This window comes from Lutjanus erythropterus, chromosome 21, assembly GCF_056507025.1.
Source record: "Lutjanus erythropterus isolate fLutEry1 chromosome 21, fLutEry1.hap2, whole genome shotgun sequence".
Taxonomy (NCBI): domain Eukaryota; kingdom Metazoa; phylum Chordata; class Actinopteri; order Lutjaniformes; family Lutjanidae; genus Lutjanus; species Lutjanus erythropterus.
Window position 1 is genome coordinate 20875565 of NC_139337.1, and position 288358 is coordinate 21163922.

Genomic DNA, 288358 nt, shown 5'->3' on the forward strand with positions numbered 1-288358 from the left:
TCGTGTATGTAGAGATCAGCTCCCTCCATGTCTGATCAGCAATCTAAAATTGCCCAAGGCTTCAGCATTCCTGCCTCAAACCAGTCAGTCAGAAAGAAACTCAGGGCCGATGGTGACTAGCACTAGCAAAGATGTTGGAGGGTGAAAAATAATAACACTTCAACACTGCAGAATTTAGACACACAGTATGTATGTTTAATTATGTCTACACAGTTTTCTTCTCAAGGTGCTCTTACTTCTGAGACCGTCAAAGACAACATATCTTTGCTGGCGTAGCAAACAGCATTTATTAGTGTGTTGACAGCCAAACTGGAGGTGGAACACTAATCCTGCAGATAACACACTGCATAAACCAAAGGATGTGTCCAGCTGCAGTCAAATCCACAAATCTACGAGGACTAAATCATAGGTTTCATTGTAATAGAATATTTGCTGATCTCACAAAGCCTGCCATGATACTATTTCAATACGATTCAGGGACCTGCCTGCATTTAACATAGAAGAAGCAACCCTTTCCTTTCTGCTTTTGGCCATTAAAGAAAAAAACAACATAAAAGTAACTGTAGCAATAATTGTATGCAAATAATTTGCATGTAACATTTATACTGACTTATATTGTGGCTGAACTGTACACATTACCATCTTTCTGACAAAATCTTCTGCAGGGGCTCTAGGTTGCCTTTTTCTTTTATGTGCCGATAACAAGTAAATGTGACTGACAGGACATTAATTAATATATTTTCCTTGAGAAACAAAATTTCCAATGGCTACTCAGTGCAGCAAATAATGTCAGCCTTTAAAAGAGAGAACTATAAGTTATATATGCAAATGGAAATGAACAAGTTTGTCCCAGAGTAAACAGTATTGACAGTAATCAGATCATTTTTACTGTTAAAAAAAAAAAAAGCTTGACTGACTTTGGAATTTCAAGGCTCTGTCTCAGTTTTTTGGTCCAAACTGAGTCATTCACATCAACCAAGTCAATGAATACCAATTAATGTCACTGTGGTGCTATTTTTTTGAAAGGAATGATTTTTGAGGTTATAATCGCCATTTAACTCAATGGATGTTGAAAACCTTTAAGCTCAATAACTGAGAACTATCCTGAAGGCAGATAGAATCATATAATTCTGAGCTCATGAATAAACCCAGCATGACACCTCCATTAGTCCTCATACGCCTGACAGCTGGTGCAAATTGATCCAGTAAACACAAAAATTGGAAACGGCTTAACTTGACCATTTTTAAAGCTAATAAAAGAGTTTGGGTTTAGTTGATGTGTATTGATGTGTGCATGCTCAGTGCACCTTCCTCTAAAGATTCGATCATTATTTACAGCCAATATCAGCAGACGTGCAGGGGTCCACCTGAGCCTGTAACATAAGTGCAGGAGAAGAAGTGACAATACATGCCAATTCATTTTCTCCATGTTCAAATGTGGCCTTTGCTTCAAGCCACTAATTAATACAGAGTATCCTTGCAGTTGAATGGTCTCGTCCTTATCCTCAATGTGCAGGTACACAAACAATCAATGCTTGCCAAGTGCCTGTTCGCTTTTTAATTAGGCCTGCTTTCAAACGTATTACATCTGAAACACACTGTGTTCCTCTCCGTGTCCGACAACCAGCATGTGGCTAGATTACACCCAACACTTACAGTGCAGCACATCCATCTACAACACAAAGCAGGGGCTCAGAAACTGATATCATCAGCGGGCCCGCGCCGCCTCAAACTGCACACTGTCCACTCCTGTCCAAAAGGAGACAAATGACAGGTAAATACAGCAAACGGCCTGTCACTGTACTGATCTGCTGCCCATTTTTCATTTCATAATAACAATGCAGGGGGAGAGTCCTTTTTGTTGGGCCTGCTGGTGCGTGAATGACTTGGGGAGGAAATAGGCCCAGTAATTATTCTTTCCTCCACTTGTCCCTCCTGTCGCGTTTCACCATCGCTCACCCACTGGAGATACAGGCTATTGAATCCTGATGAAATCCCAGCACAACAATAGCTAGCTAGCTAGCCATCGCTGTGTTCGAGTGATTGTTCCTGGTTGAGCATTGGATCTGACACTGAGGGATTGGCAATTATTGGAATTTCAATCATGCAGTCAATATACAAATGAGGCAAGCTGTATGAAGCGACCAATGTGTAAGAACAAGTGGATTAAACCGTGCTTTCATATCAGATGGAAGCAATATCAGTCAGTGGGGTATGTAAGGTATTATGCACTGGATCTTTTTCTGAGCTATGGCAGTGTCACTTTATTAGACAAAGTAAGCATAATGTGGAAATCCAGAACACTAAATTGAATGTCAAAATATGACAGAGACATGGGCTCACCTTGGACTGAATACAAATGTCCTATAGAATAAATTCATGTCTAAATCTACTTAACACGAGTGAGTCATAGCACAGAGATGGGGGGAAATTATGAAAAGCAGCAACCCTGGCCTTTACTATGCTAATGTAAATGTGTAGCAATGTCCTACAAGAGACAGGGGGATGGTTGTGTTTTATTTACATCTAGTTTTAGTTTCTTGGCACAGCCGAAAACCAAAATGAATGCTCGTTGACCCGTAAAAGGCCGTTGTCCTCCCAGCCAAAGTACAGAATAGAGTCCACTAGCTAGCTGATGGTCTTTCTGAGCACATGAAAAGAATATCAAACAGAATAAATATCCATTATTAATATGTACTGTCCTGTGCACAGACTTTATACAATCACATGTGGGGCTTTCATCTCTAGACAAAAACAAATGAGTCTGCCTTCCAGTTGTTTGGGTGTGCATCAGTGAAAACCTGCTGTCCACTGTGGTTTAGGCTGAGTATTCAATGCATTGTGTGTGCATGTACGTGTGTGTGTTTGCACAGTAAAAAAGAGACAGTATCCTTGTGAACACACAAGAGGAAACAATAAAGAGAGTGGGAGGAAGAATGCTCCAGATGGCAATGCTGCTGTGCATGGGGATGTTGACAGTAGGCCATGGAAAGGCGAGCCAGCTGGGGGAGGTCAGGATTTCTTTCCTCTGGGACTCCACAGCCTCACAGGGAGCCAACAGGAGGCAGAAAGACCAGCGGACAGACAGACAGCGCACCGGTGCATGATAGGTTCGAGGGCCAAGGCCAAGGGTACAGCTGCTTCATATCTCTGCGGCCCTGCTTCGACATTTCCCGAGCTCACAATGCATTACTGTTTCTCCAACAATCCCATGATCTCTATTTTCTAGGCATCGCTTTCTTGAACATTTCCTACATTATGTATAAGCACTGAGCTAACAGACTAAGCACTAGTTAATAATATAAACAAAATAGATTCAGAAATCCAAAAAACAATTCAGGAATCATAACAAAAAGAATCACTGTATTTGAGAGATTCATTTTTTGTCTCCCACCCCTGGTAGTAATAGTAATACTAAGATTAAATGAGTCGTAAAGTGAACCTCATTCTGGAAAGCTTTTGTAGTTTGTGTAATGTAACTTACATAATGGCATCCTTCAACCATTATGGACCGCTGTGGGATTATGGCTTGCAATATTTGTGTGCATCTGATAGGCTGAGAGATTATCCCCATTTGCATAATTTACCCATGATGGATTACTGAGAGTGTAAGTTTGCTATTTTATGTTCTGAAATGCAAATGTTACTATTTGTTAGCATTTGTAGTGTGTCTGGACAGAACATGGTGGTTTATGTTGTCATTTCTGTGTTGGCTTATTGTTACACCATGGGCGAAGTGGCTAGTACATTTCTTCTGCATTCCAGCTGTATCATACTATAGTTATATGAATGTTATATGGTTTAGCTCTTCTTCACACTGTTATAACGCCTGTGTTTACAAAGAGAAAACAAATGACAACGTGGTCGTGTGGAATTTAGTCTGGAATACAAATGAGTGTCTGAAGTCCGACACTCTATGAATGCCTTATGTCAATGTTAGGCCCCATTACCAATAAATGGATTGGCTGAGTCTCATCTCTACTAAACTCCCCTATATGTTCCCCGTATCACTATTTTCGCTCCAAGCTTAAACTCTAAATTGACACATTTTCTAGTCTTGCCATGCTTCATCCCTTCCATACCCTTCACAAACTCCTGCTACAATCCAGTGTTGTGAATCTCCACCAGCGCCGAACACGCTCGCCCTTGCCATGCGCCCCCGGTTCCACATGGAGATACGAGAGGGTATTAGGGTCACCCCCGGGCAGCAGAAAGAGCCCAGGGAAAGCCTGTCATGACCAGTGACTTGGAAGGACTTTCAATGCCGAATTGCGTTGGTGGAGGCATGCAGCCAGTCGGAAGCAACAAAACAAGCAACCAACAGCACATCACAGAAAGGCCACAAGCATACTTTTGTGGGTGACCTGCCCTCCTTCCAGGTCATGCAAGAGCTATGTTTGCAGCTGGCCTTTTTAATTCATAATACAGAGGCTGATGAGAGTAACATAAACAGAATAAGACAGGAATGACAAAAAAAGGAGATACAGTTGCTGGTGGGGTAATGCAGCATGTATACCCACCTTTCAAACACCTCCACCGGTCAAGTTGTGCCCTGGGTCCGGTATGTAATGTGGTGTTGGAGTGTGTTAGCACTCAGTGAGTCTTCCACCTTTGTTTATAGTCTGCAGGTTCAGCCCACACATTGGCTGGACATAAATTCACATCACAGCAGCAGCGGCAGCCTTGACCACACTCGGCAGCTCCGGTTTTCCCATTCTGCTGCAACTTCACACTTGTTTCAGTCAAGGTCCATTGACTTTGTATGCCCTTAGTCCTTGTCCAGACAACGTGTAACCTTGCATGTATGACATGGTCTGACAGACTCTTGCTGAAAGTGAGAAAAAAAGAAGGCAGAGGGAGAAAGAAAGAGCTGTCAAAAGTCACTAAAGGTGCTAAAACATGGAATACGCTTAAATCATAATGTCACCATCTTCCTTTTCTTTTACAGAATAGAAAAAAGGAGGAGGAGAGATAAGGAAGGCTGATTGAAGAAACCAGGGACACCTGATGTATGCACTGTTCCCTCAATTTGCCTACAAAAAAAGAATCAAGTCTCTTTACATCCACAATCTAAATGAAAAAGGTCAGGCTTTTCCTTCAAATGAAAACTAACTGACAAGATCCTAATTCATTATTTTGTGTCAACTGACATTTTTGTTACTATCAGCTCCGGTTTGTGAGTTGAAAAGCAATGAGATAGTATTGCAAGCTGCATTATTCATAGTTTCACTCAATGTAAGAAAAGCCAAAAAGACAGTGCCATAACCATCAGCTGACACTGGGGGTCTTTTCAGGTCATTCTTGGTTCCATACATTTGCAATAACATTACCAAAACAAAGAAAAATCACGTATAATTCCATTATTCCATGCAGAATACAACCTAATACACATGGTCTGCAACATGTTGTTTTGGATGGAAATTTTATTAAATAATAAAACAACAACAACAACAAAAAAAAAAAACTTCAGCTTATGCAGTATTTTTCAGAACATCAGTAGTATTTAAGGTAGAGCTGGGTAAAGAAATATTGGAAGTTATATCATATAACTGCATTATTCTATACATTATAACATAATAGATATTTAATGCTAGTGGTAGTAGGGCTACAGCTAATGGCAAACATTTCTGGCAGGACACATAGAAGTTGTAGGACATAATAGGGCTGAGCAATACCGACAAAATTTTTTATTTGAATTTACAGAACAATTAAAGCAAGGATCTCAAATTCAAATTGGCTTGGGGCCACTGAAGATAGCTATTCTTTTCTAGAGACTGAACTGCAACATGCAACCTTCAGACATACATACACACGATACACTTTCTTTTTAAAATACAATAAATTTTTTACTTAAGGTAGTTTAAATTGACACAACTAGAAAAAATGGCGGGCCAGATTAATACTACCATGATGGCCATAACACCCACCCCCAGTAAATATGCAGACTAAGTGTGTAAAGGCAGATAACAGAACAGCCAGGACAGTCTAGTAAGTTCAGAAAATTATATCATATGCTGCCTTTAAAATCAGGAGGAGACAACACTTATGACATATCACAATATAACGATATCCAAAATTTAAGACGATATCTAGTCTCACATCACAGTATCAGTACAATCACTATACTGCCTAACAACAGCTAGAAACCAGCCACCCAAAACTCACGAGAGCGAGCGCTAACATTGTTCCACAGCAGCCAGACTAACAAGGCTGCCCGCAGATGCGTATGCAGACAGACATTTCTTTGGTCGATGCTGATTATCTCAAAATGCCAGGTGTTCAGCCTCACCAATTAATAGGTCTATCACTTATCTGCAATGATAAATATCTTTAGGACGATAAGTGTTTGAAATCAGTGTGAAATTGAAGTTTTTCATGAACATTTGTAGTGCGTTTTCATTCTCGCATGTGCATAAATTGATTAGTTTTGACAATAATGTTTAACCCTGCAGGCACACGTGTCTTTGTTTGCTGTACTGAACACTAATTTCTGACCTATCGAGGGGCCACAAAGGAGGGAAGCAGTTTCCAATTATGCTTCATTACAACCACCCATCCCTGAAAATGATCAGTGTGGTTCATAAACCTCAGTGAATGTGGCTTTAAGTCTTGGCCAGTGAAGAACCTAACAAATATGACCTTTGTGAGTATGCAAATCCTTAAATCAGTCACTGCAGCCATTAAATTGTTAACAAGCACAGTCCTTCCATTTGCTCCCTACGCTGCCCGAGTCTGGTTGTAAACAGGCTATTAAAGGGTCTGCCTCTGCCTCAAGCGGCCTCTGGCCTTGGGCTCACAGCGCCAGCACTGGAGCTCTTAATGAAGCGGAAAATTAAAAGGTTTGGTTGGACATTGAAAGCTTGTTTCCTTCTATGAAGGGTTTGTTTTTTTTATTCATCTCGCTTTACTCGTTTCTCGTCGCCACAACCCTCCACCCTCATTTCACAATCACACTCAAATAATCAAAGGTCACAATCAAATTAATTCACAAAGTGCTTCACATGTAACAGAAATGTGGTCAAGTGGCTGAGCCCTGCATTACCACACATCCAAACAAGCTGGAAATGCTTATGAAATATGAGCAGAATAAAATTACAAAAAAATAATAAGGTGGAATGAAAAACTAATATCAGATTTGGAAATGTGGGGCCTTGATAATACTTATTTGCATACTTAAGTAGATTTTTAATCAAGTATCGTAGCAATGACATGCTCTACGTGTTTCTAGAGTTCCTTCGGGTCTTTCATAATATTCAAACCAACGAGAACACAAAGGGTCTCATCAGAATATTATATCTGTGGGCTTCATTTGAATTCTTTAGTAAATGTTTAATAAAGTGTTGTGCAGTAGCAGCCTTATGACATGCTGCATGTGCTTCTGGAGTTCCTTTGAGTCTTTCATATTACTCAAACCAACCAGCACTCTGAGGTCTCGACGGAATTTAATATGTGGCAGCCACTGGTGTACATCATGACATAAGTGCCTGCATATAGCGCATTTAATCTGTCACTGAATAACCTTACCAGGGGGCCATGGCACAAAAGAAAAACAACATTAACATCCTGTTGACCTATTGCCATGAAATATTTACAAGGTTTTTTTTCCCCTGCTCTCGTATTACACAACAGGCTCCCACTCACTCTGCTGTCAGACAGGAGAGTGTATCTCACACTCAAATAACTAGCCAGGTGCTGAAGGCCCTACCAGTGGCAAGACCCTATGTCATTTCTAAATGCCACTCTCTAGCTTTTTAATAACTGCAACCATAGATATATCATCACTATCCCACGGGGCCACTTAAAATCCAAGGGCCAGCTGAAAACATGCTTAGTCTTTATATCTTGCCATTTTCAAGAGGGGGAATCTCAGTCTCCGAGGTTTTAAACTGACCTGTAAAGCACAGGAAGTAGTTTTCCGAGGGGAAATGTGACAGACGTCAATATTACTGCTGGCTCTAATTAAATTCTTAGGGATCAACGCTGAGTGAGCCTCAACTACTTCTGAACAAAGCAAAAGGGCTCACAAAGTACTTTGATTGGTAGCCAAGGGACGTGGAATTGTTTGCCAAAGGTAACGGGAACTTTGCTCTGAAAATGGCACGCTGACCTCTTGAATTGACCTCAATCACTTGGTCCTGCTGCGTCCCACAGTCCCCTCAACTTTTGGCAGTTTCCACTGCGTTACCACGGTGATGGCCTAATTTGGAAGAGGTTGTGGGAGTAGAGAATGCAGTCACTTATTGTAGAAAAGGACCTGGGACTTCAAACCGGGGATTTGGCCCTGTGACCCTCGCTTCCTGCTTTGTTTGTGTCGTTGCACTGAGTGAACATCTAAATTGGCTCGGCTTTTGTTTTGGCTCCATATCCCCGGAAGCACTCAGGAAGAGGAGTTTGTGTAAATGATGCTATTTATCCAGAGCTTCTGTTTGATGGATCATTTAGTACAAATCACAAAAATATAGCTGTTTTCCACCTATCCTTGTGGTATGTAGCAGCATAGATGGTTTTCATTTTATGTGTACTCAAGGAAATTTGTACCGCAGTACACAGGGAGGAAGCCAATTTTTTTTGTGGTGTTTAAGACATCAAAAATGACATTTGAAAAGCTCAAAAGCAACATTTCTTTGCAGAAATAATGTCCTAGTTACTCTGGATGATCCACAGACTTTTCTGTAGACAGAAAACTGTTTTCTAAAGAAGAAATAGTCCAAGAAACTGCCCAGAGCATGGTTTCTTGAAGGATATATTGCTATTTTTTCCACATATCATTTTCAGTGCTTCAGCAGTATAAACAAAATTCCATTCATCTTCATTGTACCGGAGCAAACTGACTTCTTGGGCCTAAAACCGAGGCCACCAAAGCTACACACGTCCAGAAACCACTGGAGGCAAGCCATAAAATATCTGTTTTGTTATTTCGGGGAGAGTGACCATTTCATTTTTTCCTGATTTAGGTGCATCAAATCTGGTGGTGGAAGCTACAGCAGAATAAAAACACAAACACTTTCCCAACACATAATACTAGGTGGATATGCTAAGTAAGGGATACTGTACATTGAGCAGATTATTACTGCTTATTATTACATGGCTATGTTGAATGCTTGATTCTGATTAGCCAATTATAGCACTGTAAGATCTGGTATTGCTATAAAGCACACCATTGTTAATTATAACAGATCATTATTGTGAAGAATATACCATTGCTATGGACACAGTTTTGATCATAGGCTATGGAGGAGCAATATTTTTGTCAAATAGTGATTTTTCTGAAATGATCAGAAATGTGTTCATAGCAACTGTCTGCTATTCAGAAATAAGACATTAGTATGCTGTAATTGACCAATCCGAATTGACTGTTTACCAAAGCCGTGTAATAAATGTGCAATATTTTGTCTCTCTGAAAACTCTCAGATGCTTAAAAGACTATACGAAAGGCACAGTTTACACTTAGCATTGCCTTGGGTGTCTCTGGAGGTGGTAATTTGACAAGGATATTTGACAGGGAACACTCTATGAGTAAAACACCTTCCATAAATCATTGTTTTGTCCAACCACACGGCATAATGATTTACTAAACAAAACAATGTAAGTGTAAACACTAATTTACAGCTTTCTCTGTCTCAAAGGCACACAAAAGTACTCTAAATCTTCCTCTAATAGCAAAATTATGATGATTAAAGAGCTGCATGGTTATTCTAATACACTGCCTTAGTCAGTGAGCATATCCACTGAGATTGTGGATCATTTCAAAGGGAAGCAGATAGAACTGTTCACGACCTGTGTTATCTGTCATTGTGTTTACACTACGCTTCAAATCTATTCCCTGGACAGAGGAAGATGAGCTCTGCCTCTTCGTTCTCTTTGCAATTTTGGTCCATTGGGGACAGATGCCATCAGTGTTCCTGGCATTGTACAAGATGTTCCCTTGCATAAAAGATTTCCCTGCTGATGTTGTCCTGTCATTTCTTTTCTTGTCCATAATATAATGTGACGATGTGGTGTCCCACACAACATGCTCCGTCTGAGAGGCCCGACAATGTCCCGCGTCTCCACCCACCCACACAGCCAAGCTGTGATGTTCTTCAACACCCAAAGCTGTTTTCACTGATGGTGCGAAGTTAAAAAGAGCCTTTTGCGTTCCTGCGCCAGGTGTTATCTGAATATTTTAAGTGCAAAGACATTCAAGACACGTTTTACTTGACTACAAAGACAAACCACGGAGCAGCATCCAAAAGCAAAAAGAAGCCAAACATCTGAAATGGATAGTTGAAAAGGTCATTTTTTACCACTTCAAAATAAAAATTTCTCTGGTACTTAATGAAAATTAACTTGGCCAAACACTGCACTGATAATGTAAGCTTGTAAACCTTACAGTTTTGAAGCAGCACATCTTTGATACTTGAACACCATTCTATGCTAGAACAAACTCATAGAGAGATCACAAGAAACTGTAGTATTTAGCCCCAAAAATAAGGATCTTGGCTGAAGTCAAAGACATCTGTCCAAACAGTCAATCGCTGAGATCATAACGGGACAAGATGACAATATACCAATATTTCTAACAGCTTTTCCAGTTCGTCTCTACATTTCACACATCATTTCTAAACCTTCCAAAGTACCTCACTAAAAATAGTAAGATAACACTCAAATAAATCTACTGGGGCATGTTTGACTTATAAACTAGAAATACGTCTGAAACGAACATACTGCGTTTTGGCTCAGTGAGAACAAGATATTCCAAAACAATATTTCCACGCCAACCAGAAGTGGAAAAACATTTCAAGTCCGTCTTTCTTTCCCCCCTCCTTTCTCTCCTGTGGTCTGTGTGCTTACATCCATGGGATCCACACACACGCAGAACAGAGCAGAGGAGAAACAGGCGAAGTGATCTATTAATATATATTTATTAAATTATATCTAACCAGCGTGCTAACTGTTGTGATTTTAGCAGTGGATTCTTGCACTTGCAAGTGCAAATTAGGAGCACTAGTAGGAGCCTAGTAACATATTATCTGTCTCATGTTCTGCTATGAGGTATAGTGACAGTTTCAGCAATTGTAGCTGTAACAAACACATGGAAGAAAGAATATTTGTATCTAACTGTTTGGCATCAAAGCTAAATAGCGAACATATATATATGTGAATATCAGACATGCACCGATTTCAATTTTCTTGGCCAATTCCGATTTCCAATTTTTTTAAAGGGTCTGACCTGACGATTTTGATTTTGGCTGGTGGATCGGTGCATCCCTAGTGAATATATTGAGTTCCATAGGATGAGTAATAACATTTAGTTAGTAGACACATTTTCACCATTTCCCAGCAGGCTAGTTTCCCCTTAAACATCTGTTTTGTCACTCACTATTCTCACAGGTAACAATACTGCTGCCATGTATTTTGCTGACACTCCAGGTATTGTTACTTCACCTGTAAAAAATAGTTTTTTGCACGCATACATTAAAATACGGTAACTCTGTTAGTGTTCTACAGAAAACACGGCAGTTTCCACCAAGACAACATTCTCACTTCAGCGAAGGTTAAAAAAGAAAAATGCATGGCAGTGAGTTAGTGCTATAGGAACAGAGCAGCTGTGCATTTATTCCGGCAACATTTTGTAGTCGAATCATACCATTCAAACACTGCTGCTGATTAAAAGCTACAGCCAGACTAAAAAGCTTAAAGCCAGGTCTCATAACAACAACTCAGAGCGGTATCGCTGGGAATGTGAGAAGAGAAGGCGTAAACACTGTCCAAAATTTGCTGCAGGTGTTCTCTCAAAAACCATAAAATACAGATACAAAATATCATAGGGCACTACACTAAATATTATCCTGTAGGAAACCATGAAAGGTAAGCTGTTATACAGCCAGTCTTTCCTTAATCCAGACATATTCCACTGTCAATTGAATTGAAAGTCAATATACTGTGTCAATATGCTGTGTACTGAATTATTTTTTCTGCTCTCTGATCATCAACGTTAAGATTGAAAAAATAGTGACAGTCCTCACATTTAAGTGTGTCATTCATTTTCACTGTAGAAATATTAGTTTAGTTGCCAACATTTACTTCTTTTATTTATTGTCTTTGTACCTTAACTTTTGACATTTTTGCTGTTTTACTGCTTATCTGTTGAGGGTCCCAGCAGTAATGTGAAATGTGTGATGTGCAGTCGGTGAGTTTAAGGGTGGTAACCTGTTTTTCTCCCTTCCTTCATTGTATATTGTTGTAGTGTTGTGATGTGTGTTCTCAGATCTCAGATTAGGAATTTATGCACAACATCCACTGCACCTCTGCTGTCTACATTCTTCCTGAGCTTTACTGGTACTCGCTACGCATGATGCAAAAATGGGAGACAAACTAAGACATCTCATGGTGCTCATCTTTAAAGTTTGTGTTGAAAATGGGTTGACATAAGGCCCAAATGCACAGAAAGCAATAACTGACCTATCAATTGATGCTACCATGGTGCACAGCAGGAATTAGATGCGAAATGCCAACACCACAGAACCACCAGTATTTTGGAAAAAATATTCTAATTAATTATTTATTTCATCAATAAAATAATGTGATAAAATGATGTGCAATATTCACGGTGGCAGCCGGGATAACTTCATTAACAACAATTTACAACTGTTAATATCATATTCATAATATCATAGTTTATAGTAATGTGGTGCAGAGACATTTTAGTGACATTTTATAGAGGAAACTAGCATTTATAACACATATTTGTTTGTTACTGTTAACAGAGACTCCAGTCTGCAGGGTAAACCACAACACTTAACAGTTACATTAGGATTCATAATCAAAAAAAGTTTTAAATTCTCGTCAACATTTCTGTCCATATTCACACGCTCTCTCCCCCTCCTTCTCTCTCTGCTGCCTCTCTCTCAGTTCTCAAGCACACAAACAGGATTTGGACTAAAAAATCCTCTACCATAGAGCTGAACATTAACACTAGGATCATGATCAAAAGATTTTTTTATGTCACGTTGACACTTCTGTCCCCTTCTTTCTCTCTGCAGCGAGTTCCCATCACACTTTTTTTTAAACCTGGTTTTAGGTGGTGCTGCAGCTCCATCAGCACTCACATCTCTCTTCCATGCCTTTTTATTATTTTAACTCTCTCCAAACAGGAATTACAGCTGCAGAAAAAAAAAAGAATGGTCCTCATTTGACGCTCCAAAATCAAAACAAAGTCAATGCAGGGGTGTCAGGGAAAATTTACACACCCTATAGCACTTTTAGCCTGTGCTCAGTCATTTAAAACAATAGATGTACTTCACAATCTGCACCTCAGACACAGGCATTTGGGCCATTATGCATATGAAATTCTCTTATGACAAATATGGGGGCATAATGCACTGTGCAAAATTAGCGAAAAAAAAATCACAAGAGAGAATGCGATCTGATCACATTAGTTACTTTACCCCTAATTTGTTCTAATTCGTCAAAGTTTGCGCTACACATTACAAAAAAACATAGATTTGCGTATTGTGCGTCAACACGTCTTCATGAATTGCTGTGCCTGGTCAGAGCAGGCATTCACCTGGAGAGCAAGCTGCAAAGAGCAAGCCTCACTGAGATCATCTAAAGTGTGGGAGTATTTTAGACAGAGACACAACAGTTTGGCTCTCTTTAGCTCCACAAACTGGACATGACTTATCACAGCAGGACAGCTGCTCCGCACAAAAGCTGGAAGTGAAGCACCGAGGACTATATGTCAGGATTATCAACACATGAAACATGTTTCTGTTAGTAGAAGTCACTTAAGATAGATTCTCTAGAAGTTTCTTCATCACCCCCCTGTCAAAAGTAATGTCTGCACTGCTGTTAATTTTCCACCATGCGTCATCTAATGGTGTTATTCTGCCGTTTCATACTTTCTGTTCGTTTTATCCTTTCTGTTTGTTTTATCAGCCACGTATGAGTGAGAAATGGCTAAAACTAACGTTAAAGACTGTGGAATGCATTTCAGTTGCCAGAGAAAAACAACGAAATGTATTTCCTTTGGCCCACAATGATGCAAAAGCACAGTGCCAGTCATCATCATCTGCATATGATGAAATAATGTCAAAATACTGTGAAGGGTTAACAGCAATTAGTTAAGAAATTAACGTGCATCATAGATCCTTTTGGTTCTGACACAGAGTCTATTAAATAGGGTGGAAATCAGACTAACTTTAAAATATGGGGGGATTTTGGGGGGAGTTTCATACATTTCTTGAGGCAGGTATTAAATAATGAATGTGCTTGTTTTTAGCCCTCCTTGTCCAAGGTCGAGGTCACTGTACTACCCGCCTTACCATAACCACGCAAGACTCAACAATCATGCACATGAAATCTTACAGATTGCCAAGTTTGGAGACTCTGGGTGAGCAGAGGTTGCTGCCAAAGGGCCAATTCCTGAAAAACAACCTGCTGGAGTGTGTAAGCCTGAAAAGCCCTCGACAAGACATGCAGACACTATAGATGGAGACAGCGGCGCTCAGGAGTCTTTCAGTTGTCTCAGCAGGTCTCTAAAGAGTCCACAGTCCACAGAGTTGAGACGCAGACGCAGTCAACAGTCCAGAAGAAAAAAATGCTTGGATGCTGACAAACAAACCCTGAACTTGAAGTCTATGTTTATCATTCATAACTTTGAGAATCAAGGAATCAGCACCAAAGAATGACATTCTTTCAATGTAGAAAAAGAGGAAAAAAAGGACATTGCAGAAAAATATGGACTGAGTTATCCATTACAACAAGCAGTAGTTGTAGGAAGAGAGGGATTAGCCTCTGTGCTATGTAAACTGTCATACTTCTGATAAGGTTTTACTTGACTGAAAAAAAAGAAAAAGTCCATTCCTAGATGCTTTGTGGTGAGGATGTGGACACAGTGATTCACAAATAAAAAAAACTTGCTTTATAAATGTTAGCTGACTCAGTGTCAAAAGGTGGAAAAAGGTGGAACTCAAATGTACCTCACCTGCACATTTTACAGCATGCACACGCCAGAGTTATCTAGTAATCATAGCTTATAATTCATCTTCAAAAAAGGCAGTGGTTGCGAGCATGTTTTTGAATTACAATAATAAGTACCTTTGAAAGACGAACAGAGTATATTGTGAAAATTTTCAGAGCCATCAGCCAGAGATGAACATTAATAAAGTGGAGCAGCGATCAGCATCATTAAACAACTTAAAAGAACTCTATGGTGAAAAAAATTAACAGTCTGTTTCACCTCAAAAATCTGCACCCAGCCAGCACACCAATGGCTTTCCCCAGAGCCAACGGTGCAGCACAGAGGCTGCTCTCCACTGCTGGAGACATTAAGTTCATAACTTTTTAAAATAAAAAGGCCGTGGACCGTCTATCTTAACTGTCAGTTATGTTTCATATTGTATTTCAGTGGAATAAGTACACCAGTAAGGTTTGGCACTCAGTACTGGAGCAATAGACTGAAAATGTCACCCCGTTTACTCTTCATTCAATCAAGAATTGATTCTGAATCGACTTGGACACCAAAGAATGACCATCAAATCATGAGATTCACAAAGATTCATAAATGATGATGCTTTTTGGATCAGAGGTCATATTCAAGAACCTAAAGCAGGTCCAGTTGCCCTTGACTTAGCACTCAAAAGTTTGACAGGTGACAGTGAATGGTTACCAATTGTATTTTATCTGGATACATTGATTTTGTAGCATGAAAAAAATGCGGATAAATCACTCACAGTTCAATCAGTCAATTATAAAAGAAGCCAAAAGGCAAAAAAGCAAGAATTTATACTTTTTCCTGTGGAATTTTAATTTCAAATCTGATTTGCAGTCATGTCCAATAAATGTGTAATGAGGCCGCTATAAATGTTAAATTGTCATGTCAAGAAAGTGTGATCAAACATGTCATGAGCCTTTTATTAATGCGCTATGCAAACCTTGAACAAAGAAAGAGTTAGCCATGCACCGCTGATTGACAGGCTGAAGTTATTGCACATGATCCGCTCTGGCTGATATGTCTCAGAGACTGTACACACACACACATACACATATATATATATATATATATATATATACTGTGGTTGGCAGAGACTACTGTTCAAAACATCACTCGCTTTCTTTTCCGCTCTTGATATTTGTGATGAAGCAGTGGGTGTGATAGAAAATCTCTCTCATCCTTTTCCCCCCAGTTAAAATGGAAACCAGACAGGGAGGAAAAGAGAGTGGCGGGCCACAGCAGCTTCCATCACTTATCCACCACTCATGCATGATTGAAAGGCCTCTGCAAGCTTGGAGGACTGCATCATTTATACTGGGCTCCTTCAAAAATCAAGAGGCAAGCAGCAGCTATAGTTAATATTGACAAAGCATTGACTTAAAAAAAAAAAATTAAAGGCAGAGGGAAGTCTAAATAAAGTACAAGTTGAGTCCCTCTTGAGTAAAGCTTAGACTTTTGTCTTTTCTGTTTCTTCTGCTCCTGCACTAATCTTTTAGATGGATCCAGCTAAATTGTTATAGTCTCCTACGGAACATAAATGGAGAGCATCCAGGGATTTGGAGCTGCTATTAGGGAGACAAAATGATCCATCAAAGCAGCTGCTAAGGAAGGAACTGGGAAATAAGGATGATGTGAGAGAAGCAGCTATTTTTATAGGGATGCCATGTGGTGTTTTTTTTCTCCTTTCCTATTCCCTAGTTTTCTTTATTCCCCTGCACCGGCGACACCAGTGTGGTGAGCTAATCTATGTTCTCCTGCCCCATGTGTGCTCCATACATTTGGTCTTCATCAAACTTGCATTCAGTGAGAACGCATTAAAGCCTAGGCCATCAGACCACCAACACGACCACCACCTCAGCAGCCTCATCAGGCCGACACTTTGAGCTCACAGATGGACGATCACAGCTAGAGATGGTATATCTCTCTCCTTCTCTCCTGCTTCATGTCCGTATCAACAGCTTCAGGTTAAAGCAGAGGAATTCTGCTCATCAGTCAGAGCCTGAGGGTGTATGATGTGTTGAATCTGCATTAGACGCCTGGCAGGTGTTGAGAGGGAAAGATTTGAGGGAGTGGTAGGAGGCAGGGGATGGGGGTCACCACGCTGATTAATGATTGAAGGCAGCAGAGCACCACATTCTCCATTTCCTCCGCCTACATAACCCAAAAGAGGAGAGATACCTGCATAGCCAGCACCTCATCCAGTTGTGTTGCTGACGTCAAATCATCCAGTGATTCAAATCACTCAACCCAGCTTTTGTTTTAGAGGCTCTTTTTATTTCTCTTCACTGGGCCCGGAGATGGAAAGCTTGCACCCGTCAGTCACAGCTGCAGCTGGGTTTTGATGCCTTTAAAAGTGTGACATCGTGCTGTGATATGAGACAGGAGCCCAGGCTCAGACTGTGGCTGTTCGCCCGCTGGGTTTCCAATGGGAAATGGAAACCACTGCAGTATTTACCATTTCGTTTTTGCAGCCTTTTCTCACACGAAACAAATCCCCCACAACTTCAAAAACAGCAGTGGAAAAAGAGGGAAACATCAACTTAGTCTTATCTCTGGAGAACAAGATTCATGAATCAATACTGATTTTCCCTCTTTTAAGTCAAGCAACAGCTAATGTCATGACAACTCAGGAAATTCTGGTGCTAAATTTGTCTTGAGATTCAGTAGTTGAGAAAACTGATCTGGAATAAAGGCGGCAAAATTAAACACAGATAAAGTTGATGATTGAAAAACATGGTCTCTGTCCCCAAAGCTGCATGCAAGTCATTACATTAATCAATAAATCTTAGCAAAAGGATAAATAAGTTTTACTTTATTAGACAGTATTAAACCTTTATTACAATTTATTAGAGAGTAATTAGGGATATAATGCTGTAGAACTGTACTGTAAACTAAAGTGATCAATTAGGGTACAAATACTGTCTAATAAAGAACGTATTATTTCCAGTCACAGTTTTGTTATGTCTCATTAGTGTAAGGTAAAATAAAGTGTGACCATTGTAATTTAATGACAAGAGATGAGGGGCAACACACCAACCAAAAGAAACAAAACCATGTAACAAACACAAAGGCAGCTCTCCTCGCCCTCCCACATATTGTTAGCATGACGTTGGTCCCAGTGTCCTCAGGGTCCTGTCCTTCAGTGCTGTGCAATTCTGTGATAAGACCGGTGATAACATCTGGCCACAAGATCAAGAATCAAAGGGAAGAATCCTGCTAGGTGGGGAGGAAAAAAAAACTGATAAAATCAGACAGAATATTTAAGAAAAGCTGAATTTAAGCTTCCCCACTGCTCTTATCAAATATGTCTGTAATATCCTGTGGATTTAATTAATGAGTCGAACAGCTCTTGCTGGAATCATCAAGCTATTCTGTGGTGGAAGCACCTATTTTTCTTTTTTTCACAGTTTTGTTTATGAAAGTACTTATTTTTCTGATAAAGTGTTATGTCAAGTGTTTAAGGATAAAAATTAGTGCTCATCTTTACAGAGTTTCCTAAGCACAGATCATAAAAGTAAGGCCTTATTATACCCTGAATGTAATGGGAAAAAAGACATACATTATACATAAAACAAGCTAAGTGAGATGTGTCACTGTATAATTTACATCTCATTGTCATACATACAGCCAAGTGGCTTAATTACTCTGTCAAACAATTGAAAAGCCTCGATGGGAGTTGGAACAGAGCTCTGACAGCCTCTGCGCCCTGACCTTAGGTCTCCGCTCTTAGACGCTCAACGGGTACCGATGCAGAAGCAGAGGCTGTCAGAGCTCGAAATAAACCTGTCTGAGAGTCGGCTGCAAACTTCCTTCCTCATTTATTTTTCCCTCAACACAACCAAAAGTGGCTTATCATCCACATTTCACGTGGGAATTATCTGTGATTGATTGCCGCAGCCTAGATTTTCAAGGACTCACCAGAAGGATGCAAGGGGGGACAGGTATGCTTAGCTGACCTCCCGTGCCGTTGATTAATGCTGTGTGTACTGCTGATTTGTACCACTCTGCCAGAGAGCACCGAGAGAGGCTGTGGGACACATGGTCCTCTCTGCTTTGATAAAACCAGAGCAGGAAGAAGCACTCTTCCTCCATCCTCTTGGAAGCAACGGAGGAGTGATTTAGACGGTAGAAACACTGCAAGCAATCCACCCCAGTGCACTGACAATCTATACTGTTGCTACCACTGCTGCTTCCAATAAGTGGCCAAGACGTTGCCCGAAGGCTAACTACCGTAGCAAAAGTGGATGAAACAGTGCTTGCTGACCGACATGAACCATAAAATGAGAAAAGCTGGGAAACTTTTGTGTAAACACAACAAAATGTTTCTCATAGGTGCCTCCAGGGGGGTTTAGCTTCACATCTCTCCTAGGATCCAGTGGATAAAGAGGCCCATGCTTAAAATCACATCCAGGCACCCTAAGTAATAAGCTACTGAATAGAAACAGCCTGGGAACATGTGGACAGGGCGAGGCAAGCAATCCATTTCATGTGTTTATACTCAAGGCCGAGGAGCAAGACAGGTCTGCGCTGTCTTTCCCCAGGCTAAGGGTTTTTGTTTGACACAGATCGGCTCAACTTTGTTTACCGCTTCCTTGAATTTTCTATTTAGTTTCCTCTCTGCACAGCTGCGGGGCTAAACATGTGTTTGTGTTGCAGAGCTCGGTGTGATGCTGGAGGTCCCTTGGTTCAGAGTTGAGGCTTTTGACTGATGGACAGGTTCCCCTCTGGCCATGGTATCCTGCCTTTCTGCCTACTAACACTCACTTGTGCAGCATCAGAAGAGAGTCTAGGAAAGCTCAACAGGAAAGGGATGAACACTGAGGGGAATTGCTTTGATTTTGCTGTAACTCTTGTCTTTTTTTATTTTTTTAGGTTTTCATGTAGCCCATTCTGATAGCCAACCATGAATAAAGCAAAATAAATACTGTATATCTTTGCATATATCTTTATCAAGTCTAGTTTACAATTACAGCTGCACAATTAATTGAAATATTATCAACATCGCAATATGGGCAAGTGTATTATCCAACTGACAGAAGTTGCAATTTTTTGATAAAGGTAAAATGTGTGACACAGCAGCATTATAATGAAGTACTGCAGTGCTGCTGAGAGGCCCTGTACAAATGTCACATCATCATGATTTTAGTAGGGTTGATCACAATTTTGCTGTCTCTCTCCATACATATATATATATGCTGTACCACACACACACGAGAGTGCGAGAAAGAGTGAGAGAGAGAGATATACAGTAGATATAGATAGATAGATAAAGATATATAGATATCATCATACATATATATGCATATATCTATGCCGTTAGAACCTCTAGAGCGTGTGCGTACTGTATATTTAGAGGTGTTTCCGGTGGAGTGGCATGTCCACCCGCACAGCCACATTATTCAGCATGAGCGACAAGCAAACTTGAAATTCTTAATTATAAACCAGTTTCCATCTCTTTTCCATGGATCTGACCACCCGCATGTCCGCTCACTAAACCTTTGCCTTGCCCTCCATGAGTATAATTAAAGTTATGGATTGGATTTGTGATATTAAAAGGAAGAATCAGTGGTATTCGTGCAAGCTGTTCCTAAACGCACCAGAAAGATAGTATATTGCTGAGTTTTTTTTTTCAGTGAAAATGAATTTCTTTTAACCATATCATGCAGCCCTCATTAGAATAGTTCATCACAATCTGCAAGCCTGCAGCCAAGTGAAACTTTGCTCAGCATCATGCTTTTCCTCACGTGATCCAGCAACACTGGCTTATCCAAATAAAGTGCTACCTTACATGTAACACTGTCCACAGATGGAAAATAAACAGTTTGATTTATATTTGTATGCTTCTTCCTCACCACAGCAGTCACAGCAATTTTCACCTTTTGATCCAATTTTCACCTTTTTATCCACCTTTTAATCTCCTTCTGGAGGAAAGGAGGGAGACGATTGGAGGACAAAAACTTACAGCACAGAGCATAACCCTGCAAAATGTGTTTGAAAGAGCCACTCTGTTATGAGGCAATTTACGACGGAGAATGGTAAAAGATGAGACAAATCGCTACAGGAGAGAGCACCTCCCCTGGGTGCATGTAAGGGTGGCAGTCCAACTGGAGCTACGGGCAGGGGTCACGGAAACACTTGTGTGGGCATATGCAAACACAAACGCATATGTAAAGCGCACGGCTGGCCCATTGAAGTAACAAATGGCCTATGAGAATGACAGATTAGCCTCACGGATAGGATGAAATGGCATAGAAGGGGCAGACTGGGGGACAAGGCGCCATCCATCCCGGTCTGCAGGTGATCCATCAGGACGCACAGGGGTCCAGTAAAGGGCAACCCGGGAGATGTAGCACGAGACAAAACCTCTGTCTGCCAGATGTTGAATGCTATTCCTGGGATGGATCATCTGGCAAGGGTGCGTGTCTCTGTGTGGGAGAAAGAGAGCCATAAATGATATGGGAATATTTGAATGGTCGTGCATGTGAATGAGGCTGTGGGCGAGATGTGAGGGATCCAGCTGTGTGTGTGTAAGTGAGAGGCAGAGCATTACTATGGGAATTCAAGCATGCTAAAGGTAGATGTGAGAGATTTGGGTGTGTATTTGTGCATGTGAGTGTGCATGTACTCAAGAGAGAGCCAGCAATAGATGAATGCTTATATGTGTGTAAGACTGAGGTGGGGGGATGCAGAGGCACAAGCTGTGTGTGAGAGAGTCAGTAATAGAGTGGGAATACTTGAATGTGTCTATATTAGATTCCAGACAGTGGTGGACTTCTCTAGCTTTTCTAGAATGTTAGAATATGTGCACTGAATCGCATTCTCTCCACCAAATTACTTTACCACGTTTTTCTCAGGGGACAGAACTCTAGAGGGCATCACGTTTTCTCCAATGGAGGGCATGTCAGAGGACATTTTTTCACATTTTATCCAATGGAGGGCACTCTGGAGGGCACCTTTTTATAATTTGTCCACAGAAAAGACACCCTAGAGAGCACTTTTTCACATTCATTCACTGAAAAGGCACTCTAGAGAGCACTTTTTCACATTTTGACTACTGGAAAGGCACCCTAGAGGACACTTTTTGACATTTAGTTTGCTGGAAAGGCACCCTCAAGGACACTTTGATCACACTATCTTGGATATTGGGCCATCCTAGAGGGCTATTACCACGTGTCATGTATTGCTGGGGCTCAAAGAGGGCACTTTTGTTGCATTTTTTTGAACAAAAGAGCACCCCCTCTGAGTCCACCAGTGATTCCAGCTGTTTGTATGCACGCATGTGCTGGTTACAACCTTGCAATTCAAACATGCTTAAGGTTATCTGCCTGCGTTCAGCGCTCTGGTGCAGATATATCAACCTGCTCTGTGAAAAGCATCAATATCCTCGCTCAGAGCCACACAACAAAGGGTTAAAACAATATCCTCTCTGATAACTCGGGGCTGAATGGGAGTGAGATTTGCTCCGGTGATTATGCAGTCAGACACAGCAGCCACTTTGATGCGTGATCATACTGTTGATAGCTTGAGAGTGCATGGATAAAATGACAGTTTTGTATTCACATATACAACCGCCCACCCACCGTCACTACTAACACGACACACACACACTCAGATATACACACTAATCCCCAGACTGTTTGCCCTACATGCTAGAGTAAAAAGTGTGCTGGAAATTCCAATGTGGGGTTCGGCTTTGAAATGGACCTCCATTGCGTCAGGTGCCCAAGGTCGTAAAATCAGAATAAGATGCCTCCTGAGAAGAATGTTTGTCAAACATCATTTTACATCTCAGTCTTTGTCCGGCTTTGGTGTGTTTGCATGAAAAACAGGGGAGGACCAGAGGTGCTGAAACAGATGTACGTGGACAAAAAAAGACACAGTGCAGTTTAGTTGCCGCTGAACAGAATTTAGAATCAAAATGCACAATCACTTCCAGCCTCTGGGCCTAAGCTTCAGGCTGCCCATGCAATATTTCTGAGTATGCAGCTTCCGCTTGCATTGCATGTGTCATCATAAAGCAGGGAAAGTGCTGATGACACACAACAATGGCAGTGGTAAAGCTACAGAGGCTTTACTGTGACAGTTCTTAGAGCAGAGTTGTTTTAATAAATTTTGTATAGGTATACTCAGAGCTGCAATGATTATTTGATTATTTATCACCTAACAATGGAGAAATCTCTCATATTTACTGCAATATTCCATATTTGACCATGATATGCCATCAGAGATTAAGGAAACGTTCAAATTAAGTACTGGCTTCACTGACAGAAACACTACAGAGGAGTAGATGTTTATAATGTTTAAATTGAGCAACATTTTAACAGAGTCTGGCAGGCAGTAGGACAGGGAGCCACTGAGCTCAAACTTAAGAGTGTGTAGTTGCAGTGGGCTTTTGTTTTCAGGATCGGAGGCTTAGACAGTGATAAACAGCTGATTAACTTCCATTGTAGGACTCATTGCTTGCTGCTTGTTATTGTCAGTTTACAATGTTGAGCCTGTCTTGCGCTTCTGCAGTTTTCCTGCCCCTGCCTGAGCTTCCTCAAATCTGAGGAGGGGGGGGACAGGGGGACTCGAACCATAGATAATATGATAAATAGAGATTCAACTGATACCATCTATGGCTCCAACACCCTATTTGGACTGTAGCACCCATTTTTGTATGCACAATTGTTATATATTGCTCCTGTAACTTAATCTCCAACTACTCTAATAGTCAATTAATCACTCTAAGTTATTTTATAAAGAAAAATGGCCAAATTTTCTCATTTCAGCTTCTCAAAAATGAATATTTTCTGGTTTCTTTACTGCTCTATGACAGTAAACTGAATATCTTTGGGATGTGGACAAAAGACATTTGAGGATGTCACCTTAGGCTTTGAAAAACTAATAAACATTTTACACCATTTTCTGATATTTTAAAGACTAAACAGCTAATCAATTAATCAAGAAAATAATCAATAGATTACTCAATAATGAAAATGATTGTTAGTTGCAGCCCTAGTGTACAGCAATAGAAGCACAAATACAGCAAAAAGGCATTCACTCACTTTTAGTTGGTTACAGCAGTGGAGCAAACCCTCATATCTTTTGACAGCATTAGGGATCTATGCACTGGTTAATGGTGCCTCCAGATTGCGAAGGGCTGATTAATTGATTAGGCCCATTAGGAAAGGAGCATTAGAAGTGCTATTAATTTTGCAGCAGCAGCGCCCCTACGCGTGCTGCCGGGGAGCAGATGGCAATGAATGATGTATTTTGTTAGAACAGTAAATATTGACAGGTGCGCCTGGGCGCCTCCTCCAGCTCCCTGTGGACCACGCAAAGGGAGAGCATTCTAATTGGCTGTCTCCAGTGAGGAGACCTCTGGAAAGCAGATGCCCCGACCCAGTCTGGCCCAAAAAGGGCAGATGAGGGACCGAGCAGCTTCCAGCTGTGTGCCTTACCCTCTATTGTGAATGAATACTGTGTGTGGAGGGGGAGTGAGGGGGGAGACGAGAGGGACGGCAGAGAGAGAGCTGATTCTGAATCTGAACAGCGTTGGTTTGGCTTGGGGAGCACTCGATAATAGGTCCTCGCCTGGCTCCACTTTGCCTCCAGTCACAATGGCTCCACGTCATTTCAATCGGAAAGCCAAGAAAACTCATTTCTGAGCAGCCTTGACATCAATTGCACTCTCCCGCTCAGTGGCAATTTTAAATCGATTGCTTCACACAGATCCCCTCCCAGACTTGGTGAAATTTAGCCAATTTCAGACACAACACAGACACTGTAAAGCAACATGAAGAGGACCATGAAAAGAACAATAAAGTTATACTAGTTGCGATTAGCTGATCTCTCCATCTAAGCATCACATAGTAAATTTTTAGCGCCTGACTTGTAAGAAGCAGGCACTATAAGAAATATCTCCTCAAATATTTCCCCAGTTCTATCAATTCAAGGACTCCTACACTGTAAAGAGTCTACAATCTCTCTGAGTTGCATGTCTTTGCCCAGTGAAAAGTAACAAGGAACATACGCAAACACAGCAAGATGTCATCAAGGTATCGATCCTGGGTCTTTCTTGCTGAGAAGTAACAATGCTGCCATGTGGGAGAGGCCCCCAGGGGTTAGATACCATCAAGATGTTTAAGTTAACCCAAGTTAACCAAGATGGCAGGGAGCCACATTAATGAAACTGTCCCCTGCAGAGACACAAAGTCAGGAGGGCGGCTGTGGAGAGCATCAATGCTTTGAGTCTAATTGGAGATACTTGATAAAGCCAAAGGAATAGATTAGATAGAGTAAACACACTACAAGGAGGTTTTAACTGATTATGAAACAATCTAAATTTATTAGTGATGCTTATAAATACATACATATATACATAAGAATTCTATATAGTTATTCTCTCGACTGGTGGTGTCAAATATTGTATTTACACATTTAAAAATATACTCTATTTATAGTTGTATGAAACAAAGAAACGAGCAAATTCTCAATTTTGAGAAGCTGTGAGCAGAAAATGGCTGACATTTTTGCTTGATAAATTACTAAACGAATATTTAAAAAAAAAGGTGTTGAACTGAAAAAGAATCACAATGAACTGTTTGTGGAACAGAATGTGAATTTTGTTTTGGAGATTTATTTATGTGTGTTCTGTGTCCTCTTGAGGGTCCAAGGCATGAGTTTTGGATTTTAACATGCTTTATCCTTGAGCCTTCAGCACAGTTGACTAACTTAAAAATATTGACTCATAACCTGATGAAAATACTGTTAGATGCTGCCCCTAACTGGAACCCCATTCTGAGAATAAATTTACAAGTCTCACTGCCTGAGGAAAGAAGCTGCTCTTCAGTCTGGTGGTACAGCAGCAGACACTTCTCTATCTCTTGCCAAATGGCATCAGAGTAAACAGGCTGTTAGTAATCACCTTTTAGTATCCTCTGAGCTCTGCTCGGGCACCTCATCTCACCAATATCACTGATGCTCCACAGATGGGTATCAACAATGTTCTGGGCAGTTTTAATCCCCTGCTGCAGATCCCTCCTATCCTGGCCCATGCACATCCCAGGCCACTTTGCAATGATTTATTTTTAATTTAATTTCTGTCAAACTGCTCCTCAGTTCCTTGACTGATTGTTTCAGCACTGAACAGACCGACAGTACAGTACCATTTTAACTCGATCTACAGGACGCTGGGCTTTGCTCCCCTATCATGCGACAGCACAAAGGATACATCACTTCCTTGTTTCCCTGTGTGACACAATACACGGCACCTTTTTAGTTACATGACAAAGATGACTGGTGTGTGATAAGAATGCGGTTTTTCCAGGCAGAGGTTTTCCCTTCCGGAGAGATGTGTTGTTATTGTTGTTAGCCAACCAGTTACAGCCCCCAGGAGAAAACCACAGATGATGCTCAGATGAAGTGTCTTTCCCGGAACTGTGGGAATAATAGCTCCCCTCATTTTATCTTCACTCCTATGCTTCCTCTATCTTTTCTCTGTATTTTGGTCTCTGAGAGCCAGCGGGGCCACTGTACCTCCAATTCTACTCCTTCATCCATGAAGACACGGGAAATTAGATTATCTTCAGTCTGTGTGCACGTGTCGGTGTGTGTGTTTCTGTATGGCGGTGCTGGTTGACGGAGAAGGTGGGGGTTATTTTTCGGCAAAAAATATAAAGTATACTCACACAATTTTCACCTTAGCAGGATGAAAAAAACACACGATGAGACATCTTGTCCCTTTTTCATTTCAGTAACGTTCTTTTGTCTTACCTTATCGGCTGTTTTAATCTCTTTGATTTTATTGTATTGACCTTTCTGACTTTTCTCTTTTAGCCCATAGCTTAACTGTTACCTGCTGTTTTATCGAACTCCACAGTGTCTTTCACTGGTGTGTGACTCTATTGTTAAACTTTAGGTTAAGTTATTTTGAAAGGTACTAACAATACAGTTACATTGCTACAAGAGAGAGATAACTGAACAACCTACTCCCTTACTCATAGGCAGGTTAAAACCTGGGCTACAACGGACCTTAGAAAAACTTCATTTAAAATATTCCACCACTTTTTCACTTGCACTCATCCATGCAAACACCTAAATCGTAAGAGTTGTCATATGATTTTTTTTCTTGCATTGCCTTGCACAAAACAGAGAGGAGAGAAAGGAGAGAATAGCAAAAAGCCAAAACCCTCAGAAAATGAACGCTTTCAGCTTTCCTGCATCATTCTACCACATACTGTATATGCAAGAGCAAAAAAAAGGCATGAGGACCCAAATATTACACTCTCTCAGTGACTTAGTAGCAGAGCCCATCATTGACGAAGAGACGCTTTTCAGCAGTCTCTATTTATTTTCTAACCTTAAAAGTAGAGCAAGATTTACAGGGATTTATTGGCAGAATATAGCAGAAATAAAATATAATATTTATAACAGGCCTGGAATTTCACCATTTTAGGGGAAAAGCCTTTGGTGTTATTAATTCTTTTTAAGCACAAAAGGTCAAATGCCAGAGCAGCAAGGCTATCAAATAAAACACCATTTTAAATCCACATAACTAATGAATTTAACTTAAGGGTTAACAATGATTTTATTCATTTTTTTAAATTATCTCTAAATAATCACTTAGTATCTAACTCATTAAGAAACAGTATCTCATTATTTTGATTTTGAAGATCCTCATTATAATGACTCAGGATCTTTTTTCACCACTGGTGGAAAGGGCTTCCATATAGAACAACACCTCATAGACAGCATTGCTATGAAAATACAGATGTTTCCTCGAGCAGAATGTGCAGATCTAGCCGTTTGTCACTGTTAACAGAGACTCTAGTCTGCGGTTTAAACCACAGAATTGTAGAGTAACATCAGGTTTCATGATCAAACTAATTTTATTTCGTGTTGACAGTCCTGTTGTATTTGCATGTGCCATGCCATTGTGGAATTTGTTGAAATTATTGCCCTGATTCTTAAGTTAGTTTTCATCTGTGTATAATGACCTGAAAATAAGTGTTGATGTGTTTTACCTTAGAATGAGCCGCTTATCTCTACAGAAGGTCACCACATGCACCACCATTTTTCTACAGTAGCCCAGAGCAGACAGACCAAACAGTGCTCTAGACACAGCTTTTTGTAGTTTTGGTGACAATCATAGGACATTTGAAAGGGACATTTGAAACCTCTATTAACATCCATATTCGTTACAAGCCCCCACCAACTTGATAACAATGACAACATCACAAAATGCACAGTGGCCCAAAAAGACTTTCTCTCCCTAAGCTTACACTGTGATAGAAGCGGCTGTAAAATGGTGGGTATAATTTTTTGAGTGTCACAACCCTCCTAAAATTACTTGCAATATCAGGACTTGATCCATTTGGTCAAATAACATTTGGAAAGTCTAGATAGCTGCACAATTAAATCATTTTATTCCCATTTAAGTTAGTGGAGGGCTAAACCAGAAGTCAGCCTTGGCTAACTTGGCTGGCAAAGTCTCTAGAGTGCTTGCTCTATGGGCTGCATAATGTGGAAGCAAATGTAGAAGATCTCAACAGAAGTCAGCTTCAGCTGCTACTGTACAGCCTTTATAGGAATGAACGAAGGCCCGCCAGTTCTCCTCGATACATGCATGGTTTGTTAGCTAGTAGTCGTCTTCTTCTTGGCCTTTTGCAGATGCTTTATTTCTATTCACACTGGCACCACAAACTGTTCAGTGGCCTAGTTTGAAACAGACAGCTAGAACATGCCACGTCACTGGCATGCTTTTGTGCGTACACATTTACCCTTATGAATGTGCTAGTGGAGCATGAGATACAAATGAAGAAACATGGACCTGCTCATCCTAACACGTCTCCACAGTACTGCTAGTTGTCAGGATTCAGGAAATTTCAGCGTGGTACCTTTAAGTGCTCATTTAGTCCATTACATGACTGACAGGAATGTTCTTGGTTTCCATGTACCCAAGCATATTATGACGCCTGCTTGCATTTCGGTCCACCTGCATAAATGTAATTTGGGCTCTCCACTCATGTACTACACCACACACTTTCATTATTTAGCTGCATAAATGCAAATCAAAGCACAGGCGTTCTGAGACTTGAGGAGGACAAGGTAAATTGAGGTGAAGAGGAAGAGGTGAGCCATTCTTCAGTGTCCTTCTCTAAGCCTTATTACCCAGCAAGAAAATGAACATAACTGATAGATTATAAAGGGCTGAAAAACCATGGCTATCTCTAATACAGTCTTTCCCCTTAAACAAAGGAATGAAATAAGGTCTTTGTCAGCAGTTAGGGCATCTGTCTTCTTTCCCTCCTGCTTGCCTTGAGATAAAAGAATCAGCAAAGTAGCATAATGATTGTTAATGGGATCTTTATTAACCAAATTATTGTCTCGCTGATAATTGCTTCCTCAATGTCATGTTACTGTGTTTTACAGTGCCATTGAATTAATGCTGAGCATTAATGGGAGTTTATTAGCCAACATCGGTGTTGCTCTTCATCACCTCCTTGATTAGGATAATCATATAGATTTTACTGGACCGAGTTATGCTGTTTAACATCCCACACGGTGCATTGCAGACATGGGAATGAGGATAATTCTCCTGCTTTGGGAGGCTTTGCACAGCAGTGCAACAGCAGCCTCTCAGCGGTGTAATCTAATGAGAGTTCAATTTTGTGTGTGTGTGTGTGTGTGTGTGTGTGTGCAAGTGTTTGTTTATGTGTGCATATGCATGTATGTATGTATTTATGTGTGTGTGCATTAGCAAGCGCATGCATCCATCTCAAATACCATTGTGTTGCAGAGACAGAGATGAGCTTTGCTTCTTTTTAATTAGTGGCCCAGCAGACTTAACCCCACCTCATCATTCTGCCTGAACTAAGGCCCTACGATTAATTGACTCCTCTGAGTTGTCATGGAACTTCATTTCCTCAGGACACTCAGAGTGTGCCTCTGAGTTCACAACACATTTTGCTTGCACAAATATTGAGTCTTTAGTAATGACATATGGAGAAGTCCTAGAGGCCTTTGATGTTCAATTTTTCCATCTTCTTCACAGCCGTGAGATGTATTCATCTGTCTTAGGCTGACTATAAGCTTAACAACTTATCATAAAATGTACCTTTCTCCTCATTTTTATGCCGATTTCTCTTTTCCAAGTCGTTACAGGTTTAATTGTTCTTTTGAACTGCCAGTAAGTTGCATGCTGCCCTCAGTTGGTGACTCTATTACTGTTTCCATCCAACTGTCAAGAGAAACCGAATTGCACTTTTGAAATGTCAGAAAAATAAAATGCAAATTAGGTGCATTTTCATTAGCTGGGTTGAAGGGAATAAATAGTCTTTCAGAATATAAAACTTGCTAAAACAGAAAATAGACCCAGGGGAAAAAATGTAACCAGTCTTAATGCTACATTAACTCTTTATCAATCACCTCTTTGCTGACAGCAAATGCAACTGTCCTTAGTGTCAAAACCCTCATCATATTCTGACATTTTCATACAGACACTCTGAAAAATCTATCATAATGTCCTGTTTGGAATCCTATAAAATTAAACACTAAAAAATGTAAAACACATGCAATAATTTTGAACAGAAATAAGAGTGACCCTAACAAGAATACGCAAAAAAAAAAATTGTTTTGCACACTATGATTAGAAATGCCAGAGATGATGTATGAGGGGCACCGGAGATGGGAAGGTACCATGGGATGCAGAAAGGAAGCCGTGGCAAACAGGTATGCTCCTGCCTTGGGCTACACTTATATATATATAGACCTGGGTACTTAGAATTCCCCAGTAAGGAGTAACGGTTCTCTGTCTGCCAAAGAACATGGACCTCAAAACTCACAAGGGGATCTTCTGAATGAAAGAAAAGGGCTAAAGAATGGAATAAGGTTTCTTCCATATGGGTACTGCCGGATAAATATTTTCATCTTAAAACTATGGCAGGTGAATACAAACTTCACTGGAGCTTTCTGAAGTAAACTTTGCCCAATTAGCTCCCTTTCGCCTCTTTCGTTTCAGAAACTTAAGGGCTCCTCAGCTTACTGTGGCCTGTAGATACTGGTCTAGACTACAAAATATCAATAAAATTACATTTAGATCCTGTAAATGTTAAAGCTTTGTATTAGGTGGGCATGAAACATTTCCTACAATTAGAGCCTTTAACCATAAGAATAACAATATTCTATATGGATGTAAGGATAATACCACAAAAAAAGTCTATGATATTAAAAAACAAAGAAAAATGATGACTTGAAAAAAATTGAATAATAGGAAATCAATAATAGTAACTTTAACACCCAGTTCTCAATATTATGATCGACTGTAACAATTCTGTAAGACCAGGCTGTACATTCCTTCTGGCTGCAACAACTGGATGGTGAAACGTAATGGATGTAAACATGTGCAGCATGTTTACGTTCTAAACTTGGCTACCGCTTCGGTTTGGGTGAGGATGAGTGTGAGCAAACGCAGATGGGTACAATTCGACTGGCACCCCCTGGCTTAAAAGCTACTGTTTGGAAGAATTCTGGCTTTTATATAGTTAAAGGGAAAAGGGAACTTGACAAGAGTCACACTGAATGCAAGTTGTATCTAATTAAACTAATCACGGTTCATTACAAATTCACTGTGCCATAAAAGTAGCAAGTAGTCACTAGGGCTCTGCATCATTTGTCAAAAATGTCAAATTTTTTTTCTAAATGTTAGTTAATAATGTAATGTCAGTGAACAGAGTTATCCTGTAATTTATTCTAACAAAAGGCAGCAGTAGCAAGCATGTTTTGATTTAATGTCTTTTGCGAGACAAATGTGAAGTATACTGTGAATAATTTTCACACCTAGAGACTTACATTAATGGCGAGAAGTAGCGATCGGATGCAACAAACAAGACCAGCTGACTGACACACACTGCACCATAAAACAACTTCAGCCAACTCTGGCGAACAAAAAACTGTGCAGTCTGTTTCACCTCAAAAACCCTGCAACAGTTTTACGTCTTGAACAGCGATGGCCTTCCCTTGGTGAAGCAGAGAGGCTGCTCTCCACTGCTGGAGACACAACGTTAATAACAACACAGCAGAGAACTCCGCCTCCCCATCATTTTTTTATTCTCATATAGGCAGGAGACTGTAAGATGCTTTCAAATTAATTAATTAATGCAGTAAACTTTTTAAAATTAAGAGGCTGCGGACCATTTAATTGCCAGCTATGTTTCATATTGCATCTCAGTGTTGGAGCAAGAGAGGACTGGGGCGCCTTTACTATTATTCAAAGCATTAATTCTGCATCAAATCAGACACCAAAGAATCAGAATCAAATTGAACAGTGTGATACCCAAAGTAGGGGTGTGCATTATGAAATATCACAATATTTCAGGGTATTCTGCAAAAAAAGTGTTTTTAATGATATGACAACATACTGAAGTATTTGCTTCTTGTTGCTGTGTAACAGTGTAATGTCATTTCTATTATCACAATATATCATGATATGAGTTTTCTATATCATGAAAAGAAATCTAACTAATAGTAATTGTTTTATAATTGCATCATAGCCCTCTGACTCAGAATCGTGAGGTGCCTAGAGATACCCACCCCTAATTTACACCAATGGGAGCTCAGTCTAGTGAATGACACTGTAAACCCATCATGGCTTGGGACTTTAGGCTAATTCCTGCTAAATGGTGACCAAAACACCAGCTATATATTTGTTTCTGCAGGTATTGGCAGCTGCACACTGTTATAAATGTCTCAGCAGAATTGTAGGGCGAGAGCAACAGAGGAATTAGTTACTTCTATTTAAGGTCTGCTGCCTATGCTCCCCCATTAAGCTTACACCCACAGATTTATAGGGGGAAGGAAGGAAATATATGTACGGCTGTTGTGGTGCAATCTTGATCCTGCAACACTGAAAGTGGAGCAGTGCCCTGTGAACTCAGCAGGAGTGCAGACATTTATATTGAACCTCATCAGTCATACCTGGCTACACACAAAACTGCTGCTCACCTACTGAGCATCATCTCCCTGGGATGATAATCTTTTCCTATAAACTCACCAGAATGACGGTCTCTTTGTAGAACATAACCATTTGGCAGTCAGCACATCTGCAGCACCTGGGGGACTGATCTCAGGATGCAGCTAAGGATGATGCGATAACCTTACTGACCTGCGGGTTTATGTAACAGGTAGGATTTCTGTAAGTTTTATATTGAGCTGTCAGACATTGTTACTACGGTTACCACAGAGGAATAGTGCAGAGGGGTTTGCAGAGTCAGTTATTGTTATAATAGAAAAACACATTAGTCATTTTATTTTTTCGCACTTCACTTCAGAAGATTTCACTCTTAGCTGAATATTTTTAACATTACTGCTAACAATCAGCATAACTTACTCCACAAGCCCTGCCATGATTTATTAGATCTCCTCTTATGTTGCTTATATTTCTCCTGACTCAATGTTGATGTCATCCTAGGGTTCTTTTATTTAGTTTTTGGTCTTGTATTGAGCTCTTGGATCATGCAGCGGACTATTCATCACACATTTCAGGGAAGTTAAAAGGTCAAACTGTGGACTGTTTATACTTTTGTATACAGTGACAAGTACTTGACAAATCTTTCACCAGTGAAACAGTAAAGAAGAAACATTCAAAATTACACTCTTAGATAAATAGGTTCCAAAATGTTTTTTTCCTGAAGGGCTGGCACTCTACCCTGAACCATTTGTTTCTGAAAAACCTTCTAGTTAGAACCTTTATTTCTAAGAGTGTAGTTAAACAGGTGTAGTACAGCCAGGGATATGTTGCCATTGATTGATATTTGTAATGAGCTTCATCACCAGTTGTGCTTGTTCATCCAGATGTTAATGTGACAAAACATCATCTTGTCTCATAGCCACATGGAAAATAGGACTGCGTGTTAGTACTGTAGTCTCTTGTATTGTTGCCCGTATGGTGTGAGTTTTCCCTGGAGACATGAAAACAAAGACTATTCTGCTTTTCCTGGACGTCACCTAAAGCTGCACTTTTAAAGGGCTTTTAGTCTAATTCGTTTTCCCACCTCCACAGCTACTTCTTCTCAAATTAATGGGCCCCTAAACGTCTATCAACCGCACACATTTAGCAGTGCTTTACTGTGCTTCAATCACTGCCAATGCTTTCAAGCATTATAATTTTGCTGCTTTGCATCCGTTAGAAACATTCGCTCTGTGCATTAACTACATTACAATTTTACCCAGAGCCCCGAAGACTTGCAAAAGGAAAAAAGGGAAATTGGCACAGAACAGAGGCACTTACACAAACTTTATGATTATGTCTTTATCCCATTTCATGCTCTAACATAGGAAGCTTAGATTAGCAATGAGGAATCGATGTCAATCATTACTACTCCATGCGGTATAAATGTATCACTACACCTCCAGTTATAACCCAAGGAAAAGGAGAAATCGTCAAGGTACACTACCAGCAGAAACTGAATAATCCTGTTTATTAAAATCGCTGTCACAGGTTCTTTGGATTGGCAGTGCAAGAGAACCAGCTAGAGGCACAGGCAGTCTTACTAACGACAAATGAAATAGGCCATCGCAGCATGCAACAACTCACAGCTTTTAAAACAAGTTTCAAAAGATCGTCTGGTGCCAAAGTCTTTAGTCCATGTGATATTTGCTCAGTGGCCGCCATTTCTAACTGTCTAACTTCTTTCAAACCTCAGCAGTTTAGCTCGGTAAACAGCTGGATGAAGAACAAAGACTCGGTAAGAACAAAAGCTGTTTGAGTCCAGCTGGCTCCTCAAACATGCTTTCACCTTCCAAATGAATGCAGACTCAACTTAGGTCGGACCAAACATGCTTTGGAAATAATTAAAGCACTCACGGAGGCATACAGTCGTAGAAATAAAGGTGTCTGCTAGAACCATAAATGGCTCTTCAGCCTATCCCAATAAGAGAACCCTTTATTAGTTCATGGTAGCACCTTCTAAGGTTCCGCTTGGAATCCTTTCAGAAAGTTCAACATAGAATCCAACCTAAAAGCTTACACCTAAAACCATCTGTGGAAAGTTTCACTCAGAACTTCCTGTGAGAGGTTCTACAGAGAACTCTTCTATAGCATAATAGTTCCACCCAGAACCCTGTCTGGGGGCTCTATCCAGAACCCACCCAGAGAGTTCCACAGAGAGCCCTTTTATATTCCAACAGATTTTCGAGACCTCATTAAGGGGGTTCTACCAACATTGCAAGTGCTTTATCTAGAACGCATTCAGGAGGTTCTACTGAGAACTCTTTTACATTTCAAGGGTTTTATCTAGTACCCAGCCAGGGGTTCTATCAATAACTCTTTTATGTTCCAGGGCTATTATCAATTACCCACTCAGGGGTACTACCAAGAACCCTTTTATGTTACCGTACCGCTAACAAAAAAGTTGTTCAAGCACCTCAACAATTCTTGTAGTAGAATATCAACCCTTCCGGAAGAACCCTTTGGGAACCCTTATTTCAAAGAGTGCAGAGCGTCTTGCTGCCTCAGGGGCAAATTTGATTCAGCCGGCACGTCGGGAGGGCGTGTGACTGGCTGTCGTCAAGGCCGACGCACGCTTTGTGTCTCCTTTTGTTAAGCTGTCATGTGAGGATGTCGCAGATCAGCTCCTGCTTGTTTATGCCAGCATCAGAGCACGGACAAACCGTGTGGTGATACAGCTGGTTTGGGGATCGCTGACACAAATGCACACATGCATACATAAATACAGCTGCTTCCTGGGCTGCTTGTTCCTCTCAGACACACACATATGGAGAGATAACACACCTGCAGTATCGTGTTGCAAACTTAGCCCACAACAAGGATAGGGGCAATCAGATACCCATCTTTACCCACAAACACAAGGAAAAAACACAAAATGTATGACAGCCAGGAACAGGCCCAGGAGTCTCAGTATCCCAGAGACCAAACTAGGCCAGAACCACTCTCTTTCTGTCTGTCTCTGTCTTTTCTCTGTCCATCTCTGGCTGGTGAGGTGGCTTTTGACTTGGAGGACAGAGAGCAGGGGAGCTGCTGCCAGGCTGGGAAAGGACACAAAGGCAGCAGCCCTGACAACCACAGAGCCCCTTCATTTCCTTTCAAACCAACTCCCAGCCACCAGCTTGCCAACATCCAGGACAGGAGCAGAGGGGGAAAGTAATTGACCCCCAATTAGATTGATTAGACCATATTGAATATGATTAATTGAAAATACTAGAATAAGACACACAAGACAGAATCATCCATTCATGATGCCCTGGAGTCGTGCTACCTCTTAATCGTTCCCTGGGTGAAGTTAGAAATGTATCAAATAGATGAAGAAGTCAATGTTCATTTGGATGAGGGCCAATAAAACAGTCCTCCTGGCTGAAACTCATATTTAGCATTCATTGCATTTGAGTTTTCAGAAGCGCATGATTTTATATCTGCTCAAGGCTGCGTCAAGAAGCAAGGCCAAATATAAACGGAGTGCAAGCCCGCTCCATTTGCTGCCAGTCTGAACAGGTTTATATTGATCTTCCCCCCAGAAAATTTATGCAAACATTCAGATTCCGTCTCCTGCATTCAGAATCCTTGAGATCCGTGTGTAAAGTCCTCTTCAAAATCAAAGTTTAAGCATCCGTGTTACAGTCTTTAGAGCTCAGCCCAAGCTACAGCCAAGTGTAATTGTCTGGCTGCTTTTGTTTTGCGGTGTTAGCCATTTTATATGTAATTAGCTGTCAGGGATAGTGAAAAGGGGCTAATTCCCTTTCTATTTTTGCCTCCCTGAGTGGAGGCTATGCTCAAGCCTGACACTGACAATAATTAAAACTCTGCCTCAATGACTCTCATGTGCAGTGTTACATTTGTTTTCACCCGTGTAATGTGTAATATGGCTGGGCATCACCCCCCACATTTCTCTGAGTAATTTGTTCCCCCTGAAGGGTTTGACCGCTTGACAACACTGGGCCATGATACTTAACCATGCTATCACTCACAAGTCTAGTTAAGAAGTATGTGAACTGGAGGGCTTTCAAAGTCAGCGGAACGGGAGCTTAGATCGTACAGTTGGTATCAGAGGAACTTCATTATTCATGGAGGCACAAACCTGAACTTTGGCAGCTTTCATAGGAGGTCAAGGGATTCAACAGTCCCCCAAAACGTCTCATTATTTTTCATGTCTTCTTTTCTCCTGATTACTAAACACCTAATTATTAAATGCACTGAATATTAAAGGTTAAAGGACTTTCATTTTCAAACCTTGATGACAAACAGTGGTGTGCAGACTATTGGGAACTCTGATGCTAATCCATGGCAAAATTCTTTTGCATTGCACCAAGATTTCCATATCAAACCTGGGCTATCTTGCCTTTGACAAAGTCTGGAGTTATTTTCAGTTTCCCTACATGCAACCCATCCATCCATTCCCTATACTGTATATCATACTTTATAAAATCTTTGTGGATGCAAACTTTTAAAAGACTAAATAAAATCACTGTACACATAATACACAATATTACAACAAACTTTACAAAATACTGTTTACGAAAAAGAGTTGTCAATCTGTAAGTAATTAAGTTGTCAATCTGGCAGTAAATGTAAAGTCCAAGTTACAGTGTGTTAGTTAATAAACGCTGCAGCTTCTCAAGACCAAGAGAAGTCTCGAGTAATCGATTATCAAAATAGTTAGCAATTAATTTGATAAATCCATCCATAATCGATTAGACAATTAAGCGTTGCAGCTTGAATGACAAATAAAATCTACAGTGATGACAGTAATGAGCTCAACCGCACAAGAGGCATCACATGACCGTGGTATTGCAGTAATGTGGTCATCGTAACAGCCCTACCAATTAAGCTAACAGAGAAGAGGCTGAATCTCTAATTCTAAACTCTTTCAACTTAACTTTTCAAGTCACTTTAGATCTTTAGAGCTTTAGATCCATCCTAGAATTGTTTCTTTTGATATTAGTTTCAAACATTGACACTGTGCTGATGAGTGTAGCCAACAATGGTTGGAGAATAAAAGTTGATGTGATGGAGAACAGGTGTGCAACATGTTTTATTGTGGATGAATATTAAAGATTTAAACTAATCCAAACTAACTTAGGAAAATTTAGAAAAATAAAAGTAAGATCATGTTAATCATAGAGCTGGATACTGATTGTTGGTTGGTTTGGTTTGGGATGAGCTGGTGCGTCTGTGTGTTTGTTTGTTTGGTTGGTTGGTTGGTAGGTTGGTTTGTATGGGATTTCTTTTGTTTGGTTTGGTTAGTCAGTCCCAGTTGGTGTGGCTGGATTGTTGGTGAGTTTGCAACAGTAGATTAGGAATGACTAACAGAGCATTTCATTTTGAGTAGTTTTTTTCTATCAGAGACCACTCACTGATTGAAAGCTACATTGTCAAGTTTGCATTGTATCTTCAATTATCGAGGAACTTCAGCAGTGATGTTTTGACCTGTTCACAACGTGCTAATTCAACTGGAAATTGTTATTAGCTTTTAACTATACATAAAAATAATTAAAAATATATATATATAACCATCAGATCTGAAATGAATTTTCTCTCCAGCCATGGCATGAATCTAATTAAAGCACTCAGCATTCTGCATCTGAGAACCAACAGCTCATTATTATTATAACGATTATCTTTCCCACAGTTATTGACACGTCATCACCGTCATCATCATCATCATCATCATGTGTAAAGCCAGAAAAGAAATCAATGCCCATACACTTTCACCTGACAAAAGAAGCCCTTTTAGAAGAACAGACCAATGCAAAGCAGAGTATGACATAATGAAATTCACATTGCAATCACTTAATCCTATTAGCACAAAACCATGGCCATGGTAAGCCTTACAATGAAGTATGCATTTTATCAAGATGTCCTGCATTTGCAATGGAGGTGCACAGATGTTTGCTCTCATAAAGCACTGTGAGTAAAATTCAGCACTCACACTGCTTTTTCCTCCATTTCGAAGCTGCAGCATATTATGTAAATTTCCCCACCATGAGTACATTTGTGATGAACATCATTAGTACCAGTTTATAGCTAACAGTAAGGTAAAGAGTCAAACAGTCAAACTAAATGGAAAACACAACATAATTACTGTATATATTTACCGTTTCTGACTTTTAAGTGAAAAGTGAGCTAGTTTTGTCCTTACGAAAAGAGTTTTACTTCTTGTCCCTTCTGATAATGTGCATAAATCCTACTCTGGACTGATAAGGGACACAACCGCTGCGTTTAGAGAAAATTAAGGTCTGAGACTGACAATCAAGCATGTCAGACTGTTTAAAAAAACGGTATTGTTTGGAAGCAAATCTCCAGGCAGGTGCAGCAGGCATCTCTTTTTAATTTGCTACATGCTCAGTATTCAGCCGCGTGGATCAAAGGGACACTTAATTTTCCTCCCCTCTCCCCATTATGTGCAGCGAGGAATGAGGCGGACCCTCGCGGGAGCAGATTTGATTACTGTTTATCATTACTGTCACTCTCCATGGTGACAGAGGGGCTGATCCCCGGCCGCCAAGACGCTACCAAACAGATTAGTAAGCAGACCCGCATTTTCTGCTGCATCACTTCTAGATGGAAGCCTTGTTAGATTTTAATTGTTAAGTGATTGTAAGGCCCATTTCCCAGCAGCCACGGCCACATTTTACAACTTTTTATTTGTGCTTAAGCAGTGGACAATTATCCAGAAACCACTTTAAACATTAGCCTGAAAACTTAAAATAAATGAAAATCATAAAAAATGAATAAACAGCTGTAAATCCAGCCGACGAAAGCATTGTGGCTGACTGCAAATGCTGATGTATGCTGATGCCGCTGCTGTTCAATGCAGGGGCAAACTGTGGGCCTAATTATCTCCCATCCAAGTTTTCTGTTGTCTGTGTTTCCCATCTCTCTTTCCCTCTCGTCCTCTCTAGTGCATCCTTAACTCTCCCTTTAAACCCACCCAAAACTCCCGCACAATTGTGAATATTTCCTAACTACACACTACAACAGTATTCATTTCCAATTAGAGACACTACACTTTCATCCCTCAAGTGAAACTGGTAATTTTTTATCCGATTTACTTCCCTCTAACTTTTTTTTTCCTCCTCTCCTTGTGTGATATTTTCCTGTGTCTACATTAGCATAAGTGCAGCAGTGATCTGCTTCAGGTTGACGGTTTTTAATGGGGCGGCATTTCCATTTCACAGAGGACACATGTGGCGGTGGGATGTCGAGGAGGGCCGGGGGGTTGTGGGGGGTGGCGGGTACGGAGAAGCAGTACAAAGAGAATGGTAGAGACACTCTGCAACGAGTCCTGTCACCCTTAATAATGCAGCAAGGATGGGAAAGGAGCAGTCATCTTCAGCCCTAAACGGCAGACGTAGTTTGTATGCCCCCGGACGCCACAGAGCCTAATTATAAGACAAAGCCTGGTCTCGTGTCCATGGGCATGTGACCAACCAAATCTGAACGACAGGAGAGTCTCCAAGGTCCCTAAAGGTCCTGTCAATGTCCTCCGGGGAACACAGGTGACACATAGGTAAGTCGCAGAGCCTGGGGGGACAGTGGCACAGCCCTCGTGGCAGGGACTTGTCATGGATGTCAGAAGGACTTGACCCAGTTGCTGGATTGAGTGCTGGCAGCTGTCTCACCAACAGAGCATCTGTCAGTCTTGGCTCGCTTACTCACTATGCAACAAAATGCACAGGAAAAGGACAAAAGTCTCACTTTAACCTGAATTTCTCAGATAGTGTGTGCTGCGTGTGCCCACACTTTCTATGCTTGGGCGCACTTCCCAGGGGGGACTGAGGGGACAAGTCCACCCAGACCTCTAAAAAAAATTAAGTTGTCTCCTTCAATAAATAATTTCTAAGTAAATTATGAAATTCAAAATATATATTTAGCAGAAGTCAACGCCATTTTTAAACAATTCACACATAAACACAACATTTTTTTTGAAGGTTTTGTTTATGCCCCCCGTCTATCCTGCTAAGTGGTATGAACTGCATACGTCACTTTCACCTTCATCTGATGGAAACGAGCGCTGTAGTGCTCAGCCAGTCACTTCATGTATGTCTGTGCCAAACACATTAACACAAGTTAGTTAAAGATGTTGCTGAGTACGTGACATGTGTGCCCAGTCCGGTCTCACTGCCCACTCATCATTTGTCACCACTCTTCTGCAACTCACACAGACAACAGAGGGAACTCGTTCACAGCTGAAAGGAACGCCCAGGCTTTTCAAATGAACTCAATGTAAACCCCATTCACAGCTGTATGAGACAGCCTGGGCTGCTGATGTAGAGGGAGAGACTCAGCACACGGAGGAGGTGGCTGTGGATGGATGGCTCAAACAAACTCTCCCAGGATACTGTTTTGCATCACATGTAAATCTAAAATGTTATTAGAAGTTGTAAGGTACATAACATCATGTGCATTACGTGACTTTTGTCATGTGAGTTGCTTCAGTGACTGAAGCATACCCCTAACCCCAAACATGTTCTCATCCTAAACCTAACCAAGAAGTTTGGCTACAACCGTTTTACACTGATAATCATGTGTTTTAAAAGGCTGTTTTACGGCATTAATCACATGTTAAGAGAGGCTTTCCATCTGCGTCAGATACAGCCACTAAAGGGTACCTTCTGCCTCCGTATTAGACGCCATTGGGTGGTGACAAATCGTCAGTATGTGACAAGATGGTACGAGAATGTGTTGTTGTGCCAACTGTGCCTGTATATAAAGTGAATCAGAAAAGAGTCTTAATTATGGTGTAACTAAGTTTTTACTGTGAAAAATGTCCCTACTGTGAACCATCTGCTTTTAGAAGCGAGTTCAGTTCACAGACACTGAGTTGGCCTGTGTTCTAATGCAGGGGTTCTCAATTTGTTCTTCACCAAGGTCCCCTTACAAGATGGAAAACACACAGGGACTCCCCAATGCATGTCCCTGGGAATAATTTGATGTAGCCATTTTTCACATTTCTTAGTTATGTGAAAGAACAACACAAGAGAAATGTATTAGAAAGTATTAGACACCATTTCAATAAAAAATACATTAATGGGTAACGTGAGGATCATGCATGCTTGACTGCAGGGAAGAAGAGATTTATATAAATATATATTTATTATATATATTATAGTTATAGATTGTTAGATTAGAATGTAATCTATTAACAATTTAGATTTAATAATTTAAACATTATTACGGTATACTCTGTAGGCTTTTGTAAATAAATACATACATTTTTTATATTGTGATAATTTCAATGAATGTATCTGAAAACTTTTGTCAGACCGCCTGGCGGAGTGGCATGGACCCCTGTTTGAAAACCACTGCTTTAATGAAAGCTTGTAAACAGCATAGTAAGTAACACTGGAAGTTGGACTCAGACTGACCTGTTTTGTGCTTCTCTCTTGGCTTGAAGTAATAGCCCAGGTTAAGACCCCTGCTTCTCTGTGCCCTTGTTTCTATGTGTGAATTTTCAGAGGTTGGAATCAGTGAGTGAATATAAGCCTGAGTATAAGAAATGAATAACACTCAAAATGGCCTTATAAATACAGAGTAATATTGTGTAAGTCTCCCGTGGACTGTGCATTTTAAACCTCTGCCCTCAATGATACTGAAGTTATGTGTGAAGAAACAATCTCCCTATCACAGACACAACACTCCACTTTCTTAAATCTTCTTACCCCCAAAGCTTTTCACACTTGTGTGTTTGAAAATAGTCCCGAAACAAATCGATTGTGACCACACTCTTATCATCTTCAAGAGTGAAACAAAGGTCAGCTTGTCAAGAGGAGACATTTCAGATGGCTGATGTTAAACAGCACACTCTGATTAAGTAATTAGGTCTGCTCTATATAGTATTATGCAATTAATAAAAAAAAGTAGCAAAGGTCATATTATCATAGCAAATATATTTGAACTTATAAATCTTCAAATCTAAGCTCATCTTAGCAGCAATATTTCACATTAATACCATAATCCTCAGGGCTTTCCTTAAAGAATGGGAGAAATGAGGCTGCATCATCATACTTTACTGCAATATGAAGTGTGTTAAGTGCTTATTTGATATGGTTATATAGGCAATATGCAAAATATGTTGGTAATACACTTTTTTGATTGCACGGTAATATGCAGGAATACTTGGAAAAGCACTAAATCCTCATTTTGTTTTATGACACTGAATTAATTATACAGTACTTCTATATTTCCCTTCTATTATTTAGCATAGATTTCGGCTAGTGATATGGCGCACACAGCACACAGGTCTACTGTGTAACGACAATACTGTCTGCATGATGGCAAGACAACACATTGTTTTTAACATTAAACTGTTCATCAGATTGTATATCTATATATATGTAAAGTTTGTGATGTGACATATGTAATTAACAAGAGACACGGGAACTGTGACCTCACTGGGCTGAAAATAAAAGAGATGTAGGAACAGCTGATCTGTTAATGAGCTGTCATAACAAAATAATCGGCAGAGAAACACCTTAATAGTGATGTTTTCCCTGTACAAAACAATACTGTCACATTACCCAGCTGCAAAACCTAATTTGTTGCATTAAGCCACACGCACTGCGAAAGTGTTTGAACTGTGAATAGATGTTTTTGTGAGTCAAGAAAAAGTACTGGAGTTAAAAATCCTAGTCCTCAGTTCTGATTAACTGAGTCTAGAGATGCCACACTGAGGAAATTGTCCCATCGGTTAACAAACTTGTGACAACACCGGTGTTATCAATTACATCAGACAAGATCTGGAACATTACAACGCTTACTTTGATCTTTTTAATGTTAGATCTTTAGATCTTCCTCTTACTTTGAACAAAATGGATGTTAGAAGTTTGGTTCGTTATTAAGTTTTGAGTTGCCAGGTCTATTAAACATCCCCCATACTGACCCCAAAAACTGTAGCTGACATCCACAGACAAGTTGAAAAGTAATGGTGATGTTAAGTGCGCTGTTTGTAATGTTATTTGTCTAAACAACAGAACACTCACTTTAAGTCTGCCCACAGTCCCACACTACGCTTGGCTGGTAAAAAGTTAATATAATATGCCAGGGTATTAAGAAATTCTGAAGGTATGACTTTCAATACTCTCAGAACTACAGACACTCCTCTTTCTATTAAACTGATACAGATATGCTGTACTGAAGTGATGTATTATAGTTCAGCACAAACCACCAAAGGTCTACTGGTGGACAAGGCCTGGACACCCTCTAACGCTGCTAACACCCACTGCATATAGGTTTTAGATTACATTTATGATTTTAGTTCATTCTGATGCAGATTTACATATTTCCCATATATGGTGGGATGTTTAGCCTATATTAACTTTGGTTATTGAAGCTCTTTTTTAATTACTGTGGTTATTTACAGTTAATTAGACCATATTCAAACTGGACATAAGGGTACAAATGTTTTTGTGGTCTTGAGCTTAGTAAAAAGCTGGTTGTATGATATAGTGTAGGCCAGTTGTATTACGCCACCTTTATGGATGTTCAATAAACCATGTTCTTAAAAGGACCATGGTTAATGTACCCACCTCGAGCTAATGTCCTTATTAATCTACCAAAATCCACGGTCTGATTCAGATTCCAAAGGCTTGGCAGTGCTTGGGAGCATCATAGTGGTACTACTACTAGTACTCTGCTTTTGTTTGTTTCTCTCTAGAATGGTTTGAATACTTTTTATACACTCTAACTGCCTGAATTCATATCTCACTTTAAATACATTTAGTGTTCTGAATCCGTTCCATGTCTCCCAAGCATGATGTTTACATCGAGTGACATTTTCAACTCAAGTTGCCTCTTGTGCATCATTTTACCCATTTCCCTGAAATGCAACCTGACATATTTGGTGTCTTTGGAAATGTTTGTGTCGTGACTAGAATTTCAAAGAAACTTCTGTGGGTTTGAACAGTGCCCGTCCTCCTACCATGCATTTTAATGATAACCCCCTGGTGTCTCCACAGGGTTTAAGAGGTTAAATCCAAGGAAATCCAATTGTGAAAGTCCACTAGCAACAAAATTCACATGCAAAGTTACCACCCGTGTTCATTTGGACAAGGACATGTGTACTTCTGTTGCAAAGGCTTGTGGGAAGGTGAGCGTTGAACATTTGCAAGCAAAGCGGTGAGAGAGACACATCGAAAGGAGAGCTCAAGTTGTCTATGCAAATTTAAGCAGTCTGAAAGAACCGTTGACTAATGAACTGCCAGGTGTCTTTTTGATTGACGTATGCTCATAAAATACCCCGGTCCAACTTCCACCTGCTTCACCCATAGTCAACACTTTCACCATGGAGAAAAAATCATCACAAAAGACAAAATAATTCTTACTGCCTCCGGTTTTCCCCAAAATTATAATACATGTTGTTTTAAGCACAAATTAAGGCATGCAGCAGCTCAGAGGAAAGTCTGAGAAATTGTGAGGGTTGGTGAAGGACAGAGAGGATGTTGCAGTACTCCAGTCAAAATCTAATTCAGAAACAGCGCCTATCATTAAATTTGTGCACCCACTACATGCCCCTGGAAGATCTTAAAGGGATAATTCAGATTATTTGAAGTGGCGCTGTATGAGGTACTCGTCAGTGTATTATCTACAGCAGACGACTCAAAACAATTAATCAATCAGCAAAATAGTTATGTGTGAGAATTAATTTATAAGTTGATTAATAAGCAATTAATCATTGCAGCTGTAACTCTAATACTGTACATCATATCACATATCAGTCAAAATAATTGCAATTAGATTCCTGCTCAAAATCTGGGAAGCATAATAAGATGGTGAGCAGGGTCACAAAAGCAAACTTACATACATTCAGACTTAACAGAGACCGTTGTTTCATGCTGTAAACAGTTTCCTGTTATTGTGTAACCTGCTGGTCAGAAAAAACATCTCCAACAACCAAGCCTCTTATGATGATATATAATTGAACAATTAAAATTTTGGACAGGAAGTCAATAAGATCACATCATTACCATGTTGTTGAGATATTAAATTTGCTAAGTTTTGATCATTTCAGTAAATTTGCCCATCTTAAATTCACCCATTAAGCGCCTATATAATCAGGCTCCTCAGGTGCTCAGTGACCTCGTGGTTCCACTCAGAACATGTGGAATTCTTTACCTACAGAACTCAAATTGAATCCTGCTTTAGACAACTTTACACTCAAACTGAAACAATCTCTGAGGAGGGATCAGTCATGCAGTCATGAATAATCTGCTGCCTCTTATTTTATTGTGCTTTACTGTATTATAGTTAATGTAATTTATTGCTCTCTGTATTTCCTGGTTGTCTGTGTTTTGTACCGTCTCTTGTGCATTTGTTGCCGAGTCTTTTGTATCTTAAAGTCCGAGCTAGGGACGGGCATTGCAAATTATCTTAGGCTATAAATGCTGTGCTGTGTGGCATTAGTTTAGGCTACATACTTGTCCCTGCACAATTAAATATCAAATAAGTAAATTAGATATGTTTTCAAACTCCACCTTGGAGAGAGCGATAAATAATGGCGGTGTCTTGTCAGAAAAGGCCGTCTGACGTCTGACGAAGAGGTAAAGCAGTGAAAATATTTTAAATATGACGTAGACTTAAACTGACTGTTGTTTTTTTGTTTTGTCAGTGGACCTTTTTCCAAGTACATTTTGCTGCTGACCCCATCCACATTCGTTCATTGTTTAACTTCCTTCCTGGCGCTCTCTTTGCTTCTCCAAACTGCCGACTTTCATCAACTGTAGGTAGATTCTGACTATTGATCAGAACCTCATAAGACCCCACTTAAAATAAACCAAAATATCCCTTTAAATCTGGAGTAAAGCGATGTCAAGTGTTGAGAGCATTTTAAGTGGACATGTGGACTGAAGCTGGACTCATACTGACCATATGGCTTGGACCGCCTTATATGTACTTTGGCATTCTCACACCTCTGAGTGCATATGTGTGTCTGAAATCCCCAGTCGTGTTGCTATCAGAAAATACTGTTTTTTGCACCCCTTCAACAAGACAAAACAATAATCCCTTTGGAATCAGCACATGCCTCCAGTTTCTCTTTGTTTGGCCAGCCTGGACATTCTGGCACCATCAACATTGTTTCAAAATATCAGGTGGCACTCAGCCTTATGCAAGATTCCAATTCTCCTATTCATTTTTAGAACAATTGTGTAATACGAGAGCTGTGCAAAAGGAAAGTTAGGGCTGGTAAACTAAAAGGTGCTGTACGACCGTGCATGTAGAAATCACAAAAACACCTTACACTGGTGGATGATACAAAGACACCTGCTCTGGCAAGTTAAGCCACTTTTTGTTCTGCTGTTTTGTCTTTTACACCACCCACTACTAATAACTGCAAACAATACGGGTAAAAAAAAAAAAAAAAGAAGACAACGCTGAGACTACACAGCCAAAGTGAGGTCAAGGCAGCAGCTGGTCAAGTAAAGGCTGCTATGTAAGTCAGATTTGCAAACCTTAATTATGACTGAATCATTATTTTAAAAGAATTCAACATATTCACATCTAATATCAAACTATTATAAACGAGGAATGTTGCTATTCAATACCAAGTAAAAAGAATAATAATACAAAATATTATGAAATACATTTGGTTGCCCATGCCATAACAACTTCTCACTAAACAATGTGAATGTGAACTATAGACGACTGAATAGCAACATGATTTGCATTTTACAGCTCAACAGATAAAAGAGGCCCAGGTACGGCACAGCGGTGGAATACAGTCTCTTGCTTTTACTGTTTGGAAATGTCTAACAAACTGATATGAAATTACACAGTAAATTCCCTAGTGTAAAATATGCAGTGTCAAAGCAAATGGACTGTTTTGGAGAGATTACAACACCAGCAAGAGTAATATACCCCCCAGAGTTAAAATGGTCAGTGTAAAGTATAATATATATATTGACTCTCTTGTCAAACTGGACAATGACAGGAAGAGGTAATGTTAAAGCTGTCAATGTGGAGGGGGTGATTGTGTTGTCATATTTAGGCAAGATTTAAAAACTAGATTAAGATAAAGATACCAGTAAAATAGCAAAGACTGCACATTGCTGGGAGTTGGCTAAATTAGCTAAGGTAATTTTAGTGAGTAGTTATCTGTGTAGAACTTTTTAAAACATTTTTCTAGAGATTATTGGCTTGTCTTCTACTCTGTCCTTTGTCATTGGCTGAATCTGCACTGACCATGAAACCTGGTGGAGACGCAGGAGCAGAATCAATGAACAGTCTGAGTGACTCCTCATGTCCTCCTCATGGTTAACATCCGTCATTTTTTATTTCTAATGATGTGATATTAAGACATGGACATAAGTTGTTTTTAGGTTTACTTAATTTAAGTGTTAGCTGGCCGTGGTAAAAATTAATTTAAAAATCTATACTGTGTTGAGAGTAGTGTTAAGTAGCTATATATCTATAGATTAGAACCATATATTCACTGACTTGGTGTTAAAATTGACTCTTTATATGTTAAAATGAACACTTCCATTTTTACTGTGTACTGTACACAAAAATATGTAACACTAATGGTTTTCCCGTGCAACAATCTAAACAAACAATACACTCCACTGAGACAAAGTCAAAACCATTAAAGCCCAGAAATGACAGTGATATAATATAAACAAATGAAAAACAAGAATGCGTCCCATGTTCACTGCAAAGATCTAGCACAGAAAATCTCATTCATCCAGCCACAGTGAGTTAATAAACACAATGCAGCACTGTGAGGGTGACCCACTGTATAGTGGGTCTAATCACAACAAGCTCTGCAGCTTACAGCTTCACAGCCACAAGCGAGGTCACAGCATAAGCATAGTGATGGCACGGCGGCCAATACCACGAGAACAGCACAACAAAACAGAAGCATAATGCGAAAAATTACTTGCAATGAAAATACCATAATGCAAAACAATGACTTGCACTCGCTGTTTGGAGGTCGAATTCAAAGCAAAGTCCCTTGTTCACCAATCCTTCTTTGTGTTAATGGAAATCTTGATGGCATTGTAGATGTTTTCATCAGTTTAAAAGTCAAAAAGATAATCTCCTTTCAGAAATGTTCCCTGCTCTTTACTTTTATACAGCTCTATTGCTCTACTTTGGCCATCAGTAGGCTCAAAATGTCCTTATTTCTTCAAACTAGGAACATTTCAGCAGTTCTTTTATATACACTCTACCATAATCCATACGAGATGACACATCCTTTGGGAAAATAGCTCTTTAAAGGACCAGTGTGTGGGATTTTATGGCATCTAGCAGTGACGTTGCAGATTGCAAACACCTCATCTCACTCTTCCCATCCAAACTTGTGGGAGTACATACAGTAGCCAAGAGAAAAACAGAAAGCCGCATCTACAGCTTATTCTTATTTTCAGATTTATGATACACTAACGGTTCAGTATAAAATTAAAAATTAAATAAGTGTTTACTTTACAGAAATCTAAATCAAAGGCAGAATCTCCTAAAGAATTCTCCCAGTATTTTTCTTTTCCTCTAACCCGGCCTACTTGCAGTGTCCAGCATGTATCCATGCATAACATGTTAAAGACAGTAAAGAAGTAGATTACCGGTCATGATATCATATTTGATAACTTATAGATTTATAAAGACTTTTTAAAGAAGATTTTAAAAATCTATTGAACTTTACAAATCAATGTTTGGTGCAGATCCCCACACAAAACATACCATAATCATTTTTATGTGTTTTTCAATGGAAATTAGAGAGAAGACATAAAAATTATCATTTCTTCTAACATGCAAATCATTTTGCAATAAGCAGATTAGATATTTTTGCAAAATCCTTCACGCCTACTTGACATGATATGTTAGATTCCATTTCTGCCTTATTCTGCCAATAAATCTCTGTGAATGTTACACACTGGACCTTTAACACCAAATGCATACCAACTGAAGTAAAATTAGTTTGGAAAATATGATTGCAAACAACACGTCTCATTTTCCCTTTGCAATCACCCAAATAATCAATAAGCTCTGGTGTGTTATGCGGGATTTAATTAATTTTAAGTTACACGGATATGGGCCTAGTTATGGCAACAACAAAAATAAAGCAAATACACATCTGGGATGTGCACTAAGCTTTCTTCTGAGACCTAGGCAAAACAATCTCATTCATCCAACCACACTCTAATAATGACACCTTAAACATCACAAGAGTGACCCACAATTATTCACAACTCACAGTAGACCTTTTTCACAGCAGCCCTTTTGACATGAAAAAGAAAGTAAACACAAGTGTTAGCAGTGATGTTAATTAAAGTTAAGTTTCATTCATGTCAAACAGAGTAAGAGTGCTGCTATTGTGTTTGTTGGCTCACTAGAAGCTGTGACACACTAAATGCATCAGGGCCTTAATTATATTATTGCTAAAACTTGTGTTTACTCGAGTATTTCATATCAATATGGCTGCCATGAAAAAGGTATACAGGCTACGCAGCGTACAGCCCCGCGTGGACAGGTGAGGGCAGGGCAGCCATCCCTCAACAAGAAAGCACAACACAACCTGACAAATAACAGCAACAATGAGAGAGACTCGGCCTTTAGGTTACACAAGTAAAAACAGACACAAGTAAAAACACGTATATCTGTTACACACGGCACAGCGGCCCGTTACAAAACAAACAGTTAGCTAGCATAATCAAAACCACTTACTGTTTGAAGGTCCGCGTGCAGTCCACCTCATGGCGTTGCGGATGTTTTCACCTGCTTATAGCCGAAAAGGTCGCCCCCTGTATGGTGTGTTCCTCTTAGCTGAGTGGCGTGGACCTCCCTAGTCCCTTAAATGTCCATTGCAGAATCTTTAGGAGTTTCTTTAAGTCCATTTTACTACTTTATCTCCGCCCCGTCTGGCTGTCGGGAGTGAAGCAGCAGTTTCAGGTATTATCTGTTTGCAAAGTTGTTTATCAAGCAGTTAGTTAAGTGTTTGGAAACAGGAGCCCGCGGCTTCCGTTGATGTCAGACTTCAGTTCAGCAACAAAAACAATAATTACTCCAAGAGGTGTGTGTGTGGGGAAAATCCAATCAACGATGGCGTGAATTTTCTTCTTCGCTTGTGAACCGCGGAGCTGCTTCACTGTGCTCCGTGCTGCCCCCTGCTGACTGAAAAAAGCTATATCACAACAGCCCTTCAGTAATGCTGCACTGTCATGCAAGAGCAGAATCTATGGGGAAAAAACATACTCACAAACGGACGATATTTTGTTCAGAGCGTTGCAAAATAATTATTATTTCAAAGTAACTCTAGTATAGTTGAAACACCTTGTCAAGAACATTAATTTGTTCATTATCATGTCCAATATTACTTTTCTATTCTGTTTCTTATCTTATTCCACATCAATGTAACATTATTTGTAGTTGCAAATTCTTTCATTAGTACTAAAATATAATTTATTAAAATATATTATTGTTTTTGTTTTTTGTTTTTAATTTTCTGTATTTTAATAAGCATTTAACCACCAGTCCAAACTAGATCCTGTTCTATAAACTCTGATAGGCTAGGTGACAGTATGCACTTAAAGCTAATATTAAAATCTGCCAAAAAATGCAAACATAGTAAGAAGACTATGCAGGTGAGTCTCACAATATTATCTGCACTGAACAACTGTTGGCCAGTGGTGCTTCTACCAAAATGCTCTTTTTTCTGTGTATTTTCACAGTACATAATGTTTAAACTCTGTGTTTCTGCTCCCCTCACAACTGAATTTATTATTTATGAGAGAGATGATTATGAAGCACAAAGGGCGCCCTGTTGTGTACTTACATTACTTTCCTGTAGTTTAATAAACAGGTTAACTTTGGGCAGATACAGCTATTGTGAAGCCTTGATGCAGAAAGCATCCAGGAAGACAAATAACACACACTTATATTTTAAGCTATCTGGAGGCAGTAACTCACAAGGTTGAGTTGATATAAATCACTGTATTTTGCAAGAGCCTATAAATTCATATGATGATAACTCAGATCTAAGTAGGTAGTTGGCAAAATTTTGCTCCATCTCAGCTGCCACTGGTAGCCTGGCAGTGTCGAGCAGATGGCGCTTTATGTATTTATAATTGTCCAAACATTGTAAGAACCTCTCAGTGTTTGGATCCTGTGCACACTAATTAGCTTGATGGATATAAATAAAGTGCTTAAAATTTAGCACATCGCAAAAAACGTGTCCCGGTGTGTATGTGTGTGTCAGTGTTGCCTAGACATAATGTATGGACTCTGCTTGCAGATGGGTGTTTGCAGCAGTGTGAGTAAGCCCCCTAAGAGCCAACTACAAGTGTGCATTATCCTACTATTCAACATGGTGTCATGAGGTGCTCTCAGCAGTGCCAGAAAATCATCAAAATATTTACGATCTTTCCCAGCAGAGTTGTAAAACTGCTTAAGATACAGGCGCTATACATTTGTCACTCCTTGGAATGATTTCAGGGAGGCATAATTGATGTATTTGCTGAACTAGATTGGATTCACTTTGTTTGTTTAAGTGATATTTACAGTGAGGACTATAGCAGGTCGCAACAGAGCATCGATACACCTTTACATAGACTGTAGAGTCACACACTGTAAAAAATCGAACAGGAATTATCACAATCGTCTTCTTGGAGGGATTGCACCATGGCAGATCTGGCTGGGTGACCATCATAAGGTCTGCTGTACTAATCTAGTCCATGTGCTTCCTTTTGTGTGGGATATAAGCTTGCTTTAGCCTCAGTCTTTTAGCATTAGCATTATACCATGCATGTAGCCGTTAAGTAACTTTACATATTTAAGACACGTTCAGAGATGGAAACATTAAAAAGTCAGCTGGAGACAGACTTCTCAGCTGAATCAAGGAGATCAAGCATTAGCTTACATTCGCTAACTATCCTTATAAAATCAGAGGCAAATCGGCAGAGTCAACATTTTAACCGACAAAAAAACAGCTAGAAATGAGACACTGATTTTGTTTACTTGTCTGTGAAATCAACGACCACGTATTTCAACAATTACTGCCAATTTCAATGTTGAATCTGCTGCTGTTGTATAAAGAAAAGAAGGTCACACTCAGGATAAATAACATCCAACAAGGCTTTTGCTGTACTTGGTCATGTCTGGCAGAAAATTGGCCGGAGGACGGTGCACTGAGCCGGGAGGACGAGTGAGAGTGAAACACTGTGCAGAGTCGGACTGTTTTCACAAACAACGCGGTGAATTAAGGATTTATTTTGACCGAACCAGAACTGGTGATTGTTGGAACCGTGGAAAGACCGGACGAGATGGTTTCAGTGCATTATGTTTTGTTTCCGTCTGTCGAATTTAAATGGAGCGTGTTTTACAAAGTTGATGAGGCAATTCAAGCCCATTGTAGCTTGGTTAAAGAAGAAAAAGTCTGTATTCAGAAGGTGATCGGTTTAACAAGGAAAATAGGTGTGAGAGTATTTTCTTTCTTGACATTTTGTGAGTTCATTTTGTTTATTTTGTCACAGCTTGCACACATCTCCCAGCTGTCATCTTATCGCGTGTAACCCATAGGTGTGTTGGTTTTATGACTGGCAGTGGCAGCTGGTGTGCGATAAAATTTTGAGCCATTACTACTTCGATTCTGACACCCAGCAACACGAAAAGATGACAGTTTAGCTTTATTATGTCCTGCTACTCTTTGTTTGGCTCTAGTTTTGCCTCCAGCTAACACCAGGACAGAATCAGCTAGTCAGCCCGAAAAGAGTCTATAAACATGACATCCTCTAACCTGAAGTCTTTTTACTTGAAATGATGAGTTGAATGAATGTACTGTACAGAGTTCAATCAACTCATTTAATTAAGTTTCTAAAGAAACATTATCAGGATATGAGCAGACTTCCTAGCATGCACTGAGAGTTAAAACTCTCCAGAGACCCTCCTTTTTATATATATAGTTTGAAGAACTCATGGAACTTTGTTGTGTGTCTCTAACACACTTTATGTTTGCTTGTTTTCACAATAATGAAAAAACTGCAAACCACAGTGAAGTTAAGTGTTGAATTCAGTCCCCGACTCCTTGTACTTTAAATTTCATACATTCACTGGGAGCAGTTTCACATTTTGTCTTTGTGATCAGGTTCATGGCTCACTGAGAACAATTTTTGAAATACAATGTATTTTATGTTTCTAAAAGTCAAAGATTCAAGTTCATCTAAAGAAAGAAAGAAAATTAAATTATCTCAACAAAAGATTATAGCTCAGGAAAACTTTGTTTAGTTTGTTTAAAAACTTCTGAGTTTGAGATTCATTCAATACTCAAATATAGTGAAAGCAGTTACCTTGAATTTATGAGTTTTCTTTTTACAGTGTGTATAGTGTATTCATATTAGATATACCATCCCTTATTTTTCGTCCAGCATTTAACAAAATGTCGTGGCTGATTAGTTTTGCATTTTAAAAGATGTTAAAATTAATCAGCAAAAAAACCTTGATGAGCATTATTACTGCACATTATGAATCAGAGATTGTATCCGTGTATCTGCAGCTAATGACGCATGGCAGCATTTCCTGGATTCCTCCTTGTATACAAGTAATTATACAAAAATCTGTCATGCTCCTCTGCATTGCTGATACTGTGGCTGATTTTCATAATGTTGGTGAGAGAGGGACACCGAACAGGTTCCCTTGGAAAGCCTGAGGATTGACATCGCTTGGTAAGACACTGCATAAATGAGTAATTTAAGGATGACAGTAACATATAACACCAGCTGCTGCGAGGTGAGATGGAGATAAAACAGATCAGTCCCTCCAGCCTGACACATCTAAAGGGGGATATCTTTTGTGGAACCAAGGCGGCATAATGCTCATCAAGTGAAACATCTGCAGTGGGCTAATTTCTGGAGACATAATCTGCAAATGATTTCACCTTGGTGGTTATTACTTTAATAAGAAGTGCTAGACTGTGACTGACTGCTGATGTCACTGAGCAAGATCTTAGAAAACCAGAGACTGCCTTTGAGCGTGACTTAATCTCAGAAAGCTCCAGCTGTGCTCTGACGTTGACTTTGTGCAGCTACAAACTCCTTAAACTTGGATAAAAGGCTCAGACACAAGCTCAGACGACAGGGTACAGATGTTGCAGACATGAATTGGGTGAACTCAGACTGCATTCTGACATATTGAACTACGTGACTTAACACAAATTAGTCCTGTGACACAAATGGTTAAAGGGATGTTTTCAAAGCAACATTCACTTACTTTGTGTTTCAGAATCTTTCAATGACATTTCAGGGTTTTTCTCAGCAGATGAAGACAGTTTAGTTATTATAATGTGACAGAATTTCAGTCTTGTGATAAAAGGTGGTCTTATATCTATCTATAGGGGTTTTGGAGGATGTTGGACAGAGTCTTTGCCAGTTTCCTGGCAACCCTAGTTGTTGATAAGGCTTTAAGGGGTCACTGCTCCCAGCCACAGGTCACCAAGAAATAGATAAAGCACATAAGACCATATAATCCCCACAATTTTTGGACAGATGAGTTACAACTTGTTACTTAGAGGTCCTGGTGAGCGGATCGGTTTACTTCTGGACAGAGTTTGCTGTTTCCCTATTTCCAGTCTTAGGGTGTTCTCAGCGTTCACATTAGTAATGTTGTTCTGTAAACTTGCATCTATGGAGCATTTTTTAATCTTATTAATGCTATAGTGTAGAAAAGCCTGCCAATCACATAATGCCATTAGCACCACTAACTTGTTTTGGTACAATAGTTTTCACACCTGATGGAAACCATACATGTACACACATATTATGGACCTAGGTTCCTGATGTGAGAGTCTCTTTAATGCAAAACTAAGCCAACTGACTCCTGTCTCCAGCTGAATACTTAACACAAAGACCATAGTATTCAATATTTAGGTATTTTAGTTGTCATCGACTGCTGCCAAAAGGTAGCTGACTAGACTATCTACTATATCTACTATATATTTTCTCAGTAATCATGATAAATTCTTGTCAAAAAATGTCTCCCAGTAAATGGGAGACCCACCACTCTGGGTCAGCATACATTAGCTGTGAACACAATACCAAAATACAGTATCATATGGTGAACTTGTTAGCAAATGCTGCCTATTTGCCTCCACCAACCCCTGAGGAAAATGTCTTTTTAGTGGCTAAATGAACCAGCAGGTTCACCAGCTAGCTGCTAACTATACTTGATTGAGAGACACTGCAGGGTTCAGTGATAATTCACTATGAATAACCCCTCTCACATACAAGTAGCCATGTGATCCATTGTAAATGTAAAGGAAGTGATTAGAACCACTTTAAGAAAGTGCTCTCATTACACAGAAGTCCCGGGTGGTGTGACTTTAATAAGCACAGAGACTGTATGGATATGAGACCCTTCAAAATCCACCATAAAGTCAAACGTTATACATAGTCACTCAAGGCTCCTAACTCATCAGCATCATCCAGTTGTTTATGTAACACGGGGGCCACAGTAATTATGCAAGTACACCATTGTAATTTATGGGAAACGTGTCCTATTTTGATGTAGAAGGATTAAGAAGCCTCTAAGGCTTTTTGACACCAATTCACGCAGGAATGAATGCAAAACATTCTCTGCATGTCACCAACAGCCAGATCTGCATCAACAACATTGTGCTGGGGAAAAGATTACACTGATGATGTGTGCGTTGTGTGAGTGTAGTCATCCAAACAGTTTGTTACTTTTTTTTTTTTTTTTTTTTTTCTTGATGTAAAGCAGCGAGTTGTCTGGCCTCATTTCTCCAAATCTGTTCCTGTTCCATCTGTCTGATTACAAGATTGAAGAAAGAATATATCAGTAGATTTTGAGTAAATGCACTTCAGGTGAGGCATCCCATGAGACTTAATTTAACCCTCTATTTCCCATTACCTTTCATTTAAAGTGTAAAGACCCTCCGTCCACCTGTAAAGACCTACATGATGTAATTTGCCTTTTTTTTTGTAAAAAGATACAGGATAGAAGTCAAGAACTTGATGTACTCAACAGCTATACTGAAATGAAATAGCTGTGTTTGAAAAGAGAGACTTCATATCAAATAATTGCGTAATAAATTGGAATGTCCAACATAAGAGTGGCATTAAATATTCAGCAATTTAATTCGAACATTCACTCTCAGCCGTTTTTATAAGAAATCACCACTTCAAATTAATATAAAATGATGCCGCAGGGTGGGCAAGATTTATCTGGAATAAACAGACGCTGCTCTTTGGGCAATGAGTCGCTACTGTCATCTTTTCACAGGGACTAAAAATCATTCTGCTCCCACTTAAAACATCAACAACTCCAACCATGTGGGCAGGGTAAATAAAACACTCTGACAGAACGATACGGCTTTTCTAGCCTGACCCTCAACCCCAGCAGTCTTGTTTTCCTTTCCTGCGAACTTTTGCGTAGGTTTGGTTTGTCGGTTCCTCTTATATGTGTGTTTTTATTTCCAGAATTAACATGAAACCAAAGCAAACAAATTTGTTTTTGTGATATCCTGCTCAGCAGAGCACAGGCTTCCCTTTGGGAGACACAGAAAAATAGTTGGATTGACACAATAATTACATCAGAACTGTGCTTCTATTCATATTAGTATTTCAATCTACTAGTGCAGCTTCTGTCGGAAACTAACATAATTGTAAGCACTAATATTGATGTGAGCTCTAAAGCAACAAATTAGAATATTTAACATTTTGCTAAAGTAAGGAGAAGTCCTACAAATTAAACCTAAAGTAAAACCCTCAATAAAAGTTCTAATCATTCAAAAACATTCAGAAAGTGGAGACTAATGGAAACACCACTGTACCACACTTTTAAGAGTTAAAGGAACAGTTTGACATTTTCAGAAATATGCTTATCTGCTTTCTTGCAGAGAGTGAGATCAGTACCGCTCTCATGTTTTTAAATATACAAATATGCATAAATACAGCCAGCAGCCAGTTAGTTTAGCTTAGTATAAAGACTAGAAATCTGTGTTTTGTCTTTCTTTTAAATAAACTAAGATGGCAAACCTGGTAAGTATTACGTGCGAGACATGAGCATTTTAGTGCTGTCAGAGAGAGCATTCTTAAGATCCTCTCACACTGCATATTCTTAGCCCTGGGCTAAGGATAACCCTTGGATAACTTAGCCCCTTTCACACATACATTATTAACCTATGGCTAAGCGAAGCCCGGGCACTGCATTTCCACTAACCCTGGATTAAATGTCAGTTGGTACAGAAACTGATGTGGACAGAATGTGCCGTGACTACTACTTAAGATTTTAGCCCCGGGTTCAGTCGATTTTCAGGCGATAACCCCACAAAGTCAGTGCTGACCTTGCTCCAGAGAAAGTAATCATACTCTCCTATGAGTCAACATCAATTCAGTACATCAGTAAAGGCCAAACAAAGTGAGACCCCATCAAGTAGAATTACATTTTCTATGTGTAATTTGCAGCCTAATATAATGTCATATAAGTGTTTAATGCTAATATGCTGATCATGCTCTTTTTTAGAAACCTAATTAACCAAACTAAACTAACTTAACTTTTAATTTAGAGGGTTAATTGAGTTGAATAAATAAAACTGTATGATCTTGCACGTTGCAGCCTTTTGTTTAACTGAGATAGTCATCACCTGGCCAGCTCTTGGCAAAAAAACCCAAAACAAAGTAGGACTGTTTTTCTCGAAATGTTCCTTTGAAGAAGTGCATTATAATCCAGAATAACAACTGACAGAATTTCTTGTGGGTATGGAATCAGAGTACATTCTCACTTCCAGTTGTTTGGAATAAAAACACCTTTTATTACTTAAATTTGAAGTTTACTTTTTACACAACAGTTTTTACATTATTACATATTAGTTGTATTCACTCTTATAAGTCAAGCTGTCTATTCATTGACTGACATATGACGGCTGCAAAGAGATTTTTAAATTAACAACACCACCTATGGTGTGGACTCATAATTTATATACATACTTAAAAATGGATTTGAGCTGTAATAGAGAGGCGAAACATCTTCTTTTAAGGTTCACAGTACAGAGATAGACTGAATGAAAGTGTGTCACACAGCATAATCCCAGTGATTGTGTTCTTTGCCCAGGATGGTGCCATTGTTTCATGGATCTGTTGATGGCTGGTTTCCAGCACAATCTCCTTTGTCACATCTGCAGCTCATCATCCCATCTCTCTCTTTTTTTCCTGGAAGCAGCCCTCTTATCTGGCTTTGCCTCTTCCCTTTCTTCCATTGCTTTAATGCATCTTGTCAGATTGAGTGTCTCCGAGTCACAGCTCTCTCATTTTTGGATTATAGAGCCCTCGAGGGTTTGTTTTTTTTTTCTCTGCAACCCCGCCTCCGCTCTTTTTCCTCTTCAACTTCCTTCTCTTTATCCTCCTGTTTTTTTTTTCTTCTTCTTCTCCTGAGATAGTAGGTCGGTATTCCCATTAAGCTTCTTACCCCAAACTGTCACCTCCATCTTTCTCCGTGTCCTCGTGATTGGAGCGAGAAGTTCGTGGTATCCATATGTCATTCAACCGGTCTTTATGCACCCCTGGATCATGTCAGGAAGGGTCAAGATGTCCGACTGCCGTGCACAGTTATCAGTGATTACATTCAGGATTCAACTGTGCCAAGTGGAAGCACATCTATATCACAATCTCTCCCTGTGCTAAACCAACAGTTTCACCAGTATGTGTGAGGCCGGAGCACAAAAATAAAGCAACAACTCAGCAGGAGTGGCCTACTTAAGCCGGCAGTTTGATGTGCTTCCGTTTGACTGATTTCACAACTGCAAGATCCAGAAAGACTTTAGCTTTTAAACCCCGCTGAATGGTCTTGAGGGTCCAGACCTCACAAAAAGATCAACTTGATGTCTTTTTATCCTTAATGTCTTTGGTTTCACTGTAACAATGCATTTAAAATATTCATAAAGGGACTGAGAGCTACAGAAGGGCATTCATGTTTCTGCATCAGCAGACGTGAGGAATTTCCTCTTTGTTTTTCATCTAGAATAATGGGATTTGTGTCGCAATGTAAGTGGTTCAAACGACAATCACCATCAGCTTTGTTTTTACTTGTAATGATGTTCCGAATGAATGAAATCACACGCATAAGTCACGGTAAGATGATTCTTTGTAGGGTTTTTTTATCTTAGCAGTAGATGCAGATTTTCTAAGTGAGTTCAATGAACCACTGTCGTTTATTTGGATTTTTACTTCAACCTTTTTTCGTCTCCGCAGGAGGCTGTGTTTGTTAATTTCTCACATCTCTGCACAGGATGGAAAGTGCGTTGCTGGGATGAAAAAGGAAGCCTTCCCCTCCTGTCTTGTCCCCCGTTCTCCTCCTCTCACTCAGCTCAGCACCCTACGGCGCGGCGAGGCTAAGCAGACGGCTGTCCAGACTCCCCAGATCATTACACAGGAATCACACTGGGAGAGGTGTGTGGGAAGTGGCAATGACTCAGTGTGGGCACCAGTGTTTGCTGACATTCATCTCCGTATGTCACGACCCCGGCCAATCAGGAACCACGCACATGGATTTGGCTTCAGATTTTTAGGGGAAGTAAACACACGCAGATGCCTGTGGTTGCTGCATTTTACAAATTTATTATCACAACAGATAAGATTGTATCTCTACAGACACAGTTCATCTACATACCCTATCAGATAACTTCACATTTTGTCTGTTTTGCAGGGTAAAACAAACTCTTTAGAATCAGAGTTGTCTATACTGTCAGTTCTTTCACCTTCATCCATACTCAGCATATTCACAGTGCAGCCATTTTCCTCTGATGTCACAGATGTAATGTTCAGGGCGTGAAGCTCAAATGCGATACTGCTGTGTTCCAGGTTGTAAGTCCTATAAATACAGAATATCTAACAAACTGTTTTAATGTCACTGCATCCCAATTGATCAGCAACTGAAGACAGGGGATAGTGAAAATCTGCAGGGAAATCTGTTCATATCTCAAGTTAAATCAACATATTTGATAAATCCACTACTGTGAGACAACAGCTAACATTAGCATTCATCCAGTTCCTAGCTAACATTACTGACATCATACCCGCCACACAAAATACACGACTAACGTGCTTCTGACACACTTTTCTGTCAGATATAAGATTACACAGAAATATGTCTTCCAGTGAGCATAATGTTGCTAACTTAACCAGGAAGTTTCCGAGGTCTGATGAAGAGACAGCAAGACTGCTAGCTAACATTACATTGCAAGGTTTTTTATTTTTTACTTGAGAAACCGCTGTTACATGTCATGATGCCAGACCAGAGAATCAGTCAGCTTGGTGAAGATTCAAAGCAACTAATCTATGACTAAACAGTGAATTTCTTACTTGTAAAATTATCATTTAATTGACAAACACTGTATGTGTAATTTGGGGCACAATTCAAATGAGATTAAAAAACATGTTTAGTCTGTCACTGCTGACTGTCTGCTTTTATTACTGAAATTGAAAGTTTAGTTTTTACACAAGTTTTTATATGTGCATTAGTTTCATCCATTGTTATGAAGCCAAGCTGCATATTCACTAATAGAAAGGCCACAGAGAGATTTGTATATTAGCAACACCACAACAATCTATGGTGTGGTCCCATGATTTATAGACTCACTTAAAAACGGATTTGAGCTTTGGTTTTGGGAGGATAAACACATGTGGTGGCTGCATTTTACACATTTATCATCAGCCCAGATAAGATTGTATCTCCACAGATGCAGTTCATTTACATACCCTATCAGATAACTTTACATTTTGCCCGTTTTGCACCGTGCTCACTGATCTAGCACAGCCAGGCTAAAACATACTGTTTAGACGGAAAAAAATCTCCAACCGCAAATGAACACCCTCAAATCTCAAATGAAAACGACCGGCTCTTGTACCGACTCCAATTACATTTTGGCATATCAGTATGAGAATACATACTCCAGAGCAAATTAAACCCCTTGCTTAACCAACCTCCCCCCAGCAATTCAATTCTATGCAGTGCTGAAATCACTTCCCTGACTGCACTGCCAATCTCTCCATATGAGGGGAGAGATTCACTCCAGTCTATTTCTGAAAGTCTAATAAGATGAACCCTCACACTTGCCATGCTTAGATAAGGAGTCGCCTGAGTGTGTTGAAGTGTTTACCATGTCTCAGGCTTGCATTTCGTATATATACAATACTCCCTCCAAATGTCTTAACCCTTTGCCTTCCTCACAAGCGATTTGAGAACAAATTTGAAACAAAACAACATTAGAAATTCATGGCTCCGGTGCTTTTCACCGAATAAACTGTTTCCTTTAGTAATAGCGTTCATCCTTTACATAATGAGAAATGTTTCATTCCAGTCAGAGCCAGTGTTTAGGTTGGTCATTTATAGAGATTCGGGGTAGCTACAGCAACACTTCAGGGATGACCTAAGGGGAGATTGGCCTGTGATGAAGAGAGAGAGAGGATAAAGAGGTTGTTCAATTGGTGTTCTTTGGCTTCACATCTTATTATTAACCTTGTTATCAGCCTCAGGGCATACAGTTCCACCCTGTTTATGCATTCCTTCTATTATTGAGTGCCCATAGGCCATGCTGCCATTTCATCATAGCCTGTTAAATTGCCGAGCTGAAAGATAGCCTATCCCATCAGCCATACCGCTGTGAATCGCTTTTGTGTGTGATGCAAAGCAGAAAATGTCATCTTCGCTGTTGATTCTCGTGTCCTCCGAGAGGCCGGATCCACCTCCTGTTTCAGATGCATCAACTTCTCCTGCTCCCCCGACTCCCACGCGAGCACATAACTCACCGTGCACTGGCTGGCATTTAGGCTTGTTTTGAGGAGGCCATGCAAAGTGCACCAGCAAAACTCGGCGAGTTGGTTATTCATTAATGAAATTATTCTTGCAAGTGAGCACGGGGAGGTTTGCAAACATGGCTCTGCGTGGTAATTTTTACACACACTGACTCCCACTCAGATAAGCTCAGAGGCCCAAAATGGTCCACAGAATGTCCTCTCTACACTCATCTCTCAGTGTGAATGATTGAACTGAAAGCAGGCCTGGGCAATAAAACAATGCAGACATGCATCGTCAATACACAATTCACCAATAACAAAAAAACAGCCAATCACATCCCTTTATAATGGACTGCCCAGAGTGTCTGAATTTCAACAAATTTATAACTACATTACAGTGTGAACACAATTTAAGACCTATATCATGTCCACACTGGCAAAAAAGTAGAAAGGATATAAAGGAAAGTTGTAGTCTCATAACATTGTTGGTGCAGAGTGGGTTTTGGGATTTTGGTAATCCTCCTGATGTGAATACAGAACAATAATGGCGGATGGCAGGCATTTAATGGTGGATTTTTATGGTGGCTCTAATGCCTTTATCCCCAAAGTTCTTATTGTTTATTGGGCTTCAAATTTGTTATTTTAAACAGGCTTCAACCGAGCACTAAATGTGCTGTTTTTGAGCCAGATCTCACTGAACTTGCATTGTAGCCATGTTAGATGACAGTGACGTCAACAGAGACGAGTTTAACTCATCACTTTCAGAAGCAGAACAGCCAATCATTTAACATGTGTGTTGTTCAGTTGCACCATTGATATGGGACCCAAAACAGAAACAGTGTGGAGTGAAAAATGAGTGCAGACAAAAAGGAAATTGGTAATAAAAATTACAGGTCAGCTCATCAGTATTGTAGTTCAAAGTAAGGCAGCTAATTTCAAAATAAAGCAGTTAAAGCTATAATATATATTATTTCTGCATTAAATGTCTAATTAACACTAGATGTATGTTATATATCGTGTTGAGTTGTGTACTAAAATTTCCAACAAAGTTCAAATTTATAGTTTCTTTCCTGCTAAACGTTGCTAGTTAATTGCTAGTTTCTATAACTTCTGGGAGAACACTGGCTATGTCAAATATGTCAAATAAAACTTAGATTTTACCTCATCTTTGAACATGACTTCTGCCTGAATAATGTCATAGATTTTCATCTGCAGTGGTCATTGTTTAAAAATGAGGACAATAACTCCCATGATCCCTTACCACATCATAACATCAGCAAACTAATGTGAGGGCAGCAGAATTTGTATATTTTTGCATTTAAATTCAAACTTCTTTCCTCCTGGTCTTTACTAAAAATAGGTCAATAAGTATGATCAATAATTATCACTAGACTGACATGAAGCATGTTTTGGTGATAATTTTTAGGCTATACTGTACAGGGAAACACAACAGATGCGGGGAAAATTGTCTTTTCCTACACTTTATATGTTTTCTATACTTCATAATGCTCATCCACTCTTCATGTTGTGACTTTTCCTAATAATGAAAAAAAGCTTTTGATGTTTTGTGTGCATATTTTTAGAAATACATTGCAGCAATGACCAATCTCTATTTATAACCATTGATTGCACGATCACTGGGGCACAATCAGGCCGCGCCGTCAACGTAGCAGAACAGCATTGGTTGATTGTTCTCTTTGAGCTACTGGTTTCCTTTGATTATTGCTGGTGATTGCTACAGAGTGAGTGCAGTCACACAGGCAGCTGCACACACACACACACACACACACACACACACACACACACGCTTTCTGTTCATACTCCTTCAAAATGTGACCTGTAGTAATCAGTGAAGCCGTTTAGCAATCACAGTGCGTGTTGATCTGCGTCTGGATGAAGGAATGAGTTTAAGCAGCAGAGTACAGTAGAGTCAGCCGCCGTTTAATCTACTTGGCTCCAAGGTTGTAATCCTCTTTCTTATACCCTGACCTCCAGGGCTTAGAACACAAGACTGAACACACCAATCTTATTCAGATGATACAATAATAATAATCATCTCTCCTCCTTCTGTCCCGTGCCCCTGCCCGCGCCACATGCCACCACGGATCCTTGTAATTATCCCCGCTCTGCAGATGGCAAAATATGATTAAAACCCTCTCCAAAAAATCACGCTTTGTGCCCATTTCTCCGGACAACAGAATGTAATACCGCACCTGAACGTTCAAAGCTACAGTCGCTGCGAGGGGGGCCGCCGTGAGAGAGGTTTATCAGAGTAATTGGTGCTTTTCACGTTGGCCCAGGGTGTGGAATGGAAGGTAACAGATGTCTGTCTGAAGGAGATGTAGGTCACCGAGTTTCCTGCACTCCCACTGATCCCATCAGATAAGGAGGAGGTTGTTTCTAAGGCTGCTTCCCGCCATGACACCCTATCAGATCTGTAGCCCCATATTACTTCCTATGTTTGAGGAAAATCCATGTCTTTTGAGGCTGCTGGAGAGGCCATGTCAGAGTAATTACCGTGCCATGATATCATCTACCCCCACTTATCCTCTAATGGCAATAGAAGCTGAATCCCAGTGTTATGGCCTCTCTATGAGCTTTATTACTGAATTTGACGGGATTTTATTTTGAAAATTAGGGATAAATCAGAAATAAACAAAGTGATGAAAGGCACGGTTGGTCAAACTTCCTGTAAATATACTTATTATAATTTATACCAGACACTATTATACTTACCACCTGTGAGAGGTTTCACACAGAACTTGCCAGAGGTTCTACAGAGAACCTTTCTATGGTTCCACCCAAAACCCTCGCTGGGGGTACTATCCAAAACCTTTCCATCTTCTCCTCAGACGTTCTACTGAGAACATTTTTATATTTCATATAAAGGCTCTGCCCAGACCCCCACTAGGGGTTTATACCAAGCTATTTATATCTGCAGGGTTTTATCCAGACCACACTCAGGGGGTTCTACCAAAAACTTTCTTCGTATTTCAAGGGTTTTATCTTGTCTCCACCAAGGGGGTTCTTCAGAACCGAACGGTTCTGGATAAAATCTCAGCCCTTCAGACAGAACCCTTTCGGAACTCTTATTTCTAAAAGTGTAGGAAATCCTGAACATGCATGCCTCTAAGCATCTCTTGTGACACTTGTGTCTGTTTCGTGCCACAGGGTTAACAAGCAGCTTAATGGTGTAATCCTCATCGACTGGCAGACTGTCCTCTTAGTGACTTATCTCCTGAGCCAAAGGTCAAAGTGCACAGCCCAGGAAATGCACCACAGTCCAGACCATGGACGTGTGTACTTAATGATGCACTGGCCTTTGGATCGTACGTCAATGTCGTCACCATATTGGTTCTTTTCTGTGAACAAATACGTGTAAAGGGGAGAGCTGCGGTTTTTCTGGACTTTTCTAAATTGATTTCAGTCATTTTTAGATTCAAGGTTCATGATCTACACAGGAAAAGTTAGTTTTCCGTCTCCCTTGAACATAAAAAGTCACTGAAATTAGGTTGAGAAATGTGAACATTATTGTGTTTTTATTCAGAAAAGTTCATCCAGGCCAGTCTTAACAGGAGCAATATCACGTCGACGTTGATCTATAACAGCAACAAGCCAAAGCAGTGAATGCAGCGTCTGTAAAATGTCAATGGTCCAGATGACTTTGTGAAAACTTGAGAAAGTCATGGCTATTCCTTTAAAAAAAAGTGCCATTTACAAGAGTGTGAAAACAAACACTTGATTTGGTGTCGGTTTCTACAAACAGATGTTTCCCAAACCCAAATTCGACCCCACTGCCTGCCCACCTCTTCCCTCGATATGCTCCTGCTGCCGCACGACCTGCACAACCCTCGCCATCCGTGGTGGATTATGAGAAGGCCTCGGGGCAGGATGACTGGCTGGTTTCACTATCTGCCGGGTGTGACCCACATCCCTCTCTCTGGCTAATCCTTTTGTTCCTGCGATCCCTGAGTACCTAACCACATCTAATCCTTTGTGCTGCTTTATTTCAGCATTAGATTTCATCTCATCCAGCGTCTTCCTGATGATACCCTTCATTCCCCTCATCAGTTGGTTGCAGACGTGCACTGAACCTTTTTTTTTTTGCTACAGGTTCAAATAAAAGGGAAGCAGTTCTGGTCATTAAAAACATTCTGATCTCATCCTATCTTATCAACTAAGATATATTAGATTAAGACAGGGGTTTTAGTCTGAGACTATGGGCCTCCCCTCTGACAAAGCTTGGAAAAAGGCCCACCCCTTAGTTTACTTGCTTAGTCTCACTCAACTCCTGGACGTCTATTTTATCCCATAGACACTCAACAATTGAACCAATATAGCCTAGTATTGCTAGCTGACAATTGATGTATATTAGCTAACTAGTTAACAAGAGGTTTTCTAACATTTGCTATTAAATATAAAGTAGGTAGCTAATAACTGATAAAGATGAACAAGTTAGCTGGTGGTTAGAAGTTTTCTAACATTAGTTATCAAATGTAACTAGCTCTCCGTCTCTCTGTCATAGTTTGTTGGCTAGCTTTTGGATCCCGTGTTGTTATGTTGAACATCCTTACTGACAGTCAGGGTACAAAATTAGCACCAGCCACCAATTCTGAAATATATCGCCTCTTTGCCTCTGCTGAGAACTTCTGTTAACAGGCATTTGTCTTTCAAACGTGCTTTATGGATTTCTGACGATGAATGATTAACAGTTGACAAATGACAAATCACCAGGTGACAGTGACGATGACAGATATGTACATCATCCTCCAAAGATGGCGGCGCCGCTTTACAATGTTCAGAATGTTCCGCAACTCCCGTTCCCTGTATTAGCTAGCAAGCCAGCTAATGACTGATGCAGATTAGTTTTCTAGTTAGAACTGTTCTTGATGCACAAGGCAAAAAAGGGACAGGACATAGTAAGGGTCAATTACCCAATGATGTAAATCTGAACTATCTCTAATCAAATCACACACATTTAGGCTATTCTGCATGATCTCCTTTTGATAAAAAAAATGTAACAGATGGCATATTTTTTTACATTCACTGAGCCTCCCCTGAAACTGCTCGGAGCCCCTGGGGAGACACACCCCCCGCTGCCAAAACCACTTGATTAGTGGACAAGCAATGATTACTCTGTGTGTAACAGTAGACTCACTCACTGTATATGTAGAGTTCATACCCTGAAACTGTCCATGATCAGTTTCAGACAGTATATTGATTCATCTTCCCTTTAGAACTCATTAGTGCACATCTTCATGTCTGTGGATCTGAGCCAGCTGAATCCCTACTTGTTTTTTTTTTTCAAATTGGATTCCTACAAACTCCAGACGGGGTGTCAAAGGGAATATATCACGCTACAATAACCACCATCTATTGATCGATCAGTTCAGCTCAACAGTTAATACGGTGTGACGCACCGATGTTGGCATATTTATTTCTCCTCGTGAAAAGGGCAAGTGTGGGGATGAAATATGGAAAAAAAAAATTTGGCTCATTGTTTTGGCTACAGTAACCTGACTGGATTTCACATCTCTGATGGAGATTCAAATCATGGTGGCTTTCAGGTTTAATGTTTTTTTAATGTTTTTTTAATGATACTACAAAGAGAATAGGTTGTATTTATTCTCATCTCTCGTTCACGCACACACATTTATCCCTGCACACACACACACACACACACAAATGTACACACACAAACATGAATTAAATTGGTCAGAGCCCCTTGAGTCATTTGGAGCCCTGCAACAACTAACCCAGTATCTGCATTTATAAATAAATAAAGCTTTGTGCATCTATTATACATGAATATATGGACATATATGAGATAAAGCTACATATTAAATCAATGTTACTATGAACATAGATAAATTATTATGTTATGTGTGCACTTCTCAGACTGATTTGGTCATAAAAACACTGATCCAACAGCAAAAGCCGTAGTAAATGTCCTAAGACCGTAGTAATGGTCCTCTCCTCAGCTCCTTTTCTGTCTTTTATGACCTTTCATGACCAGTGGAAGTGAAGCGTCGTCCCACTGACTTTATCTCTCTCTCTTGATTAAAGTTATATTAAATATAGCGTATAAAGCACCTTTTTCACATGCCCCCTCACCTGTTAATGGTCAAGCAATTTCTCGTGTCACCGTCACGGCATGTGGGAGCAGTAGCCACAGTCGAGTTTCCAGCTAAGACATAATTAAGAAGCTGGTAGAATTTCTGTAAATTTTTCAGCATGGCTCTGGTGGGGTTGCTGTTCATATATTTCACTCAGTCATATTTCATACACAGCCAGGCTCTGGAGTACAATGAAAACAAGACTTCATAACAAAGCTTACAGAAATGAAAGCTAATGGATCAGACAGTTTACAATAATACCCACAAGATTTACCACTGAAAATGTAAAATGTATGTATGTTTAAACAATGGGTCTTTGATTTCAGATGTCGACTAAAGCTGGTTTCTCATTTCTGGCACCCAGTCGTCTAGTTTTTAATATAACTACTATAGCTGGCATATTTTCTGAGCTGTAGCTAGCCAGCTAATTAAGCTAATGTTTCCTCCATGACTTGCTTGAAAACAACATCTCTGGTTGACTGAAATGTGTCTAATGCATTATAAAACAGGAACCTCACAAAAGCATTTTGAGTATACACTGCTACATATATATCGTGCTATAAGACTGAGGCTAAAGTTGCATGTAGCTGCTTAGCTTACTCATACGAGCAAGACAAAGTTTTAATGTATTCTTTATTGTTAGCATTTTCCATTAGTATGTTGCATTTTTTAATTAGAATAAGAATTATTATGAATGCATTTGGTCAATTCAGCAGGAGTGTATCTATGTTCCCAGGGTTCTATGTTCCCAGGGTTACCATAAAACATAGGACCCTGGGAACATGAAACCCTGGGAGAGCATACATACATGTACAGTAGAACTGGGGAACATGGTATCTGGGAACATAGGAATGACCCCTGAACGTAAGTCTCTAAAGGGTTTGCTTGATAGAAACTGAGGACACTCCCAGCTTTCACTGCTAAAACTGGGCTGGTGACATCGTGTGCTCAGTACTGAGGAGGAGGGGAGGAAAAAATGAAAACTTTAGGGACGCAGGCTTGTTAGTGGCTGTGCTCACCACCTTTCTAGCGACTGGTTGGATTGATCTGCAGTGAAATGTCTGATTGTCTGGTATCGCCGCACTACTCTGCTATGTTTGGCTGCTGGAGTTTAAAATGACCAAAATTCATGAAGCTCTAGAGCCACTAACATATTGTAATATTTTACATATCCTGTAACACTATAAAATAATTTAGTATGAGTTGTGTTAGGCTGCTGTTTTAGATAGTAAGCTGGTTAGGTAGACACTGATGTGGCAGGCATCCGGCAGCAGGATATGTTGATAAATCTGCAGCTTCTGAGAAGTGCAGCATTATACACAGTTATTTACTGTGTTTATCTTCATTAAACTCACCTGAAAACAACACCAGGCTGCTACTGTACGTTATAACCACACAGACCTCTGCACACATCAGACTGTTCGGCTACAATATTCAGCTTTTTAATGAAGGAGAATGCAGTACAAATGTGTTGTGTGACATTAATTACTCAACTATGTGACCATGTATCAGGTGAGACCCAATGTGATCATTGCATATCCATTTCTTTCAAGATTATTTTGATTATTATTAAACTAGATCTACCATCTAGCGCTTGGCATTTAATATTCAAATGTCAATTGAGGGGGCAAAATAATAAACTGAAGGTGTAATACATGCTTCTGCATCTCGTATCAGACCTGTGTCAGACAAAGATACAAAACGTATGGCTCCATTTATAATGATTATTCATAAGAAAGTTTGAGGGTTGTACAGATTACGGGAGTTTCCAAGGAAACAATAGGAGGGCAACAGGAGATGGCCACGAAATATGTGAGAAACCTGAGAGAAATGAGAGTTTGGCAGGTTTGCACGCATAACACTTAGGAATGTGGAGCTAAAGCTTGATTGGGCTTGCTTTGCCTTGTTGCAGTCGCTAAACTGTGATTGGACAATTACGCTTTAGCGAGAATAGTCGGTTTAGCAATCAGTTACAAAATAGGTTAAAATCCATTATTTAAATCAGTCAGAATTCATTACATTCTTTTTTGGTTTCCATATTTTCAGACCCTAAAGTTGGAACTTTTGTCTCTTGTGAGTAGAAAGATCATTAAATCTATGATGTCATGTGAGGAAGACTCAACACATGGCTCGTCCTGGTAGGACACCATCATGTGAAAGCTGAAAATCACAATTTCACTTGCATGATTGAACAGCTGTACTGTTGCAAGCTCCTTGTTTAAAAGGAGTCGTAACAGAAATTTTAGTGTGAAATGTAAATGCTGAATATATTTACTCAATGTCAGGGTGTAAATACCACCTCGACTCTCACCCTGCATGGTCCTAATTATTCAGCTCAGCCAAATCTAAAGTTACTTTCCACACCTTTTTCTTTCCGTTGATGCAAAGTCTCTGATTGGCCAAGAAAGATCCAATTTATGCAGTATGACACTTCTGAGGTCAGACTTTTGCACCTTTCTCCTGTGCTCAAATCTCATTTCCCCTTAACTCTGACTGTCCTGCTGTTTTTGAAACATGCAAAAGAATAAAACACCAGTTTTGGTCATCTGGAACCCACATTTAACCAGACATAAGCAGTGAACAACCAATTTGTTGTGAGGATTAATGATATGGAGGCAACTCTTCTAAAAAAAAATATCGCTGTCTGTTACTGAGTTGAAGAAGAACTGGTTTTAGATGAAAAGATTTTTTTTTTTAACTTCACAGGATGTTTTTCAAAGTCAGAAGGGAGCCATAAAATGAATATGTGGGCTTTTGGCGGAGGAAGATAGGGGTCATGTTTTGTCTCAACATGTGGATGCATTCACACACCCTCTCCCAGTCTCTCCCTGTCTCACTCTCTCTCACACACACACTTAAGCAAAAGGCAAAACTTGGCAGTCAGACACCATAACTACTCAACAAATTGCTGTCCAGCCCGCTGTAGGCCTGTGCGCATCATGTCTCAGCATTCGAACAACAGCTTTGAATTGCTTATTATGCAGTTTCTCTGGAGTGCTCTGCTTGCACATGCAAGCCACAATCTCTGTGCAGCAGCAGCTGACTAGGGAAACTGTGGAAATAATTGTCTGTCGTTCCTTGTTGGCTGCTTTGACGTCTGGTGAATCCCTTTGTGGTGCACTAACAGAGTTGTTTGAAGTCCCTGTCAGTGTGGTAGGCAGTGGCGTGGCGCGAGTGTGTGCTACATGCTAGTTCACATCTGTGGTGCTTTCCACGATTCACACAGCGTCAGGCTGGATGGTGGGCAGAAGAGAGGTTGGAGGGAATAGCAGGTAGAGCATAATAGCTGCAGGTCTGACCCCAACAGATGGACAAAACAGCTTCTGAATGGAGATTTTTTTTTTTTTTTTTTCAAATATCATCTTGCACTTTCTTTTCCAGATAGGCCAAACACCCAGACAGTGGCAGGCTATGGTGTCCACCCAAGCATATGTTAGCATTTAGAGTGCAAGAGCTCCTGCTTGATGTTGCACACAGTGAGTATTATGGTAAATTGCTCTATTTTGATCTGTTTTAAATTGTGGATATGCAGAAGCATCCATATGTATGTAGTAAACAGTCTCCAAACAGACCCAGAGGAGGCTCAGTGAATGCAGGTGAAACACATTACGTTAGTTTATAGACTAGTTATCACATAGAATCAATTGTTAGCTAGTTGGCTACATTTTATAGGAAATGTTGGATAAACCAGCTGGCTAACTAGCTGGTTAGTCTACATCAGTCATTAGCTAGCTAGTTACATTTGATAGTAAATATTAGAGAAACTTCCGCTACCTAACTAGATAAATCTACATCAGTCGTTAGATAGATAGCTAATTAGCTAGCCATTTTTGAGCATTAGCTAACTGAAGATGTGCCTATATATGTCACTTTTACGTGTCCCCCAGCAACATCTTTTAACCATCTTAAAATTTTGGTGTTATTTTCTACAGGGATGAGCCTTTTTAGATAATTATATTTTTTTTCTTTGCTAATAGCTCATGGCCTCATTGTTTTTTTTTTATTTGACTCAAATATCTAAAGTATTAATCAAAAACTAAAGAATGAAATTGCCACAGAGCTCACTATCGACCCCAACAATGGATGTGAGTGTCTAATGTTTTTTCAAGCATTGTTTCTCAAATGTTTACTCCTGTGCTTCAAATCAAATATGTAGAGAGCTGGGAATCTTTGAATAGCTCTAATCAACTTTTCATCAATTTTGCACTTGTCAGAGGGAAACTATTGTTCATGAAACAAATGCACATTAGCAGAAGAACACAAGGCAGGATGCATGTTTACCCATTGTCCCTGGTCACTTTGCTCTATTGGAAATAAATACATTTGACTGCTGGTAACTTTATCACTTCATCTGCAGAGTGGATAAGCAGTGAGAGAGGGTGTGATGCATTTGTATCCAGGGGTGTCTGCTTTCATCCTACCTGTTTGCACTGTTAATTCTCCTCTCATATGGGAAATTCAGCAAGAAGGATAACATCCAGGTTGAAACTTTCCAGCATGTTATCAGCTTTAGCTGAATGTCACTCAATGAAGTGGACAGCCATCAGAGAAAATGTTCCATTTTGTCCACTCAAGTGTCACTAAGTGATGGATGCCTCCAGAGTGAGCCAGGCTGCAGTTCTGCAGCTGCCTGCAGGCCAAATGTGAAAAGCACTAAGGATTTTAGCACTGCTTTTCACAGACATAGTGGAGATGCCATGTGAGGTCACAGTGGAGTAAATATAGCCCCGAGAGAGTGTTAAAGACCTCGGTCTGGGTCCAGGCTCATGTCAGATGTCCTGTCCTTTCTATGCTCTGGAGGGCAGGGAAACTAAGCATGTTATTAGGGTGCTCCGACGAGGGTAAGGCAGACCAAGGGCAAACGTCAGGTCTGATGCTATTGGTGGGTTACAGCAGTTTCCATTCATGCAGCTCCGTCTGTTCTAGAGCTGTCACAATATCAAACTTACACTACATGATTATCATGGGCAAAAGATTTAAAGCTAACAATATTATCACCGTATCACTAAAGCTGCAGTGATCAAACACGTAAAGGGGTATTTGAGGCACTCTTAAGCTATAACAACTTCCTGTTTCATGGTGAAATAGTGGAAGTCAGTTTGTTTTCTTGAGATAAAGAAATATTTTAAATGTAATCACGAGAAAACAAGATTTGTTTTCTTGAGATAACAAGTTTATTTACCTGTTATCATAAGAAAATAAGCCTTGTTAACTTGAGATAACAAAATACTTGTGATCTCGAAAAAATAATTGCAAGTACAGCGATTCTTTGCTTCCGTACAGTAATAAAATGATAGAGTCTATGACTAGTTTGGTTATGGGTTTCATTAACTTTTTCTAATGAAACATGTACCCCTGGGAAAAATCTTGATTGGGGTCCATGACCAAATTTGTCTCAGCTCAGGGGTCCTCGACATGAAAAAGTTTGAGAACCTCTGATTTGCACAGTCTTATCATAAGTGTATTATTAATATGATATCAATATTTGATTTTCAAAAGATCATGGTTATTGTCAATACTCATGACATGAATGATTTGCCTTAGTCTTAGTGCTGTGGCTGCAGCGCTGCCCCACCCGCCCCCTCCGGCCAACATTCGGTATCCTGCCTCTGAAGAAGGAGCATGAACGTTTACCACAATCAGTGCAAATGTCACCTAGTATCATCTCCAACTTGCTAAATGCTAATTACATCTTGTCTGAGTCACAGCATACCATATGGCGAGTGATAAGATTTAAAAAAAAAAAAAAAAAAAATCTTATCTCAGCTTCACTGCAGACACTCTGAAAAATACATTGAAATAAAGCCTCGATTCTGAACAGATGTGCACATCAGAGTTTGATTCATTGGGCGAGGATGTGCGATTGGCGTTCTCTGCTTTCTAGACTGCCGGTGCTCGTTCTGATCTGTGTGCATGGTGGATAATATTTTGTCTTTAGCAGGGATGAATACAAGCCTGGATAAGTGAGTCTGCTGAATAAATGATGTTTATAATCATAGCCCTGGGTGTCAGCTAATGTGCCTGGGGAGACGTGGGTGGGGGAGTGGGGGTTGGGGAATGAGGAGTTCCAATCATCTGTCCAAGCAAGCCCCTCCAAGGCAGATGATAATGTGGGTCTAAACTGCTGCACGGGTGGGTAATGGGATTGTGAGCACGCTGGTCTCCTGCTGGATAAGCTCCCCTGATAGCGCCACTGACCTCCTCCACCGATAGCTGGGACACGCAGTCGCAGCACGGCTCCGTTTGGCGGATGTGCGAGTGCATGTTCGGGTTGTGGGTGTCATGTATGAGACAAAAGGGCAGCGGTAGGTGTGGCGGTTGGAAGGTGAAAAAGTAGGAGGTGTACACGTTTCCTCAGGCAGACAGTATAGGGGGAGAGCAAATAAAAATAAGGCAGGACAATTGAGGAATGAAGGCTCAGGAGAGGTCATATTTGCTGTGATTAAACTTCTGTGAGATTTCAGTTCAGGCCACTCACCAGTTATTAAAGTTCATAGGGGATTCCTGTTCTGGGATCTCCAGGAACTAGGGAAAATCATTTAAAGGACCAATACGCAACACCCTAGGATTCAAAAATACAGTCAAATAGATGGTGTATTAAACAGGCTGAAAGCTCAAAGCTTGAATTGACTCAAAAGCTCAGACAGGTTGCCTGCAGGTTGCAGGGACTACAAGAAGGGAAGACGAGCGCAACATTACACTTTGACACTAACAAGTGACGACAAGTCCTACACTGTAAATTTATCTCCTGTTTGTGAATGTGAGGTGTCTATCCATGTCAAGCTAAACCTGTTATTCCAAAAACAAAAGCCCACTGCTCCGAAAACACCCACACCGGAGCTGGAGTTCAGTGACTACCTTCCTTATCACCTGCCAGACAAATCGTTCACTTTAACAGTTATAACCATCTACACCTTCTTAAAGATTACTGAGGATTTGTTACGACCTACAAAAAGACACTAACTTATTTGGTTGCCATCAAATGTTGTGAACCGGCCTTTGAGGTGACACGTCAAAATGACACTGATGCCCCTGCAAGCAGGATCAGAGAGAAAAAAGCAGGTTAATCTAAGTGTGCATTTATAAAAGTAGGGAATATTACAGGGATACAAGGTGTTTTATATATCATTTACGAGGTTGTGAATTAAAATGTTGTTGTAGATCCTTCTTTGATTGACTGATGATAGATTGAAAGAATAAAGTATAGAACAAACTAATTTATAAGGCGGAGTGCAGCATTAGTAATTATTTTCTCTCCTATATTCTTACCCATCATCAAGGGTAAACTGAGCCGAGAGACCACTTTTTTATGGAAAGTCATATTTTGAAATCTGTTTATTTTACGATGTATGTCAAATATGATTACTCACAGGGGTGCACCACATCCTGAAATACGTGTACATAGTTTAGTTGGAGACATTACTGTCATGCCCTCACTTTAAAGGCTCACTGGCTCATTGTCCCCTAAACATGAAAGGAAGAAAAAATGAAAAGGAGAACATACTGTCATGTTTTTGCTGGAGATGTCAGTATTTCTTTGCTTGTTTCCTTAATCTCTGATGACAGATCGTGGCCATTTTATGACGTTAAATTATTACATATGCCTTCTTTAAATTTTTAGGCAGCGAGGCCCCCATTTAAACGCTGTTATAAATTAATCATAGGCTGCAAGAAAATGCGCAGTTTCATCACTCTCCCGTATTATTTCATGTCATCTCTCTGTTGGTTACTGTCAACTTGTGACCGTCGCCCCTCTTTGTGGATGCAGCTTGTCTCAGTTGGCCGATGGTGTAATGATTTTCCAGACACTTCTTCTTGACATATTGAGCAATTTGGCAGTTTTTCTGATTTGGACACAGATGATTTGTCCTCTTTGGAGCTCTGTCGGTCGCCTCCTGTTGCAAACTGCTGATTGCCAGACCTCTTCAGCGGCTGATATATGCCGTTAATAAACTGAATATGACACACCTTCGCAAATGTGATTAATTCAGAGAATTTTTTCTTGAACTTGAAAGGTCATAAAGTGAAGCGAAGACACACAGCGTATGTATATGAAGCTTTATTCATATCGCTATCATTATATTCTGTCCAAAGCTTTGATGATAACTGGCTGACTCTGGCGGAGAACAGTTACCACCCCCATAATAAAGACACTCCTGCTGCACTTTGAAGGGTAACTGTTAGAGAGGTGTGGCCCGTCCTGAATGCCCTCAGCCTTTTCACACACTGCTGTTTTTCAATCAGTTCTTTCTCGGGCTGCTTTTACCTCCACGGGCGCCTTCAGATGTCAAAAAATGTGCAGGAACGGATCCAACTAAAACTGGATTAACTTCCTAAAAATTCAAACAACCTGACTCCAATGATGGTTTGCTTTTTGGTCCTTGTCAGGCGTTCTGTCGCTGCGTTTTCAAACAACGAATAACTTCAGCCGTGGATTTTTGTGTGTGGCTGAAGTGTGCGACAGCTTTAAAAGAGAGAAAGCCTCAGAAGCAGAGTGCTATCTAAATGAGGCATAATAGATGTGAGAGTGACATAACCATGTTGAAGGGATGTAAGCAGCCTGACAGGAACATTGCTTCTAGCAACTCCTGTGTTGCATTAGTGATGATTTTCCAGGAGGCGCTCACAAAGAGTCTTCAGAGCGCTCTCCTGAGCTCCAGCCAAACCCGGAAAAGCCCCCAAAACAAGAGGCCATGTGCACACGGGCGAGCAGCGCCTGACACAGCTTCACACGTTGTTATTCATAACCCACCCTCAACGCCGGCCAAATCTATTTCCCCCCACTTCTTAAAAAAATATAGGTCATTTCGGTTCTAAAAATGGCTGCCTCTCCCTGGGGCTTGCCAGAGCATGAAATAGACTTTACATCACGTTAGCCAAGCAACAGCAACCAAGAAACTTTCCCTTTTTTTTTTGTCGTTGCTCATTTTTCATCCCCCTTTGTTGCTGTAATCTAACATATGGCGGTTCTCTCACTCTCCCCTCCTCTCTTTCAGTTTATGACCTGAATAAGATATCAGCAGTTTGCCAGGTTTGGAATATGACAGGCGAGGCTAAAGTCATGTAGAGATTTAGATAATATGGTTGCGGAACACTTTACAATGCCTTCCACCTCTGCCTTTCAGACTCCCCCCGTACTGATAAGCCGGAATTCGGGGGTGGATTTCAAAAACGCTTTGGATTTGCGAGCGCCTGCTGATATGACGAAGGCGGTCACGTGAGAGACAGCACAATTATTTCCTACCTGTGTGTAATGCCACCTATCCTCTCCTCCACTGGTGGATGAATTACAACTAAAGCAGTGGCTGCAAAGCTGCACGACACAATATGAAAAAATAAGCTGCTCTCGTCTCCATTGTGGCTTTGACGACTTCCACCGCAATTCATGGAGGCAAACTCACTCGCAGCAAATTGGATAATGTGGTGAGGAAATTTCTGGGGTTCCATTTGCTGTTTAGAGTTTACACATTTCCAGATGCTCCTCCTGCACAAACATATTGTCTCGTTTTATTTTCTCTATAAGCAAAAAAACATTTTCAACTCCTTCTGTCTCCACACTCTGAGAGAAGTGCAAACTAGAACCTTCGGCAGGAGAACACTTTGAGCTTTACTTAAAACCAGACATAAAGTGTTATGCCTAGAACCCCACAATGACAAAGTTCTACAGAAAAACCCTCCCACCTTTCCACCTTCTAATAGTGCCAACAAGAACTTTCTATTGAAGGACCCTTTATATTCCAAGGATTTCATCTAGAACCCACCCAGGAGGTTCTATTGAGACTCCTTTTATATCCCAAGGGTTTAACCCAACCCATTCATATTCCAAGGATGTCATGTAGAACCGACCAGGACATTTCTACTGACAACCCATTAATATTCCAAGGAATTCATCTACACCCACCCAGGAGGTTCTACTGAGAAAACGTTTATATTCCAAGGGTTTCATTTAGAACCCACCAAGAGTGTTCTACCTAGAACCCTTTTATATTCCAGAGGTTTCATGTAGAATCCACCCAGGAGGTTCTACCAAGAGCCCTTTTATATTTAAAAGATTTCATCTAGAATCCACCCACAGGGAGCTAATATCAGTATATTTTATAAGGGTTTCACCAATAACCCTCTTGCCTTCCAAGGGTTCTACAAAGAACCATACTGTATTCTACAGATGAGGCAAAAACTCACTGAATCCTGTAAATTATTATCATCCATCATTTTAACAATTTATGTTATTATTACTGTTGTTTAAAGAAAAATGCTTGACAACCCTTTTTCTCAAAGAAAAGTTCCTCAGAAGCAAATAGTTCTGGGTAGAACCTCAGCCCTTCAGGAAGCATCATTATTTCTCTGTCCGATGCAAAAACTCCCCACCGACTGCCCCCTGAAATTGCCTCATGTTTATTTAAACTCAGAGGGCGGTGGTGGAGCGCCTGGTGCCCTATTGGTTTTCTGTGGTGTTTTCTTATAGCCAGCCGACCCCGGAGCCATTCATCAGCTGGGCTTAAGTGTAGCTACGGTGCACAGAGCTAAACAGCACTTCACCACAATGAGCGTGACATCAACTCTCCACGCAAACCAGCGGGTGTGTCAAAGAGAAGCACAATTACAGACTGGAAGGAGAAGGAAGAGGTGGAGAAATGACCATAGAAAGAGAGACAGAGAGGAGGGAAAAAAAAGAGAAAGGGAGGCAGAGAGTGTCAGTCATGTAGCTTCTAATTTTGGTTCTGGCTCGAGCACTACTTTGTTCCACCATGGGCTTTTATGCTACGAGCATGAGCTGGCTCAAGACAGACAAAGACAGAAGAGCTATTGAATTAGCAAAGACCACAGTCCACACACACTAAAAATACCACACACACACACAAATAAGATGAAGGAAGGGTTAAAGGAAAAATCTGTAACCAAAATATAAAATGACCATAACATGTCATCAGACATTAAGGAAAAAAGTTGAAATACTGGCTTCTTCAATAACCACGCCACAGCCTGCAGTTTCCATTAAGAGTTTCTGTTTGCCCGTTTCATGGTAATTAGAGTTCAAATTCATGCCGAATGTTAAGTTAAACGTCTGTTTATGAGTCGGAATAATTTATTAATACTCTTTATAAGGAGTAGATGTTTATAAATGTTAAGGTGGGCAAAATGTTAATGGAGTCTGGCAGGCAGTCACTGAACTCCAACTCTAGAGTGTGTATTTTCGGAGCAGAGGGCTCTAAGTCAAGCACACAAGCAGATAAAAATATTAATTCTCAAGTTGATGAATTCAAGGCCCACCATTTTCATTTTAATAGACAAAAAGGTCTATTAAAAAGGGTGGAAATTAGATGAATTAAAAAAAAAGCCTGCTTCAGATTTATTCAGTTTACATAAAATTAAAATTAATACCAGATGTTTGCTGAATGATCTGGTCTGTTTATGGGTTGTAAGAAATTATTAATAATCTTTTATAAGAAGATGTTTATAACAGTAAAATAAGAAATATGTTGATGGAGTCTGGCAGGCAGTCACTGAACTCTAATGTGCATTACAACATTATAACGGGTTTAGGTTTACGCTGATGGACAACTGACAGAGGAGAACTCGTCGTCGCTTGTCAGTGTCAAAATATAATGTTGCACTCGTCTTGTGCTCCGGTTCAGTGTGTCTGCAGCCTGCCTGAGCATCGAGTCCAGAGAGGAAGGTGAGGGGGGAAACAACTCGCTTCATTCACAGGTCGTGTATTAAAAATGGATTCAACCGCTTTAATATTCCGTCTATGAACCCAATTCATTACTGAACACGAGGGACTTACACATTTCTCCTTTAAGTGTTGAGTTAAAAAAATAAAATCCAAGTGGTGATTATTTCTGTGTGAGCACACAATACTGTTTTTCTTGTGTTTTTAGTATTAAAAGCTCCTCTAAATGTTTAAAAATTTAATCTAATGTCCTTGTAAAAATTTCACACAAAATTCCACGCTGCCAGAGTAAACCGTTTTAAAGAAAAAAAAATTATCTCCCCAAACATGGATAAAAGAGGAGGACTCGCATCCGAGCTGAGTGGAGAGCACAACAAAGGGAAGTCGGGCACGGCTCCAAATTAGAGGAGAGAGATGAAGATATGAAAGATCAAACCCGAGGAGGAGGAATGAGAAAAAAGGAATGGGAATTGGCAAACACTGACATCCAGCTGTGCCACAGTGAATCAAATTTTAAATTTGGCAATATGAACTGGAGCCAAATCGCTTGTTAACTTACATGGGAAATAAAAACAAGATTGAGACAAGAATCAAGAAGAGTCCACACAGAGCGGATGTGAATATATCTATATATATATATATATATATATTTTCTTCTTTTATTTTAATATTTAAACCCACTAAAAGTTGTAAATACAACTTTTGAATGAAAGGCACAGGAAAAATCAGACAATGCTGATATAATACTCAAAAGAAACATTACAGTACAAAAGTGGACAGTTAGTTACGCACGTACAAATCCCTCCAGGTTCAACATCCTCCAGACAGGGGAAACAGAAACGTATCTGACACAACAAAGAAAGAGAAGGGGGGAGGAGGGGTTTCAAAACCAGAAATCCATTCGCCAAACTTCTCTTTATTGCTTTTCCTGACTGACACGGGTCATGTCAGCTCCACGGGTCTTGCAGAAGGCCAAAAAAGCAACTGCTGTGCTTTCCAGTTTCCCCGCAGATGGAGTGGCTCATATTTACTTGATTACCGACCGTGCTACACAACACTCCACTGGGCATTTAGCGTCTGATTCACAACATCGAGACAGATGACCTACGAAACATATGGAGCCGAAAAGGGGAATTTCCTTTTTTTTTTCTTTTTTTCCTTAAAGGTTATTCGTATAAGGTCTCTCATCCTCCATTACCAAATGAGCCTATATTTGTGATTATGCTTTAATTCGTTGGTCCGCAGAGTGTAAAATCAACCCAACCCTCTAAGTGGTGCTGAGTGTTTAAATATTCAACAGAAATTTCTGGGCTGCAAAATTTAAAAGTGCAGGTCAGAAGCCAGTTCTGAAGCAAAAAAGTAATTTAGGATATCTTCATTCCCTTTTCAAACATTTACTTGATAGAGCTTACTGCACTCAACACTAGTGGGAGAAGTTTGACAATAGGATTCATTTATCAATTACAGACATTTAAAGGGAATTTGGCACTGGAGGCCACTAACACGCTGCTTTATTGTGTTTCTCGTCCTCTTATGAATCACTTCATTTCCCATTTTCATTTAGTGAAGTGTTTTTTTTTTTTTTTGTTTTACACCTTGTTGAAGCAAAACATGCTTTAACCTATCCGTCTTCATTTATCAATCATATGGGAGGTTAAAGCAGAGCCCAATCTTTGACTTGCAGCTTTTTTTATTGAGAAAAAAGAAATAAAAAAAATCAGTATGCAGGCCTGCCAGCTCATATGAGATTGTGTACACATTACGGTTCCTTTGGACAGCTCTAGTGGGGAACAACTGGAGGGAAAGGTGCTGTCACTCTGTACTGCTCAGGGTTCTTAATATTATATATAGCCTCTTTGGTATAGGCACATCTGCATCAAGGGACCACCGCTGTCCAATTATTCCCTTCCTTTTCCTATGTGCAGCTGTCTCACTCTCCGTTTCCTATTAAAAATGAAAAGAAAGAAATAGAAAAAAAAAAACCAGATGATTGCCACAATCTTGGAACCTGGAAATCAAGTGATTGATTGGAGTAGCAGGAAATTAGACTTTTACAGCCGTTGAGGGTTTTCTTTTTCTCCTGCGTGAAAACCAAACCCCCTGCATCTCCTCACTACCTGCCTGACAGCAGGAGATTCATGCTACCCTCACTTCCCTGCAGCCATGCTACAGAGGGGAAAGAAAGCCATGGCACAGCAAAAATGTAAACGCACCAATCTACTTAAATTCAGCCCTGAAAAATAAAAAAAAACAAACAAACAAACAAGATCCTGGGGGCCAAATGAAACAGGTGTTAAGATTCAATGTTATGAAACAACAGTTCTGACAGATTGAGGAGTGACAGGAGGATGGATGTGGTCAGGGCTGTGCGGTGATGTTGCTGCTGTTGTTGCTTGGATGCTCTGGCTTGCGTTAGCCTGGGGTCCAGTGAAAGATGCGTGTTTTTTTTTGTTTTTGTTTTTTTGAACCGGAGCCCTTTCTCATCTCCCCGACCCTGTGAGGATGGTGGCCCACCCTGGGAGAGGAGAGGTTACCTTTATCCCCTCTCTATCCTGGTTCTAACCAGAATCTCTTAGCGCCACACTCCTCTTTCACTCAGGAGCAAAGTCAAGTAAAAGCCGGAGCTTTAACAAATCTGCTTTGAAGTTTGATTCTTACACTTCCTGATGCAAGACATCTAACACCTTCCAGCTCCGGCACACAAAAAGGGAGCAAATGACATCATGTACAAGAACCAGGATCTTGAGAGTCCGGAGATAAAGAGTACAGGATCCAGTCTGTCTTTCAGTGCGTCAGGCTAACGCCGACTCCATTTATTACCTGGCCGAAGCGGAGGAGGAGGCGGCAGCTAGCTGCGTGAGGTATTCGCGCAGTTCTTTGGCCGCCTGGAAGCGGCCGTAGCGCTTTTTGGGTTTGGTGCACTCGTCCAACAGGGCCTCAAGTTGTCCATCTTTGGCTATGTGGGCAGGGGGGTCATGGAGGAGGCCTCCGGTGGTGCCCCGCCACGTAGCGTACCGCGACAGCAGGTTCTGGCACACGGCATAATAGTTGTGGTCCACGGTGACCCTGGAACAAAGGGAGTCCTTGGAGAAAGACAGGCAGGCCTCCCTGTCACACTCCTCGAAGCGGCTCTCGTACCACACGTCGTAGTTCTCTGGCTTGTCTGCGGGGACAGAGACAGACAGTTAAATCAACACACCACAATAAAAACATTGATCATAAAAAACAGTCAATAATATTAACAGAGTCATAGGTGCACAACATTCATTTTCAAGTATATAAAAGCATTTATTGGGTCATAAGCTTGTTTCTTACAGCCCTCATGAGGTGAATATGTAATAAGATCAGGATGCGAAGGTCTTGCTCATTTTGTCTGATCAAAAAATGTCCTGGAGTAATTACAGAGAAACCTGCATTTCTATTTTTATATTTTGCATAAAGATTAGGAGTTCTTACTAGTCTGCATTTTAGATTTTAGATGTTTTTTCCTGTGTAGTAAGAGCATTTTTATTCTTCTTTTTTAAACTGTATGTTTATGATACAAAGTTAAATAAGCATATATTCCTTACTACATTTATTTCAAATTCTATGAAAGAGACAGGTCAGAGAATTTGATGTGAGGTTGTATGAGGTACTTCTCAGCAGTCAGTGTACCAGCACAGAGGCTAAACATGTGGACAGGGTCAGCAGCAAAATGTATTTTAGCCACTCAAAAAAAGTGCACATAAAAAAATGAATAAATAAATAAATAAATAAATAGCAGTTTAAGCTATGCTATACTTAAAATGTTTTCACCTCTTTATTCAGCTGTCAGACAGCCTTTTCTGATGGGAAATTGCCATTTTACAAGCCAAATATCACCCTCTCCAAACCAACCAAACCCCATGGGCAAAATCAGTAATTTTACTGTGAAGAAAACAGGAGTTTTATTTATTTTTATTTTTTTTTAGCTTGTTTGGCTTATTGTGTTTGATGAATCCGAATTCACCTTTTAAAACACAGAAGTCACACAGTAACACAAACAAATGAACAGACTGAGGCAATGTAAAACCGTGTTCTGTGAGGTAAAATTACCAGTTTTACCTGTGGCGTTTGATTGGCTTGGAGAAGGCAATTTCTGGCTCAGTGGTTTTCTGGCACAAAATGTTGTTTGATGGCAAAGAAAAGCAGAGAAAAAATTTAAATATATAGCGAACACTTAAAATGATATTTATGTCTTTAGATGGACCTTTTTTTAAGTGGCTTAAATACATTTTGTTGCTGACCCTGTCCACAGCAGTACATTGCTTAGCTTCCATGATTCTTGTCTGTGCTTCTTTAAACTGGAGGAATGCTGACTAGCATCTACTGTAGCCAAAACACTAATGGTTGACAAGTAACTCATACAGCCTCATTTCAAATAATATGAACTATACCATTAAAAAAAAATCCAAAACTTGTAATCCGTATAGATTCTCTTTATTCTCCTGTCCCTCCCTTCCCAGTTGCATTCATCATCTCTACCCTCAACCACTGTCCCCTCATCAACACATCACTTCTACCTATTGGGCAGCACAACCCAGAAACTGTGTACTTTTTATTATTTTCATCAAGGCAACTGTTATCACACTGTTCAAAAGCTATACATGTGAAATTTGACTCCTTATGACCGTGAAGAATAACTATTTTTCAAAGGTTAAAAACTATTACCTGAGAAATGAACCTGACCAGAGGTTGACAGGGCCGAGGTGCCACTCTTGACATCCCAAGGGCGCTAACAGGAAATTCTTTTTCAAAGCACACAGCCAAACAACTCATCTAGCATTTCATTTGACAGAAATGAACCACTTTCCAGATTTATTGAGCAAATAAAGTTCTCTCTCCAGCTCATTTCACGTTGCTTTTTCTCTTTAGAGGTTTGCGGTGGGAAATGAGGGAGCCAAGAAAATAACCTGGAATGATGAGAAAGCTATTGGTTTGTGCATTAAAAAGCAGATCAATAACATTGTTGGGAGGTGGTGTGTGTGTGAGGAGGTGGGGGGGGGGGCAGACCCAGAGGATGCAAACACATAATCAGTGTATCAGCGTTGTAATGCACTTCTCCTCTGGCTCATCAGAACAACTCAATCAAACATCCAGCGCTGCCCTGTTAGCAAGGGGGCCCCTGTGGCCCTCCGAAGAGGCGGGGCACATCAACCTCAATCAGCGCAGGTGATGAAGATGGATCTGCCTGTGAATGCAGGCCACGAGCGCGCACACGCACACACGCATAGAGACATGAGCGCACAGGCAGCAAGGTGAGGTGAAAGCAATTAATGTCTCAGAGCTGGCCATGCATCACACCTCAGCGTTGATTGACAGATGGCATCAGGAGAGTGTCCTATTCTTGTTCACTCACTCACACACAGCAGTCACACAGAGCGCCTAAAAAGAACAAGAAGGGAGGAGAGGGTTCACACTCAAGGACGAAGATGAGCACAGCACAAAAAAAAAGTATTCAGAGACTCAACTAAAGACGAAAAAGAAGTCCGACGTCTATTTACTTGCACCACAATCCCCTCTGTTCCAGTCTTACTGCAGGCCTGAGCGTAACAAAGCTTGAACATTTCCAAAGCAAACGAAATCATTTCCAATTCAAATGAGCGCGAGAGCTGCGGACGAGGGGTAGGCTGCCTGGCCCCTCTCATCTCCTGCGTATCCGGTACCTTCCATGTTAAGGAGCTCAGGTTGGACTTGTATACATTCACCTCACTCCTCTGCCTTCCCAGGGCCACAGCGAGGAGGGACGTTGGGCCTGAAATGCTTGTTAGCGTGGCCTTACTAGTGGCATTCAAGAGTACGAGCCGGTTTTAACAATGCATGCCGGTGTTAGTGTGCATTATTGAGTGTGCGTGAGAGACAGAGAGACTGTGAGTGTGTGTTTCAAGTGCTGTCGCGGTTGTGTGTGTTTGTGTAAGGCAGCGTTTCGAGGAGAGAAGAGAATGAGTGTGAGTGAAGTTTCCAAAAACCACTGGGGGTGAAGCCATCCTCAAACGCTATAAGCTCAATGATGGGGAATGGTTCCTTTCGCATCACTGGACTGTGCAAACACACGGTGAAGAATACAGCGCGTTTTCATCTCTCTGAAACCCGCCGCATCGATATGGACGCCGCTAACGAGAAGGGTGGGCCTGTGCGTGGCTTTCTGCGTGTTTGATTTGCAAATCAATTGGCCTCAGTTTACACTGATGAGATTCGCACTGCGCACTTTAACTTGCTCTCAATCTCAGGCTCTAATTGTGGGGATTGGATTCTCTGCTGGGAGGTTACCGCGCCTATTTCCTGCCGCTGTCCGACACATGGCCGTGACCTCGTGATACTCATTACCGCCGTCATCCCTCTTCTTCACACACAAACAGATCCGACACACAAACACTGAAGAAGCACGCAAACCGTCTCAAGGCTTAAACTCTGAATGGCCGGGGTAAGCAGCTTGAGTTGTCAAGCTCTAAATGTGTCGGCCAGACAAAGAGACCTGGATTGTGCTTCGGGACTTGCAAAGGGCGACTGTGACAGGGTGGAAAATTGCAGCTATTGGCAATAAGGTGAATATACACATACTTTTAGAGCATGGCACACACACACCAACATAATCACACTCGAAGTACAAACTGGAGGGGAAAAACTAGAGGGCATGTCGACATGTTGTACATCTGTTGGCGGTTTTCTGGTGTCAGATCTTGTAATTTGGCAAAGTGGCACTTTATCTCAGGATAAATTCATCACAACACTTCCCCTCCAACTACATACAAAGACACACTCTTACACACACACACACACACACACAGACAATAGTTCATATCTGTCACAGGGCACAATGGTGGAACCTCAACACCTCGCGACACAACAGTTTATCACTTTAATAGGATTTCTGCAGGAAGGGACAAATCTAAGAGCCTGACTGGGTGGTCGTCCCTCTCTTTGAAGTAGCCCTAGGAAGGGGGGACGGAGGGGCAGGGACCTGCCACACCGAGTGTGTGATGTATAGCTCTCTCTGTCCTTGTTATGAGATTTATTCTGAGAGGGGAAAAAAAACTAGGGCAGCGGAGATGGCTTGTTATCCAAAAGATCTTTGCTTTGATGGGGACGAGCGTGTCGGAGGCAGAAGGGGTGCCGGAGGAGTGTATTCTTAGAAGAGAGAAGGCGGCTTCAAGCATGTGCAGATTTGCCCACAGCCGTCTGTCCCTCGAGACCTTTCCTCGAACCTTTGTCGCCGCCTCATAAGCTGCAGTTGGCAGAGATAGATCTGACATGAAGTGCAGTGTTTTCTAGAGAATCCAAGCTGTGGTCAGTGTTTGAATCACACTCTGGCTTCTGAGAAAGTCTGTGAAAAACAGTTAGCGGGTGGCGGATGAATAGAGCTAATGGTTATATATCACTTTTCACAGTTTTAGAGAAGCTCCAATGTTACAGAAGCATAAAACTACCATTGACAGCTCCATAATTTGAGTGTCAAGAAGAAGCAGCAAGTGTTAATGTAAATGTTTTTAAAAGCAAACTCACTACCGACCTGTTTAGTCTTGCTTTTTGTTACCAGCACTAACTTCAATGTCCAGCATCTGTGACAGTATGAGGGTGTGTTATTACCCATGGCAACATGGGTAACTGTCACATCTGTGACTGACTGATGCGGATAGGTAGGTACATTCAGGGTTTGGAGCAACATATGCTGCCATCCAGACGACGTCTTTTTCAGAGACGTCCCTGCTTATTTCAGCAAGATGATGCCCAGACACATATTGTTGAGCACCTGAAGTCGTATATCGAGCAAGAACGGGAAAGACTTTTAAAACTTCAACAATTAGTGTCCTCAGTTCCCAAATGTTTACTGACTGTTGTTCTAAGAAAAGGTGATGTGTCACGGTTGTAAACATGGACCTGTCCCAACTTTTTTGAAATGTGTTACAGGCATCAAATTCAGAATGTATTTGTATATTTACAAAAAACAATGAAATTAATAAGTTTGAACATTAAACATTTAGTTTTTGTAATGTATTCAATTAAATAAAAGTCAGAACATAATTGCATTCTGTTTTATTTATATTTACCACTACATCCTACTTTTTTTTTTTTAATTGGGGCTGTAGAAGAAGCAAGAGTTAATGTAAATACCTTTTTAAAAACAAAATCAAGACCCTCCTGTTTAATTTGGCTTTTATCAGAGCTTTTTATTTTATTCATCTCTTGTGTATTTATTTATACATTTTAGTCTGTTTTACTATTTGGCACATTGTTTTATTTTATCTATGTATTAACTGATTTATTTATTTTCTGTATTGTTTGTCTTTTAATTCCCTAGCTTTTATTTTTAGGTTTTACTTATTTCAATATGCACCCTCTGTTTTATCTTGTGCTCTTAACATGTCCTTTTCCTTTTATCTGGTCTTTGGAGTTTAATTTCTTTACTGATTTGAATTTATTTACCTTCTTTTCTTTTAGTTTGTGTCCTGCCTGATTGATTGATGGACACTATTCTGTGAAAAGGAACAGCAGTTTACTTCTTATGTAGCACCAGAGGAGGTAGTACTTTAAGGTGTAATGCATGTTCGTGAACAAAGAGGAATTGTCATGGCAACTGGGGGAATAAGATGTTCTAGGCATTACTCACAGACATATGGACATACACCCACTCACAGACACAGAGCACACATGTGTTCACATGTGTTCAGGTAATGACGGCTGCTACCACTCACTCTGCTTGATCAGCCTTTTATCTGCTACGAGGACATTCTCGGCGTCGACGACGATGACCTTCCCGTCACGTGGGCCGACCGCGAAGTTGTCGAAGCTGACATCGAGCAGGTAGAGGGCGAACTCAAAGTCATTGTTGGTGAGCTGCTCAGCGATGTCCATCAGCTGACGCGCCAAGTCTACCCGCTTCTCCCAGGGTGCGTTGTAGAAGCTCCACAGCTCCTCGCCCACGTAGTTGACGGCTACCATGCGCCCACACGCTCCCAGGTACTTGGCGAATGGCCACCCCTCGTCTGACGGAAAGCTCTGGGAAGGAGAAACAGATGAGAAGAGAAAACATTGATTTAAGAAGGTAGATAAAAGAAGTCAGACGGTGCAATGTAGAATTGGCTGAAAGAAAGACAGAAATACCCTCATTGACTTTGAAAATCAGAGGCTAACACATAAATCGCGAGAACCTTCACATTGTCAGAAAACATTTGCTTGACTTGCACATATATCACTCTCTAAATAAAGAGAGAAAAGAGGGAAAAAAAAACCCAGATGCCGAACACAAAGTTGCCGTGTGCAGACTTGAGTAATTTTTGATACACAATCCTAAGCACAATAGTTGACAATCTGCCAAAGGATCAGATGAAATGGAGCCAGCTCTGGGTATAATGGATTAAATTTAATAAAAGAAAAGAGGCAGTTTGTGTTAAAGCCCCACAGCTATGAGCTGGTGTACGCTGCTAGACTCAGTGCTTCCAGAGAACTGATAGGAGGTGATTTGTGGTAGCAGCAGTTAGCAGGAAAGCCTTATGTGTTGTGAGGCAGCAGCGGGGCGATTTAAACTGCTGCATGATGTCGGCTGACCGAGTTAATGCAGTTTGGGCATGCTGACAAGTAATCGCTGTGTATTACAGGTTAAGACTGATTAATAATAACACAGTAATACCACTAGCAGGGAGAGGTATCACTGCAGCACAATACCTCGATCTCCCTCAGATTTACTCCACTTTATTGGGGTCAAACAAGAGCAGGCACACGTGCGCTGTCATTGGCCATCACTCAAAGTCAAGTGGGAACATCCATACAGGTGAACACAGACATACAGACAACTTAAGGGGATAGTTCAGAGTATTTGAAGTGGGGTTACCTATAGTAGATTATCTACAGTAGTAGACAGCTGTCAACATGCCCCAGTTTGGAATGGCAGAGAGAAGTAGCAGCATGGAAGCTAAGCAATTTACTGCTGTGGACAGGGTCAGCAGCAAAATATATATATATATTTCGGATTTTTTCACCAATAACACAAACTAACCTAACCGATCGAGGCAGCAGTAAAACTGCAACTCCTGTGTTCTGCATGGTAAAATTACTGATTTTGTGAATGGGCTCTGGTTGAGCGAGAGCGAGGGATGTTTGGCTTATACAACAGTGGTTTTCTGTCTGGCGGCAAGGTAAAGCGGGGAAAATATTCTAAATATAGTGTACAACTGACGATTTTTCATGAAGCAGCTGCATTTGGCAAACATGCCGGGCTGCTAAGGGGCTGGATTCTGTGCTTCCATCTCTCTCCATGAGTTCTGGTGTCTCATACTTTCCAAAATCACTTTTTTCTTCTGGACCATTTCATTGCCACAGGCTATCACAACGGGTGGACAAATTAATGGAAAATAATAGAATGAAAGCCCCTCTTTTTTTGCAGCCCACATGAGTTTTGCTACAAGTGATAAGCTCCCATCTTTTTCCAATAAACCCCCCTAACACAGGCCTCTATCTTTTCCAATAAACCCCCTAACATAGGCCTCTATCTTTTACAATAAACACCCGGCCATATGCTAGCTTAATGATAGCCCACGATTCCTATGTAACAAATCTCTCCTAGGCTGCCGGCTCTGGCAGGCAGCCGCCGCACAGACACAGACAGAGAATCAGGAGTGCTCATGTTTCACAGGAGCCTTAGTAGCCCTCCCCCTTGTGAAACCCAACTGCATCAGAGATATGGCAGGGAGCACACCGTGTCTCTGCAGGTAAGGTGTGAACTATTATGACTGTTGTGTTTCACGTTACACTTGTGGTAATTCAATACTTCGCCAGCTTTCAATTTCTGTCGAGAGAGAGGGGGGTTTAAATATGCATGGCCGCTCTAACTCCCTTTAAACTTTAATGAAATACAAATTATTTAAAAACATACATTTTAACCCCTCCCATTGGCCATGCAGCTGCTACATCTCTAGGACAACAGCTGGACCCCTGCCACATAAAGTCTGTGACACTGGGGGGGTGTGTGTGACAAAGAAACCATGGCTCAATGCACGAATGACTATACAGCAATTTGCAGTTTCACCACTGGTGCACCATTGACTCAAACCTCCCCTCCTCAAACTATGCTGCTCTTCAGCTCCTTTATTACATCGCTTCACTAGGCTATAATTTGCTGAGTGTATTGAGGCCAAAGCATATGGATCCCACCTGTGCTAAAGTATAAGATGCAACAAGCTGAATCCTAAGTGAAGGCCATGTATGCCTACCAAGGATCCTTGACTGGACAATCAAGATCTCATGAATCACAACCTTCTTCACAAGCAGAAAAGGCAGAACTTTGCAGTCTACAGCCACTTTTTTTTTCACTTGCCTGAAATTTATTTGCCCAATCATGACTCAGAACTATTTGCAATCTTCACAAAAGTAGAGAGGCAGACTTTTGCAGACTATAGCTGAATTTCCACCCAAACTACCTGACACTTTTTGTTCCAAGAGCTACTTTTCAAGGAACTAAAAGGTACCTTCAGCCGGTTCTCTGCATTTCTGCCAGGGTTAAAATACCCACAAAGACAAAGCAAATTAGTCTGATGGTATATGAAAAACTGATGGCTGATTTTACACGTCATTCTTGTGTAATGCTACAAAACAATGATGATGCCATATAAAGCCAGGAAAAGCTTTTTGGTGGCCCAACTAACTTCCCGTCTAGTTGAGGAAACTGACGTCTATTATGTCCTTGGATGTGTCATATTCCTGCTACTTAAATTGCTGCTTCCACCTACTCCTAAATTTTACTTGTCATTACGCTTTTTAATAGTCCACCTTATGTGTTTCTGGTTCTTCTGGAAGGACTGCAGTAGCTTTTGACTTGGAGTAGTAAAACCATACTTCAGTAGCCTAAACTGCTGTTCTGTACTGTTCGCTGTTATCATAGATTGTTGGCTGAAAGGCGCAAAGAAATCAGGATCTTTGTGGAACTGTAACACTGTGTTGGTGGCCACAGAGTAACTTTTTGTGGCTATGAGTCATCGGGCCATGGTTAATGTGAAATCCTCAGAGCAACAGACGGGTATCATTATTTGCTCTTTAATTGTTCTATGTTGATGTGTTGCAGCACAACTAACTAAAAAACAAACTGGTTTGAGGCTGCAGATTTTTAAAAGTGGAGGCTGAGGCAAAATGCTGCAGAGATGTCCAGTGCTGCAAGGCCAACCCTAAAAGTTTGTACTACCTGCCAAGCAGGGACTTTGGGGGGAGGGTAAAACAATATCCCTATAACTTATTTTAGACCCTCCAAAGGTTCCTACTCAATGGGGAAAAGTTCTTGCAGTGGAAACGTCTTATCACAGTCTGCTTTAGTGGTGTAAATCTATACCTTTGGTGTATCGCTTGTTCTCATCAGTTTTAAGAAAGCTCCACCACCAAGAGGGGAGGACAATGATAAGTTGCACACGTTGCAGTCTTGGTCGAGCCCCATTTCCCTGAGGTGACCCAATCAATTTTGGGCCAGACAAAAGTCTGTCCAGGAAGGACTACTGGCTTCCAGCAGCCTGTCTGTCTGTCTGTGCCTTGTCAGACTTGGCAATGACTCACCCAAACTTCCCCCAAAACTCACAGCTTAATAGCCTTCCTCTACATTTTCTGATAGAGCAAACTTGACAGGAAGAGGTATCTGAGGAAGAAGACATGTCTCAAAAAGTGAAAAATTCCAGCGGATGCTGAGAAACAAAGGATAATGGTGGGCTGACTGCACTCCCAAATACTGAGTACTGGCTGGAAAAGAGACAATCCCAGACTACTCAGATGTTTCTAGCCAACAGTCAATCCTACGTGACAGATTTTGGGATTATAGATTGAACTGGCTAAATATCTAAAATGGCTTTCTAATTTCTGAAGTTGGTATAGAAAGATTAGGTTGAAGCTGGATCTGTTGGTGGTACATCCCTATTAGGCCCGCTTCCCTTTGACCCAGATTCAAACCTACGATCGCTTTATGTTGCTGTAAATCTAAGCGGCTCTTAGTCTTGTTGACAAAACTTAGCATGTCCAATGTTACGGATAAACCTGCTTTGTAAAACGCCATCCTCCCTCTCTCACCCCTGCAGGGCGGATGGATAGATGTGAGGAAGGGGTGGTGTGGCGGGGGACCGAGAGCAACAGAAAGAGAGAATACGATGGAGACAGCAAACAGAGGAGACAAACAGAGTGTCTTTCACTTCTCCGCTCCAGTGGACAGGAGGAATAAACCAGCAAAGACCTGCCTGCTAAACACATCTCTCTCTTTGTTGTCAGGTTGCAGCCTGAATGGGAGCAAAACTAGAGCGGCGGCAGATGGGGGGATGGCTGATGGGAGGGAGGATAGGATGAATGCCCTCAGGCTACTTTCAGACACTGTCAACGACTGTTATGAGAACGCCTTCATGTCTGTCCGGCCCTCGTCCTCGGTTCTTAACATAGATGTCGCTCATTCACTTCTCCCTGCGTCAATTATCGTCGTCTTGACAACCTATACCTCTGTGCCATATTTATGAGCTTCCTACCTTTAAGTTTTATATGCAATAAGTCTAAAGGTGGGAACTACTGAACAGTGGAGCCTGGCACATGGAAGTGGGCACCTGAGCTTTGGATTCACCTATTGCAGGGGTTGATAAATACTCCATGTGTCCCACCAATCATTCTCCCTTAGCGCTCTTTAAACGGTTACTGTGCAGAAGTCATTAAAGTCTGCAATGAGGCGTTCAGGGGGGGTGGGGGCGAAATAAATTGGAAAGCCCAGCCTAATGTTACATCCACTGCACTATCTCTGAGCAGAAATGGGAGGTACTGTATGTGTGTGCGCTTGTATGTGTGTACTGCACAGGTAGTGAATTTTACCAGTCGACTCCCAATAATGTTATGCTATTGAAAAACTGCTGAAGGTGCAGAACTGCCAATGACACATCCCAGCGACTTTTACTGCTTTAAAGGTCTTATCACTTCTTGTTCCTGTCACTGGATAAAAACTTTTATGTCCTGCTTAGCAAAACCTTTAAAGCCACTGGAAACCCAAATCCACAAAAGCCTTCTAACTATGTCATTTAGGGTCTTATGTACATGTTAATAAGAACCTAAAAAGTATTGGAAATGGATTTTAATTAGAGCTGCAATGATTAGTTTTTTAATCAATTAATCACTTTGAATTGTATATTTAAAAAAAAAAATGCACAAATTCTCTTTAGCTTCCAAATAAAAATATTTCTTACTTTTCTATGACAGTAAATTGAATGAATTGAATTTGGGTTGTGGACAAAAAAAAGACATTTAAGGGCAAAACAACTGACTGGTGGATTTGAAGAAAGACCAGATGGAGGCTTCAGTTTCGCCTTGGAAAGAGCTGTCTGACAGCAAAGTAAAGCACTGAAAATATTCAAAATTTATTTAAACGGCCCTTTTTTAAGGTGGCTAAAATACATCCAAATTAGTATGCTAGTGCTGCAATGATTGGTCTAATAATCGATTCATTGATCCAAAGAAAATTAGTTACCAACTATTTTGATAATCAGTTACTCTTTTCAGTCACGTTTCAAACAAGAATATCTAACTGCTGGTTCCAGCTTCTGAAATGTAAGGAGCTCCTCCCTTTTCTTTGTAATTTCTGATAGTAAATGAAGAGTCTTTTGGTTTTTGACTGTTGGTTGTACAAAGCCTCCTAAAGACATCACTCTGGGCATCTGGGAAACTGTGATGAGCATTGTCCAAAATTTGTTTGACATTTTAAAGACTGCACATTTAATAGTGAATATAAGTTAGTTAGCTGCAGCCCTGCAGTCCACAAAATCAGATCTGCTACACAGTCACAGAAATGTTCTAGACTACTAAAGAAGCTGATTTATTATTTGATTATGTTATGAACATTTATTTTCACTCAGATTCTTGTGGCTGCTTCATGAGATACTCAGCTTTGATAAGATATATGCATTTTTACTTATTCCAAGTAAACTTTCCAATGGTTTTAACTTTTATTGGTACCAAATGTTCTTATTTCACAAACAAGTTTCTCTGCTAGAATTTCTTGCAGAAATAATGAGGCTGACTACAGAAACAATGAAAGACAGGAAGGAAAACAGAGCAAAACAGAATTGTCTCAATAAAGACGACCTCACAGTGACTTCTAGGCCAAAGTCTGACTAATTTAATCTTAAAGGTTGTGCCGGTGCACTACAGTAGCATTGACGGGGGGATGAGGGAGGGGGGGTTTGTATTTTCCGCTCCCCTCCCTGTAATACAACAGACACAGTGGCGTCCTCTTGGGGGGAGATTGGAGTGGGCTGAAATGAAACAGGGCCACAGACAAATGGGCAGCCTCTGGAGAAGAGGATGAAACGAATGGAGCGAGAGGCACAGGAACACACACCTGCGTCCTGACATCTGCTGACAAAGGCATGCCCTTCTACTGGGCCACTCGGGGGAGGGCGTGGGCGTGTGTGTGTGAGAGTTCGAAAGAGTCTCTTTGTGCGTGCGTGCATGTGTGTGTGTGTGTGTGTCTATGTGAAACTGTATCCAAGTGCATGTGAATGAGAACATGCAACGTGACCAGGGCTGATAACAACCTCTATTCAGGGGCCGAGTAAACATGAGCGGCTCCCAAGATATTGCCTTGGCTGGCCTGCAAAGAACACTGGTCAATCAAACACACATATACATGCAGAGACGCACACACAGACCCACAAATACACAAATGCACAGAGCTGCGTTCATGAATGCAAGATTTGAAAGAGGCAGTCGCCTTCATCCTGCAACCACAACTACTTACAGCAAAAAGGAAATTAGTAGTTTGCCACAGAAGCGTTTCATGTGTGCAGCTTGTTAGAGCCTTAAGCAGGGTGTGGTGTAAATTCTCAACATTTTCTGTCCTCAACAAAACTCTGCTGCTTCATTGCAAACAAGCTGAGACAGGACTTGTCAGGAGTCTGGGGATCAAAAGGTAACGTTGAGGAAGCGTGGCGGACAGATGCGTTCAGTCAGACGACAACATCAGCATGAAAAAAACTAAAATTAATGCCTCATGGTTGTATGCCTCCATTAACCGGAGAAGTTTCAGTTTACATCCATGTCTGTGTAGTAGTGAGTAGTAGTAGTAGTGGTAGTAAAGACTTTGAAGGAATTTAATGAAAGGTATTAAGTGTATTTTTATCATTATATGTCTGATTCTAGTGAATCATTTCCAGTGAGAAACAGGCTGTCTTCACTTAGAGACTATTTGTACAGGAGTACAGCGGACTGATAGAGAGCTGAACATTATAATGTCACAATGAAGTTCACCTTTGACCTTTTGGAGAAAAAATGTCATCTCAATGTCACCTCATCATTTTAGACATTTGTGTCAAATTTTGTCATAGTTAGTGGGATGCACAATTACTTGCAATATTATCAAAATTTCAATATGGCCAGATGCAATATCAAAATCGCAATGCGTGGGAAAACAGTGCTATAATGAGGTACTGTAGTGCTGCAGCAAATGTCACATTACCCCAATTTTAACTTTTTTTTTTTTGTAATGCAAAAATGATCATTCCCAATAATCGTATTTCACATCGCAATTTCAGTCAAAATAATCTTAATACGACTGTTTTTCTTCTTCTTCTTTTTTTTTTTTTACCCCATATTGTGCAGTCCTAATAATTAGTACATGAATTCTTGAGTTATGGGCAAAAACATGTTTTGTGAGGTCATAATGATCTTGACCTTTGACCCCAAAAACCTGATAAGTCCATCATTGAGTCCAAATGGATATTTTTTAAGTATTATTATATTATTTAAGTTTGAAGGAAATGTTTGTTTGTAAGCTATTGCCTTCACAAGAATGGTATGGATGGACAACCCTAAAACATAATGCCTCCAGCTACGGCTGTCACCAGCGCCGATCAATTAAAGAAAAAAACCCTCTCAACCCTGATGCTGCAAAATGAACATTTATTCAGCCTGTTTATCAGAAAGGGCTTAGCGTTAAGAAGGAGTCACATCTGCTCTGCAAGGTTGGGGCTGCCAAGCTGGACTTGGGGGGGGAAAAAAAAAACAAAAAAACATGCCGCTTTTCTGTGCAGCTCTCCCATTGACCTTATGTGTCTGGAGGATGTGTGGTGAGCCCCGTCTGGCATTTTGCTGGCCATTTATGTTTAAAATCCAGTCGGTCGGTCCGCAGCAAGAGCTCAGGCCCCACAGGGGAGCCAGCGCTAACTCCTCATCCTGGCACACATGGCGCTATCCCTTTTCTTCTCTTTTTGCTCTCGTCTCCTGCTGCTGCTGCTGCTTCTCCTGCTAACCCTGCTTTTTCCCCTCTGCCTTTGTTCCACCCCCAAAACTTGCAATACAGGGCAGTGATGCTGTCTGTTCCAGACATGGAAGCCAGGAAATGCCTAGTCAGAGCACCAAGCTGAGGAGAGAGAGTGTGTGTGTGTGTGTGTATGTGTGTGTGTGGTGTGTGTGTGTGTGTGTGTGTGTGTGTGTGTGTGTGTGTGTGTGTGTGTGTGTGTGTGTGTGTGTGTGTGTAAAGGAGAATGAAGAGTAGGGAGAGACAGAGACTGTTAAGAGTATGTATCTGAATTTAGAATAGGCCCTGCCTCTTTCTTTACCAGACATGCGGTTCAAAGAGTGCAAAGTCACAGTGTGTAGAGCTGGCAGCAGTCTTGGGAAACAGGAAAATCATTGAATGAAGAAGACAGAAACTAGAAAGGACTGCTGAGTGTGTGTGTGTGTGTGCATGCGTGTGTGGAGCAGTTGGGGCCAATCAGAAAATAAGAGGTCGAAAAACAGTGAGCTTAGATGAGAAATCAAAACTAAGAGGTCAGGTAGACGGACTGAGTGAGACCACAAACAGTCGGCGGAAGGAAAGAGCGTGCACATGATTCAGTGAGCTCCGTCAAGCGCTGATAGAAATGGGTTAGCTGGGTCTGAGTTCTGCAGGCCTCTGCTCTGTGGAGAGAGAGAATGAGAGCAGGATGAGGAATGAGAGCACAGGACAGTGCAGCTCGAGGGTGCTAGTACACACTCCGCCGCTGGCTGATAGCTGAAACCCTCTGCCGACCTGAACCTGAGCCACGGCGCACAGAGCCACCTCATAAATCCCCTCCGCTGGAAGACGAGGAATGTATTAAGTCATACGCAGCGGTGTTGACTCAGTCTAGGTGGTATTGCCGCCCACATGGCTGGAGAGGAACCCAAGTGAAGCTTGGCCTGAGACCTGAGGGCTGTGGCTTTGAGGCCTACATCAAGGGTTGTGTATTTCAGGGCAGGCGCCAATTATGTCAGGGGCAGCAGGGTGGCGTTGTGAGTAGAGAGACTGCTCTCATTGACCCTGCACTCTGACCTCTTTGCAGAAGAACGGCAAACAGAGAGAGGATTTCCCCTACAAGGAGCAATTAAGTGTTTCGCATGCTTGACAAGACTTTAACTAACACAACAGGAGGTGGCAGCCTATGGCCAGTTCCCTTAAAGGAATAATTTGGATTATTTGAAGTGGGACTGTATGAGGTACTTATCCATAGTCAGTGTATTACCGACAGTAGATGCCAGTTGGCATGCCCCCAGGCTGGAGAAACAGAGAGAAGTACCAGCACCAGGGTTTAATCAATAAATGCGTCACTGCAAACTGTTGTATAAATACAAATCTGTTTCGGATTGGTATACACCGATGGAAATTTGCATACACACAAATAAACCTATCTCATCATAAACATATTATTTTAAATACCATGACTGTGTGTAAGCCTGTGAGTGACATAGCGTACCAGAGCGCCAGTGCCATCTCACATTTTCAGACACCACTGAAGTGAGCTAATTTAATGACAGAAAAACAAAAATAGTAAAACCATTTACTCATGGAGCACTTCACAATAAAATTATAAAACATTTCCAACCCATGCAATAATCATAAAAGCACAAAACAGAATAAAAGACAATCCAGCTCCACCTCTATATGCCATCAGACAGGCTTTTCTGATGAGAAACCGCTGTTATATAAACCAAATATTGCTCTCTTCAAAACAACTAAACTCCATGAGCAAAAGCCATAATTTTACCTTGCATGTCATGGCAGTTGCTGGTTTACCGCTGGCTTGATCTGTTAGGCCGTTTGTGGTATGTATGGCTTTGGTTTTGAACTAACCTTTTAAAAAAATGAATATTGATTTTTTTTTTTTTAAATACTTTTTGGGGCTTTTTATGCCTTTAATCTAGAGAACAGCTGAAGATATGTCAGGAAAGGGGCAGAGAATTTAGGGGAATGACATGCAGCAAATGGCCATAGGCGGGAGTCGATCCCACGGCCACTGCAGAGGACTCGCAGCCTCGGTACATGGGGTGAACTCTACCAACTGACCTACCAGGCGACCAGAACATTGATTTTTTAGGTGGCTAAGATTGGTTTTGCTGCTGATCCTGTCCACAGCAGTTTACTGCTTAGCCTTCTAAACCTATACTCCAAAACTGGGGTGTGTCAACCGCAATCAAATGGAGGTAAAACAAGGGACTCCCTAAAAACTTGGTATTTTGCCTGGGTGGGTTCAGCTTTGCACGTAAGCTCTGTGACCATCTGTGGTCTGAATACACATAGTTTTTTTTTTTTTTTTTTTTTTTTTTTGTTAACAATTCAGGGTGAGTTAGTTTGGTACAAATAATGTAGGTTACTACTTCAAATATGCACTATTTAGCCATGTTTGAATTTTCAATTGAATGTCTCACATGCCTATCAAGATATCAATATTCATAGAATTCGAAATCAGTTTATTTAATGGATGTCAATGTGAAGGCATGATAGAATGTATTATCCATGTTTTCCTATAATTTATGTATTCGGTCTCAAACCTATATACATGCACATCTATAATGTAACTCGTAAGCATGTTTGGGTGGGAAGATACTAATCATTAATAATGATCATACAGATCCTCCATCTGATTAAATATTTGTTGTTGGACATCATTTAGTTGTACATATTTCCTATTTAATGTTATGATGGGCAGTTTGAGAATTTATCAAGCCAGGTAGAAGTTATTTGAAAACCTGCAGCTGTGCCAGGAGTACAAGGAGTAAAAATCAATGATCATAAAAAAAGAAAGAAAATCATCTCTGTTTGAAGTTACGACCAAGCATGAGCTCGCTGCATGTTTAATCTTGGTGTTAAGGCAAAGACTAGGTTCATAACTTTTTATCCAAAATGTGACAAGACGACCCAATGAGACACACACACACACACACACACACACACACAAAACACTGCAGGACAAGACACAAAATAAGTTTTTAGGAAGTCCTGGTAATACACTGACTATCAATAAGTACCTCATACAACCTCACTTCTGAACCCTTAACATTTACACTACCAGTGAGAAGTTTGATTAAATAAAGTTGTTGTGTGCAAATGTTCAAGACTTAACGATGCTACAGTGCATCCCTGACCTCTCATATTTTCTCTGACAGGAACTAGGTGCCTGATGCTTTAATGCAGTGGACAATTTTATTACTGCAGGCAAGCTGATGGGCTAAAAAGCATATTCTTGCTCTAACATTAGGCTGTAGGCTCTCCAGGGGACACGGCGCAGTAAAGAGGCACTCGTTACGGATCCATATTGGCCGTCTTAAGGGGCCCAGGGAGAGTTGTGAATGGGGTTAGACTCTCGAGCATTGCAGGAGTGCGTCTTCAGGAGCTGGGCGTAAGGTAGGTTAGGGTGCAGGCTGTAACAGTAGGAAGCTGGGGGGAGGGTGTGCAGGGGGGATCTAAAAAAGGAGCTGGTGTGTGGGATGAGTCGGGTGAAGGGGGGGGGTTCAGCCACAGGCATTTACCTAACCAAACACAGCTGTCATGCATGTGTGTGTATGTGTGTGTGTTTGGAGAGAAGGAGAAAGAGAGAAAGGATTATGGTAACACAAGCAGTCTGGCTCATTCAAATGGGGGGAAAACACCACAAGGCTCTGGCTTGTACAACACACACACAAACCCTCCGCTCCTCTCCTCTCTGCCTCCTCCTTCTCTTCTCCCCTTTCCACCAGGGCCTCCATCCAGTGAGGGCAGCCAAAAGAGGGGAGTCGGGCCCAGATAACTCCCTGTCTTATCCTAACAGGATTCAGTCTGTACACAAAGGCCTATAAGAATAATGAAAGGGGGTTTGGGAGCACTTGAAGCAGGGTTAAGCGGCGTACACAGCCTCCTCTCTTATGTGCTAAGAGCGTCACAATCCCCCAGACCCAAAAACAAAAGGTTCTAATCACAGACTAGCAACTTAAATACTATTTACCGGTGGACCTCAGCCACTGAGCCGGCCTCAGAGACAGAAGGCTCTCACTTAAGCCGGGATAGCATGCAGTGTCTGTGATTAAATGAAAAGAAATAAATAAAACTAGAAACAAAACAGGCTTTGATCCTCTTTGTAAAGAGGCATGACCCAGAAAGCCAGACCATAAGATTGCAGTTTTCCTGCACAGACAATAGAAAATGCTCACATTTGGTGCATCCTTTGGCGAAACATCATCATGTGGGCAATAAAGATAATTTCTTTTAATACGCATCACTGTAGAAATTGTGTAACTGCTCCATCTATCTTCCTTTTTTTTTTTTTTCAAACATTTGACCACTGTAATTGACTGACACTGTAATCACTGACAAAGCAGGCAGTTTCTTAGTTTTATGCAATCCGGTGCAACACCACCACCAAGCACCTGAATATCCTCTGACACAATTAACCTTCATAAAGATAAGATTTATTGCAGGCCTCTTTTATTGCAATACATCATGCTGTTCCATTAGTGTGTTCCTGTTTCCAATGTATATTTTATGCACCATACTGTAAAAATAACTGCTTTTTGTGTTTCAGATATGGTGGGATCTAAAGAGTAGAGCTGGACTGATATATATCGGCCTAGCACAGCTATATTGGCATCGGTGTATATTCACATTTAAGATGCTGAAATAAGAGAATTTCTTTTTTTTTTCCTTAAAAAATAACTCAAAAGGATAAATCGATTATCCAAATTGTTGCCGATTAAGTTAACAATTGATTCCTAATCGATTAATCCTTGCAGCTCTAAAAGTCTTAACATCCATGAACTGTCATTCTTTTGTTAATTATACAGTTAGCTGGGCTGCACAAAATAAAAAAAATACTGTGATTATTTTTAGCAGAACAGTGTTTGCAATATGATTCACGATTAGTGAATATTTGCATCACAATTTTCATTTTTACTGGAAAAGAAAACCTACTGAAATCATCATGATGTGACATCTATTGGGATTTTCACCAAACACGTCTTCTTCCATCTGAAGCACAAGATCTGTAGGCCAATGCATCTCTGCAGCCCTACAGTACTTCATTATAATGATGTTTTTTTTAATAGAGGCCAAATGTTTTACAAAACAACCTGCAGCTTTTGTAATTTGGATTTTGCACTTGTCCATATTGCAGTTTTGATATATTTAAATTAATTGTGCAGCTCTGGTTTTATGCAATCCAATACAACACTACCACAATCTACCTACATAGCCTCTGACATAGTCCCCAAAAACACTAACCTTCACAAATATAAGATTTATTACAAGACTGTTTTACTGCAATACATCATATTGTTCCAGAAGAATGACTCTGTTTTTGCAATGTATATTTTATGCACCATATTGTGTAAAAATAATTGCTTTTGTGCTACAGTTGGGGAAAAAAGAATTTCTTTGTGAACACTGTCTACCTTCTTTAGTGTTTAATTAAAACATGTCTAACACCTAATTACTGTCATTCTTTTTTTCCACAAATTCAGTTATAAGATGATCTGACTAATAGCTGGTGAAGGCAGCTTGTGCATCAGCTTATGATCTGATGCATTTAAATTTATTTTCCTATTAAAAATGAATCAAGGTTCAGTGGGTCACAGTTGAGGTACCACCTTTGCCTCATTGTGCGCCAAGAAAAACCCTGAATTTATACCATTTACTTTGGCTTAGTTTCCTAAAGTGGATGAGCATCGTAATAGATTATGCAGAGCCTCATTAAATCAACAGCATACCAAAGAGGCATCCCCCCACCCCATTTTAAAAAATTCAAACAAGCTGGCAGTGTGTTTGCTCAGAGCCCCATGAATGTTTACTTTCACATTTGCGTTAAAATGCTGCTGTCAAAAATCTTGGGAGGAAGAGGCGATAAGGTCATCCGTCTAATCTCCCTCTTCTGTCTCTTCTCCGTTTTAGTATCAGTGTCAGATGTCTGTGTTCTGGGAAAAACAGACAGTGTTGCGTGAGAGGCTCATGCCTTTCTGACGAGTGTGTCTGTGTGTCAGGTGAGGGCGGGGTGCCAAATGAGGAGGTGGATCTGTGGAAGGTGAGGAGAGACAGTACAAGAAAGATGGAGAGGGGTGTCTGGGAGAGCACAGATTTTGAGTCTAGAGGAGATGACTGAGTTAACCCCAGAGGCCTGTCACATCCTATTCTCAGCTTCACTGAGCAACACAGGGCTGAGGACCAAAAAGGGTGCGAGCGCAGTCACATGCTCCTGGCGAGCTCACCAAGCTTAATGATTTGGAAGAGAGGACTAGGCCAAATCGAACTAATTTAAGGTTGGGCCAGATGTACTCCATCAAACACAACCATCACCTGATGAATCAGTGAGTCATCTAGCTGAGGGAGAGGAGCCAAGGGTGGCAAATAAGCTCCTAGCTGGGGGAAATGAGAAGAATTTATTACTCGCATTTTATGCAAACCAAGTTACTGTCGAGTAAGAGGTAAAATTAAACAGCGTCATGTAATTTCTCTGGTTGGCAACAAGACAACTCCTTGACACAAGTGAATTCATCACAGTAACAGAGAAACCTTTCTACGCAAACTAGGGCTGCAACTAACGATCATTTTCATTGTTGATTAATCTGCCAATTATTTTCACCATGCATTGATTAATCGTTTAGTCTATAATACGATTGTCAAAAGTACCAACACTTCAATACTACATAGTTTAAAACAATACAATACTAATATTTGATAGTATCAGACATACTGAAGCGATGAAAAGGAAAAGATCTAAGTGTTCATTCAAGTTCAGTTTAGTCTTAATTGTCCTGCCTGAAATTTGGCTTGCAGCAGAGCAAAACTAGACAGAGTTTAGCGACTTCTTCTGTACCACCACTGTGTGCAGATTGTTAATTTAAAAAACAAACAAAAAAAAGTACTATTTTTTTAAAAAAGTTTAAAATTCTGGTATGTGGACAACCACAGTCTATAAAATGTCAAACATTGACCAAAACCCACATCTCTTAATTTAGTGTGCTAAATGGAAAAGAAAGGCAGCAAATCCTCACATTTAAGAAATTAGAACCAGCAAATGTTTGACATTTATGCTTGAAGAATGACTGAAGTGATTAATTGATTATCAAAACAGTTGGCAACTAATTTTCTTTGGATTGACGAATCATTAAAGCTATACAGTGAACCTTAAAGCAGCAATTGCACGTTCAAGTACTGCAACCCAAATAGTGAATTGGATCCATAGACAAGTCTATCTTACAAGTACATTAAATAGGTTGAAATTTAAATATTCATTCTATGGTTGATAGAACTTGTTTCCCCTCCAGCGAACATTCAGCATTAATTTCAACTCTGATTAATGTAAAATTGGCAAAAAGTAACTGAAGTTTCAGGAAGGAGTTGAAATTTCATAGGAGAACACAGTGGCTGTTGCGTTGTTGTCAGGAAATCGAGTATTTCAACTATGCATGTTTCCTGAACTTCTGATGAGATTTCATGGGCATTTCATGATCTTTTACAGAAAATATAACAGATTTCTCCTTTAAGAAAAATACTGGCAAAACATCCTATATTGGTTTTAAGAGAGAAAACAGATGAAGTTGCATAAGGCACCTCTTACTGCAAAAGGATTTTCTTGTTTGGCTGTCGTCATTTTGTCTTCCAAAAATATGTATTCCCCAAAGCCAAATTGTCTTCCACGTGACAGGAGAAGTGGGGGTGGTGTGTTTGTATGTGTGTGTATATGCGTGTGTGCTTGTGTACCACAGAGCACACAAAAAACGCATTGTTGGCCAGACCTGAAACAACACAGCAGATTGTTTCCCACTGACAAAGAAGGTCTGGTTTCTCATAGTGAAACAGGGCCGATTTACTGCCTGTGGCTTCAAAAGACTGGAAACAGAAGCCATTCGAAGAGAGAGTGCAGCTCACTGAGCAGACAGCAGAAATGTTATTGGCATTATTCAACTGTATAAAGCCAGAGGAAAAGAGATAGAGGAAAAACCCCAAAACCACAACACTGGCAACCGACAACAGCAGGGAATCATTTACACTAAATATAGCAAACTTAAATTATACACTGAGTGATACTGGCCTCTCCAACTTACTGAGGAGGTGTTTAACTACAGCCAGGCGAAATGAAGCGTAGCTCTAGGCCTGACAAGAAGGCAGAGTGATAAATAGTCGAAATAAGGATCAGGTTTCATTAAATAACTGGTCATAAACCTCAGCCCACATTCCCCCACCTTTTGTTAAAGCCAGTCCCTACGCAATAGCGCTAACCTCTGGTAAAAACAGAGACCAAGGTGTTGTGGTGCAGCACGTCTCCTGTTCAATCTCTATAGACGCCATTAATTCTTTATGGTCTACTGCTGCCCAACCTTGTGTACAGGGTCTCTCGGCAAATTTTCTCCTCATCTTTTGAGTTCAGTGATGCTGACGAACACTTGAGGCACTCAGGATCTGTGAATCTTTGAGATGTCTGGCACATTTTTTTTTTGGTATATTATCCATCCGCACACGATCCGTGCCCACCATCTGTTACCCCTGGCCCTGGTGCAGTACACAGAACCTACAGTTCTCTTTCATATGCCCGCAGGTCACAAGTTCAGGATGAGATCAACAATTCATGAGTCTCTGTAAACATGCAAAGGCTGCATAGAGAGGAGAGAGAAGAGAGATGTGGACAATGCATCATGTGTTGGTGTGTGATTCAGCGAGCCTCTGAACTGGGGCATAATGGCATTAAAGAAAAACACTGATGGAATTATCTGGCCAGAGTTTGTGGAGCGTACACAACCGGGCAGGGAAATATAAGGGAGGATGACACAGATAGAAGAAAGACGTAATGAGAGAGAAAAGAGGAGAAAGGGAGGAAGGGGGCAACCACACATGGCTAATCAGATTTTATAGATTGACCAGACTAAAAGGCTGATCTTGCCTTTTGTCCTCCGAAATGCCTGGAGGTGTGCGGCTCTATGTGTAGCGGGGGAGTCGGGGGGTCAGCGTGAGTTATTGAATGTCTGTTATTGAATGACATGGGCCATGACCATTGTTGTTCTGTCCCGTCACGAGACGCAGTCAATGCCAGGTTGAAATTGAAATTGATTGGCTGCTTGTAAATCAGTGACAAAAGGCAAAGGATGCCAATTGTGCTTGTATGATATACAGTATGGCGGCTTTGACATGCAGGATGTCAGAAGAGAAATGGGTCAAAGGAAGACCTTTAAAGGGATAGTTTGGATTATTGGAACTGGGGTTGTATGAGGTACTTATTCAGAATCAGGGAATTACCAACAATAGATGGCCGTCGGCACTTCACCTACTTTGGAGAAGCAGAGAAGAGTACCAGGACGGCAATGAGCTGCTGTGGACAGGGTCAGCATATTTATCATTTTAAAGGTAGAATCGGTAGGATTTGTCCGAGCTGTTTAGAAATACACCATAATGATTATTAATGATTACCGAGTCTTATTCATAGGATGTCAAGACTGATGTTTTGTGCTGGTAAAGTGTCCCGAACACATCAAAATAATAAGAAAATAAGAAAATACAAACAGGGCAGGTTCTCTGCAGAGAAGAGGCTGGGTTATAAGTGATGAATGAAAAGGATTATGTTTATGAGTCTATACATTGTTTTTTGGAAAATGTTGCATATTATGCCTTTAATTTAAGTTTCAGTGCACATACGCTATATATTTAGAATATTTTTTACCACTTTACCTTGTCATCAGACAGTGTTTTCTGACTGGAAACCACCATTATATAAGTCAAAACAACCAAACTCCAGTCATTTTAAAAAAACATTTACCATTTGACCTTGCAGAACACAAAAGATAGTGATATTGGGCTCATATAACAGTGGTTTGTCTCTCAGAAACAGCCATCTGACAGCAAGAAAAAGCAGTGAAAATATTCTAAATATAGTATACACCTAAACTGATAGATTTTTTTTGTGTGGATTTTTTTAAGGTGGCTAAAATACATTTTGCTGCTGATCCTGTCCACAGCAGCCACAGCTCCAAACTGGGGGCATGCCATCCGCCACCTACTGTACATAATACACTGACTCTTGACAAGTACCTTATATTCCCCCACTACAAATGATGCAACTTACGTCTTTAAAAGTCATACAGGCCCTATTTGGTTTTGGGCAGCATGTTTAGTCAATTTCCAGCTCATTTGCAACATTAAAAAGAAAAGGGAATGATTTTGCAACAGTGTCTTTTTGGTTGGTTTATTTTTTGTCAGTTCATTAACAATGTAAATTTTAACTGAACCTTTTTTGTACTGTTATGCTTAAATTAAGACAGCAATATAGGTCAAAAACGAAACAAAAAAATCTAAGCTTTTAATTTGGAAGATTGGTTGAGGATCAAGATTATTTTGCTGATCCCACAGCAGCGCCGTAAACGATCTCTCCACATGTCATCTCCCACAGATGACGAGGATCCAGTGGACACAGACATATATTAAAATTAAAAACAACTTGGACCATTTACAGATGCATCCTTGAATAATTCAAAACTGCCCTACATATAGTGTTAAATATGCAGTATCGCCGCCAGCCAAAATCTCTCATCTTTTGGGAGGCCACAGCTCTTAAACCTCGTCTCTATTCTAAGCAGAGGAATATTCGTGCTCCAGATAGCGGCCGGTGTAGCCTCGAGTTTAGGGAGGGTGTAATGGCTCGTCTCAGATCTATGGAAGAGGAAGGAAAAGGAGGATTCCCGCCCTGTAATTTACTGGGGGCTTTGTGGGCCAACACCCTGGCTTGCTTTGTACTGATGCTCTTATCCGCTTTGCAGCAAAGGTAATCCAGGAACTGTGGCTTATCAACTACTTGGAAAAAACACCTGGTGCCAAAGATCAGCTGACAGACATCTTTTTATCGAGATGTGAGATTTTCCTCAAAAGAGCATTTTCCTACTCATTCCAAACAAACAGCTCGATTTCAAAACCAGTAAGAAACTGACAATCACAATTTGTTTTCATTAAAAGAAAACACAATCTCCTGTTTAATGTGATACCAAATTTGTGGCAGTTGCTTTTTATGCCAAGTTTTATTTAGACAAAACAAGAAGTATCAATAAAACTGCTGTAAATAGTTATGATGAAATGAATCTCCTAAAAGAAGAGAAAGTACCTTTTTATAACAAATATGTGATCCACAACATTTCTCTCCATTTGCCTCCTGAGTCAACACTCAGTGTCTGACCACAACCAATCTTCCATTGGATCATGCTGGGATTTCAAAGTAAAAGAGAAATGTCCCAGACTCCAACACAGCTATATTATGAGAACAAACTACAGTAATGTGGCAATAGGTAGAGTTTTTGGCAAATTATGAGACGAAAAAAACCCCACAGAATTTGTGTGTGGAAAAATTTCAACCTAGTCAGTCTTCCCCATAGACTCCTTTTACTTGCCCAAAGTCAATTTTTATTTGCTCCTACACAAATAGTTTTATTTATTAGCGGTTATCAAATAACAACGACTAAAGCTGACTGTGTATGTTTAATCCAGGGCTGCACCATCTATAAAAGGTCAGAAAATAGTCAATGTCCATCCCACTTTTTCAAGTCCAAGGTGATGTCTTTAAATGTCTTGTTTTGTCAGTCAAAAAAACAACAATATTTAATTTAATATAATAATAGAAGACAAGCAGAAAATGGCTGAAAACAGCAGTTTCTGTCATTTTGCATGAAAAATTACTTATGAAAATAGTTTAACAATTCATTTCAATAATTCACCACTTGTCCGGACAGGCAAGTAAGTTGCTGGATTTTCTAGCCTGACAGGGCAAATTACTTGCCCCTGGCAAGTGAGCAACCCCCCAACTTGATGTCAACTTAAATTTCTGGGTGTTAATACACTGTGAATGTTGTTTTAAAAAAGTGGGTGTTCTCGGGTGCTATAGTACAAAACAGAATGGGCACTCCAGTGTGCTATAGGGTCAAGAGGGTTTAAGCCTCAAATGGTACCACACTAAAACTGATATAAAAAGCTCCTGCCAAGAAAACACACAACATAGGAAAAAAATTCAAACAGACATGGTACCTGTAATACGAGTGGTTCTGGGTTGAACGCCAAGGTCATGAGTAGCTGCATTCTCTCTGTGTCCTTGAGGTTCTTTAGCAGGAAGCTGCCTGAGTCTTTGGTCTCAGCATACCTGCGGACCACGCGGTCCAGCAGCCTCTGAGAGGGGCAGTGCACCAAGTCCGACCAACCCTCCACCACCTCTGGAGTGAGCAGACGAACGTCGCCGTTGATCCGGGCGAACTCAGTCTTGTACATGGCCTGGATGAGGTCGCAGCGCGGCCTGCCCGTGGCCCTCTTGCAGATTTTCTGGTCAATCTCGGCCAGCTCCTGGTTGGAGCCAAGCCGTTTGAGCACCACACGACGGGTGCCCTCCCTGGGCTCCCCGTACTGGGCAAAGTAAACATTCTTGACATTGAAAACATCTAGGAATCGTAGGCGACCCCAGGTCTCGAAAGAAACTTGGCCGTTCATGAATTTGCGGCACCAGCTGGTGCCAAAGCAGGCGGGACACTTGTTGAGGTTGATGAAGCGTCTGTCGGTGAGCTCATTCTTCTGGAAGGAGGCGAACAGGTTGTGGGTGTTCATCAACAAGATGACAAACAATCCCACCACCAGCAACAGCTTCAGACAGCGGTACAGGCGGCCAAGTTTGAGAGGCAGGAAGCGCAGCATGATGGGGACGGGGCAGGGGCAGGGGCGGGGGGTTCTTGAGGGATAGGAGAGGTATTGAGATGATTGTCAGGGAGCTAACCTCAATGCCTCTCCGTCATGATGTACCAGGGGAGCTTCTAAAGCGGCAGGCAGGGGCGAGGTTGGCACAGCTGCCCCGTGCCAGTCTCTGGCAGAGGCCAGTGAGTCATGTTCTCCCTTCTTGGTGTTTGTGAGCAACTTCGAGCCAGCAGCAGCAGCCCTGAAATCAAGAAAGAAAGGGAGGAGAACTCATTACATCAGGGCAAATAAAAAGCCACATTTCATAACACCGAAATTGGCCCTTTTGGTTGTGGATAACAAGTGAAAAGTGTTTAATTTTCCTTCTGTTGGGCCGGCAACCTGAACACCTGAGTCCTAACATGTGATACCTCCTATAAAACAAAGAAGCACTCACTCTGGCATATGAAAGTGTCTCACAAATTTGAATTGCTCGGGTCATTTGAGAGATTTCATTACTTTTTGAGCAGAGATGAGATGGCCCACAGCCAACGCAATAAGCCTGCCTGTGCCTGTTTGAGCTTTTTTCCCTCTTTGGGAAATCATTTCTTGTATACTCCCCCAATATAAGAAAGATAAATAAAAGTATGGAAAAGGGGAGAATAAAGTGTCAGTGATCAAATTAAGAGGAAATGTACAACATCCTCTTCTAGTATAAATAAAATGTGCTGCACTCTGTGGATGATTCCTCAGAGGACCTCCCTCCACAGCTACAGAAGTATCCATCACTTTTCCTTCGATGCACAGCAAAATAACACGCCGTCTGCATACCTCAACAGTTACACAGAGCTCAGAAACCTCGATTTTTTTTTCTTCCTCTCGCTTCAAATGGAGGAATCTCACTGCATTGTGAAGAGAGTCACGCTGTGCGTAGTTTAACCTTTGATCAGAGTTGCCCTGCTTCGTTTTAATCATGCTTTGAAGTTGTTTCTTTGAAAATGGCTGGTGTCACTAAAATAACGTCTGTGGTTGAGGGGGAAAAAGAATCTGTGAATGCCTCCATTAGGCATATCGACGTCAGCAGGGGAGGAAAGGGTAAGAACTAAGGTGTGAAAGAAAGAGACAACAATCTGGGCTTGTAGCACCAGACTAAAGCTCTCATGTGCCCCCCCCCCCCATAGTTTACCCATGATGAAGACATGTCAGACCCCCCAATCAGCTTTTTAGCAATGAGTCTTGTAAGTCTTATAAGTCGCTTTACAAAAGACAATGACTCAGGCCATGCAAATTAGCCATCCTCAATTAGAGCTCATTAGGACATGCCTATTAGGACAGCCGACTTGAGAGGGCATGGCTAACGAGCAGGCACACTAGTGTGATTAGTGTGCATGTCGATGGGTTCCTTGCGTTTTGCTTTCAGATCGAAGTGGCTGAGATCTGGGAGAGACACGGGGGCTCGGAGGCAGCCAAGAGAGCAGAGCAGCGGTTGGGAGACTTGTGCGGCTGTGGAGTGGCAGATAAGAAACTGAATACACCAGTTCTTACCTCACACCTCTGTCTGAAAATACCTCGAGCAGATCGGGCCAACATCACTAAAATGTAAAAATAGACCATATCCAAACAGACAGCTGCACTACATGACCGTATTTTTTTTTTTTTTTAGGGGAAAAGAAAATATGATTCATGCGTTTTTTTTTTCTATTCTTACCACAAATCTAAGACTCAAGCAATGTGACTCAACTGCAAGCAATGTACCACAAATACGACCGAGATAATGAGAGTGACAAACTTACTTTACATCATGTTTTAAACTCATTAAACTAAACCAAATAGCTACTGTAAATCTTGTGTCACAGTTTCCCAAGACACGGGACATAATCTATTAGTTTATTCCATCACTGTAATGAAGCACAATGAAAACGGGCTTTACGAATGACTCATTTAGAGGACACTATGAATGCACCGCTTTATGCCCACATTAACCTGTGATATCTCAGAGGCAAAATTGCACAATGAGATAATTCTTCATGCATTTTTTTCTGAAACAGCGTTTCAATGGGCACCGTAAATAAAGAAACTCTAGGTCTACACATTGAGCTGACTTCAACAAAATGCCTCCAGTGTGATAAATGAACAATAACCAAATAACCACTCAGCCGCACCCATTCAAACTGAGCTAAAAAGAACACAATAATCTAATACCGTCTGAAAAGAAATCATTCAAATTCTACAAGATATTCATATTAAATTGGGAAAGGATGATGGATTGGGAGATGGGAAATAAAGAAACAAAATTTCAATAGGAGTCAAAAGGATGTGTGCCTTCTACTACAGGGACTGAGAAGAAGCTGATTGCTTGAGGGAAAAACTGAATATCCCGTTGCTGTAAGATCCTGATTCAAGTGCCATTTAGCATTTGACACAGACGGTCACGGCACAGACGTGGCTGCAAGATCTTGGGAGCAGATATGAGATTTAACCGGGATCAAGCAAAGGGCTCTGAGATGACAAAACACCACCTCAGTCAGGTCGAGGAGGAGATGATCACCCCTTCACCCTGAGGAGGAAACGACAAGCTCGAACAAGCCCCCGAACAAGGCCTGGACACGACAGAGTAATGAGATGCACAAGGTGGTGGCTAACACGGGGAGGATGCATAGCTTGTTCCTCCTCTCTAGAGAAAGTGTTAGGCCTCGATTACCTATGGCGTTTTACCTGGATTACGCCAATGACCATACTAATTAATAGGGCACCGTGATAAGATACACATAGCATTTTCATTCTCTGAATTTTAACAACCACAGTGTTAAAATGCTTAAAAATGTCACCGCTGAAACATACAAATGCACCACCCATGGCTTATCCTTGATCCTCTACTTTTGTTTAGCACAAAGCAAGAGAGTACAAGAATTGAAATGCTACTAGATTAGAGTTTTTATAGCCTGCTGCTGCTGCCGCTGCTACACATGGAGTAATAGTGTGAATGAGACCAAAACATTCAGCTTTATTGGAAGGATGGCATGGTCATTTAAGATGGGGATATTTTCCCAGGTAATTGCCCCACTAGACTGCGTCTTGTGAATTTTACACCTGCAAAAACATTTATTTAACTCCCTCGCTGTCTATTGCTGTATGCCACCCCATGGCTGAGAGTTATTTAAAAGAGGAAGGTAGACTGTGCAGCGCTGTATGCCAAGGTTGCCTACTCAGGTTTTTGACAAGGGTAAAGTTCACTTAGAGCTCTAAATTACAGCCAGATGCTTTGTGTTCTGACAGATGTTACCCACTGGAATAGAAGGGCAGTGAAATTTAAAGCAGTGTTTTCTTTAGGACAAACCTCACTGTGCCCGCAGAAAACTTGTGTTTTAAATTAGCCCCCCCTCCTCTCCTCTCCTCCTTTCCTCCCCCATGGTGCCTCTGCCTCGCTCTGCACACTGCGAGAAGAGAAGGAGGGATGCACAATACCGAGAGGAAAACCCTGTTTAGAATAAGCACCAAATTACCTCTCATCATACACAGCCGCTGCCAAAACTGGGGTAAGAAAGTTTTTCAGCGTACTCCCGTCTACAAAGTACTGCGGTGAGCGCTTCGAAAGAGAGGCAAAGAAAAGAGGGCAAATCAAAGGATGCCTGACTCCTCATGCATGGGAGATGAGTCTCGCATTCAAAATGTTCCAAGTTTGGCAGATGTTAAGAGCCGCAAAATGGCTCATTACTGGGACAGAAAAGGCGCAAGATGAAGCAATAGGCCCCATGTTGGCTTAAAACAGAATGACAAAGGTCGAGACAGACGAAGATGACATCGTAATGTCCTAATATTTCAACTTTTATTAAACTTAGATTTTGACAGAATAACCCAGATAAGAAAGTTGAAAAGGAAATTTCCTTCTGGAATAATCTTTTCCACAGCTCATTGTGTGAAAACTGGTTTCAGATAATGACGTACGAGGGCAAGGCTACCATTTCCTTCACTGCACCTGAGGCTAAACTTCATTATGATATAATGAAGTCAAGCCACACATGAACATGCTTGATTAATTCCACTGGAAATGCAAAAGAGAGTGCAAAGAGGATGTGGTGAAAAGGATTGGAATAGAGTGGAGGAGCTGGAATAAAAATATAGCGAGGAAAGATATAAGCGATGATGGACAGCAAGGTGAGAGAAACTTTTGAGTTATTGCTCTTGTGATGGAAATGAACGGAAAGAGATCACTTGAATACAGAGCAGCACTTCTCCATCTCTGAATGGATGCACACAAACACACACACATGAACGTGTCTACCTCCGGAGACCGCGGGCATTACCACCAAGCCCTGCTCAAAGCTCGGAAAAAGCCCCCCCCCCCCCCTTTCCATTGCAATGTGCGGCTCTAGCTGGAGAGAGGAACTACTGTTGCCAAGGTTATCGACTGAGGGAGTCAATAATGTTTGATCACAAAAACATTCAGCCACAGCCGGATTGCTTCAGTACAGCAAACACGTAGACGATGATGGATAGATACAAATGACAGTAACATTCGCGTGCCTAATGGAAAATTGAGTCCTCAGAATATAAGCACCAATTAGCAGCATCCCCACATGAACATTAGTCCATTCATCTCTGGCCCAAACCAAATCCAAGAGGTTTTAATGAGAATATCAATGGTATCTGCTTTGCGCCAAACTGCTGCAGCTGTTCGGAAGGACGCACTCGAACTGGGAAGACTTCTTCCACTGATAACACATTTGTTTTGTCTAATTTAAACAGCTGCATACTTTCACAAGCTAGTATCATCACTCTGTGGAAGTTTGAAAAGTTGTCATGCATTTAAATCTCATGTTAATGTTACTGCAAAAACAAATGTGTCATCTAAGTGAAGCTACACTCAAACTGATTAAAACAAGCTATCAAAACAATCTAATGGGAAATGTGTTTGGAGTGGGGGTGGAATAAAATTGATTACCTGACAGACATCTACTATTTGTCAGGTCCGTTTATTATCTAATCTAAGGTCATTCCTGATGTAGCTCCCATCTGTTGTCGAAGTTGCTTTTATCCGAGTATGATTTGTTGAATTTGGAGGTCAAAAACAAAAATATACTGCTCCTGTGGGAGCTTTTAGACTACAATTACAAGACTTTACCCTGCTGAGCGCTGAGAAACATTCAAATCAACCACCAGCAGAACGTCTTAAGTGTATCGGTCTATTTTCATTGTTCCCTTGTCGACTAACCTTGCAGAAAGGCTCCACAATTAGTCTCCTGATATGGAAAAATTAATTCCAAGCTGCCTGTTCTATTCATTAGACTGTAAAGAGAAATTCCTTAAGACTTATTATAAGCCTTTTCAGGACCAAACAGTATAACTGTTGTGGTAATCTTTTTTTCCCTTGAAGAAATCAAGGGCAGAAGTTTGCACAGAGCGTACAATCGCAGAAATCTCATGGTCAAGTCAATTTAGCTATTATAGCAAATTACGCTTTCATTCTCAGAGCCTGAGCCTCTCTTCTCTCTGTGTGATGGGCAAATGGCTCAACCTGCTGCTTCCTCGCGCCAACAAGGAAGACGAATACATAGCAAATCAATCCAAATCACGTTGGCCAAGAAGTGGAGACCTGTTGAGGAGGTGCATTGTTTTGAGGAGTCATGAATGGGAAGAACTGCAAAAAACATGAAACCCTTTAAATGCTGCCTCAAGCAAATAAAAGTCTGCTAAATGTGAATATGTTCTGCATACAAATAGCTAAAGGAATATATGTTTCTGGGCTACAGGGACAGACATTTTTGCCGGTCAAATTACCCAAATATGGCCGGCTGTGCAGGAGACTGGCATGAAGACGCCCTGTGTGAATTTTATTATTTTGTAGTCGACATGTGTTTCGGCACCTGAGACATGACTCTTGGTCCCTCATGAGAGAAATAACTACCGAAAAAATACGGGCACTTTTGAGATTGAGATCTGATATCATCTTGATCAATCAATCAGCTGGTCTATAAAATGTAAGAAAGTGGTGAAAAATGTCGATCGGTCTTTCCCAAATCCCAAAATTACATCCTCGTATGTCTTATTTTGCTTGCAACCCAAATATATTTAGTTTACTGTCATAGAGGACCGAAAAAAACAGATATATTAAGATTTATGAGGGTAGAATCAGAGAATTTTTACTTTTTTCTTAAAGAATTACTCAAACCAGTTCACTGATTATCAAAATATAAAATAGTAATTTAATATCCACATCTGTCTGGCTGTACAAGAGATGATCCATGATGAGATGCCATTACGCTGCAGTTTTGTGGAGTATATTATTTTGTAGATGACAATAAGTTGTGTTTAGGTACCTGAAATAATTACCGAAAAGATAGGGTGATGGTCATTTTGAGATGCCATAAATAGTTGTGCTGTAACAAACTAGGGCTGCAACTAACGATTATTTTTCATCATTGATTATTTTCTTTATTCATGAATTAATTGTTTGGTCTATAACATGCTGCGTTTTGTTTTACCCCCAGCTCAAAAATATTCACTGTTATACAGCAGTTAAGAAACCAGAACACATTTCAGAAAGTGGAATCAGAGAATTCTGACTTTTTTTCTTCAATCCAATTAATTGATTTTCAGATTGGTTGGCGATTAATCCAGCAATTGATTCATAAACAATTAATTGTTGCAACACAATATATGATATTATCCACATCTGCCTTGCTGTACAGGATATTATGCATAATAACACTACATTGCACTGCAGTTTTGTGACTTCAGTTTTTTTCCCAGTGGACATTAGGTTGCGTTTAGGTACCTGTGACATGACAAATGTTCTCCAATGAAAGAAATAACTACCTTACAGATAAGACATCTGTCATAATGATGCCAGAGATAGCTGTGTTGGAACTAACATGACAACAGCAATAAGAAACTCTCTGTTACCGTTCAGCAGGCTGTGGGCATCAGATAAGGGAGTTTGTGTCAAAATAGACTTTTATCGAGCCTTTTAATCATTTCTGGGCTATCAACAGTGACGCTTCAAGTCTCAAGCATCCTCTTAGGTTAGAGAAAACTGCTATGTTTTCTTTAAATCCTTTTTTTTATCCACCCAAACATGTCGAGGACGCAATAAATAAGAGTATAAGCGACTCCTTACATTCACATTGTGCAGACTGACTTTAGTTCCGTGTGAGCACAGGCTGCAAAGAGGAAGAACAAACTGTGAAACAAACCTGTATGACTTTTCCTCTCTCCGGGTCTGTAGTAGTGAATTGCTTAGCGCTCAGTTCATATCATTCTTCAAAGTTGCGGCTACTTACGAGGCGGGCGACGGATACTTAAAATCACCTCCGACTGTGTCTAAACCGAAAACAGCTTCTTCAAAGCTCGACGGAGATCTCTATCATGCAAACTCAACACGGGCTTCCCATTTTCTAGCTCCTAGGTATCTAGCCAGCTAGCCTGCTAGCTGCTGAAATAAACAGTTGGGATGTCGAGTCTTAACTCTTCATATACCGGCTCTTTCCGACCGGACGACGCGGTCCTCCTCACAAAAGGCAACGGCGTCCGTGTTGTGCATTAACGTCCATATCTGTCCGCGTCTCGTGGGTCCCTTTGTGGTCACGGAATTGCCTCTTTTCTTCTTCTCTCAGGCAGCAGATCACTCCTCTCCAATACCACAATGGGTTCTGTTTCGACTCTTTTCAACACCAGCCTCTTTGCCGTTTGCGACACCCGACGTCCGTTTACGGCCGCGGTTGCTAAGCGATTGTTCTAATATTGTCTTGTCTGGAACGCCGCCCCCAGTGCAAAGTTTGTCCAGATTTCTATTTTTTCCCAGAGGCTCCATCAAGCTAAAATCATTTTTTTATGCAAATAGTAACATAATCTAAAATTAAACTTTAAATAAGATATTTTGTTTTTACATTTTTTTTTCTCTTTTTTATTAGATCAACGCACCGCAACTTAATAGGATCCGGAAAAAATGCTGAAATATGTATAAATGAAAGTTATAGAAAAAAAACAGACCTTTTATTTAAACCAGGCAACAGAATCAACTGAAAGTTAGACTTGTCTGTAGGCTACACGATCAATTTGTAAAATAACACCAAGGGGCCTAATTCATACGTGGTAAGTTCGGTGTTTAATTTTGCACCCTAGGGTCAAAATTTATTGACACATACCTACACATACATATCTATTCATTTTTCTTAACGTTTTAAAATATGTACTATTTTTTGTATAACAATCGAAATAACTGAAAGACCAAAATAAGGCGTTATAATCAAACTACTAATTAATGAATTAGCTGCTAATTAAGGCCAATGACTGAATCTCCTATAGCTTAAGGACAGAATGGAGATTCAGCGTCCCTTGCTCTCGCAGTGGGCTCGTACATTACTTTGAATTCACCGCCATCTGCTGGAAAAGGACAGAACAACCAACGAGTGATGCATTCAAGTACTTTTGGAAATACCGAAATTACTTAAAAGCATACCAAAGACATTCAGAAACTGAATGGAAAAAAGATTTGTTTTTCTTGCAGTTTAGGGTAAATAATAATAATAACAATAATTAAATTAATTTACACAGTTCCTTTCAAAGAAGTTACAAAATGCTTTACAGAACATATTTCAAACAAAATACCTAAAATACATACTACTACTACAACTAACACTTCTGCGTGTCGGCCTACCTGTGGGATTACCTTCAACCTGTCAAAGAGATCAGAAATTCCCAAGCAGCAGTAAACGCAGCACGGGCTCTCGACCGCTGCTGATGCGGATGCCATTTCCTCTAAATTGAATATCAAGTGAAGCAGTCGTTTCCGAAAAGTTTGACCCAGACTAAGATTTAGACTTAGACAGGACAATGCAGCATTATTGGTTTGCCACTCTTGCTTATATTTATGTGAAATGTGCATAATGTATTGATAGGAAATAACAAGGTACAGCTGTTACCAATGATACTAATTAAGGCCATGTTCTATTTAGAGCAGTGGAGCCTTTCCAGTGAGCCAACATGCACAATAGCAGCACCCTGACTCTGTCTGACCTGAATGTAACCTCAGTTAATATCATTGCTAACACCTGTGTTTACCCTGCTATTTCATGTCAAAACGGCTGAAGAGAAAAGGGGCACAATAAATACTACCAGTCTGGTATAAATAAGCTCAGATAGGCTTCACAGCTAAAGGAAATTAGGGATAAAAATATTTTTAAAATTGTAATATACAATTAACTTGTGAAGGCCCATGTGTGGGTGGTTGTTTGGCTTTGTCGTGATAATTGATACTGAATTTTAATTTAGGTTACCTTTACGCCAAACAGGGTACATTAATTGGCAGGGAGCACCAGATACCATAAACTATTAAGGGCTCAGCAGCTAGCAGCAGTACTTGATTCATGCAATATTTAAAAGTTTGCAGTTTCACCAGTGTTTCATCACTATAACATGTAATGTAGAATGTCCCATGTGTGCTATATTTGTGTCCTTACTGTAGGATTTTTTGTCTTGTACCCTTTTATAGGACTGTTGGTGACTGCACATCACTGTTATTGGCTGATAAAGACTTTAAAATTAAGTACCGGTATAAGGGCTGAATTAAAATTTGATTGAAATTGCAATATGACCTGTGGTTTTCAAGTCCCAGGAGGTGCAGTTTTTGGGAAAGGCAAAATGTTTGTCAAAGTACCATTTTAAATTAAATCTTGTTGTGCTGCAGATATATTCTGGCCTGCACATAAACGACTTAAACACAACGTGATCATTCTGATATGTTTTTCAGTTAAAATGAGAATAATGATGCAAAAATTATCATTCCCTCTAATATTGAAAATCATATCGCAACTGCAATATCAGTCAAAATAATTGCAATTAGATGTTTTCTTCAAATCGTTAAGCCCTAATCAGTACTGGCCCAAAATGAACATTTCTGCAGATATGACAGGCCGATAAGATGAAATGGAGAACGAAGTTGCTATTTACCATGACTGCACAGCGTCAGTTGTGTGAAGGAGCCAAATTGCTTTCCTTCAAAACTGCTAATTTAATTGCCCATCTTAAGAGCCATCATCCTGATAATTATGATGAATTTGTGAAGAACAAGAAGAAACAGGAACAAAAAAAGACCTGTCAGCAGTAGTTTTCTTATGTACATTTTTGAAAAGCATTATATTTTATGTCTGCATCTGCAAGTGGGTCATCATGAGAAAAGTAGGTATAATAATATGTTAATTTCTCTGTAGGACAGACTTGATGTTCCCTGCAATTAGGTGAAACAAATATGCATACATCAGTATTGGTAGTCAGCCAAAATTAGCTGGAAAATATTGGCATTTCAGATATTGTGCCTCCCTACTTATGTTATAGTTATTTGCATTACAGTGGCTGCATAATGATTTATTTACCTCTTGAATATTATTTTTCCTGAATGTAAGATACCGGAGGATTGTCTTAATTTTCATAACCGCAGCCTTTTCTTTCTTTTTTGTGCTCCTCTGCAGGTCTGTTTCAGTCATTTGACTGTGGAGAACATGTGGACTATACAGAGACTGTGTGCGGCTGTGGTTAACAGCATTCCTTACATCCTGACGATGAACATCACATCACACTTCCTCTGTTTTAGACACGCGGGAAAGTCAACCAAACATGCCGACCAGCCTCAGCCCTTCACACGGTAACTATGGCAACTTTATTTGCCCTGCACTTCAAGTACGTGTTACAAAAGTGAATCTTTTATGTGAACAGGTACTGCGGGTTGTGACACAGTGTATAAGTGAAATAACCTGTCCTAACAAAACATTTTCTTTAAAGAGCTGCTAATCAATATTGCAGAGGGAACACGTGAAAACAAACTGCACTGTACGGGATGCTTTCTTTTCCTCTGATGTTTTTAGTTTGTCTGAAATAACAGTATTTTTCTTCGCTGCCTCCTCTTTGATCACATCTATATTTTTTCCCTTGTGTGTGCTGGGTATTTACATCAACAGTCTCCTCTAATGGTGCTTAGTTATTGGTTTTCCTCTAAATTACTTGCATGGTCTGTTTGTTAAAGGGAAGCAAGAGAGTGGTGGTACGGAGAATGAGGGCAAGAGAGCAATTTAACCTATATTAAGGATTTATTAGGAACAGATAGGAGAGATTACATTTTCAGGTGTGCTGTGAGGACAACAGGAAATTTGAAGACAACTAAACGCAGAAACCAATAAACAGACTGGTAGAGTAGATAAAGCAACACAAGGGTTCTAATCGATGAACAAAAAAGCCTTTACACAAACATTTTTCTAAATTTATGTTCCTGCCAACTGCAAACATAAAATGTGTAAATGCACGTACAAAACCCAGTGCATTCTGGGTTCCTCTCAAGACATTTTCCTAGTTGTGTGTTTACATGTAGAATTCCCATAATGAGATCCTCCTGCAAGTGATATTGGTGCGGGATTGCTCTGCACTGGAGGAAAGATGTGAGATAGTCAGGTAATCTCAACAGGCACTGCAGCTTTTTCCTCTTAGATAGAGATGGCCATCTCAGCCTGTGACACAAAACACACCAGTGGATGCGAATATCTAATCTGTTATAAAGTGGAGGGAACTGTGATGCTGTGAAATATATTCCAAATCAGAAAATGTTGTGCAAACTGTATATCAGTGATGTTTTCTCATGATAGACCGATCAATCAGGCGGCTGATTATTTGACATTTTGAGATGAATGGCACTGTCCCAATACCTGCACTCATGAGGCTGATAAACTAAAAATGTCTGCAGCAGTTGTAGTATTGTTAAAATCAAAAATGAAAAATGGAAACCATTTCCATTTCTTTCCATTTTCACTTTGTCTTCCCCACACACAGCTTTTCACTACCACCATGTATATGAGATTAAATTGAATGTTTTGAAATTGATAGACTTTGCATGAAAGAAGAATTATACGTTTCTTTTGATATTGGCATTATACTATATATTAGCGAACAGCTGCCCTGCTTTCTAAATATTGGAATCAAGCATTGAAAAACCCTTAACCATAAAGATTTTCTCAGTGTAGAAGAGATTTGATGAACAAATCTTCTTTGAGGTTGAATATGCAGGATTTCTCAGCTGCTGTTTGTAAATGCACCACTCAAAGTTGGCCCCTCATCTCCGGCCTAACAAATGAGAGAGGGACAGAGAGACAGCAGCACTGGGTAATAGGAAGCAAGAATTAAGTGTGAATTAAATGATGGAGTGGCGTTAGCGAGAACAAAGCAGTGAATCAGAGAAATAAACAGCGGTGGAATTTGTGTGAAAACAGCCAGAGCAAATCTTCATCCTGTCTCTGTGTCCTCAGTCTGCTCTGTCTCTCTCTCTCTCTCTCTCTCTCTCTGTGTGTGTGTGTGTGTGTGTGAATCACTCTGCAATTCTCAGAGAGAGACAGAGAGCAATGATGGGGACAGTGATGTAACTGACCCAACCTCACAACATGCATGCTTTGAAAAAGGCAGAGAGGAGTGTATCTGCAGATACCAACACCACTGCACACTTCTAGTGGGTAGTGAAGATTGAGAGGGATGGTTTTATTAGTCTATACATTGTTTTTTTCAGGAAAATCCTGCACAGTATGCCCTTAAACAGTTGATCAAAGTTCAGTATATTTGTTTTGGGTTTTTTTTGTAAATGAACTACAACAAAAATAATGTTAGCACTGGACCTTAATCCAGCGTGCTGCAAAATACTCACAGCAATTATCTGTTAAAAAGGAATTAGTCAGAGGCTTTAATATTACTGCTAAGTAGAGGAGCCTAAGCCTTGAGATGGGCCTCTGGTTGGCATTAGTATCATTACTGTTTTCTTGCTGGCTTTCATATTTTAGTGGTGCTATCAGAGAGATTTGTCATATCAAAGAAACCAACCAGCGGGCCAGAGATTCAGCCACGCCATGGCCAACAAGCATGAGAGGATGTAGAATGGGCACATTTGAAAACGTATTTCTTCATCTCAGAGCAATATTTCAACCCAAGAGAAAGGGAGTAAGTGAACCATGAACCTTGCAAATCATCCGGGCCAAGTGTAACTCTTCGCTAATGGCTTGGACTCTTTGGCCCCTTTGAATGCTGGGGTCTCATTAGCAAACCAGCAGAGGCTACCACAAAGGCCATTACATCGGTCAGACCATTCTGTGCAGCCTTCACGCCATTAAGTCTGATACATATGGGGACCTAGCAGGGAGAGATAAGGATTTCATTGCATTACTGAGTCCATTATGTTCCACTGGGGAGTAAGGCATTAAAGTTTGTGGTCTGATTAAATTTAGTGCTGCTCAGCTGAAGAGGCAATTAGTGTATACAACACACCTCCATCCTTGACTGTGGTGCAGGTGGTCCTCAGAATAAAACCACCAGCATATGCATAATTTATTGATTACAGTGTCTGCATTAGTCTCTGTTATGCAGGTTTGTATTTGTCAAGCATAGCCTGCGCAGATGAAAAAATACATATGTTGTGTTGTGTGGGTAATTGCAGCCGCAAAAAAGTAATTTATATTGAGGCGGGTGATAGAAGCACAAAGATAGGAGCAATTTGTAGATCTAGAAGCCATTTCAAGTGTGAATTACTGATAAAACACGGTGGCTCTCTAAACTCTATAGGGTTTTTTCCAGCGTTAGGAGTTATAATTAAAAAAATGCATCTTCCACATATCCACCCGCCACATATGTAAATGTTCACCCAAATGCAGTGTGTCCTGGAAATAGGAAATTTGCAGAAGCAGGCCTATTTTCATTCATCCAAATATTCATGCTACTCAGGCTGCTTCAACCGTTTGTCTATTATTTTTCTTTTAAAGCAAAATCTAGGCCATTCTCAAAAGGTCTGTGACTGCAGCCGTTACTTCAGCGAGCATCATCACCACATCTCGTCGTGTGGACTGAAATTTAATTGAATTGGAATTTAATTTTTACCGATGTAATGAGACCTTGCGGGACGGAGGAATCGGGAGTTAGTATTATTTTGATCTGAATTGAATATCACTGCCGTTTGATCCTCAGAATGTACCCACAATAGACATAAAAAGGATTCGAGGATGAAGGACATGAAAGGCTACCTTTCTGAGCGCCTTGTATTGCATCATATTGGCTAAGATGAGAAACAGACAGAGAACGTGCATGGTGTGTTAAAAAAAATACCTCGCATTCTGGTTTCTGTTTGTTCTGAAGGTAATGTAGGTTGTGGTGATTAGCAGCATGGATTCTGTTTAATGCTAATGCATCTGTATGGCTAGACAGTACTATACTTGCTTGTTCCCATTCTAATGAATGCTGGGAGCCTCTTTGGTGAGGGCTGACACAAGCAGTTTGATTTCTTGGTTTGTTTTGTGCTGCGTTTTAATCAGATGTGGAAGGCAGATTCAGGGCACTCGAACTGAATGAACGGAGCAAGGAGCCCCCGCTGCACATATCGCATTGAATATTTTCAGGTTTCTCTTGTTTGTTTACCTGCAGCTGCTAATTCAGCAGCAGCTGTGACATGGCTAATGTTAGGTGGGTCAGTCTCGGCACTTTCACTGGTGGTTTCTGAGGCGGCCTTTTGTCCTTTTATTTGTCTTAATTAAATGTTTTGAGGTTCTTTTATGAATAGACTGATTTAACTGTGCTAATAACATGTTGGATTCATGTTAATGTATATTCTTAGACATTTTTAGTTTTTGAAGAAGACTTACTTTTCAAAAATTATTAGACGATAATTTGATGGCCCTCCTGATGTAACTGGACCCCTGTTGAAGGCCCCGATATAACAGTGAGTTTGTCAAACCGCGGTAATCAAATATGGTTTTAATGTTGGATCGGATTGGTCCCAACCCAGGGCTCAACAATAACGATTGCTCGCTTGTCCCAGGTGAGTAAAATGCCATGTCAGGCTAGTAAACTCGGCAACTCACTTGCACGATCGGGCAAGTAATAAAAAATTATTTATTAATTGTTGAAATAATTTTTCATGCAAAATGCCGTTTTCAGCCTCTCAAATGTAGAGATTTTGTACTTTTCTTAATTTACTACATTTAAACTGAGTATCTTTGGGTTTTAGACTGACAAAATTAAACATTTAAAGACATTACCTTGAATTTTGAAAAACTGGAATGGATGGACAATGTAAAAATGGGCAGGTAAAAACTGACTTTGGGCAAGTAGATTTCTGACCTATTTGTCCGACCGTGCAGTCTTATTTACATGGTTAAATCTGTGAAGTTATGAATGTAACCTATGTTTTGGTAGCTAGATGGTAAATTGAACTTGGCTAGTACCTATAATCCTCCCAATTATAATGTTCATGGAAGAACAATCAAAAAAGCCTGAACATTGGCACAAGCCTGGAGTGTCACACTTTCCTAATTAATCCTGTTACCAACACATAATACTTTTTTTCTTTTACAGAGAGAGGACATTAGGTTGTGGTGGTACCTGGAGGCTATTGCGACTTTGGGATTCAAAGAGAAAGAAGAGCCGGTGTCTGTCTGTCACAACAGAGCAGCTGAAATGAACGTCGTGTGTGTAATATCCGTCTGTCAGTCAGTCACATCCAGTAAACGGAGTCCTCTCGCTCCCCACGGAGTCCTGTCAGTCACCAACACAACAGCTCTGTCTTTTACAGGAGACCTTTGATCCCGAGGTCCTTTTCAATCTGTTCCTGCCACCCATCATCTTCCATGGAGCTTACACCCTTAATCAGGTGAGACTGCTGTCCTGACATGCCTCCAAGTGAAGACATCACCAAACAATCGTTCCCTTCATGCTGCTCCATCAGTTTGAAAAAAAAAAAACCCACTGCCTTATAGTGTGTGTAGCTATTTGTTACATAAAATTTATGTAAATGTGTTGCATACTGTTGACCTGTTTGTTTGTTTGGCTGTACTAATTGGCATTCATTTGAATTTCTGTTCTGGAAATGATTCATTGAGAATCCGTTCTGATTTTTTGCCTTTTTGGGTGCGATAATCAGCTGTATGACCTTAGGGTGAGAATTATTTTTGTTCATTCACACAAATAAACACATCAAAACACAACAACACACACAAGGTTAAGGTGCACAGATGTAACAGAGCAGCTGAGGTACTGGACTTAACTTAATTTATATCGCACAATCCATGCATAAAATACAACACAAAGTGCTGAGGAGAAAATCAAAACATGTATAATAAAACAATAAAAGAAGGGTAAAATAAAATGAAAATTAAAACTGCAGGGTAAGACAAGTTATTAGATCATTTACAGAAAACAGCTGCTTTTTACAAATACAATTTCTTGACAATAACATGATTTTTGGGGATTTTGTTATTGACTACGTTCTAATACATTTATAAAATGCAACATGTCAGACTTTGTCAGGGACAGAACAATGAAGTCTTGGATAGGGTTGCAAATTATGTGCAATTTCCTTAGCTGATAGTTGAAAACATTAACAATTAATCGGTAAAAATTAATCAGATATAAAAAGCATGTTTTTTTTCTCATTGTAAGCTTCACTGAAGCAAGTTTAGTGGCACATTAGATTTGTGATACGTAAATTAAGAAAGCACAAACAAGTGAACAGAATAATAAAACGATAAGGCAGTGGCTCTAAACAGCTGGTCCTGTCTGCCTGTCCTTATGTCCAAACAAAACAATGTCAAATGGGGTGCAATTACTGCCACTTGTAGACTAATAAGGCAGACTAAATCATGAGAAAACCTGTGGACAAATGATAACATGATTATCGATTAATGCATTTTTAATCACTTAAAGCAATCAGCGATTGATCATCGACATCCTTCCTGAATTTATTTCCATTGCTGTCCTTCACACCATCCTTCAACCTTTAATAAGATGAACACAGGTACAACATCAAGAAATGTTACTGCAGAGGGTAGAAACTAAGAATCTAGAAATTTTAATCATATGAACAAACAGTCAGTGAGAATGAATACATGTTAGAGGCACATTAAGCTGCAAAGAAACAGTGTTGTATTATTCTGAATCTCTCTTCTTTGTTATCGCACACATTTCATGTAAGTATGTTTTGAATATGATCAATTATAATCTTCCCATTTTCATTTAAAGTGCAGGTACATTATTTTTTGTTTTTCTTTTGAGGTTTTCATATCAGTCTGTAGCTTCCCAGTAGTGTTCTTTACATATTCATATGTGAACAATAAAGTTTTGTTTGAAATATGAATGTTTTAGCCAGGGGTTAAATTGGGGTTTGTTGGATGTGGAGCTCTGTGGTTTCAGGGCTGCTGTGGGTGCATGTGAGTGCACACAGATGATCTTTCGTTCAAGTTACAGTGACATTCTGTAAAACTGAAACACTATTTCAGCAGAATATCAGGGCAATTTATATTTTCTTATTAACCTGTCAGTTTCTGATGTATTTTTATCTGTACTTTGCTGTCCACCTCTCACTCTGCCATCTGTGCTATGTGACTGACTGACCATCTGATGTTCACAAGTTCTTACATCACCTTATTTCGGCCTATATTCTCTACACCTACAAAGAAAATGTGCTTTAATCATTGTTTGAATTATCAGGACTGAGAAAAGTGTAAAAATTTACAGTGTTATAATACAGCATAGGAGATGTGCGAAGTTTAGCGTCCCCTGATTACATAGAAGAGTGTAGAACAATGTGCCGGAGATGAGCCCCAGACAGCCCCAGCCCAATTTAACCAGTGTTAATATAATGTAGTGTATAATGGTAGTGGTAGTGGACAATATTAAGACAGTTAGAGAATGTCTGGCTATATAATAAGCTATAGAAGATGCTGGAGGTCAATGGCAGAAACACACACGACTACGACTCAATCATAACGTCAGGTCTTTGAAAGTACGCGAGAAGTGATCCCCAGATATAAATTAAGTGTTGAATTTTCCCTAATTTTAGACAAGCTGTAAGTACCTGAAGCCACTGAGAGGCTGTGGGTAAGACGGCCCACTTTCATCTGAGTGAGACTGCACATCGTGGCAGAACAGAGGCAGAGAACAAAGCATCACACCATTGGTAAGCCCTCCTCATCAGTAATATCGTTATAGTATGAGTGGGTTGGGTAAATTCTACAGCATTTTGGCTGTGGGCATAATTACAATTCATAAAAACCACCATGAAATCTGGATCAGTGATGTCAGTATCTGATGAATGAATCAGACCTGAACTGGCACTCAGCACTGATGTTGGATTGGTCCCAAACTTTTTAAGTTTTACCATCAAAATGCTATTTTCTGGGGTGCCCCAGCAGCTTACTTGGTAGAGCATGTGCCTCGCATACTGAGGCTGAGCCCTTATCGCAGTGGCTCGATTCCAGCCCGAGGCCATTGTCTGCATGTGGTCCACTCTCTCTCTGTCCCACCTTTCCTGTACATCCCTGCCTGTCCTATTAAATGAAGGTTATTTTCCCAACCCTTCTACAAACATTTTCCTATGTGACATGATGTAGATTTCTGCATGATGATGATGATGCTACATAAAACCTCTAGGTTGAAGAAGGGGAAGGGATGGGAGGGCATCAGCACCAACTTGCGTCACTGCTTTTTGCTAACGGCTGAGTGGGTGTTTCCATTTGAAAAACCCAGAAAAAGAAAGGCAGATGGAGTTGCATTTTAATATGTTGCTCATTTTAAGTCTCTATTTTTAAAAAAGTAACCTCTGTGTTGTGCCATTTGTACATTTTTATGCTGTGTCCCAATTCCTGCCTGCATACAATTTACACTAAATACTAGTTGTCATAGTATAATGTTTGTTTGCAGTTTATCTACACTACAGAAAACCAATGCAATTCAGTATTTCTTACTAAAAAATACTGTTTTTGCAAATATTTAATGAAGACCTTTTGGTTGCTGTGTCATTTAACTCAAGCTGTGAGCAGCTTCTCTGTTTGCTCGGTGCAAAGCACTGTGGGACAATGAGCCTTTTTGTCATAGCATGAAAAGCACAGGTGTAACTAATAACATTAATTACCGCTCTAGTTCAAGTGTCCCAGCGAGCTGTGACAGTGAGCCAGCATGCACAATAACACGACCCTGGAACTGAGTGAGAGCCATGAAATAGAGCAGTTGTTAAGGTTATTAATCACACCTGTGCTTTTGCTGTTTCTGCGACAAGTCAGTTGGTGAACAGTCTGTAGTGTGCATCAGCAGCACACATTAAGATTGATGTTTTTCTATGAACACACTGAGTAATCAAAACCTGTTTAGCATTAGTATGAAGTACAGAAGTGGGACAGAGCTACTGACGTGTAGTGTTGCTGTTCTGGCCTCACAAAGCTAGATGGCGCCCTCACACTTCGGAGGAAATTTAGATCTTTGCCCTGATGCACTAATCAGATGCACACACTGTTGTCTTCCTAATGTAACTCTTCTGAGATCAGAAAAAAAAAGATTCACTTTATATATAAAAACTCTTCAAAAGATAATAGATTTTTCTGAAACATCAGAAAACCATCTTCAACTATGAGCTTAGTGATTAACATTTAATTAAATACACACATTTCTGACAATGTTGCCAAAAACAGAACATGAGCTGTATTAGAAAAAAGTAGTGTTTTATATAAATTGCTTTCTTTTTTGATGATATAAATGAAATGTAAGTATTTTTTTCATATTCTTCTTAAAGCTGCCACTAGGTTTAAAAGTTATTTACCCACATGGGAAACAAATAGTTAAATTTTACGAAATGTTTGTGCCTCCTAACTGAAACTTGTAAGTAATATATATGACAGTCAGACCAGATACAAGTAATAATAGTAAATTTGTGTAATATAAATTGTAATATAAATTATATACTTTGTTGGGATGTAGCAATATATCAAATATCACAATTTTAAAAATGTCTCAATAACAGATGGAAATGTGACAATGTGATATTACATGGTAAATTATATTATTCTATTTTTAAATAGTTTTAATAAAGGACTGCGGCTGACTGCTATATTGCTTTTGTTTTGCAGCTGCATAATTCAAACATTTATTGCCAAAGACATTTGATGCCAGTTTTTTTGCACATGCTCAGGCTGGCTGGCTTCTTTTATTTTATTAAAGAAGGAAAGCAGAAAAAATATATATGAAAAAAGTGCTGTGCACATCAGATCTATTTTTGAATAAAGGATATTTTTTGTCTTGTAATTTTTAGTAGTAGTTTTTTAAATATGATAAATATAGTATCATGGACACTGAAAATGTAAGCATAATACTATACATTTAAAACATAAACATTTACTATTAGAGGCAAATGAAAATGCACTTTCGGACACCTTGTTATTTAATTGTTATTTTCACTGTCATGCATTCATACTTGATTCACAGTGTTTTATATGAATGGAAAAGCTTCATGCCCTCCAGATATTATAGGTGGAACTAATGGGCTTCTCCCACCTGCTCGAACCCAGTGTTAAAGATGTTGTCTTTCCTCGCTTCCCTGCCTTCTTTCTTCCATACATTAGTCCTTCCTTCCCAGGAGCACCCTTTGTCAAACACTCCCCAATTACCCCGGGACGCCAGGCAAGGTTTGACATGTTGAGTCACGTGCACATTCTTTGATGCTGAGGCTCCGGACCTGACCAATCCTGTGGCTTGTTAGTGAGTCTGCCGTATCCTATTGGGAAAAGAGAGTCTCGCGGGACTGAGGGAACCTTACTGACTCAACAGACGAAGTACATTCACTTCCTCTCTTTCTCTGTCTGTGTCTGCATGTGTCTGTGGGGCCCTCACACACACACACACACAGACACACACACACACACACACTGAACATCATTACCATAACCTCAAATCTCCCTTTAAGATACACGAATAAGACAGCTTAGTTGCCCGACCTGAGGGCAGTACTTTAAATCCCGGCCTTGGGGACAAGTCGTGTGCCGTCACCCTGGCAACGGAGTTATGCCAGTGGACAGAAAGGTTCCCCAGAGGACACGCTGGCATACTGATTATTATGGGATGCCTCACAGTAACAGGATTAGTGCTTAACACGCACCCGTTACCCGTCAGGAGCTGGACTGCGGTGTTGAATGCTGAATGGGCATCTTATCAAGTTTTTGCTCAGAGTGTACAGTATTTTCATAAGGGAGACCATACAGTGGTGCATTCTGGGACCGTTGGATTTTAGACTTGCTTTATGGCCAGGCCTCAGAGCAGAGTTATCATACTTTTGTATTTTTCATTAGCCTATTTTTATTTCTTGTCTAACCTTTAGCCTGAATCTTCACTGTAGATCCTCAGTTTGGAGCTCTGTGCACGTGCACCCTGTCTGAATGTTTGACGGTGTGAGTATGGAGGTATTTTATGTTTTATGCATTTGTAGACTGGTCACCTATTATCCTATTAGACATTTGTGTGCAAGTTTGTCATAATATTCAAAAGAATTCTTGAGTTATGGCCAAAAACATGTTTTGTGAGGCCACGGTGTTCTTGACTTTTTGACCGCCAAGATCTAATCAGTTCATCCTCAAGCCTAAGTGGACATTTGTACCAAACTTTGAGAAATTCCCTCCAACTGTTCCTGCGATATTGCAATCACAAAAGTGGGAAGAACGTGACGTCACTGTGACCTTTAGCACCAAAATCTAATCAGTTCACCCTTGATTCCAAGACATTTGTGCTAAGTTTGAAAAAAAAGAAAAAACTCTGCCAAGGCGTTTGAGAAATATTGCGTTCACAAGAACAGGAGGGACATGAGATCACAATGACCTCTGACCACCAATATTTAATCAATGCATTCTTGAGTCCAGTTGAACATTTTTGCCAAGTTTGAAGACATTTCTTCAAGGTAGTCTTGAGATACCTATTTGACATCCTGATGTGTTTACAAATAGCTTGGACACATCCTTCAGATTTTACCTTCAACTTAAATGTTTTTTCATACCTAGTTATAGTTTTTAGTTTAGTTTTAGTTAAATATAATTACCTTGTCCCAGAGGTGATAAAACTTCTTCTTCCTCTTCTGCTTCTGTTATATTACTGTCACAATGCCCTTCACAAACTCTTCTCGTGGCTTTTAGTCACGTGATTTTGCACACACACACACACACACACACACACACACACACACACACACACACACACACACACACACACACACACACACACACACACACACACACACAGTCACTCATTATTCCTTTTATTACGTCGGCATGCTTGTAATACTGTTATCAGGATGCCGGGGGGGGGGGTGAAGATGGATAGGTGCTGAGATAAGCTGTCTAACAGGAGTATTTGTCATGCAGGAGGGTGTGGGAGATCCATACACACACCTATGAACGTGGTTAAATTTAACGTTACCCAGCGTAGTCGCACAGCTCTGTGTGTCCACCTGTGCTAAGCAGCCGCTGCCTGGAAACGGGTCAACTCATCTGCTGGTAGCGTCTGGCCCCATTACCCAGAGTCTACTCTGGGGGAAGCCCTGCTGTGGTTAGAGGGATGACTGATAGGCCTGCTTTGGCTGGCGCTCCCTGATGACCTCACTGTGTGTCCTTCTGTCTGTTTGTCCTCAATCCCAGGGCCTGCGTCTACAGTTTCACCAGACTGATGGCACTGCTGGGCTGAGCAGCAGATGGAGACTTCTTCCTCACTGATTGCCTCCTGTTTGGTGCCATTATAGCAGCCTCTGACCCAAGTAGCCGGCCTTATAAAGCAACTCCTACAGTCAATTCTGGTGGCAGCATAGATTTCTTTTTAAATATTATTGTTTTTATACAGATATAAACCATAGACAGTTGACTAAGTGGACAGAGGTTCCAGGTTTGAAAAGTGAAGCCAATGCAAAAGTGTCTTAAACCTACAATTTTTCTAGTGGACAGCAGGGGGCGACTTCACTACTAATTATATGGAGTTTTACGAGAAAATGACCCTACTTCTCACTTGATGTATGACATCATTCTCATTCTCAGTGAGTCTGACCAATGCAACGCACAGAGCTCACAAAACTCAGATCAAATGATTCAAATATGGATCAAGATTCTGTTACGACAGACGCCTATTTGTCACTTAAAATGTTCTCAGAAACATATTTTAGTGGCTGTTTAATTGTAATACGAGAAAGACCGGAGCCAGGGAGGCCTCCATTTTTTTTCCTAAAACCAAGAACCACCCAAGTCGCAGTATGTCACCCACCAGCTCTACATTCTCATTGGTTCTGCACATGCTCTGCTACAAAAACAGATGATGACCTCCATAATGCCAAAGCTGAAGCATTGAAGCAGTTGTCCACAAAGCAATGGTGGAATTCATGATGGCTCTGTCCAGTTATTCTACCGTTTATGATATAATCCTTTTGCAGTATTCTGCTCTCCTTCACAAGTCTCGCATTTTATTGCTTCATAAATTTGGCACTTGCTCACAGTGAATAAATAACAGACACATCACAGAGATCAGCCTTAGGTAAACACATACAAATGAGTTGAAAAAAACAAGTCTGAAAAATATCAAAGACATAATGTGTTGAGACTGTTACAGACAACCAGCTGTAGATTTATTCATTCCTGCAGCTTCTAGGTTTTGATTCACAGATTCTTGCAGTTCTCTGCAGCATCACACAACATGATGAGACATGGCATCATGTTCGAAAAGGTCAAACGTGGCTCATGCTGTTCTTTCACACTCGCTCTATACCCTTTTCTGTGTTGCACAGAAGATACTGTCAGGTGTAAATGTATATAGGATGGACAGTGGTGGAATAAATACACGCATTCTGTACTCAAGTAGAAGTACTGAAGTAAAATACATCTGTTGTCCACGTACTTGGTAAAGGCACTGATGGATATACCTAGGAATCCTTTCTATGTTTTATTGCCTCACCCATTTAGGTTGAACTCTGTCTTGATGTTGAGAAGGCAGCGTTTAATGATACAAAATAAAAATAATCAATAATTCCCCTCAAATGCATTACATGAGCTGTGTGAGAAGAAGAACTGAGAGGCTGCGACAGAGAGGGAGAGATGGAGAAGCACTTGAGCTGCAGATGGAAAAGCCCAAATATAGAAAAATGAGCAAAAAGTAATTAAAAAGGTGTAGCAGTGACCATAAAGTTATAAAGTGTTCAAATAAGCTCAACCTCTGGTGGCACAGACAAGTCTGTTAGCATTTACTGTCTGATATGAGACTGCTAATAATCTAATGTTATTTTTAGTTTGTGTTTTCATGACAAAATGTAGTTTCATTGTTCTCCTTTTATGTAAGTAGAAGCGGTGACAGGCTAAAATGGCACTTTTTTACGTGAGGAGAGGAAAGGAGAGGGCTGAGTCTCATGTCTTTAGAAACTAACGTTACATTATTTATTATGTTGTGCTACAGACACTTCATATCCAGATTAATTGACACATTTGTGAGTAAAGCATATAAATGGAGAGGAAAGGGACTCCGTCTTCACTTTTGAAACTGTATTTTGCGCAGTAAACACTTCATATCCAGGTCATATAGTTCTGACTGTTTGAGAGAAGTACCATGCACACTGATGCTTCAGTATTAATAATCTAATGTCACCTCTGGCGTGTGTTTTCATGACAAAATTTGGAGAATAGACAGATTCATATATTCAAAATTCAAAATTAAAGACTCACAACTGCAAAACAGACAGTTGCATAGTGTTAATGCTAAAGTGATCTGACACCTTGGAATATCATGTGGTGTGACAAAAATGTTTTAAATGTGAGAATTTGCTGCTTTTCATTGTAAGTTATAAATAATTGTAAGTTATAATGAAGAGTCTTGGTTGGACAAAACAGCTATTTGAATGACGCCACTTTGGGCTCTGGGAAATTGTGATGAGCATTTTTCACATTTTTTAAAAATATTTTATAGACTACATGATTCATAGATTAATTGTGAAAATAATTGTCAGAGTAATGGACAATGAAAAAAAATTATTAGTTGCAGCCCTAATTAAAAGTCAGCTTTAACATTGTGACGTTTCTCCACTTGGACATCTATGATATGTCAACCCTTTTAATGCTAATGATGTGTCTCTCCTTCTACATAGTGCTTTATGTATAGCCATCCTTTTCTTAGCAGATTGAGATTGATAGCCAGGTCTATATGCTGGAACAAAGTCACAATGCCCTCTCAGTAGATGCACCTGCTTTGAATTCGGTGCACCTTTTACCTAAGTGAAACCACAATATAATCTGTGTTCTTCAAGATCAGTCAAGTGGGATGTCATAAGACATTTTGAGACGCCACGACTCTGCGAATGTTAATGTTCTCATTTGGTAATGAATTATGTATACCAATAAGTGGTTGATCTGGGTGAGTGTCAAAGAGGAGCTGTAAATCATGGTGCAGCTGTCACTCTGACTGGCGTTATTTTCCCATGCTCATCCCTGCAAACCCCAGCGCCCTCGTCACTTTGATTAGAATCACACTGCAATGCATTGATGGCCCAAACACCCAGACCCCTAGGCTGTTTCTCCATCTCGTGCTGTCCAAATATAGTGCCGGCTCTCTGATTTTCTGAGAGGGAGCCATTAAAATTTCCCCGATCATTTCTCTCTCTCTTGTACATTTGCATTCATGGGGACCAAAAGCTGAAAAACACTCCAGAAACAGGCACAGAGTTACTTTCACACACGCACAATGGTGCAGTGACTCTCAGAACAATTTAGTGCTGAGGAATAACGCTTTTTGTCCATGTCATAACCCTTGTGGGACAGCTCTGTGGATGTGTCGCTGACTCATGATAGAAATCTTGAAAATGCTGTGATAATGATCACAGGCTGGCAGTTGAGCTTTTAGTAAAATGGGAGTTCAGTTTATTTGCCTCTTTGCTTGCACTGGACTATGAAATGTAGCTAATAATGCCATTAAAATTCTTACATAACTTTAAAAACATGTTTAATTTTCATCAGATGGTCACTTTCTAAATGTAACAAACCACTGTTGCTGTTTACTGCTACAAGTGTAACCATAGTTATTATACACATTACATTTTTAGGTTATTCGTAGTAGTTACTTTACTGATTTTGTGTCCCTTATTAAGCTGTAGAGTTTACTGTGTATGTGATATATTTCAGTATAATAATTTCACAACATTATTATGGACTTGCAGAATGAAATTAACTGTTACAAATTGTGTTGCGTATTATTATTTAGCATTTTCATCATTTACAGGACTTTAACTAGTATTTTAATTACACATTTACACGTGTAGTATTTAAGTTTCTTCTTCATGTCCCTCTTGTCTAAGAGCTAATTAGTTCCTACCTGTCATTGTTTAGGGGGGGACAGGTATGAGTGTGGGGCCATGTGTGCAACAGTTTTATTGACCCCGCTGTGAACCCCAAAGAGTGAAGTTGCTTGTACTGAGCTGTCAGGACGTTTTGGTGAAGATTAAATACACAAAGAGAAGTTGTAGCAGTTTATTACGAAGAAAAGAGGGTTACAGACTGGTTTTCTTCGTCTTCGGATTAATTATTCGAGACATTGGACTATTTTACACCCGCCAGGATTTATTGGACAGCGTCTGACTGCGATCTACAGGTGGACTCTGTGCATTTATTTAAGTTTTACATGGACTTAAATGGGATTTTACGGACAGTTTCCAAAGTCTCTGCGGTCATTAGTGGATGTTGAGGACAACGAGTCTCTCGCTGATGATGACGACGCGACCAAAGAAAGAAGGTAAGTTTCAAACACCTTGAACTCCGCATCATGGCGGCTCTTTAGCTGTTAGCTTGTGTCGAGCGGCTACTTTTCGTGACGTGGTGTCGGAGTAGTTTTATGAGTACAAATACGAGTACGTGAGGACAGTATCGGACCGATACCCGATGCTGGTATCAGTATCGTTGCACCCCTACTAATAACCCAATGAAAGCTAAATCTGAGAGCAGCAGATAGCAACTGTAGTCTTACAAAAGGAAATGTTGCCATTGAGTATAATTATTTGGATGCTGATTTAGGGCTGCAGCCACAACTGAAGGCACTAATGCCATGTCCTCTACTGTTTCTGGGAATTTTGTTTTTTTCTACATGTATATTTTATGTCTTTATCTCAAACATACTGCACCAAATACAGTTCCAAACATACTTAAACATGATGGTCTATGGATACCAAAGAATACAAACCCATACAGAGAAAAACTACCCCATGATTCATTAAATGGCTAGCAGTAATTAATATGAGGCTGTAACAGTCATGAGCTCCATCCAGTCCTTAAAACAAGGTGTTTTTGTGTTTTTCCTGTTCTGTAGTGTAATCCTGGCTGCATTAAGGAAGCTTGCAAGAATTTACCAAAACGGTGCCTTTGTAAGTCTGGCTTGTAGAGCAGATTTGTGTCCAAGAAGACAAAAACGAGGTGTTCTTGGCGAGGGCTGATCCAACCACTCCTCAGTCTCACCCAGAACTCAAGTCCAAAATGGAAAACCAGTAAACACTCCCACACAAGGTGCAGAGAAGTACACATAGAGCTCTTACATTTCCATTGCTCTGAAATTTAGATTTGAATGAGCTGAGGAGGAGTTAACATTTTACAATTACAGACGAAACTTACATGATGGGTTTTTAAGACTGATTTTGATGTTTTTAGAGTCAGTATCGTTAAATGAGACTAGTATTTCTCTCTCAAAATTATATTTTTGGGAGTGTGGAGGATCCTCTCAAGCAGTATTTAGACTATAATGTGAGGAGATATAGACTCAACAAAAATATAAATGCAACAAACCTCAGTTTTTGCTACCATTTTTCATGACACAAGGTTAAAAAAAAATCTAAGACTTCTTCTATGCAGACAAATTGTTTATTTCTTTCAAATCTGTTCACAAATTTCTTGAAACCCATCATAATGAGCACTTCTCCTTTGCCAACATAATCCATCCACCTGACAGGTGTGGCATGTAGAGATGCTGGATAAACCGCATGATTAATGCACAGATGTGCTTTGGGCTGGTCACAATTAAAGGCCACTCTAAAATGACATTTACTTGGCACTGAATTATGATTATTTCACATGGGGCTACAGATAACATTTTTTTTCCCAGGAGGGCAAAGACATAACCCTAGTCTGCCAATTAAAGGCAGAGTGTGAGTCATTTGTGAGCAAAATTTGAGAGAAATAACCCATTTGTGTGCCCAGAAAAAGTCTCCTGTCTCCTGTGTAGATCCTGTACTTCAAGTCAAGTTGTATTTATATTTCTGTTCAGTATAAATTCACATAAACTCAGTGTTTCTAACATTTTGGATATGACCCTGACTTCTTCTCATATTCCAAAGACATAATGTTGGTCTAGTCATATCGAGACTTTAAATTAATGTCAGTGTGAGTCCATATGAGCGAGGAATAGACTTGAGGTCCTGCTGACAATTCAAAAGCGTATGCAGGTACTGAGAAAACATATCTGGTAAAAGCACCAGCAGATTTAAAGGTAGATACAGATGTACACAGAATCTTTATGTTTACCTTCCTCTTGCTATTTTACATTCTCTTGTGAGAGATGGACAGACGCCGTGTAAGAAATTGAAATTTATTTATCAGTTTGTTGGCAATAGAGACAACCAGTGAGTAAATGGGTTTTAGTCTTTGTCTATATTGATATTCATTTAAATATGTGCAATTTTATGAGGCTCAGATGTAACTACCATGCAGTTATTTGTTTCTTTCTACATGCATGTGTTGATTTTTAATTTGTTGGTTTTATAAGTCCCCAAAGATCCGTAGTTCTGAAAACTGTTCTTCTCAGACTCAGAATAAGACACATGGTTGAGGTCACAAAGTGGAACGCCTGCTGCGTTGCATCCTCTGTAGCCTCAGGGATGGTTACAAAAGGTCGGTGAAACCCTCACTTAACTTCTCAAAGGAAAGACTTTTTTGTTGGGGCGGGGGCGGGGTGGCGCCGCAGTATTTCCTTTCATCTTTTGAGTTTGTATTTATCTATTTATTTATTTTCTCTTTTCAGGAGTTCTCTTGAATACCGCACATGCATATTTCTCTCAGTGTGTCAGAGCTGAAAATGATGCCAGAGTTGGAAATGTCTTGTTTATAGCTGTTTACATCAGATTTCAGCAATAACCACTGAAATTTAAAGTGAATATTGAAGACAGATAGACATACGTGTATGCGTGCACGACTCAACATGGCAGCAATATTGCAACATTAGATACAGTATTAGTATTGCAGCAGAGCTGGGGTAATAGAACATTTAAGCAAAAATGGAAACACAGGCAGGCCATAATGACTTTTTAAGCACATACACTCTAATTAGCAATATATAATAGGCTTAAACATTGACAAGTTAAGAAATGTGATATGGTGCTGTAAAATTGGTTATTATATCATATTATACCATGATTAGATAGTGCATATTTAGGTGTAGTCAAGCATTTTGATACTTGTGAAAACAGGAAGTGGTTGCTAATTGTGTATATAATAGTGGGCCTAAACATTTGTCAGTATTACAGGATACAAGATCACTTTATTTATCATTATACAGCAGAGTTGTATAGCAAGATTTAGATGTAGCTAGCTCTTTGTTTTTTAAGAAAAACAACCTACACAGTAGATTAGTTGAAGAGATAAAAATAAAACAAATTGTTTTACACGGAAGAGTGCTGAGGATGAATTAAGCAGTCTGGCAGCCTGAGGTTAGAAGCTGTGCTGTTGTCTGGTGTTACGGCAGTGGATACTTCTATATCTCCTGCCTGATGGCAGCAGGGTGAACCAGCTGTGGTGGGCATTGTCTTATATATCCTTTGGGCTCCATGCAGACACCTCCCTGATATCATTAATGCTCGGTCAAAGGGTACCAACGATCTTGTGGGTAGTTTTAATGATCCCCTGCTGAGTTTTCCTGTCTTGAGCCATGCACATCCAGGCAGGATGCTTTCTAATGCTCCTCTTTAAAAGTTAACAAGAACTTGGCTCAGGAATTTTGCCTTCTGAAGTTTCCTTAAGAAATACAACTGTTACAGGTTCTCTGACACAAGTTGTTTGCAGTCTTCAAGCTCACTGGAAGATGCCATTAAATCCTACACACTGCTCTTTAATTCTTAAATGTTACAAAATTTGATAAGTAACGCTGCTGGTGCAAGACTGGCTCCACTAACTAGAGAAAGAGCAGCACACAAGTTTTTTGATGTCTTCTATTTATGTAAGGCTCTAATTAAAAAACAGGCACTTTTACGTACTTTTTTCTCCAATTGCTTTTAAAAGGTAATTAAAACTAATTGAATTTTTTAAGAGACCTTGCACTGACATAACAAGGAACTGCTGGGAGACTCAAAGTAAACAAAACTGCAAAACTACTAATTATAAAGTGCTGGTTTACTTTCTTTCAAACTGTGAGGGAGATTTTTCTAGCTACAGTCTTGTGACCCTTGTTTGTACACTTGTCAATGCCTAAAAAATTGAGCACTTTTTACTCCGAGCCGGGGAGATTATAGTAATTCCCCGCTGACCATTATCTCTTTCCAAATGCATCGCTTTCAGTATTATATCTGCCTAATTTGGTCAAATCAGCGAGCAAATCCCATGCTCTCTGACTGAGACGACCACGAGCTTTGCCTCTGCTAAACCTCTGCAGCGGGGTAATTTGACCTAATAAGGCTTCCATTCGACCCTTTCAACTGTATTATGTCTGAAATAATTGTCTACTCTCTCCACCTTATGGTGTTGCTGTGGAAACTGATGAATACTTGACAGCTGTAGGACAGGGTTGCCATGACAACACAGCCAACCCGCACCCTTGTATGTGTGTGTGTGGGGTGGGCGCTGTGTTTTTTTTTTTTTTTTTCCCGCCGTCTTGCAGTGTGACTGGTGCACGACATGCTGTCATCAGCCAGGCATTATGGGAGCAGGGAGATGGAACGATCCTGACTCCAGGGCCTACCTCAACCCTCTCCAGATAAAGGATTTTCCCCAACCAGGAAGAGCTTTAAACCTGTCAAAGACCAAAGAGCCAGATCTGTCAAAACAAGTCCTGAGGCTGCTCTCCTGCCACTGCTCTTATTGTCAGTCTGGTCGTATACTGGCTGCGTTGCCCTCGCTGGCCTGGTATTCACCACAGGGCCAAACGCTTCTAACAGAGGTTACTCATTATTCATATCACAAATTTTCCCGGAAACTAATTTATAGGGTTCTTTTTGCACCTTGGCTTCAACAGGTGGAATATGAATCTACCGGGAGCTGTTATTGTTTTGAATATAATATTGTCTGGCCTTCAGAATGCCACTGCTCTGAGTTTCTGTTTGCCTGTCTGTGCATATATCCTTATGAGTGTGTTGTGTGTGTGTGTTTGTGAGTGTGCATCTGTGTTGTCTTTTTCCATAGCCGACATTGTTTTTGTTATATGATAATTTTGTTTTGCCTTTTTGAAACTGGTTTCTCTTGCAGCATTTGCAGTAAGGATTTGTGCATTTTTCCTATCTGTCTATACATCTATGTATGCAGCCATTTATGTAATGTAATAGATCATAATCTAATCTAATGTGATCTTAATCTAATCTACATTATCAGTAAACATACACTCTAAACATGCAAATAAGGGTACCAAAACGGTTCTTCCTGAAAGACTGAGGTTCTACCCAGAACTGTTTGCTTCTGAAGAACCTTTTTTTTTTTTTTTTTTTAAAGAAAGGTTTGTCAGGCGTTCTTTATAAGACTAAGGATTTTTTTTATGAAACCTTTTATTCCAAAGAGCCCCTTTTGGAAGAAAGAGAAACCTCTGGATGGGTTCTTGATACATTTATTTTATTTAATTTTTTAATTTGGAATTCAAAACGGTTCTCTGTGGAGCCCCTGAGTGTGTTACAAGTAAAATTGTTGGAATATATAAAGGTTCTTGGTGCCCCTTGGTAAGTTCAAAATTCTAGGTTGAACCCCCTGTGTATGTTCTAGATGAAAAGGTTCTTGGTAGAACCTCCTTGGTTGGTTCTTCTTAGCACCCTAACCATTACCAAATAGGGTTTTCCTGTGGGGACAAGCTGAAGAAATGTTTATGGCTCAAGTTAACAGCGTACATCCAAAAATGCTGGAGTCGATATCCTGCAGAAGGAGGTACTTGAGGCGTCACGAAGTGCGGAGTTGACAGGCTCGTCATCGCCTCGTCATTGTCAGTATTCTCCTTGTCACTCAGTGTCAACTCTCAGCCGCCCCGCGGAGCTGAGCATGTCATGTGTGCGTGCGCTCATTCATATGCTCAGCATCTTCTGCTTGATGTTTACTGTTGGTGAACTCACTGCGGAGTTCAGCTCATATTCCTCTCAGCAGATGCAGTGTGCTGAGAGATGCAGCTGTATAAATAAGTGAGTAATAATTTGTTTGTATTTTTTTCCACAAATTTGAATTTTATCATGAACGAGACGAGAAATTGCTTTTCTACACATGACGTGGGATGCAAGTTGAAGATTGTGTCTTCAGCAGGATGAAGAAATTGATTATTTATACAGCATATGCATTTTTTTGGATTACTGATTCAAACTGCTACTGGCTAATCTTAAAAGTCACTGTTAACACACAATACAAAACATCCAAATGACTGTATTATTTCAGTTAAGCAAATTTCACATACGGTCTCAGGGCATGCAAGCTAAATTTCCATCAAATTTAGTTTCTTTACCAATTCCAAATTGTAAACAAATGATGTGTTATTAGGAGGAACAGAACAAGTAAATTACAAGAGATGCAAATTGTACATTCATTGTGGAACTGTGTATTGAATGTCAAGGGATTCTCTATGTTAATTTTGTGGACATTGACTGGTGCCTGGACAGGGAAATGCTGTAGAAGCTGCCAGGCCACTAGAATCTACCCTCTAAAGTCATAAATTTAATAAAGAACATTTTAAAAAGTCATGTTTGCCATTACTGCAGGTGTACAGCAGGGTTGTCTCCTCTCTTCTTTGATTTTCATGGTTACCATGAAAGGAACAACTGCAAACCAAATGGCAGGAATGCAGTGGACCTTGGTAATCCAAAGACCTTGATTTTGTAGAAAACCACATTCAGCAGAATATAGATAGACTACAGGATAGCAGTGAGCAGTTTGGACCAAGTATCAATGCTGGAAAAACTAAGACCTTAAGAATAAACTCAATCCCATCAGGCCATAGAGGATGTTGAGCAGTTCACCTGCTAAAGTATTCACATTTAGCAGGGATGTAGGAGCAGACAAGGACATAAAGCGATGGATTGGTAAAGCACAGCAAGCTTTCAAGATATTACAACCAATCTGGTTATTAAACCAGCTCTGCGTATCTTCGATAGAACATGAGGACTGACCTACTCTGTAATTCTGAGAGTTGGAGAACCACAAAGGCACTCGTAAACAAGTTACGGGTGTTTTTCAGCAAATGCCTACGCTACATCCTAAAGCTATGGTGGCTAACAAAACCACAAATGAAGAATTGTGAAGGATTACCAACCAGTTCCCTGCCCTGCAATGTCTTGGTGTCTCCTCCTCACCATAAATTCAGCCATTGTTTGATTTTCCACAAATTATTTCACTTTTAAGGGACTGTTATGGGTCCCTTAGAATTTCCTGAGGAGAATGGTTACTAAGGAACTCATAACAACACACAAGGGCAAACTTAATTGCAAATAATTACACTGAGACTTACTTATTCTTATGAGTTTTATAAAATCACCCTTAGTGATCCTTGGGGTGATTTTATGCAACTATTTTTTTTTCCTAAAGGGACCTTCACAAGGTAAGAAATTTATCCTGGTCTCATTCTGAGATAGGGTGCAGAGAGACAAAGCAGTTTGGAGAGTTTGGAGAATCTTAAACACTTTTCTTCATCACATTTGTTTGTGTCTCGAAGGGAACCCTGGATTTGTGAAACCATCTGTGGGGGACTTAAGCCATCCTTAGATGACAACTTAAGCCCAGTGTTTTTATGTGACTGGGCACAGGAAAACATGGCTACCACAGTCAAAAAAAAGAAACACAAATAACATCATAAGACGGGCCCTGGAGTACAATCCGCAGGGAAAAAAGAAAGGATAAGGCCAGAAAACACCTGGAGACGTTCCACGCTTCAAAACTCGGAGAGAATCAAAGTAAGCCACCAGGAAGCAAAAGCCTCAGAAAAGAGCGAGACTGTGAGTTCTGGTGGACACGCCATGCACCTAAAGAGGTTTTAACTGAGTAAAATTATTGCACTTCACCATCTCGGCTCATCTGAATGTAAACCTCCAGGATGCTTTTTGTTTCAGCGATTAGCAATCTCACCCTTTGTTCTTCCATGTGTCATCACAAGAACACAGTGCTCGCCTGGAACAAAATCAAAGGAAATTTGACTTTTTGTTACGTAGTCTTACAATGCTTTGCCTTGCAGTTTCATCAGCTCTCCTGATGAGTTGGAGGTTCCAAGCATTTAACCTCTGTAGATGACTCACACTGTGACATAACACAAGAGCTGGTTACAGTAAATGCTAGGGACTCCCTTCCAGGCATCAGCGCTGGTGAAACAGACAAGACTTGACCTATCACTAGACATCCATTCCTCTCTGCTCTCGAAGCCATACACGATTTCCTAATCGAGATGTGTTTCTTATCGTTCTTTGTGTTGCTGAGCAGTGAGTGAATCTTACATTATTTAAAGCATGGAGCTCTCTGCCTGTAGCTCCCCTGCATTAAACTGTAATTGGCTCCTTTTGGATGTTTTAATCAGCTGCAGGGTCTTAGCTCTAATCTCCCCCTTCTCCCACCAGTGTCGTCTCAAGACTCCCAGAATCTCATAGTCGTTATCCTTCTATGCTGAAAACAGCAGCTATACCCCAAGCTAATAAACACGTTCACATGTATATTCATGCTCGCCGAACAAGAACACAAGTGAAAGAGAAACACCTGCAGGAACAGCCGGTAACTACCAACAACTGAATCTTATCGAGCAGTTCAGTCGTTTACTTTACTTGAATGATCTGTCTTCGCTACAGCTGCCAGCAAATCACAGATTGCCATGTTTTACTACAGGTGGTATGACTTTGATTTGCAAACACAGGAAATGTTCACTGTAAAATACACATCACATACTCAGACGTAGATTTCGCATGTTTTTAGTTTTTTTTAGTTTAGGGCTGTACCGAATAGTTTGAAGCTTTGTTTGTAGCGTTGATATGCAAATTCGTTGACATTTTACACGTCTGTTCTTTCTTTTGAAACTTTTCTGCACAGTTGCAGATCAAGATTAGGCTACACTAATATTATTAATATTATTTGTTGATTTAAATTGCAGTGATGGCTGCGTAGGATTATTTCCGACTAGTGTTATCCAAACATTTTCAGTAACTCTGGAGCCTTGTCCAAAAAGTCCAAAAGTTACAGTTTATTTTAAAAAGATGTAATCTTCTCCAAATTTCACATCATGCTTTTATCTACTGAAATGTTCTGCTTCAATCAACACTCTTAGAAATAAGGGTTTTTCTTTTATTTATTCAAAACCCTCAATAGGAGCTTCAAATGTGAAAAAAAACAAAAAAAACATTGGTATAGGTTTTTGCCTTTTTTTCGACATAGTACGCAGTTCATTCATTCAGTGAAAAAAACATACAAAAACACATTTTAAAGCTACTACATTTTGGGGACCCCTGTGGACAAAAGCAGTGGCGTTTCCAGTGCCGTAACCACAAAATGTAGCATCCACAATATTATAATCTGAATTTAAATCTCCTCCTGCTTCTTTTTAACTGCTCACTGCAACTTTGGCTGGGAAAATCTAAATGCAGGCTTGTTTAATCTGATTTCAAGGTGAATCCGGCCTAATTGCAGGCATTAAGAGCGATTATATAGGAATAGCTAATTTTCACATGAATGGTCTTATTTGTTTGCCATATAGAGACATCAGTTTTGAATTGAGTTTCATAACCAGTTAAAAACTCCTCGCAGCTTTAACAATTCCTAAAAAAGTCGGTGATCAGCTCAGTATTTCTCTCTGTTCTGTTACCCTTGCAAACATAAATATTGTCTGTTCCAAAGCATTGTGTATTTTCCTCAGCTGGGGCTGAACAAGTCTTTGCTTGGTTTCGCTACTCTGGCTGCTCCAAGTGTCAAAATCCTCTTTCCAGTGCTGTCAGTGCACTGACATACTCTGTCAGCTTTCATTGTTACACTGTAACCTTAATTCCCCTGGTTTTTCTTGTTTGTAGCAGCTGAGGTGATACTCCTCACCACTTTTGCTGTGTGATTAGAGGAGGAGTTATGGCAGTCTTCGGTAGCAGTAACTCTTCTTTTATTTCCTCTTTTAATGTCAGTCCTTAGCCTGTTGTCAGAGCTGCGCGTGGACCTGGACCTGCACACCCCGCTGTTTGGCGAGAGTGTCCCGAATGACGCCGTGGCCATCGTCCTGACACAGTGAGTGTCTCGCTGTAGGATTTGGAATTGCAATACGTTTCTAGGTTTAATTGTGTGGGAGCTCAGTCTTTTCCGTTTGGCATTACGGGGGTGGATGTGCGGGGGAAGAGGGAAGGCTGGGTGGATGCTGCCAGCTTTAAGGAAAGGGTGTGATTGGCAAAACCGCATGAGTGCCTCAGATGCTTTGCAGTGGACTGCGTAAGCGAGTCGCCCCTGGCACTGTCAGCATCTCATTAAGGTACACAGTGGAGAGACTCGCTGCCAGAGTAGAGACACACTCCCGGCTAACGAACTCAAGCTAACGCAGCAACTGTCAAATTCAGACAAAATACGGCATAAAATCCTCAGAAGCTCAGTGAAGTAGCCATGATGCAGTCAAGCCTTGTCCTTGCATTTAAATTGCTTCATTCATTTCCCTCAACTTTTCCCCCCCGTCTCCAGCATTGCATGTTTATCCTGCTCACACACACACGCGCAGTCATTGTCTGCTTTATTTACGCACTGCTAGTGAACAAAGCTGTTCGAGTCGACGTGCTAACAGATGGCAAGGCAGGGAGCAGAGAGACAACACACACAGGTCCACATTCATGGCCTGGCAGGAACACTCTTAGAAATCAAAGTGCTAACCAGAAAAATAATGTGTTCTTCAGCTTCTCTCCATAGGAGAAATGTTTTTGGTTCCTGGCAGAATCCACATGGACCCAACTTAAGGTTCTATAGAGAACCCTTCTGTGGTGTAGTGGTTCTGCCCAGAGCCATTCCTCCTCAAAGGGTGTGAACAAGATGCAGAACCTTTTTATATTCCAAGGGTTTTGTTTAGAACACACTCAGCAGGTTTTACCAAGAACCCTTTCGCATTCCAAAGGTTTGATCTAGAGCACGACCGGGGGCTTTTCAGGGGTTTAATGTACACCACATACAGTGGGTTCTCTCGGGAACCTTTCTATATTCCAAGGGTTTTATCTTGAGCCCACCAAGGGGGTTCCATTGAGAATGCAAATAGTTCTGGGTAAAACCTCAGCCAGGAAGATCCCTTTTGGAACCTTTATTTCTAAGAGTGTAGATGAAAACATGGAGGTGGAAGGAAGATGACAGGGATAAGATATGTGTCTGTATTTGCATGTTACATTCACACACATCACATGTTCAGTACCTGCACGCTCTGACATCTCTTTCTCCGATCGCACAAATGGGCCCAGACAGGTCGGCAGATGGGAAGAAAAGGAGGCGAGCGCGCAGATTGTTGTGTTCCTTCACGCTGTGGCTGCCGTCTCTGTGTACATTGAAGTGCAGAGGAGGGAGCCTGCACGTCTTCCCGGACAAACAGTCAGATAGTGCTGTGTTTGTTCCTGGAGTGGCGTGACCGGCCTTCATGCCATCTCCTGTCACTTGACTGGCTCGCTGGCCTGCCGGTCGCCCTGGCTCCCCACACAAAGCCGGCCCTTATTAGCGAGCCACGCGGGGTCCTGGCACTGGAATTTTAACAAGCTCCCAGAGCAGCTCAACCTTACGCTGATGTGCCCTCTCACAGCCACTAAACTTCCTGCTCCAACAGCCCTGACCCAGCCACCATTCAACCAGGTCCTGTGTTGACATCTTGAGAGTTTTGACTGGGAGTTAACAGGCTGAGATGCCTGAATATACAGTCTCCAGAGGGTCACACTGACCAACTTACTTAGTGGCCAAACTTAATGTGCTAGCACAACTGGAGTCTTTATTTTCACCGGGGGGATAATAGATTTTCCCTTTTCAGCTTTCCGAGCTCATTAGCGACAACTTGATTGATTCTTCCCCTTTTGCTATGGAGATTAAGGCATGTTCTGGTGTGTGCTAGCTCATTTCAACCTGACGGCATGAAAAGTGGAGATACATTATGGGTTCATTTGTCAGACTTTTTTTTGACACTTTAAGGATCCACAACAAACCATTTTCATCATGGCTGGAGTAAAAAGTAAGTTTCTGTGAGTTTTACTGTGGCCATCAGAAAGTGTATCTCATTAAAGGAGAAATATGTGATATATTTACTCTACAAAATCCTAAAATGACAGTGATGATATGCCATCATCAGTGTTGGGAGTGACTGATTCCACTGCTTTTGGTATTAACATGTAACCTATTACTTTTCTCAGATTAAATGCAGTTACCAAAATTTAAATTGGCTTGTTACGTATTAACTTTTTCTTACCTGAAAACAGTGGACAATGGCAAATGATAGCAAATATAGCAGACAGGCTGTGTAAACCACAGGCAAAAAAAAGTGTAGCTTACAGGCGGATGCTTTTGTTTTCAGGCTATGGTGTACACTCTTAGAAATAAGCACTCCATAAGGGTTCTTCCTGAAGGGCTGAGGTTCTACCCAGAACGATTTGCTTCTGAAGAACACTTTTTGGAAAAAGGAGTTTTACAAAGATTGTTGAAATCTTCGAAGAACTCTTTAGTCAAGGGTTAATATAAAAGTAGTTAGTAGAACCCTTTGTGAAAAGGGTTCTTGGTCAAACCATTTGTACGGGTTCTAGAAAAATATTGTAATATAAAAATGTTCTCCTTGGAATATAAATAAGGTTCTTGATAGAAGCCCTGTGGTGGGTACTAGATAAAACCTTTGGAATATAAAAAGATTATCGGTAGAGAGTCCTGGATGGGTTCTTGTTAACACCCTAACCATTACACCATAGAAGGGTTCTCTGGAGAACCTCTCATAGGGCAGTTCTGGGTTCCAGATAGAACTCTCTGAAAGGGTTCCACGTGGTACCTTTATAAAAGGTTGAAAACGTTAGGAGAAGGAACTCGATTCAACCATCTTATATCTTCTTATATCTTATCTTTATTCTGTCCATGACTCCAACTTGAACTCTGGTCTTACATATTTCACCTTTAGTTGTGGGGACCAAAAACCAACAGCCACCACTTTGTTATTGCTGACTCGGTGCTTTGACATTCATTTAAAGCAGTCAGAGTCTAAGGGGAGTACATGGGAGGGTCTGTGTTGGGTAAAGACATGCTGTCATTCCACAAACGCAGCCAACTCCATCAGCCACTCGCATGGCTGCTTGTCTCTGCTTGCTCCAGGCCCTCTCCCTCCCTCCGTCTCTCCTCCCTGTGAGGCCTCTCTTGCACTCAATGACTTCCATGTGGAAGTCTCTCCCTCCCCCCTCCTCAAAGTAAATATTTACAGCGGTGTGAACAGCGAGATGCTGCTGTCTTTGTGAACAACAGTAGTATTTCCCCTGTTCCCCACTAACTACGAGGGGACGTCTCAGAGGCAAATAACTCAGAATGGATTGTTTTTCAGGGAGGGATTTAACTTCTAAAAAAGCCCATGTATTCTTAGGAATGACTCCAATAAATTGCACTTAAAGGCTTAGCTCAGCATAATAAGCATGTGAATTTATGCTCACTGCTCTTGACTGGTTTACACTGAGAACCTAGCAGGCCATATTTCTGACAACTGCACTTGTTTCAGAGCCATAAACCATCTTGTTGTTTTAATGTTGCAGCATCTGTAAGACTTCCATTTATTTCTGTCGTAATTGTGCTGTTGGCTTCTTTTTCTTCCATAACAGTTTGTCCCTTTTGTCATGTTTTTTATCAGTATGTTGTGTCAGTTTGTCCTCCAGTGCCACCTAGAGACAGATGAGTGCCGGACATAGCTTCGACCCCCCCGCCTTCTTCCTCTCTGCTGGTTATTTTCTCAGAGTGCTCGTCGGCTCCTTCCTCCTGGGTTTCATATTCACAGTCATAACAGCCTTCATATCCTTTCATCCCCTCCCATCTCTGCCTCTGCACCCCAAACTCAATTATCACCTCAGCATCCGCTGCAATCTATCCACTTCCTCAACTTGGTAATTGCTTCTCTAACAAACCCCCTACTGTACCACCTTTATCAACAACAGCAACGTGGCTAAGTCTAAAGTGCTCCTGCGACATTAATGGTTGCAGAGAGGTCGTCAATCAAGCCAATAGCATCTGATGAATTTTCGACTTGCGCTGTTGTCCAGCATTTCTCTCTGATCTCCTAGTAATAAGACTTTAGGATGAAAAATGAGGATGTGTCATGAGAGGTTTGGGGCACAGCTCAGCTCTTATTTACAGTGACTAATCTCTGGGTGCGAGCAAAGCACAAAGTGAGCATTTATTAGATTTTGCTGATGCTAACTATAGCAACAGCCTGCTCTTTTGTGCTGTGTCTTCAAACGGCAGTTTCTTAAACAGGTTCACTTTGACATGCAGCTGCTCAGTTATCTTTTAATTACTCGCTGTACTTGCTCATGTTAATTGTAAAAACAACCACATTTGGGGAGGTATTTTACATTATCATAAGCCAAAGGGGTATTTGAAGGGCGGGTTTTGTTCAAAGTGGTAGTGTGAGGTACTTATCCATAGCCAGTGCGTAGATGGTGGTCAGAACACCACAAGTTTAGGGAAGCAGCAGGAGTACAAATGCAGGAAGCTGAGCAATGCACTACACTGCAAACAAGCAAGACTCAATTCACAAAGTCAGTGATTTTACCCTGCAGAACATGGGAGGAGCTGGCCCACTGCTGTCTTGCTCGGTTAGTTTGTTTGTGTTATTTTTTTGGCATTGGTGTTTTAAAAGGTTAGTTTGGATTCATAAAGGTCACAGAACAACACAAACTAACAGACTGAGGCAACAGTAGACCAACAACTCCTGTCTAAAATTGCTGTTTTTCCAAAAACAGTCTGGTTGAGTGATATTTGGCCTATATAACAGCATTTTCTAGGCAGAAAAGGCTGTCTGACAGCAAACTAAAGCAGTGAAAATCTTGTTAATACAGTGTACACTAAAAGTGGTGGTTCAGATTATTGAATGTGGGGTTATATGAGGTACTTATCCATAGTTAGTGTATCACTTATAGTAGATGCCAGTGAGTACATCCCCAGTTTAGAGCAGAGAAGATTATCAACACAGAAATTTAGCAATGAACTGTTGTAGACACGGTCAAAAGGTCTTTTAGTCATTTAAGTCATATCAAGTTTTTGTAGATAGACCTTTTTTAATTGTATGCTATATTTATAATATTTTATTTTGCTGTCAGACAGCCATTTTTGATGGGAAACCACCATTGTCATTTTTCGTCATAGAACATTGTGTGATTATGATGATTTTCAAGCATCTTCTGCAATACAACTTCACTTAAAAAAACAAAACAAAAAAACCTAAATTATCACCTTAAGGGGGTCAGGAGCAGAGGAGCAACCTGTAAACAATTAGCAGTCCTAAAATTGCAATATCCACAGTCCCTAAATCTGCTCATGTTCACTTTCTTTGTGACTATCACACAGACAGAACTTCCACCTGTGTTGTTCTTGCTGTATTTACTGTTTGGTTTGAAAGGAAGCTTTGCCAGAGGGGGGTGTGGGACAGTGAAAAAGCAGGAATTGGATGTAGACATATCTTTTTGAGAACTCACAGACAAGATGGAGCGTTACTCTATATGGCAGATTCCCTGGCTTGTGCAGTTTTTTTTGTTTGTTTGCAGACACTGCAGTGTTTCTCTGCCTGAATGCTGCACAGTGGCACTGAACCATGCATGTAGTCTGCAACAGCCATACATTTGTATTGCAGTAGCAATTCCAACCATGTATTAGTGTTGCAAATTTGATTCGGTGACAGATAAAGGATTATCTTACCTTATCTCATCATGAATACTGCATGATTACCTTCTTTAACTTTCTCTCCATCCTCACCAAGTTCACTCGGCTGTGTGAGAATCCTTGGCTGGAAACATCAGTCTTCCTCCTGCTGTCCTGGAGCAGCTTCCTCTCAGCTGAAGCCAGTGTACTTTCACGTGAGCACCGCATGACTGTATATGTTGTGTGCGTGTGTGTGTGTGTGTGTGTGTGTGTGTGGCCATGTTAGTGTTGTGGGTGGCAGTGAGGTCAGACAGAATACAAATCCTGTCAGTGAACTGCTGCCCTTTTCCCCTCAGGCGTCCATTCCCGACTGCATGCGCTGACTCGCCGCTCACTGCTGCACAGTATCAGTGACACGAGCAGCTGTTTGATTGTCAATCTCTGCTGCTTCGAGGAGTCTCTGTGCCCAGTGTCACTCCGCAAACCTGGGAATGATGTGTGCACATTTTCCAGTGTCCAGACATGACCATCTGCACAATCCCCCGCTCGAGAACAGATGGAATTTCCCTCCCAGTCAACCCACAGCAGCATGAGAAGAAGGTCTTCCTGCAGATTGATATAGCATGACAGACAGAAGAAAATATCTGGGCATCAGTTGTAGAAAATATCTATATTATCTATAATATTTCTATTCTCAGCAGTAACACTGATAGCACGATAGACAAAGACAGAAATTGATAAATACATCAAATACTGAACATTGCATCAGATGAGTTTGTATTTTTAAATTTCTTCTTTGGTTGTTTTAAATTCAGACTTTTCTAATGCAGGATGAGGCTGTTTCGGAAACAGCAAAGACAGGTCTGTGAATATAGCTCATATTCAGGTCTTCATTGCACTGTTATCCTATTAGATTTTTGTAAATTTACATGTTAAATAATCTTAATTTGAAAAATAACAATTTCATTTAGTTTTCTTCAGAGAAACGATTGAAATTCTGAGATACAGGATGGTGAACAAGGCTTGTGAAGCTTTAGCATCCCTCAGGTTTGGAACATGTTGCTTTCTTAGCTTAGTGTATGGTCACTCTTCTTAGTAATAAAATCATTTGGATAAATGTCCAGGATGCACAGCTTTGGTAAACCAAAGATTTTAAGTTTTGTTATCTGGCAAATCATGTCAAGAACCTCCTTCCAAAAACTTTTGAATACATAAACCAACAGTGACCAAAAAAAAAAAAAAAAATTGGCCATAAAGTAAATTTAAAAACTGATGCTGCAACTAGTATTCTAAAATCTCTATTTTCCTGTGAGACTTTCCTTTGTCTTGGATTTGGCATCCATAGCTAAGGGAGCCGAGGGAGATTCAAGACTGACCGCCAGCAAAAGTTAGAAGAAAAGGCAGTGAGCCATAGATGTAGACTACTGCACACATTTTAATTGACTAAATATTGAAACTGTTTAAAAATACTGTATAGGCTACACATTTTTATGTAAGAATCGCTTAAGACCTACAGAATCGATGAATGAAAATTAAAATTTTAATAAAAGAACTGTTCTATTCCCATAGAAATTTTTGTCAAAGCCACAGGGAGCCAGTGGAGATGGGAAAAGAGCTGCAGGTTGCTGACTCCATCATAACCAGTGAGAGTGTTTGTTTAGCATTTGAAGCATCTGTGGTGGGATTAAAGTGAGGTGGTCTTGATGGTGATATATGTGCTCTTAAAATCAAATTATATTATAGCAGTTTAAGCTGTGTGTTAATCTGCTTTACCATTCTTGTCTTTGATTTATATATCCATCACCGAGTGTTAGATTTTTCACTTTTGCTGATTCATCTTGGATATATTGTGTTTGGAAAACACCAATTGGCTCAGTTTCCTTCAATTGTCTTCATCTATTTCTTGGTCGACCAGTGGTAATGTAGTTATGAAATATGAATGTAGTGTACATATGCACACATTAGTGTTGTTGTTCCTCCTGCCCTGATTGTGTCAGAGGGATTGCTCTCAATCGGCTGATGCTGTCGAGCTCTCTCTTACTTGGCAGTCCTCCCTGTGGCCTGTGGAGGAGGAGAAGACCGTTTTAATGAAATAGCGTAACCTTTGTCTATTGGACCCAGATGACCTGTCTATAAAGTACACCGCTCTGAATGCTGTCCAGTGTGGGAGGCTCACCACAGCAAAACCTCTGCGGTGATGCTCAATACTATCTGATGCAGAGCCCTGGGTATTTTTAGTGCAGCGGTTACAACTTTTCTGTACTCTATTGCCAGAGGATCCACCCTCAGAATTTATTCATTGTAAATATATTTATATCTATATTTTATGCTTTTTTATGGGGGCTTAGCCTTTTTAGTCTAAAAAAAATAAAACAAACTCACAAAATGTCAAGAAAGGAAATATTCTTACTCCTACTTAAACAGACAACATGGAATAACATGCAGAACAGTATAAAGTTTTTCTCATTTTTATAGTGTAATTTAAAGCTGTATCGTATTTTAGTTTCAGATGTTAGTTGATTCATTTGCTTTAGAAACCTTTTACCAGTAAAAAAAAATCTTGTAATGGTCATTTTCTCCTCACACTGACTGTGTGAGTATTAACACATATTTGTCTTGCCTCTGTTGCATTAACTGAAGATATAAAATTACAATACTGCTGTCATCTTCTCTTCAGACCGAGCAGGATCACAGCGTCTGTGATAAACATTTGCTGCCACACAGTGTGGCTAATGTTAGCAATGCGAGCACCAGCAGCCTGCTCTCCTTACAGGTTAACGTCCACATGGTTGTCCTGAACATGCCAGCCGTTTCAGGACGGTGCTGGTGCTGACTAGCAAGCTATGTTTAACTGTTTAGTCGACCAATTGCGCTCATCTCTCGAGCTGATAGTAAAAATGCTTAATTTTGACCTCAAACCTGCAGTGTTATGAAAAAATTGGACCTTACAAAACTAATCTGTGGAGTGCTACTCTGCGCAAAGGCCTTTAATGGTCCATTTGGGGTGAAGCGGCACCTCATACAGAGCGACCCAGTGAGCGATGGGAGTCCTCCCTGGTGTCCTTTGGTTATCGAGGCTCTTTCTGTCTCTGTTAATTGCCGTAGTTTAGTAAGGGTGCGCCTAATGACCCTCAGCCTTGCAGGGAGCCCTACTATCATTAATCTTATGCCCCTCAAAACTGCTCATTACGGGTTGCATCTCATCTGTTGCCAAGTGCCCTGTGTGGAAGAGTCTTTATGTGGATGGTGGATGATGTGTTACCTCTGTCAGTGTTATATAAACCAAGGTGGATGTTGTTAGCCTAAACCAAATGGAACCAAAATGAGATCTGCCATGCTTGCATGCTTCATTAGACTTTGTTGAAAGGTGCTGGAAAGGACATTGTGAATAGGGAACACTGGAGTTAGCATAGTGCAGGTACAGGTCAGCATCTTAGTGTGGTATCATCCGGTCGGACGGTGGATGGAGAGTAATGGACTGGCTTCACTTAGCAGCCTGAACCACCGGTGCTATCTTTTCTCTGCTGCTGCTGTATTTATTACTGCCAGCTCTGTCCTCTAACTATTGCTACCCATCATAGTAATTTCACATTTTTCCATCTTCTGTGATTCTCTCTCAAAGTGGAGGGAGCAAAAATGTGAAATTGAATTTCTGCAACAAAGCAAGCATGTCCTGTGAGGCAGCAACCCACCTTTCATGCTATGCGTTTCAAATTCCAGCTCTCTGCTCTAGCCAGCCTCCTCTTTACCAGCAGGGGCCCTAATCACTACCTCCACCCTGTTTCCTCTCTCTGTGGAGTTGCCTCTCTTTGTCTGGGTTTTTTTCCCCCTTCTGTACTTTTTGCTTGTCATTTGTTTGCCTTTTGTTAATGTGTGCTCCTCCGCATCTGGCACAATCTGCAGCAATGATGTCATGCTGTAGCATTTATCATTCCCAGAGCTTCATGTCTCTGGAGTAGAAATGGAAGTAACATATTCGGGCAGAAACATGAGGATGCTTGAGTTGGGTTGTACAGCCCATTTTGATTAGCTGTTTATACAGCTGGACTCCACTGGAGCCATCACAATGGGTGGATACAGAGTTGGGCTGCTCTCATCACATATTTTAGACTCAAAAGCAGAAATAGCTGCACATAGGAGGATTCGGTTGGATTCCTCGACTTTTAGGAGGGTTCTTATATGCATTTGCCAGCAAACATTTCTCATGTTTTGAAGGAGAAATATGTGATATAATAACTGTACTAAATTACTGTCCATTATGTGGGCTGCAGTATTCATTTTTACACATTTGGTTCTTATTTCTCATTTAGCCATAATTTCCAGGTTCAATTTGAAAGTAGGGATGGATAATATCAAACTTTTTAAATGTGATACCATACCAATACTTTGTTGTTACAATTATAACAATACTGAAGCGGATACTGATAATTCCTTGGATGCAAATATGACTTTTTTCAAAATAATGGTAATTTTTAGAAAAAGATCATTACGCTTCTGCAAATCACTTGACATATTTTGGCCATGAATAACAAACCTATTGCAGAATCAAATATGAGTACAATTAAATAAAATCTTCATGCAAATAAATGTAAAAACTAGTTAAGCATTTTACATAAATAAATAACAAAATAAATGAGGTTACTCATGTTGCTGCTGTGTTGCACTTTGCTGTCACAAATAGTGCATCTTGCTGGATTTGTGCCTACAAGGGAAAGTAGCATCACACAATGTTACGTTTCCGTTCTGGTGTCACTCACAAGTCTGATGGGGAAGTGTGTGACTTCTCTTGTCTCATAGGTTTCCACAGTCATGTCACATGGACCAGTTAAATACTGTATGTCAGGACTTTTAAAGGAATCGGTACTAAATGAGTAGCAGGATCAATGTGCTCATCTCTATTTGAAAGTAATGTGTTTTGATTAAGCTGGAAGTCAGGTTATGTCAGACAAGGTTATGTCTCGCTTGTGAACTCAGTTACTTTTGATTTTAAAAACGCTGGTTCAAATCACGCAGATAAAAGCTCTCTTCAAAAATCATTTTCCCGTAATGGAAGAGCCTCCTACATCATATTTTCAACATGAGAAGCCCCAAGGCCCTTGTGTGTTAAGCAGCACACAAACATAAACATTCTCACAGCCTGATTACATAATATCTGCATGTATAAGCAATTTTGTATCCTTTGTACTAATTAGATGCAGTGCATTGTTTATCTCCCTTCTGTCTACAGAACACTCCTGTATGAGCTGTGCACACAAAATGTCGATGCTCTCATTTACATACAACAGATGTATGTTTCAGTTTGAATTTTCATTAATTTCACCTACATGTTTCTGTAACACTCAAAGGAGTGCGCGTAAGATTGTTAGGACACTGTCATAAGCATATCATGACACCTGTCAGGAGCCTTTATGAATGTTTACGACTGTTCATTAAGCATAATCTTGTCAATTATGTCAATTTTATTGCAAAGGTGACATTGTTTGAGATAGATTTATGACAACAGAAGACAACAGAAATGTCTTTGTTATTACATCTTGTCATTATCAAACTTAAAGAAACCGTTTAGCTATATAAGTTAGCATTAATCTGTCATATGACATTGGCTGTCATGAGACCATTATGATTGTGTCATTAATATTTCCTCAGCTACAGTGATACATTTTGGACTTGTTATAATGACTAAGTTTTATTACACTGTCAGATATTCTTATAACAGTGTCATGAATAATCCCCTTGACCTCAAGTAATGTGGTACATTTTGGACATGTCATAAAGATGTTATTAAGTATTATTACACTGTCAAATACTTACTTACAGTACAACAGTGTCATGAATAATTTCCTTGAACTCAGTTTTTAAGTGGTATATTTTGACTTGCCATAAAGATGTTATAAAGTGTTATTACACTATCAAATAGTTTTACAGTAGTGTCACAAATACTTCCCTAGACCTTAAGAACAGGGATACATTTTGGATTTGTCATTGAGATGTCATTAGGTATTATTACACCGTCACATGCCTTTACAGTCTCATGAATAATCCTCTTGACTGCAACTAAAGTGGTACTGTTTGGATTTGTCATAAAGATGTCATTAACTGTTGTAAGGCCAGTTTAATGACAGAGTACAGCACCAAGGTGATATATAGTCATAAATGGCAGGTGAAAATAGAACAAAATTAGGAGTGCTACTCCTGACCAGTGCAATAGACAAGGGCATTAGATATAGGCAGTATGCATTAGTATTGCCATGATACAAGTATTATGGCACAAGAATAATTGCAGTGGTACGGATGTAATAGTGCACATCATGGATGTAATTATTGCACAAGTGTAACTAATAATTGCATGGACGGTATCATGACAATCTTATGCACACCCCTCAGATAAACAGTTTATGTTTATTTGCCTTTCAGGTGTTATGGCAGTGCTGTTTTGTGGCCTGACCCAGGTCACCTGACCCACAGTTCACAATTTATCCTCCAAGGGCAGAAGCAGGACCTGCAGGTGGCTTTATGGAGTGAGGCTTATTGATGTTTTCAAAGATAATTTTTCACTCTACTCACTTTGTCCATGTTGCCTTTTGATGCCAATGTTTGTGTCTTGCGTGCATGCAGAAGCAATCATTAATTGCCATTAGTGCTCTGGTTGTCCGGTGGGTGTCTGTGTGGGAGGCCAGTCTCCAGCTATCTGCTTAAAAGGCTGAGCACAGATGGAGGCCAACACACTGTCATACTGTACCGGCAAGCTTCACAGAGGGGCAAATAAATCAGAAGTACACACATATACTCATCTATGCATTTATTATTCATTATCGGTGCCACAGTGGAGCTAACTGTTTATCACAGAAAAAGGCTTTTAAAAGGCTATGCAGCGCAGTTGAAGCCTTTGCCTATAAAGTGCATTGGCTATGCAGTAGTCAATGCGTATGTAGGGTGCAGTATGTTTACTTGGCAGAATGCCTTTATCTACATTTTTATGATTTATACATGCAGCTGCAGCTCAAAGCAAAAGACAAAGTGATTTAGTGTATGCAGACACTAGTTGAATAGCTAACAGGAGAAATATATTTTTCTGTGTGCCGTCTCTTGTCCTTGTGATGCGACGAGGCGCTTAAGGGAAAAGGTACACTTATTCAATTAGATAGCTTTTTAACCAAGCCTTTAAACCAAAGCTGGTTGCAACTGGTAAAAACAGAAAGTAATAAATCATTAATGAAATCATAACATCTGCTCTAATTTAATCCAGATACAACATACGGGCTTTAATTAATATTTGATTCCTTACGCAGAAATGCCTTATTAAAAATGACTCAAATTCGATTTTCATCTCCAGTAAATGACTTCCCAGTTCTTTGATTTGCCCTGAAAGTGTAGGACTGAGTTGATGAGTTGTGATATTTATCCACCAGGAAGTATCATGAGGAAGGAACAAGTTATTAGCTGTCTTTTTAAGCCCAGAAACCCATCTTTTATTCTTTACACACTTCCACAAATGTTTAAAATAAAGTTCTAACACTCTATGAAGCTCATGTATTATTCTGAGCTAGTATGTATGGGTAATTATAATTATAAGCACTATCCTGCAAGGGTTCTCCAATGGGGACAGGCAGAGGAGCCCTTTATGGTTCTAGTTACAATCTTTATTCCTAAGAGTGAAGATGTAGGTGTTATAGAAAGTGTTTCTGACATTCTTTAACTAGAATGTGGTGACTAACTGCGACCACATTACGGCCTTGAGATGTTTGCAGTTACTACCTCAAAGGATCACTGAATAACATCATCCCTGGATTTGTCATGTTTGTATAAATCTAAGCCTGTTTACCCATTTCAGATATGATCCGAGTCCTTCACTTTCACCCCTCGTCACACACACACACACACACCATCCACCCAGAGACCCTCCCCATCTCAGATGACCTTCTCCCTCATGATCCTCTCAATCCCTTTTATAATTTGCAGCTCTTTGAAGTCTTCAACTTCCTAGGGGAGATTTTCATCTTCAGCAACATGGGATATGTATTGTTGACGTTTCCTCACCATGTCTTCAAAGCCCTCGTCATTTCTGGGGCATTTGTATCCTTTTCTGCTACATGATGGAGCATCTTCCCGCCCTGCTGTGCAGCCTTTGGATCTCACTCAGACCCAGAAATGGTGTTCTGTCCTGTTTTGTTCCGTCTCTTCCACCTCCTGTCATAATCCTTATCTGCACAATCATTTGCCACTTGTATGACCAGAGTGGTTTTCCCGGTTTCTGTCTTGCCTCTCTGCTGCAGTGCAGTGCAGTAATTTCCCCCAGCCCTTTAAAAAAAAAAAAAAAAAAAAAAAAAAAACCCTTCAGCACTTAAATTGTACAGGTTTGATCCGGTGAGCTCTGCAAATGCCATTCAGCTGCCGGTCTCCCATGATCGCCATCTCTGCAGATTAAGATGCTGCAGTGCAGGGTTCGCTCCGAGGAACGCCTATGAAACAGAAATTTAAATAGGTCTTTAATTATTGTTGTTTCGGCTGCTTGTTTTCTGTTCTCCAGCAAAGCTCAGCGGAATAAAGATGTTTGCCTGTTCGAAATAAGCTTACAGTACTTTAATTTGTAGTGGATTAAGCACCGTATCCCTGTTGAGGTTCAAGATTAAATCTTATTAGTTCTAGCAACTCCAGCAAAAGAAGTTCCTGCTGTTCTTTATGGTATCCCCATCTCATTAAAGGAAATATAAACTAAAATGCTTTTAACACTGTTAAACAGCTGTTTGTGATGCATAATAACTTTTGTTGCCTAGAAATGCAAGATAATGTTTGGTGGCGTGTTTATCTTATTTGCATTTACAGGTCAAATGTAGAGACAGCAAAATAAGTGAGAAAAAATTGTGATAATCAAATAATTATTTAAGACAAATGCCAATAGTTCACTGGTTCCAGCGTCTCAAAAGCAATGATTTACTGCTTTTTTCATTTTTTCAAAAATATCCTTGAGCTTGGGGCTGTTTCTCCAACAAAACACATAATTAGAATACTTGTCATCTTAGGCCCTGAGAAATTGCGATGATGTTTTTACTCATTTTCTGACATCCTTTAGACTAAATGATTTATGAACTATCTGAAAAATTTGTCAGCAGATTAGTTTATAGTTAAAGTAATGGTATTACCATCTTATTAAAGGAAAAATCTGCTCTAAAATGCTCCTAGCAGTTAACCAATTAATGTTTAAGCAAAAAATCCCAACAACTCACTGTTTCCAGCCTCTCAAAAGTGAGGATTTCCCATGAAAGGAGTTTCTGTGGAACAGCCAGCAGAATGCTAATTGCTTGCATGTTTTCCTATAAAACAGGCAGCAAGGGAGGGACTTGTTGCAGACATTGATTGGTATTTACAGCAGCCAATAGTGCCGTGTGTTACACCCCTCTGCCACGCAACTAAGCGACCCGTGGCTGTAGGAAGTAAAGAAATTTAGACAATTGTGCTTTTGTACAGGGAGGCCCCCAAAAACACTGCGCCGCTGAATGGATGTGTTCTCATGTGTCATAAGTGAGAAAGCATTTCACTGGACAGAAAACCCCTGAGTGCAGCTGAGTCATCGGCAGTTTTTAATAATTTTTCATAAAAATACAAACTCTGAAATACAAATAAACCGAATATCTACAAAATGACTCATCCTTGTCGGGCAGATACTGGTGACATACGGCGCAATACATCAATTTTGAGTTCATGGGAACTTTCAGTATTCTTGAGTTTTGGGCTGTTTCTCAAACAAAACATGCAATTAGAATATATGTCAACTTAGGCTCTGTGACATTGTGATGATGAGAACGTTTTCACTATTTTCTGACATCTTATACAATAAAGGACTTATTGAATAATCAGGGAAAAAAAGATGACAGATAAATTGATAGTGAAAGTAATTATTAGTTGCAGTTTGACATTACATTAAGATAATTCCAGTTTTCAGTGTAGTTTGACAAAAGAAAAGTGTACAGGAGAAAATGCACAGAATCAAAAAGCAAGAACTTTTTGGACTGAATATATTAAACAAAATGACAGAGCTTTACTGGTTCCAGCCTCTCAAATGTAAGAATTAACAGCTTTTTTCAGCTTTGTATCACTGTGATTGAATATCCTAGAGATTTGGGCTGTTTCTCGAACAAAATATCTGATTAAAAGACGTCAGCTTGTGCTCTGAGAAATTGTGATGATGAGCATGTTTTTTTCTATTTTCTGACATCTCCCTATAATGAATGATTTATTGAAGAATCAGAAAATATTTGACAGATTAATTGACAGTGAAAGTAATTATTAGTTGCAGCCCTGACAGACAGTTTGACATTACATTAAGATACTTCCAGCATATTTTCAATGTAGTTTGATAGAAGAAAAATGTTTACTTATCTAAAACATCAGCAGTAAATGTTAATTTTGGGGAGAAAATGCTTGGAATTAACAAGCAAGATATTTTCAGACTGAATATCTTACACTGTAATGTAAGAATTAACAGCTTTTCTCAGTTTTGTATCACTGTGCTTGAATATCCTTGAATTTTGGGCTGTTTCTTAATCAAAGTATGTGTAGAGACTAAATGATTTATTGAATAATCAGAAAAATAGTCGACAGGTTAATTGAAAGTGAAAGTAATCATTAGTTGCAGCCCTTGTAGACTGTTTGACATTTTATGTAGATATACTTCCAGTGTATTTCCAGTGTAGTTTGACAGAAGAAAAATCAAACATTAAATGTAAATTTTGGGGAGAATCAAAGAGCAAGAGCTTCTCACACTTAATATTTTGCACCACGCAGGCAGAAATGAGTTTCTGCTCTGACAGGAGTCTCTGCAGACCAGATTGCAGTGCAACCACAGTTCATGCTCTGTTATCAAAAAGCCATCAACCCCTTAATGATACTCATCACATGTTTAAGTTATACTATCATAACAGCTGTCTCACATCCACAGCTGTTGTCGTACCCGTCAGCTTTACATCCTGAGGGGAACGGAGGGGCAGTAATGCACTGCTGGCTACAATTGTCCTTGCCGGAGAGCTGGCATGACCACAGCGTACGCCTGAGGAGGAGAGACTCTAGTGGCCGCACTCCAAGGAGCTGTTCTTTCACAGTCCAGTGCCCAGATGGCCGGCAATTATTATTACAATCCATCTTCCACCATAGGGTCAAAGGAGCCGGAGAAAGAGTCGAGCGAGCAGATTCTTTCTCCAGCGCGCTCGTGTTCAGTGTGAGCGGCTGCCAGTGAGGAAATGTTTGACTTGAGCGCTGAGCCTGTTTAGCTTTGTCCTCAATTGTACTTCCATAACAAAAGCTTAGAGTGGGAGGAAATCTGGCTAACTACACTAAATGGAATCTGACCCGGATGTACAAACAGGAATAAATGGAGGGCAAGGTCCTCTTGTACAGTGCTAAAAGTGTCTATAAAAATGAAATAACCCCAGTGATTCAGCCCTGTTAATCGCTCTTTGGTTACGCAGTAGATTTTAATCGCTGTAGCTTGCAGCCGTTGCCAGTGACAATGGAGATGGGCTTTATTGGAAATGAGGCTGAGATGAAAGTGCTTAATTACCTCCTTTCAAATAGCTCAGAGGCCTTTGATAAAGAGAAATGACTGCTTTTGGGAGCAGGATATTGCTTTTGAAAATCCATAGGGTGCATGAGCTCTAATATTGACTGCAGGGTGTGAAGGGGCTCTGTTTTAGTAATAGTCCTGTCAGAATACGGTCCCCCGCCTAAGATATTGGTCCCGATTATTATTCCAGGCGTCGTTTGCATTTACTAAACTACCCCCTCCCCGCGATGCTAAAGCAGGGGCACCTGTCTGCCACGACTGGGAGGGTTACTTTAAAAATGCATTCCGATACTGTTAAAAAGAAATGTTGCTAGTAACCTAATCCAAGTATTACAATATTAAAATAATGCAACTAGATTACTTTCCATTACTTTTGGATTCCCTCAGTACCAAATATGGTCAAATTGATTAACCTAATACGATGTTTTATGTTTGTTGTAGCTTTATTAATGGTTTGTCCAGCTATTCTCTCCTTTTCATGCTAGTAAAGGTAGGTTTAACTTTAAGTTAACTGCCTCAAACTTAACAGGGCTTCTGTTTTTACGCACACATTATCCTGGTTACCAGTATCGCCACCTATAGTCCTAAAATATTTTAATACAGTAGTAGTATTGAGTAGTTGGGTAACTGGATTTCTGTATAGCTAACATTAGCAGTTGGTTTGAAAGGCAATGAATCTGCAACTCTAACATCAGCTAAGGTTTTATTCAAGTGCTGTTGTGAGACTTGTAAAGTGTTGTAATCTGTGCTCACTGTGCATGGAAGTAAATTGTTCTCTATGTATTTTAAAATTGTAATCCAGCTAATAATCCCCATTTTAACTAATTGTAGCCTATCTGTAATCAGATTACATCTTTTTTGTATTTGTAATGGATTATTGTTACCCCTTTTTGTATCCCAATTACGTAATCTTGTTACCTGTAATCCAAGGCTCCCCAAACTTGCTGACTGCATAGATAATTTCTATGCCCCAAAATTCAAGAAGGGTCTGAAAAAAAATTTTAAAGCGTAAAAGCTTGTCTTATCTCTTGTGGTTTGTAGCCTTGACTTCTAATAAGAACCTGCTGGAGGATCTGAGGCTCGTATGACGGTAGGAGGTCATTCGGGGCTGCAGTAACTTCCTGTACAAGTTTGACAAAAGATGTTAAGTGTATCCAGGACGGCAGCTATGTCCCCGATAATTGTACAGATATCCTCTCCCTAACTGCTGCCCAGGACACTTAGCATTCAGTCCCATCCTACGTGAAACATCAAAGTGTGTGTGGAGGGCAGAGACAGCTGGCAGAGCCTGATTGGCTTCATGCCTCGGCATGGTGCCACACTGCTGTGTTTGCATCCTAAACAGAAAATATTCTGAGATTATCATTTTTTATGGGTGTGCGCACGTGCGTATGTTGATATTCATGGGTGCACTTTTGCGGCCTGATCTCACAAAGAATTTGCACTTTGGCGTTCAGTGTGGAATTAACTGTCACATTCTTTGTCTGATATGTGGTAAAGGGATTGGACTAGAGAGATTTTTTAGATGAAATAAAGCAAAGCATAAACTGATTTTATCAATAATTTACCTGAACCTTGGCCAAATAACTTCAGACTTAATCCCAAACAGTTTAACTACATCTTAAAAAGCAATTGGTGCAAAAATTACATGTCTGCGTCTGTCAGTTTTTCTTGTGTGAAGCCAAAAAAGTGTGGTTTTCATAGAAAAATGAAATGAAATAATTTCTGTAACAACATGTTGATTTATAAGTGCACTTCATTCTGTGAGTGTGTCTCAGCCATAAGTGTTCTCCTTAATCTGCACTCCATACAAACAGCTCTCCATTTTTAAATCAAGAGCCTGCAACATCTATCCGCTGTCACTTCTCCTGAACCTGGGACACACAAACAAGATACCCTGCACCTTCCAGCACTTCATGATGCTTGCAGGTGATGTTTTAAGATTACAGTTTTTTTAACCTTTATTTTTACTAGGAAATCTCATTAGGATCAAAATAACAGCATATTAAAATGCAACATACACACATGATATACAAAAATGATAAAATGAGAACAGCTTCTCAAACACAGTGGCCTCTTAAAAACAACAAGCACATCTCCTCATTCTTTATGATGCCCTTAAATTCACCTATAGATACAAGTGTATCTAATTTTAGATCTTGTGTAAATTATTCCAAGCCCACGGTGCATAGTGGGAAAATGCTGTTTTCCCCAGATCTGTCAAATCCAGGAGGACATTAACAAGCAACCACTTGCAGGAGCATAGCTGGTAACTGACAGTTTTGACACAGAGAAGAGTACAGAGGCAGGCTGGAGGTTTACCCAGTATTGTTTTATACATTAGAATATACCAGTACTGTTTTCTGCAAGTGGTCAATGACCTCCAACCTACTAAATCATAAAGAATGCTGTGGTGAGTAAGGGGCTTTGCAGTGGTAATAAAACATAAAGATGCATGGTATACTGAATCATGCATATACTGTTTAAGATCCAGGGTGTATTTGATAGCAGAATGTGGCACAAATGGAATACAATACTCATAAGCTTGTTTTCATTGGTGTATATTCACCTAAAAAATAAGAATTACTGTGTTCTGAATGGAAGCTAGGCAATGTACCGCTGTGGACAGGATCAGCAACAAAAGGTAGGTCTATTTTAGCCACTCATAAAAAGTACACCAAAAAATCCATCATTTTAAGTGTAGGCTATATTTAGAATAGTACCACCTCTTCCCTTTGCTGTCAGACAGCCTTTTCTGATGGGAGACTGCCGTTATATAAGCCGAATATTGCTCACTCTCCAAACCAACCAAACTACACAGGTGAAATCAGTGATTTTACATCAGTTACTCGTCTACTGCCGCCTCTTTCTGTTAGGTTGTTTGTGTTATTGTGTGACTCTGGTGTTTTACAAACATAGTTTGGATTCACTTGGATTCACACAATAGCACAAACTAACTAGCAGATGGCAGTGGCAGATCAGCAACTCCTATGTTCTGTGAGGTAGGCCTGTGGAGTTTGTTTGGTACTGATACTGATTTTTTTAAGTTGACCTTTTTTAAAGAAAATTTAAAATACCTTTTTGTTGCTGACTCTGTCCACAGCAGCACATTTCTCTGTGCTGGTACTCTCCTCTGCTTCTCGTAACAGGGGGCATGCTGTCTTGCAACCCCACATCAAATAATCCAAACTATCCCCTTAAAATAATTTATTGTGATTTATTTTCATCTGGTGCAACGTTTTGCACCAAAAATGTCATCAGACCATGTCACTTGCTGCTGTTTTGATAAATGTTGGATTGGCCATGTTATTGCTGCAAGACACTTCAAAAATGAAAACTTTTATTCCAGTTTCTCCTGTGAAAACTCTTTAATTATTCCATTCTCTTCACTGCCTGCAGCCGATGGCATTAGCAAGGATGCTGAGAGAATGTGTCCCCCGTGGAAGAAGTGTGAGTCGGTGTGTGTGTGTGTGTGTGTGTGTGTATAATGTCAAACAGGTCGACACAGAGACTCAACCATCCTCAGGCCTTGTTATAGACGATTACAAAATGCATGAATCGATATTGTCAGAATCTTTTAAAAATAATTCACTCTTAGTCTTGGCCTTTTCTATTTTTGTAGCTGCATTTTGGGGAAGAGTAAATAAAGCATCACCTCACTTCAGTGTCTAATGGCTGAAGCTCTGGGTGGTTTGATGATGCAGGAGAGAGGAATGTTTGATGTGCAGTGATGTAGGCTAGTGCAGCAGCAGCATGTTTCGCTGCCTGCCTGACCCACTTTACCTCTTACGTAAGAAGGTTTCTTTGTAAAAAGCCCTTGTCTTGCTATTTTTCAAAACTCCCCCACTGTCACCACCACCACCTCCACCACCTCCTCCCCCACCCGCGGATTCGCTCTGGGAATTGTTTTGGCTTTGAGAATTATGTCACCACTGTACAGCAGCAATCTTTGTTTTTGGGGGCTTCTTGCTGGTCAGCAACTGGTCAATAATAGTGACAGTCAGGGTGTAATCAGTTACCTACTGACAGAGTTATCAACTGGAGAGCTTTCTCATGCCTTTCTCAAATAATTGGTTGTCTGGTGGTTTGATAAATGACAGAAATCCAGGGGCCAGCACAGCAAAACACCTCAAGTTAAGGTTATATGTGTAACATTTAAGAGAATTTATTGCAAGAAATGGAATATAATATTCATAAGTTTGTTTTCATTAGTGTATAATCACCTGAAAATTAGAATCGTGTCTTTGTTACTTTAGAACGAGACAGCTTACCTACATGGACAGCCAGTCCTCCTCCATGGAGTCGGCCATGTTGCTATCTTCTGTAGCCCAGAATCGACAAAACCAGCACTTTGCAGCCACCATAATTCTTCCTACATGCTTGGCTGGTGAGTTGGCTGTGGTCTGCTAGATCCTACACACCGGTCCTTCAAAGTTTGAGTTAAGGTTTCCGTAAAATGAAACCAGTTGCACAAAACACCCTTGAATCTTCTCTTTAAGGTTTCCTTAACAAGTTCACATAGGTATTTAAGGTTTTCTCCCTATCACAGCTTTATATCTAAAGACCCCCTTAAAGTTAGTTAGACTGTGCTGGCAGTTGTGGTGGCATTGCAGTAGGTGCTTCACCATCTGTTACCTGGCAGGGATCTGCACTCTACTGAGTGCACTCTTCTAGTTTTAAATCTGGATGGTTTTACCAAACTCTGATTAGAACTAATCTTAGATTAAATTTATCTGCTTTACACTTCTGGAGAAAACTTAAGTTTTTTTTGTGCAACTGTTTGTCCAGCTGTTTGCTCATGTCTCCTCAGCTGTGGTGTTCAGCCTGGCTGTAAGAGACACATCCACACCCGTGAGATGTACCATCCTCACCAACAGGCTGCTGCTGATCCCGTGCTGCGCTGCCTGGACATCAGGTTAGTGTTAACACCTCTCTGAGTGGCACCGTCGGTGTGATGCAGGTCAAACCTATCGCCCCGTCTCTCCAGCTGTCCGTCTCTCACCTCCATTTCTGTCTCAGAGAGACAGGGGATGGTTTAATTGACTCTCACATTAAGCATTCAGCTCATGTAATAAGCAGCAGCTCTTTGTAAAGCTTTTCTCTGCGTGTTTGGATTCTGCCTCTCCCTCCTCCCTGACTCAAAACAGGCACTTAGCTCTGTGTGTCTGCTCAGGCTCTGCCCTCTATTAGTGACTTGCACAGCTGGTGCACAGGGCAAAGCAGGTCTACAGGTCCCTGGAAACACGTTACAGACGAGGTAACATTAAAATGCTGCCAGCCACACTGTATACTTGTGTATATAAAAAAGCAAACCGCAGCTGTACAATGAGAAGGCCTAGTGAGTGCTGTTTTTTCTTTTAAAGTCTGTGTATCTGTGATTTGAGGCCAGTGGGCGATAATGACTAAGGAGTGCAGAAGAGGCGTGAAGGATGCAAGGCAGTAATTAGATACTTATATTATTAAAGTGTAATCTATGGCCCAGATCACGGTGCTATAATTGACTCCCCCAGTCTTTCGAGGCAGTGCTTTTGAATCTCCAATGGTTTCAGTGATGTGTGTGTGTGGACATGTCTGTCAGGGAGGCCTAATGTAACTATAAGAAAAATGTCAGTGCTGAAAAAGCCGGTGTATTTTATTCTGATAAAAGGATAGATGCAGGGGCGAGGAACAAGAAGCTATTTTTTTTAAAAGAAAGAATAAAATCAAGTTTAATAAAAATGGAAATTAACCCTCCCCAAATAAATTATGGCTCTTAAGAAACCGTAATAAAAGTAAAAGCATAAAAAAATTATGCAATATATCCAAAAATGCAAACCCAGGCCGTTTTTTTGACATTAAACTGCCCTCCCTGAGAGCTACAAAACACAGACAATGAAGCAATTTGTGATGTGAAACAAAACCTGCTGCCTCTCTATTGTTAATGAATTGCAGATTGGCTTTGGTGATTCAATCTGCCAAGTTGTTTGTTTGAGCTTTTACAGCCAAATAAGCTTCATTTCATTATAATGCTAACGTTTATGAACCAGACAAAGAACCAATATCTCTGTAAAATGCCCCCGGGTGCTGGATTTGTGTCCACAAACTCTGGTCTCCTGTTCTGTGTCAGTGGAGAAGATTAAGGATTTTTTTTTTTGCTCTGTTGTGTATAGATCCTATCTTCACCAAGGCTGAATTCTGTAGAAATTCAGGGTCTTAGATTACACACAGCAATTTCCGAATGCTGCTGAGAATGGTTTTTGGCAGTTAAATCCCTGAGGGTGACTCTCTATTAGTAACAAGTTATTTTTAACACGATAAATTCTGAATGCTTTTACTGTTATTGTCTCTGTGGCTCCTGGTGGGCCCGTTACTCTGCTGCTAAAGCATTTAAACACCCACTGACTCTCACTTGATGATGTGTTCATGATCGTCTGTTGTCTGTCTTCAAAACACGTGAAAAAAAGTGGTTTCAAATCTTCAAGTATATTTAACTAACATAAAATATTTTTGAGTAAATAGGCAGCGATCGAACTGACAGATCATCTTCAGACATGTTTTATGATTTATTCCTTATTGGAATTATGTCTGAAGCAGTTTTTCTGCACTCAAAAAAACAGACAATTACCTTTACTACTTCTGCCTCATTGATTTTATGAATATGCAAGTGTTTTTTCTGTTTTATCTGTTGGATATGAGATATCACTGAAAGGTTCGTTCTCAGTGTAACAACCAAATATTCTTCAGGACCACATGATTGTGTTTTGTTCAGGTTTGACTGACAATAGGACACACACAGATTGCATTGCTTGCCCACTGCTCCGACTATCGAAGTGTGTTATCAATACCTAGTCAGATGACGGATGCTATAAGTAACTAAAAGTGTCTGCTTTGTTTAGCAGCGGCAGCAGAGTCGCTGCACAGTGTAGCGGGGGTCATTTAACACTGTAGACTAATCACAGCCTGACATGAGGTTGCTTGACAACTGGATATGGTTATAAAGACTGAAATACCAGAACACCAGACATACTTTATTGATCCTGGGGTGAAAATGTTCACATTACAGATGCTCGAAATCAAGAATAGGAAAATATGTTGCATAAGTAGAAAATATAAAATAAAAGGTGTGCAAAGAAGAAAAGAAAATATATAAACAATAAAATATGTAAAGATGTGTCCCTTATTTTCCAGTTGTTACTACACAAAATTAATTATTGCACAGAGTAATTGCACCGTTTGGTTATTGTGCAGGAATTGCAGTCAGTCAGCACCTGTACACCGGAGAGGCAATTATACAACACAGTGCATTACAACTTTATTAATCCCACCACGGACAATTTATTGGAGCAGCATCTTATGCACAAAAAATAAACAGTAATGGAGCCCCAGAAATGCAGCTGTGGGGTGTCCGTGGACATAAAAATGAATTTTCTGTTGTTCGATACATTACCAGAAAGCTGTTAGCTTGTGCTAATTTGTCATATTTAATACTGGCTTTGCTAGCCCAAGATAACGTTACAGATATTGAGCATATTGAGCATCATCGCTGATATCGTTTATTTAATCTGTAACGCTGCTGTACTTAATAACCACTCATTAACATTTACTGTGGCATCCCTAACTGGCAATAGCATTTTCCTGAAAACATACAGCTGTAAGCAAATAACCAACAAATGTCAACAATTGGGGAGAATTTGTGACATCAGCTCTATCAGAACTCTTCCAGGGTGAGAAATGCGCAATATCAATAGTTAGCAGGCTTCTAACATAAGCAGAAAATCATGTGTTCACAAAGGAACCCATTGCTTAAAGTAAAATCAGACTGAGAAAATGTTTCTCCAGGGCCTTGAAATTAGAACATAGTGCCTGATTGTGCAGCCAAAATAATAATGGAAATGCATAATGTGACAGGTATGTCATTAAAATGTATTTATCGGTTTAATTACATTTTAAAATATTTAATAGCCTTTGGCATGAAGTGCAAACCAAAGTCTTCACATTATTAACTGGAGGAAACCTTTTCCCTTTACACCTTAACAGTTTTCGACTTTTACTTCACACATAACTTCCTTTATTCTTTACTCAAATCCCCTTACTGAGGGAGCAGATACTCCTCCTGGGGTCTATACAAAACAAAACATAACATATAAAACAGGACATAATACATGAAACAAAAACATCAACATGCATGCACATGTTGACAAGTAGAAGTCAAGTAAGAAACTAAACATTACATCAAATTGCATTCCATCACAGACGGATGGATGGATGGATGGATGGATGAATGGATGGATGGATGGATGGATGGAAAGATGATAGATAGAGGGGTGTAGTTTATTGAACACAAATTGGGAAAGTCTTGTGTTACAGTGGCAGGTTATCCAAATACTAAACAATATATGAAAGCATAAGAAAAGAGAAATATATATAACACAAGTAAATTGAAATATCTCAATAGAAATTAGAGGAAAAAACAAAGCATACCTATGGAAAATAACACGGCTATCTATAGGATATCTATATACACAAAAAGAATATAGTATATACATTACTGACACACTAAAATATAAAAAAAATTACATTATGTACAATAGACATGAGTGCAAAGTTGGGGAGTGGATTTATTTTGCTCAGGTCGGTAATTAAGGTTGGGGTTTTTGTTAATGTTTTTTTTTTTTAGTAGCCTTACTGGGTGCTTTAATGACAGTTTGGTTGCTTGTTGTAACGGACGTTCTTAAAGAAAGTCATTAGATTGCGGGCTAAGCTCTCCTCTTCTCCTTTAGCAATGAGCGATGGCGTGCACTCTCTCTGCACTCTGCTTCACACTTCCCTGCATGTGTGTGAGTGTGTGGATACAATACATGTGTACCTGTGGATATCTGTCCTGAATAATGCACCTGCTTTGACTGCATCTTTCTATCCCCATGACACTGCCGCTGTCTTTGTGGGTAGTCGTTCCATCTCTGGAGCCCATCACAGTACAGTGCGTCGAGCCTTCAGGGCTGTCATGTTTCAGAGAATAGCTCTGTTTTCCTCACTTTCCCAAACTCCCACCTCTACTTCCCCTCCTCATCTCCCTCCCCTCTTGCAATTGTATGAAGTGAAGGGACAAGTAACCGCTTTGAAAGACTTCATTTCGGTGAATAATACATTACATCTCTTCACCTGGAGCAAATTTAACTTCCGTTCCATCTCTGAAATGGTTTTGTGGAGGAGTCTTTGAAAGTTGTACTCTGTGTGAAATTACTCCGGTATTTCTTCTTTTCTTTTTTCTTCCTTTTTACCCCTATAGCTACCTCAAAAGATGTACCACTGCAGGCATCAAATGAAAGACAAAGAGGCAGTAAAATGTCTTTTGTTTCCGCTCGGTGAAAATTTGTTCAAGAAAGCTGGTATCACAGATAATAGGTGCTGGGTGTACAGTATGTGTGTGGGTGCAGTAAAGCAGGCTGGTCTGCACTTTCACACACTGTTGGAAAGGAAATGGTGATGATAATCTGTCTCTTTCAGTCTGATGTATCTATTCTGCCAGTGATTTCGAAGACGAAAACGGAAGAGGGATCTGCGCTCGTTCATCAGGTGTTTACAGTGGAAGGCCAGTCTGAAAAAAAAGAAAGATCCTGTACATCATTATAATGAGAAACTGTCTCAAAATAATGAGTTAATATCTCAAAATAATGAGTTAATATCTCAAAATAATGACTTAGTATTGAAAAATAATGACTTAGTATTGAAAAATAATGACTTAGTATTGAAAAATAATGACTTAGTATTGAAAAATGACTTAATATTCCAAAATAATGTGTCTGTTTCTCAAAATAACAAGTTAGTATTTCAAAACGAGTTAATATTGCAAAATTAATTCGTTCATATTGCAAAATTATGAGTTAGTATTTCAAAATAATGAGTTAGTATCTTAATATAATGAGGTAATATTTCAAAATAATGAGTTAGTATCTCAAAATAATGAGTTAGTTTCTCAAAATAATGAGTTAGTATTTCAAAATAATGAGTTAGTATCTCAAAATAATGATTTAGTAGATCAAAATAATGAGCTAGGTTGTCAAAATAATGAGTTATTATTGAAAAATGAGTTAATATTGCAAAATAATGAGTCAGTTTCTCAAAATAATGAGTTAGTATGTCAAAACAATTAGTTCATATTGCAAAATAATGAGTTCGAATTTCAAAATAATGAGTTAGTTTTTCAAAATAATGATTTAGTATCTCAAAATAATGAGTTAGTTTGTCAAAATAATGAGAAACCTTTTCAAAATTTTCTCACTATAATGACTCACATGATCTTTTTTCTCATCAGATTGGTGAAATTGGCTTCCATAGGTTAAAGATTGCAGTTGACAAGAGGTTATATGTTGCAGACGTACAAACTGACAGAGCTATTGAATTTCCCTTTCATGAGTCTGGTATGTACACTTGTTTCATATCACCCCTGCCTGCTGTAGCCCAGTTTCCAACCCTAAAGTGTACACCAGAATTCAAGAAGGACAGAAAATTGAGCTTTTGCAAGTGAGGCTCAAAGCAAAAAAACATATCACGGCAGCATAGGATGGCATTGTTTGTTCCACTATTCTCCTATCTTATGACTGTCACAGCCACAAACACATTTTTACAAGCACACACTCACAAATGCATGCCATACAGGGGCGAGCTGAGCTGAGAGAGGTGAGCTGTCTGTCAGACCGCGATGTGAAATTCATTTTTAAAAAGATAGTTAAAGCTCAAATGTGGTGAGAACTACATTGTAGGAATAGTCAGCTCACCGTTCAGTCAGGCTTCAGAACACTGGACAAAATGTGCTTTGAAAGCCTAGACTGTCTGCCTCTCGCCAATTTCTCTCCTTTCCTCTTCAGTTCAGTCTCAATTTCAAGGTACATTATTGCCCACACTTGAGAGTTTCATCATGTCGCTGCAAAATGAAGTGATTATTTACACTAAACTGCATACAGTAATGAGAATACCATTTTCCTGTATTGTGCAATTGATAGTAATTATTGATATATCTGAACACAACCCACCATGAAGCTGAATAATGGACATTTTTCTTCTCCTCTGCATTGTCATGCTTGTTGCTTAAGACCAAGTCCAGTCTCCAGGGAGGTTTGCTGTCCGATGCACAAACCCACACACTTGTCAGTCAGTGGTAGTTTTAGTCTTCAGGAGGCAAAACTTTGGTACAGATTATGCCCATCTGAGAGAAATGTCCAAAGTGGAAGAAATTATGAGAAAAATAATAATGTGAAAAGAAACATAAATCACTTAAGTGCAAAGAGAAGCTCAACCAACCAACTTATGTTGACGTTTTGGTGTCCAAAGATGAAAACTCTACCTTGGTGTGGTGTAGCCGAAATAAGTAAATTCAAAGCAGTGGCCCTTTCAGCGTTATATTGCAATATTCATTTTAATCTGCACATGGATTCCCTCATTTCCCCACAGTCTCTTATTGCACAGACTAACAATTGACTCTAATTTGATACATGGGTGCTCAGTTGTATAGTTGTTCATGCAGAACTTTATCCAGATCCCTTCCATAAAGAGATTGTTCGGATTATTTGAAGTGGGGTTGTATGAGGGATCGATAGTCAGTGTATTAGATGCAGTGGATGACAGTCAGCATGCCCTCAGTTTGAAAAAGCAGAGAGAGGCACCAGCACAGAACCTAAGCAATGTACTACTGTGGACAGGGTCAGCAAAAAAAAGTTATTTTATCCACTTAAAAAAAAAAGTCCATCTAAAAAGATCAATACCAGTCTAAGAGTATGCTATATTTAGACTATTTTCACTGCTTTACTTTGCTGCGAGACAGCCTTTTCCAACAGGAGACCACCATTATATAAGCCAAATACTCCATGGGTATTTGTTAGTTGCAGTGAAAATTATTCTAAATCTAACGTATCCTTAAAGTGATTTTTTTTTTGCCTTTTGTTGCTGACCCTGTCCACGGCAGTGCAGGCTTAGCTTCTGTTCTGGTGCCTCGTGCGGCCCCACTTCAAATAATCTGAACTATCTATTTAAGTAGGCTTCCATCCCTGCCTCTTCTGCTAGAAACCAGAGGTAACAACTGAGGGGAGCAGCACTTAAATCACTCTGTGCAGAGAGTCAGAAATACAGTATAACATAAGACAGAACTCATAAACATGATAAGATTATAGGGAAAACAATAGCAATTAAAGTTAAACTCCACTTTAATGGACATATCCATCTCTCATATGGCTCTCACTGATGACTAGAAAAAACTCAAAGCTCATCATTTTACCTTTAGCCGCTTAAACAATTAAAGCTCTCATAACAAAGGTGTACCTTGATGCTTTATTTTTCTGCCGTCCTCCAGAGAAAGAGTTTTCTTATTTATCTGTGTGAACGCAAACAGATTAAGGCTTCATATAGGAAGGATTTAATGATGTCTGCACACCGAAGGTCAAACTGGCCCACTAGCTGATCAGTACAGAGACGAGGAACATAGTTAATAGTTAATAACAGATATCAAATACTGACGGCAACATGGGAATTACATAAGCTGTAAATAATGAATTTCCACCACAGTCTAGAAAAGACCAAGGGGAATTTATCATGATGTAGACTGGCCAATACTCCCTCAGCAGAGAGAGGGTTGAGTGGATTTCAGTTAAATGTTTGTGCATGCGTGTGTATATGTGCAATATATGAAGATGAAATGCAAGCCTCATATGTCTTGGCAGTTTCTGAGAAGTCATATTTTTGTGGCATTTGATGGTGTAGTAAAACTTAATGACATCTTTAAGACAAGTCCAAATGGTACGGCTTTACCAACCAACCACATATGACAGTTTAATGTAATGTTACAACATGAAGCTAAACAGCTTCTTTAAATGTGATAATGTCAGGTTGTCACCGCAGACACATGGACAGTTTACACTGTCTAAGTTAATGTCATGTTGCCATAACAAAGACATTTTTGCCTTGGTTATGTCAAGTTGTCATAACAAAGACATCATAGCAATGTCAACAATGTCAAACAGCATTATTTCATACTGGTACTCACTTTTGACTAAGCGAGTGATAGATGTTATTCTTTATAATAGCAGTTAACTGGCTTTACTGTGTCATTCTAAGTGTGAGCTGCAGTAACATATTGTTTGATTCATTCATGACTCTGTCTACTCAGTAGAAACCATAACGTGTTTTTAAAATAGCTAGTATGGTTTATCAACTTGCACCATCTACTGGTGTGCAGTGGAAATGCAGTGATCTGACCAGAAGCAGGGATAACACGAATCCCCACTTCATTAAAAAAAAAAAAAAAAAAAAGAATGACCACAGTTCTCACCCACATTATAAAGGTGTAATGTAATGACAGTCATATCCACACCCTTGGAATAGTGTTACCATTTAATCTTTTTTTATCTAAGCCTAAAAAAAAACCTTGCCTTGCACCCCTATTCTGGAAATAGCAATTTTTTACTTTGCTTTAATAGTTTGGAAAAAATAGAAAACAAGGTTAGCTTCTCTAGGGGCAAAAACCATAAAAGAGGTTTGTGTGATATTGAAAAGGTTTTGCAGTTTATGCACAGACTGCTTGTGTTTGTGTTAAGTAGTCCACCCTTGTTTGGAACCGCGAAATAACTAAACAGGGCCAGAAGGGTAAAAAGTTGCCTTGTGCCTAATGAAACTGGCAAGCTGCCAACATTTGTGCCTCCCCGGCTTTGCACCGGCATGGAAAATAGCCCTATGTTTGTTTCTGTTTTCAGAGCCACTATTTAAGATTGGACCTTGTAGCCTATACATGTTGATATGATCTCACTTAAAGGGCTTATCAGTCCTCTGAGGTCCACTGAAATTAAAACTTTAGAAACTGCTATTTATTAGTTTAATTCAAATCTGGGAATCAGTCATATGCCTAAAATATAGACCAAGGAACTGTACAGACTCACATTTCCTCAATGCCACAAACTGACAATGGCTTGCGACAGACTAATCAGCTGAAAACAACATTAAATTATAACAAATGACGCCATGTCAGTGTTTAAAATCCTTTCTCTTGTGTTTTGTTTGTTTCTGTCTTTTTCTTTTCTTTTGCCCATATGTAACTCTTTGCCCAAGCAGTATCACAAGCAGTCAGATGCACGCGCAATGTCACACTGCCGGTTCTCAGTCTCGGTCTGTCTCCTTGGCTTTGATGAGGGCTGGAGGTGACAGGGCACCCCCGGGGAGATCTGAGACCCGGTCACAGTGAGCAGTCTGGGGCCCCTAGGCTTTGAACGTTGGCCAGTTATGTCCTCTTCAAGCCCTTTCAGTTTGAATATCATTATTTTTCCTCAGCCCGGCGCACAGTAATAGTTTTATTTTGCTTTTGGCATAACATGTGCTTATCTATTATTAGTGGTAGCTGTGGCTGCAGAGATGTACAGTATCCTGATCACAAGGTCTCTAGACTTTTGCCTTTCCTCTGTGTATATTTGAATAACCGTCCTGCTTCCCATACTGACTTAATGTCATGAAAAGGGCAGATACTGTGTTCTGTGGAGATTTTTTTTGCCACTTCATGGCTCTATGCATGGCAAGGTTGCACGGTTGACCGGTCCTCCACTTTGATCCAGAGAGAAATCTCAATTGACTGTTGGACAGATTTCCATGAAATTATGCACAGATATTTGTGGTCCCCAGTGGATGAATCCTGCTGACTTTGGTGATCCCTTACCTTTTCATCTAGCATCAGCAGCAAGCTGAAAGTTTTGGTTCAGAGTGAAATATCACACGCTGTGTTTGCTACAGATATTCAAGGTTCATAGAGGAAAAAATGCTGATGACTTTGATGATCTCCTGACATTTTATTTGGCACAGTCCTCAGGCTAATACATTTGACTAAAACTAATGACATTCCTAACCTAAGCTGTACTGTGTTTTTAGTGCTAATTAGTAAATGCTAGAATGCTAACACACTAAAACTAAAAGACTAATCAGTCAGCCAGTTAATCAGGCGGATTATCTGGCATTTTGAGATCACTGGCATTAACCGATGCCTGCCCTCACAAGGCCAGTGTCTGCGGATGTATCTGCAGGCAGCCTTGGACCAATGTTAGTGCTCCACTTTGTGAGTTTTTGGAAAGTGGAAAAAAAAAACTTTACATAGCATCCGGCTGTACACATTTGCCATTGTCTCCCATCATAAGCCTTGGCTCCACCAGGCACATCACATCTGTCTGTCTTTGATCCATTCTTCATATGGCTTCATGCCCCACCAGCAGCAATTATGATTATGTTGATGAGTTCAGATTTTGTTGATTTGGTTAGTAGTCAAATAGTTTCTTTTCTGTCTTAGTCTTAGATAGTTTTACAATCCTAAGTCCGCATGAAGCCTTCTTTTTGGAAATTGACCGTGCCATTCCTGTGTCTGACTTCCTGCCTGGCTCAGCTTGCTCTGTGCATTCGTCAAAAATAGACTCAGCACGTAGTCTCCGCAGAGCAGAGTGGAGAGATGCTTCCGAGGTGCACTGAGACGCTTCTGGTGGAGTCGCAAGCATTGTGTAGAGTGGCTGCAATCTGCTCAGGGGGCACAGCGCAGCCACAACATTTGTCCCTGTTGGATTCAAGGAGTAAATGTCAGCAAATGTAATCTACAACAGTTACTGTCTAGCGTTAAATACATATTACGTCATAATATACAGAATAATACATTGAATGACATCTGAAATACTGCACCCCACTCTCATATGAATACCAGCCAGGGCCTGAAATCTACACCATAACCCAATGTATTTTTCTATTTAATTAATAAATAAAAACTCAATCTAAACCAACAAGTTACTGGCTAAGATAACCACATATATTAGATTGTAATGTGCATGAAGTAATGGAATTATTAATGGCCTTTTCTTTGTTTTGATATCGATATTGATCATCAGCTGCCCTGCTCTCTAAATGCAACAACAACATGCAAACTCCGATTTGAACTCAGGACCTTCTTGCTAACCACTGCACCACCGTACCGCCCATCAGTCAGTCAAGTCTGGTAAATATTATTCTTAATATCAACATGTCAGCATTGTCACATTGAGCTTGTTAGCATGCTGATGTTAGCATTTAGCTAAAAGCACAGCTGCTCCTAAAGTACAGCCTCACTGAGCTGACAGCGTGACTGTAGAATCTTAGTCTTGTTAATTTGCATACTCCGTGGAGCGAGCGCGACGGACAGACAGGGCGGGATGAGAAAAGAGCTCACATGCAAGCCGATGATGTCATTTCAAAATATGTCATGGATGGTCACTGGAGGGCAACTATGCAGGAGACCTCACTCTCCGCTGTAGTACATCTGTATGTGTGTGTCACTGCCCGTGTGTGTGTGTGCTCATATAAATGAGCAGTGTTCAAAACTTGGAGGCTAAGACGTAACAGCTGGAGCCTGGCTAATGACTGGCCTGTTTGTTTTGAGTGGACAGATGGACGGGTGGAAAACCATGTCTCTGATGTCACTCACTCTCCTTCATGCCCCACTGACCTCTTATCACTCTCTCTTCTCTCTTACTCACTCTTTTTTGACATCCATCTGCCTGTAGAGCTGTGATAACATTTTCCAATTGTGGGGGCTGTGTAATACAAGAATAAGGCCACACACACACACACGCACACACCTCCTCCGTCTTGATATATACTGTAGGCGTAGAAGGCTGAAGGAGAGGGGAAAGTCACCCACATATCCTCATGTACACAGGCAAATACACACTGCCCATAATAAAAAGATGTCAGCCCGATGGGATGGGAGATACTTCAAAAGACTCCAAAGATGAATGGCTCCTGCATGGGTTTGCCCCTACTGATAAGGAAAGGAGACAATAAGAGGGAGATAGAGGAAAAAGCACTGGTATATTCTTTATTCTGTCCAGTCAAAGTGATTGCTTTGTAACAAAAGGAAATGGGGAACTATAAGAGAATTTGAAAACCAATCTACAGCGAGGGATGACTTTGGGACTTAGGCAGGGAACAAAGGCTTTTCTGTCTTGCTTTAAAAATGTAACATGTTCTTTAATGGGATTTCCAAAGCAATCTTTGTTGTACAAAAGCTTTCTGAATGTGGAGACCTGTGAAATTATCTGTCTTTTCTTTTGTACTTTTAGGAATGGATCAATGCACCCAGGTGACTGTCTCTGATGTGGTCTGATGTGTCAAGCAAAATGCATCAGTTATTATGTCTACAAACACATTTATTATTAATGTAGCCTGATGATCTGGTGATGGATTGGAGCTATAATACCGTTCCCAGAACACTTTGTCGCCGTTATTTATCAAAACAACCTGCAGTTCTTTTTTTTTTCCCTCTCCCTCCTCTCTTCTTTTCTTCCTCACTTTTCTTCTTCCGCTGTTCCTCCTTGGGTGATTTTCCCTCCCTCACCGTGCTGAAAGTTAAGTCTCATTTCTCATTACATTGAGCTCAGCCCCAGTTGGCGACAAGGTTTAGATGTGCAGCAGCTCTAAGTCACAGCAGAGCCCTGCAAGTTCAGCCAGCCGCGCCGACCATTGATTACGTCTCCTGAGTGTTGAAGAACCAAGCTTCATTTTAACATTTCAGACGGCTCTTTTCTCAGTCAGGGAAAAGGCTTCGCCATCAAAATTCAGCCCGTCCTCGTCCAGCGGTGGCTCCCAGCCCCAAACGGACCTGATCCAGGGCCATCATTTGTGACTTCTGTCTATGGCGGGCAGTGCTGCACTGTCACCACTCAAGTGTAGCTAACTCTGTTTGCTAAGGCTGAAGTTTCCTCTCTACTTCACCATCATTCTATATTCATGAAGGGGAATAGAGTCACTCCCTGCCACTTCACTCTCACAAATAAGGGTGCTAAATAGAACCAGAAAGGGTTCTATGGCTTGTCTCAGTAGAACCATTTTTGGTCCCTGGTAAGACCTTTTGTAACGATTCCACTTGGAACTATTTCAGAAAGCTCTACCCAGAACCTGACATAAAGGGTTATACCTAGAACCATCTGTGAAAAGTTTCACCCAGAACCTTCTATGAGAGATTCCATGGAGAACCTTTCGATGGTGCAATGGTTCCACCCCAAACACTCTCTAGGGATTCTATCCAGAACCTATCTACCTTCCAAGGGTGCTAAAACGAACCCATACAGGGCTTCAACCAAGAAACTTTTTATATTCTGAGAGTTTTATTTAGAACCTACTCTGAGGTTCTACCGAGAATCCCTCTATGGTGTAATGGTTCCACCCAGAACCCTCTCTAGGGATTCTAAAGTTAACGAGAACTCATCCAGGGGTTATACCAGGAACCTTTTTATATTCCACCCAGGGGGTTTTACTGACAATCCTTTTATATTTCAAAGGTTTTGTCTAGAATTCACCCAGGGGTTTCTGTTTAGAACATTTCCACCTTCTAAGGGTGCTGACAAAAACCCACCAAGGCGTTCCTGGAAGAACCTTTTTATATTTTGCCGAAGGACATTCTATCAAGAACCCTTTATATAAAACCTTTTGGTTCCTAGTGGTTCCTACCTAGTACCTTTTATATTCTGCCCAGGGGGTTCTACTGCTAATGCTTTTATGTTCCAAGAGTTTTATCAATAACCCACCCAGTGGGTTCTCCTGGGAGCAGTTCTATGGTGTAATGGTTCCACCCTTTTGTCCAAAAAAAAGTTCTTTATGGAACCTTACATATTACAAATGATGTCAAGGGGTTCTTAAGAAGTAAATGATTCTTGGTAGAACCTCAGCCCTTCAGGAAGAACCCTTTTGGAACCCTTATTTCTAAGAGTGTGGGATAGTCATGCGTTGTTGAGGCTTTGGTGCTTTACTCAGTCTAAGTAAGGGCTTGTTCTGGGATGAGCAGAACCCTAATTGAGGATGTTGCTGTTGGGAACACAGTGAGAGAGATGGATGCTGGGTAAATTCAGTAAATTATGATTCTGACGCTGATCAGACGTGAAACGTTATCTCTTCACATTAGCCTGCCAGAGTTACTCTCTGTGGCACCAGATACAGATAGTCCTCTTTCAGCTCAACTATCAACACTCTGTCTGTGTTGATAATTGAGCTGTGTGTGTGTGTGTGTGTGTGTGTGTGTGTGTGTGCGTGTGTGTGTGTGTGTGTGTGTGTATGCGTGCAGACGATAAACAGGTGAGAGCTTGAGAGCTCACAGGGTGCATGCGGTACTGTTAACACGCCGCTCTCCCCTCTGACACACAGTTCACTGGGTTTCCTCTCACACTGGATTGATAGTCGTGGCAGTGTGCGGAGAGACTGAACAGATTGCCGTGGTAACCGTGCCTGTCAGATCAGCCAATACGGCGAGTTTATCAGGTGGAGATTGACTCTGGACAGGGGTCTCGTGCATCAGAGTCCTGCGCTCCAGCCTCCACTAAAAAGGCCCAGAGGCGCAGCCTAATGGATGTGACGTCAATACGGAGAGGGAGGTGGAGGGCCATTAAAAAGAGCATCAGGGCAATAAAAGATCCCACTTGTGTGTGCATGTGTTTGTGTGTGTGTGTGTGTGTGTCTACTTGGTGTGGGTGTATGAGGGCAGATTGATGCTCTAAATGCAGAGGAGGAGGGGATTTTGCATGAATACCATATGCAAATAGGATAGACAGAGACATAAAGTGGTTTGTTGGTGGTATTTTTGAGTTTATTGTTAAAAGAAATTCGCAGTTAAGCACCAGAGAAGAGGAGAGGAGAGGTTGGAGAGAATATATAGCAAGAACATCAGTATGTGCTGTGTGTATCGCTGGCAGGTGTCTGTGGGCTGAAAGAGGATCCACACATGAGTATGAATAATAAAACAGACATGGGGTGCCTCTGCTGCGCACTGTCTCACACATGCATAAATGCAAACGCACACAAGCGCACATGCACACACACATTTTTCCACTCCGCTGGTGGATGAACAATGCTTTAAGAATGTGGCCTGCATGGAGTCCTCGGAGGGAACGGGAAATTGGTAATGAGGTTTGATGGATGGTACTGATGGGGCTAAATTTGCAACACTGCAGAGAGCCGCGGAGGTAGAGATAGAAAGTGTGTTCGAAACACTCGGGATCCCAATGCTGCATCAGTGCAAGTGCGTGTGTGTGTGTGTTGTTTACGAGGACACCGTGTGTTTGTGTGGGAGAGTTGTGGGGGCTACTCTTTAGAAGCGGAGAGCGCTAATGAACAACTTACCCAGCATCCCTAGCTGCCTAGCGACCTCGCCTCTCAATCACTCTCAATGGGCACCTCTTATTTATAGAGCCATTATTTTTAGCCCTCTATAATTTAAGCCCTCTGCCTCTTGAAGAATTAACAGAAGGAACATTGGAGGGAAAGATGGAGACAGAAAATTGGAGGAGAGAGACGAGAGTCTGAAAAGATGAAAAGATCGACAAATCCATTGCATCAACTCGATTTTTGTTTCCTGGAATAGAAAATTAAGTTTTTTTTTACAGCCTCGTTCTTATTTTTGAACAGTTTTGGCTTTCGTTCCTACCAGTTACAAAAACATTTTACTCACCAAGTTAATCACTGAAAGGCAGCACAAGAGGATCTGGGGGAAGAGACATGAAATGTCAGTCAGGTTGTAAACTCTACTGGCTTGATTCCACCAGGAATGGCTGCGTCACGTTACGGCTGCGCCACGTCAGCTGGAGCTGATCGCTGCCATTCTTCACAACACCTGTGACTTCACCAGCAGCACCTCAGGTCTGTTTTTGACAGATGCCGTATCAATCTGCACAGAGCAGATTGGCCGGGCAGGAAGTAAGACACAGAAAAAGCAGAGAGAATGCAGCCAATTTTCAAAATAAAAGACCTCATACGGACTTGTGATTGTAAAGACAGACAAAAAAGAAACAATTTTACTATGTAACCTGCTTATCCATGGTAGATGCACAAAAAGCAAGGAAGGAGGACCAAGTCAACAAAATCTGAGCCAGTCAACCTAATGAGGTTTTAAACACTCTGCTGCTGAAACACTGCTGGTGGCGGCATGCAAAACTGTGGTGCAGTCGTGCTGCATGCACCGCACCCTGACCCTTCAGCAGAAATACACTGCTAACTGTTACAGCCCTTTTAAAAGTGTTCACCATATTCACAATTACTACTATACTGCATGCAGTTAGGCCTGACGAAGGTGCTAAAATGAATCGCCAAAGCTAGCAGTTATTTTGGGGGTGGGAGTGTTAATGTCTGTACTAAACTTTATGGCAGTCCATCTAATAATAGTTGAGAAAATTTCATTCTGAACCAACAATGTAACCATTCTGAACCAACTGGAGGGAAAGTAAGGGGATCACAGTCAGCGCAGTGACCCATGTTTCCATCCACTGATGTATGCCACTAGCTTGGCTAAAAAATTAAAAGAGAAATTTGGTCTGCAGTCTGTAATTGACATTTACACACAACAGATGTTTTCATTTTTTTGTCTTCCTACCAACTTTGGTGAAACTTAAAGTTTGTTTATAGCCTGTTATCATCTCATGTGACCCAGTTTGTGAAAAAAAAAACTTAAAGGTCAACAGCTTGAGAGGATGCATTCATCTTTTTAGACAATGATCTATTGTTTTCTTTTGTTGGTGACTTCCTCCACTCCCTGTCATTGTTAAGGCACATGCAAACTGTGGTGCCCGTCAAGGTAACACCATGTTAACCTTGTGAGCCATTTATGATTTCTGTCCATCTCATGAATGATGATACGCTCTGCCCTGAATGTTAAGTTCATCACAAGGTTGAAAGGCGTCCATTTTTCTCTGATCGGCGCTGTGAAATCCAAGCTCCCTGTGGTGGTTCTTGTTCGGCCCCAACTGCTTGTTCTTAATGCAGGAAATTATTGGCCAGAGAATGAACAACAGCGTTGGCCAAACACGGACTCCCAATGCACAGATGAGAAAAGAGAGGCAGATTTAATGGTTCAGCAGAATGGGCATACATAGAGAGAGGAGAGGTGGAGGGGGCAGTGCAGGGAGGGGGGTAAAGAGAGAAAAATGGATGTAGACTAACTCACTGTGAGACAATCAAGTGAAATGAGAGAGTGAGTGCTGGAAGATGGTCATTTATTCAGTCTTGAAAGCCTCCGAGCATTGGCTCTGCACAAATCAAGCCCATGAAATCAAATCTTCATCGAAGGCAACTGCGTGCAACTGTTATGTAACTGGTACATAGCTAAGGGTCAGTCTGCACCCACAGAAACGTAGGTTTGTGTGTATGCATGCTCTACATCTGTGTGTGTGTGGCCTCCTGTCTGTTTTCTAACCCCTCTGACTTGGACTGTAGACCCCTGCCTGCAGGCACAACCAGAGGAAAAGAAGAATAGACTTGGCAGGCCTTGAGCTGGCCATCTGTTCTTGTGGATGTGGTCAGTCTGAATTAGGCCCTTCTGTGTGTCTCGAACACATAGACACACACAGATACACAATCCCGTCCTCTTTCTAACTGGCTTTCTCATGTGCTGCATTTCATCGAGCCTCTTACAGGCACAGGCACAGTGCATCTGGCTGTCCAGTCTGCCGTGTCCCGTGGCCATGTGGCTGGACTTCTGTTCAGAGGGTCTGTGGTTTCAGGGAGAAAAACGGGGGGAGGTGGTGGCGGTGGTGGGGGGCTCATATCGATTCATACCCACTAGCAACGCGCCAAGAAGCTGCTTTCATAATCCTGCCTCTTAAATAATTCACCACTCGCCCTCAAAATTTCATCAGCACCTACGTATAGAGAACAATATCCCCCTACAGCAGCAGCATTGTGAGGAAGAAGGTCTGTGTGTGTGCGAGAGGAAGAGGGTGATGAGGCAGCAGTGAGGGAGCAGGTGGGAGATGGTCCGTGATGATACCCTTGTCCAAATCTGAAATCAACGATTACAGGCCACTTGTGCAGCTGCAGCACATGCATCTGTGCCTCTATAAACATGACAGCTTATACCAGCTCCATGCCTGGAGGGTGTGAGGCAGTGGTTTGACACCAGTCTTCATTTTGACAGCAAATTTTGATTCGGTTTTAGTCTCAGTCTTTTGACTAAAATCCTGTTTAGTTATTTATTCGTATTTAGTCATCTTAATTGTTTTAGTTTTAGTCAACTAAATATCAGATCGTGGTCCTCTAAATCTACAGTATTAAAGCTAAGCATACCCTGTACGGTTTTAGAAATGTTTAATTACCACTGTACGAGTCTGTCGTCTGCGAGCCAAAGCTCATGATTTATGTGCTCAGACTGCACAGTCAGCTCCTGGGGAACATTCTGACTTTGACAATTCTCAACAAAGATTTGTCTGAAGAGATATGCTGCCTTGATCATCTGTGCCATCCTGTGCGCCGTGTATCTCCTATATGGACATGCAGGTGCCCGGGAAGACATGGACAGTAAGGCTGGTCCATTTTGCAGAGAGTATTAAAGGTAAGCTTGTCACACTGTCCATATTTTCATGGCACTCTCTGATGCTCTGTTTGCCAAAAAAGGCACTGGTCACGGGGAATTGACTCCATGCTCTGCTTCAACTGTGCAAGAACCTTCTGACATGTCATCCAATCATCCAATGGCCATTCGGGAGCAGTTGGCTGGTCCTTGCTCTCCCCCATAAACGACATGGCAAACCACACTAGACAGAGCCAAAATTCGGTCTGATTCTCAAATGAGTTGTGTGGCTCAAAAAATTGGATCAGAAACGTGTGGATTTTGCAGGTCCCTCAGCAACCATCTTCAAGAGGGAAATTAGGAAAGAACTGTGTGCATCTAACCTCCCGACCAAACAAAGAGATTGGCTCTTTCCAACTTGTCTCCCCCTAACATTTTCATCTTATTTTTATTTCTTGACAAAAGTTTCAGTGGATTTTGTCAACATAAATTAGTTTTTATTTAGTCATCTACTACTACTGTCTACTGTCAACAAAATTAACACCGTCAGACATTTCATCTGATTTGACAGATTCAACTAGGGGTCACGTAGTCCAGTTGGCTGCTATGGCAGCAGACACCCAGCAATACACTTTCCTTATCTTCTCACACCTCCTGTCATCTCTTGCTGTGTTATCTGAAGTCAGTTCCAGAGTGGTCACAGTGTCCTTTTTCAAGTCTCCAGCCAGTGCAGGTCTAATTTACTTGCCTCTATTAACCTGAGGTGAAGTACAAAAGTACAAAAGCAGGCCAGCGTTGCTCATTTTCCTGTAAAACAAAAAGAGAGGGAAAGAGGAAAAAGAAAAGACAAGACAAGGAAATCCCTCCAGTCAGCTCTGCAGGAGGAAATGATAAGCCATTAGCCCAGTGCCTCATATAACACACAAAACAGGCTACTGTTGTTGCTACTGCCTCCTTATGATAACCCACATGCCACTAAGTCCTTTCTCTGAGATCCCCTGATATATTTAGCTGGTGCTGGCAGACACCGCCCTTGATCCTCTACAATAAAAACATGCCACTGTCCAAACGTGACAACCAAACACAGCATCGAGATGCCTTTCAGAGCCCGCCGTGAAAAGAGTTTCACCAGCGCGATCAAAAGGAGGCATTTGATCTCGTATCCTTGAAGCGGTTTTTGGCAAGAGTGAGAGAAAGGAAGGAGGAAGGAAAGAGAAATAAAGCCATAGAAGGAGATTTGTTCTGTGCCGCAATTATGAACAATCTGGCAGCTAAAATACACCCGCATGGTAGTGCCATCAGACAAATCCAGTCACTGAAAGCTTCATCAACAACCTTGTTTTTCAAATTGGGTGGTTTTCACTGACCACAACCCTTTTCATTATGATTTCCCAGTTCGACGTTCACACCAGAGAGCAGTAATGCAGCAAGCTATTATTGTATTTTCATCTAGTGCTAGTCATTAGCAATCATTAAACAGCTTGAGGCTTTAGAGCAATTCAGCGAGGACCTGACTTAGGCAGAGATGTCCATATTTGTTCATGGTTTACACTTTCGCACGATCATTGAGAGTTCTTGCTGATAGCAGAGCCCAGACATCTGAGGAGGTAAATACGACATGGATTTGTTTCAGTTTTCCTAATATAGACCATGTAGCGTTATTTCATTTACAATGCATATAAGACATTTTGAGTAGCTATTATACATTTGCATTGCAAGGCTTTGTGGAAGTTTTACATGGGCAGAGCTTGTGAGCTGGTAATATATCTGCCTGGTAATATATTTGTCAAAAGTAATGTTGTTATTCCCCCAAGGGCAGTAAATCTGCACCACCAAAACTTGTAGTTGGAGTTGGACTTTTCCTCAGACACCTCCCATTCCTGTAAGCAATAAGGGAAACAAAGTAGCATGGAGGTCTATAGATTATAAGCATTGTTTTACAGTCTTTAATCTAAAAAAAAAAAAACTAGCACAGTTTGAAAACATAATAAAATGAACAAAATGTTTTGCCTGGATAAAGCAGTGCAGACATAGTTCAACACTTTTCTCCCCACTAAAAAATAAAAAAAAACTTTTCTAAATATAATGTGTGTTAAAGGGACAGTTCACCCCAAAATCAAAACTACATATTTCCCCCACTGGCCTGTCGTGCTATTTATTAATCTAGATTGTTTTAGTGTGATCTGCAGAGTTTTGGAGATATCGGTTGTAGAGATGTAATGTCTGCCTTCTCTCTAATATACTGTGACTAAATGACATTTGTGGTGTTCAAAGCACCAAAAAATACATTGGAAAAATATAAAACCAGTGTTACCAGTTACTCAAGACAATCCACAGACCTCGTTGTGAGCAGTTTCAAGTAGTTGCAGGAGATGCTACTGCAAGTACTCACAACAAGGCCTGTGGATTATTTTGTGTAACCAGGTCATGATTTTTGGAAAGAGACACTGCTGTTTTGGTTTTTTTTTTGTTTTTGTTTTGGCACTTGGAGCACCACAAGCTGAGTGCCATTTAGTCCCACTAAAGTGGAGAGAAGGCAGACGGCTGATATCTCCAAATCTCTGCAACTCACACCCGCAAAAACCAAGATGGATAAATCGCTCTACCTGCCAGGGGAAAAATATGTATTTTAGATTCTGGGATGTGTCTTCAAAGCCACTGGAAACTCAAGTACACAATAGCCTTCTAGATATGTAATTTAGGGTCTTATTTATATATTAGAAACCATCTAAAATTAATAGAAAATAGTTTAATCAAAATTCTAAATATTGTCATTCATTTTGTCAAATATTGTCCAAATATTACAGGTTTTGGTATACTTTCTTGAAATTGGATTTGCTTTGACATTTATTGAAAAAATATGCATGTAATTCCATGAACCAGCTCTTTAACAGATGCAACAAAACTTGTCTGTTCTCGCTTAATCTGCCTCTTTGAGCCTGAACCAACTCAACAACGGGGAACTGAAGCTGTTATATCACTCCAGACTCATCTGACAAAATAAAAATTACTGTTTTTCTCAGTGGAGTCTGGTGGCAAAGTTTGTAGCTTCAGTTCCCCGTTGAAAAGTCTAACAGCAAAGAGGAGCAGCAAAAAAGTTCTAAATATATATATGTATATATATTTTGGTCCTTTGTGTAGGTGGCTAAGATAAGTTTTGCTGCTGCCCGTGTCTGCAGCTGTTCACAGCAGGACATTGCTTGGCTTCTGTGTGGGACTCCTGAGGGAGATATCAATCAAAATGTGATCTCTCATGCCTACACAGTCTTTGGAAATGCTCTAAACAGAAAAATTAGTTGTTTTTTAACAAGGTTTTGAATTTAGTGCTAGTTTGAAGTGTTATCTGGGTGTTAAATCTCCTCCTCGTAGGCAGCGACTGTTATCTTGCCTTGCTCTGTATCCTGCTAACTCCACTAGACTAAATTTAGGCCGTTTCCCTGTGTCATGCAGAGACATCCAGGTGAACGTCGTGTGAAGGGAAATGAATTCTGTGTGATAATAATATCTTTGGCTCCCACAGCCTCCTCTGCTCCCAACTGTCCTTGGCTATCCACGGGGATCCATCTGGCTGAAATGCTAAAACCCCTCCTGCTAAACTGACACTGTTTGAAACATTGATGCTTGTCAGCTTCCACGGTGAAGGGGTGTCTTTCTCTCCAGCAGTTGACACAGTGAGAAAACGTGGGAGAGACAGAGATATGATAGTGTTATTGCAGTTTTTTTTTCCTTGTTGTTTTTCACCTTTTATTTTATTATTTATGTAGCACAGTAGGATCCTTACACAGGAAAAAACAAATCAGTGGAAGTATACTTAGTACAGCCTACGACACTGAAGCAGAGAAGAGGCACATTGCTGAAAAAACTCACTGCCTTTTGTTGCCTTTTTATTCTTGCTTGCTACATTGCCATGAGAAATGTTGTACTCTTGTCATTTTGAAGTGTGCTTATTCAACTGGATAGATTGATACTATTCTCATATCTGGTCGTTAAGTCTCAGGTCACCGCAAGCAGCTAGTTAGCATAGCTTTGCGCAATGACCAGAAACAGGGGCCTGGATATTTTTACGCTTCTGTTTTTATGAATCGCTTTTCAGGATATTTGCCACACGAGTTAGTGTCTGTTTATGAGTTGAGAAAGAAATCATCAATAAACCTGTAGACAGCGTAGATGATTATAACAGTTAAATTGAGCAATATGTTAATGGAGTCTAGCGGGAAGTGAGACAGGCAGCCACTTAACTCAGAGTCCAGAGTGTGTATTTTTAGAGCAGTGGGCTTTTGTTTTCAGGATGACGGGCTTACTTTTACATCGATCAACTTAAGAGTGTAGGGTTCACTGTTGCTTGTTATCGTCAGTTCATAATGTTGTCTTGCATGTCTTGTTCTTCTGCAGTGCTTCTGCAGCCTGCCTGAGCTTCTCCCCCGGATCTGGAGAGGAAGGGACGGGGGGAAACAACTTGCTTCAACAATATTTTGCATAGTAAATAGGATGTCAACCTAAATAATATCCCCGTCTATGGGCCAGACTCATTTTAGTTGCACAGTTGCTACAAATTGCTCCTTTAATTTTTTTGGGGGAAAAAGTATTTTGAAGACCTCCTGCAGTAACTCTTGGGGTCTTGGACCCCCTGCTGAAGACACTTAATTTAAACCTACAAAATATGACGTGTTAAATCTGCTTCACAGGTGCTGGTAGACAGATGTTTTTTTTTTCCTCTGGATAGACTGCTCACTCTTTATGCTAAACTGAGCTAGCTGCTGGTTACATCTTTATATTTAGAGTTGAGACAGAGAGTGGCATCAATGCTCTCTAACTCTCAGCAAAAAGCATGTATCCCAAAATGTCTGTTTTTTTTCTGTAAGATATTGTGCTCACATTACTACATAAATAATTTAACACGTGTTAACTGAAAGGGAAAAATGTGGGCTATCTTTATTGGCTCCCTCTGGTTTATTTACAGCCTTTCTGTAGAATTGGTCATTAAAAATACATTGCTTAACTAAACATTTCCTTTAACCTCTTCAGGTTAAGTGTGGAATTCAGAGCTTTTACTTAAGTGCTTAGACGCCACCATATTATGACCTTTATCCCACTGAAAGAATTGAATGCATTTAAATTACAGACTGTATTAACGCACAAGCGCATTTCGACATTGTGAAAACGCCAGTGTGATGGCTGTTACTGAGTTTGCGAGTAGTTGGCCTCAAGTCATGACTAGCAGCAATTTCCAAGTTGGCATCACGGAGTATACAGAATTATTTCTGGCCATTATTATCCTGTGGCTCAGATTAAACAACAGAACTGACAACGTGATATTTGGGCATCTGTTGAGTGGGAGATCATTCATCAGTGTGCAATATGGCAGAGCATTTTTAAAGTTTGCCTGGTTAAATGAGATAGGGACCAAAGGATATTATTTCTATGACAATGAACCGTGCTGTTATGTAAATGTGTTCACACAGCCCACTGCAACAGGCACACCACAGATGAACGCTTGACTAATATCACTGATGCACATGCATGTGATAACACACTCCTCTACACACACACACACATGCACACACACACTTACTGTGCCAACTTTATTTTTACCCCGGCTCAAGTGATGTGAAATTTAGGTTAAAGCTGCAGAGTGAGTGGGATTCTCACTCTAGGTTTCAGTAGAATTGACCTAAATACTGCATTCAGAGACTTTGCCATATATGGATTGTTCTTTTGTAACACTGCAGTAATAGGAGTGGAAGCTTATGTTGTATTGTTCTTTGTTTTATCTCCTCATCCACTGTGGAGTCATAACACTGAGAGATGCAGGGCTCGGCACACCTCATGCATGACAACTCATATGCCATTATGTCTCCTATAAAGCCTGGAATTATGACCTAAAATTTATATCTGGAATAAATACAGGATGGTAGCAACATATAAGACAATGCATCATTTTCCTTTTATAGAATCTGAAGAGAATGTGTTTCGAATGCAGTACAAGATTCAGGGACTATCAGTTAACTATTAAAACTCCAGGCAGTGTTCATGAGGGCGGTTATCACACTGCACAGCTGACACTGGGTGTGTGCGCGTATGAGTCACATTTGCTCCATTTTCCCACAACATCTGCAGTCCCACATCAAGATTTTGTTTTGGATTAAATCGCTGTGGTTTGTTATTAGATGACACAAAATTTCAGTGTTATTTTAAGACTGGAGCCTGCAGTGACTCCCAGTTTGAGTGACGGCTCCTTTAATGCAAAACCTAACTCTGGAGAACAGTTATAAATGTTTTCTGATGCAGGCGAAGGTTTGTTAAATCAGTAGTGTTTGTAAACAAAGCCCCGAATGACACTTAATGCCAACAGTAATAATGGTTATGACAGTGTTATACGTGCACCATTTCAAATATAGTGTTACAGAATGCTCCTTTAAAGCATCTATCTCAGCAGTTTAGATGAGGGATTTGTCTTAACTTTAATGCGCAGCTCTTTTCCATCGCTGTTTTTTCTTATCACTGCAGTCATTCAGCCAATACACTGATGACATCTTACAGTCAGTGTGTGATTCACTGATGTCTGTATAGTTTTTGTGTGTGTGCTTTTTTTTTTACAAGACTGCTCGAGCTAATTTTGCCAGAGGGCATTCTTTATACTCGCTGAGTTAATATAAGATGCTGCTTGTATTGCTGCCTGTGCATAATCTACAGATGCATGTCTTTGTATTTGTGTACTTTTTGAAAAACCAAATCATGAATGAGCCATGCTTTATTTCAACGTTTTTTTATCATTTGGTCTTGCCTCTGTGGCTGTAGCTTCCTTGATATGCAAAGGTGCGCTTGTTTTTAGTGTGCTGCTGTACACTCACTGGTGAGGTTAGCTGGAGGTTGCAGTGTGCTTTATGTTACGTGACAACTGAAATCCGCAACATGAAACATTATTTAAGCAAATTCATATCATATTTCTGGTCTGTCTGTACCTCCTCTTACGTAATCTTTTACTGAAGTTAAAGCAACAATGCCACAGTGCAGAAATCGGAGCAAATTACTACTAGTAAAAGTATACTTAAATCTCCAATGTGCAAGATTTACAGGGATTTATTAGGCAGAATATTGCAGAAGTGCAATATAATATTCATTAGTGTATTTTCATTACTGTATAATAATCTTACTTTAGAATGAGTCCACCGTGTTGCACTGCCAGGTTTCTGTAGTAGCCCAGAATAGACGAACCAAACACCAGCTCCAGGTACAGCCTTTGGCATTTTGTGCAAGTTTGATGGCCGCGGTAGTTTCACATGCTTTCTACATGCTTGAAAGGGGAGGGTGAGGTGAGGTGTTTGGAGCCTACAAGCCCACTGAGATGCTACTAAATTTTTTACACTGGTTCTTTAAAGCAACACCACTCATTATGCAGAACTAAAATGTACATTATGTTAATATTTCAGCTGGTAAAGGTGGGGCTTATTATTTTTTTTACAATATCTACAATATCTTTATCCATGATAATACATGTTCATTTATTTGTTTCTCATATTTTCTATAAATGATCTGAATCTACAAAGAAAATCTAATCAAGTTTATTGATATAGTAAGTTTAGAAACAACCAGAGTTGATCAAATATTGTATTTATATTGTAATAGAGCATAAGAACAAAGTTGCACAAAATGGAAATACTCAAGTGAAGTAAAAAGAATTTTTTGAGTAAATGTACTTAGTGTCTTTCTACCACTGTGTGTATGTTGTGCATGTTTTTTATATCAGTGCTGGTTCCAAATTCAGATATCTGTTGCGAGGGGTGAACGCTGTCGAACGTGGGATCCGTGTGACCCCCTGGTGAGAAGAACAACCAAATGGGATTTGCAAACAGGAAACTGGAAGGATGACTTACAGCTTTCCTCTTGTCCAAACTCACAGCATAGAGCAAACACAGTCCCTGCGAGACTCCGACTCCCTTTGTCTCCCGTCTCTATCTCTCTGTGCTCCCCCGTCTCTTCCACTCTCGTCCTCTCCCTCTCCCTGTCAGAGCAGTGAGCAGAGGAAATAGCACAGCAGAGGGGAGGAGTGTTGTAACTTAATTTACCCTGCCTGTTGAGTGTGTGCTTGAGTACTTGAACTCGAGAAGAAACTCAAATGTTTATAAACCACTCCTGTTAATCGCATCCATTGGAAATTCTTTCCTCCTGAGGAAATACTAGTGAAGAAAATGTTTTGCATACATGTAAACACGATAAACTTCTACCTGTAGACTGCCTCTGCTGTAACAGCATGTATTATAAATGAGACGTACGTGCAAAGTCGCTGACGTTTTCTGTGATGTTGCAGCGTCTTCTCTTGAGGCTTCATGTACTGCGTCCCTGCAGCACAGCTTTATCAGCCCACTACTGTCAGCCAGCCTCATAACAACAGAGACACAGACACACATACATGTGCACACACATACTGAAACGTTGCTCAAGGCCGAGTTACTTTGTACCTCTTCTTCTCTATGAGGTATTGTAGAAATACTAGTCTGTTAGGAGGTGTTTATGGATGTGCGTGGGTGCTTTCTGCATCAATCTAGGTGTGTAGTTTCTAGCTTTTTTGTGCTTAAATGTGCAGTAAAAAAAAATCCACTACTTTCTCTTCCAGTTTTTAAAAAAAGCCCAAACACAAAAACCTGAAAACATGCTCATATTAAAAGCAACTTTCCCCAAAAGCCTGGGATGAGTCGGCCCTGAAGGCCCGGTGCAGAGCGCCATGTCATCCTGGAATGTGTCCAGAGGTATTGTAGCCACAGTGGAGCTCAGTACAAGACAGTCGAGATCATATCAGCACATTAAGGCGAGGTTGCACCAGCGAGGCTAATTTTTTTTTAATCCAGTTAAATCACAGTTCAACTTTAAATTATGTTGTTGCACCAGTCTTTTAAACTCGGTTAAAACTCAGAAAGATTCAATTTAAACCTCCCCTTAAGCCTAAATTTAGATTTTATTCTAAATCAAGATTACATTTATTTATGTTGCACCAAAACTGTAAAAACCAAAACTGTAAACTGGTCGAGTTTTAACTTTAAGCTTACACTTGAAGAGCTTAAACTTTGAAATGGATTGTGAGAAATGATCAAGTTTCTTAAAGAAAGTTGAGGGACAGACTCAACCCAACTGAGTTTTATGAATTTGTTTCTTCTTTCTTTTAATTCACTTTGCTGTTGTTCTTTTTAATCTTCTGTTATTTGGTCATATTGCTCCATTAATATGACCAACAAGTTTTTTCTCATTGGAGGATCTTCTCTACTGAGCTGTAATGACCAGGCTAAGTAGGCTAGCTAACTTTTTTAGCTATCTAGCAAACAATGCATATTTTTAAAAAAAATACAGAGCAGCAAAAAGTTCACCGTTTCACCCTCTGTTATACTGGCTAGACTGTAATAGCAGGAGAATTTATTTTTTAATTTTAGCAATTAAAAGCTGTGGTTAAAATATATAAAAACAATGTGGGTAATACTGATTAAACTATATATTCTAAACTCAATAAACGTTGTTTCTTTAATTATGCAACAGAGCTCTGCTTAATTTTGAATCTTGCTTCACTAATTTTAAGCCTAGTCTTGCTAAAATCTGAACTAATCTTACATTAAATGGTTCTTTATTGGTGTCACCCAGTCTTAGAGCCCACTAACAGTGAAGGAAACATAGACTTTGGTTTTGCAGATAACTGGTAGGTTAGCAACCACAACCCAATCTTACAATCTCTGCAGATAACGGAAGATTGAGTTACTCCATTGTGTATTTCTTTTTTGACCGGGTTTTATTGCAGGGGTGTGATTTCCCTGCAGAATGGAGAGAGCTCCACCTCATTTGGGAAGGTAACTAGGCCAAGGGAGGTTCACGTATTCCTGTGTAGACTCATTACAAAAGTATCTGTGACTCAGCTGTTGTCTGCAACCACATTTCCTGCAGTGGATATAAATTTATGCAAAGTTTACAGACTTCCCTCCTCTTCCCTTTCCTTTCCCAGTGCGTGCCTCTGGCTGTCCACTTTGACTCATTTTCAGATTTACTTCTGTGAACTCGCGGCCACAGCATTGTTAGATTAGTTTGGACTTGACTTGTCTGTATTGAATGTCAGTGTGTTGAAGCTAAGGGTAACAGGGCACAGGGGTCACATCAATTCAGAAAACGAGAGCAGGCCGGCTGACAGCACAATATTTTCCCAAAGACACAAAGCATACCACACTCACAAACCCTGCCCTGTTATCTTTGTTCCTCTTGCATCTCTATTGAGAGACTGCCACTCTCCTCTATTCTCTTTTATGTCTTGTCCTCTCTCCTAGTCAATCTTTCACTCACCAGACTCACTACAGTATCTCTCCCTCTCACATTCACCACCAGCAACACCAACTCATTCTGTCATTCTCATGTCACCTCAGACTATCTCACTCACCATCACGCTCGAGAAACTGGAACTCGCTCTCTTTATTTTTGCTCTCCTCTCCCCTATTCTTTCTGCCCTACCCCAAGCATGTGCTCCTTTTCGTGCTTTTTTCATTTCATACCCTATCTGCCCTTTCTTTCAGCTTAGCTCACTGACAGAGCCTGTCACCATGACATGCATCCTGCCAGCTGAAGGCGATGCGTCACGGCCGCAACACTTTGCACCACCTCAAAACAACTTGCTCCAGCGTAGGGCCAGAAAGACCATGCGTAATAACACCTTCTTAACACTCATCTGCACTTTCAGCACAGTTTCAACTTCAGTTTCTCTTATCAAGAACAGATATATGTGGTGGGCAGAAAATAAAGAAGCAGGGAGATGGTGGTAGGAAGAGACAAATAAACAGAATTAAGAGGAGGTAGGAGGTGATAAAGACAGGAGGAGCAATAAAGATGATGAAAAAAGTGAAAATGAAAATAAACAGGGAGAGTTGGATGAAAGTGGAAGAGAAAGAAAACAGAACCAGCAAAAAATATTAGGTAACAGAGAGAAGAGACAGAGATGGATGTGGTTAAGATAAAGATGGGTGCGGAGAGGAAGAAAACCACGTATAAAATAGAGGAAGAGGCAAGGACAGATAGCGAGAAACGAAAACAAAGTAAGAAAAATGGCTCAGTGATGGATGGTTTGTTGGGATGGAGCACAGCCAGGATCAAATTCAGATTAATTACTAAGCACAATAATGTTCAGGATGTCAGACGAACAGCCATGCTGCATGTGAGAAAAGGAGTCATGATCAGAGAGGGAGAAATTAAAGGGATAGTTTTGGTTATTTGACGTAGGGTTGTATGAGGTAGTTATCGATACTGAGTTTATTACCTGCTGTCACACGCATTCAGTGTGGAGAGGCAGAGAGGAGTACCAGCATGGAAGCTAAGCAATGAACTGCTGTGGACAGGATCAGAAGCAAAACACATTTTAGCCACCTGAAAAAAAAGCCCATATAAACAAACCAATTTCAGTTTAAGTGTATGCTTAACAGACAGCCTGTTCCGATGGGAAACTACCATTATATAAGCTGTGTTTGAAATTTAAATAACATTCATGTCTGTGAGGAAAAGAAAATTATTTCTCAAGTTTAGATTAATATTTAATATGTAAACCTTTTCCGAAAAGGGCATGGTGAAGAAGTAAACACGAGCTGCATTCACATAGCATTCTGTCTGCTATCCAGCCTCATCCTTCAATAGAGAAGTACACAGTTATAACAACCAAAGAGCTAATAACGATGGCCAAGTGTGAGAGATGCAGCAATGGATTTGTCTAAAATATGCATGACTGTTTCAAGTAAAGAAAAAAAAACATAATACAGACAGAGAGTTTTATAAAAAGTCCCTAAAATGTCAGGAAAATGCAACATTTGCAGGAAATAATCATCTTAAAATTCACCCAAATTATAGCATACAATTAGAATGATATTGATTTTTCTATTAGGGGGACCTTTTTGTAGGTGCCAAAAATACATTTCGATGCTGACCCTGTCCACAGCAGCAACATTGATTAGCTTCCTTCATTGGTAGTCCTCTCTGCTTCTCCACACTGAATACAATAATCCAAAATATCCCTTAAAGGACAAATACTGGAGATGGGTCATGGCAGCCAAGACAAAAAATTTACACAACCACAGCACTCTAATGCTCTGATGAGAGCCATCTCTGTGTTGTGTTATTGCACAGGTCTCTACGTGAAGGTTTTGGCATCAGCACATTCAAGATTCACACTGAGCCACGCTCACACACAGACACACACAGTGATAGTGGTATCTCAAAATGTCCTGAGCCTTGCAGCAGTAATGCTAGGCTATTAGAGTTAACTGCTGACCTGTAGGAAGCAGCATCGACAGCCATCTCGCGCTCAGCATCCCTCTGAGCTCTCAGTGAGAAATTTTACACCCATGGCGTACTGAATGGAGGTATTTTGGCTACTGTGCAACTGTAAATGATTTCAGAAATTATCATCACATGACCTCAGAAGATGCTTCAAAGTTATCATCACCTTTCGGCGTCAGGTTCAACATTAAAAGCGGTGCTGCACTGTGGGGGTTCAGCATGTGTGTTGATTGAGGGAAACGCATGCACACGCTGAGATAACGCCCTTGTTTCTGCGATGAAGCGGCTCACTAGGCTGTCACTGGCCGGTGCTGAGTCACTTTATTTCAATTCAGAGCAAGCAAGCAGCCAGTCGGCCTCTCCTCTCAGCCCCGCTGCTCGAGCACGCCTGCAACAAAGCGGGGTCCACGCCTCGGCAGGGTAATAATCGCAGCCGCGCAGAATATCAGGCTTAATTGTGACGCTGTTTTGTCGTTTATCAAAGGTTTACCCGGCTGACATTTTCTTGGTGTGATGCGGAAGACGAGGCTGATTTTGATGAAACCGTTTGAAAGGTCATGTTCAAACTGAGCCGAGTTCCATGCTGACTTTCATCGCAAAGTCACATGCAGTGCTAGACTGAGCGTTTGAACAGGTATACCTTCACATGTAGTGGAGAATCAAACCCTTGAGATTTGCCTCTGTTGTGTTGAGTCTGGGTTTGACTGTGCTTCTTTCATTCTCTATAGAGTGGGGGTGGATTCACGTGAAAATCCCAAGGACCTTTCTTTTGAGGTAAATTCACCTTAATGTCGCTATTCAGTAATCCATATTTTATCCTCCCTGTTTATTGCTGCAGTCTTTGTCCTCTCTGGCATTTTAATCTAAACTGCAGTGCCATTTTTGCTGCAAGTGTCCCTTTGAAATAGTGTCAGTTTCATGCTTCACAAGCTTCCGTCTGCAGGATTGCATACAAAATATGGTGTCCAGTAAATCTCTCCTCAAAGGTATTCATAAAACTACCTGTTGCAAGTGTAAATAAGTGGAATTGCCTCATATATCGGATACTCTGCAATGTAAAGTAGGGTATAAAACATTATTTTTTTTTGCATACCAGGCAGGCAGGAATCAATTTGTCTTGCCATAATACCCAGGAGGGCATTGCTTACTATCATTGTACTTTGCTGCCTCCATTTAGTTGTACTTCATAGCTCTCATGCAGGTATTTCTCATCAATCCCATTTAGCATTAGTGCTACTCTATATTGATGTATTACAGACAGTCTGTATTTGTTTTTGCGCACTCTAAAACACTTAAACTATTAACATCGTCGCAAACAGTAGTCCTAATGATCTACCTAGAGTTTTATATGATTCAGTTTAGATATTCAGGGGATGAATTTTTCATGAAAATTTCCCGCCAGTATGCATAAAACTTTAAAAATGAGTAGCTAATTTGCAAAATATGGAGAGAAGAACAACAGATGCCAGTAAGAAACAGCTCACGAGGCTTAAAATGATGCGTTCTAAATCTTTAGAGACGATCAAAGAATTATAATTAAATAGAATCTCTGAGCTTAATTTACTTTCCACAAGACTTTATTTGGTGGAAGGACAACAGCTTCTTTTGTTCAGTTATTCACAGTACTTGAAAGAAGTTGCGCTATTGTATACAAAGGAAGTCTACATACAGATGGATGACAAATTAATTAAAAGGAATCCATCCATCAAGACTCCTAGAGAACCCTAGAACCTCATCAGTAACCACTAAAACCTACTAAACAACTTCTAGAAACTCCTTAATGACCCCGACAGCCTCCTCAAAGACCTCTAGAACTTTCTCAGTGGCCATCAACACTCAGAAAGTATAACATAACCTCCTTAATGACCACTAGAACCTACTAAATGACCCCTAAAATCTAGTAAAGGAACTCTAGAATTTTACATATGACCCCTGGAACCTTTTCAAGGACCTCTAGAACAGTGTCTCTCCACGTTTTTTAAAATGACAAACCACTGCAACCCAAGTCGCCATAGGCCTGAGATAACGGGCCAACTCATTGTTTTTATTTTCTCTAATTTGTAAAACAATATACAACATTTTAGCCTATTTCATAAACGAGACATTTAGATGGAATTAACATTTATTTTTTATGCTTGAGCCAGACCCATGTATACAGTAGATTGCACTGTGAGCTGTGTTTTCTGCTTAGTTGCAGCTCTCTGCACTGGAGGGAGCCGAACAAAGTGGGAGAGCAGCGATCGCATTCAAAGACAATGAAACTTCATTTGCTTAAGAGCTATTTTTAATCACCACAGAAGTGCTGCGGGGCTGTACTGCGTCACATTCTGAGTCTGTACGTGTTTGACTACTGGTACAGGGTAGAGTTTTGTATTTTACAGGGATTTAATAATATGTAGCACATTTATGTACAGAGCAAGGATTCGCAGTATATCCTGCCATCCTCTCCCACTGACACGTTATATGCTTCTACCCTTTAATCCTGGCTCTGCTGCTTATTTTAACGCTGCATTGCATCAAAGTGAAGACGAGGTTCAAGAGTAGGAAATGCACTTTTGCTATCTGCTAAATGACAGTCTGGAGCAGATCCTTGCTGGCACACAGGTCTTCTCAGTGTGCCTTTTTTGTTGCACAGGCACGTCCGCCCACACATTCCCCTCCTACCCTACCATCACTGCTTCCCAGCAGCGCTCCATCCCCTCTCTTTCATCTTCTTATTTGACCTGACTCTTATCTGCACGCTGTGAATGGGACATGGTCTGGGCAGCTCCCTGGCATTATGAGGCCAGAAGGGCAGACAGAATAGGCGGCAGCGTGGCAGGCAGGTAAGGCTGGGGGAGGATCCCGGCGGAGAGGAAAGGCCAAGCTCCAGGGCTCTTTCTCATGGAAATGGATAAACGTAACCTTGCCCAGGGTGAGAGTCCGCACAGGGACTGCTGGGGGCGTGTTCTTACTGGAGCGGGAAGGTTTCTCGAGGGAGATTTTGAGAACAGGATTTTCCTACATAAGCACAGGGCCTGGGGTCCCACTGGTAAAAGTGGAGGTCATTGGATATGGCCCTGCTGACCATCCAGGGGTGCAGGTTTCCAACATTTCCATCAGGCAGCATATATAGCCACCCCAGAGGGTCTTTGTGTGTCAATGACTAACAGTGGTTCTCTCATGGCCTACAGGTTGCTGCAGGGAGGCCAGACACAACACAGGGCCTGTGGCACCATCTGGACTACAAGTATCCTTTCACTGCTTTCTTCTCCAAAGCACTCTCACATCTGCTGGCACTCACAATGCTTAATGCACTGGTGTGTGTAGCAGTGTTATACACTGAGTACAAGGGTAGCAGAGTGGCTCATTTCAGGGAATGTGAAGAAAGACCCATATGTACTGTGATGGCAGAACAAACAGGTTGTTCATGAACTTCTTTAGGAGGATACACAGTCTGTATAATACTGAATGCATGCACTGAAACCTGAATACATGTACGTATGACAGTTTTCATAACATGCAGTGCACATCAGAATGCATCTGTGTATGCAAGCGTCCAGTGTGAAAGATTTATGGGGATTTATTGTCAAAATATGGTAAAAATGGAACTTAGTATTCATGAGTCCGTTTTCATTAGGGCATGTGTCTGCTTTCATTGAGTCCGCCGTGCTGCACCACCATGTTTCCTTTTGATTGTTTTTGCGGCTGCTATAGGGAATATTTTTGATGTTTTGAAAACAGTTGTTTCTAGAAGAGCAGCTTGCCTGGCTATGTTTGAAGCAGAGGTTGTGCTAACCGAATATTTTCATTACAGTGACTGAAAAGCCTAAAGGCTGTCCATCATTCTGACAGATTAAAACACAGAGAGAGACTGTAATGTAGAAATCTTTAGCAAAATGATCACAAACTCACAAGAGGGACATCGTATTTCAAGTAAAAAATCCACAAGGAGAGGGAGAAGATCAAACAAATTATTTACATATTTATCTGTAGGAACTTCATAATCCAGAGAAATGGAAAGAGAGTTTAAAGAAGAGAAGCTCAAACCTACCTGACCCACACACCACACCTGACAAGGCAAGAAGAGAAATTACAATATAATATATCTGAATATATCACTTGTCTTTACCGCTAAGTGACACATTATATTCCGTTTAATCCACACCAAATAAAAGTGCATAAACAAGAAGTCATGGTCATACAGGGGGGTAACCACAACAGTCTCCATGCTAAGCTAAGCTAACAAGATGGTAGTTGTAGCCTTGCGATGCAAACATAATAGTAGTATTGACCTTTTCATCTAACTCAGCAGGAAAGTGAATTTCCCAAAACGTCACTTTATTTCTTTGATACATTTGTTGTTGACTGGAGGATGAAGTGGATTCCCGTAAGCAGAGGATGTAGTTAAATCATTTGGCAGTAAGACAACTATTCTGTCCTCTGCGGTGGAATTTCATGAGGACCGCATTCAGTTTAAGCTAATCTAATTTTACCACTTAATGGCCCCATGACCTGGCCCGGTGCTCAATAAGGAGCACATCATTTTACTTTATGGACTCGATCTCCGCTGCAAAACAATGAGATGCAGGGCGGCTTGTGCATTTACAGTATTCATTTAATGCATGAGTGTGTTAATGTTTGTATTAGATTAATATTAGATATTTTTAGAGACAGAAGCGCATTTAAAGTGAATAACAGTTAGGGTAAGTATATGATTGACCATTAACCACTCACCGTGGATTAGAAAAGCTCCAAAATAGCAGGTTTATCATTGTAAAATTGAGCTCTGTTTATTGAAAACAAGACAGGCTTAAGTCAGCCGGTTTGTTGGACCGTCAGATGAAGAACGTGCATCATGCTCTGGCTTGTTGAATCATGTCAGGGCTGTCAGTTTTCTCTGACAACAGTATGACACTCGAGTTAGGAAACAGTATGAGGTAATGGCATCTGTGTTTACAGTGTCTTTAGAAACAATTTAGCAATGTTTTTGCATGTTTGTGGCGTTGCAAGATGAATATAGCGAACACATAATACAATAAAAAAAAGACTGTCAAAACCTTTAACGAATATATTAAGAACAGAAAAAAATAAACCTCAATTTTCAATCCAAGTAATTAGTTTCTTGAGACAACTTTGGCAGCGATTACAGCCTTGAGATTTTCTGGTTATGTCTGTAGAGCCCCACTAGATTTAGATTTTTTTTTTCCACATTGTTCCTTCATCTCAAACTTAATCAAACTGACTAGGGAACATCCATGAGCAAATAATTCTTAATATATTCAATAGGATATTTTCATGTACCGCTGCTGAAATACTCCTGGAGAAATGGCTCTTCATTGTTCAGTTGTGTCCTCACAAGTCTCCATGTCCCTGCTGCTGAAAAGCCTCCTCACAACATGGCACTGCTGCCGCCACCATTTTTCACAGGATGGTGTTGATGAGTAATAAATTCTGCCAAGTTTCCATCAAACATTGTGCTTCTGAATGAGTTTGTCTTAGAAAATCATTGCAGAGGGGTTAATATTTGCTTTCTAATCCTTCCCTCTTTTAGTTGAGGCTGTTAAACCACAAAGTGCAGAAAAGGTGGATGCTTTGGGGGTTCTTGTGAAATCCCTGTCAACCTCAAAGCATCTGAGAACATTGATTCAAACACTACTTTTCTCAGCTTGTTGCCACAAGAAGTGGCCTGAAGAAATAATGAAACTCATAGTCTGTGCATAAACAGACTGATGAACTGGTGAAGGTATTTTTCAGCTGATCAATGATGGAATTTGAAAAAGATTGGAATCCAGTGAGCAGCAGACGGTGATGAGACATTTTCTGACAATACCTGTTGAATAACAGTCTAGACAGAACTGAAAAAAAGCTTAATAAGTATACTTTGTAAGATAACTCCAGTGTAGATAGCCATGTGAGAAGCAAATCTTTGACATGGGGAAAATAATGCTCATTTACTAAGAGTTAGAGTTTGAGGCTCTTCACATTCAGACTTCCTCAGTTCCCTCAACCTTCAAAAGTTTTCGAACAAATCCTCCATTGTTGGAGGACAGAGGACTGATGGAGAACTTTGTAACGTGGTGCAACAACAGAAACCCAAAGCTCAGTATCAGCAAGATGAGAGAGCTGGTGGTGGACTGTCAGAGGAAGAGGAGGCCTGATTATCATCCGGGTGGAGAAAGTGAAGACGAGGGAGTCGCAAGTACCATGGGGTCCAATTAAACAAACAACTGATCTGGTCTTACAACAGATGCCCTCTTCAATAAGGGACAGGGCGTACAGTTCTTCCTGAGGAAACATATAGATCTGTGTATGTAGTGTGTAGATCTACCTGTCTGAAGCAGCCGGTTCTTTGCTGTTCTGTGCTGGGATGGTGATATCAGGACTGGGTAGTTCTGGCAAACTGAACGAGCTGGCAAGGAAGGCCAGCTCTGCTGGAAACAAACAGCCTGGAGTCAGTGGCACAGAGCAGGATGACAATCGTAACCATCCTGGAGAACCCTGTCTCACCCTCTCCATGTGGCAGATGGGCTCATTCAGCCACCTGATCATCCCACCTAGGTGCAAAACGGACCGCTTCACAACACACATACACAGTTTCCAAATTGTTGGGCACACACATGGCCATTGATTGTTGGACTGTTGTATTTTTTTATGATTTAATTTTTCTATTCATCTTATATACCTACAACTGATTCCAAAAAAGTTAGGACACGTAGTAAAATGTAAATACAAACAGAATGTAGTGACTTTCAAATCTTTTTTTTTTTACTTATAGTCAGTTTAAGACTGTACAAAAACAAGATATCTAACTTTATTGTTTATTATAAATATACACTCATTTTGCATATTTCAGCAAGGCAATGCCAAAACACGTCTGTCTGTGTTTCAACTGGCCTGCCAGGAGTCTAGACTTGTCTCTCATTGAAAATTTGTGAAATAAAGCACAAAATATAACAACAGAGACCTGAACTGTGGAGCAGCTGAAGTTGTATATAAAGCAAGAAGGGGAAAGAATTTCACTTCCAAAACTTCAGCAATCAGTGTCTTCAGTTCCTGAACCCTTACTTTGTGTTGTTAACAGAAAAGGTGATGTAACACAGTGGTAAACATGCCCCTGTTTCAACACTTTTGGAACATGTTGCAGGCATCAAATTCAGAATGAGTGTATATTTACAAAAAAGCAACAAAGTTTATCAGTTTGAAAATTAAATATTTGTATATTTGTACTTATTTTACTGAGTATAGGTTGAAAAGAATTTGAAAATCATCACATTCTGTTTTTATTTACATGTTGCACAGCATCCAAACTTTTTTGTCTTTTTTCTTCCTTTTACTTTCCGTATTTATCAGCACTCATTTCTGTCCCTATCCTGCAACCGAATTTCCCCTCTGGGATTCAGTAAAGGCTGATTTTATCTTTGTTAAATCCTCACAAAAAGCAAAGTATATAAACTACCAGCCTAATTTTTTAACGTTCACAGACAGAGCCAGGCTGGTTCTGTAGGCGTATCAATCCAGCCAAACACACACAAATAGTATGACACAATGAAAATGTTTGATTTATGACTCTTGCTTTCATTGCAACACAACATTGCAATCTGTGTAACCATAGTAACTACAGTGTAACCATACCCTTTGGCTGTGGTTAAAAGTCTACATAGTGGGTTAATTTGCACATTTGACAGAATGTATGTGTCTGCATGTAAATGTGAGAAAGCGAGAGAGAGAGAGAGAGAGAGAGAGAGAGAGAAGTGCGCGAGGGGATGAGAGAAGCCGTGAGCAGGATGAAAGGTGCAGTCCTGGCCAGTGTTTCCTGTTGATAGAAAAAAAAATGTATTATGGAGATGCTTTGATGTGGACCAGGTGAGAGGAGCCTCTGCCTGGGTCCTGCTGCCTGGTAATTGAGCTTCAGCTCGGCTCGCCGGCGTCTCATCCTGCAGGAATATTGTACCGCTGCTGCTGTAGCTGTTTCCCTGTCAGCCTGGCTTTAGGGCTCATTAGGAGAAACGTTTTACCCTTAAGTACTGATTTTGACAGACATCAAAGCCTGTCTGATCTTTCCTGCCGCACTGGTTTGCAGCGGGCGGTTTAAGGGCTGGAAACCGATGTTTTTGTTTTGACTCTGGCATCCCAGAGGCCACCCATGTTAAAGAGCCATGGGGTGGCTGTATTATACATTTGGCTTGGTCTCTGGGTGAGTCTGAGGCTTGACTTGGGAGGTAGATCTCTCCGTGTTACCTATTTATGGTAATATATAACGTGTCACATTAGCGAGGCATAAACAGAACAGTAACAGTTAGAGGGAGGTGGCACCAATTGTAAATATGTGCTGCTGACAGTTTGTATTGTGTGTGAGAGACATGTAGAAGTAGTCATTATAGCAAATGGCCCCTCTCAGAGTGTTGTATATGCATCACTGAGATATTTATAACTGGTGCATTAACCTACAAGCAGCGTTTTATTGTTGCAGCTGCTGAGAGTGAAGCTAATTTACTGGATGGTAGTTAAATCTATAACAATGCATTATATTGATCAGATGATGATGATATGAGTTGTCTGCAGCTATCAGATAAACAATCAGATAAAAAGTATATTTCCCTCTGAAGTATAGTAGAAGTGTAGAATAAAGTAGCATAAATAGATAAATGTTCATTTGTGGTTTTTCAAGGTTATGTGACAGGCTATTTCTTGGCTGGGTGCGGGGTGAAGTCTCTTAAATTCATACCCTCATTTGCACATTCATGTAAAGGTTGTGTTGATTGCAGCAAACAAAATAGAGATCACCTCAAGGTTTATAAATGGTAGATTAAAAAAAGTAAACACAAACTCACTACAGGGACATCGTGTATTTGAAGTGAAAGGTTTTTCTTTTTAATCTATTAAGGGAGGCAGAAGATAATACAAACTATTTAGATATTTACTAGATTAAAATAACTATATTTCCATGTTTATTGTTTGCAGAATAAGTTGCTAAATTTGTCGCTAGTCACTTTTTGGAAATAATGTCGCTAGGAGAGTCTGAAAAGTCATTAAATCTGGCAACAGTGAGCACAGGACTTTCATCCAGGAGACTAGGTGGAGCACTTTTTAAACTCAGTTGATTTATTATCCTCAGGTTTGTTTGTTTGTTTGTTTGTTTTTGTCATTATTTTCTGATTTGTTCTAGGCACCAAAACTACTTGTTTATTGCCTGGGTACAGACCTTCGAACCTGCCCCCTCAAGTCTGGTAGAAGGTTAACTTCTCCCATGTGCTGAGTCAGCGTTGGTCCCCGGGCGACCTCACGGTGACAACAACACTTCAGGGAGTCACTACGCACAGCTAAGAATGAGAGGCAAACCTTTGCACAGAGCCAGGTTAGCTGTTTCTGAAGCTAATCTAACCGGCTGCCAGCTGTAGCTTCATATTTCACACACGGATAAGAGAGTAGTATTGATCTTCCAATCTAATTCTCTCCAAGAGAGGGAATAAATGTGTTTCCTAAAATGTCAAACTGTTTGTTTAATGTGGAGAAATGGTCACAGCCAAAAAAAAATTTATGTTCTTAGACTAGAAATAATCAGATTCTCCAAGTGTTAAAAATGGTTTAACAAGATGCTTTTTATCCTAAAATGAAACACCTACGCCTGTTTAACTCTGAAGCAGAGAAAGAAGGCCTTTCCATGACTATCTGATGAAAACCTCAACCTATTTTGAAATAACAGTCTCTATTTATCTTTCACAAATTTAATTAAATTCTTTTTATAAGAGGATGGTCCATCTTCTTTATCTTTTAAATGTGTATGTGTTTTGTTTCTTGATTTTACTTTATTTCCTCTCTCTCTCTATATATATATATACTAGCATGAAATGAATGTACTCAAGTAAAGTAGAAATACTTCAGTGGTTGAGTATATGTACTCAGTTACTCTATTGATTAGAGGTCAGGAAAAGGTGACATGTGAGACTTGTAGGACGGGATTGAGCTAGCTGCGAGGACGGCTGAAGCAGCATTTGGGCTTCTACCCCCCCACACACAGCTACTCTACTCAGCACCTTTTTCCCTACACACACACACACACACACACACACACACACACACACTGACACACCTGACACCGTGGTGGAGCAGAAAGCAGGTCTTGCAGTTATAATTACCATTGCTGTCTAGTATTATGCCAGCGTGGAACGGGAGGACACCATGCCGACAAGAAGACAACTCACTCCTTCAGGTCCCAAGGAAGTCATTATTCCCCTCCTTTTCTACCTCTTCATCCCCCGCCCTCTTTTCTCTCCCCCTCTCCCTCCCTCATTTGAGACATTTATAAATAAATCCTGTTAGCTGGCAGAATGCTGCCCATAATTCCCACCTCTTGCATACTGCTGATAACGGCAGCAGAATGTAAGAATTGGCACCCAATAACAGATCAGTTTCCTCTTCTCTTTGTTTTTTGTGCTCATGCCAGGGGATTGTGTACTTGTGTGCCACGTCTGAATCCCACAGTATTCATTATAGGCTCTGAGGTACAAAGGTTGCTTTCGTCCAGAAATTACAGGATTGTTGAAGTATTGTTTTGTCTTTTTCAAGGCACAAGGAGAGCAAAGTATGAACACCTTACTGCAGAAGGGCAATTATTAATCAAAACTATTGTTTACAGCTGAGAGCTAGCAAGTGTTCTGTCATTTCTCTGAATCTGTAGTGGAGAGAGGATACAGAATCAAGTGTATTACAAGATCGGTTGTCACCAAGCCTCTGTGTGCAGAAATCTGGCTTGAGAAGAAATGTTGGAGCAGGGCTGCCCAAAGTGGGGCCGCGGGCCAAAGTTGGCCTGCCATGAGTTTCGATTTTGTGTTAATTGCTAAAAAAAATTTAATTAACAGGGCAATATGTAGCAATTGCACATCCAGAGACGAGTACTGCAGTCCAAATAGCGAGTTGGATCCATAGGTTGTATATTAAATACATTGAATAACTATTTAAGACACAATCTATGGTCGAAGTGAGTTATTTCCTCTTGCCTCCTCCTCTCCAGATGCAGAGAAGCTAAGGCACGCTGCAGGAACACTGCAGGAGTGCAAGACAAGTGCAACATTGCATTTTGACAGACAACTGACAGTTATAAACAGCTGATAAATTTGCAGTGGAAGACTTGTCATTGCTTATTATTGTCAGCTAGCTAGTTAGGTGGCATTATGCTAACAATAGCTATCAAATGCATCTAGCTAGCTAGCTAATGTAGATTAGCGATTGATCTAGATTAGCAAACTAAGTAGCTTCTGTCTTTTTAGTAACTTTAGCTAAGTGACGGTATGACTATTTATTTTTAATCTGATAGATGATGTTAACAAAATGTAAGCTTTTTTTGTAAGTTTTTTTTTTTATATTAGCTAATTTAAGATGTGACTATATACAGAATATGTTGCTTTTATGAGACCCAGAAAAAAATCTTTTAACCTCAAAATGTGGTTTTCTTTTCAACATAGACCAGCCCAGAACATGGCAAAGCTAATTACAGGAAACAGGGAGGCATAAAGTTGACTAAGGTCCCAAAGGGGGCAGGAAATAGGAAGGGTCGATGTAGCATCTGAAACAACTGATATAATACAATAGATGTTTGTGTCTGGCCCCTGGCCCTCCATCAAGTTTCAGCTTTGGCCCTGCAAGAGAAGAGAAAACATGTGGGGATCCTGCATTAGAAGGTGCTTAAATACCTCATTGTAATTATCAACTGAATACTTATCATCACAGGTCTTTCTTGATTTGAGCTGACAACACCTCCAGAGGACTATTACCTAACATCTGGCATCCAAAAACAGCACTTTCTACTCCTGCTCTCAACACTAATTAGAAATATGCCTGCCTGTACTGCCTTTTATCAACACTTAAACACATTTATAAACCAGCTCTGACCTTGCCTCTGGTTTTAATCAAGTGCAATACTGACCCATCTTGCCTGAAACAAGATAACGCCCCCTGTTTTCTGTGAGTAAAATTATTTTTTATCTCTATCAAGCCGTCTGCAGTTCTGCTTTTGTAGAGCGCACCCTCCTGGAAAGCCTTTCTTTGTTGCATATTTTATTGTGGGCTTTTATTACTTAAGACAGCAGCAGACAAGAGCTGGCGCGTGTATATTAAATATGATAACAACTTAGCAAACAGGAACAAAAATAGCGCAAGCACCTAAAGCTGGAATGACTAATAATCCAGCTCTCTGCTGGATGTTGTGTTGATAAAGCCACAGGCACTTAATGGCGGAAAACTGAAAGTGGGCTTATAGGAGGAATAGTATCCTTAATATAACTGCATAGACGTGTATCATTTCAGCACTATATTGTGTGGATGCAGTGCAGTGATGTCAGTGCGATCCGAAAATGGCTGTGTCATTGTTCAGTCTCTCACTGCACTGTGCCTGGGGGAAGTGAGGCAGTCTTTGTTTTATTTTATATTTTTATTTTTTGCTTGTAAAAAAAAAAAAAAAGTGAAAAGAAAGAAAAGAACAGGGAATCTTGTTGAAAACTTGAGTGACATGTTGACTGATGTGTATTATGCAGTGCGACAATGACTGGGATTTTTCAGCAGAGAACAAGCTCTGACATCTTTACTGTGTTACCAAAAAACTGGAATTGCCATTTTGTGGATCTATGCCTGTGCCAAACAGTCCAGTTGCTGTTTTCATCCATGTATGTCCAGACTTATAGGAATTTAATAAAAGGTATTAATTAATTTTGACCAAATGAAAGTTATCACTATGCATGTATGATTCCAGTGAATAATTTCCAGTGAGAATCACGCTGTCTTCACATAGAGACTGTGTTTTATCCAATTAGATATTTGTATTTTTGCCATAATTAGCTCATGAATTCTTGAGTTATGGCAGAAAATAAATGAAAGTAAGTTAAAAGTACTTTGTGAGGTCACAGTGACATTTGTGCTTACTTTGTAGAAGTTCCCACAAGCCGTTGCTGAGCTGTCAGGTTCACGAGAATGGGACGGGCATGAGGTCACAGTAACCTTGACCTTTGACTGCAAAAATCTCAACACTTTGTCTTTGGGTCCAAGTAGATGTTTGTACCAAATCTGAAATTCCCCCAAGGCATTTTTGAGCCTTGAGGCGACAAGAAAATGTCCCGTGGTTGGTAGCCTCAAACCCCTGCTCTATGGTATATGGTTGTACTTCCCAATTCTAATATATTACTTGCTTCAAGCTGCTACAAGTGATTCTGGAGAAAGACAGTTGCTTGTTTAGTCATTCCCAGATCTACCCACAGCCTTGGAATTTGACGACATGGGAATGAGACTCAACAAGCGACTCTCCTTCTCCAGAATCACCATTGGCAGCTTTAAATATTGTTCCTTTATGGATGTTTGTGTGATATGCTTTTCTCCAGAACAGAATGACTCAGCCAATTCTTTCTAACATTGTCACTGACCTCTGATTTGTCCTCCCACATCTGTGATTACAACACTAAACATTCCCTCAGAACCCTTCAGCCCCACCCATGACTCACCAGCCTAGCTATTGTAAGATGTTACACATTGATGTTCTGAACCTTTATGAACCCTCTACAATATGCCAGTACAGCACTGCAATTACTTATTTTCACACATAATCTCAAAATGTTCCCTAGTGGTTCTGCTACAATTATTACAGTCATAACTTGGTGGCCTGAGGCCAGATTAGGAAAAGACTAAAGACAAACCATTCCCAGGTTCACACCATTAACACCAGATTTAGATTCTTGCTGTACAAGTCATGTATACTTATGTAACAGCATATAGTTTCAGATAAACTACGAGAATGTCCGAAGCTGTCTTTTCTGGGTCTGTTCTCTGCAGATTCCAAAGCTAGAGCAAGCATGCCTTAACAAGTTCACAGATCCAAAGCCTCTGCCGACACACTGCGGCCCTCCACCGACTGACTCACTGCCACAGCGGCGTGGCGTCTTTACCAGACTCTCTGAGTGCCACCTAGTCCAGGAGGTAAGACTTCCCCTGTGTTGCTTCATATCTTCAGAGAACAGAAATAAATTAAAGCTATCAATCAAATTTTCCACTTGCTATTCAGGATGAAGAGCAGCTGTTTGAGACTAAACTAGATGACTCCATGTTGGATTTAGAGAAAACGGAGAATAATCTTATATCAGTAGGAGGCCAGTCTGGATCCGACCTGCTGGAAGAAGACTTGGGCCTCTGCAGCACCAGACAGGCCTGAAGCTCCTGGAGTCACTTCTAACCCCAGTTTATCAGCCTGCGCTGCCCCGAGGCTAAGGGCCCCACCTCCCACAGTGAACGAGGTCACTGGCCAGGGCATCTGAGAGGAGCCGACCGGGAGTCAGAGTCACAATAGCCCTGGAAAGGTCATGCACCCCCCTCGCGCTGAAATGCATGCAAACACACACTCGCAGAGGGAGAAAAAAACAATTACAAAGGCAAGTGCTCTCTCTGTTACTCTGCTGATGATTTTCTTGGCTTGTTTTGCCCCAGTTTCAAGTAATTTAACAGCTGAAATGAGCGATTAATCCTCAACCAACAGGAAGCCGAGGTTGACCTTTGTGTGCACTGTGTGCTTTTCACACAGCAAGAAATATTAAAATATGACAGTTCTGGTTAAAATGCAACATCTTAAGTCACATGTTAACTTCTACACTCTAAGAAATAAAATCTCCAAAAGGGTTCTTCCTGAAGGACTGAGGTTCTTACTACACTTTTTTGAAGAGCGGGTTTGTCAAGGGTTTTTTGTATTGTACCATAATATAAATCTCGGTAGGACCCCCTGGGTGTGTTCTAGATAAAAAACCCCTGAGATATAAAAAGGTTCCCAGTATAACCCCCTGAATATGTTCTAGATAAAACCACCAGAATTTATAAAGGTTCTCCATACAACCCCCTTGGAATATAGAAATGTTCTCAGTGGTACCCCCTGAGTGTGTTTGAGATAAAAAAAAAAAAAGAGGGGGTTTATCTAGAACACACTCAGGTTTTATCAATAGAACATCCTGAGTGTGTTCTAGATAAAACCACTGGAATATAAAAAGGTTCTTGGTAGGGTAGGATTGTGGAAAGAACCATGGGTAGGTTCTGAGTGGAACCATTACACCATAGGAGGGGTCTCTGGCTGAAACCTTGCACAGATCATTCCGGTTATAACCCCCTAATGTCGAGTTCTAGGTAGAACTCTCTTAAAGGGTTCCAAGTAGAAACAAAAACCAAAAAGGGTCCTCCTATGGGGACAATCCAAAGAACCCTTTATGCTTCTCATTAGCACTTTTTATTTCTGAGAGTGGAGCTTCTTGTTTACATCATGCCTTTGTTTCACATGCTCACAAGTATCCGCCGTGATTGAAATCTACGGTATTTCCGTTAATCAGCTGAGTTGGTATTTTTGTGCCAACTTTGCTTTGCTCTTCCCCAAATCCGTATTAAACTTTTATTGCACTGTTTTCGTCTGCAATCCTTTTAACTCATTCAAAATGTATCCCAGCTAAATTTAATGCCCCCCTCATCTCCCTCCACGTCTCACTTATCATTCTGCAGCGGCGAGCTCAAATACCTCCGAATGCTTAAGTACATTAACAGCGTTTGGAAAAAGAGACGATCAGCAAGTGAGACTTCTTTATAGATTGCACTTTTCCGAGTGCATCATTATAAATCTCAGGGCCCCTTCTCCCTGTGTGAGAAGCACTAGGTGTTGTGTACTTGCACAAATCCAGTGTGTGAAGGTCAGGCTTTGTGAACATGCAGACTGTTTCTCTCATATTAATAAAGCCATTGTCCTTGAAGTTAGGCCTGTTTTTACGCTGTGAATGCATGGCTGCATCTATGGAATGCTCCTCTGTTTCTGGTTTCAATTGCTGCATATACAATACAATATATTCTGCTTTGCTGGCGCTGATGTTCGAAATGAGTTTTGTTCTCAGCAAAAGAGACTTAACAGCACAATCTTACAAAACTCGTACTGCTTATTAAGAGGAAAAGCACTTCGAACCTTTGTACCTGAATCAAATATCTCCAGACTGTGAAAGCCTTTATCACCACATCTAAATTGTTACTGTAAATGCAACTGTGAAAAATAAAATTTACAGAATTCCTTTGTAGGCACAGAAATCAATGTATATTGTAACTTTAATTGTTTTTTTTTTTTCTTACCAGCTGTTTATGTTAAACTGGAGTCTTGCTTGCTAATTTCAACACCAGGGAACATTTCCACTTTTAAATTACTTCTGGTTTTGGAACATAAACTTATGTTAAAAAGCACTTTTCAATGACTGTATTCAAATTCTACTAACCATGAAACACTAACTTTTAAAAATTAAGCATTTTCCAAACTTTCAAGACTCTGTAAAAACTAGAGCTGCAACAATTAACAAAGTATTAACTTAATTGCCAGCTATATCGATCATCAATTTGGGTAATTTTTCAGAAAAAAAATATCTGATTTCAGCCTCTTAAATTGGAATATTTTCTGGTTTCTTTACTCATTTATGACAATAAACTGATTATCTTTGTGTTGTGGGCAAAACAAAACATTTGAGGGGATCATCTTGGATCCTGGGAAACCATTTTCTGACATTTTATAGACCAAACAACTAACTGATTAATTGACTGACAGTTTACTCGATAAGGAACATAATCATTGTGGCCCTTGTGAAAACCCTGTTACTATTTTTGGTGTGAATTGCTGAGATTTGGAGCTATTACCTGCATAATAAGTCCCCCAAACACATGGCACTCTAATGCATTTGTGATGCTCAAAGTATCAAAAGATGAGACCTTGACATTTGAAAACTCAAAGGCAACTCCACATGTGACAGTTCCTTCCAATGAACCACAAACCTTTTTTTTCAATCACTGTAATCTACTCGCTGCCGTACGCCCACCAGCTACAGCATCTAACTCTGTACAGGAAGAACAAACTGCTCACGACAAGGTCTTACAACTTTTTTTGTGTAGCCTTGGTGAGGAGAGAGGGTAAAAAAAACGCTCCCTGTTGAGCTTTTCAAGTGTAATTTTTTGGCACTTTGAGCATCACAAAACCAAATCTAAGTGAGCTGTTTTACAGCAGTGAACCTTCACATCACATCACATCACATCACATCAAAGTCTGGATTGAGTTAGAAGAAAATCAGTTTTGTTTTAGTTTTCATGTGGTGTCCCTTTATCTTTGTATTCAAGCAGTTTAATATTAGTGTATCTCCCTTTTTGAGCCTTTTCTCTGAGGTTGTTCTCAAGTGACTGTACTACTTCCTCCAACTAATAAAGACAAAATTCCCAATTATTATGAATAACATTATTATGACACAAACTTAAAAGTACCCTGTGGAGTTTCTGACCACGACTTACCGAGCGATGTTTTTAGCATGCAAATGTGTGCAAATGATGAGATGAACATTTCTGTTCCACTGATCTACAGTAGAGCTGAATAATTAAAAAAATCTATTTGTGATTACTGTGACTGACACTGTAATTGCGATATGATTTGCAGTATGAGAGGAAATTACAAGTTTACATCATTATTCAAATTTTCATTGCAATATTGCAAACATATTAAAATGATTAAGTAGTAATTTCTGTATCAAAGATGTTTTCTTGAGTCTGCAAGCCAGGACATCTCTGCACCTCGACAATATTTGATTTAAAATGGTAACTTGACACACATTTTATCTTTAATAAATATTGCACCTCCTTGCACAAGGCCATACTTAAAAAATTTTGATTAATTGTTCATCCATGATCTGCAGGTAGCTGTAAAGCACCAAAATACACATCAATGCACCATCACAGGCAGGAAGGACGCAAACTGACAGGAAGTACACAATATAGGTTTCCTTTGCAACTTCATGAGGAGGGGACGTCATTCAACATGTTCGCTAGACCTCAAAGATACAGATGTGTTTTGGCGTGAAACACCTGTGCAAAAACTCCACGGGGGAACTTTAAGTTGTGTAGCAATAGCAAGAAATGAGGGGCGTTACTCCAGCACAATGGTTCTCAAATGGTGAGGGAAGGCACAGGGGTGCATTATGCACTGAACTAAGGTATGTCTTGAAACATCTCATACATATAAAGGTCAAAACCATTACAAAACCCAGATATGAAATACATATTAAAGGATCAGTGTGTAGAATTTAGTGGCACGGTACAGAGTGCGAACACGTCATCACACTCTAACTATCCAGTCATGTAGGAGAACCTATTGTGGCCACGATATTTGCACAAAAAGCAAAAGGCCATGTCTAAAGCCAGTGTGTGCTTTGTCCATCCTGGCCTACAGTAAAAACTAGGGCTGCACGAGATGGTGAAAAAAACATATGCAATTATTTTGACAGATATTGCAATTGCAATAGGATTAGTGTGAATGATACTTTGCATAACAAGTTTCATTGTCGCTGAAAATTTGGATATTGCCCTCGGCTATATTGCAATTTCAATATTCTGATTAACTGTGCAGCTTTAGTACAAACACAGTGGTGCAACATGGCAGACTGTGGAAGAGAACCCACACCCTGTGTACATATTACAGCTCATTTAAAGATAACAAAAACACAACAACTGTTGTTTTCAGGTGATTATACACTAATGAAAACAAAGTGACGATTGCATTTCTGACGTATTCTGACAATCATACACACTGAAACTTTAATAGTATAGTTTTTGTTATTACAATATTGATTAAATCCAGTGGCTCACTGTATTGGATTTTATTTTATTCACATTTTTAAGGGAACTTTGCTTCATGCACCAGACTTTGAGAACCACTGTTCTAGTGCTCATGTTTTTGATCATGATTTCTGCATGTACAGCAACACAGATGCATCAACTTTTTCTTGTTAACTGTGAACTTTACTCAATGCAATATTCCCAGATCATGTGTTTTTATAAGAGCAAGCAATTGTAAACATTTGAAATGGTAGAACAGACTGCTTACACCGACACTGAGAGACACTTTCCAGCTCCAGAGCCATGACATTGTCCACACAGTGCATTATATCATCATCATCCTACGAGGATTTGGTGACAAAAATCAAAACATCCTTTTGTTTTCAATCGAGAAATAGCACTACTGCTACTTCTGATGTAGCCTACTCATCACACCTCTACCTATGGCACGTCAACAAACCAATTTATTGATTGTCTCTGACTTCAACCAGATCTGACAAATAAACATTAGCAATGAGATTTTTTTTAAACCAGATGTTCTTTGTTATTTTTTTGTTTTTCTTTCATCCACTATTTTCACTTTTACAGACAGTATGGAGACTGAAAAAACAGATTTCTTGTAAGGTTTTGAACATTCAAAAATAACCCCAAAACATCCACTTTGAAGTGTCATCATAACAAGATACATGAATTATACAGTGGTTGTTGTTCTTTTTTTTTCTTCTCATTGTTGCAGCTTCACTAATTAAGTCACTGTTCGTAGGCCTTTGCATCGTCAAACACATCCAATATTCCAGTATAAAAGGAGTGGTCCCTTCAAATACCACTGCAATTCAACTGAGGGAAACATGATACATTCCAAATGTGGCCAGTGGAGCTCCTCGAACACTGATTTAAAGTAAAGCTTTAATTCCACAAGAAGAGGAAACGGCACTCGATGCAGAATGAACATTAAATTAAAAGGTCTTTGGTGGTGAGTTTTCACAGTTTGGAGTGTGTCAGTAGTGATTTGCTCAGGTCCTTGGCCTCCCCTGCCGTTCTGACCCTTTCGTACCCTAGAACGGACATGGCGTGGTGGCAGTAGTCCTCCACTTGTTTGATCTGTTGGATGCTGAGCACTGTTCTCCATGCACTAGCAGCTTGTGTGGCGTTCCTAGACGACACTATGAATGGCTTGGAGGAGGAGCTGGAGCCACTGGTCATGTTCAGTGCGAATGACTCGATGTCGTGGTTGGTGGTGAGGTTGGCGAAGCGGTAGATGTTCCGCAAGGTCTTGACCGGGTTTTCCACCAGGTCCTCATACCGCACGGCCATGTACTTCCCCTTCAGCCAGCTGGGTGGGTTTAAGGCGGTCCTTATAGTCCTGGAGGTGCGGTCACAGATCACCTCCATGGCTCCGATGGAGTGGTAGTCTGAGCCGTCCTTCTTGTTGGCTTTGTGACCGGGATCCACGAAAGGTATCCGGCGAAGTTTAGGGTCCCTGCTGCGGACCACCTGTAAATTCTCCCTGATCAGACCGTGTCTGGATTTGATCCTGGAGTTGGCCACCGCACGTGGGTCTCGGACCAGGTGTATCACCTTCAAATCCAACGATGGATCCTCCATGAGCGGGGCCAACACGTTAACGTCCAAAATGCGCACCCCTTTAATGACTATGGTGTTATATTTGAGGCACTCCTCCTCCAACAGTCTAAGGCTCTGAGGGGGACATTTTTTACACACCTTATCATCCACCATCCCCACCACCTCCTTCCTGTAGGCTGAGCAGAGAGGATAGGAACACACCACTTTATTGAGGGTGGCCCCAAATAGTCCCAGGGACGTAAAGTTCTTACCCCCAGGGCTGTTGTAAAGTTGGAAAACAGACAGATCACAGCGGTACAAGGAGCTAAGCATGTCCCTGGCTGCTCCTTGTAAAGACACCGCATCACCTGGGTACAGTTTCTGCCAGATGTGCCACATTGGCTCGTACAAGAAGAACACTTCAGGATTTTGGTTAAAAAGCTCCCCGAAAAAGGACGAGCCTGACCTCCAGGTTGTCAGGACGTAGATGAGCTGTCTCTTTTTGGCCAGAGAGGGCCTGTACAGGAAGCGAATGTCAGACCTGCTCTGATAAGTGGTGCTCCTCATCTGGTGGTTGCACTGCTGGGGCTCTTTAGTCCATTTATAATTAGCCAAGTTAAGCATAGTGAGCACCAGCAGCAAGAAATAGGCCATAAATAAGACAATCCTCTTCCTGCGGAGGACTTTCATCACGATTCCAGGCTGTGCTATTATCTTGGTATGATTCCTGTAGGTTTTAAGCTTCCTCCCAAAGCCAGCATCCTTCTCCCAAGGCGCTGTCAACTTCAGTGGTTGATGATATTGTTTGCCTCTCATCTGTACCCTTTGGAGAGTGGCTCTCACCACTTGACAAAGCTCCTTACATTGACTGTGCCCCAACACGCACTGGAGAATGTATGCAGCCTATACTGGGAACTGATACCCAGTTGATATCAGCTTATTAGGTAATATAGTCACCAGCAATTCGACATCCACAACACGAAAGCCCGTTTTCACTGCACTGCGCAATGTTCTTCATAGGAGCGACGGATGAGAGGAACGTTTAAGTTGCTGCAGTGATTCTGTGGGTGGCCCGTGTTCAAAACAAAAAGGAAGAAGGAGCCTTCATCATTGTAACAGACGCCCTGTTTGTCCATGTTCAGCAGCGGAGGCATCCTTGCGCAGTTATCATCTCATGCATCCTGGCGAGATTCATGCACCGCACACAATAAACCCGCCGCTGCAGCTCGTATCAATCCGCATCTGCCATAATAACGCAGCGGCGAACGCACAGTATCCACAGTCAGAGCCGTTTGGTGGAAGATTTTCCCCGGTTCTTCCTGCTCCCCTGCTCGTCCAACTAATACAAACTGGACGGATTCAATCAGAATACAAGGGGGGAAAGACCCGCCCACACGGGGACCGCATTGGCCCGCGCCGTGGCGTCGTGCGTCACCGAGCTGCGCCATTGGACGAGCCGCGCGTCTGTCTCCGTGCAGGCTCGATTCTGGCTCCCACAGATCGCAGCAGCAGCAATGGTAGACTGACTGTGAGAAATGATGCTGTTGTTATGTTTCAGAGAAGTCTACCTCACTATCTGCATCCCTGTTACCACGCTCCACCCTGCTTTTTCAACACACACAGCTGCACACTGTAAAAGGTGCGTGTGTTGAACAGGAGTGTGACGGTTCTCTTTATAAACGCCACATCTCATCCACCCCCCCCCCCCCCCCATTGTCTTTTAACACTGTCTTTTGTTCAAATTCATCTGGTTTTAACTTTTTAACAAGGGTAGCACTTTCAGTAAGAGTATATTAAGTAATGTTAGTTGATACAATAATAACATTTATTAAGGTTTTATATATTATGGTAACATTTACAATAAGGGTATATTACGTAATATTAGGTAATACAATAATAAGGTAATTTACTGTTTACTAACATTTATCAGGGGTTTATATGCTAGTTCAGTTACTTATTAATAGTGGTAACTTTACAACAAGGGTATATAAGGCAACATTGGTTAATATAGTGATAAGAATTAACTAACAGTTAATTAATATGATAATAAGCATTAATTTACTGTTAATTAACGTGTAGACATTTATTAAGGGTTTATATGTTAGGGTACTACTTTACAGTAAAGGTATATCAAGTAATATTAGTTAATACAGTAATAAGCATCAACTAACAGTTAATAATAAGCATTCATTTACTGTTGACTAATGTGTCTTCTAATGTGGTTTATGTAGCTAAGGTACTAATTAAAATATAATAATATAATAGTATATGGTTGATAAAGAACAGTAGATTCATGTTTTAGCATGTATGTTGTTAAGTTCAGAGAAAACAGTTTTGTTTTTTTTGTCTTTTTTTAATCAGTGTTTATTCAAGGCCAATGATTGTCAAACTAACATGACTTATCTTTGGTAAAGGCGGAATAATTCAGTGGACACACTCCATGGCTGCTTGTTCCTTTATCTTCATGCAGACATTCATTAACTTATAGCCTAACCTATAAAATATTGTGTCTGTTATATAACTATTACTGAACCATAGGTGACCATTAATTAATTCTCTTTGTGATTCTTACTGTAAAATTGAAAACGTGTTTGTTAACAGCTATGATTATTATTTTATTAACTAATGTTAATAGCATTTGTACAAACAAATAATCTAAATGAATGCCTTAGTTGAACATGAGCACCATTTTGTAAATGATTATTAGACTCATTACTTAACTGTTAATTAGATGTTAGTTGATGCTTATTATTGAATTAACTAAAAAATAATGTACACTTTTTGTAAGAGTCATCGTATTAAGCGTCCTGTCTTTACATCGCTATTGTATATGTCTCTGCGTAGTGCATGGCTACAAAGAGGAATCAATATTTCAAATTAAATGTATTTGTTTTTCCCGCTAAAACCTCAAGAGGGTAGCCCAGATCTATTATAAAAACACAGCTCCTCATGCCCTAAAGGAAAAATCCTATTATTAATTAAAACTATAACCCTATACAATGATTGAAGCAAAATCTGTCCCTGTTTGAGAACCACTGGGAAATAAAGTATAACAATAGGTCAAAATTAATGTTGCATGATACAGTGAAAAATCATACTACAATTAATTTGACATATATTGTGATTGCCACATGATTCATGATTAGTGTCATTTCATATGTGAATATTGCACTTAACCATATTGAGATTTCCATAATATTTCGATTAATTGTGCAGCTGTAGTCTAATAGATCATTGCTGTGTATTTTTTTTTTCTATTGACTGTATTGGAACCAGTCAGCAACAGTGACTGACAGACCTCTCATGTGGAATCAGCTGAATTGTGACATCTGACAGCTGTTCCCCAGGAACTGACAAGTCCTGGGAAGCTGTAAGGCCATGTGTTCGAACAGAGGAAACCACATGCTCTGCAGATTGAAAATCATCTTTCCTAAGAGGCTTGCCAGTTTGGGATTATAGCCCTGCACAACTGAACGGCACAAAAGATTGAGTGAAAGGGGTCGTGGGACCTCTGTGACCTCTGATGAGAAATCTCTCTGCAATGTAATGTCCACATTGAGATTCTGTGATTTTATGGTCATGACTGGTGATTGTATGGTGACCTTATTGTACTTATTTTATATATCTTGTATCACCAAAAACCTTCTTTTACTATTTAGCTGTAATAGTTCTGTTTGCATATGGTCCTAACCAGCATAAAAATACAAGAGTAAAGCCGTGTTTTTTTTCCTAAGAAGACGTCTACATGGATCAAGTAAAGCTGTGTGTACTGTAAGTGCTTTTGATTAAGCTTAAATATGGGCTGGATTATCAGACTATACAGTGAATTATTACTCTTCATGCACTGTAAAGTGTGTGCCGCTGAATTTCTATTCCACTCATTTTATAGCCCTCATCCAATGCGGCTGTTTACGGCACAAAACCTTTGTGCAGACTGCCCCCTGCTGGAGCGTGATGTCCCCACTCCAGACAAAGAAACAGACTTTTCTCTCTTTTGTCCTAAAAAAAATATTGACATAACAATAGATTTGCTTTATATCACTGAATAATTTATTGGTCATATATATAAATGATCTATTTTGTCATCATTTAAGCTCATTGAACAAGTGATAAAACTGTTAACTGGGCAGAATAAAAGACCTAGGCACCTAAAATTAGTCATAAATGTAATTTAAGCATCTTCTTTTCCTTGTCTTCTTCTGTTTGGGATTGCTTACTGAAAATCTAATAGTGTGACACAGTGTTATTCCTGTATCTAGCACCAAATAACAGTCTCCCACCTGCATTGTGTGCTATGTTTTTTTTCCTTTCTAATTTAGTTCAGTTGATTAACTAAGGGCTGTTCTGGGATGCTGTATTGATGGATAATAAAGTGCAGCTACTGGGCCCTTTTCTCCACTCCTAAGTATAATTGCTCAGAAATGGAGTGGATGGGGAGACGCGTATTTTAAAATCCTCATAAAATTTAACAGCTCCTCTATGAATGTTAATTATGAGGGTCCAAGTTTGACTCCATGCACTATTTTGGGCTTTTTTTCCCCCCTGGGTTTATAATATTATGTGTGTGCTTTATCAGGTGGATGAGACACTGCATTGCCCTAGAGAGCAACAGAGTGAGCAATTAATTTAAAAAAATAGAACAGAATATTGCTAAGTATTGTTTTTATTGCATTGCAAAGTTATTTCTTCCTTTCAGTGCCTCATCCAAGTGGCTTTATTTGTTATGTGTTGTATTATATGTATTATTTTTCTTGTTTTATCCTTTTATTTTTGTTTTTACCCACTTGTTCTTGTTTTTTATCCTCTCATTTCTGCTTTTATCCTGTTATATGTGTTTTTATCCTTTATCTTGCTTACAATCACCACTGCTCTCTGAGAGTTACCAAACAAAATTTTAGTGTTCACCTAAAGAGTCTATGTCTGTCTTATGTACATGCATGCAATCTCACAGTATAGTAGCCTGTATGTAGGATTTGGCAACAGCCTGTAAAATAATTCTAACTTCACATTACTTGTTGTTTTAAGACATTTCTAGGGAAATTTGGATTCCTATTCCTATTCTGAACTGCTGATTTTCTGAGCTGCTGTTTCATTCAAATGACTTTTCCACAGAAAAACATTTCGACATGTCAACAGCAAGAAAAGCACAGGTGTTAATAATGAAATTATTGATCCGTTTCAGGGTCCTGTTATTGTGCATACTGGCCCGTCTGCTATCACTCTGTCATGCTTACTGGGATGCTTGAATAGAACAGAGCCATTGATAATGTCATTAGTAGCATCTGTGCTTTTATTATGACAAGTCAAAATGTCTGCAGTGAAAAAGGCCTATTACACTCAGCTGATTTCATTCAATTTTCCTTTTGAATTTTGATTATATTGCTCCATTGCCTCCCAGTGTGTAAGGCACAGTCTAAGTCACTGTGTTGTATTAAAGACTAATTTTACTTCACATTAAACCATTTTATTCACATTATTTATTCACAATTTCAACCATCTTTACTGGGAGGCAATGTACTCAAATGTAAAATATTGCAAACTGTACAGTTTCTTTGCTTTCTCTAATATCAGTTTCTCCATTTCTTTTATTATTTGCATAGGTGTTTGCTGCTCTGTGATTTGCGTGGGTATGACTGTCAGAGCCACCGGGACAGCTGTGTCTATCTCCCATATGTGTTCCCTCACAGTCTGCCACTGACTATATACAGACCCAGATATATCTCTCTGCCACTCTCTCCATTATCTGTATGCAGTAAAATTTCACCCATGCATGTCCAAATGCATCAATTACACAGACATGCTCACGTTAATGCAGGAGGTAGTGCGTCCACTAAACAGAGGCACACACACAATCCTGCACAGACCTTAGGCAGGATTTCTTTTTCACAAAACAAAACAGATTTATCAGTTGCCGTTTGTAAAAGCACTAGAAAGATGGTTGATTGAGTCTCATTCCCAGGAGGTCAAACACCAGCGTTTTAATTTGGTTAAGCGTCTCGAGCACAACAAGATATTGACAAAATAAGACAGTACAGTCAGAGGGTGGGGTCTCTGCAGATGCACGTGCTGCCACACACTTCTGGTTGGTTGTGGGTAAAGACTGAGAGGGATTATTTTTGTATGAGTCTGTGCACCATACTACATACAATATTTCACTCTGGTGCAATATCAATTCATTACAAACTGTGTTTTGGCTCAATGAAAAACAAAACAACAACATGCAATATTTTGCATCATTAAATTAAATTCAACAACATAACTACACTGAGTTCTCGGAATTAGTTTATCCTCTACAATGAAAGGTAATTTTCTAATTACCACTTAATAATTTCTATCATAAACACAAGTTTTTAAATTAAGTTGTTCCAATAGTTTCACATTAAAAGATATTTAAGTCAGAGAAAAATTAAACAATCAAGCCAATTTAATTTATGTCAACACATTAAAGTAATGAGTCACAACTTTAAAGGTTTATCCAAATCAATCAATTAATTTTTTTTATCTTGCAGCTTTACATTTAATTAAGTGGTGGCAATAGTTTCCCCAAATTACTTTTTAGTGTGTTAGTTTTAACTCAACTGCTGAGTCTTTTTCTTGGTTGTATTGTCTTTATTGTTTTATTCTCTATTGTGTATATCCTACCTTTCACTTATTTATTGTTCACTGTTAACTAAATGTTTTGATTGATGCTTCTGTAATTATTATATCCCATTTCCCCATTTCCACTTTGTGGGATTAATCTTATTCTGATTTTATTGTCTTGTCTTATCATCTTGAGCCATACTGCTAAAATATATGTACGTATTTTACATAACTAATACTTAACAGATTATGCTGTAAAATATACACAGAATGACAGTAGGTGTTATCAGGGGTAGCCAGACACATCTCTAATAAATCTAATTTGCATGAAATTCTCTTTTACTTTCAAGTATCTGTGAAATGTATTTTTGCGGTGTGAGGAATCCAGACACAGTATCTATTTCTGCATATATACAAACAACAGTGAACAAAGCTGCACTCATTTGCCCTGTTACGTAATCATCAGAGCGGCTCTGCGCCTGCGAAATGAGCGAGCAGGTGGAGGAGGAGACATGCGCAGTGGGCGCCTCGTCAGCAGCATCAGGACCAGAAAGATCCCCAGGAGCCTGGCGATGCGAGAAGATGGTGCGTGTAAACACGCCGAGGGAGAAAACCGCGTCGCTTTACCGGACTGCTGTCACCACCTGCACGTATGTACCCTTGGTTTGAAGACATTTAGCGCAAAAAAAAGACGAGAAGGAGGTCGTGTTGATAGCCAAATGGACGCGGCAGGGATGCGACGGCAGTGACAACACTTGATGAAATTGTTTCATGACGACGCTTTAAGCCTCTGCTGCGCTGCTGCGACACACAACAACAATAACAGACAGAAAAGGTTTCCTCCAATGTCACCTCTTACGACGGGCTTTCTTGTGTAATGGTAGCCGGTTTCTAGTGGGATGCACATCAGTGTTTGGCCGTACTCGCTCTCCGTCGTAATGGCAGCTCTGTACCAGGGCACGGACGCCTCCTCTCCGGATAAATTTCTGGCCTTGAAAGACGTGAGAGAGGTGAAAGAGGAAACAACGCTGGACGAGAAGCTCTTCCTGCTGGCATGCGAGAAAGGTCTGTTGTTATCTGTCTCTTCAAGCTCATATTCAGTGTTTTTAAACTCAATGTGTGTTTAAAAGGATAGATAAGCGCATGTTAATGCTGAAATCAAGATATCACTGAAGCATTATGCCTGGCTGACATGCACTGGAGGTAAAATACACCATGACTAACAGCTTGATAGATTTCCAGCAGGGTCATCATTGCAGCAAGAAAGCTGTACAGTCATACCACATTTTTTCCAGTGAATACCTCTCACAGCTGCCTACATGTTTGCCCACAGGGGTGAAGATATATTTAGTCGAACGTCTGCTTCTTCTTCCTCCTCTCAAAGTTTCTCTCCCTCGTCTGCTGACTTTTCGTAGGTCCTAACAAGGAAAGTTAATCCAAACAAACTTGAAGAGGCGCTGCGCAAGATGCAGACGATGCAAGAGTAAAATAGCAAATGGGAGGAGAATATTTCATTGATAAGTTGAGAACATTGTACAGGCTGAGGTTGTTTTAGGTGTACAGGCCAGCAGCTGTGACCATATAAAGCCTCTCTAAACATGGCCCGGCAACAGAAGTTGTCCTTTGAGGGAGATGTTATTGTTATACATGACTGAGGTTAAGAGGAGTGCTGGAGCTGAGCCGGCCCTGTAGGACTGTTTGCCTCATGTGTGTCTGTTTGGCGCCATCCACAGACAATACTTCACTGCGTTTATAGATCCGACTGTGCAATGATGTCCTAAAGTGGACACCGTTTTGTCTTGCTCTCAGGCGACTACTACATGGTGAAAAAGCTGCTGGAGGAGAACCGACACGGCGAGCTCAACATCAACTGCGTGGACGTGCTGGGCCGAGATGCCGTCACCATCACCATCGAGAACGAGAATCTAGACATCCTGCAGCTCCTTCTGGAACATGGCTGCCAGGTAGAAAACACACACACACACACTCTGTACCAAACAATGAATGCACCAGATGTGAGTTTGGTGTTGGTGTGTGTTTTGTTTTGGCTTCAGAAATGTTGTTTCTGTGTAGGCGACAGACGCCTTGCTGGTGGCCATAGACTCTGAGGTGGTGGGAGCTGTGGACATCCTCCTCAACCACAGGCCGAGGCGATCTTCCAAGCCCTCCATTGCTGTAAGTCCCCTCTCATTACATCATTCTACAGGAAAAACAGATGATGCGGAGAGCGGGCTCATATAATTGCAACCAAGCAAGCAAAACTTTATTTATATATCACATTTCATTCCAGGTTGAAACACAATGTGCTGCACAGAGCATCAGCAGCTACAAAGACAGGCAGTGTAAGAATTAAATATTAGACGTAAGTAAACACAATAAAAAAAAACATAAGTAGGAATATAAAGGGAAAATAATTAAAGGAAAAAATCAGCCCTTTTCATGTGGATGTTCAGTTAGTGGTGATGATAAATGTAGTCATTGAAACAATAAATTCCTCAGCACCGCTATATTAACCAAGAAGACTGAGTTTTTGTGCTCATGGAGCAGCGCAGCAGTGCCTGCATTTACCAGAATGCATTGCCAGTTTATTTGTGACTCCCACGCTCATGTTGTTGTGTTATCACCACCCTATAGCTATGACTTTGTTGTTCAAAACATAGCATTTAGGCGAGAAAAATACTTATTTAGCGCTTCCCCCCTGGCTACTCAGAGGTGGAGACTAGGAATCCAATCTGAAACAGCCTTCCTTACATCCATGGCACTACATGAAAGTAAGAACGACACGTTTTTCAGCAGGCGACCTCTGTTTTCTTGGTCAATATTGTCCTGTGGGACTTATTGCTTCAGTTGACTACATTTACAGTAAACACTGTCTGGACAGCCACATGCTGAATTTTCCCTGTAAGACCAGCAACCGACCAGTAAAGATGTGAATTAAAACCATTAAAAAGACCTATCTAACACTGAGTAGGAGGATCCAGCAGCCTGAAGCATAAAAACTAAAGGCAGATTCACCATTTTTTGTGGAGACCTGGGAAATAACCAGCTGGCCAGTTCCAGGTGAACTGAGGGCTCCAGCTGGTTCATAGCGTGCTTCACAAGCGTGTTGGCGAGATATTGGGGTGCCAGACCATGTAGTGCTGAGGTGGGCAAATCCTTTCCAATTAAGGGCCAAAAATTAATCTGCATAGAGAGCTGCAGGCCAAAAATAAATATTGATATTATGTAACATTACACTAAATTGGAATTTACCCCTGTGACCCGATTTTGGATAAGCGGTTGAAGATGGGTGGATGGATGAAATTTATTATATTTTATTTTTATTATAGAAACAAATTTACATTCTAAAACCAAAATATAGTAATTTCAAAATAAAACACTTCTTTTTAATCTGCTTAACAGCAATGTTATTCTTTTGCGAGATTAATTTAAAAAAAAAAAACATCCATATGCTTTGTTTCAGGAGCACAAATGTAAAAGAAAAGACACCTTTCTGACAGAAAGTGTGTGCAACTCAAGGTGCTTTAATTTAAGTTGAACAGCTTTATTGTCCACCTTTGTAATCAAGAATGGCCATTTGTGGAAGTTTACATGAACAACATTTAATCACAAAATGCCCCCATATTACAGACTGTTGTTGTTTATCACTTGCAATATCTGTGGGACATTAGTTAGATAAGATGTTTTAATATAATTTAATAGGGAGGCTTAACAGCACTGCAATGTTGCAGTAAAACTCTGCTTATGTACTTTTTAGCTGCACAGAATTTATGTTTAGTGGTCATTACAGTCAGGATTTTACAGCACTCTCAAAATAAGGACAATAAAAGCATAAGCCTTAAAAACAAGCATTAAAATTTTAAAATCAATTCTAAAATTTACTGAAAGCCAGAGTAAAACTCTAGCGTCTGCTCTCTGCAGTAGGCGCAGTTGTTGAGATGCTTGTTGGATATTCCTGCAAACAACATGTTACAGCAGTCCAGCTGGAAATAAAAACCACTGAGTTTTTTAGTGTCTTCCTAGGGTTAAAAGGCTCCTTATCTTCATTATATTTGATCTTTTCTTATCATTTCTGCACAGTATTTTAGATTTTTATCCATATAATTCTATTTACTTTCTAGAAATTGATGCAGAGGATTCAGAACCCAGAGTATTCCACCACCATGGATGTGGCTCCAGTCATCCTGGCAGCTCACAGGAACAACTACGAGATCCTGACTATGCTGCTGAAACAGGACATCTCGCTTCCCCGGCCCCATGCCGTAGGCTGCGAGTGCACGCTCTGCAATGCCAAAAACAAGAAGGACAGCTTACGACACTCCAGGTACAACGCAGGCCACCTCAGTGATGTAGAACACAGAAAATGCAATAGTATAAACACCGCTGGATTTCCCCAGGTGGCTGCATTAAGCGCCAATTGATCTGAACCAGAGCACTAGTGTTGCAGTGGAGCATTCAGCATCACTTTTGTCTTCCAGGTGATGCCTGTTGTTTTTGTCTTGCTCTGGTATGTAGGAACTAATAAACAGCTCAATGAATCAGGTGGTCTGTCAAGTGAAGTGTTCAGGAAAGGTGAAACATGGCGGCACCTTGTTTTGATGATAGAATCAGCTTTGAAAATGTCATCTAAAGAATCTGGAGGAAATGATTTAGTATCATATGCACTTTTGACAGAACCATGACTACTTATTCTCTTAGTCTCACAGAGGACTTCTAATGCGCTCAGTTATTTCCAAGCTCTACTTTTCTCTATATAGAGAGACAGAATTTGGTTTGTCAGTATTGGTATATATATTATTTTTTTCATATACATTCTGATATAAGCTGCAAAAATTAACATCTCCCTCTGGGAAGTGGTGATTCTTGGTTTCTGATACCATCTTAGACTTGCAGATGAGATTTTGCTGATCTCCTCGGCTGCTGGGCATTTTTATCCTCTCTGCAGGGCACTGTAGCTTCCCACACAGTGAGCTAAATGAATCAGTCTGCAGTTTGGCTGGCAAACAACATAAGAGGTCAGCTCAGGTACAAATGGAACAGCTACAGTGGAAGGCTGAATGTTTGGTTCATGTTTTTTTTTCCCATCTGCGCAGCTCTTTTTCGTCCTGTTTCTTCCCACACATTTTCACCTCCTCATCCACCTTGTTCTTTCTGGATCAGGTTCCGCCTGGACATCTATCGCTGCCTGGCCAGCCCCTCTCTGATCATGCTGACAGAGGAAGATCCAATACTCAGGGCCTTTGAGCTGAGCACAGACCTCAAGGAGCTCAGCCTGGTTGAGGTGGAGTTCAGGTGCGATTGTTATCAACTGACTGACTAAGTAGGGTGAACAGACGTCCTGAAACATTCAGGACAGTCCCGAATTAAAAGCAACATACAGTCACATCTTTCTAAGTTAGCAGATGTTAGCAAAATGCTACATAACAACCTGACTAATTGAACACTATCTGGGTAGGTTTAAGAACAAAAACTACTTAAAGGCAGACAAACTTGGGTAGGTTTAGACACAAAAAACTTCTTGAGTAGGTTTAGGAAAAGATCTTGATTTGTGGTTTAAATTGATCCTTTCACAACATTAGAAGGTATGGTTGGGCGATTGGATGAATATATTGCCTATTGACGATGGGCTGATCAATCAGCAGTACATACCCCCTCACCGGCAACATGAGTGCACTGAGCTGAGTGAAGAGTGATGGGTAAACAGGCTGTGTAGCCAGACACTCTTTGTACTTGATGATTTAATGATTTAATTCATCCAAACCAGAGTTGATGTTTGTTGGAAGAACGGGCAGACTAACAAAGATGGTTTTAGTCCTAGCGCACATCTCCTAGCTGACTCTCGAGAGGACAGGACGAGGTGGGAGGCGGGGACAAATGTATTGCCACGTGCCGGTTGATGGGCTGACGATGGCCGATTGGAAAATTTTAAGATATCGCCCAACCCCATCAGAAAGGCAATCACAAGGACATTTTGTTGAGGCAACAAAAACTACCCAATCACAGGATTAGCAAGGTCAGCTGCTGTACATCTATCCATCATGTCAGGGCACGATTATTGAATTTCTTTGCACATGAAGGGAGCCGAGCATCAGAGGAACATGCCACACACACACAAACATATGTACGTACATGCACACAGTGATACTGTAAAGCCCTTTCCTTTACAGCGTGGAGCAGATAAGAATCATAATCTTTCATGTGGCCTGATTGTATCTAATTTCCTTACTCCAGGAATGACTATGAGGAGCTGGCGAAGCAGTGCAAGATGTTTGCCAAGGACCTGCTGGCTCAGGCTCGAAACTCTCGAGAGCTCGAAGTGATTCTCAACCACACATCCAGCGAGGATCATGTTGACAAGAGAGGCTTACTGGAGGAGCGCATGAATCTCAGTCGACTTAAGCTCGCCATCAAATACAACCAAAAAGAGGTCAGATGGGCAGAGTCTGCAACTTTTGGCAGTGTTGATAGCAAACTGATCTGCGATACTGAGGAAATTCTTTGATGTATTACTTGATCATTTAATCCAATCAATTCCATAGACTAGAGGAGGGATAATAATAATATTTTCTGTTATTAATGACCTCTTATTTACTGTACTATATGCAGGACTCATGTGCTCCAGCACACCATGTGCTTGTCTTTGTGAAATATGAGTTTGGCAGCGTAAAGTACTTCCTCCAGGCAACGGCAGTCACAGACAAACCAAAGCTGGAAGTTTGAAGCTGTGGGGCAGTTTACAGCTGGGATGGTTCAGTGTGAAACGTTTGACTCATATATCACAGTGCAGCTAGTGGCATACTGCTGTTTCCTGCAGAGAAATAACATTTATCAGGTTCCTCTACAGGCTGCACATCACAGAAATGCTCAGTTATTCCTTCTTATTTAGGATTTGTGGTTGGACTTTTGTAGCAGAGAAAACATCTATAAGTTTATAGATGACTCAGTTAAAAAAATCTACCTACCAACAAGCTGTTTGGAAGATTTCAGAATCAATTTTATTGCCACAAACAATGACTTTGCTTTGATATACTGGTGCGTAGAACAAAGTACTAAAAATACAAAATACAAATAAAGATTAAGGCAAGTACTGCAAGTTAAAGCAGCAGATAAATAGAACATAAATAGAAAATAAGGACATATATATAATTGCAGCTCTAATATTTTCCTAAATATTACACCATTCACTTAAACATATAATATATATATATAATACTTACATTATCCCGAATGTTTCCAACAATGTTAAAATGCAGAAAAATGTATAATTTATTCAAAGTAGTGGTGTAAGTCCTGCTAGCCATTGCTAGCTATTTGCTAATTACTGTACCTTCCAGAAAAACATGGAATATGTCAGAGAGAGAGGAACAAAGTCTGCAAATGTGATTAAACGTAACATAAGTAAACCTTTAATATTACCTTATCTATGAACATGTCATGTCAGATTTTCATCAGATATGGTGGTTGTTTAACAGTGAAGAAAAAAACTCCCATGATCCCATGCTACTTCACAATGTCATCAAACTACGTCTTTTGTTATTGCTTTAAAACGAGGGAGACCCCAAGTGGCATTGCGATATTGTGCATATTTAAGCTAATTAGTTTCAACTTGAAAATGAACATAAGTTTCCACTGAATCAGTTTCATGTCCTCACATCATTCTCTCTGAATGTCCCCCTTACAGTTTGTGGCTCAGTCCAACTGTCAACAGTTCCTCAACACTGTCTGGTTTGGAGAGACGGCCAGCTACCGGCGTAAACACACCTGTCTAAAGATAGCCACCGTGCTGAGCGTGGCGATGCTCTGGCCGCTGCTTTCTGTCTGCTACCTTCTGGTGCCGCGCTCCCGTGTGGGCCAGATCATCCACACGCCCTTCGTCAAGTTCATCATCCACAGCGCGTCCTCCTTCACCTTCCTGCTGTTGCTCAACCTGTACTCTCTGGTCTACAACGAGGGCAAGAAAAACACCATGGGCCCTGCGCTGGAGATGATAGACTATCTGCTCATCCTCTGGATCATAGGTCAGCCTTTTAATCCCACCTCAACTCAGCTTTCATGCGTTAATAAAATTCCAGGCCCAGTCTACCAAATAAGTGCATAAACTGCAGTCTTACAACCGTAAAACAAATTTAAAAAGAATTCAAGCCTGCAAATTGTAGATGTTTAGTAAGATCCTCTTACCTCTTACCTTAAAAATCTAAAAAAAATAGGATTAGTATGAGCAAGAGGAAATATAGAAAATAGAGATAATATGTAAGGGATAGTGTACAGTACCCAGGTCATTATTGTGGGAAAGAAAACCCAGACAGGGTGATGTAGGACCCTGACACAAAGCGGAGGGTTCTTGAAAGGGTTTATGTTGCAATAATGATCTGCTCACTGTATATTATCCCACTTATTATATGGTTACTTACCAAAAATATCAATAATTTGGCCCATAATATTAATTATTGTGATTTTTTTGATTTAAAAATGATATTTTTACTCCACCAGAGTCTATGATCCAGACTGTGTCCATAGCAACGATCTGTTCTTCATAGCAACGGTCTGTTATACATAGCAGCAAGCTGCTATAGAGAGAAAACAGACCTCAGAAAGCTGTAATTGAACAATCAGAATGAAGGATTTCACAAAGAATCCTTAACTTTTAAATCCATATGATCAATGTTATGCCCTTTACACACAAAAATTGTATTCAAAATTGAATGAAACTATAAAAATATACTTAAAAAATGTCACAAATGTAATTTTTATTAAATAACCTGTATTTTTTTTTATTCTAAAATATATTTACATTTATCAGTGTAGATGCAAATATTCTTAGTCTTTATCTTAATATCTCAGTCATCTTCAGTATAACCCTGTGTAATATATTATGTATTTTTAGATGTTTACCACACTGACTTTTTATAAATTCTGTAAAATGGCCCACTAAATGTTTGTATGATGTGTGTAGAGGGGTATCATGTACGTTGCAATCATAATATACATTACAGAGCTTAGAGGGTTGATTTCAGAAATTCAATAATCATCTCCTAATTGGTAAAATCGAAGTAAAAACAGAGTAAGAATTCAATCATACAAAGCAAAATTTAATAGAAAAATATTGCATAGTGGAGTGAAAATGAGAGATTCCTGTTAAGGTCTGGCAAAAGTCCAGTATCCTGTATCCTTAATCCTATCAGGCGTTGCATGACAAACAGCTGTTTCTATGCTAAATGACAGAAAGCCCGGCTTGACTGGATTAAATCTGTCAGCACTGCTTCTAATTGAGCTCTATAGGAAGGAGCCGCAGCTTCTTCTCTCTCCCCCGTGGCCCATCTGAGTCCTGCTATCGCTGCACTCAGCCCACATACATGCGAACATATATCTGCACGAGGACAAACACATGTGCACCAGCCGTATTGCTTCAAATGAGGCAGGATAGTGACAGTTTGAAATTGACCCTGTCTCTCTGGGGAGATGGGGCCTCTCTACCTTCCTCTCCTGCCAAGAAACCATTAGCATGATCATTCAATCGCTTTAATGGCCCTGCCTTCTCAGCAGCATTTGTCTCATAGTTGCAGTGTCCTACCCATCTCCAGTAGACACAAAGCATCATAACCACAGCTCACTGGTCTGAGTTTCATCGCTGGCTTGATAAATCATCCATATAACTGCACCTGACAGGTTATAAAAGGATGTAAAAGCAATTGACTTCTATTATTCAATGTTATGAAGGTGGTTGCGGTATAATTTGCAATTTATTCGATATATTGCAGGAGTGAGATCAGTAGTTGAGTCATTAGACAGAAGTATAATGTGTTTTTCCATGGTCCCAGATAGCCCACTAGAGGGGGAAAGATTCCTTAAGTACTGCAAAAGAGCAACATCAAAGATCAATTTTAATAACTTCGGCAGTTTTGTTCTTCATGGCTTCCTCGTTGCAGAACGGCTTCACTGCAAGATGTGATGCAGTGCTGCAGATTTCACATTCCAGTGTCTCTGCAAGACTAGTTATTATAACAAGGGTAGGGTTTTGTGAGCTATTAGGGTTGCTGCATGTGCTGCATGTCTCCAGACAGCACTCACGAACCAAGCAGCAGCTTTTCAGTCCTTTTGGTCTCCATTGTTCTCTCTTTCTCCCACGCTACCCCCTCCTCCTCTCATCTTTCTCCTGCTCTCTGCATCCTGCTATTCCCCAGAGCCAGATGCCTCGCATTAATGGGGAAATCAGATGCTGAGACTGCGAGTGTGTGTCTGTATGCCGGGTTACATGCATGCGTGCGTGTGCATCACTGTGCATCTCAATGCATCTCTCCAGTAGTGGAAGAAGTACTCAGATCTCTTACTTAAATCTGGGGTAGGCAGTGTATTTTTGGCGTCATTGGCAAAAGTTCTGTAACAACCTTTCGGCATAATGCGATTAAAGTGGTCTGCGAGAAACCTTCCAAACTTCTGCACTCCTCTTGGCTCTGTTTTAAGAATTTTCTAGCCAACAGACGGGGGCCAATCACAGGTCAGCAAGATAGTTGATTGTTGAGTCTCATTTCCAGACTTTTACTTAATATATTGCTGGGAAACTGGTGAACTGATTATAACAAATTTTCACATCTTTTTTTTTTCATATGGAAAGTTTTAAAGGAAAAGGGCACATTTTTTTGTAGGCACTTTACCTTTATACAATATTAATTTTCCATATTATTGTAATCAAATTTGAAATTGGACCACTAGGTAAGGCTAAATACCATTGTGTCTTCCAGGTAGTAATTGTGAATTATAAGTCTGGCAGGCATCTGTTTGCAAAAAAAATGTGTATGTTACTTATAATTCACCAGAATGCAGGAAACAAAGTCTATGAAGCTCACATTTTTGAGGGGGAGGAGCCCCAGAACTCCCGCATTGGTTTTCGAAATCCTTTCTACTTTTGAGGTCTCAAGGTTGACCATTGTGTCACCAAGTGTGTGCACTTGATTTTGGTGATTCCAGTGAAAAGATGCTCAGAATTGGTTCAAAAGTGAACGTTTTTTCACAAACTATTTGAATTAAATGAACGTTCACATTTTAACCATATTGCACTGGGATGTTTTTCATCCTCTACAATATTCCAATGATAATCTATCATCATTTTGGACCCTCACTACTAAGAAACTACATCCACCGTGTCTTCATTTCTCCGTGTCGCTCTTTGTACTACGCCTTTTACAATACACAAATTAAACAAATTTGTATATTGTAACACATTGATGCTGTAACCACATTTAACCAGAAATCAGCATTAAAATCACTGTTGGTATTCAAACAGCAAACAAAACATAAAAGAAGGTCTGGAATTTATCAGAGACTAAAAAATAATGTGTGAAACATTTCTGTGATTTCTGTTGACTCTCTGTTGAAACCATGGAAACCATTAACAGATCAACTGGGTTCAGCATAACTAAATAATTTCTGAATCAAGGCATACAGGTTGTGTCACTTTGCCTTGCAGCTGGATTTAAGCTTTTCAGTCTTGATTTAATTATCGCTATTGTGCATTTAGAATTGATGACATTCCAGTTGGAAAACAACACAGACACCCGTCTTTATTGAACTCCGCACACCTCACTAAATCCCACAGATGACACATTTTCAACACATTAATCTCTGATTTCTGTCTCGTAAATTCCTGTTTCCCCTGGGCTGCCTCTGACAGATGTCTTACGGCTGAATCTGGAAGCGATTTTTTAAATGTTGGGGATGACAGAAAAATGCCTCTTTTTTTTCCCACTGATGTGTGTATAAGTGTGTGTGGTGATGGTGAATTCCTGCTCTCCTGTAGGGATGGTGTGGTCGGATGTGAAGCGTCTGTGGTACGAGGGGCTGGAAGACTTTCTGGAGGAGTCTAGGAACCAGCTGAGCTTCGTGATGAACTCCCTTTACCTTGCCACCTTTGCCCTCAAGATCGTTGCTCATAGCAAGGTACACACACGTTACACACACTCTTTAGATTTAAAGGATACACTGCTGCATATTATTCTTTGGTTCTGTTGACTTCAATGGTTGAAAGATTGCTTCAGAAGGTTAATTAATTTCACTACATATCCATTTTCTGGTAAAAACATTAGTAGTTCTAATATCTGTCAGGATATAACCAGTTCAGCACACCCACACAGGTGTTCTAAGTTCAGCTCAAGGTGTAATTTTTCCCACCTTAACAGGTACTAAAAGATATTGAGAGCGATGCCAATCAGGCACAGTCTGTGCTCACCCACACAGTCTTGTGAAAGAGGTCTAACCAGGCAAAATAAGTGAGCTCATTAAAGTGTGGGTGGACCATGAATAAGTAGGTCTGTTGAATATGCAGAAGAAGCAGCAGTAACTCTGCTAAAAAACTTTAGTTGTCTAATATCATTAAAAAGAACCAGACATTTCATAGATTATTTGATCAATTTTGTGGTATATCATGGTTAAAGGTGTAGCTGACATTCTCACCTGGAGTTAAATGGTTAGATGTTTAAAGTGACATTACACTGACCCAGTTTTGTACAGTATGTCTCACGTCATACACAAACATGTATCGTCATGGCAGGAAGACAGTCTTATGTCATTCCTTAGTTAATATCACCAAAGCTTTTAGGAAGTTATCCGAAAGCCCAAGATATCTGTGGAAAAGAAAAAAAAAGTGTATATTTCCCAGAATGTCAAACTATTTCTCTAGCTCTAGCTCTACTGAAAAAGAAACCACAAACCATCGTTTGTGATTTAAACACAGTGAATTTATCTTTTAATAGCAGTAAGTTGTGTCTGTGTGTGTGTTTCTGAATGTGTTTGCTTGTTCTTCAGTTCAAGAATGTGGCGGACACAGAGAGGAAGAACTGGGACGCTTTCCATCCTACCTTGGTGGCTGAGGGCCTGTTTGCCTTTGCCAATGTTTTAAGCTACCTGCGTCTCTTCTTCATGTACACCACCAGCTCCATACTGGGGCCACTACAGGTAGGAAAAGTGGTGTTACACACACACGAGTAGTTATGAGCTCAGTAAATTCTAGAGCCAGGTCAATTATATTTAGGCTATATAGCGCCAAATCATAACAGAAGTTATCTCAGGACACTTTTCTTGCAGAGCTGAGGTCACATTACAGAAACTTCCTAAGCTGCAGCAGAAGGAACTAAAAAAAAGTTTAGTTTCCTTGACATACAGATCTTAATTGTTTGGTAACCATGTTAATTAGGGTTAGGAACTGATTTAGAAAAAAAAAAAAATTACTGATTCAGTTCCTAAGTCAATGTTGTCATCCTAACTTAAGTTAGAAAATGTGTATAACACAAGAGATTTTCCCATTTTGCTTTTCTTTTATTGCTTTTACACAATGTATACCAGATACGGTGTCTGCTATCTTAGCCCACTTTCTTTCTTTTATCTCCCGTCTTTTTATTAGCATTGTTGTAAATTTCTCAAGAAGAACATCTTTAGATTTCTCTTCAGTTGTTATCGAAAGCCAGTACAGATGAACAATTCTTAAGTCAGTGTTCCTGGATTCATTTAAGATAAGAAATGTGTATTAAAAAACATCCCAACTTCCTAAAATCTTAAACTCATCTAACTTTAGGATAAATGTTAAGCCATCCTAATTTTCACTGGCTATTGGTAGTGTTCTCTAACAGTAACTAACAGTAGTGTTAGTCAGCTTGTGTAATCTGTGTGGCTGCTCTTTTATTGCTTTTACACAATGGATGCTGTATATGGTGGACGTGCTGTGTCTGCAGTCTTACTCCACTCTCTTTATTTTATATTGAGAGTCAGCAATGTTGTAATATCCCCAGAAATCTTTGGAGTTCTCCAGTGTAAAAAAAAAAGTTGTTTACAAAGTTGAAAAGTAGTGCCAGTTGCTGGGTGACAGAGATTTCGTAGGCTATTTAGGATTTCTAACCTGTAATAAGACAGGATGGGGTAATTAAAGATAGGATTCCCAAAATTAGTTAGGATTTGCTTCTACAATACCAAATAGTGAAGAAATCCTGTCTTAAGACACTTTCTATCTCAACTTAAGATAGACCTAACCAAGAGAGACCCACCATGACCAAGCATTTATAGTGGCAAGGAAAAACTGCCTAGAGTTAGAAGTTTGATTCCTAGTGGAGCGAGACAAGATTTTAGGGCGATCCCTGTGGAAGTTTGAGGTCATGTATCCAGCCATGGCTTTGTAAAACACTTTGGATGAGAACAAGAATGACCGAAATGCTTATGTAATGATTATAAAACTGCCTCCCTTTCTATCATTCTCTCTAACCCCTCAACACACACATGCACCACCCACTCTCTTCCTCTCTCAGTGAAGTGTGAACACTCAAGGACGAGCCTACACCAAACATCACACCAGCTGTGCTCAGCAGTATCATAACCATCATCATGAGCATTAAGTATAAGCACGGTGTACTGAGGCGCCAGATGAATGTGTTCTGCTGTGATAATAGGCTCATAATAAACCAAACACAACATCATAAAGCTTTTGCGGTTTAGTTGCCGTATGCATCACTGTGCCGCTATCATCTTTTCCATCATCTGCATGAATGAGAGCCCTTCAGTTTACACAAAATTGATTTCTAAAGCTAACTTCAGTTTAGGCTGCATGTTTAAAGCTGGAGGAGTCGAGTCCGTACGCCCACAACACATTTTCATTGGATTCTACACTGAATTTTATCACAATCTGGCACGCACTGCAAGTCTGATCCACTGCCATCTTAAGACAAATCTTGGCTGCATAGGAATTAAGTAATGAAAAGAGAAAAGTATAGTCATTACATACTTCACAGTAAGTGGCATTTTGAAAACTTTTTGAATTTATGTTAACACACATATTTCGAGGTGCTTGGTAGGCTGAAAAAACAGCTTTTAAAATATTTTCAATGCTAAATGGATTCATTTTGAAAATTGCATGGGCATCCGCCTGATTTTCTAAATCCTGGAAAAGCTGCATTGGATCAGCTTGATTAACCCCCAGTCTTAGCTGGCAGTGTCACTCAGAATTAGAAGACATGATGTATTTTCAGAATCTCTTCCCTTGTTTTTCTCAAAAGGCTCTGGAAACGTTTAGCAATACAGTCGTCTGATCTGCTTTGTGCCTCTTACACCACACAAAATAAATAACCTTTGTAGAAAAGAAAAGGCATTTCTGTGGTACACAATTACAATAGAAAATAAATGTCTTAGTCCATCCCTTTCTCATTTGTAACCCAACATTTAACTGTTGACGGATTGTTTAACACTTTAATACATAATAAGAACACATTCTTTGTGCCATTACTTAAGCATGGCTGTTACCAATTCATGGAGATTTTGTTTGTTCTAGTTTTGCAATGAAGGGTGATATAGAAGTAATGAATTACAACTATTTAAGTTATTGTAACTGAGTCATCTTTTGGGCACTTGAACTTTTTTGAGTATTTTTTCAAATCTAATTTTCCTCTTACTGAAGTATGCATTAGTAATCTACTAAACTGCTTGTCAGATTAGAATTAAACTGCATTTGAACTAAATTTTTGTTGCCAATAAGGCTATATGATTATGAAAGGGCCATTGAAAACCAGTTGTGCCTTGAAGGGAACTGTAGATTTGCGAGATTTGCAAAACTATTGCATTTATTGATTTAATCTCTTCATGCTAGTCAGTTTCAGGTGGACAGTCAAAAACTTGGCCAAACTTATTTTACAACTTGGAACAAATATGCTATTATGTCACTGGTTTTCCATCTTCCTGGACAAGCCAAAAATCTGGTTTGCATATTTTCTGCTCAGGCTCTTCAACAGTCTCAGTGCCATAGGTGTCCCTTTTTTATCGCATCATGTTATTGTGTAGCGTTCGGCCAGCTGGCAGAGAGAGAGAGAGAGAGAGTCTGTGAAGCCAGCCAGCGTCTGACTTTGTGCTAGCGGAATTTCACTTTTCCCCCGTGTGTGTTTATTACATAAAGGTATGCAGTGAGGTCAGTCTATTTGCAGGGATGCCTTCCTGTCATTAAGGCGAGGTGCTGTTAGCGGTTGACTTATAAAAAACTGAGGGTGCCCTGTAGGTGGTTACTGTGAGCTTTTCAGCTATAATCTCTCCCATCTTTTGGACTTTTTTCTCTCTTCTTTCCTCTCTCTCTTCTTCTTTTCACTCACTCATCCACTCTGTGACATCACTGTCTGGCTTGGCAGGATGGAAAAATTATTAGCCTTGGAAATAGATGTGGCTGTGTGCTCATGGCCGCACTCGCACTCACATGGCAGACACACCTCCCTACTAATGCACACGCGCCCACACATTTCCACACTCTTGTGATATGTGAACGTGCTGCACTCAGACTCATACTCCTGCTCACACACACGCACACACACACACACACACACAGTGAGGCAGTAATCTGTGGGCTGTGGGAAAGCAAGTTTCTTTGATCCCGTCCTTCCTGAGAAGGCCAGCTCACATGTCTGCCGGGTAGTGCCCCCCTGCAGAGGTTGGAAAGAGTGACTGAAAGTGTGAGTGTGTGTCCGTGGGCATCTACTATCACCAGTTGTGTGTACAGTGAGCTCACTCATGGCCCAGACTTCACCTCACTAACACTGTTGATCTCCCGCACAACTGATGATGGCACACCAGGAGGCATGTATGAGTGTGTCTGAGAGGAAAAAGACATTAGGTGTGCCCTAAGCCCAGACTAAACACAAACCCTAACCAGATTCTGAGTGTTTACTGTAGTACAGTCACACTGTAAGCTATAAAAAAAAATAATTGAAAAATAAAAATAAATGCATCAATATGCATGCTGACTTTTCTTGATTTCTAAATGCGATGTTGGTTGGTACTATTGTCCCACGATGCATTGCACAAAAAGAGACTCACAGCTGGAAAACATTTACAAACTAATTGGAAACAGTGTTGTGACAGCTCCAGGAACATCTTGGTAAACAAAACATTTTGCTCTCAGCTAAATTTCGTTGACAAGTCATTTTATTTATAGAATAAAACAATTATAGAGCAACAAATGTGTTTATAATATAAAAAGTGTTTCTTGACATCCATGACATCCATTGGTGCAGACTTTATATCATATCTTGTTAGAATAAAATGCTAAAGTGCTAAATTTCTTATATATGAACAGCCAAAAACGGTACTGTATACTAGTGAAGTAGAGCCCATCAGGGGTGCTTCACCAAAAAGCTTAAACAAAAAAGTAAAATTACCACTTACTTTATTATTATTATGCAAGTAATTTTCCATGTTCATCTGTCTAATTGCTTGCCAATCAAAACATCATTTGTTACATCATAAGCTGTTGACCTGGACCAGTTTGCGCCTGCCACGTAGCTGCTCTGGTCTCAAAATTTAACTAACTAGCTGTCTCGCTTTGATTGGGCTTTGAAGAGGAAAATACCAACGAACAGTCCAACAGGCCAACTGACAAAAACTCAGCTACAAAATATCCAAAGTACTTTTGGCCAAGTAAAACTCACAAGTGTGATGAAGCAACATTTTGATTTACCACCACATGTAACAACGGGCCCAACTGCGTTCTCTGCCTCAAGATGATTTCAAATAAGTGTTTAAAACGTCTTAACTAAAAAAATGCTCGACTTTGGGTTTTTAAAAACATCTCGCAAAAGTGGGTCCAAGTCATAATCAGTGCTATTCAGGGGCCTTGGCATGGGAATGTTTGGGAACTGCTGTATAGTATACTGGTAAATTAATATGTAGTATATGCTTTATGTGCTTTCGTGTACGTAGATGTAGTTGAGGTTCTTTAAATGCATTAGACCCCCCGCTCCAGTCAAGGTTAAGAGCTCCTGACCTGCTGCATTCCTGCACTATTTGTACAGTAACTAAGTTAGGCTACCTGTCAGGCTGGGCAAGCAGGGAACACCCTCAGCTCCTAAATCAGACGTGTACAAAGTGGCGGAGGAATACACCGGGGGATTTAAACATGACAAGAGAATGAATCAACCTAACAGACTCACCCTTCACCACAAACAAGCTGTCTGGGTTTCACTGCAAACACCCGCAGTCGCCATTCACCTTGAGGTGTGGGGAGAGTGGTCATCCTTCACACTGGTCACTGTGTGTGTGTTTGTGTTTTGCAAAGGCGAGTGTGTTCTGACCTTGTTTGAGCATCTTTAGGTCCTAGTAAACAGATAGGCCACTCAGGCCTATAAATAGTTGGTTTCCAATGGTCTGAGAAGACTTTCTCTGTCTTCGGACCCTCTTTTTGGCTTCTTCCGTGTTTGCCTGTCTTCCCTCAGGTAGGGTGAGAGCGCTACAGCTGCCAGAATATGTTGCTTTTTCCACTTTCTCAGGGGACTGCTAAACAAGAACATGAGGAAAAAAAGAAGCTACAAGTGGTGGAAAGTCTGCTTAGATGGTTTAAGTGTTGAAAGAGTACCAAAAACATCATACTCAAGGAGAAATATGTCTACCATGCGAAAGTTGTAAAGATTAAGAAATAAATAATGGTGTAAAGGTCTAGAAATGAAACTTTAAATGTAATAATTCTTACAAAATAAATGCACAAGAGATAAGATGTAATTCAATCACTGCAAGGCCACATTTCCTTGCTATTAGCTATCTAAAAGGCTGCTAAACTAGATGGCAACCACTACGATTACAGGAACTAACAACACTGTTCCAATAAGTCTTTACTGCTGTTATGTAAGTTGGTATTATAGGAAATAATTAAGTAATACGCATTATAAACAACTGAAATAAAAAAAAAAAACATCCTGTAATGAAATGTTTCTTTATTTCTTTGGTATTGTTCCAAGTTTTAGGTTAATGTAGTTATGAAAATATTAACAGACCTTTTTCACAACAGGAAAAACACAGGTGTAACAAATAACATTGATAATGTTTTACTGTTGTAAGATCATTGGGATGCTTGAATGGAATATTTCATTAAAGAAATTACATTTAACTGTGCTTCCTGCTATTAGTTAAAATGTCTACCGGGAAATGGTCTATTAGTTTAGTTCCAGAGTAATGCTAATGGTAATTTTCAAAACTGTGCAAGTGCATAAAAGCTACTGAATAAAAGTAAAAAGGATAACCTAGTTCATCAAATCGAGTTACGTCAACCCTGCAAACCACACCACTGAAACATCCAGATGCATGACTCACAGGTGAATTTGATTTGTATCCCAAAAATATCTAGGCAACAGTAATGTTCTACTTTTACCACATTAACTTCTCAATTAGTAAAAAAAAACAAATCAAACAGATTTAAGTATCAGGCAGACTTTCTGTTTGGTGTCAGATCTGACTCCAGCTCGCCTGCCTCATGGTTAATGAGGATTATTGGCAGAAAGCTGAAACAATAGGAAAAAATGTGACTCATGTCTGCTTGATTAGATCAGATCATGTGGCACAGGATTAACAGATATTAATTTTCCCCTCAGATCTCCATGGGTCAGATGCTGCAGGAGTTTGGCAAATTTTTGGGCCTGTTCCTGCTGGTGTTATTCTCCTTCACCATTGGACTCACCCAGCTTTATGGAAAGGACCGGAAAGACACGGACAAGAACCCACCCAAGGACTGCGAGGGCATATTCTGCCAGCAACAGAGCAATGACGCATTCCACACGTATGGGCCGACCTCAATCTATCATTTAGGAGAGCGATGACGACCGTGATGAATGTTCAGAATGCTTGTCGAGAGACGTCAGAGATTATAAAGGGCTGTATAAATACAGCTGATATAGTCAGAGATGTTTCATTTCAATATAGATTTTGGGGTTAAAGGTCTAGTGTGTGAGATTTACAAGGACTTGTTGGCAGAATATGACAGAAATGGAATATAATATTTATAAGGATATTTTTTAAGTTTATAATAAGATAAAATAAGAATGTTTTTTTCCTTACCTTGCACATGGAAGAAATTAGGCCTTTCTTAAAAACTGTTCTACCAGAAAGCCCTTTCTGGTAGAAATCTCTCTGTCAGAAAGCCAAGAAAGCTGTCTGCTAATACAGCCTTTCTTGCAGAAAGGGTTTAAGAAGTCCACATCAGGAGCAGGCTGTGGTGGATGAATGGGTTGAGCATAGGACTTCTACCCAGGACACTGGGATTTGACTCCTCTGCGAAGCCTATTGTTGACTTATTTTTTGATTTAGTTGACTAATTCCGTTCAGTTTTTTTTATTTTCTTTCACAGCTTGGTTAGGTTTAGGCACCAAAAATACTTGATTAGGTTTAGGCAGCATAACTACTCAGTTAAGTTTTGAATAGATCATGGTTTGGTTTAATATGACTTTCTGGCAGAAAGATTTGAAGGCTAACCTCTCCCATGTGTTTACAGTAGCCCAGAATAGACAAACCAGCACTGGCTCTTGATACAGACTGTAATGTTTTTGTGTGAGATGAGTCCTGCATTTCAAATCACAGGCTTTTTCTTTTTACTTTTACTATGTACAACAGTTGCCCTTACAAAGAACGTACCGTTGCATGTAGTATGCACAGAATTGGGACATACTACTTCCTCATAACGTGGCACCTTGAACTTTGACCTTCTTGCTGAAGGATGAGAGCAGCCATCTGTAACGTCCCACGATCACTAAAAAAAAAACTTTACTAAATAAATGTCTTTACTGGCATACTAAATAGTATAGTAGCATGGATATTGCACAGTAAGTGTTTCCAAACTGCAAGCTAACGGCTAGAAGCCATTAAATCTTACACACTGGTCCTTTAAATTTTGAAATGCATCTGACAGACATTTTGCCTAAATGCTCACTGACATATACCAGCTTCCTCTGCTTCACAGATTTATGGGAACGTGCTACGCCCTATTCTGGTACATCTTCTCCCTGGCACACGTTGCACTTTTTGTGACCCGCATCAGCTACACAGAGGAGCTGCGCTCTTTTGTGGGCGCCATGATCATTGGCACCTACAACATTGTGGTGGTTATCGTGCTGACCAAGCTGCTGGTGGCCATGCTCCATAAAAGCTTCAGACAAATTGCTGTAAGTATAAACAACCTTTAACGCAGAATGACTTTGTTTCTCAGCACTGTTAGGGGTCATTTGAGTTCACCCTGGAACCAAAAGTTGCAACTGTTTTCATTTACTGTTAAGATTAGATTTGTTAGATTTCTCTAATTCACCCTGAAATGCTACACAGATGTTGAATTATTTTTTACTTTGGAACCCTGACACAGATTGTCTCCTTCCTTTGAACAACCGTGTGATTTTGATTATGCTTAGTAAAACAGTTCAAGGTCCAGAAAAATCTGTACCCTCCAGGATTTCCACAGAAATATCACAGATTCCTCACTAAATGGAGAACAGTGTGTCAAAGTTCATTCTCGCATTCCTGCGTTCTCAACGTTCTTGTTGGCTTTTGGGCTTCTGTAGAATCACGAGGATAAGGAGTGGAAGTTTGCTCGGGCTAAACTGTGGCTGAGCTACTTTGATGACAAGTGCACCCTGCCACCGCCGCTCAATATCCTCCCCTCTCCAAAGACCGTCTGCTACCTGGTGACCAGCATGGGGAAGTGGATCTGTTCGCACACTTCGAAGGGCAAAGTGAAGAGACAGAACAGCCTCAAGGTAAGAAAAATTGGGCCTCTTGGAGGAAAATTCTCCAAAAATAGCAAAATGAGGACAAATCATGGAAACAAACAAAAATAAGAGAAAATGTGATTGTAAATGGCTTCTTGCATGAGGCAAGAACCTTAAATATTAGTAGGAAGATGGCTGCCAGTGCATGTGATTTGATTTTGATTATTTTCTGGAAGGCGATCTGTGCTTTCTGCAGCATCTTGTCATTGATTTGAATTCCTTCACTGTCTTTTCCATCCAGGAGTGGAAGAACCTGAAGCAGAAGCGTGATGAGAACTACCAGAAGATCATGTGTTGTCTCGTTCACCGCTACTTGACCTCCACGCGGCAGAAGATGCAGAGCACAGACCAGGCCACGGTGGAAAATCTGAACGACCTGCGCCAAGACCTCTCCAAGTTTCGCAATGAGATGAGGGACCTGCTCGGCTTCCGGACCTCCAAATATGCCATGTTCTACCCAAGGAGCTAAACAAAAAGACTAGATATCGCTTCCCCTTTCCACTCTCCTCTTTGATAAAACCTCTGCTTCTCGTTTATCTGGGATGCCATGTGACCCGAGCATGTGATAAACTCTGCTCCTCTGAGTCACAGAGACAAATTTTAAACCTGGAACTTAACTAGAAACATATATATTCTCCACCAAAGCCTCCAGACTCAGGCCCCCTATGTATTATTCAGCTACTCTACCTTTTTTGTAAATAAAGAAAGCCATTGTTTTCAACAGAAAGACGAGTAAAGATTTATGGAAAAATTTGACCCTTTTGGGGCTTTTATGGTATTAAAGCTGATAATGACTAGAAATTCTGCTTTTTGAAGATTTGAAGTTACTTGTTGACTCTTTGGCCACTCAGGTACGAACGCCAGAAAACTGTCAGCTGTTCAGCCAACTGCCCAGCGGTACAGTCCACGTGAGAGTCACATTACACACACCTGATCCATCCTCTTGTGCTTAGTAGAGCATAATTGCTTTGACTCGCTCTCAACAGACCAAATATTATTTGGCATTTTTGGTTTCCGACTGAATGCTCTTGTACAACAACAGACAAAACATAAAGAAAATGTTAAAGGAGTTTTATTTGGGCAGATGAAAACAATAAAATATAAATAATATTCACAGACTTTTTCATATGAAAATATTTCTCATTTCGTACCTCTGCCTTTTAAAACAACGCAGGTAAATGATGTGTGCTGTCGGTGGTGCTTTGCATCTGTAAACAAACTCAGGAAAACAGCTTTAGCTATGAAGATCTTTGTTTGTTTTACATAAATCCAGCATAAAAATCTAAAAAAAAAAAAAAGAATTATGTATATATTAAATATTGCACTTTTTTTTATCACCACTTAAAAGCTTCCTAATCCTGCCCATTGAAACGGAACACAGAAAATTAACTCAAGGTTGTTATGACCATAATTAAAAACTACAACAATCAGCTGTGACAAATCCCCTATGGATATTAACCAGACTTGTGAAATGTAAGGCTATTCTGCCAGTCTAATGCATACTAAATAATAAATCCCACTGTTTATTCACGTTGTGCTCCACAGCCTCCAAGAGAAACGAGTGAAAATAGGAATATGTCTTATGAAACATTTCTCTGTGAATTGCTATTCTGCCTATTCTGGCCTCCTGTTTCTGGCTACAGTTAAATTCTCTGCTTGGGGCATGACAGGAATGTGACTCTGCAGAGCGAGAATTGGCTGAGAGTTAGGGATGGAAATTTCAACTCATTTTGTCGCTGATTAATCTGAGTTTGCCAAACAGACTAAGCGACTGGACTTTTAATAGAAGACAGAGTGGAAGTACTTAGTGTCTTCTTGTTTATTCCAAAAACATGAGATCTGCAGCAAAATGAATAAATACAAACGTCTGAGTGTGATTTGAATTGAATTGGATGAATCATGTAGATTTGTTTTTGTTTTGTGCTGCATCTAGATTCAGCTTTGTTTTCATGTCCTGTTTGTGTTGTTGAGATGGAGATCTTTGGAGTTTTTTTTTCTTTCTTTGCTTAAAGAGATAGTTCAGATTATCTGAAGTAGGGTTGTATGAGGTACTTATTAATAGTACAGTGAGTAAGATTGATAAGTACAGTAGATGTGGGTAGGCACACCCCTAGTTTAGAGTAGCAGAGAGGAGTACCAGCATGGAAACTAAGCAATGTACTGCTGTGGACAGGGTCAGCGGCAAAATGTATTTAACCCACTTAAAAAAGGCCCGTCTTAAAAAAAATCTGTTTAAGTGCATGCTATATTTAGAATATTTTCACCACTTTATCTTGTCATCAGATGACTTTTTCCAACAGGAAACCGCTGTAATAAATCAAATCCAGCGCTGTGTCACCTAACCAAGCTTCACTGGTGAAATGAGTAACTTTCCCCCAGGTTTGGAGAGAGATATCTGTTTTATATAATGGCGGCGTCCCATCAGGCTGCCTGACTGCAAGGCAAAGCGCTGAAAATATTCAGAATATAGCATACACTTAAACTGACATTGCTTTTTTTCAGGTGGACCTTTGTTTTAGGTAGCTAAAATGCGTTTTGCTGCTCACCCTGTCCACAGCAGTACAACAGTATGCTGCTTTTTCAACCTGGGGCCTGTTGATCACCATCTGCTGTCGGTAATACACTATCTATAAGGACCCCATACAACCCCAGTTCAAATAATCCAAATTATCCCTTTAATTTTTTCCATCCACAGCTGAGCCTCGGGCACACCTGTCCAGTGGAGATCCTCCTCAGAGCTACTGGAACTCAGCACCGCTTGTTTTTCAGCACGTTGAGTCCTTTCTGGTTCTTTGTCTTAAATGCCATGACAAAGTGGTGAGGGGCGATTTTCCCCCGGCCGTCCTCGTCCACCTGGCCCATGAAGATGTAGTTCAAGCCTGGTGAGGTCACACAAAAAAAACCTGAATGCAGTGGCGGAACGGCAGAGACATTCAGGGAGGCCGAGCATCAGAATCTCCACGCGGCAGGTCTGTATACCATATGTTTATATGCACACATATAAACATATTTAATGCTTCATTGACTGTTTGGACAGTGAGTTCTGCCGCTCACCTCACACTCTGGGGCGAGCTCTGTCAACTGAGCGCGACAGCACAGCAAAGGAGGCAAACTCAGAGCCATTGGTTATTGAAAACAGTCAACCATGAACTGTATATTGATTAACATCATTTAGATCATGATCATTTGTTAGAGTGATTTCATACATCAAAGAAGCCAATTTAATTTCCCCAGTTAACTCACCTCTTCTGATAAATGGGCACTTCTTGCACAGGATAATGATCTTGGTGCTCATGGTCTTTCCTGCCTGCTGGATGGCCAGACTGCCTTCCTTGTACACGTTGATGATGGAGACAGTGGCGTACATACTTCCTCCTTTCATCACCGCAGTAATGACAGTCCCGGTTATCACTGTCATGCAACACACACATATACACACGTCATCAAGTATTAAATCCAACATCACCTAAAATATTATATGACGTAAAGAGAATATTATGCCCCTGGAATTCAAAGTTAACAATTCATAAACAAAGATAAAAACCTACAAAAGGGATGTAGATGTCAGTTTAAATTTCTACAAACAGGATCATCTTTACTTTGGCCTTGGCTGTGTCTGGGTTGTGGTTAGAACAAAAGCCAAAGTGTTGAGCAGAGTGACAGCAGCAGCATAATGAGACTTTGGAAAACCAGCGGAGTGTAAGAAAGAAGATGTCACTGACTCACTTCAGACAGAAATTTAAAGAGACTGCAGTCATGCTAAGGACTCTGCAAGGCTGTACTTAGGCACAGCAGTAGTTTGAGCTAAACGCTAACATCAGCATGTTAACATACTCATTAACATGCTGAACCTGCCTCTAATGATTACCATGCTCACTATCATAGTTTAGCTTCTTAGCATGCTAACATTTTCTAATTGGGACTAAGGCTGGTGGTTGTCAGATTGACTGCACTTCTGCAAGTATTAAGTCATAAGACTTAGTCAAAGAATTGGACAAATTTAGATTTTTAACCTGATGATGCCACTAGATAGACTCTGGGAACTTACTTAACTGTTACATTATTAGGATCACCATTAGTACCAGCATAAGCATTGACTATTCTTCTTAGTTCCACCACACATACAATCATACACACTCATACACACTATGACCACATAAAAACAACAAACAAAATGGCAGTTATTCACTTAAAGGACAGTGTTTAAGACTTACAGGGATTTACTGGCAGAATATTGCAGTAATGGAATATAACATTTATAAGTATGTTTTCATTAGTGTGTAATCCTCTGAAAATAAGAGCTGCTGTTTTTTCGTTACCTTAGAATGAGCCATTTATATCTGCAGAGGGAGTGGGTCCTTTTCCACAGAGGCGGGAAAACCAAACACTAGCTCAAGATATAATCCCTCTGAATCATCACTTATGATTCACTAGTGTGTGCTGGTGTCTGTATTTTCAGACACCCTACCCTCTAGCTGTATTTTCTTATTTTCTCATTATTGCTGAGCTCACTGTACCAACCTAAAACATCACTATTTGACGTCCTGGTAATGAGACTCACCTTTGTTTCTGGTGTGCTTCCAAACAGCTCAGACAAATCCTAATGATTCTGCCTTTAAATATAGCACTGGTCTAGGTTTGCTATCTAGATAGAATTTAGAAATTAAGCCTAATATGTGTAATGTTAAGTATTTACAGCAAATGTTTCAATAGCGGAGAAAAGAGAGCCTGGAACGTACAGTGGGGAATTTAACATGAAAGGAATCTGCTTTTTATTGTCATCATCAATAATCTACAGGAACTGTGACCCATGTGTGCCTACTACTTTTCAGTTCCAGTCTGTGAAGTGCAGCCTGCCTGTAAAGATGTCATGGTGAATTAACAGCATCAACATTTCATTTCAGGCTTTCAACGCTCCCCCTTTGACCTTTTTACGGTTCCTCTCATCCATCCCCGAGCTAATAGCTCCCTCTCAAAAACTCAGAAAAACACATCAAGCATATCATTTACTGTAATTTTAAGACTTTCAAAGCAATGGATGTGGCCCTGACTGTGACGAGGTCAAGTTAAATGTGTGATATCATAATGGTCCAGCAGACAGCTAAAATGCTTTTGATGTGAGCCAGTGGAGCAGAGGTCACTCAATATTATGTACAAGCAAATATAGAGAGAAAAGAGATAGGGACTCCAATTTCGATTTCATGTAATCAAGTAAAACAGGAGAATAAAACTCTATTTAAAAAAAGGTAATGTTAGAAACTCCATAAGAAATCAGCTCACAGGTTAATTTACCAGAATACAGAATTGACCCTTTTTAAGTCCCAACCTTTTTAAGTCGACCCTCTGTCACCTTTCTCCTCTCCTGTTTCCTGTACTTAGACATGCTTTGTGTTAGGCTTGTCTATGCTGAAAAGAAAAAATGATTTTGAAGATGGTTGAAGGATGCTGCTTGTTTGTGAACACGGTAACCATGACGCCATTTGAAGGCACCAGGTCTTGTTTTAGCCATCTGAAAAATTTGGTTTTCATTTCAGCACAGAGGAGCCCAGCATATATCATGCTGGAGTGTTCTCATCTGTAGGCCTCAACTCCATGTGCAAGAGAAAGATCCATATTGGTGAAACACCACTATAAAAGGGCCTTTTGTACCATTGTTCCAAACTCAATTTGACTCCAGGAAGTGGTCCTACCAAAACGTTTTTTTGACTAGCACATAGCATATGTTGGTGCAGGAAACAGGAAAGGAGAAAGTTGACCAAAGTTCCCTTGGGTACTAAGCTTGCTCAACTGCTATTGAAGCACAGAGCAAAAAGGTGCGGGATTTAGGAAGGTTCAATTACTATGTATTGTACCTCCCGCTACTTTTTTCTGTCTGGTTATGCTAAAAATGTGACAAGTGTGCAGGGTGAAGTTTCAGTCATTTCCTGTTTAGTCTTCAAAAGCACAAAAAATACAGTTTTGTTGTTTGGACTCCCTCAACACGGAAGAGAGACCTGACATTTAGCAGTGACAGCTGAGTGACTGTGGAGCCAACGGAGTGAGAGGAGAGGGAATCACGTCTCATTCAGCCTGAACAGGATTCTTTACACTGATGGTACCAATATGTCTGGACTTCACATACTGCCTGTTTAATTTCCTGACAGAGATGAGAGCAGTCAGAGGACAGCCTGCTTCAGTAATGTTACTGAATCTGATGCATAAACCAGTGAACTACTTTTGACAACTCAAAGTGCATGTATCACACCATTAGACCAAACAAAACCAAAGGTTAAGACTTTAAGTGTTGATTAGACAAACTATTTTCAGTCTGTCTCACCAGTTCATTAAATTGTTACGCTGCATATTGTGTGCTAACTCCGCCGCCACATCACACGGTCGACTTTTTCCACATGCACCACCACATCGCTTGACTTTCCTCACTTCCTGGTGCAAATCCCAGTGAACTCTTTGAAATGCCAATCTAACACATGTGGTAAACATCTCCGCGAGGAAAACATCACAGCAGCAGGAGAGAGGCAAACGGAGGGCGAGCCTGAATCAACACGTTCATTTATCAACAGTTTACACACAGTCAGGGGCTGGGTTTACACTGGAGGTAACTGTGTCCTACTGTATGCACTCATTCACTTCCTGACAGGCTATCAAGGAAGTCTTTGAGATGCACAGTGAGAAATAAGAGGAGCGAAGATAGTGACACGATCAGGACTGTAAACGGCCTGTTAAGAAACATTTGGCTGCTGAAGCTAATGTGGGCTGATCTGACATAAAAGAATCTGTACTGTGGAGGTTTGGACTTTTTAGGATCAGTATGTAACAGTAAGTAAGTCCAATAATAGCATCAGCAAAGTCAGAAGTTTTCTGCTTGAGGCACATGATTTGAGGTGCAATGGAGAGATGCTGTGCTGCTGCCAGAGGAGTACTGACTAAGATTGTAATAATATTATGGAAGTAAAAAGATGGGGGATTGGCACAGTCTTTCACAATCTTTACTTTCAGCTGTTCTGTTAACAAAATGTTATGTTGTTGCTAATTTCTCTTCCTTTGAGAGAAAAACTTGACAGACAAATTTTCAACTGTGAGTGAAATAAAGAAGAGTTTATGGGCCTGTAAACTGCTTCTTTGAAGAGCTTTGGCAGCTGATGGTAATGGCAATGTGGGTTGTGCTGACCTAAAATCTTGGAAGAATCTGGACTGTGTAGGTTTGGACTTTTTGGGGATTAGTATGTATATAAGAATAGGTAAGTCCAATAATAACATGCGCAAAGCTGGAACATTTCTGTGACTGGAGTTTATGTGGTTTAAATAAATTGCAATGATGTTCTTACCGAAATTGCTGGAGCAGTAATTGCTCTCAAGTGTTCCTCGTCTTTTACATTTCTGCTGGCACAGGGCTACAGAGTACTTCAGAGCTGCAGAGACACACACACAAGAAAATTCAATCTCTGTAATTGTGCCTACCAGTGATGCAAGCATGTAAATTATGGTAGCATCTGTTCCTACTGCGGTTTATTTACAGAATATTCTCAGTAACACAAGAGTCTCGTCAAATGAATAGCCTTGGAACAATGTGAGACAGAGTGTGTAAAATAAGAACATAATGTGACAAGTGAACATCTGTTTTTAGAGTTAGAGATAGTAAAGAGTCCATGAAGGAAAGAACCAAGAAAACACAAGGTGTCTTGTCTAAATATTATTCTTCCTGGAGAGGGAAAAGTCAGGAAAGATAAGCCAACCAGAAAGCGTTGTGACAGTATGACATCATGGCGGGGAGGTGCCAAAATAACCTGGTCTGACTGAGGGAAAAAACAACAAGTGTGTGGGCATGTGAGTTTGAGTATGAAAATGAGCTATGATTGCGGGTACAGACACATGCCCACACTGTATATGAACTTGTGTTATGTACACAAGAGAGCTGTGAGCATAAGACATGATATTAGCATATGTTGTGTTTGGACATGTGCTGCTGTTGGCCGCAGCTTTAATAGGACCCTCAGTCTCCAGTGCTGTATGTTCTATTCACTCTTTGTACAGAGGAGAAGGACGCATCATAACTGCATGTCAGATTGTGAAGATCCACTCTTTAGTTTGGCCGTTTTTCATTTAAGGGACCACTTTTGCACATTTTATGTCAACAGAGTCCAACCATTAGTAGTGTAAATATAACTCTTGAAAGGAGTTAACTCTTACTTAAAGATCCCCTCCAGAGCTGTATTATGACATATATACAAATAGTCTGCTTGGAGCAATAATGTGTGTCTGATATTGGCGCTGCCAGGCAAAAGCCTTGCATGTCACTTTTTAGGAAATAAAAAAAATGTTTTTAACTAATTGAATGCTGCTAAGTCAAAGTTAGTAGCTGTTTTTAATATTAAATTAATATAGAATATTAAATATTTCTAAAGCCCACAGACAGAAGGATATGATTTTTCAAACAAGTATAATTTCCACATTAAAATCTGTAAGGGCTTGTGTCAACACTTTTCCTTGGTGCCAGCATCTTTTTTCAGTTGTTCTCAATGAGGAGAGTATCTGTGGCAGCAAGTGGCTGCCTAGAGAAAAGCTGCTGCACTGCAGCATCTTTTTTCATAGTGGTCTGCGTTTGTTGTGTTGAAAATCTCTGAACTTTTCAGAAAGGTGCTGGCGTCATCACCACCCTTGTAACTAAGAAAATGGAGGAGAATCTTGTTCTGTCTGGGAGCAGAATACTGAGTGTTGTTGGCGAGTGTTGTGCTTTTATCGTCTTGCAAGTTGTGAGCTTGTTGTTAGCTGCGTAGTCATCCCTCTGTTAAGGTAGCCTTAATTTACCCTTCCTAAGCCCCGTCTTTTTTGCTCTGCGCTTCAATAACAGTTGTGCAAACTTGGTCCCTCAGCCAACTTTCTCATTTTCTAAAAGAGGCATATAGTCACATCTTAACTTAGCTAATGTTAGCAAAATACTAGGTGATTAGCTAGCTAATGTAAGCAAAATGCAAGCTAAATATCTAGCTAATGATTGATATAGATTAGTTAGTGAGTTAGTTAGCACTTTGCTAAAATTCCCTATCTTAAGATGTGTCACTTTTGCAGGTCCCCCCAGCAACATCTTTTAACCATCTTCAAAATTTGGTTTTCATTTCAACAGAAACAAGTCTAGCATATCTAAGTACAGGAAACAGAAAAGGAGAAAGTTGACTGAGGTACTAAAAAAATTTCCTTCTGAACACAAGATGTCTCCTATTTCACTGTTAAGTCCGTTCTCTGATGCCTTCAAGTTTCTACATTACACTTGTATAATTTGTAAATTGGACCGGGACTGACTTCCAAACTAGCTGTGAGGTCGCAAGTCAAACTCGTAGGCCCGCCCTCAGATTTTCAATGAGAACAGAGAAACTTTTGTCTAAGCAGATGAATATGAAAGCAGCCTTCTCGTTTCAAACTGTACATGCATCATGCTATACTGTGAAGCCTAAACATTCAACTATAGAGGCAAGATGAAAAACATGTTTTTGAGTGGGGTTGGACTTTCAGCAGTACACTTCACTTAGTTCTCTTCTTTCCCAGATCTGATCAGAAGCAGATTCCAGATGTCCCTCCACTTGTGTTTAAAGTGAAAGATAAACCCCACATGTTAGCAAGAAAATCCAGTAGCTCAAAGCCAGCACAGTATGTCTCATAGCTACATCAACAAATACAGATGTTAGAAGCCTTTCAGAGGTTTTTAATGGATAAAAGTTGCTACCTACGTATGGGCCTGGTGGTGACTGGCTGTGTGGTAGTGGTGGGTGGTATCGTGGTGGTAGGGAATTTCTTTGGTCTGAACTTGTAGTGTCCAATGAAACCGTCTGCGGTCAGACTGAGATCTGACAGGAACTGGATTAGGAGCTGGTTCCCCTCTGAGAACACTGGCCTGCAAAGAAACCCAGATGAGAGTGTAAGCCGAGAGGAACTCTTGGGATGGATGTTGTAGTGAAAATAAAGTCTTCATGACAGAATCACCTACGCTGGGGGGCTGTCTCCACAGTATTTGCCAATCCTCTTGGCGTCATTGATTTCAGCCCCGTTGAAAATGGAGACATGGTCGTAGCGGCAGTAGTTGTCTCTTTCCACATCAAACTTCTCGAACTTGACTTCAATAATCTGCAGCAAGAGACAAACCGCAAAGAAAGCAGAAGCTTGTAATCGGGCTATCAGGTTTGGTCATTTGATTAAAGGGTACCCTATCATTTGTGGGATGATGTAATCTTGTTCCACACCCATTACACATTGGGCCTTAAAAGAACAGTCCACTGCTTTAGCATTGTACTCCTTTAAGTATAAGTATATAGTTCTGGACTTAGGATGGACACTTTAAAGTTCCCATGAAACAGCTACCCAAGTGCTTATTGCCTATGACTTGTCAGGAATATTGATTGGCATTTAGAGCAGCTAATAGCACTTAGACTCTGCAGACTACCTCAGTACTGACTCTTCCCTGACTGTCCCGGAGGCTGAAAAAAATAACTTTTTTGTCATTGTTGATGTATATGTAAAATATAGCACAAAACATATGTGATAAAAACACTTAAAGATTGATTTTGACTTCATGGGAACTTTAAAAGTAGAAGAATCAAAATGAACACTATAGAACCAGAGTTGTTGTTTTTTTTTACACATTCTTCTTTGCCAAAATCAGGCTCCTACATTACCCACAATGCAGCTCTAGACTGATTTGCTATTAGTGGTCCCACACCTCAAGCAAAGACAAGCAGAGACAATAGAGGTTTGGAGAACTTATAATGTCCATGAACAGATATCTGCAATATGAATGCAGAATCTGTAGGCAAGGTACAAGATTTTGGTATCGGGAGCCTTCTGGTTTCCAGTTATCCAGGTATCCATCCATCATGTTTGAGCAGGCTTTGTTTGCATGCAGGTAAACAGTGGAAAGCAAAAGAGAACGAGCTCATTGGGCAAAATGCAATCTTTGTGCAGAATATTTTTGTTAGCTTTTATCAGTTTATCATTCATATGCAGATATCTGTTTATAGAGATTAGCTCAAGACCAACTCCATTATTGTGTGTCAAGTTGCTAATTGAACTGTAAACCATCAGTGGAAGACATTTTGGCCCAGATATCCGTTATACATTATCAGGATGTCTGCCGGTCACATGAAACATTGGCTGTTTGCCCCAGAGGCTAAATCGTCATCGGACTACAGCTGATGGGTTCCAAGACTGATAGTCTTAAGAGCCAGCTGATGCTACCTCAGGTCACTTGAGACAATTTATCAAACTTCATGCAGCTCCTTCTGGCACCAGAAAAGACTTCCTACAACTTTTTTTTCCCACTTGTGCAGTTGTATTCCTCAAGACCTGAAAGAGACTGTGATCTTCTCCTTTAAAAGGACATGCAAACAACTTAAAAAAAATCTGAAGTAATTTGTTATTGTGCTTTATTTCACAATGTGGCTAATTTATTCATCCACTGACATGTGCTCCAGCAAAACATAAAATCTTGGCCCTGTTTAGTGTCAGCATGGAGCATCAATGATTTGCTGTGGACACATGGATGATTTTCGTGTCTATGTACAGATTATTTGTCTAAAAGGCCAATTTCAGTTTCCTATAACAGTCACTTCCTATAAGAATGTTACATGTAAAACCCCATTGTTATGTAGAAAATTTCATATTAATTCATTTCCAAGCATTCTGACCTGGTTCTTTGGTGCCACTATATGCCAGGAGCAGGTGACACCAGCTGGGTAGTCCTTCTCAGGCCAGTTGGGTGTTTTGAAAGTCCCTGAGGGCTTGTCCAATCTGCCTCCACAGTACTGGTCCCCTGTGGAGTAATGATTTAAGTTAATCTCGGAAAGTCTTCAGGGATAATCTTTAAAATATAATTCCTGTTCCTTGAAAGAAATGATAAAGATCTTATTCATCTTTCTTTTAAAGGCAGTATATGATCCTGCAATTAAAGTCTTGTAATAGGTGCTCTCATTGCCTCCGTTGTCATTACGTGCACCCTAAAAAGTAAGTCACTCATTAGTCCTGTGCAGTGACAGTTTAAAAAAAGACAACATGCTTCCATCGAGCATCTGAGAAACATCGGTTCGATAACCACACAAGCTGTTCAGACTGTCAAGCGTGTGTTTTCTTTGTAACATACACTTAGATTGATGTTTCCTTTCCAGCATGTCAAAGAAGATGTATAATTTAATTCAGTGACAAAAATAGACACTTAACAAATGTTGTGCTGTGTAGTTTTGACAACGCTCAGAGACAGTATGGCAACAGTCTGTTACCAAACCATTGTGTAAAAGCCAGGCTGGCTAGTTAATAGCCATTGTCCGTTACAGCTGTCAGCTTCTTGGGAACAGATAACTAGCCATTAAAATTCCACTAAAACAGTAGACGAGACTGTGCTACCCTGCGGAGAGGAAGAGGTTCCTTCAACTACTCCTGACCTGTGTCTTCTACAGAAGCGCTCCAAAAAATGTCAGTGAGAAATTCCACATCACACTGCGAAAAGTGTTCAGATGTTCCTCCCTTTTTGTCTGCATGCTGGAAACCTTAAACCCATAGCCCTGTCTGGGACAAATGAAACCTCCCAAAGGTCACTGAGCAGAAGAAAAACTGTACCTGCTATATTGTTTTCTATGTGTCTGCATGTCTTGAAAATGATTCACAGTATTATGCGAAAGCCAAACTCTACTGTCTGGACATTGTGGTACCCTGCATTGACCCCACAGAAGCAACTTTTGTTAAACAGCCTCGTTAATTTGCTTTTTAAAGACTGACCCTCAGCCCAAACAGACATAGTCCCAGGCCAGTATCAGATTGCTTTATGGGGTGAAGTCATGGCTGAAACCCAGTCCCACATGCCTCTGCATTACATGGTTGGGTAGTGGCAAGGTATTCTCTGCACAGCTTCTAGCCTCGCAACATTGGCACCTACAAACCTCACTTCTAAAAAAGTTGAGATGTTAAGTAAAGCGTAAATAAAAACAGAATGCAATAATCTGCTTAAACTTTCTGACCTATATTTAATTAAATACAGTACAAAGACACAAAGTTTAATGTTCAAACCAATGAGTGGGTGCCCATGGCATTATGCGTAACTGTTACATCTGTAAAGGCCCCACTGATGCTTAAAGGTACATACAGGTTTTGAAGCAACATATGCTGCCATCGAGATGATGTCTTTTTCAGACGTCCTTGCTTATTCCAGCAGGACGATGCAAGGACACATTCTGCACGTGTTCCAGCAGTGCGGCATTGTGGTTAAAGAGTTCAGGTACTAGACTGGCCTGTCTTCAGTCTCCCTGTCTACCTGTTTCCCACTGAAAATGTGAAGCGCAAAACATGATAACAGATACCTTGCACTGCTGAGCAACGGAAGTTGTATATCAAGCAAGAATGGGAAAGAATTTCACCTTCAGAACTTCAACCAATAGTGTCCTCAGTTCCTAAACGCTTACTGAGTCTTGATAAAAGAAAATGTGATGTATTACAGTGGTAAATATACTCTGTTCCATCTTTTTTGGGACATTCATAATGTTTTATTTTCATTTTACGCAATGTTTGTATGTATAGGACATCAACAGTAAGCTCAAGCACGTCAAAAGTATTCTTCTTCTTCACAAGTTTGCCTACCTCTCTCATGTGGGTGTGCAGCAGAAAAAACAGCCAGAAAGCCGCTCCCAGCAGTGTTGGCATCGGACACCATCTGCATGAGCATCTTGTTGCCCGTGGAAACCAGCGCTCCTGGCTTGAACGTCCCACAGAAGCGACCAAGTCTCTGCCCATTGACATGGCCGCTGTAAACATCAACATAGTCATAGCGGCAGAGGTTGTCGCTCTCCAAGTCAATAAAGCGGAATGACAACACCACCACCCTTCCCTCAGGGACCTGGGCGGAAATTAAGGGCAATTACACATAATTATTATTATTACTGAGAGCAATAAAATGTCACACCTCTCATGGGTATTAGCTTGTACCTTCAATGATCTCCAGTAAAACAATGTTGGTACCACTTTAAAATACGACTACCCTTATAAAAGCTTTAAGAATGGTTTATAATTAGATTGTTAACACTTTATAACTATTAATAAACATTTATAAACAGATTATAACACAGTTGTCATACATCAGAGTGGGCTCATTATTTGGCAAGATCTACTAATCAATCTTGGTAATGGCTCGCCAACATTTATAACTGGCAAAAGGGAGCCTTATTGTAAAGTCACAATACTTGAATTTCTAACTTTGATACAAAACCTTAAATTTTTTAAGGCTGTAACATGATAATGAGAAACGTAACCCTTTTAGTTAGAAGTCACGTTTATAAATTCTGAAATATTCTGATTCTGAAATTATAAGTTTAATTAACTTGAATAAATGAAACTTGTATATTTATGCTAGTTAAATGAGAAAAGATAAGTTGATTCAACTAAATTCCTGTCATCTTGTCATCATTGTCATCTTGGCTGTTTAAATGTACAGTAATGTAAAGAAGCTAGTCAGCAAAGACTGCCTGGAGCTGGCTGTGGTTTTTCAGAAGGAAGACAAGGGTTAGTGAATAACTCTAATATTGAGCAGCTGTTTGGTGTGTTTTTAATTAGCCATTAGTTGTGCCATCATCATTACTCCAGGCTATGGTAGAAAAAGCAGAAGTTGTGAAAATGCAATTTGACTCACTGTGATTCTCCACACACACTTGGTGTTTGGAGGGTAAACTCCTGGGTAGCCCTGACTCCCGATTACTCCAGACTCCCCTGTGATGTTTCCTCCACACGTGAATGTTGGTCTGAAGGGAGCGTGAGAGAATGTTTTCTATTTCCCAAATATCAAACAATGATGATGTGTTAAAACAATAAACACGGTTAAACGTTATCAACAGCCTGCGGTTGATTATGCACAGATTTTATTGAATGCGCCATATGTCCTGAGTGGAGCTGGAGGCAGCCCAGACTGCAGAATAAACTCCAGTCCACTGAGGCTGCTCCTCCATAGGCTACATTAGATCCATGACACCTTGCTCACTCATAAAGCTTTCAAATTAATTGAAGGGAAAAAAAGGTAAATAAAGGTGTACCTCCGCTGAGACTGCGCACAGACCTCTGTCAGGAACAGTAGACTCCATGCGCAAAAAACACTGCATGTTCTCCACATTGTTGGATGAACGGAGCAGGCGCTTCGCCTGTTTTCGCCCCGTGGCATGAATGGCATTGTGTTCAGCTGCTGAAACGGTGGGGAAAAAGTAGCCAGGAGTTCCTGCGGGGAGTTTCTGCAACTGCAAGCTGGAGCAGATGAATATAGCGTTTGTTCTGCGTGGTAGGAGGGACGGAGCACAGGCTGCTGCTTTTTCCCCAAGAAAAAAAAAAAAAAAAACGATTAAAGACGCGCTGGAAGGGTGTGAGGTCTCCATTAGTTTCATACGGCACCTGGTCTGAAAAACCTTGAAGGGGGTGGCATGAATAAACTTGACCCAGAGAAGTCACACATGACTGATCTGGCATTCCAGTCAATATGGACCATAGGCTACATATGAGAGAGACTTGATAAATCACAAGAAGTCAGTGCCTGCAGTGTGGTTTATACAGTGCAGTATCCAGATGTGGCATGAAGGAAGAGGAGGACACCTGGTCTCTGTCAACATATATATATATGCATTTTACACCAGCTGAAATATCATTTAATAGGAGCTTGAATTCGCCGCAGGCTGCAGGTTGTCAGTTTAATGTGCACAGGTAGAACAGACTGAGTATTTCTAGAGACAGAATGAGAGCGAGAGCACCACCTGCTGAAATAAATATGGTACAAGCAACCACTTAGTGGCAGCATATTTTATTATATATATTGTTTTTCACTTCACAGAGGTTATTATAGTTGGTTAAAATTAAAGTAAAATTTGAAACTAGAATGAACTTTCTTTTTTGATTTCTTTTTGACTTTATTTAACCGGGCAAGTTATTAAAGGTAGAGTCAGTAGGATTTGTGTGAGCTGTTCATATGTGCATTAGGATGTCAAATAAAAAACGTTTCGGGTTGGTCGAACGTCCCGAGCACAGCAGGACAATGAAAAAGTAAAGCTGACAAAGTGTAGACCACACTGTGAAAATTTCAAGTAAATCAGATGATGATGACTCTTACTAAACATGTGAAGTTTGGGGCTGATTGGATCATTTATATTTTAATATGTTCAAGCCCTCAAAAATGTGATTCATTCGGGGGAATAAAAAAAAAAAATTAAACTATGAATAAAAGTTCATATAAAGGCTGCAGTGAGGAGGGACCCCACTGTTGGTAGCTGCCTGAAGAGGTGCCTCTCTCACTTCTCCTGTTTTCCTTTGGTCTGTGTGCCTCTGTGCTATAATAATAATAATAATACTGGTTAAATAGGTGTTTTCATAAATCATATCTTCTTCTTGTCTGTCATAATTACTGCAATTTTCATACACTGCTCCAACTGCATGTTTACCTCGCCACCAAAGAGTGGCAGGGGAGAAAACAAGTTCAGCCATCATTGATTCGGTGATTAACTAGTATCTCCTGGAGTTCTGCATTTGCCGCTATCTTGTACTCGACGATCGATTTTATTTTAGTTCCACAAAAGATGGCGGACCGAACGCCTGGTGGCTCTCAAAAAGCTAGCGCTAAGGTGAATTTACCGTTTGTTCTTGCATTAGCTAGGTCTTTTCTGTAGTAATGAACACTATGTAAATAACAGCATGTCTGGACAGCCTTAACTTTTTAAATATTTGTAGCTTGCGGGAGGAAAGAGTTACGAGTCTGCGCAACGGTGTTAGCTAACTATCAACGCGCTAAAGCTAGCATGAACACTCCGGCCACACTGGCTAATGTAGTTAAGCTAAGCTAACGATAACCAGGAATAGTGAGGGCAGTTGACCCAGAAAGGAATATTGTTCGCACTGCTAACCATTTGATACCGACATAGCTAGTCTTTAGAGCAAAGTTTAGTTGATATATGTCTGAATTAAGAAATAGTAAGCTTTAGATTTGGCGACTTGGGCCTAACAGTATCTCAGCCTTCGCTCCCTGCAATAGTCATTCGGCGCTTAATGCATTCAGTCGGTGGCGCTGCAGCAATACCTGCTTGCTAGGCCTCTGGGTAATTTTGCTCACTTTTAGCAACTCCCTGGTTTCCGGCTGCAGCAAAGTATAATATATGCAGTAAGTACAATTTACAGAATGACCATCAAAGGTTGGATTAATGATCGCAAACTACGAATGGACACAACACACTTTACAGTGTGGTGTGTGTGGCTACGTTCCGGTGACGAACCCCCGCTTAGCAGGCTGTCAACATACTACAGTAACTGCCGCGTTTAACTAACCAGCTAAGAGATGATTAACACTGTCGGGAGCAGCAAGTTAGTGATCTCTGTGATGGCTTGACTGCGCACCCAAATTTAGAGTTGCATCACGTGACCCCGAAATACCTGTTGAAAGCCAACCCGTGCTTTGTTTACATCAACAGGCGCTGCTTGAGAGCAAACTGAAGTCTTTCAGCATTGGAAAAATGGCAGTGGCGAAGAGGACCCTAAGCAAGAAGGAACAAGATGAAATAAAGAAAAAAGTAAGTAAGAGTGTTGTCTATTAGGGCTTTTTCCATGTAGGATTGGAAGGAGGATTGCAGGATTGGAAAAAAGGTACCCCCCTTAGTTAATATGCTTAGTTTCTTTCAAGCCCTGGATGTCTGCAGGATCGTGATTATGTTATTTGATCCCATAGACACTAAACAATTGAGCCAAGAGATCCTTACATGAGTGTTAAACACAACTCCATTCTTCATTAGATGCCAAAAAAAAAGGTCTGTCTTAAGTCAGTTTTTAGTTTCTGACTCTGAGAAAATGGGAAGAACAGTTAAATTTCCAAAAGTGTATCTCTCAGCTCTCACTTTACCCAAATGACATGCATTTAGGCTGGTCTATGAAAATGTCTCCTCTTGACAACTAATGTAACATTTTTTCATTTCCATTTACCAAGCCCCTTCCCTAAAACTGTTTTGAATCCCCCTGGGCAACTCTGCCTCCCATTTTGAACACCTCTGGTCTATATTATCTGTAGTAACTGGGTACACATCTTGAAAAGAAGGTTCTTTGTACTGTGATGAATGTATTTATTCACTTTCACACTGGTTTCCCTGTTCAGGAGGATGAGCGAGCGGCAGCAGAGATTTATGAGGAGTTTCTTGCTGCTTTTGAAGGAGGAGGAGACGGCAAAGTCAAGGCCTTTGTCCGTGGTGGTATTGCAAATGCAACAAAAGGTAATTTTTTTATTTTATTTTCATTGTGTTTTCCAAATGGATTGAATGTCATGTAAGGGCACAAGCACAGTTCACAACGTGCTAGGACTGCACAATTAATCAAAATATTATCGTAATTGCAGCATGGCCAGGTGCATTATCCAAATCACAAAAGCTGTGTAACAAAACAGCATTATAATGAAGTGCTGCAGAGATGCCACACAAATTTTGTTCTCCAACGTAGGACAACATGTTTTTTTGGTACGGACTAAAACAAATGTCACATCATCGTGATTTTAATCATTCTTTGCAGCGAAATTGGAAATTATGATGCAGATATTGTCATTCTTAGTAATTGTGACTCAAATCACAATCACAGTAACTATCAGAATAATCAGATTTTTTTTAATCATGTCCTGTAACCTTACAAAACCCATGACTTGAAAAAGTGAAATGCTAATGTAATTGCACTGTAGTTGAAACACATTCTTTCTCTTTTCAGAGGAGGCAGCTGCTGATGACAAGAGAGGAAAGTTATACAAGCCCAAGTCGCGTTTTGAGACCCAAACAAAAAGCTTCTTGCCATTGGAAACTCCGCCTCAGTTTTTAGCATTAGACAAAAGACATGTAAGTACTGTTGCTGTCAACTAGTAGCCTTTCTTGCTACTTTGTTTTTACTGTGCCGCTAATATTTCCATATCTGTATTTTAGTCTTTGAAGAAAAGTAATGAAAAGGAAAAGAAGAAGAGCAACTTGGAGCTTTTCAAAGAAGAACTTAAACAGTAAGTTTCAACACTTAGATCTTTTATTGTTTAAGGTGGTGAAAACTAGTGGCTCCCAGGTGTTAGGATGTGAAATTGTGCGGTTCTGAAAGTATGAAACTTGTAACGCTTAATTGCACTGCATTCTGTTTCCTGCAGAATACAGGAGGAAAGGGATGAAAGACACAAGATGAAAGGGCGCGTTAGTCGTTTTGAACCTCTCTCGGGTGGGGACGGAAGACGTTCATGTAAGTGTCTTTAAGATGCATGACTGTGCTCTACTAATGTACTACTAACATGGCCTGAAATGGCCCTGTCCTGCACGCCTTACTCCACTCCCCCCACACCCTTTGTCCACTTGTGCCCTGAAACAAAATTTATACTGCTTTTCTGCTTCTTTTAGCGGATGGTTCTTCAAGAAGAAACCGTCCGTCCAGTGGTAATTTTGACTTAATATAGTGGCCGTGACTTTCTTCATCTTGCTAAGAAAATATGTTGTTCTGTCAGACAGCAGTAGGAAATTCTTCTCTCTTTTCTGTCTCTGCAGTTTTGGACGATTGTGCGCCAGGTTCCCATGATGTTGGAGACCCATCCACCACTAACTTGTATCTCGGAAACATCAATCCACAGGTAATCCAAACATTTATGACACGAAAGCCCTGGATGACACAGCTTAAGTAAATAGGAGGACCTGATTTGAGCCTGTATTTCTGCTATTGGCAGACTCTAATAGGGTATTTACACCTGGTATTAATATGTCCCTTGGTAATTTGATCACAAATGGACAGCTCTAAGTCACATCACAAGTGTAGAAGAAAGGCAGTAATGTCAGAGAAAGTAGATGTGTGTCACAGATTAGTTATAAAATCCCAGCATACCTTGGAGCGTCTCTCATCTGCTTTTCACAGCCACAAAATGTTTTTACAAGTAAAGAAAGAACTTAATGTATTGTGTTTGGTAAAGTATTTACCATAAGGCATGAATAATTAAGTAATCATCTTAGCTGCTTCACTTCTTTGCTCTGTATGCAGATAAACATGTTTGTAAAAAATGTTTTAACTGGTGGCCCTACAGTAGTAACCAGCATGCTGGGACAAATGACCACAATGGACCTCATGCAAGAACATTTTCATATTATTATCTCTTAAGTTTGACTTATTGTTGTAGGAAGGGCTTGTATGAACATGCCACATCAGTTTCAGCAAATGCTCTTAACTTCAAATATCCTATGTAAATGATCCCTTTGTGCATATTTAAGTGCATGTGCCTGGACTTGTAAATTAGAATAATTGATGTCCCAGTAATATCATATATGGCTTCCTGCCCCATATTTCAGGAGGTTTTCTTTCATGAAAATCGCATAAGAGCAAAAAGAACTTCATGAGTTCAGAGTTTGATGCTGCTGATGTCCTCTGCTTGTGATTGGATCACCCAGGATTCATGTTACTATCAGGATAAACTCCAAATGGAAATGTGCTGTTAAGGCCCTTAATTTCATTTGGCTAAGCGCTGCAGGTATTTACCCAATGGCCATTTAAGAAGCAATAATTTTGCCATGTTTTCTCAATGAATGTTTTTGTTCTTTTATAGATGAATGAGGAGATGTTGTGTCAAGAGTTTGGCCGCTATGGCCCACTGGCCAGTGTGAAGATCATGTGGCCAAGGACAGACGAGGAGAGGGCTCGGGAGAGGAACTGTGGCTTTGTGGCTTTCATGAACAGGAGGGATGCTGAGCGAGCACTCAAGAATCTAAATGGTACAAACTAAAGCTGTATTTCTTTGTTAGATAAATAAGTTATGAACTTGTGTTCCTTCCAGTTACTATAAATATGTATTTGTTTTACTCACATTACAGGAAAGATGATAATGAACTTTGAGATGAAATTAGGATGGGGCAAAGGTGTGCCCATTCCACCCCACCCCATCTACATCCCTCCTTCCATGATGGAGCACACACTCCCACCACCTCCCTCCGGCCTACCTTTCAACGCACAGCCCCGGGAGAGGCTAAAGAACCCCAATGCTCCCCTGCTTCCTCCACCTAAAAACAAGGAGGAGTTTGAGAAGGTAACTCAGCATGTCAGCCTAGGATTTTCTCATGGGTTATGGCAGTGTTTTGTTAATGCAGCTGGTAAGATGTTAGCCTTAGTGATGAGCAGTCAGTGCAGGGTTTAATCCAAGTTTCTGTAAGTGATAGCTTTTGTCTAGTTGACTGAATTTAACTAGTTTTGTGTGGGTATAATGAAATGTTAAGTTGTGGAAAATGCTCAGTGTTACAGAGAGGTTAATGAATACAGTCTCAGGGCTGTTTGGCCTTTAGTAAAACTGACAGCAGTAAAGGAAAGTTGTTGTCTATTTGCACTTTTTAAATGCATTTTTTATATATTTTCACCTGTTGCCTTTTAACAATACTCACATTCTATGTTTATTATCTGATGTGACTTCATATACAGACTCTGTCGCAAGCCATAGTCAAAGTGGTTATCCCAACAGAAAGGTACATGTTTTTCTTTTTTTAAATTGGTGTACAAACTTAGAAAAAAAACATCCCATAATGAAGCTAAAAGTTTGATCGGTTGATCACTGCATGCTACAGGGGGCTGGTCAGTATGGGTGAGCAATGGTTGAGGCTGTTGTACATCATATAAGTAGATAGATTAATACTGACTGAGTTTGTTTTGCTCTTTCTTTCACACTCCACCATCACTCATGTTTCCTTTAAATACGTAGCAAAAACATCATTATAGAGCTTATTTAATGTGCTGTTTAGAGCCAAACACCATGACTTTAGTCCATCACAGCTCCACTCCATACATCAACATTTAATTGTGTTGTTTTTCTACTTACTCTGCCACATATAGCCTGCTGATTCTAGCTCTGTAGCTGTGAAATCCTGTTCTCTAAACATTGCTCACTCACACCGTCTACCCCCTTGGCCTCTGTCACTCTGTTATCGGGAGCTCAGTAAATCTGGCCCCTGCCAACAAATCTAAACCTGCCAGTATTAGTTTCTATATGACCTTTGACATTGGCCTTGGTGAGCAGCACAAGTTGAACTGTCTGCAGCAGCGAGGGACCTGAAAAGCCTCATGGGATGGATTGGGAAAGTATACTGAATTTTACCCCGCCATTGGTACGATCGGCTCCAATACAAGTAAATGTGATCTGTGTTGTCAAATGAAAGACATCCTTTGTCTTGTTGGACACTTTAGGCTAATTGTATGCAGCCTGCACCATGTATCTCCCCAAAAAATGTCACAGAAGAACTTTAGTGATCCCATTTGCACTGTATTCAGCCATTACCACCAGTAGATAACATGTTGTAGCTCATTTAGGCCAACAATCCTATACTGCTTTGGTGTTCTTCCTCACTTCACATTGATCAAGAGATGAGTGGGAATTGAAAGGCACTGTATTGACAGACATTTCAGTTAATACAGTGTCTTTGTCAATGTCTTCGCTCCTACTTTCCCCAAGTTCTTCAGGTTCACTTTTCTGAAATTTGAATCTAGGAAGATTTCAAAGAAAGGGTCCAGGCAGTGCAATGTAATTAAAGCCTGTACTTGCAACAATTTATGGCACATTTTTTAGAAATTCTACTGTTACCCGAATTGTTAGTCTTTTAAATTTCTTAATTAATATGAACTGTTTACTGTAAGATCATCAGTTGTCATTTTAAGTTTTGATTTTTGGCAGCATTTATGCATTAATGTTCAGAGGCATAGTCACAGTTACATTTAATTTATGCCTGGTCCCATGACACTCTTTACAGTTGTTTGTGTTTCAAGATCTGTCTGATTTCATCCTTAACAGTACATTATTAATAAATAGATAATATTGTGTATCTTTTGCTGAGTTAAAGATACATATTCTGCCAGGTACACTTTAGCAAGTGTTACCATGGTAATGCACTATGAAGTTACAGCCTTCTGTATGCAACAGCTGCAGTTTTCCCTGATAATGTGTTCTGGAAAAACATGCATCATGTCTGATGGACAACTGTTGTGAGTGTGACATCACCATGCATAAATTAAAATACCAGACAGGCCTTTTTTTTGTAGTGGTCAAGGGTCCGGCCAGTCTGAATCCGTTTGCTTTAACTGTGTTTTTCTTGTAGGAATTTGCTCTCTCTCATCCACCGAATGATCGAGTTTGTGGTGCGTGAAGGCCCAATGTTTGAAGCCATGATCATGAACAGAGAAATCAACAATCCCATGTACAGGTCAGTGTAACTGCATAGCAGAAATATTACCTTTTATCATCCGAGGAGTAGTAGTTTTTGTTAAGTTATGTGTATGCTGATATGCTCATGTTTGTGTTTTTTTTCTTCCAGGTTTTTATTTGAGAACCAGAGCCCAGCACATGTATACTACCGGTGGAAGCTCTACTCCATACTACAGGTTTGATTTCTATCTTTTGAGCACAAATGTAACACAGAATTTCAGTGTCCAGGCCACGAAGAAACACAATGGGCCTCATGCATGAATTATTTGTGATATGATCTTAAAATGTATGTGGTAACAATTGTCAGCTAAGGTTTCATGAATCTGAAAAAGGATTTTTGAATTCTTCTCATACAGCTCTGTTTAAGTCCAAATTTAAGACAAAAATAAGGAAACATTCCTGCATGAGGCCTGTTGTTCTGGGATCACAGTCCAGTAGATTTTGATTTGACGTTAACAGTAAATTATTCCTCACGCAGGGTGAAGCACCAGGCAAATGGCGAACAGATGATTTTAGAATGTTTAAGAATGGCTCTTTGTGGCGTCCCCCGCCTTTAAATCCATACCTCCATGGTCCTTATGATGATGGTGATGAAGAGGAAGAAGAGGAGGAGGGCAGCAAGAAAGGCTGCTTGAAAGAAGAGTAAGACTTTTTCCTCTTGAACTTTGGCATAGATTCAGTTGTATAGCGATATCATCTCATGATTCATCCAACTATGTTAAAATGCCCTGCTGTTCCATGGATTTATTTATGTCCTTCATCTCTGCAGAGAGCGGGACAAACTCGAAGAGATGCTGCGTGGTTTGACTCCCAGGAGGGGAGACATAGCAGAGGCCATGTTGTTTTGTCTCAGCCATGCTGAAGCAGCTGAAGAGATTGTGGAGTGCATCACAGAGTCTCTCTCCATCCTTAAGACCCCTCTCCCCAAGAAGGCAAGATCCTCTGCTAAGAAAAGACCACTAACTTCCATAAATATCTAATTCTATCAGAAAGTTTTAAGATCTATTAATGTTTTCTCTTTTGCTTTTTAGATTGCACGGTTATATCTAGTTTCTGACGTGCTGTACAACTCTTCTGCCAAAGTAACCAATGCGTCTTACTACAGAAAATAGTAAGTTTTTATTCTCTTGTACTATATTACACTGCACTATCAATTTAAGATGGGTATTCCCAAGTCACTACTTCTGCTCTCTTCTCAACAGTTTTGAGGCAAAGCTCTGCCAGATTTTCTCAGACCTCAATGCAACATACAAAGCGATACAGGGCCACCTTCAGAGTGAGAACTTTAAGGTACCAAATGTCCAAATCGAACATTCAGAATAATTTAGACAATCAGTTTGTCACCCACAGTGTCACTAAACCATCCTTGTCTTGTGCCCTTATTTGTGGCAGCAACGAGTTATGTCATGTTTCCGGGCCTGGGAGGACTGGGCAGTGTATCCAGACCCGTTCCTCATAAAGTTACAGAACATCTTCCTGGGTCTGGTAAATCTGTCCGCAGAGAAAGAGCCCACTGCCCTCATTGTGGAGGTAAATGATGTAACAAAACTTGACCATCCTCAAAACTCTCTTATAGTAACATTGCTCTCATGAGTTACTGAAGTCCTAGCTTAACTTCATTTTGCGCTGTCTTTGTCTCAGGGTGAGCCAGCAGAGGACATTGATGGGGCTCCAATAGGCGAGTATGTAGACGGCACTCCACTGGAGGATGTGGACGGGGTGCCGATTGATGCAGGGCCCATTGATGGGGCTCCTATTGATGGAGCCCCCCTGGATGACCTTGATGGGGTTCCTATCAAGCCCATGGAAGAAGACATAGATGGAATACCTTGTGAGTGCTGCAGACTCTAACAAAGGAGGTTTTATTAGTTGGTTAATGATGATCTCAGCTGTTCTGCTGTGTGCAGTTCTTCTACTGTGACTTAATTTATTGCAATTTTTCTGTTTTTTTTAGTGGATCAGTCCAAGGAGGCAACTTTTAAGGTAGCGCCCTCGAAATGGGAAGCAGTGGACGAGTCAGAGTTAGAAGCTCAAGGTGAGACCTTTAAGTGGCATCAGTCTCATAAGTTTTCAGTATGTAAATTGTCTGGGTTTGGACATTGAGAACCAACTCCAAATGAGAATTAGTGGCAAATTGAGAAATTTTAATTTAGGTTTTGCTTATCAATTCCTGCACAAATTTTACTCGAAGTGATTTCAAATTAAACCATGTACTGCAAACACCTGCCATATATCAACCTGACTATCTGTCTGTGCCTATAGACATGCAAGTTGAATGCATGCATCTCCTTCTGTCTCCTAATGCATTTGTCTTATTGAGTCGAGCGTTATTCTCAGTTAACCTACACAGCCAATGCTAAGTTGCTTTACTGGCAGGTGAACAGCACAAATTATGTGAGTCTTGTAACAGTTACTCTACAGGAATCAAATATTCTATTGTCACAGTGAAGTAGACTAAGAAAACTCCAAAATATTCAAGAAGCCACCATTGTTAGTTATGTAGTAATAGTGTTTCCACTGCTAACATTTACATGTGGTAAATGACATTTATAGCATTTCAGAATTGGAATAATTAAAATCCAAATAATAACCAACACTAATATTATCTTTATGTCACCAGTTCTGTTGTTGCAGTCTTAGTTTTAGTTATGCTTTCTTTTGTTTGCTTCTCAGCTGTGACGACTTCAAAATGGGAGATGTTTGAGCAGCCAGAAGAAATAAAAAAGTGAGTTTTATGTTGTTATATTTTGAGGGTAATGTTCTGTAAATACATCGGTGCACCTTTTAACCTTTTTAATAACTGTTTCCAATTCTGAAGGGATGATGAGGACAGCGATGATGATGACAGGAGCCCTCGTTCTGACGATAATCAAAGCTACTTCAACCCCATGAGAGATGACTCGGATATTAAAGCCAAACTGTCTGAAATGAATGAGGAGAAACGCACCAAGCTCAGAGAGATAGAGGTAATTGAGTTATCATGAACACACACAAACCATCATTTATGGTGTTTTATATACAAATGACATGTATTGTTTTGACAATTTTCCTTTTATTGTTCACTCAGGTTAAGGTTATGAAGTTCCAGGATGAGCTGGAGTCTGGGAAACGGCCCAAAAAGCCTGGGCAGAGTATTCAGGAGCAAGTGGAGCACTACAGGGACAAACTACTACAAAAGGTATAGAGCCGGACTCTGCAGATTTTACTGAAGATGTTAACAAATACAGGAATTGAAATTCAAACTTGGGGTCATTTATTGTCTTCTTCACTGTAGGAAAAAGAAAAGGAGAAATTTGAACGTGAAAAAGAGAGGGAAAAGAAAGAGAAGGAAAAAGCTGAGGCACGGTTGAAAGACTTGAAGAAGGAAAAGGAGAAGGAGGACACGCCGACCAGGAAAGAGAGGTGAGATCACCAGCTGGCAGGTTGCAGTGTCGTGTCAGGGTCATCCATCAGTAAAGGTGTAGACGGTGTAGTATTTCAGCGTGCTGCATAAAACATGGGGTTTGTTTAATTTCCTATCTGACAGATATTTGTCCCCTTCGGTTGATAGGAAGCGGCGTCACAGTGGCTCGCCCAGCCCCACACGGAGTAGCAGCAGACGAGGCCGGTCGTCGTCACCCCGCTCAGAACGATCAGAGAGATCAGAACGATCCGACCGCTCATACTCTAAAGACACATCTTCCCGCTCCTCCCATAAAGACTCCCCACGATCCAGCAACAAAAAGTCCTCAAAGAGGTAAGAGTATCTGTTCAGTGCTTCTCTTAATGCTGTCTTTTAGTGGCAGGTTGGTTAAAAGGATGGTTTAGATTACTTGAAGTTGGGTCATATGAGTTACGTATTGGTTGTCAGTATACCATCTACAGTAGATGCTTGTCAGCACGCCCCCAGCTTGGTGAAGCAGAGAGGAGTAGTTGCATGGTAGCTAAGCAACATACTGCTGTAGACAGGATCCACAGGGGAGAATATGTTTTAGCCACTCAAAAAAAAAAAAATACGCACCTAAAAAAAGTTCTTAGTCTTGCACTGTATTGTGAATATTTTCACCCCTTTACCTTTGAACATATGCCTTCATCTGTAAATTTCTTGACTTACATGCTAGTACTCCTCTCTTAGGGTGGCTACACGGGTACTTAAAATGTCTTAAATTCACATTAACTAAAAAAGGTCTTTAAAAAGTCTTCTGTACTAGAACAAACATTTTAATTGTAAACATTTATTTATGGAATGCTGTTAACATGGTCTAAATCTGACTCAAAGCCCAAAATGTCTGTCCACATATTTGGCAAATCAGCAAAAGATGAGCTGTAAAAAGTGGGGCAGTCATCAGTTCTGTCCGCAACAGGAAGATGACTAGATTCATTATGACAGCAGACTGTCTGTTGGCTAAATGAAACTGGATGGCATCTCCCTACCTAACTTTTTTTTACTTACTTACTCTTTACATCTTTTTTACTTAAAGTTTTGAGCAGACAATGTATTTACTCAGATGAGTACGCAATTATTTTCATGTTTGAAGTTGTTTTATGCAAAATTTGTCTTAAATTTAATGAAATGGTAGTATTAAAGTCTTAGATTTAACTTGCTGATACATGGAGACACCTTTTCTCTGCGTCTCCAAACTGGGGACACTGACCACCATGTACTGTAGTTATCAGTAAGTACCTCACACAACCTTACTTCAAATGACCCAAACTATCCTTTTTAGTTTACATTGAATCATTTTATGTATTAATTACAGTGGGGTAAGGAGAGTGGGAACATTTAGACATAATTGAAATCTTACATTTGTTTCACCAGATCTCCCTCACCTCGCACACCCAAACGATCCCGGAGGTCGCGCTCCAGGACACCCAAGAAATCCACTAAGAAGTCCCGCTCCAAATCAAGGTCACCTCACCGGTCTCACAAAAAATCAAAGAAGAGCAAACACTGACACGTCTTTTCCTTAAACCTCCAAACCAGCCTATTCTCCTCCCCTCCCTCCCCTTTTCTGCGCCGTGTTGTATAAAAGATTTGACTGACTGATTTGGCAGCTGAAGATCTCTGCCCTGATGTTAATGTATAGACAATGAAGAGTGGGTGGTGTTGCATGGGTTGCCATCTGGTGTATCAAATGGATGGGGCCATCGCTGTTTTATATTGTACAAAAAAATATAATGTGCTTGTGTGTCCTGATTCCCCATCACCTCCCAATGGAATTCATCCATGTGGTAGACCACACCTGTTCAGAGTGTGATGACAATAGTCATATTCATGCTGTCATTTTCTGTTTTTGTAGTTCACATTAAAAAGAATTCCTAATAAACAAGTGTCATTTTTAAATCAAACTGTGGTCATTCAGAAACATTTAATGGAATTATTGGAACTTAAGTGAGATGTAGTAAAATATATACAACTAATCAGTCATAAATTTACATTTAGTGTATTTTGGTAGCAAAATTACTTACAATCATTTACAATTTCACAGAAAGCTGGTTTAAAATTGATCTTCATGCTAACTGAAAAAGCTGTGTGTTTTTGTTTTTTAAGGCAAATTGTGAGTTGGTGAAGGTGCTGTGGCCATGTGATGTCTGTTACTTTACAGTTTGGCCGGTGCCTTCTTTAGCTGATCCCTCAGTTCTAGACCAGCGATGGAGGAGAGGTGCACCTCATCTGGCCCATCAGCAAGGCGTAAAGTCCGCACATATGAATACCTGAGGAAGAATGTGGTAATATTGACATCAGGAAGGAGATGGATTTGATGCATGTTCTCATTTGTGTGGGAAGAAATGGAAACTTACATCTGTGCTAGTGGGACGTCTCCAGACACACCTGCACCTCCATGTACCTGTATAGCACAGTCCACCACCTTACAGGCCATCCTGGCTGCTGCCACTTTGATCATAGCAATCTAGGAAAAACACAAGTAATAAAAGTAGACACACAATGGAGTATTAGATGCTACATTAAGGGGGAAAAAAAGACAGGAGGAAGGTTTTAATTTTGCATTTTGAGAATAATGTCAAACTTTCAGTATTATTGCCAGGCATTAGAAAAAATAAATTTGAGAAGGAAGAATTTATTTTGTATTTGAGAATAAAGCTGAAATACCATTTCAACTTAAACACAGTATGCAAGTTCTGCCGCTAGGGGTCTCTCACTTCAAAACAAAATATGGAGTTTGATTAGAGTTGCAAATTGAAAGCTCTTTCCTTAATTAATCATAATTACAATGACATTTTCATTCATGTTACGCTTAGATACATTCACCTGACTTCCGTCTTCACTCCTTATTCAACATATTCCATGTTTCCCCTGAAGTTAAGGAAACTAGCAGCTAGTAGGAAATGTGCTGTTACCTTGAATAAACTAGGTGTTTCTCTAGGCTTTGATATTGTTGGAAACATTTGGGATAACAAGTACAAAACTCAACAAAATAACATGTCTGGTATTTGTAGAGATTTTTATGCAGTAATGTTACATATTAGGGCTTTAATTATGGAAATGCTGTTTCAAATTCTCTGCATTTTTGACTTAAATCACAAAATTTCAAAAACTCCTGATTATTTTTTTTCTTATGCCAATTCTCCAAGTTAAACTGAAAATATAGAAATTCTTCATCCTATCATTTTCCTCTTATACCTGGCCTGAATACTCTTCTGTAGAAAAGTGACAGAAGAAGAGTATGCTCAAAACAGTCAGTTATAAAAAACAAATCCTCAACTGGAATATGCTGTTGATGTACTCTATTCTCCCATGATGCAATGCTCAAAGGAAATAAAGGAGCTTTAATAAAGTATTAAACTTTTGGAAAAATATTTTTACTGCCTCGTTGTTAAGTTTCATTGGCAGTGGCATTCTGAAGTCACTGTTGGAAATCTTATAGGGTGAGAAAGTTATTTTTTTTTGTGTAGGTAAAAAAAAAAAAAAAGGTATGCTGACTTCTTGTTCACTAACTGCAGAAACAGTACACTATAACGTTAGTATAAAGAATATACTGTTTACAGTACATATGTAGTATAGAACTGGAACATGTCATGTTATTATGTTTATCAACAGTGTACCTGTTTGCGAGCAGAACGGCTGCCCAGTGTGTCCAGAGTGTGAGCAGCCTGTAGAGTCAGCAGGCGGGTCTGTTCTATCATCAGACGACACTCTGCAATCCAGTGAGCGACAACTTCCTACACACACAGCACAGATAACACAGAGAGGAGAGCACATTTACTCAGGCTGTGTTTAAAAATCTGTCCACTAGGTGTCAACAGTTTGAAATAATATAAAACTCACAAAACAGAAAGCCTTTATTCTCACTGTAAGGAATACTATACACTCTTACTGATACTCCTTTATAAATACACATGCTATACTGAATACCACACCATGTCTATTTGTTTGTTAGTTTTTCTGTTTTTATTAGATTAAAAAAGGTCAAACAAACAAACAAATACAATGTCATTTGCACTAGAATAGGTGAATAATTGCACGTGCATGAATGTAATTACTGCTCAAGAGTAAATCTAATTATTGCACTCAAAGATGGTCACATTGCACATGAGGGGTCGTTCATGCTTGCTGGGGTTTTGTGTGCTTATGGTCCAGGAAGAGGGAAAGAGCTTAACGCATGCTTTACTTACATGTTGATACAGTTTCTTTCCAAACGTGCGTCTGGTGGCGGCCCGCTGGCAGAGAAGCTCCAGGGCCAACTCTGCCAGACCAACAGCCCTCATACAGTGGTGGAGCCTGCCCGGCCCCAGACGACCCTGAGCAATTTCAAATCCCCGTCCTTCTCCTGGAGACAAACACACCGTGGGATAGAACCAGGTAACATAACAAAAAGAGATAACATGAATCCTCCCAGGAGCAAGATTATATCTTTGGCCCAGTAACCTGTTACACATTAAAGCAGTATAACTTGATTGTTCATGGGAATGATAGGGAATAACAGATTTTTATGCCTTTATAGGTGTAGCGTGCTTCTTAGGAAGACCTAATTTGCAATAAATGGAAATGGAAACACACAGTAATACAGTCTCTTACCCAGAATAATGTTGGATGCAGGGACACGCACGTTTTCAAAGTGCACTTCAAAATGGCCTCCATGGATCGCATCTGAGCACAGAAACAAGGGGAAATAGTTTCATTTGGTCAGGAAAGCTCATTTGTCACGTCTGCATGCAAAAGGAAATTAGTATTGTGGGAAAACTGGAAAATATCAACAGCAGATGAAGGTGTAATGACAGACGATCTTACCATCCTGTCCAAACACTGTGAGCGGTCTGATGAGCTTTACACCTGGAGTGTCCATGGGGACGAGGATCATGCTGTGCTGGCCATGCCTAAGAGACAAGTTCAAAAGCTTTAAAGGAATAATTCCTTTTACTTTGACCACAATTTTTCAGGTTGCTTTGATCAAACTGCTAACTGGAGTCTCTGTTAAAAGTCACAAACAGTTTACATTTGTCTCCTCTATGAAACGTTCAATCATGAATTAGATAACTCATTATTTTGAGATACCAACTCAATATTTAGAAATAGTATCCCAATAATATTATTAGTATATAAAAATAAAATTATCCTTTTATTTGATTGCTGCCTCAGCATTCGGTCTTCGTTCCCTTAAAAGTTGCTAAATTTTATTTTAGCTAAAATTAATAATTTATTCATTACTTTCTAGCCATCTTCCAGATTAAAATTACTGTAGCTATGTTCAGTTTAATCTATTCAAAATCAAAATATGACTTTAATGCTGCAAGGAAACATTTGTAGATTACATAAATAACCAGTAAAGTATGTGTGTTCTTTCAGTTATGCTGTTGTGCTGTGGGTGTTTTGGTGCCACCAACAAAATCTTGACAAAGTTTTCATGCTCCTCACTAAATCGGCCGTTGCTGCTGCTGCCCTGATTTATTTGACTCCTTAGAAAACACTGTTGGGTGTGTGCTTTGTTACACCGCTGACAAAACAAGGAGAAAGTGCATTACATATCATGGGTGTGGTTTTTTCTACAGTTCTTTTTACTGAACATATTAAATGCTTGTTACTGATGAACATGGGATCAGAAGATTTTTGCCAGTTACATGTCAGGATTGTGACAAGATTTAATTTACGGCAGGTGTCAACAAGAGTAACAGTTTTCTGCCATGTGATTCAAACCTCTAGGCAGAAAGGCTAGGCAGGAGCGTTAGAATGACAAGTGCATGCTGGGACGTACACCCTGTCCCTCTGACTTAACCAAAGTCCATATCTATTATTATGGTGACACAGAGGAAGGTTAACAGGGGAAAAACTGCCTCTAAAGTAAAGTGGAAAGGTACTCTAAAAAGCAAAGAATCATAAAAATATAGAGGAGTGACTTTATTGGAAGAACTGGAATATTGCTAAGAGAATCCTGGAATAATAAAACGTGGTTAAAACGTGACATCAGAGGCCTAAACTCTTGCACAGATACAGAAAAAGTTTTTTTTTCCACTCACCAGAGGAGGCCAGTATTCGTCACCACATAACTATCGACACACTACTGACCTGCTGCTGACGTCCTCAGAGACGCTCCTGCACATCACAATGGCCACTTTGCACTGGGGACTGCCAGCGCCTGTGGGGAAAACAGTCAGACAGGCTGTGGTTCAGTTGAAATCATGTTTTGTCGCCATGTGTTGGTGTGACAAACAAACAACGAGACAAGCAATTTTTCAGTCTGAGAGCGTCCTTAACCATTCCATAACCCGAGTTCTGCTCAAAACAATGTGTCACCGATTGGGAAGTGCCAAACATGGATGGAGCCAGTGACAGATTTATGACATAAAAACAGCCAGCTGAGAGTCACAGGTTGATTTACATTTCCTCAGTTGGATTCTTTCACATTAAAGGGTTAGTTCAGGTTAGATGACGTAGTCTTGTATGAAGCGCTTATGCTGGTTGATGCACGCCCAGTTTGGAGAAGCAGAGAAAAGTACCAGCAAGAAGCTAAGCAATGTACTGCTGTGGATGGGGTGAACGACAAAAGGTATTTTAGCCACCTAAAAGAGGGTTCACCTAAAAAGATCTCAATCAGTTTAAATGTAAGATATATTTAGAAGATTTTCACTGCTTTACTTTGCCATCAGGCCGCCTTTTCTGATCGCAAACCGCTGTTATACAACCAAATACTGCTTTCTCTAAATCAACCAAACTCCATAGGCGAAAGAGTAATTTTACCTTGCAGGACACGGGAGTTGCTGGACTACTGCTGCCTCAAGCATTCAGTTAGTGTGTATTATTGTGTGACTGTGGCCTTTTTAAAAGGATAGTTTGGATTCACCAAAGTCACAGAATAACACAAACAAACTTACAGATCGAAGCAGTGGTAGACCAGCAAGTTTGGTTTATATAACCACGGTTTTGGTTAGAAAATGCTGTCTGACCGCAGAGTAAAGAGGTCAAAACACCGCTTAGATTTAACTCTTAAGTGGCTAAAATATGTGTTGTTGCTGACCCTGCCCACAGCAATACACTGCTTAGCTTCCGTGCTGGTGCTCCTCTCTGCTTCTCCAAACTGGGGACATGCCGAGTGCCATCTGCTGTAGGTGACACACCGACTATGGATAAATAGATCATACAACCCTGCTTCAAAATATCTGAACTAACCCTCCAACATTTAGTTTGTCATTGAGAAGATCTTATTTGCTGGGGAGAAAACTGAAGATTTACTTGTGTCTTTGCTGGAACAGATGCTTCCTTTACAGCTGTGAAAACATAAACACTGTACAAAACACCACTAGAGGGCAACATCATATAGATACACTTTTTTTTTTTTTTTTTTTTTTTTTTTTTTTTTTACAAGATATCACACAATCTAGATTCAGTAGAAATGAAGTGATGATTTGAAATGTCTGGTAGCTGAAGGGCACAGAGTGATAATGACCATATGCAGAATACTTTGGAAATTCCCTGGCTGGGAGTCCACTACAGTCTCCATGAGGCCGTGGATCCCTAAGGCACAGACAGAGTGACCAATGGTCTGCCTTCCTGTTTATATCTCTGTCTAAGTGGCAAAACTGTCCCCTAAGGACAGGACATATGGACGCCAGACAGCAACAGAAAGGACATCAATAGTCTCAGTATGAGAATCACAGCATGAGTTCATCTCAATGCTTAAACAACCTGACAGATGTTTAGTGTTCAAACTCTTCCTGTCAGTGCAGAAATCAAAACAAACAAAACAAAACACTAAAAATTTACCTCCAGCTCCACCCAAACACCTCGTCTAGGAGAGCCCGTTTGGCTCGGGGGCAGGTTGGGTTTTCCTGTGAATCCTTACATAAGTCCATGGTATAAGGTTAGCCCTGCTGTCATGCGACAGTCATGCCTCTACATGTCCAATCAGCAATGGAATGAAAATAAACCATCCCTGCCCAGTAATGTGTCTTCCTGGGAATGTGACATCCAAACATTTTTTTGGTTGTTGATTTGAAAAAAAAAAAAAAAACCACACACACACACAACACAAAAAACAAAACATTTTTTCCTTGCAAAAAAAAAAAATGTCTGACTTAAAAGAAATTTATGGAAGCATGCACTTATTTGTGTGTTGCTTGTTTTTATTCCAAAATCCTGAGGCTTTGCTTACTTTCACTGAACTGATTTATGTACAGATGCACGTAAAAAAAGAGAAAATGTGAACTGTTCTTGAGGAAGTTCAAACAAGGAAACACTATTCATAAGGAAAAAAAAACACGAAACCAAAAGACTAAAGTACCATTCATAAATTTCAAGTTATAAGCCTCCAAAAAAGGGAATGGTTTATTCCGCTGAATTTTGACTAATGTGACGACAAACAAACCAATAATGGCTGCATTCCAGCAAACCACAACGAACAATGCGCCTTGAGAATGGAACAAAGTTAATCCATATTGGAAGTTATTTTATATCCTCCTCTTTTATCCGCTCTGTTCTTGCTCAGACGCACACAAAGAGCAACCACCGAGGCACTCCCTGCCTATGTGACATCAGGGGTGAGAGATTAAGTTGACTATTTGTCTCAGACTGAAAAACAGCTTGTCTTTGCATGCTGCACTCCGTGGAAAACAGTACAAACAGACTGTAAGCTCCTAAGGAATTTTCATGTATACCCTTATCCTTCAAAATAACACGCTCTGAAAGTGACACGCATGAAAGGGCACGTGCATGGAGAGCGACGTAGTGAGGAGAGGTGCTCTGAGTGTGTCAGCAGCAGTGGAGGGAGTTGGGGCGGGCTGAGGAGGCATAGGGAACAGTCACGTCAGCGCTGTGGTGCACACAACTCCTCTCCTCAGGACACACACGTACTGTTGGTGTGTGTGTTTGAAAAAAAGGATTCTTATCAGCTTTGAAAATCCAAAAAAGGAACAGACACAAGGTAAGGGAATCTTTTCAGCAACAGCTTCTACTTATCTCAATATTTTGATACTTTTTCCATCAACTAACAAACAAGCAAAACTATCACAAGAAGAATGTTAAGAATCTTGGAATGTGTTTTTCTTTTATATTCTTTACTAAGTTATGTGCTGACAGAGCTGTGTTGTATAAGGAGTATCTTTTGGACCTCATCTTGAGCATGTTATGCTATTTTATATGTTTTTATTATTAATTTGAAGTTAATAAGCATTTTACATTTACTTATAACACCATGATCTATACTGAAAGGTACTGTGTTGTATTTTTCAGATAGTCAAAGGTTCACCTTACAATCAAAGTCCTTCACAGCTTAGTTTTATGACATTATCATAACCATAGTGAGGTATTGATAACAAGATAACAGCCTGCTGTGTTCGGTTTGCCTGTTTGTGTTGGCCTGCGTTATTTTTTGCTTTTTGTAAACACTTTCTCATATGACTAATGTTTATCTTTATTATTTTACTGTTGTTATGATGAGTACTGTTAGGTGACGTTCACACTTCATGTCTGTGCTGTGCTAGTTCTGATTTATTGTTCAGATCATTTTTTAGATTAATGATTACTATTCACCGCTACATTTAATGATCAGAGGTAGAATGAGTAGGATTTGTCAGTCATTGTTTGTAAGCACACCAGATATATAATTGATTGCTGAGTCTCGTTCCCAGGATGTCAAATATCCATGTTTAGTATTGGTAAAGCGTCCCAAGCACAGAAAAACAATGAGAAATACTTGCAGAGGACAGGTTTGCTGCAGACACAGACACCAGCAAACACTTTGAATGTGTCAGAAGTGATGATTGAAAGGGATTATGTTATATATTACTCAAGACTTTTTTTTCCCCCAGAAAATGTGCATATCATGCCTTTTACTATTAAAGGTAGAATCAGTGGGATTTGTCATCTGCTGTTTGTAAATGCACTACAGTGACAATTGATTGTTGAGTCTCATTCTTATGGTGTCAAATGCCAACTTTTTGGTTTGGTTAAGTGTCCCAAGCACAGGAAAATAATGAGAAAGGGATTTTGTTTATATGAGTCTACGCAATGCCTTTTGGGAAAATAATGCACAATTTGCCTTAAGATCATATATCCACATTTTTCTTTCTCCATTTAGCTTGTAAAGACCAAATAATCAAAATGGCAATTAAAAACATGGCCATGTTTGTTACTCTGTTGGCCACTGTGTTACTCTTACATATGAAGCACGGCTGTTGACAGCACTGGAATATTTGACATATTTCCTTTCCAACGAACATCTGTTTCAGTAAATCCTGCTCCTCCCATATGGGAGGTAATGAGTCATTATATAACAAACCTGGAGACTTTATCAAATTACTCCTGTCATCAGCAAGTGTTATTTGCCAAAGATGATCCCGAGGTGCAAAATATTCAGATCCTCAGCCAGGACTTGTGTCATCCATCTATCACATAATGTGTTTTTGCTGCTGGATTTGACAGTCTCCTGAACTCAACTCATTAGTGAACTGAATAAAATACGAAAGTCATATGATAGTAAATTAATAATATGTGAACTTCTGACCGAGTTTGATCATGATGTTCCTTAGAGATTGTTAGATATATTTTCAAGCAACAAGGACTATCTGTGTTTGATCAGAGCCATCATGCACACCCACATGCACAGAGTACTGTATTGACTAGTCCTCAGGGGACACGAAAAGCTACATCTGGAGCGAACAACTGGGGAGTGTGGATGAAAGTCACTTCAATCAGATTGTTCTGTTGAACTAGGACATACCATACACAGTAAAAACAACATCCTGAATTTGAATCTGGTAAGAGACCTCAGTTGTGCTCATCCTCATCTCTCCCTCCACATATTTCCTGTCACTGTTGACTGTCTCCTGGAGGCAAATTGACATTAATCAAAAAAAAAGAAAAAAAAAGAAAAGAAACTGCACACATGGATGAACATGTTCATAGATCAGATAACAACCTGCCAACACACTTTCCTACATAATGCATAGATGTTATCAGTTTGCAGTATAGCCTATACAGTTACATTTTTGGGAAAAGATGACAGATTTATGATGAATCCTGATCTGTTTCCTTATCGTATGCTACCAAATGCTGCAACTCTTAGGTCTGTAGATCACTTAGCATCCAGCAGAATACAAACTAACTCAATTCAAAAGGTAATTAGTCTTTTGCCTGCTTGCTTTCTCCCACGGTGGTGTTCTCAAGGGTTGTTCAAACCCACACAGTTCAGACAGACAAAGCTTAAGCTATTAGGGAAACCATGCATGAGACATTCCTTTGATGCAGAATACAGAAAGAACTTCCTTTCCTGTTTTCCTGCTGCTTGTGTTCTTGTTAATAACACAAATCACACATTTATGTAATGAATTATACAGCCTGTATATCACACTGAGCAATCAAAAAGAGCCAAGTGTTTTTTGACTTTTCCAAAAACATAAATAAATGCTTCCCTAAATTGTGTTTTGTTTTTTTGTCACTGCAGCAAAAAATGGCAGATTACGATCACCACGATGATGAGGACTCCAGCTTAAATTACACTTACGATGACTATTATGAGCACATGGTTTGTGACAAGGAGGCGGTGCGCTATTTTGGCAGTGTCTTCCTCCCGGTCATCTACACCTTGGCTCTGGTGGTGGGTCTGGCTGGGAATGCCCTGGTAGTGGTGGTCTACACATCAAAGTTGCGACTGCGAACCCTGACGGACGTGTGCATCCTTAACCTCGCCATTTCAGACCTGCTGCTTCTCTTCACCCTGCCTTTCTGGGCCGCTGACGCCGTCCACGGCTGGAAGTTGGGTTCGGCAGCCTGCAAGATCACCTCCTTCCTCTACAGCACCAACTTCAGCTGCGGCATGCTGCTGCTGGCGTGCATCAGTGTGGATCGCTACCGGGCTGTGGCCCACAATCCAACAGGCAGGACTGGTTCATGTGCCCGGGTGAAGAGACAGTGGCTCCTGGTGTGTGTGGTGTTGTGGGCTGTAGCCATTTTTCTTGGTCTGCCTGAACTCATCTTCTCCACAGTGAAGGACTCCCACCTGAGGACGGCGTGTACAGCCATCTATCCGCACAGCATGGCCCGGCCTGCGAAGGCTGCCCTGGAGCTGCTGGAGGTGACCCTCAGATTCGTGCTGCCCTTTCTGGTTATGGTGGTGTGCTACAGCTGCATAGGACGGGCACTGAGCCAGGCAGCGGGGGTGCGGAGAGACAGGAAGTGGCGTGCCCTGCGTGTCCTCCTGGCTGTGGTGGCCGTGTTCCTGCTCACCCAGCTGCCCTACAATGTGGTCAAGCTGTGCCGAGCGATGGACATCATCTACATCCTCGTGACCGACTGTGACGTCAGCAAGGGCATGGATCATGCTCTTCAGGTGACAGAGGCCCTGGCACTGACCCATGCCTGCATTAACCCTATCCTCTATGCCTTCATTGGGTCCTCCTTCAGAGGACATGTCCTCAAAGCTGCTAAGCACCTTGGGCAGCGGCTTGGGAGACACCCGAGACATGTCAATGAGGAGCCGGCAGTGGAGATTGCACTCAGCACGCGCACTCAAACGCAATCCCTGTCTGGATCAGAAGACCAAGACACCAGCACCTTCACTATTTAAGACTCAAAAAATGTATCTCTTTCCCTGTGAGCAGGAGTGAAAGTAGACCGGTACGGTACGGTACTCCATACCACCAAAAGATTCAGTGCCAGGGCGCATTAGCAGGAAGAGGGGGCAGCAGTTGACTGCAAAAACCTACATACAACCACCTGTCAAAATCAGCTTTTCAACAAGAAAATGCATCTGATACTGTTAGGTTAACACAACATAACAGTTAGTTTTCTTATACAGGGTTTCTGTATGTTTCAAACGATAATTAAATTTAAGAGTTTTATTAAAGAAGGTTTGTGAAAGTTTTATGAGTTGTAGGAGTTAACATTGTAGAGTGGGTCCATGCTGGTTTTGTTTTGTAGTGAGACTGACGTAAATACAACTTAAACACTAAAGTAACATTAGCTTCATAATCAAATACATTTAGACCTGTCAAAATTGCATTTCAGACATTTTATTATTATTATTTATTTTTTGATTTTGGATTTTGCAAGAGTGTTTTTAAGACATGCGGAAATCCTGTTAAAAATTGCTTCTAAATTGTTCCAGTGTGTGTTCTTAATCTGCGCTGGAGGGGAAACCCGCTGCCTTTCCAAAACAGTTTGGTTACTGCCGCAGCTGACTGTCTGATATCGAGGCTATGGGTTTTTGACAGGCAGTTGCTTTTTGCAAAAATCTTCCAAGTGGAATCACAAAATACATTGTGATTTTTGTGGATGATGTCACTTCCATGGGTTGTCCTTCTTTAGGTTTTTCTTTACAAAAGTCTTGCAGTGACTGGCTACAAGCAAAAGCATATAAAAATGTAAACTACCTATTAGAGGGAGTGATCATTTTTTGCTTGGAATACTGTATTTTGCTTTCAATTCTTTGCTTAGGAGTGTAGAGTATGATGTGCAGGCCAGGACATCTCTGCATCATGACAGTATATAATTTAAAATGGAATTTTGACTCGATTTTAACGCGGTTTTGACAAAATTTCAATTAATTGTTCAGCTCTAGTACCATTTAAATAAATCATTTGCTATTCGTGATGTTCTTTTTCCACCATACAGATGTTAAAAAATTGGATGCGCATGTTCAGGGATGCCTGAAGTTGGGGGCAGGAGGAGAAAGATATGAAGCGATGATGGTTGGAGTAGCAGTAGTACCGGCAAGAACTTCAATCTACTTTCAACACTGCATGTTAGCACCTATATAAAGTCATATTTCAATGTATGTATATATTTTCATTATCATACAAGATATATGGTATAATTTTACTATCACACAAGACAGACATCAATAACCCTAAATATTAATTCTTAGTGCAACAAATATATATGTACAGTGAGTTTATATGCACTACCTAGTATTTAGTATTAGTAAGTATTTTGTAAAAAAAAATATGTATTTTTGTTAAATAAAGAAACAAAGCTCTTCAGTGTGATGCATCTACCAACATCTGTTGCAATTAAAAGCAGCTGAAAGTCAAGATGCTCTGAGTGCTTCTCTGTTTCCTCACAGTA

The 288358-nt window shown here is 40.3% G+C and overlaps 7 protein-coding genes and 1 pseudogene across 13 annotated transcripts in view; 4 read left to right on the top strand and 4 right to left on the bottom strand.

Moving 5' to 3' along the window:
• Positions 1-81106: 81106 nt before the first annotated feature.
• dipk2ab (divergent protein kinase domain 2Ab) lies at positions 81107-118059 on the bottom strand. Its single transcript, XM_084747409.1, has 4 exons — positions 117587-118059; positions 109764-110655; positions 89203-89506; positions 81107-83654 (listed from the first exon to the last, which is right to left on the bottom strand). Exons 2-4 carry the CDS (start codon positions 110415-110417, stop codon positions 83308-83310), a joined length of 1305 nt encoding a protein of 434 aa, XP_084603535.1. The 5' UTR covers positions 110418-110655; positions 117587-118059; the 3' UTR covers positions 81107-83307.
• LOC146307615 (sodium/hydrogen exchanger 9-like) lies at positions 110501-213961 on the top strand (annotated as a pseudogene).
• A 4174-nt stretch (positions 213962-218135) lies between these two features.
• Positions 218136-221058, bottom strand: chst2b (carbohydrate (N-acetylglucosamine-6-O) sulfotransferase 2b). The gene has a single exon (XM_084747793.1). It carries the CDS (start codon positions 220351-220353, stop codon positions 218956-218958), a length of 1398 nt encoding a protein of 465 aa, XP_084603919.1. The 5' UTR covers positions 220354-221058; the 3' UTR covers positions 218136-218955.
• A 5205-nt stretch (positions 221059-226263) lies between these two features.
• trpc1 (transient receptor potential cation channel, subfamily C, member 1) lies at positions 226264-249529 on the top strand. Its single transcript, XM_084747459.1, has 13 exons — positions 226264-227184; positions 227929-228083; positions 228193-228294; positions 230241-230443; positions 231280-231411; positions 232351-232546; positions 233801-234137; positions 237914-238053; positions 238918-239067; positions 245493-245677; positions 246854-247055; positions 247446-247640; positions 247894-249529. Exons 1-13 carry the CDS (start codon positions 227019-227021, stop codon positions 248119-248121), a joined length of 2391 nt encoding a protein of 796 aa, XP_084603585.1. The 5' UTR covers positions 226264-227018; the 3' UTR covers positions 248122-249529.
• A 621-nt stretch (positions 249530-250150) lies between these two features.
• On the bottom strand, positions 250151-263355 carry pcolce2b (procollagen C-endopeptidase enhancer 2b). Of its 5 annotated transcripts, none has more exons than XM_084747779.1 (9): positions 262706-263351; positions 262309-262443; positions 261264-261519; positions 259325-259449; positions 257632-257768; positions 257375-257538; positions 254978-255061; positions 250896-251063; positions 250151-250555 (listed from the first exon to the last, which is right to left on the bottom strand). In XM_084747779.1, exons 1-9 carry the CDS (start codon positions 263045-263047, stop codon positions 250401-250403), a joined length of 1566 nt encoding a protein of 521 aa, XP_084603905.1. In that variant the 5' UTR covers positions 263048-263351; the 3' UTR covers positions 250151-250400. The 5 variants fall into 5 exon arrangements, with proteins under 5 accessions (XP_084603905.1, XP_084603908.1, XP_084603906.1 ...); XM_084747782.1 differs by having other exon boundaries at positions 262309-262417; positions 262706-263350; XM_084747780.1 differs by having other exon boundaries at positions 250151-250531; positions 262706-263343.
• An 845-nt stretch (positions 263356-264200) lies between these two features.
• Positions 264201-276192, top strand: u2surp (U2 snRNP-associated SURP domain containing). 3 transcript variants are annotated; one of them, XM_084747646.1, is made up of 26 exons: positions 264201-264271; positions 265112-265210; positions 265786-265900; positions 266382-266506; positions 266591-266661; positions 266800-266888; positions 267044-267079; positions 267188-267270; positions 268231-268396; positions 268496-268707; positions 269094-269137; positions 270758-270862; positions 270974-271040; positions 271343-271506; positions 271634-271796; positions 271896-271975; positions 272067-272154; positions 272257-272394; positions 272506-272695; positions 272819-272899; positions 273538-273589; positions 273683-273830; positions 273932-274042; positions 274139-274266; positions 274391-274600; positions 275663-276192. In XM_084747646.1, exons 1-26 carry the CDS (start codon positions 264227-264229, stop codon positions 275796-275798), a joined length of 2946 nt encoding a protein of 981 aa, XP_084603772.1. In that variant the 5' UTR covers positions 264201-264226; the 3' UTR covers positions 275799-276192. The 3 variants fall into 3 exon arrangements, with proteins under 3 accessions (XP_084603772.1, XP_084603773.1, XP_084603774.1); XM_084747647.1 differs by having other exon boundaries at positions 274415-274600; XM_084747648.1 differs by lacking the exon at positions 267044-267079.
• Positions 276193-276379: 187 nt separating this feature from the next.
• Positions 276380-288358, bottom strand: part of acad11 (acyl-CoA dehydrogenase family, member 11) — a 48331-nt gene continuing 36352 nt past the window's right edge. Inside the window, exons 14-20 of the mRNA XM_084747650.1 lie at positions 280367-280436; positions 279095-279180; positions 278882-278953; positions 278479-278633; positions 277909-278025; positions 276646-276755; positions 276380-276558 (exon numbers count right to left, since the gene is read on the bottom strand). Coding sequence (XP_084603776.1) covers positions 276444-276558; positions 276646-276755; positions 277909-278025; positions 278479-278633; positions 278882-278953; positions 279095-279180; positions 280367-280436 — 725 coding nt within the window. The 3' untranslated portion in view covers positions 276380-276443. The remainder of the gene's footprint in view (positions 276559-276645; positions 276756-277908; positions 278026-278478; positions 278634-278881; positions 278954-279094; positions 279181-280366; positions 280437-288358) is intronic.
• On the top strand, positions 282591-287155 carry ackr4b (atypical chemokine receptor 4b). Its single transcript, XM_084747649.1, has 2 exons — positions 282591-283217; positions 285738-287155. Exon 2 carries the CDS (start codon positions 285744-285746, stop codon positions 286857-286859), a length of 1116 nt encoding a protein of 371 aa, XP_084603775.1. The 5' UTR covers positions 282591-283217; positions 285738-285743; the 3' UTR covers positions 286860-287155.

Excerpts from the sequence above, each read along its gene's own strand:
- dipk2ab (XM_084747409.1), bottom strand. The coding sequence starts at position 110,417 with ATGCTGCGCTTCCTGCCTCTCAAACTTGGCCGCCTGTACCGCTGTCTG. Across the intron at positions 89,507-109,763 it reads CAGAACCACTCGTATTACAG|AGCTTTCCGTCAGACGAGGG; the intron begins GTACCATGTCTG and ends TCTCCTTCCCAG. Across the intron at positions 83,655-89,202 it reads TAAAAGGCTGATCAAGCAGA|ACAAGCCAGAGAACTACGAC; the intron begins GTGAGTGGTAGC and ends CTGTCCCCGCAG.
- trpc1 (XM_084747459.1), top strand. The coding sequence starts at position 227,019 with ATGCACATCAGTGTTTGGCCGTACTCGCTCTCCGTCGTAATGGCAGCT. Across the intron at positions 227,185-227,928 it reads CCTGCTGGCATGCGAGAAAG|GCGACTACTACATGGTGAAA; the intron begins GTCTGTTGTTAT and ends TCTTGCTCTCAG. Across the intron at positions 232,547-233,800 it reads TCAAATACAACCAAAAAGAG|TTTGTGGCTCAGTCCAACTG; the intron begins GTCAGATGGGCA and ends TCCCCCTTACAG.
- pcolce2b (XM_084747779.1), bottom strand. The coding sequence starts at position 263,047 with ATGAAACTAATGGAGACCTCACACCCTTCCAGCGCGTCTTTAATCGTT. Across the intron at positions 259,450-261,263 it reads TGCACACCCACATGAGAGAG|GGGACCAGTACTGTGGAGGC; the intron begins GTAGGCAAACTT and ends ATTACTCCACAG. Across the intron at positions 251,064-254,977 it reads TTACTGCTCCAGCAATTTCG|TGATAACCGGGACTGTCATT; the intron begins GTAAGAACATCA and ends GTTGCATGACAG.
- ackr4b (XM_084747649.1), top strand. The coding sequence starts at position 285,744 with ATGGCAGATTACGATCACCACGATGATGAGGACTCCAGCTTAAATTAC.
- chst2b (XM_084747793.1), bottom strand. The coding sequence starts at position 220,353 with ATGAGAGGCAAACAATATCATCAACCACTGAAGTTGACAGCGCCTTGG.
- u2surp (XM_084747646.1), top strand. The coding sequence starts at position 264,227 with ATGGCGGACCGAACGCCTGGTGGCTCTCAAAAAGCTAGCGCTAAG. Across the intron at positions 271,041-271,342 it reads AGCTCTACTCCATACTACAG|GGTGAAGCACCAGGCAAATG; the intron begins GTTTGATTTCTA and ends TTCCTCACGCAG. Across the intron at positions 271,976-272,066 it reads GCGTCTTACTACAGAAAATA|TTTTGAGGCAAAGCTCTGCC; the intron begins GTAAGTTTTTAT and ends TCTTCTCAACAG.